The 288,358-nt window shown below is 40.7% G+C and overlaps 5 protein-coding genes, 1 non-coding gene and 3 pseudogenes across 23 annotated transcripts; 5 read left to right on the forward strand and 4 right to left on the reverse strand.

The window, feature by feature from the left end:
* The first annotated feature begins 9,041 nt into the window (after positions 1-9,041).
* Positions 9,042-9,113, forward strand: TRNAH-GUG (transfer RNA histidin (anticodon GUG)). The gene has a single exon. It is a non-coding gene; the product is annotated as a tRNA-His (tRNA).
* Positions 9,114-17,887: 8,774 nt separating this feature from the next.
* On the reverse strand, positions 17,888-20,511 carry LOC100609987 (lupus La protein-like; annotated as a pseudogene).
* Positions 20,512-35,155: 14,644 nt separating this feature from the next.
* On the reverse strand, positions 35,156-60,543 carry NBPF11 (NBPF member 11). The gene is given in 20 exon segments (XM_016941243.4): positions 35,156-36,122; positions 37,682-37,872; positions 37,875-37,895; positions 40,748-40,984; positions 46,092-46,264; positions 47,026-47,077; positions 48,121-48,206; positions 48,208-48,288; positions 48,912-48,963; positions 49,670-49,720; positions 49,723-49,840; positions 50,444-50,499; positions 51,541-51,704; positions 52,495-52,546; positions 53,814-54,025; positions 55,184-55,254; positions 56,314-56,356; positions 56,358-56,516; positions 57,305-57,407; positions 60,306-60,543. Coding segments are annotated over 19 exon segments (2,151 nt in total). The 3' UTR covers positions 35,156-36,122; positions 37,682-37,690.
* A 30,854-nt stretch (positions 60,544-91,397) lies between these two features.
* On the reverse strand, positions 91,398-109,128 carry PRKAB2 (protein kinase AMP-activated non-catalytic subunit beta 2). Of its 2 annotated transcripts, none has more exons than XM_513749.9 (8): positions 108,991-109,128; positions 108,551-108,729; positions 104,331-104,497; positions 103,414-103,507; positions 103,066-103,186; positions 98,700-98,833; positions 97,984-98,052; positions 91,398-95,914 (listed from the first exon to the last, which is right to left on the reverse strand). In XM_513749.9, exons 2-8 carry the CDS (start codon positions 108,704-108,706, stop codon positions 95,837-95,839), a joined length of 819 nt encoding a protein of 272 aa, XP_513749.2. In that variant the 5' UTR covers positions 108,707-108,729; positions 108,991-109,128; the 3' UTR covers positions 91,398-95,836. The 2 variants fall into 2 exon arrangements, 1 of the variants encoding a protein (XP_513749.2); XR_010158905.1 differs by lacking the exon at positions 91,398-95,914 and adding an exon at positions 95,925-96,711 and having other exon boundaries at positions 96,816-98,052.
* A 174-nt stretch (positions 109,129-109,302) lies between these two features.
* CHD1L (chromodomain helicase DNA binding protein 1 like) lies at positions 109,303-234,880 on the forward strand. Of its 6 annotated transcripts, XM_009427628.5 has the most exons (24): positions 109,303-110,116; positions 110,982-111,146; positions 191,705-191,817; positions 193,946-194,052; positions 194,890-195,004; positions 195,611-195,642; positions 198,913-198,994; positions 203,514-203,676; positions 205,025-205,180; positions 206,514-206,606; positions 207,870-207,966; positions 210,026-210,099; positions 211,265-211,375; positions 214,454-214,568; positions 215,206-215,359; positions 219,137-219,302; positions 223,466-223,614; positions 224,444-224,607; positions 225,424-225,626; positions 226,751-226,849; positions 230,604-230,674; positions 232,732-232,846; positions 233,528-233,636; positions 234,552-234,880. In XM_009427628.5, the coding sequence occupies exons 3-24, from the start codon at positions 191,794-191,796 to the stop codon at positions 234,625-234,627; spliced, it is 2,475 nt and encodes an 824-aa protein (XP_009425903.4). In that variant the 5' UTR covers positions 109,303-110,116; positions 110,982-111,146; positions 191,705-191,793; the 3' UTR covers positions 234,628-234,880. The 6 variants fall into 6 exon arrangements, 5 of the variants coding, with proteins under 5 accessions (XP_009425903.4, XP_001158033.4, XP_009425912.4 ...); XR_010158630.1 differs by lacking the exons at positions 109,303-110,116; positions 110,982-111,146 and adding an exon at positions 181,682-181,874 and having other exon boundaries at positions 225,424-225,558; XM_001158033.6 differs by lacking the exons at positions 109,303-110,116; positions 110,982-111,146 and adding an exon at positions 181,682-181,874.
* LOC129138867 (protein disulfide-isomerase A3-like) lies at positions 114,729-151,544 on the forward strand. The gene is given in 3 exon segments (XM_054677052.2): positions 114,729-116,027; positions 116,030-134,466; positions 151,291-151,544. Coding segments are annotated over 2 exon segments (1,371 nt in total). The 5' UTR covers positions 114,729-114,826; the 3' UTR covers positions 116,200-134,466; positions 151,291-151,544.
* Positions 122,863-162,627, reverse strand: FMO5 (flavin containing dimethylaniline monoxygenase 5). 12 transcript variants are annotated; one of them, XM_063815168.1, is made up of 9 exons: positions 162,484-162,627; positions 161,650-161,821; positions 152,492-152,680; positions 150,047-150,209; positions 149,130-149,272; positions 145,588-145,787; positions 137,908-138,260; positions 126,773-126,845; positions 122,863-123,848 (listed from the first exon to the last, which is right to left on the reverse strand). In XM_063815168.1, exons 2-9 carry the CDS (start codon positions 161,782-161,784, stop codon positions 123,503-123,505), a joined length of 1,602 nt encoding a protein of 533 aa, XP_063671238.1. In that variant the 5' UTR covers positions 161,785-161,821; positions 162,484-162,627; the 3' UTR covers positions 122,863-123,502. The 12 variants fall into 12 exon arrangements, with proteins under 12 accessions (XP_063671238.1, XP_063671228.1, XP_001158726.2 ...); XM_063815158.1 differs by lacking the exon at positions 162,484-162,627 and adding an exon at positions 162,329-162,393; XM_001158726.7 differs by lacking the exon at positions 162,484-162,627 and adding an exon at positions 162,042-162,393.
* LOC134807867 (large ribosomal subunit protein eL8-like) lies at positions 155,844-161,295 on the forward strand (annotated as a pseudogene).
* A 23,266-nt stretch (positions 234,881-258,146) lies between the features above and the next one.
* LOC744799 (prostaglandin reductase 1-like) lies at positions 258,147-259,428 on the forward strand (annotated as a pseudogene).
* Positions 259,429-288,358: the final 28,930 nt, after the last annotated feature.

The raw sequence follows: 288,358 nt of genomic DNA on the forward strand, positions 1-288,358 counted from the left end.
AAAAACTTCCAGAGGAACGATCAGGCAGCAGCATTTGTGGTTCACCAAGATCCACTGTTCTACAGCCACCGCTGTTCTGCAGCCACCGCTGCTGATACCCAGGCAAACAGGGTCTGGAGTGGACCTCTAGCAAACTCCAACAGACCTGCAGCTGAGGGTCATGTCTGTTAGAAGGAAAACTAACAAACGGAAAGGACATCCACACCAAAAACCCTTCTGTATGTCACAATAATCAAAGATCAAAAGTAGATAAAACCACAAAGATGGGGAAAAAACAGAACAGAAAAACTGGAAACTCTAAAAAGCAGAGTGCCTCTCCTCCTCCAAAGGAACGCACCTCCTCACCAGCAACGGAACAAAGCTGGATGGAGAATGACTTTGACGAGTTGAGAGAAGAAGGCTCCAAATGATCAAACTACTCTGAACTACAGGAGGAAATTCAAACCAATGGCAAACAAGTTTAAAACTGTGAAAAAAAATTAGACGAATGGATAACTAGAATAACCAATGCAGATAAGTCCTTAAAGGAGCTGATGGAGCTGAAAGCCAAGGCTCCAGAACTACATGAAGAATGCAGAAGCCCCAGGAGCTGATGTGATCAACTGGAAGAAAGGGTATCAGTGATGGAAGATAAAATGAATGAAATGAAGTGAGAAGGGAAGTTTAGAGAAAAAAGAATAAAAAGAAACGAACAAAGCCTCCAAGAAATATGGGACTATGTGAAAAGACCAAATCTATGTCTGATTGGTGTACCTAAAAGTGACGGGGAGAATGGAAACATTTTGGAAAACACTCTGCAGGATATTATCCAGGAGAACTTCCCCAATCTAGCAAGGCAGGCCAACATTCAGATTCAGGAAATACAGAGAATGCCACAAAGATATTCCTCGAGAAGGGCAACTCCAAGACACATAATTGTCAGATTCACCAAAGTTGAAATGAAGGAAAAAATGTTAAGGGCAGCCAGAGAGAAAGGTCAGGTTACCCACAAAGGGAAGCCCGTCAGACTAACAGCGGATCTCTCGGCAGAAACTCTACAAGCCAAAGAGAGTGGGGGCCAATATTCAACATTCTTCAAGAAAAGAATTTTCAACCCAGAATTTCATATCCAGCCAAACTAAGCTTCATAAGTGAAGGAGACATAAAATACTTTACAGACAAGCAAATGGTGAGAGATTTTGTCACCACCAGGCCTGCCCTAAAAGAGCTCCTGAAGGAAGCACTAAACATGGAAAGGAACAACCAGTACCAGACACTGCAAAAACATGGCAAAATGTAAAGACCATCAAGGCTAGGAAGAAACTGCATCAACTAATGAGCAAAATAATGAGCTAACATCATAATCACCAGACAAAATTCACATGTAACAATATTAACTTTAAATGTAAATGGGCTAAATGCTACAATTAAAAGACACAGGCTGGCAAATTGGATAAAGAGTGAAGACCCATCAGTGTGCTGTATTCAGGAACCCCTTCTCACATGCAGAGACACACATAGGCTCAAAATAAAGGGATGGAGGAAGATCTACCAAGCAAATGGAAAACAAAAAAAGGCAGGGGTTGCAATCCTAGTCTCTGATAAAACAGACTTTAAACCAACAAAGATCCAAAGAGACAAAGAAGACTATTAAATAATGGTAAAGGGATTAATTCAACAAGAAGAGCTAACTATCCTAAATATATATGCACCCAATACAGGAGCACCCAGATTCATAAAGAAAGTCCATAGTGACCTACAAAGAGACTTCGACTCCCACACAATAAAATGGGAGACTTTAACACCCCACTGTCAACATTAGACAGATCAATGAGACAGAAAGTTAACAAGGATACCCGGGAATTGAACTCAGCTCTGCATCAAGCGGACCTAATAGACATCTACAGAACTCTCCACCCCAAATCAACAGAGTATACATTTTTTTCAGCACCACACCACACCTATTCCAAAATTGACCACATAGTAGGAAGTAAAGCACTCCTCAGCAAATGTAAAAGAAAAGAAATTATAACAAACTGTTTCTCAGACCACAGTGCAATCAAACTAGAACTCAGGATTAAGAAACCCACTCAAAACCGCTCAACTACATGGAAACTGAACAACCTGCTCCTGAATGACTACTGGGTACTTAACAAAATGAAGGCAGAAATAAAGATGTTCTTTGAAACCAACGAGAACAAAGACACAACATACCAGAATCTCTGGGACACATTCAAAGCAGTGTGTAGAGGGAAATTTATAGCACTAAATGCCCACAAGAGAAAGCAGGAAAGATCCAAAATTGACACCCTAACATCACAATTAAAAGAACTAGAAAAGCAAGAGCAAACACATTCAAAAGCTAGCAGAAGGCAAGAAATAACTAAAATCAGAGAGAACTGAAGGAAATTGAGACACAAAAAACCCTTCAAAAAATTAATGAATCCAGGAGCTGGTTTTTTGAAAAGATCAACAAAATCGATAGACTGCTAGCAAGACTAGTAAAGAAGAAAAGAGAGAGGAATCAAATAGATGCAATAAAAAATGATAAAGGGGATATCACCACCGATCCCACAGAAATACAAACTACCATCAGAGAATACTACAAACACCTCTATGCAAATAAACTAGAAAATCTAGAAGAAATGGATAAATTCCTCAACACATACACCCTCCCAAGACTAAACCAGGAAGAAGTTGAATCTCTGAATAGACCAATAACAGGATCTGAAATTGTGGCAATAATCAATAGCTTACCAACCAAAAAAAGTCCAGGACCAGATGGATTCACAGCCTAATTCTACCAGAGGTACAAGGAGGAACTGGTACCATTCCTTCTGAAACTATTCCAATCAATAGAAAAAGAGGGAATCCTCCCTAACTCATTTTATGAGGCCAGCATCATCCTGATACGAAGGCCTGGCAGAGACACAACAAAAAAAGAGAATTTTAGACCAATATCCTTGATGAACATTGATGCAAAAATCCTCAATAAAATACTGGCAAACTGAATCCAGCAGCACATCAAAAAGCTTATCCGCCATGATCAAGCGGGCTTCATCCCTGGGATACAATGCTGGTTCAACATACGCAAATCAATAAATGTAATCCAGCATATAAACAGAACCAAAGACAAAAACCACATGATTATCTCAATAGATGAAAAAAAGGCCTTTGACAAAATTCAACAACCCTTCATGCTAAAAACTCTCAATAAATTAGGTATTGCTGGGATGTATCTGAAAATAATAAGACCTATCTATGACAAACCCACAGCCAATATCATACTGAGTGGGCAAAAACTGGAAGCATTCCCTTTGAAAACTGACACAAGACAGGGATGCCCTCTCTCACCACCCCTATTCAACATAGTATTGGAAGTTCTGGCTAGGGCAATTAGGCAGGAGAAGGAAATAAAGGATATTCAATTAGGAAAAGAAGAAGTCAAATTATCCCTGTTTGCAGACGACATGATTGTATATCTAGAAAACCTCATCATCTCAGCCCAAAATCTCCTTAAGCTGATAAGCAACTCCAGCAAAGTCTTAGGATACAAAATCAATGTACAAAAATCACAAGCATTCTTATACACCAATAACAGACAAACAGAGACCCAAATCATGAGTGAACTCCCATTCACAATTGCTTCAAAGAGAATAAAATACCTAGGAATCCAACTTATAAGGGATGTGAAGGACCTCTTCAAGGAGAACTACAAACCATTGCTCAAGGAAATAAAAGAGGATACAAACAAATGGAAGAACATTCCATGCTCATGGGTAGGAAGAATCAATATCGTGAAAATGGCCATACTGCCCAAGGTAATTTATAGATTCAATGTCATCCCCATCAAGCCACCAATGGCTTTCTTCACAGAATTGGGAAAAACTACTTTAAAGTTCACATGGAACCAAAAAAGAGTCCGCATTGCCAAGTCAATCCTAAGCAAAAAGAACAAAGCCAGAGGCATCACGCTACCTGACTTCAAACTATACTACAAGGCTACAGTAACCAAAACAGCATGGTACTGGTACCAAAACAGACATATAGATCAATGGAACAGAACAGAGCCCTCAGAAATAAGGCCGCATATCTACAACCATCTGATCTTTGACAAACCTGAGAAAAATAAGCAATGGGGAAAGGATTCCCTATTTAATAAATGGTGCTGGGAAAACTGGCTAGCCATATATAGAAAGCTGAAACTGGGTCCCTTCCTTACACCTTATACAAAAATTAATTCAAGATGGATTAAAGACTTACATGTTAGACCTAAAACCATAAAAACCCTAGAAGAAAACCTAGGCAATACCATTCAGGACATAGGCATGGGCAAGGACTTCATGTCTAAAACACCAAAAGCAATGGCAACAAAAGCCAAAATTGACAAATGGGATCTAATTAAACTAAAGAGCTTCTGCACAGCAAAAGAAACTACCATCAGAGTGAACAGGAAACCTACAGAATGGGAGAAAATTTTTGCAACCTACTTATCTGACAAAGGGCTAATATCCAGAATCTACAATGAACTCGAACAAATTTACAAGAAAAAAACAAACAACCCCATCAAAAAGTGGGCAAAGGACATGAACAGACACTTCTCAAAAGAAGACATTTATGCAGCCGAAAAACACATGAAAAAATGCTCATCATCACTGGCCATCAAAGAAATGCAAATCAAAATCACAGTGAGATACCATCTCACGCCAGTTAGGATGGCGATCATTAAAAAGTCAGGAAACAACAGGTGCTGGAGAGGAAGTGGAGAAATAGAATCACTTTTACACTGTTGATGGGACTGTAAACTAGTTCAACCATTGTGGAAGTCAGTGTGGCGATTCCTCAGGGATCTAGAACTAGAAATACCATTTGACCCAGCCATCCCATTACTGGGTATATACCCAAAGGATTATAAATCATGCTGCTATAAAGACACATGCACACGTATGTTTATTGCGGCACTATTCACAATAGCAAAGACTTGGAACCAACCCAAATGTCCAACAATGATAGACTGGATTAAGAAAATGTGGCATATATACACCATGAAATACTATGCAGCCATAAAAATTGAAGAGTTCATGTCCTTTGTAGGGACATGTATGAAACTGGAAACCATCATTCTCAGCAAACTATCGCAAGGACAAAAAACCAAACACCACATGTTCTCACTCATAGGTGGGAATTGAACAATGGGAACACATGGACACAGGAAGGGGAACATCATGCTTTGGGGACTGTTGTGAGGTGGGGGGAGGGGGGAGGGATAGCATTAGGAGATATATGTAATGCTAAATGACGAGTTAATGGGTACAGCACACCAACATGGCACACGTATACATATGTAACAAACCTGCACATTGTGCACATGTACCCTAAAATTTAAAGTATAATAATAATAAAATTTTAAAAAAATAGGCTTCCCAAGAGGCTAAGATTTGCTGCAACTCCAGTTTGTGGTCAAATGCAGACCAGCAGAGTACAGACGGCATTGTTGGCCCAGGAGAAGGCAACAATACAGGGAGATGCCACATTTTTTATCAACCTCCTAACAATTATCTCAATGAATATTCAAATTGGTGACTGAAGTACTTGTTTCTCCAAGCAGGTGATAGGCAAAATTGGAAAAGTTGCCTTGCTTGTATAAATAATTGTGTGCTCAGATTGAATTTGAGGGTATACAGGTGCAGCCTCCAGTGGAAAATATTCTAAGAACAGGATGTGGGTAGAGGATGCAATTATGGAACTTCATATCTTCACCACCTTTCTCTTCTTTCTTCCTATTTTGACTAGTCTTGTAATCCTAGCCTCGTGCATCAATATACATACAACTAAGAGAGGCAATATCAATGCAAAAGACACAATATCTATACAACGAAATTAGATGGTGCCTATTGCTAAAGGTACTTTAACTTCACATCATATAGCCCAATTAGGTGAGTGCCGCCCACCTACCAAAGGTATTAGTCAGCTCAGGCTGCCACAGAAAGATAACAAAGTTTGCGTGGCTTAACAATAGACATTTTCTCAAAGTTCTGGAGGCCAGAAGTTCTTCTTGAGTCTTTTGTGAGGTTGGATATGCTAGCAGGGTTGGTTTCTGGGGAGGCCTCTCTTCCTGGCTTGCAGAAAGCCACTTTCTTGCTGTGTCCTCCCATAGTTTTTCCTCTGTGCCTGCGTGGAGAAAGAGATTCTTTGATGCCCTTCCTCCTCCTATATGGACACCATTCCCACCAGATTAGGGGCCCACTTGTATGACCTCATTAACATTAATTACCACATTAAAAACCCTATCTCAAAATACAGTCAACTTGAGGGTTAAGCTTTCAACATATGAACTCACAGGGAAACACTTCAGTCTATAACATCAAGCAATACAGATGATCCTAAGATCCTCTACCTATTAAGTCCTGTGACATTTGCCTGGTGGTGCAGCCAGAAATAAGTTGTTACCAAGGCTGCTATTATTGCTAATTCTATGATTAGGAAAGCACACCTGAACTGGTTTGCCTGCCATATAGGAAAGAGTGCAGATCAAACAGGTATGAAATAAAAATAGGGGAAAATGGTAGCAAACAAAACAGTGCTCTTAAGTGAGTCATGAATCTAGGAAGGACTGAAATCATGCAATTTCAAGGAAATCCTATTGTCTTTATTGGGAGAAATGACTTGCCAAATTTCCTAAACTAGGGAGAAAAGGGTGGTGTGGATTAACGTCCACACCTGACAGTTCAAGATAACTTGAGTTCTTGGCTAATCAGCTATATGGGGTGAGAGACAGAGCAGCAGTCAAAGAAAACTCTAAGATTTCTGGATTGAGTGTATGTAAGGATGGAGTTTCCATCAACTGAGGTGAGAAAACTGCAGGTGCTGTAGGTTGCAGGAGGAAAAAGAGAGATCAGTACCAGGCCTCAAAGCCTAGCTTGAAAGAGGTTTCCATTCCCCCATCTCCGTTTCTGCATCTCTTTGAGTCTTTTGTGAGGTTGGATGCAGAGGTGTTGGTGCTTGGCCACTTCTCCCCCTGGACATCTCTCTTCTCACCTCCTTTGACAGCCACATCTATGGTCTTGTCCTGATGACATCTCCCAGCACGATGTCGTTTTGCAAAGGTGATCTCAAAATCAGCTCTGAGCTGAAGCCAGGGTGAGGTCACCCACTCCTTGATTTGTGTGGCCTTGGTGGGCCCCAGGAGCACTTCACTACTTCTCAGGGGAGTAGGTCTTTTGTATGGAACTCTTCATCTGAGGGAAGCAGGGAGAAAATGTCCTGTGGGGAGGGAAGGGAGGGCTGTACCAGAGAGCCTAGGTGGGCAGATCTAGGCTCTCAATGCAAAGAACATTTACAACCTGAGAGGTTCTACTCAGTTACTATTGTTAATTTCGGATCTCATCAACGAAAATGGTATAGAAATTTGTTTTCTCATTGGTTACATGTGCACCTACATAATACCCTCGGTTTTGCCTCTTGGCTTAAAAGCCTACAATATTTAATAGATCTCTCTAGCCCTTTACAGAAAAATGTTTACTGAACTCTGTAGAGAACAATGCCGCATGCTTTACAGAAAGGGACACTCAGGAATCTCCTTTGCTAATTTTTTTGTGTTAGATGTTTTTCCTGGCAAACAATAAATTCCCTTTCTTGGCTTGTAATGATTAATCTCTGGTTGGTTGTCACCTGCAATGAAACAATACATATGGGAACCTCAAAGTAGAAAAATCCTAGAAGAAAACCTAAGAAATACCATTCTTACTTTTTTTTTTTTTTTGGAGATGGAGTCTTGCTCTGTCGCCCAGGCTGGAGTGCAGTAGCACAATCTCGGCTCACTGCAAGCTCCGCCTCTCCAGTTCACGCCATTCTCCTGCCTCAGCCTCCTGAGTAGCTGGGACTATAGGTGTCCGCCACCGCGGCCGGCTAATTTTTTCTATTTTTAGTAGAGACAGGGTTTCACCGTGTTAGCCAGGATGGTCTCCATCTCTAGACCTCGTGATCCACCCGCCTCGGCCTCCCAAAGTTCTGGGATTACAGGCGTGAGCCACAGCGCCCGGCTCTCTCTCTCTCGAGACCATCCTGGCCAACATGATGAAACCCGGTCTCTACTAAAAATACAAAAATTAGCTGGGGGTGGTGGCCTCTGCCTGTAATTCCAGCTACTCGGGAGGCTGAGGTAGGAGAATCGCTTGAACCAGAGAGTCCGGAGGTCGCAGTGAGCCGAAATCGCGCCGCTGCACTCCAGCCTGGCGACAGAGCGAGATTCCGTCGAGAGAGGAGAGAGAGAGAGAGAGAGAACGGGTTCGAACCACTGACCTCCAAACTTGGAAGCAAGCACACCACCCGACTGCGACACACGAATGGACAGTCAACTGTCGCTCCCGCCTCACCATGCAGAGCACGCGCCCATCCAACACTAGGCAGAGCCACCGCCTTTTGTAGAACAATTGTGCAGGCTCCAAAGCCTCAGAAAACCGGAGAGGCGCATCTTGCTGGCTACGGTTGAAACCCGTGCATTGGGTGATTCCAAAGCTGGAAGGGCAGCGGAATGGCCTTGGCCCCGTCCTGCCCTTCGCAGGCGTCAGAGCCAGCGTCCCGGGAAACGCCCGGGTCCGCGACTTCCCAAAGGAAGCAGAACGCCCCGTGGACTCTAGTGATGGCTCTTTCCGTTCTTGGCTCCGCCTTCACCCGACTTTCTACGCCGCTTGGGCTCCCCTAGCTCAACTCGGCTTCGGTCGGTGGGGCGGCAGAGAGAAAGGGTGAAAAGCAGAAATACAGAGAGGCGGGAGAGAAGCAGAGGAGGTGCGGACCAGGACAGAGAGACCTCCCGAGAAAGGCTGGTGCAGGGAGACCGAGGCTGGTGCAGGGAGGCCCAGGCTGCAGTGGAGGAGATGAGAATTATTCTCGACCTGTATTAGGATTGGGAGGGAGGGAGGGAGGGGAAAGCAGAGCGGGCATGAAAGGGAGAAATACGTGAACCCCCTGTGGCTGTCTGGGAACAAAGCCGCCTAATAATGGAAACCTATTACTCAAAACTGCTAGAGCAAGGTCAAGCATCACCGCTTGCCCTGTGGCCCGCCGTGATCGTATAGTGGTTAGTACTCTGCGTTGTGGCCGCAGCAACCTCGGTTCGAATCCGAGTCACGGCAAAGTTGCTCGTCTGGGTAGTCAGCTGATCCGTTTTGCTCCCCGCAACCAGGCGCGTCAGGGTAAGGCAGAAATGTATTCAGCTACAGTCTTTCCAATAACTTTAGGGTTCCGTTTCAATTTCTAAATCTATGGCATATCAAATTCATCTCCTGACCAGAGCAAGCTTAGCATCTGCTAATGTCTTGATCCCCAGAAAACTTGTCTATAGTGTAAACACACTGGCAAGAGTTACTTCTCTGCTCTTCGACAGCTACAGGCCCTGCGCCTCCCTCCATTTCTTCCCTACTCCTCTCTCCCTTGGTCTCTTTCTCTGTCCTTCTCTCTCTCCTCTGGTGCAGCTGAGAATCCCAGAGACACCTGAAACAGAGAAGTGGGCAGGTCCAGTCTAATCTATGTCCAAGAACCCAGGTTCTGTTTTGGAAATCTACGTCAGCCCTTGCCTGACCTTGGTTAAGTATCTTAAATTTTATGTGCCTCAACAATTTTCTATGGAAGGTTGGGCCACTTTGAGAACTCTGCCTTACACTGCTGTTGTCAGACATGCCTGGATTTAGTGACTATTCAATCAATAACATAATCACTAGAATTATAAAAATCATTGTCATTGTCTTCTGCCTTATTTGTGAACAATCACTCTCCTGATTGTTTTCACTTTACCTTTGCTTGTAGAACTTCACGCAGATGGAATCATGGTGCATCTACTCTGTTCTACATGCTTCTTTCTCTCTGCATAATGTCTCTGGCTCTATCCATTGCTGAGTGTAGCAGAAGTTCATTCCTCTTTCATTGCTGAGTAGTATTCCATTCCATTACAGGGAAATAGCACAGTTTGTTTGCCATTCCCACCCCATCCCTACCCTGATAATGAGTGTTTGGGTATTGGCTATTCTGAATAAACCGGTATTGGCTATTCTGAATAAGCCTGCTTTGAACATTCTTCCCACAACAGATTTTGAGGGCATCTGTTTTCGTGTCCCTTGGGGAAAACCTAGGTGCCGAATTGCGGGTACCAAAGAGTGGGATATGTTCAAGTTCATAAAAACTGCAAAAACTTGTCCCAAAGTAGTTGTGCCATTTTACATTTCCACCAATGACGTGTGAGAGTTGTGGTTGTTCTTCATCTTCTCCAAGATTGGGTGTTTCCTTTCCTTATAAATTTAGCCATGCTACTGGGAGTTATAGTGGTGTCTCAATGTGGTTTTAATTTCCATTTTCCTGATAGCTAATCATATTGAGCGCTCTTTTATGTGCTTTGTTGACCATGTGTGTACCTTTTATTTTAAAGTATCTGTTCAAGTCTTTTACCCATCTAGCACATTTGGTTTTTTTTTTTTTTTTAATTACCAGTTAGGAAGATCTCACCACAGAGTTTGGAGGTCAGATAGGTTTTGTGACTATTTTCTCCTCATCTGAGGCTGGCTTGTTTCTTCATTTTCTTTATGGCGTCTTTTGATGAGAAGATATGGCTAATGTTCATGAAATCGAATTTATCAAGTCTTTCCCTTTTACATGTGTTCTTCGGTGCCCTGTTTAATAAATCTCATCTACCAACAAGTCACAAGTATCCTCGAAATGCTTTATACCTTTAGCTTTTAAGTTTTGGTCTATAATGTTCCTTAAGTTACTTTCGAGTGTAGTGTGAGGAAGAAATAACCTTGTTGGTCTCCCTCTTCCCCCATATGAAAGTCCATTAGTTGAAACTATTTCCTTTGCCCCATTGAACTGCTTTTATTGAAAACCTATGGTCGGGCATGGTGCTTATGCCTATAATCCCAGCACAGTGAGAGGCTGAGGCTGGTGAGTCACTTGAGCCCAGGAGTTGGAGATCAGTCGGGACAACATGGCGAAACCTCATGTCTACTAAAATGCGCCTGTAGTATGAGCTACCTAGGAGGCCGAGGCAGGAGGATCACTTCAGCCTGGGAAGCAGAGTGAGACCCTTTCTCAGAAAACAAAACAAAATTAACAAACAAACAAAAAACCTATGGACCATATAGCTGTGGGTGAGTTTTGGGTCTCCCAAGGCAGTCTGTTGATGTATTTGTGTCTCCCAATGCCGCATGCATACGGCCTTGTCTGTAACAGCTTAGAGTGAGTCTGAAAGTCAGGTTGTGCAAGTCCTCTGGTTTTGTTCTTTTTCACACAGCATAATAACCTTTGAAATAGGTCATAACTCATGTAACCATCACATAGATCAAGGTATGCTGTCACTTCATCTCTCTCATTTCAGTTTGGGACACATGTCCTCGCTCACCTATGCTGATTGCCCTCTTGGGGCCAAGGATCCTCTCCTCTACCCTCTGAAGAGAATAAATCTCCAGTTGTCTGCAGGGAGGATGAACATGCAAAAAGTCCACAACACTCAGCACAGAGTCCAGATTTTGGTGGTGGGGTTGATGGGGAGGAAGCTCACATTTCAGGCCTTTCAAAATTGTAGGAAAAGTTTTCTTTATTTCTAACTGTGAAATGTACAAAGCTTTGGGTCATTCATAATTTCTTCTTCTTCTAGAAAGATCACAGGACACCTAATGTTTGTGTCCCCCCAAAATGCCTTGGTTGAAACTCTAACCTTCCTCCACCCACACCTGGAAAGTGTTAAAATTAGGAGGAGGGGCCTTTGGGAGGTAATTAGATCCAGAGAGTGGAGTCCTCCTGAGTGGGATTAGTGCCCCTATAAAAGGGACACTAGAGAGCTCTCTCCCCCTCTTTCAGCCAACCGCAGATACAATGGGAAGATGGCAGTCTATGACCAGGAAGAGGTTCCTCACCATAACCCTACCATGCTGGCACCTTGATCTTAGACTTCCAAACTCCAGAACTGTGAGAAATGTCTGCTGTGGATGAGCCACCCAGTTTATGGTACATTGTTATAGAAGCTCCAACTAAAACATAGATGGAGTCCCATGGAGGGTGTCTAATTTTTCATGCTGGTTGTTGAGTTCTTCGAGTGGGGTGTTGCAAATTAGAAACTGAGGGAGAGCTGACCTTTCCTGCATATGAAAGAAGAGAGTGGAAAGGAAGGGATACAGAATGGGGAAGAATAAGCTGGTACCAAAAAACTGATTTCAGGGTCTGGCACTTGAATGTCTGATTTTGGAGAAAGAGAAGACACTGGTAGGTGTAGCCAGAGAAGAAGACCTTCAGTAGAAACAGCAGATATTTAAAAGCCATTCGATTACGTCTTTCGCTTGTTTGTGTGTAGACCCTCTTTTCATATCTTTGTAAGTGTGGCACAGGTGAACTGGATGCATTTGTCCAATGTGTTTTTGGAATACATGTGTAAATAAAAATGACTGTGTCATACTTCAAATATTCATCCTGGAACCTCCTAGACTCCCCTTAGGTTCTGCCAACAGGGCATTGAAATAACAGGCCCGTCGTGGGGATTAATTTTCATTGTACATTATAGGAAGAGGGAGCAGGAGGAAGAATGGGACAGTCTCAGCAACAGTTGCTATAGTCTTCCCGAATATATGCTTCTCAACACATCAGCCCTTAATTCAAATAAGAGCAGCTGGAACGACAAAAGGTGTTCAGTTGTACCCTTGGAATCCACAGAAATCCTGGGTAGGGAAGCTCGAGTACCACCAACTGGAAAGACAGGGATGCCTAGTAGCTGATTCGGGGCCCATTGTCGTAGGCTTTGTCCACTTTGGCAAACTGGAGACAGGGACGCGACTCACCTTCTCCAGCCACTGGAGGACCGGGAGGACCTTCAGAGGAGGTGAGGTCGACTTCATGGTAACTTTAGATCCTGAAACCTCACAGGATTTTTCTTCTCTTCCCTTTGAGCTCTCTTCCGCTAACCCAACGGGACAGGACTCGCCGCCTTTCTTTCCGGTCAGAAAGGGGTCCCTTCCGGACAGGACCGAAATGAGCAGCTTGTTTTCCCTACCTGTCCTTTTGGGCCTGGGCTTCTTGGGAGCTTAGGCTGACCGGAGACCTACCTCGGGGCGAGTGGGACCAGCAGGAGCCGGGAAGGGCGCGCGCACCGGGGTGGAGATTGGGCGCCGGGGGTCGGGAACCACAGTCACACCCTCCTCTTCCCCGCGCGCCGCTCACCTGCCCCCTACGATGCCGAACGAAGTGGCCCCTAAGGCTTCTCTACAGGCCAAACCGAAAGAGGCCTGATGCTCCAGGAGGGGCGAGAGGATCCTCGGTGAGCGAACCCAGCCTTCTACCTGGCTGGCCCTGGTCAACAGGCTCAGAAGAGGCCGATTTGGAGGACAGAACAGAAGGAAAGACCTAAAGGTAGAAACTCATGATGTCGAGATGTTAAAAGCCTCAAATCCTAAGGTCCGACTGTGCCGGGAAGGGAGGGGGTCTTGAGCTGGATCGACCCCTGAGTCTTCATCTGGAGAGTCCTCTGCACAAGCTCAGAGAGCAGGACTAGGCGCACGAATTCTAGACAAGGGGCAACTTCGTCCTCACACGCCTCCCCCATCCCCGCTGGGACATTAGGCCACGACTGGGGGAAGCGGGGAGGGAGAATGTTAACCCCCTGTCATCTATCTAGTCAGCGGAGGCGAGGGATGCGGCTAAACACCTTACAATCCACCGAAGGGCCCCTCCCCCACCCCGTAATAGCCATTCCGCGGAGGTGGAGAAACTCGCGTGTAGATCAATGCCCACACACTTGGCCGATGGGAAATCACGAATTGGTGACCAGTTCGATCTTGGCTCTGAGGAAAAAACTCAAACGTCAGCGGGAACCCTTGGAGCTTTGCCCAGAGCATACGGAAGGGTGGCGTTGCAGTATAGCCTAAGATGGGAAAATGGCAGGTATTGCAGGTTGCAGGGAGACCAGCAGGGAGATCGGAGACCAGTTCAGGGCCCCGGAGCCTTCCCGGAAAGAGTTTCCCATCCAGCCCGTCTTGGTTTCCGCACACGTCTGAGTCCTTTATGATGTCGGGGATGCCAAGGTCTGAGTCTTTTATGATATTCGGGGTGCCCCGATCTCACCCTGGGAGCCTCCTCGCTCCTGCCTGCTCCTGGTTACCCAGTGCGCGGCTCTGGCCCCGGTGACCCGCTACTGTCTCTCCATGCGCTGCCGCTTCACAAAGGCGCATCTCTAGGTCAGTGGTCAGGTTCTGCCCGGACGCTGCAACTGGCTCCGGGACTCGTGTCCTTGGTGAGCCTAGCGGAGTGCTGGGTGCGTCGCCTGCGTGCTCCTCTTTTGGAGAAAGGAGGGAGGGAACGGCCTTGTGAGACGACTCCAGGAGCGACCAGCGACCCCCACAAGTCCCAAGTCTTCCCAGCGCACAGGGAAACTGTCACTTCAGTGGCAAGAAGGTTGAAAAAGCCCCTCCTGTGCCTCCCTGGTGGTCTGGTGGCTAGAATTTAGCGCTTTCACCGCCGCAGCTCGGGTTCGATTACCAGTCAGGGAATTGTTTTGCACTGACCGCCTTCCCGCAGGAATCTTCCTTTACGCAGCTGTAAGCGGGCCTTCTCCAAGGGCCAGAGGCAGAACAGTCTCCGCAGCGAGGTGCAAACCCTGGCGAAGGAGGGCAACTCCTGGTGGGCCACCTCTCATGACACAGTGCTCTTATTTATCTCCGTGTCTGTCATTCGCACAAGCTGCTTTAGAGAGCGACTGAGCGTCTCGCTCAGGTGTACACCGCTGTGCAGAGATGCCAGCCCTCCTGGAACTGCACCCAAGAAGCCCACCGTCTTTGCCGCCTCTGCCGTCCCGGAGGCGCCGATCGGGCTGAGCTGCGAATAACTAAGAGAGAGGCCAAGGCAAGTAGTGGCGTTTGTGCGTGCCACAAATTATCAGCTGACACGGGACGGTCAGTGGAGCCTCCTCACCTCCGTTCGCGGGTAACGTGCTTCTTAGGCCTTCAGAAGAAGCGACTGCAGGCGATGCCCGCGAGGTTGGAAGTGGGGTGAGCGGCGGGTGAGGCCCTCCAGGACCGCCCGTTTGTAGACTGAGCGGTAAAGGGAGGCGATATTTGCTGACCCAACAAAGACAGCACGTGGAGCAGGCACAAATGGAAAACTGTGGCCGGTGAACAGAAGGCAGGTGTGAAAATCACTAGGACGTCAAAGCGATGGTACCGCAGTCAAATCCCGCAATGTCTGTCTACACTCTACCAAGCAATTGCGCACGCTTCCCCTTTTCCATTCAGTATTCCCAAGAGGGGTTCGGAGGAACCCCGCGTCCACTGTAAGCTCAGGGGGGAGCCGGAGCGAGGGAAGTGAAGTGCACAGACTCGGCAGAGGCGGCGGGCAGAACCGCGGGGGTGAGAGGGCGCGGTGGCTGCGGAGCGGGAGCCGCTGTTGAAAGGAGGCCTGGGTTGTCCTGTGGGTGACTGTTGGTGGAATCTTTCGCGGAAAGCGTTTTGGAAGAATGGCGCGACGAGCGAGCAGAGGGGAAGGTGGTGACCCTGAGCGCTCGGCTAGGGGAGAGGAGGCTGTGCTGTTTCTCCTCTTCCCTTACCTGGCGGGGGACAGACCGTGGTCAGGAAGGGGGTTCTCCCTGGTTGAGGCTAGTCCACCGCACTCCGGCTGCGCTCACCCCTGCGATTTCCCCACACGCGGGGCCCTAGTCTGCGGTGGTGGTCGTGCTACCCCGGGGCTGGGTTTGCGCACGCTCCTGACCTGCCTTGGCTCACGGCCGACGCGGATATCGCCGCCAGAGACCCTTCGCCGCCCTCCTAGGGCTCCTGAGGGCGCTTCCTTGCTGTTCTCACTGAAGCTCTCGAACAGACAGATCTGAGCTCTCTGTCTTTTACACGCTGAATTTGGCTATTGGCAAAAAAAGCCCTGACCCAGAGCTTGGGTCTCCTTCCGACCTGCACACGACTCCCCGACTCCCGCCTCCAAGCGCGGCTCTTGGCTCGCTGGCGGGCAGCGTCCACCGAGTGTGGAACCGCCGCAGCCGCAGCTCCCGCCCGCTGGCGGGCAGACACTAGCAGGAGAAAGGACACAAGGCCTGCGTGGTGGGAAAGCATGGGAGACCTCGCTTTCCCACCGGACGAGAAGGTCTCCCTGCAGTCTTTGGACACCAGATGGATGGAGGCACCCCTTCTAGGAACAAGGCGGCTGCTCCTGGGGCCTGGCTCCCCAAAGTGGCTCCTGGGCCCGCGCGCCCTCTCCCTTCCCGCGGTAGCAAGAGCTGCTTTACACATCTCAGCCGGCTTCCTCTTTCTCCCCAGCCGTCCTTGGGACAGCAAGGCCCCCAGCCCGTGGGAAAGACCTAGCCTCCTCTCCAGCACTTGTAGAGGGAGTCGGATGCACGTCTCTTAACCACAGGAAGACAGAGACCCTGAGGCGGGAGCTTCCCTTGCTGCTTCTCTTGGCACAGCGGGTCCAGGGGGCTGGTTCAGGGACCAGGACTCCTCGCTCCTCCTGGAGGGCCTGGGTCGCGTGGCCTAGGAGCTGGCCACATGGGCATCTCCCGCACTGCTCCTCAGGGAACGGGAGGCATTATCCTGCAGGACCCACTCTTACCCATGAGAGACACCGGGAAATGCTCCTGCGGAAGCTGGAGCTCTGCGCGCTTGACCACTTCGGGGTGAAGCTTCCGTCCGCCCATCCTTCCTTCGAGGGGCCTTGGGGAGAGGAGAAATGCTCCAGGACGATGCCCTTTGCAGTGTCTCAACCGAGACCAGAGGAAAGGAGGGTGCGTCTTCCTGGAAGAAGGTGGCCGAAGGCCTGCGGTCGCCGGGAGGCTTGCGGAGCAGGAGCGCCCTCTCTCCGCCCGAGCTATCCGGTGGCTTCCTGCATCCCACCTGGCGGACTCCTCTTCCTCTCTCTCCTTCTACTCTGGCTCTTCTATCCTGGTGTTCCCTGAATGCCCATCTTCCGTCTGTGCCACGGAACTTCTCACACCCGCTACAAGTTACTCATTTCCTTGGTTGTTCTGAACTTTGAATAAGGTAATGTACGTTACCTTATGCACTTTTCATTGTTAAGAATAGACAATACTGATGATTCAGATGATGCTACTGATGAAAATAATAACAGAAGACAATTATTGAGCATTTATGGCACTCTTACATACATGGGATATTGAATATTTTATGCTAAAGAATTTGAGGAAATATTTATGCTAAAGGAATTTGAGAAAACAACAGAAGCAGGAAGGTCACTGTCACCCTCCCCCTGCGCTTCTTCCCTGAAGTCTATCATAAGACTCTCACGTGAGAGGTGCCCTCTCTGTACCCAGAGGAAAGGTGCATCCTTGAGTCTGAAGACACAGGGACACAGAGAAGAGCCTGAACACAGAGACCTGGCTACGTTATCTCCAGTTTGTTACTGTTAGATCATACATTTTTTTGTCTTACCATACTTCTCCATGAGTATGCACTCTTCATAAAACATACTGTTTAAAAAAAAACCAACAACAACTGAGACTTAGCTCTTTCCACAGGTCTTCGTTTCCTTTGAAGGCACTCCTGTCATGTAAAACTTACATTAAATAAATACATATGCTCTTCTCTTGTTAGTCTGTCATCTATATTGTACACTTATAAAAGTATATATATACTTATATATAGTTTATATATATTATATATAAGTATATATATACTTTTGTAAAATTGAGCTTAGACTCTATTTTACGAATATTCCATTTAATAGTGCATGAATTTAACTGAAGACAAAGAGACAGAAACAGAAATCAAGGAATTCCTGAACTCTCAATCACAGAGAGACACCTTTCTAAGGCTAAACATACACTAAATTAAGTAGAAGACATTAAGATTTGGAGGGTTTTTTTCTCTTTTCATGTAGTATATATTTTATTAGTTTGTACTAATATATTCTCATATTACAAAGGCAATTTAGTGGAAGAATCTTCCTTCTGATATTTGAATCATCTGAAAGAACACAAAAAGAACTATGCATTCAAAAAAATTCTCATTTGGATAACAAAAAAAGACAAGTTAAACAACAAAAAAACTTTTCCTTTCTCACAGGTGGACATTGAAGTGAACCTAATTCGGTTTTCCTTTTAAAAGCCCCCCATAAACAAAAGTAGTTTAAAACCTATTTAAAATGAATAAAAGATTGGTTTACTAAACTACTCGTCTCCAGCACCATTTTCTCTTTTCTGTTGTTTGGACACAGGTCCTTCTTTGTCTGTTTCTTCTCCTGATCTTTTCATAGGTCCAGTTGCACCATTTTCATCATGTTCATCATCATTAGCAAATTTCATTTTCTTGCCCTGAAACTGTACTTTTTCTTTAGCAGACCTAGGATGGGCAGCTTTATTACCCTTTCCTTTTCCTTTAAATCTGTGTCCTTTTGACTTCCATATGTTTAGGGATTCTTGTTGGTCTTCTGTTATTTTTTTCAGTGCTTCTTTTTCCACCTCTCCTTCTAGTACTTCCCAAGTCACTTCTTTGCTCTGTAATTGTAGATTACCATTATTTACATCTTTGGCTTTACCCAATGCTTCCTTGTCTTTTTCTTTAAATAGAATTATCCCCTCTTTTGCTCCTCTGATGAAGTCTATCCATTTTATTTCACCATGACTTGAGAAAAGGATGTGTAAATCTTCTCTACAGGTCTGATCATCTAAATCACCTGAAAACTTCAGCAAGCATCCAATCTTCTAGAGATTTCATTTCAGCAACTTCTTCTAACTTTTGATTTGCTTCTTGCTCTTGTTTAGCTCTCAATTTAGCTTCCACTTTATTTTGTTTTCTTTCTTCTTCTTTCTTTTTTATTTTATTAATATTATTTTTTTGGCAAAGTAATCGTCCTTGAAAAGTATTAGCAGGCCTGTGTGTGTACTTCTGGCTAGGGGTCTCTACAAACTTCTTAGCACATTCAATGCTATCAAACACAACAAAAACTGATCCCTTAAATATTTTATGCAATGTTCTTCTCATCTGAATATTTAGTACTTGATCTTTATCTTCTAATCATTCTTTTATGTCATCAAGAGTTGCATCAGTTCGGAAGCCTTTAATATAAACAGATCTGTTTCTTTACATCATTTTTATACTCATCAGTCACTTCAGGTAGGGGTTTGCTTGAAGACCTTCTGACTTTAGTTTTATCTTCACTGATTTTCATGAGTTCTGCCTTGGATTTGCTCAATGCTTCCACAATTACATTAAAGTCTGTTGTTAGATGGTTCAACCTGTTGAATTTTATCATTATCTCCAAAGATACCCAGCCTTCGTCCAGTTTTATCTGTTCCCTTAAAAACTTGTCTCCTGGCAAATTGAAGTCTCCAAAATAATACTCAATTTGAGAACAGATTTTGGCCTCCAGGGCAGCCATCTTTTCATTATCATCATTTTCAGCCATTGTGGCTATCTTTAAAGTTCCAGTCCCATAGAGCCGTGCGACAGGCTCACAAACAGCAACAGCAACGACTCCTGGAGTGGTTTTCTTATTACTTTTTACAATTAAGTTGATTGAAGTGTGAGTTGACTAGGTACAATGCATCCATTTCAAGTTTGATGACATGTCTATTATTATAAAAGGTCCTCTTTTGCGCTTTGAAGTCAGTCCCCGCTTTCCCTGTCCCCAGCAATCAATGATGTAGTTTCTGTCAGTCACTATACAGGTTAGTTTTACCTGTTCTAGAAATTCACCTTGATGGCGCCGCATAGGATGCACTCTTTTCATCACTCAGCATAATGTTTTTGAGATTATCCATGCTATCTCATGTTTTGTAATGTGTCCCATTTTATTGCTGGGTAGTTCGGGTAGTTGGAGTCGATCGCAGCGCATTCTGCTGACAGGTGAGACTGCGGTTCCGACCTGCAGGCCTCGGTGAATATGCGCAAGGGCACCTGGGCGCGGGCAGAGCTGTTCCCATCCACAAAATAAGCATGTTATGTCTACAACCGAAGGGGGTCACAGAGCCCCAAAGGCCCTGCTTTCATCCCAAAGAACTGAGCCCGTCTGCGTACAGTTTCTACCTGGCTCTATGAGGTGAGAACACATTCCCCGCCACCACAGAAATCCTATAAACTCCTGTGGGGCAGCGGTTAGAAGCAGAGGCTGTTAAAGGTAACTCTAGAGGCTGAGGAAAAACACGAAGATTTTCACAGAGGGTGAGAACCCAGGAAACTGGAGACCACGGGCCGATCTCTGCTAAAAGCAGCCCCACGTAGAAAGGAAAGCGCTCTGGGGCCATCGCGCTAGTTAGCTTATGTTAAACAATCTCACCTCGGCTAACCTTATAATTTCTCCGGCGGCAAGGACAACAACGCGTTATTTTCTATTTCATAGCCTCCTAACTACGTCCAGAATATAACATGATAGACTGCGTGCAGCCTCTCCTTCCACACCGCAAAAAAAAAAAAAAAAACGAGAGAAAAGCGCGAACGCGGTCCCCACTACCACAAACTATGCAGTCGAGCTTCCCACTATCTGGGGAAGTTGGACGAATTAAATTCGTCCTGAAAAAAAACCACCTTCGTAAACACAATCTTTTCGCTGCTAAGTAAATATGAATCTGCACGGTTCCGCCCCGCCACAGCTTCATACGCCTCACCCTTTACACGCACGGTCACTTGCCCCGCGCACCCTCGAGCCCTCTTAGCCCTGATACACAGCTGGGACTTTCAGGTCCAACCAGCGGTCCTGGACTCCCTCCCACAGCACGGGAACTCCTTCGTGGCGAAGCCGCCGGTGGCGAAGCAGCAGCCCCTGCGCTGCCTCATCTACATAGAAGTCGCCTCATCTACATAGAAGTCGCCCTATCCGAGATGTCACTGACAGCGCCTTCCCCGTGCCAGTCAGCTTTTCCGTCCCACTCTTCGCCACTCAGCCGAACAATATGCTGCCGCAGCATGCGGGAGAAGTGATGTTTGCCTCGCCTTCTTTTTTTTCTCCCGTCTGCGCTGGTGGTCTTCCCCAAGGAAGAGGGTTTTGAGTTTTGTTTTGTTTTGTTTTGTTTTTTGTTTTGAACCGCAGTCTCGCCCTGTCGCCCAGGCTGGAGTGCAGCAGCACGATCTCCGCTCACTACAACCTCCCTTCCCGGGTTGAGACGATTTTTCTGCCTCAGGCTTCTGAGTAGCTGAGGTTACAGCCCGGCTAATTTTTGTATTTTTAGTAGAGACGGGGTTTCCCCACTTTGGCCAAGCTGATCTCGAACTCCTGACCTCAGGTGATCCGCCCGCCCCGGCCTCCGCAAGTGCTGGGATTACAGGCGTGAGCCACCACGCCCGGCCAGAAACGGGTTCTTAGCCTGTGTTGCTGAGGTCCTCTTTGGCGGGCAGCTGGAGCCTGTGCACTCTTCTTCAAATAATGGCTTTTAATACACTGACTAGAACGTTTGGGATTACAAAAGAAACCAGTTCTTTTCACATCGTTATTCTTGTGATGTAGCATCCTACTTGAAATTGGAAGCCGTTCAATATCAGAGAGAAACCATATCTATGAAACTAGAGAGGTTGCTCAGATGACTGCAAACCAGCCATCCTTAGTTGTTTTACCACTAGTAGTGTTATAAAGATGGTTGTCCAATTTCGTGAATCTTGTAGGGTTTTTGCAAATACAGCAATGTACAAAAATATGCTGCCTCAGCAGAGCACACTGGACACTCAGGCATCATGCTGGAGTTTGTCATCTCTTCCACAGCCTTCTCTAGACCTTAGCACTTACCTCATGTTAGCACTTTATATTGTGCAAAGACAGAAACAAAGTCATCCAAATTTGGCAAAAAATATTTGGGGGAAATTTTATTGGAGGTGCTTAACTGATTAATTTTAATCTGTAGAATACAACCCCAAACTCTGACAATACTCCACAGATTCCAAAACTATCAGGCGAGTTTTTTCCTGCCCATTACTTTCATATAAACTGAATCATAAAGTGTGTAGTGGGTTTTGAGGGAGTGTAACCACCTGATGGGTTCACCTTGTCTGCTGCCTAGACACAGCCAATTTATCAAGACAGGGGAATTGCAATAAAGAAAGTTATTTATGCAGAGCCAGCTGTGTGGGAGACCAGAGATTTATTATTACTCAGTCTTCCCGAGCATTCTGGGACAGGAGTTTTCAAGGATAATTTGGTGGGTGGGGGCCAGTGAGTTGGGAGTTCTGATTGGTCAGGTGGGAGATGAACTCATAGGGAGCTAAAGCATCCTCTTGAGCTGGGTCAGTTCCTGGGTGGGAGCCACAAGACCAGATGAGCTGGAGTAAGCTGGTATTGCATTGTGGTTTTGATTTGCATTACCCTGATTGATAGTTAGTGATGTTGAGCATGTTTTTTCACATGTTTGTTGGCCACTTGTACATATCTTCTTTTGAGAATTGTCTATTCATGTTCTTAGCCCACTTTTTGATGGAATTATTTGTGTTCTTCTTGCAGATTTGTTTGAGTTGCTTGTAGATTTCTAAAATTCAAATGCAACCAAAAAAGAGGCCACATAGCCAAAGCAAGATTAAGCAAAAAGAACAAATCTGGAGGCATCACATTATCTGACTTCAAACTATATTATAAGGTCACAGTCACCAAAACAGCATGGTACTGGTATAAATATAGGCACATAGACCAATGAAACAGAATAGAGAACCCAGAAATGAAGCCAAATACTTACAGCAACTGATTATCCGCAAAGCAAACAAAAACATAAAATGGGGAAAATATACTCTATTCAACAAATAGTACTGGGAAAATTGGCAAGCCATATGTAGAAGAATGAAACTGGATTCTCATCTCTCACCTTATACAAAAATCAACTCAAGATAGTCAAAGACTTAAATCTAAGACCTGAAATTATAAAAATTATAAAATTATAAAAATTCTAGACGATAACATTGGAAAAACCCTTCTAGACATTGGCTTAGGCAAAGACTTCATGACCAAGAACCCAAAAGCAAATGCAACAAAAACGTAGATAAGTAGATGGGACTTAACTAAATTTAAAAGCTTCTACCCAGTAAAAGAAATCATCAGCAGAGTAAACAGAAAACCCACAGAGTTTGAGAAAATCTTCACAAACTGTGCATCCAACAAAGGATTGTGGAATTCGTGACATAAAAATAAAATTCTTGGCTGGGCATGGTGGCTCAGGCCTGTAGTCCCAGCAATTTGGGAGGCCAAGGTGGGCAGATCTCTTGAGACAAGAAGTTCCAGACCAGCTTGGCCAACATGGTGAAACCCTGTCTCTACCAGAAATACAAAAATTAACTGGGCATGGTGGTGCATGCCTGTAATCCCAGCTACTCAGGAGGCTGAGGCAAAAGAATCGATCAAACCCAGGAGGCAGAGGTTGCAGTGAGCTAAGAATGCGCCACTGCACTCCAGCCTGGGCGACAGAGCAAGACTCTGTCTCAAAAAAATTAAAAAATATTTAAAATAAAATTCTTGTAACCATAGCACACAGTCCAGGAAGGGAGATAGAGAGATATAATACTCTAAGGCTCTTACTCCATCTTTCTTTCTTTGTTTTTTTTGAAACAGGGTCTTGCTCTGTCTCCTAGGCTGGAGCATAGTGACATGAATGTAGCTCACTGCAGCCTTGACCTCCTGGGCTCCAGTGATCCTCCCATCTCAGCCTCCCAAGTATCTGGTGGTAACACCTGGCTAATTTTCAAATTTTTTGTAGTGATAGGGTCTCACCATGTTGTCCAGGCTGCTGTTGAACTCCTAGGCTCAAGCAACCCTCCTGCCTCACCTCCCAAAGTGCTGGGATTACAGGTCTGAGCCACTGTGCCCAGCCTAATTTTATATTTGAAGTGGCATAATGTAACTACAAGGTAGACAGTGTTAACTAGAAAATATATAATATAATCCCTAAAGCAACCACTAAAATAACAAAACAGCAATGGGTAATAAACAAATAAGTTGAAATGGAATAATAGAAATACTAGTTTAATACAAAAGATGGCAGAAAAATAAAAAACAAAATGGACAAATTGAAAATTAAGAGGAAGGTAAAACTCAAACCTAGCCCTTTCAATAATTATATTAGATGTAAAGGGTCTAAAAACACCAATTAAAATGCAGAGATTGTCACATTGGATAAAAACAAGATTAACCATGTGCTGCTTAGAAGAAATGCACTGTATAAATGAAAATACAAATGTGTAAAAGTAAAAAGATGGAAAAAGATATATTATGCTAAACATAGTCAAAAGGAAAAAGAAGCTGCTATATGAATATCAGATGAAGTAGATTTCAGAGCAAACCATATTTCCAGGGATAAATAGGGTGATTTCATAATAATAAAGGAATTAATTTGTCTAGAAGACATAATAATCATCCCCTCACCATGACAGAACTTGAAAGTACATAATGCAAAAACTAATAGAACTGAAGGAAAAATAGATAATTCACCATATTGTCAGAGTTTCCAATGCCCCTCTCTTATTAATTGATACAACAGACAGAAAATTAACAAGGTTATGGCAGACATCAACAACACTATTAACCAACTTGACCTGAATAATGTTTGCAGAACACGGCACCCAAAAAGAACATAAGATATATTTTACTCAAATGCACATGCACCATTGACCAAGACAGACTATATTTTGGGCCACAAAACAAGGCTCAAAAGATTTAAAAGAATTCAAGTCATAAAGATGTGTTCTTTGATAACAATGGAATTTAGTTGGAAATCAACAGAAGAAAGACTTTTGCAAAATTCCAACAAATATTTGGAAAATGAGGAAAATACTTATAAATTACCCATGGATCAAAGACTAAATCAACAGCAAAATTAGAAACTTTTCTGAAAAGAACGAAAGTGAAAACACAATATATCAAAATGAGGAAGGGGGATTATAGCATTGAAGGTCTATATTAAAAATGAAAAATAAAAAATCAGCGTATAGGGCTCCAGTGATGGAAGCCCCAAAATCTCACAAGTCACCACAAAAGAACTTACTCATGTAACCAAATACCACCTGTTCCCCCAAAACCTCTGGAAATAAAATAAAAAATAAAATAAAATAAAATTGCCAAAAAATTTAAAAAATGCTTTCAAATCAGTGACCTCAGCTTTACTTTAAGAAACTACAAAAGAACAAATTAATTTCCAACTAGGAAGAAAGTAAATAACAAAGGTAAAAATTAAAATCAATGACATAGTTTTGGGGGTAGGGAGTATGTTGTCATTCCATAATATTAGCATATAAATTCACAGTAGTTCTTCTCTGTGGCGCCTTCTGTTAACCGAAAGGTTGCTGGTTTGAGCTCACTTAGGAACAGAACCTACTCATAACCTATAAAGACTTTTGATCAGCTTTTATGTTTCAAGCAGCCACTTCATCCTGCAGCCCTCACTTCCTCCTCATGATTTCCTCCTTTCATCACCCAGGGTGTTCATGAAACTTCTCCCAGCAAACTCGTTTTCCCAGATCTTTACATGGTGCCACTGCTCACCTTGCACTCCCTGGAATGCAAAGGGTACCTTCACTCACCGCATCGACGCTCTAGATTCCAGGGGAACTGCCAGGGTCAGAGGCTGAAGGCACAGGCACTGAATCCCTTCCTCAAGCATGTGACATCAGAAGTCACCTTCTAAGTAACCATTTGCTCTCATTCCAGATTGTTGCATCTCAATATGCAATGTTCATCACAGGATCAGAGGACACCACAACCCTTTGATTTAGGGCTGTCTTGTCCTTACCTTTTTCTTTTCAATTAAATTTACGTACAAAAATTTTACCCATTGTAAATATGTGATTCAACTGTATGGAGTTTCTCAACCTGTACCATAATCCACTTTTAGAACATGTCCTTTACCTTCCCAAATGTTTCCACTGCCACTGTAGCAAATCCTACTCCCTCCTCTAACCTCATCCAACAATTTATGTTTTCTGTCTACAAATTTATCTTTTTCATATAAATGGCATGAAACAATATGTAGTCTTTTGTGACTAACTTGTTTCACTTAGCATAATGCTTTAAGATTCATCCATACTGTAGCAGGTGTCAGATTTTTTTCCTTCTTATTGCTAAATAGAATTACATTGTACAGATAATGCCACATTTTATTTATCCATCTACCACTGGTGGACATTTGAGTAGGAGCTAGTTTTTGCTATTATGAATAATACTGCCAAGAACATTTCCAAAGAAGTTTTCTGTGCACCTGTATTTTCATTTATCTTGGATAGATTTCTAGGTGTGGAATAGCTGAGTAGTATGGCAAGCTTCTGTTTAACTTTTTAAAACACTGTCAAACTGGATTCCAAAGTGGTTGTATCCTTTTACATCCTTCCCAGCAATATATGAGGGTTCCATTTTCTCCACCTTCTCAGTAACAGTTGATGTTCTCTGTATTTTTTTTTAACATAGCCACATTAGTGGGTGTAAAGTGGTATCTTATTGTTGTTTTAATTTGCGTTTCCATGCAAATCAACACTACAATGCAATACCACCTTACTTCTGCAAGAGTGGCCATAATCAAAAAATCAAAAAACAATAGATGTTGGCGTGGATGCAGTGAAAAGGGAACACTTCCACACTGCTGGTGGGAATGTAAACTAGTGCAACCACTATGGAAAACAGTGTGGAGATTCCCTGAAGAGCTAATAGTAGAACTATCTTTTTTTTTTTTTTTTTGGAGACGGAGTTTCGCTCTGTTGTTCAAGATGGAGTGCAGTGGCGCGATCTCCGCTCACTGCAAGCTCCGCCTCCCGGGTTCACGTCATTCTCCTGCCTCAGCTTCCCGAGTAGCTGGGACTACAGGCGCCCACCACCAAGCCCGGCAAATTTTTTGTATTTTTAGTAGAGATGGGGTTTCACCATATTGGCCGGGATAGTCTCCATCTCCTGACCTCATGATCCGCCGTCTCAGCCTCCCAAAGTGCTAGGATTACAGGCGTGAGCCACCGCACCCAGCCAGAACTACCATTTGATCCAGCAATCCTACTACAGGGTGTCTACCCAGAGGAAAAGAAGTCATTCTATGAAAAAGATATTTGCTCACACGTGTTTATAGCAGCACAATTCACAATTGCAAAAATGGGGAACCAACCCAAATGCCATAAATCAACGAGTGGATAAAGAAACTGTGGATTAAGAAAAAAATATAGATAGATAGATAGATAGATAGATATATGATGGAATACTGCTCAGCCATAAGAAGGAATGAATTAATGGCATTCACAGCAACCTGGAGGGGATTGGAGACTATTATTCTAAGTGAAGTAACTCAGGAATGAAAAACAAAACATCGTATGTTCTGACTCATAAGTGGGAGCTAACCTATGAGGAGGCAAAAGCATAAGAATGACACAATGGACTTTGGGGACTCAGGGGGAAAGGGTGGAAAGGGGGGAGGGATAAAAGACTAAAATTTGGATTTAGAATATACTGCTCAGGAGATAGGTGCATCAAAATCTCACCAATCAGCTGGGCACGGTGGCTCACTCCTGTAATCCCAGCACTTTGGGAGGCCAAGGCCGGCAGATCACCTGAGGTCAGGAGTTTGAGACCAGCCTGGCCAACATGGCAAAACCTTGTCTCTACTAAAAATATAAAAATTAGCCAGGCATGGTGGCACGTGCCTGTAGTCCCAGCTACTTGGGAGGCTGAGGCAGCAGAATCGCTTGAACCCAGTAGGTAGAGGTTGCAGTGAGCCAAAATTGCACCACTGTAATCAAGTCAGGTCTTGAACTCCTGACCTCAGGTGATCTGCCCACCTCAGCCTCCCAAAGTGCTGGGAATACAGGTGTGAGCCACTGCACCTGGCTGCTGCGGCGGCGGCGGCGGCTGCTGCTGCTGCTGCTTCTTCTTCTTCTCCTTTCTTCTTCTTCTTCTTCTTCTCCTCCTTTCTTCTTCTTCTTCTTCTTCTTCTTCTTCTTCTTCTTCTTCTTCTTCTTCTTCTTCTTCTTCTTCTTCTTCTCCTTCTCCTTCTCCTTCTCCTTCTTCTCCTTCTCCTTCTCCTTCTCCTTCTCCTTCTCCTTCGTCTTCTTCTTCTTCTTCTTCTTCCTATTATTTGAGACAGAGTCTTACTCTGTCACCCAGGCTGGAGTGCAGTGGCACGATCTCAGTTCACTGAAACCTCCGCCTCCCAGGTTCAAGTGATCCTCCCACCTCAGCTTCCCTAGTTGCTGAGACTACAGATGCCTGCCACAATATCCGGCTAATTTTTTGTATTTTTGGTAGAGACGGGGTTTCGCTAGGTTGCCCAGACTGGTCTTCAACTCCTGAGCTCAGATGATCCACCCACCTCTGCCTTCCAAAGTGCTGGCATTGCAAGCATGAGTCACCGCACCTGGTCAATTGTGTTGCTTTATGTTAAGTTGAAAAACTTCTTTAGGTATTGTGAATAGAATTGTTTTTTATTACATATTTAATTACAAATATTTGCTCCTAGTCTGTGGCTTATATATTTTTCTCTAAATAGTGTCTTTTGAAGCACAGAATTTTTAAATTGTAATAAAATCCAACTAATATTTTTCTCTTATGGCTTATGTTTTTTCTGTAGTGTCTTAGGACTCTTTGCTTAACTCAAAGTCACAAAGATTTTCTCCTATGGGTTTCTCTTGAAATTATATATTTTAGGTCTATCATTTAGGTCTGTGATCCATTTTGAGTTGATTGCTGTGTATGTGTGGTCTTAGGCAAAGTCCCCTGGGGGAGTTTTGTCCAGATATTGGCAAGGAACTTGGTGGTAAGTGAAGTTTAAGAGTTATCCTCCCCTAGCCCAGGAAACAGATTTCATACTCCTGCACCTGTTAGTGATTGGCTAAGTGCCTTGGGAGAGATGAATGGGATGTGTGGGTCCCTTACTCCCAGATATGTCCCATTCTTTGGGACCTGGGTATAAAGTGGCTCCAGTTCCCCAAGGATAGTTCTTCTCAGAAGAATCTTTGGAAGAAAAACACAGCAGCAAAAGCAGGGAAGGATTATACAGATGGGCTAATAGGGATCTCAGGTGATCTAGGTTGAGCTCCTACAGGGTCTCCTCCTAGGGTGGATAGAAAGGAGGACGGGCATCTCAATAACTCAGTAAACACACATCTTGGGAGTCCAGAGCAGATTGGAGGCGTTGCACAGGTTTGTAAACATTTTTACAAACATGAAAACAGTGGAGTTGTGTTTATATGTGTGTTTGTTTTGCTGTGGCTGAGATAAGGTGTCTGGATCTGAAATTTAGACATACTCCCCACAAGGGAAGGACAGGGAATCTACCTAGCCTCCTGCAACACCAAGAGAGATTCTGAGCTCGGGCAGAATCCAAAGGGTGGGCTGGCATTATCTAGGCTCAAGCCAGGGACCCTACACTTTTATGATTTGTTGGATCTCCTATTTTTTGGTTACAGCTAGACCAGCAGCCAACTGCTAACACCCTGAGTATAGAAATAGACTAAGAAACATATATTATTTGGACATACCACATTATCACCCTCACTATTAGTGGTGGTCCCACTGTAAATGGGAATGTGCATCTGAAATACTTAATTAACTTGAAATGGATTAAAACTTTGTAAATAAAAAAAAATCAATGTAAATTTAAAAAATTAAAAAGTCTCCATTATTTTAGGAGGGTTATTTACCAAGATTAAGGATGTGCCCAGAAAAGAACAGAGATCCACAGGAAAAACCGTGGCCCACTTTTTACCCAAAGAGGGTCTGGGGACCTCAATATTTAGTGGGAAAATGGCAGGTAGTGGGGAAAGAGGAAGACATTTTTTAAAGGGTGTGGGTAGATACGAGGCAAGTTGTTGCATCTGGTTGCAATTCTTTTGAGTCTTTGATCAGCTGTTTACATGTGGGGGGTGGGTGTAAATACACAATCACTTAGTATTTGTCTCGCTCAGTGAATCTGCATTTTTACATAGGATAATGTAAACATAGGACAGAGAAAGCAATTACATATGTGTTTGTCCAGGTGAGCAAGGGGATGACTGAGTGTTTTCCTTTGTCCTGTACCTATGAAGAGAAGCTATCAATTTACATTGTCAGGTTGAAATTTAACAGGACTGTTTTAGGGTAAAGATCTTGGGGCCCACAAGGAATGTCGTTGTGATCAAATTGTGAGAAAGTTATGTAGCTTTATATTTGTATTCTATTCTATTCCACTTATTATTTTTATTATTTTTATTTTACCTATTCTATTTAGGAATAAAATGGGAGGCAGGTTTGCATGACCCAGTTCCCAGCTTCACTTTTTCTTTTAGCATAGTGAGTTTGGAGTGTTGACATTTCTTTTCCTCTCACAACTTTTTTTTTTTAAGATGGAGCCTCACTCTGTCACCAGACTGGGTTGCAGTGGTGTGATCTCGGCTCACTGCAACCTCTGCCTCCCAGGTTCAAGTGATTCTCCTGCCTCAGGCTCCTGAGTAGTTGGGAATACAGGCTTGGGCCATCAGGCCCAGCAAATTCTTGTATTTTTAGTAGAGACAGGTTTAACCATGTTGGCCAGGCTAGTCTCAAACTCCTTACCTCAGGTGATCCAACCCCTTCGGCCTCCCTAAATTCTGGGATTACAGGCATGAGCCACCACGCCCAGCCTCCTTTCAAAACTTCAGTGTAAGATGTGAAACATTAACATTCCTAGAAGAAACCATAGAGAAAAAGGTCTTTGACATTGGTCTTGGAAATGATTTTTTTGCATACGGCACCAAAAGTACAGGAAATAAAAGCAGAACTAGGCAAGTGGGATTGCATTAAACTAAGCTTCTAAACAGCAAAGGAAACAATAAAAAAAAAAAGAAAAGAAAAGGCAACCTATGGAATGGGAGAAAATATTTGCACCCATCAATAGGGTAAGGAGTTAATATCCGAAATATATACAGAAATCACAAAATTCAATAGCCAAAACAATAAATAACCTGATTAAAATATGGGCAAAGGATCTGAATAGACATTTGTCCAAGGAACACATACAAAATAGCCAACAGGTGTATGAAAAGGTGCTCAACATCAGTAATCCTCAGGGAAACACAGATCAAAACCACAATGAGATAGCACTTCACAGCCATCAGGGTGGTTATTATCAGAAAAACAAGTAAGTGTTAGCAAGGATGTGGAGAAATGGGAACTCTTGTATATTGTTGGTGGGAATGTAAATTGGTGCAGCCATTATAGAAAACACTGTGGAGACTCCTCAAAACATTACAAACAGAACTACCAAACAACCCAGCAATCCAACTTCTGGGTATATAATCGAAGGAAATGAAGTCAGTATCTCAAAGAGCTATTTGCACCCCCGTGTTTATCACAGCATTCTTCACAGTAGTCAAGACATGAAAACAGCCTAAGTGTCTGCCGATAGTGAATGAAGGGTCACCTCAGAACTTACACCCACTAGGAGGGCATGTCGAAAGCAGGCTCACTTGGCCACTTTTACAACTTACTTCTGACCAGAAAGGCACCACCTTGGCTGCCCAGTGGATAACTGCCTGGGAGCAGGGAGACCCCCTGTCCTTGCTCACTTCCCCATTTACCTAATAAAAATATCCACTTTTTGCTCCAAAGGTGAAGTGACACATTTAAACAGAGAGGTTTTGTGCTTCTCCCCCAAGCTACCTTTGGAAATAAATTCACTTTTTTTGTAGCGGGCCTCACACTTAATTGGACTCTACATGTGGTGAGCAACTGACCTGCTTTTGGTTACAGAATGAGTTTTAGAGATCTAATGTACAGCGTGAGAACTATTGTTAATGCTGTATTGTATACTTGAAGTTTGCTGAAAGAGTAGATCAAAAGTGTTCTCACTACACTAAAAAAGGAACTATGTGAGAAGGTGGATATGCTAATTAGCCTGACTGTAGCCATTAGTTCATTATGTATATGTATATCAAACCATCATGTTGTAGACTTTAATAGTATAGCATTTTAATAAAAATTTTTAAAAGATTCCTTTAAACAAACATTAACAATACCATCGAAAAATATGAACTACATAGCAAAAGAGGTGAACACCTGTACACTGAAGACTATGAAATATTGCTGAGAGCAATACAAGATCTTTGGAGGCCAGGTGTGGTGGCTCAGGCCTGTAATCCCAGCACTTTAGGAGGCCAAGGTGAGTGGATCAATTGAAGTCAGGAGTTTGAGACCAGACTGGCAAATGTGGTGAAACCCATTAGTCTCCACTAAAAATGCAAAGAATTAGCCGGGAGTGCTGGTGGATGCCTGTGGTCCCAGCAACTCAGGAGTCTGAGGCAAGGGAGTCATTTTAACCTGGGAGACGGAGGTTACAATGAACAGAGATCATACCACTGCACTCCAGTGTGGATGACAGAGTAAGACTCCATTTCAAAAACAAATTTAAAAAATTAAAACAAAAAAGATCTTTGGAATATAAGTTATTTATCGTATTTTTCAAGATTCCTTTTGCTATTTGCAGATACTTGCAATTTCTTCCAAATAAAAAGTTCTGTTTTTTTAATTTCTGAAAAAACAGGCCACTGGAATTTGAATAAGATTACACTGAATCTGTAGATTGTTTTGAGTTGCATTTCCATCTTAACCATGTTAAATCTTCCAACAATGGACACAGGATGTCTTTCCATTTTTTTAGTTCTTCTTTAATCTCTTTAAGCAATGTTAGGTAGTTTTCAGTGTACAAGTATTTCACCTTCTTAAATTTATTCCTAGATGTGTTATTCTTATGGGTGCTATTATAAATGAAGTATATTAATTTTCCTTCAAAATTTTTTTCATTGCTAAAGCAACTGGTTTTTGTCCATTTATCTTGTGTGCTACAAGTTTGCCGAATTAGTTTATTAACTCCCGTAATGTGTGTGTGTGTCTGTGTGTGTGTGTGTGTGTATTATTTGGTATTTTCTCTATATAGGATCATGTCATCTACAAATTGAGATAATTTGTTTTCTTTCCAAACCATTTTTGCTCATCTTCTTTTTTTTTGAGATGCAGTCTCACTCTGTTGTCCAGGCTGGAGGGCAGTGGCCTGATCTCAGCTCACTGCAACCTCCAACTCCCAGTTTCAAGCAATTCTTCTGCCTCAGCCTCCAGAGTTGCTGAGACTACAGGTGCCCACCACCACACCCAATTAATTTTTATATTTTTAGTAGAGACAGTGTTTCACCATATTGGCCAGGCTGGTCTCGAACTCCTGACCTCGTGATCCGCCTGCCTCGGCCTCCCAAAGTGCTGTGATTACAGGTGTGAGCCACTGTACCCAGCCTCATCTTCATTTTTGAAAGAGATTTTCAGTGGGTATAGAATTCTAGGTTGACTTTTTTTTCAGTACTTAAAAGTATTGCAAACTTCTTGTTTGTAATGCTTCTGATGAGAAATCAGATGCCATCCTTACATTTAGTCCTCAGTATATAACATATTTGTTCCCCTTTTAGCCCTCTTAGGATTTTCTCTTCATCACTGGTTTTGATCAATTTGAGTATGGTGTTCCTTAGTGTAGTTTTCTTCATGTTTCTTGTCCTTAGGATACATTATGTTTCTGGGATATTTGCAGTTTATGGTGTTCATGAAGCTTAGAAAGCTTCCATCCAGTGTGTTTTAAATATTTTTCTATCCCTGTTACCCACTCCATTCCCCTCAGGGATTCCATTTACCCCTACAGTAGGGTGTTTAAGCTTCCCATTGATGGGCTTTTTATGTTTTCAATTCATTTTTCCCTGCGTGTTTCATTTGTGTTAGTTTCTTCTACTACTCCTTCTAGTTCATTAATCTTTTCTTCTGCAATGTTTAATCAAGTGTATTTTTTTAAACTTCAGACTGTAAATTGCAGTTTTCACTTATGGAATTTGATATTAAAAAATATCTCCCAATTCTTCACTTAATTAAAATTATAATAACTGCTGTAATGTCCTTGTCTGCTATTTCTAACATGTGTGTCATTTTCAACTGAATTATTTCATTCTTCATTGTGTCTCATGTTTTCCTGTCACTTGCCTGCTTGAGATTCTGGGATTTGATGCCACATATTTGATGTCAATGCCCAAATGTGCCCAGTGGCACAACACGGCCTCAGTGTCCATGCACACCCAAACTTGTGCAGCAGGAGAGGCAGGAGAGCAGAGGCGAGTGTGCCACACATGGGGGTAGGGAGTACCCCACTTGTGCTTGGGGCTTTCCTCTGCCTCATTGAAAAAATAAGTGTTCCTTTTCTTTTCCATAAGACCTGCCCTGTTTCAAGCCCTGTCCCTGGACAATGATAGGACAGTCCTCTCTCCAGTCTCATGCCTGCCAATGGGCGGACAATGGTTCAAAACAATTCAGGGGAGAAAGCATTGTCCTGTTAACAAATTCTGCTGAAAAAATGGACATCCATAGGCAAAAATAGAAAAAAATCCACAACAGATGTTGGCAAGGTTGCATAGAAAAAGGAATGCTTTTACACTGTTGGTGGGAGTGTAAGTCAGTCTAACCATTGGGAAAGACACTGTGGCTATTCCTCAAAGACCTACAGGCAGAAATACCATTTGACCAGTAATTCCACTACTGGGCATATACCCAAAGGAATATAAGTCATTCTGTTATAAAGATACATGCTGGCATATGTCCACTGCAGCACTATGTGTACAGGATGGAACATGAAGGCAGACTAGGAGCATGACCACTGAAGCACAGCATCACAGGGAGATGGTTAGGCCTCCGGATAACTGCGGGTGAGCCTGACTGATGTCAGGCCCTCCACAAGAGGTGGAGGAGTAGAATCTTTGCTAAACTCCCCAGGGGAAAGGGAGACTCCCTTACCCAGTCCACTAAGTAGTGGGTGTTTTTCCTTGACACTGAGGCTACCGCTAGACCACGGTCCACATGGCAATGGGCGTCTTCCCAGATGCTGGCGTTACCACTAGACCAAGGAGCCCTCTGGTGGCCCTGTCCGGGCATAACAGAAGGCTGGCCCTCTTGTCTTCTGGTCACTTCTCACTGTGTCCCCTCAGCTCCTATCTCTGTATGGCCTAGTTTTTCCTAGGTTATGATTATAGAGCGAGGATTATTATAATATTGGAATAAAGAGTAATTGCTACAAACTAATGATTAATGATATTCATATATAATCATGTCTATGATCTAGATCTAGTATAATTCTTGTTGTTTTATATATTTTATTATACTGGAACAGCTCATGCCCTCAGTCTCTTGCCTCGGCACCTGGATGGCTTGCCGCCCACGAAATATAATAACTGACACAGGCAGGGGTGATTAATTGATGATAAAATGTTCAGAGGAAGATCGTTAGAATACAAGATATTTATACTTTTTCAAACCACTTTCCAAATGAATTATAAATAAGGAGTCTTTACAAGTGAAAGATCTCCTAGGCCCCTCCTTAACCAACTGACCAGTCCTGGTATCATGATACTGGTGATGGACAAACTAGACCTTCTCTGCCTGCAGATGGGCTGAGGTAGGAAACTCACCACATTGACTCTGCAGTGTTCCCAGCAAAATGTTTAGGCTGAATTTAATCATAAGGACATTTTCAGACAACTTCAGAATGTAGACCATGATCTAGACAGCTGACCTGTCCTCTACAAACAAATCCATGTCACCACCATCAGTGACAACAATAAAAAGATGAGATGCTTTGGGTTCAAAATGACTAAAGAAGTGTAGCTACATTATCTTTTCAATCTTTTTCAACCCAAAATGTCTCTTCTCTTTTTTGTTGTGTGATTCATGGTGACGTGGACTGTGTGAAGGAGATAGGTCAGTTGTCCTGCTCAGTGTTCTACATTCTGCAGTTGTCTGGTGATTACCTCCTATGAAACTCAGGCTAAGTGCTTTCAGCAAGAACGTGGCATTGTTCTTATTCTGCACTGGCAAAGTCCCGGGTGACATGCTGTCTCCTGCCAGCGGCTCCTGACTCCTGTTCTCTACGGGATAGGAATTGAGAGGAGCAGGGCTAAGGCCTCTCAATGCTGTTTGTTCATCTGGGCATCAGTCTCTTTAGGTACTGATCACAGTTGATCACAATTGGAGGGGGAAGGGCTGTGGCTTCTCAAATCAAAGGAGCCTGGTGGGTTAAAATCATCAACAGCATTTCATGGTCTTAAGTTCACTTCTCATCAAAGGATCCCTGTGGTGTTGTGTTTGATCTTGAACTTGCTTTGCTGTTTTAGTCTTTTCCATCAAGTGAAAAAACTACTTTGATGACATCCTTTCATCCTTTTCATTCTTCCAGCAGTATTTGGTATCTTGAGGGGAGAGAGAGACAAAAATCAAATGAGAATCTTTGTCTGGTCCTGTCTGGCTGAGTCTGGAGGGACTGCTAAGTGGTGATAACCCAGGGGCAAACTGAGCTCCTGCTGGGAGGACCAGCTGCAGGGTGAGCCTCAGGCTGGCTGAAGTGGCAGGTGCCATCCACAAGTGAGAAGAAAATACCCCAGAACTTCCAGTCAGCCTGGGGTGCAGAATGTAGGGACCTCATCTATGCCCTACTAGCAACTGGTAACATCAGTACCTTTCTTCCTGATTAGCTCTGTTTGGAGCAAAGTGATTGCTTTTCACATCTCCCAGTGAGGATGTGCTTAGCATCAACCATGCATGCCCAGAAACAGAGGGCTGCAGAAGGAGAGGACCCTTTGCAGAGAAACCCACCCCCTTACAACTCCATGTCCCAGTCTTTTAAGGGAGCAGTGGGAGGGCCATGGGAAGAACCCTGGATGTGAGAAGCAGCAGGGGCCTCAGACCACATCCACATCCAGTTCTGCCTTTCACAACAGAGGAGCAGTGATGCCACAGGGCTAAGATTGAACTAAGGCCACATGAGTTGCTATTGACCACCTGGGAACTACAGCCCAGCCTCAGACCCTTTCAATAGTGTTTGGAAGAAGGGAGAGAAAAGGCTCCAATCTGGACTCTCAACAGTCATGAGAGGCTGTTGGGTCACCTTGGCTAGGACAGGAATAAAGTTTTACAATGAAATATGACTTCACTGCTGCTTGTTTGGTTGGTTACAAATAAAAAATGAAAAAAAGAGAAATATAGAAGGCTGGGCAAGGTGGCTCATGTCTGTAATCCCAGAATTTTGGGAGGCTGAGACAGGTGGATCACAAGGTCAGGAGATCAAGACTATCCTGGCTAACACAGTGAAACCCCGTCTCTACAAAAAATGCAAAAATTAGCCAGGCATGGTGGCAGGCACTTGTAGTCCCAGCTACTCAGGAGGCTGAGGCAGGAGAATGGCATGAACCTGGGAGGCGGAGCTTGCAGTGAGCCGAGATGGCGCCACTGCACTCCAGCCTGGGTGACAGAGCAAGACTCCCTCTCAAAAAAAAAACAAAAACAAACAAAAAAAACAAAATATATATATATATATAAAATCATAAGTATTCTTTCCAAGGGGCTCAGGAAAGAAAGAAAAACAAGAGAGTCTACTTGCAGTTAGCAAAGAGAGAGCAGGGATTGTAACCATGGCCCAACTTATTTTCTCTAATTCCCTGAAGTTGATTCCACACCTGGTTACATCTTAAGACATTTAGAAATATTCTCAATATCTAGACAAACAAAACTCTGAAGTGAGAGGGACGCCCAAGATGGTAGCAATGGGAACAGAGCAGAGTTCAGAGAGCAAAGAGCAGATGGGAATGGAAGGTCCTGGCAGGGTGGCAGCTCATGGGACACAGAGGTAAAACCAGACAGACATGATGGCAGCTGCTGGAGAGAATGAATAGGGAAGAGAAAAGCAATGGGAAAATGAGCTGTCATCATAGACACAGGAGTGAGTGCAGCTAAGAGCCATAGATGTGATTACCTTTTTACACTAAGCTTGCAGGCCAGGGAATCTGCATGCCAGTCTCCACTTGCTGAACAGCAGTTTTCTTTTGATCATATTCGGTTTTAGGACACTTGAGGCATGAATGTGGCCAATGACTTGATGCCCATGTGTGTTGTCAGCTGAGCCTTCAAGAGCATCCCCTTCCAGCTGGGGAGGGTTCTTCATTCAAGGGAAGGCTCTAAACCCAGCTCTGAAAATGAATCCACACCCAACAGTGTTCACTATCGTCCATGATCCTACTGTGACTTTCTCTTCCTCCCAAGAGGATCATCAGAGAAGGAAAGTGGCCTTGGACAAGAAAGTCCAAGGGGTAAAGGGAAGCCAAGAAAGACATTTTGGTATTTTCTGCATTGTTGATTTTTCATGCATCACCCAATAATGACAAGATTGCCAGGAGGCAAAGGTGATCTCAATTGACAAACATATTCAAGAAACTTAGGATTAATAAACACAAATAGCTTCTAGGTAGATAAGGCAAAGGCAAGGAAGTCACACTGGATACAGGCTGTGCTTTGGGAGGGAGGAGATTCTAAAAATCAAGCAAAATCAACATTAAATGCACATATGAGAGAAAAGAATTGGGAAGACTAAACATGGGATATTGATGAAATGATCATACAGAGATATATATAGCATATATACACATTTAATTAAAAATACATGCCAAATATGCATAATGTACATGACAAATGACATAAATGCATGTATTTATATATAAAAGTCTATTGGAAGAAAGTATTACATAGGGATGTGGAGGATGCTGAATTAGCATTATAATCACTAACATTATAATCTGGTCCATTGAAATTGGAAAAAAATTCAGAAAAATAAGATGAATGACAAAGGGAAGACATGGTGAGAAACAAATGCCCTATTAGACAGCAGGGAGAAGTCACCAGTAAAGGAGAATGAAACAAAAGGCATTCACTCTGTCCTCTTGCCTGGAGCCTGGTTAGTGCTCTGGACTCCTGGGAAACCCAGCAGGTGAGAGTGTTGGAGCCAGGTGGGTGAGTCCTGACTGGGGGTGTGGGAATCCATAGAGAAGCAAAAGAGACATCAGTGGAAGAAATCAGTTTAAATACTTAAAGTTATCAGGGCACATGTCAGGGACCACACATCCCCCGACACTCACTGAGCATCTTCCATGTGTCCTCTCCACGACCCAGATGGTGCTCTTTATCTCACATGTCCCTCCCTCCTCCTGAGGACGCAGGTCTCCTTATTCCTCAGCTGGGGGCATCACTTGACAGATGAGCAACAGGCAGCCCCAGGGGCTCCAGGAGGAGATATTGAGTGGGACAGAGAGTAAGGATGAACACGACCCAGGGTTTTAAGGAAATCTGAGCAGAAGTGGAACCCTGGGAGAAGGAAACTGAGGACATGGCCATGGACGTGAGTGGAGATGATGAACTAAATGGAGTTTCATAAAACAGACAGATTTGTACACTTTCCATGAGAAGGTTGCCATTTTATTCTTTTATTTCAAAACAAGGGGAAAAAAAAACAGAGCAAGAAGCTGGGTATGTCAGGAGACTGACTTGTGGGCCCAGGATTTGCACTTTTACTGAATGTGCCTAATAGGTTGTTACTGAAAGTGCTTGATAGGGGAAAATTGACTTAAAAAGGGATGCTGACAAAGAGGAAGAAAACTGGCAAAAGAGACTTTCGAAGAAAACACAGGAAGAGGGGTTCCTAGAGAGTAGAGACCCTAACAGTTACTCTCCCTAAGATGAAACAGTGCATGTGAAGTCACTTCCTGTAGGGAGACCCCCTGAAACTATTGCTATGGAATAAAAGATGAAATGCTCCTGATTATTGTAAATACAAAATTGCATGCAGGATTGTGTAAAGACAATGCCAGGTTGGGCGCCAGAATGAGCCAACAGCGCATGATGTGCTTCCCCCTGCAGAGACCCTATGAACGGACGTGCAGTCAGGGAGGTTTCACATCACCAAGATTCCTATCCCAGAAAAGCAGATGTTCATAGCTCTGGGAATGGAATGCAACCCTTGTGGAGAGCCTATAAACGGACACATGGGGGGTGCCTGTTCATATGGATAAGTTAGGGCTATAAACACTCTCATCTTGCCATGGCTCTTCTAGGCCTCTTTAGGGTTAAGGCATACACCCTTCTGAGGATTTCTGGTCTAACTGGTTATCTAGCTTCACGTCCTGTTTCTATGGATTGTTTGTAACCAGCTTTTGCTGCAACTGTTACTGCTGCTTAATATCTTGCTAATCATAGGTTATGGAAAGACTGTGTTTCTGTTTTAAGGCTCTGTTAGAAATTACTGATGCACACACTATACTGTAAATTCTTATCTCTGTATACTGTACTTCTGCATACAGATGTTATGTTAAAAAATTACTTCATCCACATGTGACCGTCTCACTCATAATCAAATGATCCTAAATCCCTCACTAACCTACTCCCGCCCTCACTAAAGTTAATAATAAATGCTGGTATATCCAGTGCATTGGCAGCATCATGGGACCAGAAGGTGGTGACACCCCTGGATCCAGCTTTCACTACCTTGCGTGTGTCTATTATTTCTCGACCTGCCGATCTGCCTGGGAACAAAGAAAGAACCCTGTTGCATTGTGGGCTGCTGGCCAGATCCCACAATACTTCCTAAGTGCTAATTTACCAGAAAGATAACAGAATTAGATAACATCTATTCATAGATTTATTGAGCAATTTTTATTGAATTAGCCCTTTGGAAATTCTCATAATTAATGTTATCAACAATAATTGAATGTCAATATTATTTTTCAGGTCTCACAGATGACAGAACTGAGATGTAAATACCAACACCACAAATGACTTTGCCAAGGTCAATAATGAGTAAAGGTTAAACCCAGGACCTGAGAGCAGATTTGATCCTAAACCCCAGGCTCTTGCTCACCTCACTGGGTTGGAACATTGTGGATTTCTGCTTGACTCAGAGGGAGCATGAAGAGACCCCATTGCCTCCTCCCCTCACAGCACCATGACTACCAACACCTGGATTAGAGCTTCCTAGTGCCCTTTACTTCCCTACCTTGGAAGGGCCATTGCTTCCCAGGATCAGCGTTGGCTGTGAAGCTGCAGGTAGTGGAGGAAACGCCCCACCTGGCTAAGCCATAGCCACAGTCAAACCCTTGATCCAGTTGCAGTCACAGACAACTGGGCACCAGGGTTCTTGGCTCTGGCTGTGGCTGTGAAGCCTGCACCTCTGACAGGTGGTGGCTCAAGTCTCCACTCCAAGGTCCATAAGGACAGGCCGCCTGGGTGGGAGCTGAAAGGAGAAGGGGCTTCAGTAGGAATGCTCTCACTTTTCCCTTTCTTAATCATGCCCAGAACACCCATCTCTGCCATCTCCGCCTCTGAGGTAAGCCACCCAGTGGCCCAGGCCACAAAGACAGACGTCATGTAAATGGGGTGATGTCACCTTCCTGTCTGTGCCTGGGGATGGTGAGATGGAAGATACCCAGGCTGGATGTCCCTGAAGTGAAAAACCCCCACTTCAGCCCAGAGGGCTTTGGATAGGCTAACAAGGCCATGCCAAATATTCTGTTATTATTAATCTCCATCCTGCAGCCTAGAAAGAATGTTCTGGAGAATCTTCAGAGCATAGGAAATGCTATTTTTCTCAACACACAGGAGTATAAGAACAGGGGAGGACTTAGAGCCTCCAGGCTTTGGGAAGGAATCATAGAAAAGGGTTTTGGGACACTGTAGACCAGCAGTCTCCAAACTTTTTGCCCCAGGGATTTGTTTTGTGGAAGACAATTTTTCCTTGGACCAGGGTTGGGGGATGTGAAAAGAGGGAAGGATCATTTCGGAATGAAACTGTTCCACCTTATATCATCAGGCATTAATTAGATTCTCATAAGGAGCGCGCAACCTAGATCCCGTTCATGCACAGTTCACAATAGGGTTTGTGCTTCTATGAGAATCTAATGCCACCGCTGATCTGACAGGAGGCAGAGCTCAGGCTGGAATATGCTTGCTTGCTGGCCACTCATATCCTGCTGCACAGCCTGGTGCCTAACAGACCAGGGACAGGTAGCTGACAACAGCCCCAGGGGCTTGGGGCCCCCTGCAATAGACCAAATACTACATAAGGTGAACTTTTTAGAGTTCTGAAACATTTTGAATTTCCTTTGCCTATAATTGTTTTACCACCTGCCCACACATATACATCTTGTTGCCATATAGTGGGTGTCCGCAGTCATAAGCAATGTTGTAGAGGGACCAGTCCCTTCACAGACACTTAGGGGCCACAGGTATTACCGATCAGCATGTGTGGTTCTGTAGGGAGGCAACACCGAGCACAATCCTCATCTTACCCACTCCTCCAGTGGGGTCCGGGCAGCACCCCCTCATAAAAATTATTGCTATTTCCACAGGAAGAGGAAATCACACTCTCAGAAAGTGGACTAAGGAAAGACTTCCAGTGGCCTCACGCCAGTCCAGATCAGTCTCAGAAGAGGGACGGGGCCCGCAGGGCCTGATCCACATTGCTGCAGGGCTCCTCTCTCTCTCTCCTCCCCTCTGCACATCCTCATTCTCACCAAGGTTTCTCTAAGTTTTCTTTAAAATGCCTTCCGTGTATCTATTCTTCATCTTCCTGAGAGCACAGTGTATCAGACTTGAAGGGGTGGCCTGCCCCTCCACACCTGTGGGCGTTTCTCATCAGGTGGGACAAGAGACTGAGAAAAGAAAAAGACACAGAGACAAAGTATAGAAAAGTGGGCCCAGGGAACCAGCGCTCAGCATACAGAGGACCCACGCCAGCACTGTTCTCTGAGTTCCCTCAGTATTTATTGATCATTATCTCTACCATCTCGGAGAGGGGGATGTGGCAAGACAATAGGGTAATAGTGGGGAGAGAGTCAGAAGGAAAATATGTAAACAAAGATCTCTGTGTCATAAACAAAGTTAAGAAAATGTGTTGTGCCTTGATGTGCACGTATACAAACATCTCGGTGCATTAATGAGCAGTATTGCCACTAGCATGTCTCACCTCCAGCCCTAAGGCGGTTTTCTCCTATCTCTGTAAATAGATCATACAATTGGGTTTTACACCGACACATTCCATTGCCCAGGGACGAGCAGGAGACAGATGCCTTCCTCTTATCTCAACTGCAAAGAGGCCTTCCTCTTTTACTAATCCTCCTTAGCACAGACCCTTTATGGGTGTCGGGCTGGGGGAAGATCAGGTCTTTCCCTTCCCATGAGGCCATATCTCAGGCTATCACATGGGGAGAAACCTTGGACAATACCTGGTTTTCCTAGGCAGAGATCCCTGCGGCCTTCCGCGGTGTATTGTGTCCCTGGATACTTGAGATTAGGGAGTGGTGATAGTTTTAACAAGCATGCTGCCTTCAAGCACTTTTTTAACAAAGCACATCCTGCATAGCCCTAAATCCATTAAACCTGGAGTCAACACAGCACATGTCTCTGTGAGCACAGAGTTGGGGCTAGGGTTACAGATTAACAGCATCTCAAGGCAGAAGAATTTTTCTTAGTACAGAACAAAATGGAGACTCTTACGTCTAATTCTTTCTACGTAGACACAGTAACAGTCTGAGCTCTCTTTCTTTTCCCCACAGACTCATCATTGATGCCTGGCTTCATACACCCCCACAACTGCTTTCTCTAATTCTGCCATCTTCACACTAGCAATTGTCTCAGCAATTTTATTGCCCAGAAGTCCTGTTCTTTCCACATTCTTACTCTGTTTCTGAAAACTCTCTCAGTACTGCCCACTGGGTGACTCTCCCCGCTCACCCTGCCTTTGTGCTCCTTCTAACTTCTGCCCCATGATCCTATCCAGCATCACCTCCCACCACTCCCTCATACAGTGTCTTCCCTGGAGTCAGGTTGGCCCCTCTCTGGTGCAGCCCTGCATGGGGTGCCTTCCAGCTTCTGGGTCTTTGTCCCCGAGCCCTTCACGCCACCTCATGTGGCCTCCTTAGTCGCTCAGGGCACAGTTTACTGTTCATTAAACATCACTTAGGACACTCAATGCAACTCCATGGTAGTTTATGTTGGGCAGATGGGGAAACAACTCAAAACAACAAATCTGGTTGGGGAAGCCTGGTCAAACCCAGGCTTCCCATTCTTGTCCTCTGCAAGTGCTATTTAGAATCAATGTTTGGGAATGTTTTTAACTCTAAATACTTAATTTTGTTAAGTCCTTTTATCCCTCTTTCTCAGAATACTAAGTCTTCTTAAGCTTATACTTTTAATATTCTTTGCATTTTCAGAAGAAAACAAAAAACATCTCAAACTTCTGAAATACTGTACGTATTATTAGTCGAGCAGGTGGGGAAAAGTCCTCAATAAGTGATCAAGTTATGATTTAGTTTGATTCTACTGTAACTTTCCCTGAAGCGAGAGGATAGGTGGAGCACATCGATTCTGGCACCACGGCTAGGATCACAGCTGTGCATGGTACAGACTCTTCATAGGTTATCATCAGAACCCACACACAGGATGTCTTCTGGTGTAATTGAGACAGTGCATTCATGCATCTCAGCCTGTCTGCATGGATGAACGTGGCCTCTCCTGGCCCATGTTTCATGATGCCCTGGCAGAGCTGGCCCATATCACAGACATCTCACTTCTGAGACATGTGTCTGAGCATTTCCCTTCCTCCTCATGGGAGCCTGGACCTGGTGGGGGTGTTCCTGAGACAGAGCCCAGTAACTTTATAAGGGCTCCAAGACTGCCATGTTGAGAGCACAAACCCAAGTGATACAAGGTAGGAAGAGACTGGCATCTTTCATTCCCTGAGACATTTTCCAGCAAGCACCTTCTGGAGCTGTAGGTCCCCCTGGAGGGACTGGAGGAGCCACTGGTTCTGCTCAAAGACAAAGTGCACTAAGGTATTTATCACTGGGTTATGTGCGTGAGGGGCTACAGGAGTTCTTTGTACCAGACTAGCAAATTTTCTGTTTCAGTTTGAAATAATTTCCAACAAATTTGCTACAAAGGGAAAAACCTTGAGCACTCATCCTAGCTCAGTCTCTGAGAGATCCAACCAAGAGAAATGACAGCAACTGCACCGTGGAGTGGTGCCCGTGTTCTAACTGTGACTACTCGGGGCATCCTGGGCAAGTGAAGGGACCTTGCTGAGCCTCAGCATCCTCAGCTCTAACATGGAGATGCCACTGCCCACTTGGGAGTGCCCCTTGGGCATTGCATAGGTTATAGCAAGGACAGAGCTTGCTTGGCCAAGGGCAAGGTGTACAACAGGTGGAAGCGTAATGTGTATTTTACTTCATTTTATGAATTGCTGTGATCCTACAAAAGCCTTTGCTTGTTTGAAACTGAAGGAGAAATGAAACACAGGAAAGAGGATGGTTCCAGCAGGAAGGTGCTTACTGACCAAAATAGAATGGAAGACAAAAGTTTCAGTCACTACTCTCATTACAACATATTCAGATAGGGGACATCACAGAGTTACTTGCTCTTCCTACAAGAGTCAACGGGTAAAACTCGTAACAATTCACGTGAAATTCTCAGAATAATGGTACAAAAAAACAGAATGAGTGAGAACAAAATAAATTTTTTTTTCCCTTACACACCCTATGAAACAGCGACCTCAAGGGTCACTTGCTCACAGGAGGGGTTTGCTGGAGATCATGGGGATGAGAACCACTGTGCTTTCCTCATCAGTTAGGCCAGCACCTGATCAGGGAAACTAGTTGTTGATGGTTTACATGAGAATATAGCACTGAGATGACACATGATTGAAACTACAAACCCACACATGAAAGAAACCACCGGGGCTCTACAGAGGATGCAAGCCATGGCCATACATGGAGGAAGGGACACTAACTGCCTCAGTGGAGGGAAGCCACCTCAGAGGAGGTAGTAGAGAATCTGGCTTGAAACACAGGAATCATGAAACAGCCCTCCAAAATAATGGGGGAAAAATGCCAGCATAGGTGGATGGCCAGAGAAGAGAGAAGGGCGCTGCTCAGGATATGTGATGAGAAGGGTGCTGCTCAACATAATGTCTGAAAAGAGAGATGCCCTATCTTAAGGAATGAAGTCTGTTATATAAAATTCTCCAGGTGAGCTGTTGTGGCCAAGAGTTTGCAATGATCCCTCACCATTCCCCTCTCTGGCCTGTTTTGATACCTACAGCCTGCTCTTGTGAGAAGGGGTTGGGTGACAGAGGAATCACCTGGCACAAGAGAAAGGGGTTCCACCCATCGAATGTCTGAGCATAAAACTGGATCCAAGAACCAGATTCAAAACACTCTGAATTTACAGGGCCTGGCTGCAGAAATGATCCATCTCACCTGCACAAGTTACAGGAAACAGAACATATAGAGGCCACCTAGGAGAATAGTAGAGCTTTGTGACCTTCAGGCTGGAGTACTCACAGGCTACATCGAGAGCAAAGCAGGTGAGCTGATCCTCCAATGAGTACAACGTGCTGTTGTAAGGTTGCTGGCAGTCAGACAGGTCATGGGGGAGTGAAGGAGTCAAGTAAACTTCATCCAGGGAGTCCTGTGGGACGTCCTGTTCCTCCACCTCTGGCAGTTCCGGGCTCAGCCTGGTGGGTGAAGAACACAGAAGATAAACATTAGAGGGAACAGAAACTACAGTGCCCAACTGATTCTACAGAGAGTCTGACAGGAGAAGCCAGAGGAAGCAAAAAACAGTCCCCTCAGGCAGAGAATGATTCTTCTCTGTCTCCAGCAGGAGACAGAGCAGCAGGTGCTCAGTGCTCTGGGTAGACAGTGAGCTGGAAAGGAAGGAGATGGAATGATCCCTCTACCAAAGAGCTATGACACGGCACATGCAGCAGACCCTTGTGTCTTCATAGACTGATAGAGTTACTGTGACCTCAACATCTCTTGTTCTCAAAATTTTGGCATGATATGGATTATGTGTATTCACATTCCTGCTCTCAGATATTTGCCAATATAATGGCAAAGACCCAGACATTGGATGAGCATCTCAAGTTCACTTTAAGCCAAAAAGGCAGAAAAGGAAACTGCAGAAAATGTGATTGATCAGTTCAACAAAGTCAATTGAATAAAGATTAGTAAAATTTTGAAGGAATCAATAAGAGAAACAAATACAAATATAGGTGTAAAATGAAAAGAGGCAACTTTATTAATATTGTACCAATAATATTAATATTAACTAATAATCCTGCTTAATAATTATTCCACACTGATAATCTTAACATTACTAATATGGCGATTTCATAGTTGGCTGAATGAATGGACAGGTATGTTCTGCTATCCCTGTATCTGGCATCTCCAGATATCAAAAATAAATTAAATGTCTGCAATTGCTCAAAGTTACCTGGGGCATGGTGGGTCTTGGTCTTCTTCTTCTTCTTGATTTTTTTCAATGTCTGCAACAAAGTCAGACAGGGACAGACACATTAAGTCTATTCCCCTATTCATGCAACAATCCACTGTCCAATCCTAAAACAGGAACATCTGTCTCCTGAGCATGAGAAGAGGACACTGTGAGAGATATATTCCAGGAGGCCTGAGGGTCAGACATGATACAGATTCCTTGGTTTTTGTCTCTGAACCTAAGGGTGAAATGTCCACTGTTCTGGTAGATCATTATCCCAGTATCATCTGTCCTGAGTTTGTGCAACAGTTATGCAATATTTTCCCTATCAATTCAAAGCAAACACCCAAAATAATTTCTGGAAAAAAAGACTGCAGTATTCAGTCCTGTCTCATCAAATACCCAGCTTGTTCACAAAGGCGAGGATTTTAGACACTGAAATTACAATGAGGGAGAAAATTAACAAACCCTTGAGTCAAAAATAACTCTTTGGTTCTTTAAAAAAAAATTGGTTATTCATGGCATCAAAAATGTGACAGGGCTCAGTCTTGCTTCCAAAACCAAAACAAAAGGTAACAGACAGATCAGCTAAAACAAGCAGACATTGAAGATACAAAGAATGAGGTTAGGTTAATTAAAACCAGGGTAACACCTTTGCATGAGCTGTACACAAAGATGACACTGACCTTGAGCAGGTATTGAAGCTCAGAGACATGCCTGCAAAATGAAATCCCTGAGGAACTTTGTAGCTACCCAGAGATATGTGGCTCAAATTAAAATGTCTGATAGATTACTCCCGGCATGTGCTGCATAGTTATGTGAACGTGTCACAACTAACTTGGGTCTAATGTCTTCAGACTGAGCACAGGTTGCCACTGGCATGGTCTGAGAATAGGAATAGAGCCATGCCCACTGACCCATCCTATGTCTGGGCTTCCAACTGGAACTAGGGTTTCATTCAAACCTACAGGCGCCTATAGGTCCTGCCTGTGGCAACGACATCTCTCAGCTCAGTAAGGGCTGCTCAGTGCAGGAATATGACCCCTATCCGGAAGACCAGGTGGAGCCTTATCACCTTCATAGTAAGGAACCTACTGTCCACGTAAAGAGCCAAGCCAACATGCTATTCCTCCAATGAGTAAAAGGCACTTCTGTAGGACTGGCATGAGTCACGCAGTTCAACTGGAAGGAGTTAAATAACGTCTATCCAGTGAGTCCTGCAAGACTTCAGGCCCTTCCCCTTCCAGCAGCTCACTGCTGAGCCTGGAAAAGTGGGAAAAATTAAAGAGTAAGCCAAAGAAAATCAGACACCACAGAGCCCCAGCTAGATTTCATGAGTAGCATAAGGTAGTAGTTATAAAAAGAAAAGGATACATCCATTAATGAGGTAACAAATTATTGGCTATATCTTGGGACAGAACAGGGCCAAATGGAAAAGGATGAAAGAGAAAGACAGACAGAGAGACAGAGAGAGAGACAGAAAGAGAGAGAGAGAGAGAGAAAGAGCTTAGTGAATTGCCCAGGTGACACACTGATGAGGGAGTAACAGGACACTCCGAGTTAGTGCCCTCAGCACACACAGTGTACAGTGATCATGAAAAGAATGGGCTCAATAATTTTCCATAAAATGTGCTTAAGTTTCCATGCAGTTGAGAATACAGCTTTTGAAGTATGGTCCACCTACGGTAGGTTAGTAAATGATAAGGGGAGGAAGAAATGGAAACCTAAATATCTACTGCAATGAAAACCAACAGCAATGTTAGTAGGAATAATTCAGGCTTGGTTGAAAAGATGTAATCGATATTGTCAGCCTGCTCTGTTTTCTCTGAACCAGGAGTCTCAAAGTGTCAACAGAGAAGTAGCTGTTCACAATTGCTTAAAGTTACCAGGGGCCTGGTGGGCCTTGGTCTTCTTCCTCTTCTTGGTCCTTTTTAATTCCTGCAATACATTCAGAGAGGGACAGACAAAATAAGCCAATTCACCTACACCCATAACAGCCCACTGTCTAATCCCCACACAGGGATCTCAGGCTCCTCAGCATGAGAACAGGACAATGTGAGAGATATACTTCAGGAGGCCTGAAAGCTGGTCATGATATTCTTTGATTTGCATCTCAGAACCAAGGGTGAAATATCCCCATTCTGGTAGATCATTATCCCAAAATCATTTATCCCAAGTTGTGGAAACAGTTATGCCTTATTGTTCCCATCAGTTCAAAGAAAATGCCCCAGATGATTTCTAGGAGGAAAACTGCAGTATTCAGCCCTGTATCATCAAATACCCAGCTCATTCATGAATGCAAGAATTTTAGACACTGAAATTAGAATGAAGGAGGAAACCTACAAACCCTTGAGTCCAAATCATAGTTCTGTGAATTTTTTACATCTGCCTGGGTCCAATGTGCTGAGAGTGGGCTCAGGTTCCCACAGGCATGGCTGGAGACTAGGAATAGAACCATGTTCACTGGCCCATCCTATGTCTGGGCTTCCAAGTGGAACTAGAGTTTCATTACAACCTACATGCACCTATAGGTCCTCCCTGTGGCAATGACATCTCGGGTCAGTAAGGGCCACTTGGAGCAGGAATATGACCCCTATCTAGAAGACCAGGTGGAGCCCTATCACCTTCATAGTAAGGTACTCACTGTCCCCGTCAAGAGCCAAGCCAACATGCTGTTCGTTCAATGAGTAAAAGTACTTCTGTAGGGCTGGCATGAGTCAGGCAGTTCAAGATAACTGGTAGGAGTCGAATAATATCTATCCAGTGAGTCCTGCAAGACTTCAGGCTCTTCCACTTCCAACAGCTCCCTGCTGAGCTTGAAGAAGTAGGAAAAACTAAGGGTAAGTGAGGGAAAATGAGAAACCACAGAGCCCCAGCTAGATTTCATGGGGCATAAGGAAGTGGTTAAAAAAGAAAAGGGATAGATCCATTAATGAGGTAACAAATTATTGCCTTTATGTTGGAATAGGCCATGGCTGGGTAGTAAATGATGAAAGAGAAATACAGACAGAAAGAAAGAGAGACAGACAAAGAGAACTTAGTGAATTGTCCAGGTGACACACTGATGAGGGAGTTAAAGGACACTCTGAGTTGGTGCCCTGAGGACACACAGCAAACAGTGAGCATGAATAGAGTGGGCTCAATAATTTTCCATAAAATGTGCTCAAGTTTCTGTGCAGTCGCCATGAGAATACAGCTTTTGAGGTATGGTCAACCTTCACTAGGTTAGTAAATGATAAGGGTAGGAAGAAATGGAAACCTAAACCTTTACTGCAATGAAAAGCAACAGCAATATTAGTAGGAGTAATTCAGGCTTGGCTGACAAGAATGAAATCATTATTTTCAGCATGTTCTGTTTTCCCTGGACTTGGCATCTCCAGGTGTCAACACCAAATTAACTGCCCACAATTTCTCAGACTCACCTGGGACATGTTGCCTCTCGATAGTCCTTTTTCACTTGATCACACTGAGGTCCTGCAAATAAATTCAGATGGGGCCTCTTACATTAAGCAGTTCTTCCTTGCACACAGAAACATTCCTCTGTCCAATCCTAACACAGGGACTTCAGTCTTGTCAGTGTGAGAACAGGAGACTTTGAGAGAAATATTCCAGTAGGCCTGAGGTCAAGTCTTGAAAGAACTGGCTTGGGTTCTTTCATGAGCCTTGGGCAAAATTCCCCTGTTTTGGAATGTTATCTTCCCTATGTGCTCTGTCCTAGGTCTGTGTACACAAATGAGCAATATTTTCCCCAATAAATTGTAGGCAAATAGTTCTAACACCTCGTAGGAGAGATACTTCAATATTAAGCCTTCTCTCATCAAATACCCAGAATTTGATAGTTTATGAGATTGTGGACACTGAGATTTGATGGATGGGTGCAATGTACCAGCTCTTGAGTCAGAATGAGTCTTGGTGCTACACAGAAGCATCAGCTATTATGGCTTTTGTGAGTGAAAAGTCAACTGTTTATCTAGAAAACATACCAGCAAGATGATGGACAGATGAGCTAAAACAAGCCAACTTAGAAGACACAGAAAATGGAGATAAATTCAGTGAAACCTGGGTCACATCTTCCACTGAGAGGTAGACAAGGGTGACACTGGACTTGGGCAGGTAAAGAACCACACAGACCTGCTTGGGCAACAAAACTCATAAGGAACTTTGCAGCTGGCAAGGACATTTAATTCAGATGAGCTGATCTGACAGACAACTCCTGGGCATGTGCTGCAGAGCTTGGTGTGAGTTTGCCACACCTGCCTTGAGTTCAATGTCCTGACAGTCAGTCCAGGGTGGCACAGGCATGGCCTAAGACTAGGAAGAGAGCCAAGCTCACTGACCCACCCCATGCCTGTGCTTCAGACTCGACTCCAGAATGACTGAAATCTACATTGATATATAGGTTCAGCCCGCAGTGATGGCAACTCTCAGCCCAACCAGGGGCACAAGGCCCAAAGATTACGGGGTCTACCTGGGATGCTAACTGGAGCTTTATCACCTTCACAATGGAGTACTCACTACCTATGTCAAGAGCCAAGCCAACTTGCTGTTCCTCTAATGAGTGAAAGGTGCTCCTGTAAGACTGGTACAAGGCAGATATGTCAGGAGGAATTAATAGAGTCGAATAACCTTCATCCCAGGACTCCTGAGGGGCTTCCTCCTCTTCAGACTCCTGCAGATTCCTGATGAGCCAGGCAGGACAGGGATGACAGAAGATTTAACCAACAGAGATTAGACAACAAGGCCTTTCAGCTGATCCAATGGGAAACAGAATCGAGTGGTCACAAAAAGCAAAGGCATTTTTCCTTCAAGAGAAAAAAAGCTATCCTTCTAAATGCAGGGTAGAGGGTGACTGCTCTGGGGACAGAGCAAAAATGTGCAGGTCATGCTCAGTGCATTTGCCACAGATGAGCCACTGCAGGGCACCCAGACTCTCCGTGTAAACTACCATCATGACTTGCAACACAGAGAACTAACACAGGGCTTCAACCACTTTGCATAAATTGGGTTGAATTTTACATGCAGCATTCAAGTGAACAGAGCTCTTGAGGCAGTGCAGACACACAGATCTTGTGTATTAAGGGCCCCCTTTTCCCAATATTTTGATATGTATGTTTATTTTTGAATTTCTTTCCTTGTGCAAATACTAGCAAAGATACTAACAACAAATGGGCAGAAAGCATATATACATCTCTCCCTGGATTTAAACACATGGGAGAGAACAGGCAATACCAAGAAATCCCTGTTTGGTTAGTTCACCTGGCTCATCTGATTGCAGGTTCCTATCTTGAGAGGACTACAAAATTAAAACCAACACAAGTGCCATGAATAACCCACAACAGTGTTAATAAGGACAATTTGTGGTGGGGTTAATGGAAGAAATTGTTCTATTCATCATTTCCTCATTTTCCCTGGATCTGCAGTCTCCAAGCATCACTATTGAACTAATAGCTCACAATTACACAGCGTTACCTGGGAGACGCTGGCCCTTTTTCTTCCTCTTCCTCGTGATTACTTTGATTTTCTGTAAATAAATTCAGAGAAGCAGGTCACATTCAGCAAATCACACTTCACATATGACCAAATAAGTGTCCAGTCATAGCACGAGGACATAAATATTCTCAGTGCAAGAATATGGATTCTGACAGGAATGTTCTAGATTAAGTCTTGTGTGAAGTAGATGAGCCTGCTTTCCAGACCCACAGGCCAAAATCTCCCTCTATGTGTAGACCGTAATGTCACATTCCCTGCCTGAGTCTACGCAAGTTAAACAAAATTTTTTCCCAAAAAATCTTCAAAACTTGGTCAAGCTACTTTCTGAGAGTGTTGCTGCAATACTGACTTATCTCACCAGATAATATGGTCATTGAATGTTTAAAGGCATCTATATATGAGACTAGACTGTTGGATGAATTCTAACAACTCTGTCTTAAAAAATAATCTGCAATTTGGGAGGCCGAGGTGGGTGGATCACTTGAGCCAGAAGTTCGAGACCAGCCTGGCCAACATGGTGAAACCTTGTCAGTACTAAAAATATAAAAAATAGCCAGGCATGGTGGTGTGCACCAGTGGTCCCAGCTACTCAGGAGGCTGAGGCAGGAAAATCGCTTGAACCCAGGAGGCAGAGATTGCAGTAAGCCGAGACTGTGCCACTGCACTCCAGCCTGGGTGACAGAGTGAGACTCTGTCTCAAAAAAAAAAAAATATGTGTGATGCTACGAAGAAACATTGGACATTGATGGAGTGGAGAACTCAGGGCCCAACCTTGCTCTGTGGAAACATATCAGCAAGGTAAAGAATAAATGTTTCCATCCTGGTTTCAAGGTGACTGTGCAGCTAAGCAAGCTGACTTAAAGGAGATCAAGACTGAAGCTGAGAGCAGTGAAACTCGGGGAACAATATCTCCAAATACAAAGGCAAGGCTGCCAGTTTCCTTAAAAAGGCATAAAAACTCCATGGACTTTGTTCAGGGACAGATGACATAATGACAGGTGATGAGAGATATTGGATCTAAGCTAGGAGGCTTGATAGATACCTCCTGCACACCTCCTGGACAAAGGTGACTATGAGTTTGTCCCAATTGCCTGGGGTCCATGACACTGGGAACAGGCAGACAGAGGCATGATATGGGCTGAGGAGGAGAGGAAAACTCCCTAAACCACCTGATATCTGTGTTTAGTACCCCATCCTAATTTCTAATTCAAACCAATTTGTTTGTATAGAGCTCTTTTTCAGAGTTGATCTTCCTCAGCCTAGACAGAGGTATGAGGGACAGAGAATATAGAGTCTACCTGGGAGAATGTGTAGAGCATCCTCCCATTCATCATGAGAGGATTCACTGTCTACAACCAGCCCAGAGTCAAATTTGTCTGCCTCAAATGTGATTTTGGTGTTCCTGTGTGGCTGGTTGGAGTCATAAGTGCCGTGGCTATTTGAACAAGTGACGGCACATTCCTCCAGTGAGTCCTCAGGGACTTCCTTTTCTTCAGCCTTCTGCACCTCCCTGATGAGTCAGGTGGGATAGAGATGGCAAAATATTAAACAGAGAGGGATTGGACCCCAGGGAGTCCTAGCCAGTTTTGACAGAGGCATAAGAGAATTGTCCCCAAAAGCAAAGGGGTGGCTCCCTCTAAGAGGGAACAGGCACTCCTCCTCTCTCTGCAAGAGATTGTGGATGCCATGGGAGCCAAAGAGGAAGAGAGCAGCTGGTGTTCATTGCACTGGGAAGATAGGAGCTGAAGAAGATGGAGGCTCAACTATCTCTGTGTGTGCAGATGTGACACTCAGCATGCATGGAGAACCATAACAGCTGCTACATCGTGTGCCAAAGTTGGGTTGAATTTAAATACTGTGGCCAAAGGAATACAGGCTCTTGAGCCACTGTAGGCTCCAGAAATGGTGTGCCTTCTAGGTCTTTTTTTTTTTTTTTTTAATATTGTGAAATGTACAATTTTTTTCTAGGTACTTCTCTTGATGTTTATATTTTCTAGAAACTTCCTAAATAATTCCTCTGTTTGTCACCTCTTTACTATTTTTTTGAGACACATTCTCGCTCTGTTGCCCAGGCTGGTGTGCAGTGGCACAATCTTGGCTCACTGCAACCTCCACCTCCCGGATTCAAGCGATTCTCCTGCCTCAGCCTCCCAAGTAGCTGGGATTACAAGTACCCACCACCACACCTGGTTAATTTTTGTATTTTTAGTAGAGACGAGATTTTGCCATGTTGGCCAGGCTGGTCTCGAACTGCTGACCTCAGGTGATCCACCCACATTGGCCTCCCAAAGTGCTGGGATTACAGGTGTGAGCCACCATGCCTGGCCCACCTCTTTGCTATTTATCTTTCTTAACAAGAACCTGAAGACAATCATGTAGAAAGCAGCTTTGCATCTCCTCTTGGTTTTCATTACAGGAGAGAACAGTTCTCTGTGAATGCAGGAAATCCCTAGGGCTGGTGGGTTTATCGAGGGTCATGCTTACAAGGACCATGAAGACAATGGACTAGGGCTATTTCCTTGTTGGATGAGCGCATGAAATCAGCGCACTCTGCAGCTTTCTTTACCCTCCATCTGGAATCTGTGATTACCTTCAACTCACTTGTATTCTTTCTAAGACATTTTCCATGGTTTATCCACCCACTACCTGCCTGATTATTCAGTGTTACCTGGGGGCAGGTGATTCTCATCCTTTATGAATCTCTTCATCTTTATCATTTTCACTATCACCTTCATCATTCTCTGCAAACAAATATAGAAGTGTCCATTTAGATATTCCTCACTTCACACACTGCAAGTACAGCAAGCCCTATGTGCACAGAGACATTAACATCTATGTATGGGTCAGCATTGTGCTGAAAGCTCTCATGTTTTATCTTTAACAAAATGCCCTGGTATGGTTTCCTGATCCATCAGGCAATGAATTTCTGATCTGGAGGGCCACCATCAAGCAGTGGCCAAATATTGAAAAGACCTTTTGCTCCCCGTATCACTGGAGGCTTGTCCAGCATCTTTCTGGACTTTGGCAGCTGTCTTCCCCATCCTGCCACAGATCTGATTCCCAGGCACAGGATCGGTGTCCTGTCACAACTCTCACATTTAGAATATATTTCTTTCTCTTACGGGAGGACAAACAGCCTTGTCCCACCTTTCTCCATGCATTGGGAGACTTCACAAGCCCTCCAAGTTGGCTTCTGCTGTGTTATTCAGGGACATTCTTTCCATGGGGAGTGCTCCAGTCTGAAGCACTTCCTACCACCAAATGCCCCCACATCAAGTGCCTTCTCCAACACCACACGGTGAGGGGCTTCATCTTATTTTGAAATGTAATCATAAGTGTTCCCATATTTGAATGCTGTATCTACCATTGAAGAGACATTTTGACCCCTGTAGAGATTTAGACAAAGAAATCCAGAAAGGATAAATCAATCACTCACCCAAGGTTACTAAGGACATTGCTGAAGATACAGCCTGGGAAACTTCATTCTTAATCCAGGACTCTTTTTACTCTAACAAGTTGCCTCCTGTCACAGCCTCCTTCCTATCCTTTAAAACTGAATGGATATGGCCTCTTGCTCCAAAGAACGTGACTATCAAGGAGGAGGAGACATTTGCAATACTGTGACCTCTAACCCCATGGACTTCTTGTCTCTGTTCCTACCCAGGAAGTCCTGGTCATGTCATGGCCACATATGTTTAATGGAAAGAAACACCACCTATGTAACTGTCATTGTGGAGGTATGGAGGTGTAGAGTCTCTCACAAGCCTGGGGCTTTGTGTCATCAGGGCCTGTGGTCACCTTATCTGGGCTGAGCTTGTGGACAAGGTGCTCAGCCAGCCTGCTCTCAGAGGTCCTGCCCCTGGGAGTTGTCAGAATCATCGGGAGTGAGGAGGGCCTTGAGATGCTGATTCAGTAAGAGGAAGGCATCTCTCCCTTCCCGTAACTTGTCCTGTAACTGGGCCAGCTCTCGGGCCTGGGAGTGAACAGAGACTTTATATTGCCTAAGGTGGGATAGTAGAGAAAATTTAGTAGTGGAAAGAGATGAGTGATCAGTTCTAATATTGAAACAAAGGAGCCCTCCACGCAGAAAGTCAGCACATATTAAAGGAAATGCCTGTTGCAAAGAGAAAGAAAAATGTATTTTTTTAAAAAAACAAGTCTTCCCCACTGCGATAGAGAGAGAGAGCTCCAGGAAGATTTTTCAACATTCCATTCATCTTTTTCTTCTGTAACCAAATCAGTTCCAAAAGGATTTTCCTTCAATTTCTCATTTTGCCTGTGGACATTTTCATGTTAAAATACACATCGTGCATTATTCAGTGACTGGACACAAAGCCGTGCACAGAAATGTGGCCAGGTACAACTGGAAACATGAAAGAATAAAAGAATGACAGTGTCAAGAAGGCAATATTGGTTGAAGAAATGAGAAGCCCAAGTCAGTTAGGAGTTGATTCTGACTAAGAGTAAATGCAGTGGTGATCGCACAGCATCTTGAGTATACTGAATGCTGCTGGGTAGTTCACTTTCCTTTGGTTAATTTTGTGTTATGCAAATTTCACCTCAACAATTACTTGTTAGAAAAAGAGAAAACGAGGCTCTGAGAAATAACTGCAACCCATAAATTACTATTATTGTTCTCTGTTTTATAAATATTTGTGTGACATGTGTCTGCCATGGCAATTCCTGCCCTTCCCCTGGCTCGGCTTAGCTCTTACTTCTCCCCCGCTGAGCTGCTGCACAGAGATTCACACTCCTTCCCACCTGCCTGCCCCCAATGGGGCCCCCTTACCTGAGCTTTCCAGCTTGCCTGAGCTTCTCTGCCAGCTTCTCCTCCTTGAACTGCAGCTCATCCCTCAGCCTAGATTTTATGAGGTCTTTGCACTCTTCACACTCTGAGAAAAGACAGACACACCTGCCTCAGTGGAAGGCTGGACATGCTGTTGCAGTCACTGCCTACAGGGCAGGAGCCAGGTCCATCCCAAGGACAAAACTGTCCCCAGTACCAGGCTCTAGGCAGGGATTGCACATCTTTACTCTTCAGTCTCCTCACTTCCTGGCATCTGATACTCCCCAACTTAGAGATAGGAAAAAAGCTCAGGGGCCCACCAAGCAACTTGACAAGATGATTCACCTGGAATGAGGTAGGGTCAGAATTCACAGCCCCTGAGGTCTGACTCTGAATCATGGGACACTTTCCCAAGCCTTGCAGCCTCTCCTGCACTGGGGCATAAAGTAGTGATTTTCTGTACAGCTAGGAAGGCTTCTAGGACTATGGGACTGTGAAAGGAAAATATCTTGGGCCTCCAAAATCACTAAGGAAAACTCAAGCTGGGAACTGCTTAAGGCAAACCTGCCTCCCATTCTATTCAATCACTCCTCTGCTCACTGAGATAGATGTATATCTGATTTGACTCCTTTGGAAAGGCTAATCAGATACTCAAAATAATATAACCATTTGTGTGTCACCCATCTGTGACCTGGAAGCTCCCTCCCATGGAAGCTCCCTCTCCACTTTGAGTTTTCCTGCCTTTCCTTCAAGATTTCCTGTCTTTCCAGACTGAACCAATTTACTTCTTACATATATTGGTTGATGTCTCATGTCTCCCTAAATGTATAAAACTAAGCTGTGCCCCAACCACCTTGGGTACATGTCGTCAGGACCTCCTGAGGCTGTGTCCTCGTGCATCCTCAACCTTGGCAAAATAAACCTTCTAAATCAACTGAGACCTGTCTCAGATTTGTTAGGTTCACATTTTGGTAACCACCACGGGGGGATTCTGAGTGGAGATGCCCCTGACCTTTGACAAATCTCCTGTCAGTGCTTGGTACCAGCATGAGCTAACTTTATGGCTCAAGCCAATAGGATAATTTGCTGAGATCTGACAGTACCCCCTCCAGAGAATCCCTGATCTCCCCAAATTTGGTTGAGATCTTAAGTTTATCTTACTGTACAACTCTTCTTTTTTTGGAGTTTTACTTGCTTTCAACAGGAAGGCAAATTTTCCTGCTTCCATGACAATGGAATGCAGGTAACTCCTTTATGAAGTTTGAGCTCGCTTCTTCCAACAGGGAAGATGAGTTGTTTTCTCTTCTTCTAGGATGGTAGAGAGCAGTCTACAGACTGAGACCAATCACTAGTTAAGAAACTAGTTTGGGATTGTATCTTGCAAATTCCTTTTAAACGACTAAAATAAGCATTTAACAACCAGCTGGTGTTAATTTCTGCTTACACTTAGAGTACTCAGAAATCATATAATTTGGATCTTCCTGCCTTTGCTTCAAGTTGTCCCGCCTTTCCAGACTGAACAAATGTACTTCTTACATATATTAATTGATGTCTCATGACCACCTTGGGCACATGTCGTCAGGACTTCCTGAGGCTGTGTCCCACGTGCGTCCTCAACCTTGGCAAAATAAACTTTCTAAATTAACTGAGACCTGTCGCAGATTTTGTGTGTTCCCAGGACTGATTTCTTTTCTAACTGGGAATTTTAAGCACCAATATGTGCAAGATTTTAAAAATCATATCTGGATATAATTGCATAAAATATGAGGCATAAGACCATAAGGTCATGAAGGAAATATGCCCAAATACTAATCAAGTTCCTGTTAAGTTAGAAACCGTAGAATGAAGAACTAATAGTGTTTACTCTGTGCCAACAACTGTTCCAGGAGGTTTACAAGCAATAGGTTGTATAATTCATTGTAGCAATTTACCAAGGTAGGTATTATTATAATACCCATGAACAGATGAGGAAACTAAGGCACAGAGAAGATGAGCAACTTGGATGGAGCCCAGGAAACTAGCCCAGGGTCCCTGCTTTACACACTGCTACCTCCACACAGTCTTGGGGGCTCTCTTTTTTCCTCTTTAGAAATAAGAGCCTCAGCCAGGTGTGGTGGCTTATGCCTGTAATCCCAGCACTTTGAGAGGCCGAGGCGGGCGGATCACCTGAGGTCGGAAGTCCGAGACCAGCCTGACCAACATGGAGAAACCCCATTTCTATTAAAAATACAAAAATTAGCTGGGTGTGGTGGTGCATGCCTGTAATCTCAGCTACTTGGGAGGCTGAGGCAGGAGAATCACTTGAACCCAGGAGGCGGAGGTTGTGGTGAGTCGAGATCGGGCCATTGCACTCCAGCCTGGGCAACAAGAAAGAGCGAAACTCTTTCTCAAAAAAAAAAAAAAGAGAGAAATAACAACCTGTGCCCCAGGAAGCAAGACTTCCCTGTCACCAGGGTACTCCCTGCTCTTGATGCTGTCACTTATGGATACCACAATTTCTATTAGGTGCAGACTCCTCTTTAAGCTCCTTGGAGTTGGTACTGTGTGCTATCACCACGTTTCCACCAGGGTCCTCAGCATGGAACTTTGCCTATCAGGCCTCAACAGCCTGAACTGAATGGAAATTCATTAGTCCCAGATATGTAGAGCCACAGATTACATGCTACTTGTCTGCAGGATCTTATATGGTACAGAGAGAATTCTTGTAAACATGATTTAGCCTCTTGCTGAGAAAAACAGGTGGTTCTGTTCCTATGTCAGAAATCAATAACTGGTATTTTAACTCTAGTCCCACCCCACACCAAATTGCAAACATGGAAAAGTTGCTGAATACTTTGTGCCTCTGTTTTCCATCTTTTAAAAAATGAGGTTAAAATACCCTCTTCTGTTTTCCTAGAAGCATGGAAAGGATAAAATTAATTTTGATTAAGAGAGCATTTCATCTCTCAGGGAGAAGATGGGCAATCATTCATCATTTTTGGTATAGTGAACCTATAGAATTTACTGTACTTCTTCAGCTGGTTGGCCAGGGAGTAGGCAATAGTTTGAGTTATAAGAAATTTCTCTTTGAGGTCTCAGAACTGCTGGTTGCTCTATGCCAGCTGCGAGCGCAATTCTTGGTTGATTTCTAGGATGTTCATCTCTGCCCTCTCACTCAACAAAAGGCTGGCAGATACAGCCATGCTGACATTTATGCCAGAAGAGGTTGAGCCAGGGACTAAGGAGAAGAAACCCAAACACATAATGGGTTGAAGACTAGTGAAATCAAATAGGTTTAATCAGGACTGAGGGATGACAGTAACTGGAATTGTTACCGCTGAGAAAAACTTGATCACTCCCCACAGCACTTTAGAGTCCTTAACCACAAAAACAGAGTTTGAGATGCCAGATATCTGAGCCAAAGTCACTGCCTGTAGCTCAGGCTCTGAAAAGAGTGAGGCAGCTAGTGGCCAGCGTGCCAGGTAATGGCCTGCAGTTGCAATAACAAAATTAGAAGGTGGGAGTGTCGTGGAATCTAAGGAACCCTGCATTACAATTGCCCAGGGTTTGCTGAAATACAGCACCTCCTGGTCTTACCTGAGGGTCACCATTGAGGGGGACCATTTGTTCAGCAGTCATTCTCAGTATTTGTGTACTTTTGTGACAATGCCACAGACCCATCTCTTTCCCAATACAACTAAGCATATTCCTCATTGTTCGCTTCTTGTGTGTACAAGGCAGAAACAGTTTCCCAACAGGTTATATTTTCCTTTTTTTCTTTTTTTATTATTATTATACTTTAAGTTTTAGGGTACATGTGCACAATGTGTAGGTTAGTTACGTATGTATACATGTGCCATGCTGGTGTGCTGCACCCGTTAACTCATCATTTAGCATTAGGTATATCTCATAATGCGATCCCTCCCCCCTCCCCTCACCCCACAACAGTCCCCAGAGTGTGATGTTCCCCCTCCTGTGTCCATGTGTTCTCATTGTTCAATTCCCACCTATGAGTGAGAATATGCAGTTTGGTTTTTTGTCCTTGCAATACTTTACTGAGAATGATGATTTCCAATTTCATCCATGTCCCTACAAAGGACATGAACTCATCATTTATTATGGCTGCATAGTATTCCATGGTGTATATGTGCCACATTTTCTTAATCCAGTCTATCATTGTTGGACATTTGGGTTGGTTCCAAGTCTTTGCTATTGTGAATAGTGCCGCAATAAACATATGTGTGCATGTGTCTTTATAGCAGCATGATTTATAATCCTTTGGGTATATACCCAGTAATGGGATGGCTGGGTCAAATGGTATTTCTAGCTCTAGATCCCTGAGGAATCGCCACACTGACTTCCACAATGGTTGAACTAGTTTACAGTCCCACCAACAGTGTAAAAGTGTTCCTATTTTTCCACATCCTCTCCAGCACCTGTTGTTTCCTTTTTAATGATTGCCATTCTAAATGGTGTGAGATGATACCTCATTGCAGTTTTGATTTGCATTTCTCTGATGGCCAGTGATGGTGAGCATTTTTTCATGTGCCTTTTGGCTGCATAAATGTCTTCTTTTGAGAAGTGTCTGTTCATGCCCTTTGCCCACTTTTTGATGGGGTTGTTTGTTTGTTTCTTGTAAATTTGTTTGATTTTATTGTAGATTCTGGATATTAGCCCTTTGTCAGATGAGTAGGTTGCAAAAATTTTCTCCCATTTTGTAGGTTTTCTGTTCACTCTGATGGTAGTTTCTTTTGCTGTGCAGAAGCTCTTTAGTTTAATTAGATCCCGTTTGTCAATTTTGGCTTTTGTTGCCATGGCTTTTGGTGTTTTAGACATGAAATCCTTGCCCATGCCTATGTCCTGAATGGTAATTCCTAGGTTTTCTTCTAGGGTTTTTATGGTTTTAGGTCTAACATGTAAGTCTTTAATCCATCTTGAATTAATTTTTGTATAAGGTGTAAGGAAGGGATCCAGTTTCAGCTTTCTACATATGGCTAGCCAGTTTTCCCAGCACCATTTATTAAATAGGGAATCCTTTCCCCATTTCTTGTTTTTCTCAGGTTTGTCAAAGATCAGATAGTTGTAGATATGTGGCATTATTTCTGAGGGCTCTGTTCTGTTCCATTGATCTATATCTCTGTTTTGGTACCAGTACCATGCTGTTTTGGTTACTGTAGCCTTGTAGTATAGTTTGAAGTCAGGTGGTGTGATGCCTCCAGCTTTGTTCTTTTGCCTGAGGATTGACTTGGCGATGTGGGCTCTTTTTCAGTTCCATATGAACTTTAAAGTAGTTTTTTCCAATTCTGTGAAGAAAGTCATTGGTAGCTTGATGGGGATGGCATTGAATCCATAAATTACCTTGGGCAGTAAGGCCATTTTCATGATACCGATTCTTCCTATCCATGAGCATGGAATGTTCTTCCATTTCTTTGTATCCTCCTTTATTTCATTGAGCAGTGGTTTGTAGTTGTCCTTGAAGAGGTCCTTCACGTCCCTTGTAAGTTGGATTCCTAGGTATTTTATTATCTTTTAGTAATTGTGAATGGGAGTTCACTCATGATTTGGCTCTCTGTTTGTCTGTTATTGGTGTATAAGAATGCTTGTGATTTTTGTACATTGATTTTGTATCCTGAGACTTTGCTGAAGTTGCTTATCAGCTTAAGGAGATTTTGGGCTGAGACAATGGGGTTTTCTAGATATACAGTCATGTCATCTGCAAACAGGGACAATTTGACTTCCTCTTTTCCTAATCGAATACCCTTTATTTCCTTCTCCTGCCTAATTGCCCTGGCCAGAACTTCCAACAGTGTGTTGAAAAGGAGTGGTGAGAGAGGGCATCCCTATCTTGTGCCAGTTTTCAAAGGGAATGCTTCCAGCTTTTGCCCATTCAGTATGATATTGGCTGTGGGTTTGTCATAGATAGCTCTTATTATTTTGAGATACGTCCCATCAATACCTAATTTATTGAGAGTTTTTAGCATGAAGGGTTGTTGAATTTTGTCAAAGGCCTTTTCTGCATCTATTGAGATAATCATGTGGTTTTTGTCTTTGGTTCTGTTTATATGCTGGATTACATTTATTGATTTGCGTATGTTGAACTAGCCTTGCATCCCAGGGATGAAGCCCACTTGATCATGGTGGATAAGCTTTTTGATGTGCTGCTGGATTCGTTTTGCCAGTATTTTATTGAGGATTTTTGCATCAATGTTCATCAAGGATATTGGTCTAAAATTCTCTTTTTTGGTTGTGTCTCTGCCTGGCTTTCGTATCAGGATGATGCTGGCCTCATAAAATGAGTTAGGGAGGATTCCCTCTTTTTCTATTGATTGGAATAGTTTCAGAAGGAATGGTACCAGCTCCTCCTTGTACCTCTGGTAGAATTTGGCTGTGAATCCATCTGGTCCTGGACTCTTTTCGGTTGGTAAGCTATTGATTATTGCCACAGTTTCAGAGCCTGTTATTGGTCTATTCAGAGATTCAACTTCTTCCTGGTTTAGTCTTGGGAGGTTGTATGTGTCGAGGAATTTATCCATTTCTTCTAGATTTTCTAGTTTATTTGCGTAGAGTTGTTTGTAGTATTCTCTGATGGTAGTTTGTATTTCTGTGGGATGGGTGGTGATATCCCCTTTATCATTTTTTATTGCATCTATTTGATTTTTCTCTCTTTTCTTCTTTATTAGTCTTGCTAGCGGTCTATCAATTTTGTTGATCCTTTCAAAAAACCAGCTCTTGGATTCATTAATTTTTTGAAGGGTTTTTTGTGTCTCTATTTCCTTCAGTTCTGGTCTGATTTTAGTTATTCAGCAGGTTATATTTTCTTAATGGTAGTCATGAAGTCACCACACCTTCTCTTTCAGTTAAAACAGAGCTGAAGGCTTTTCCACAAGTGAAAGATATCAAACTGTTAGACCGCCATGATATTCTCAGCGTCGTCTGCAGTTTTCTCTGTATCCACTAAAAAGTGAATGAATAATTCATTTTTTAAAAATGTTTTCTTTCCCATCTCAGTATTCTTCTTGCTGCATCTCATTGTTAGGTTGATTTCTTTTCTCTTACTGGATGAGAATTTTGACTTTTCATTGCACCTAAGACAAGTTTGACACCACTATCTTCAAAGCTTTTCTTCTATGTGTGGGTTGATTTGTTTTCTAATGTCAGTGAGCACTACCTTTTATACTTGTCACTTATCGATGTCATTCTAGTCCCACAAGAGCTCTTTTCAACGTATCAAGTAATCCAAATAATTTATACGTATATCACGTGTGACCATCTATCTTGGGAAGTTTTGTAAACCTGATACTATTTTGTTGCTTTCATTCAGTTTTCCCATATAATAAAAAGAACAGGGCCGTGAGCAGTTCTTATGGGACACTGTTTGACATATATATATTTTCTGAGTTTGTCTAACACCATTGAAGTGTGGTTGCATTCCACTAACAGAACATGGCAAGATCAAGGGGGCAAGACACGGTCAGGGGTGGTTTGTGATCCTCAGTGTTTCTGTGCAGTAGAAGGTGAGTTTTAGATGAGAGGGATGAGTAGGGGAGAGTGATCCCAAGCCACCTCCTCACTTTCTCAGCTTTTATCCCCACCTAGGTTTTGTGAACCTGGGACTGGGGAGATAGTCCCACAGCCCAGGTATCCTAGGTTTGGCTGCTGGACTTGTGTGATTTGAGGGTGCAATGAGCATGACCCTGGGCTACTCAGCATTCATGTGGAAGTGAAGGATGGAGGACTGGGTCAATCTCATTTGAAAGCATGCCTCTCAGCAGCCCCCACCATCCTCCAACTACACTGTGTAAGGACATTGCTTTGAAATGTATCAATGTAAATAAATTGATTTTCTGGTGTCTGTGAGACCTGACATTATATGGAAAGAAAAAAATTGTAAAATTTCTTTATTTTAAAAATGGTGAAGGTCGGGTGCAATGCCTTACGCCTGTAATCCCAGCACTTTGGGAGGCTGAGGTGGTGGATCACCTGAGGTCAGGAGTTCGAGACCAGCCTGACCAACATGGAGAAACCTCGTCTCTACTAAAAAAAAAAATACAAAATAAGCCGGGCATGGTGGCACATGACTGTAATCCCAGCTACTTGGGAGGATGAGGCAGGAGAATTGCTTGAACCCGGGAGGCGGAGGTTGCAGTGAGCTGAGATCACACCACTGCACTTCAGCCTAGGCAACAAGAGTGAAACTCCATCTCAAAAAAAAAAAAAAAAATGGTGAAACTGGAGGTCACAAAGTTACATGACTTACTTGAGGTCACACAGGGATGAGTTGTGAGCACTGCCAATAAAAGCAATCACAATAATTATTCAGTAATTATTCATAGAATCATATAATTCAGTAAATATTTATATAATTATTCAGTAATTATTCATTGACCAATTTGTACCAGGCATTTTGCTCAAAACTGTGCACATATATAGACATTGTATTTTCACCATAATCCTTAAAGTAATGTTGTTATTTATAAAAAACAGATAAGAGACCTGAAGAAGAGGGATAACAAATTATTTATTTGACCAGATTTCCTTTTTTTTTTTTTGGTTTCTGTGATTCTGAAAGAATAAACAGAATGAGTCAAGGGAAGAATATTTATTATGTATCATTTTCCAAACAGAGGTGTGCCCTCCTAGAGTATTGGGACCAAAATTCAGAAGTGTCTGAAGTGTGAGACTTGGGTCTTCCCTTGACTGTGTTTAATTTACTCTTCTATTGAATACCTATGAGTCTCACTAAGATTTTTGCCTTTTTATAACCATAATATATGTTTTATGAAGGGGATTTTACTATTAGATCTATTTAGAAAGAATAAATATAAGTTATTGTTTAGGTTTTATGCACTGGACTTAATATTTTTCAGATTTCCGTTTTGAGATTAAATTCTCATGTAAAAAGAAAAATAACTGTTATTACTTATAAAGAAAAAATTAGTTATTGGTTTGAGTTTTTGAAAATGAAACACAAACTTCTGATTTTATCTTTGTTTATCCCCATCAGGCGCCACCCATTGTCTCTCAGAATTACCTGGCCTTGCTCCTGCACTTACCCGTGCAGTGCTGAACCATCTCCATGCACTGTCCAATTCACTCAGTGATTTGGGCTCCTCCCAAGGCTCCCTGAAATGGGTACAGGTCTCAGGATGTCGGACACATTTTAGTTGCAAAAGCAACCCATACTGTAGAGTGGACAGCTGTGTTCTTACTTCCCCAAAGTTGGCAGAGATGTCCTAGGACATGAAGGAATGCTTTCCCTTTTTAGAAGATCTTTCCTTCATGTCTCAATGCCTCTGGACAACTGTCCTGAATGTGAAAGAAATTGCTAAATTTCTGATCTTTTGTTAGATAGCTAGAATAGATTTATAAGACTTCCTTACTTTCCCATGTCTGCTGAAATTTGAATTCTTAGCCGTATGATTCCTTTTCTTGTAAGCTGAGCAGCTTAGGAAAGATTGGCCATGTTGCTGTGCAAAAAGAGGTAAACTTAATTTCTACTCAAAGCATGCTTGAATTTGAAACTAGGGCTTCCACTTTTCCAAAGCTGGACTGTCACTGCCTCGGGCATGTGTCCCAAAGGGCTCCTGTCTCTGCTGTACTCAGGATAAAGTTTAAATGGAGCTCAGCAAGCCAGATCTCCTTTACTTCTAGGTTCCCCTAACAGTTTCTCCTCTGCTTTAGAGACTGCATTGAAAATATTCTTGTTCTGCTGTTGTGTTTTGGCTTTGGAATGATGTGATGCAGCTCAGTGGGTCCTACCCCCAAGTTGATCAGAGTAAGAAACAGCTGGGAAAGTTAGTGCAAATACAAGTTCATTCTCCTCCTGGCACAAATTTTGATTCTATGGTCTCAGATGGGCCTGGAATGTGTTTGTTAACATTATTCGGATGTGCAGTCAGTTTGAGGACCCACTGATACCATTAACCTTACAGTTTACAGGATGATTATTTCTGTTTTGCTGATGAAAAAACCAAGGCACAGAGAGTCTGTAACTTGCCCAAGTTCCCTTTGCTGTAAGCCCTGGAGCCAGATCTCAAGTGGAGCAGCCTCTTCCCCATCCCCTTCCCACATTTTCCAATTCAGTCGTGTCAGTTCTTTCCAAGTATGTGTTTCTCTTCCCTATACCTTATTTCTACAAACAACAGTAAGAACAACAACACCTTTTTGAATTTAATTTGTTTCATTCCATCACAGCATGCTGTCAGCATCGTATTCTGGTCACTTACTTTTAATGCAAGATGCTTGAGATAGGCTCTCGTTCTGTCACCCAGGCTGGAGTGCAGTGCTGATTATAGCCAACTGCAACCTCAGACTCCTAGGATCAAGTGATCATCTTGCATCAGCTTTCCAAGGAGCTGGAACTGTAGGCACACATCACCATTCCTGGCTAATTTTTTTTTTATTTTTTATAGAGAGGAAATCTTGCTATGTTGCTCAGAGTGGTCTAGAACTCCTGGCCTCAAGTGATCCTTTCACCTAGGCCTCCAAAAGTGCTGGGACTACAAGAGTAAGCCACTGAGCCTGGCCCTGAGATGATTTTTTTTTTTCATGAAAATACAGAGCATGGAGGTGTGGAAAGACACCTTGCTTTATTATTGTTGTTATTATTATTTATAAAGTATAATTCACAAATCACAAAATTCACCATTTTTAAGCATACCATTCAGTGTCTTTTACTATATTCCAAAGGTTTTGCAACCATCACCACCATCTAATTTTAGAATATTTTCATAATGCCAAAAAGCATGCCTGTACTTACTGCCAGTCACTCTCAAATTCTCCCTGTTGTGCAGTCCCTGACAACCACTAATCTACTTTATCTCCCTATGGATATACTTGTTATGGACATTTCCTATATATGGAATAATACAACGTGGCCTTTTGCACATGCATCTTTTACTTAGCACAATATTCTCAAGGTTCATTTTTGTTATAGCTTACATCAGTACTTCAATCCTTTCTATGGCCAAATAATATTCCATTATACAGTTATACCACATTTTGTTTATCTGTCCATCAACTGATGATCAGTTGGGATGTCTCCACTTTTTAACTATTATGAATAATGCTGCTGTAAATTTTTTTGTACATGTTTTTGAGTGAACATCTGTTTGTAATTTGTTTGGTTATATAACTATGAGTGCAATTGCTGCATCATAAGTCACTTGTTTAAGTATTCGAGGAACTGACAGACTCTTTTCCAACCTCAGTGGCTATACCATTTTACATTTCCACTAGTAATACATGAGAATTCCATTTTCTCCATAACTTTTCAAACACATGTTGTCTTTTTTTTTTAAGTAACACTAGTGGGTGTGAAGTGGTATCTCACTTTGGTTTAAATTTACATTTTCCTAATGATGAAAAAATTGAACATATTTGCAGGAGCTTGTGGGCCCTTCATATGTACCCTTTAGAGAAATGTCTATTGAATCCTTTTTTCTCATTGTTAAATTTGGTTGTCTTTTATTGCTGTTTTATGAATTATTTATATACTCTAGATACTAGACCCTTGTCAGATATATGACTAGCAAATAGTTCCCCATTATGTGAATCATCTTTTCACTTAAATGACAGAGTCCTTTGAAGCATGAAAGTTTTTTATTTTAATAAAATCCATTTATTTATCTATTTTCAGGTTGCTTGTCCCTATTTAAGAAATGTCTAATCCAGGGTCACAAAGATTTATACCTATGTTTTCTTCAAGACATCACTTTTGGAATGAGAACTTTCCCGGGTTTTAGTGGAGGATGGACATTGTTTATTTACGCCTCCCGTTCATTACAATATTTTTCCTGATCGGTATTCATATGCCCACTGCCCCTCCATGGAGCATCCCATGGCCTGTAACAGAGCTCTGAGGACTGGTATCCTTCCACTAATTTTGATGCTGGTGAGAGCTCTGGTCATATATTTCAGCTTGAATTTAACCCAACCCAGTTGCATCTATAGCTCAGGGCCATTAGAGTTGAAGTCAAGAGACACTCTGAGAATGCTTGGCAGCCCGTGCTACTCTAAGACTGCAGTGGACTTTCTCAGTTCATTCCAGACAGAAGAGACCACAGGGGTTGGACCCAGTCAAGACTTTCACCTCTGGTGTTAGAAAGTAGACCTGCTTCAGGGTTTGGGGAAGGTTATTTAATACGAACTAGATCCTCTCTAATTATTTATACTGCATGTGTGACTTCTTTCTAGAAACAACGGAAGAATATGTTAGAACATTTTGTCTATTCTTTGTTAATTGTTGTTTGACTACAATTTTAAAGCAGATAAAGGAAAGCTCAGTGTAACTATATTCTTAACACTTAATTAGGGTTCATGTCCACTGCAATGTGATCATATTTAATTCTATAAACTATCTAGTTACTTAGATATTATCTGGTTCCTGATGAGAAAATAAACTCAGACAGATTAGAAAATTTCTCTAGGTCACAAATCTAGTAAGAAGAGGAATAAGAATTAGAAGCCAGTTCCTTTTGGCCTTCAAAGCTAACCTCGTACCATTAGATCAAACTGAATGACAGTACTTTTACAGGAATTGGTCTCAGAATTTGTGTTTCTACATTGATTTTCCCAAGGAAACAGTGTGTCATTTTAATATTATTTTAAACTTTTAAATTTCAAACCTTCTTTAAAATTATACATTTTTTGTTTGTTCTGTTCCATTGATTTTGGTTTCTTCTCAATGGATCCCTATTATTTATATGCTGAATATTTGTTACCTATCTTCTGTCACTTTTCACTTTTTTTGAGTGTTTGTCATCTCTCCCTTTGCTTTATATTAACAGTTCTTCACTGAGGTGTAATTTGCATAGAGTAAAATTCAAAAAACATAAGGGCACACTTAATAAATTTTAATGTAATTATGCATTGTATAATAACACCCAGATCAAGATAGAGAACATTTTCCCCCATGTCAAAAAGTTCTGATGTGCTTTTGTCAGTCAATACTCATCCCCCAAATGAAGAATACAATCTGAATTTTGTCACTGTCTTTGTCCCTTTGTGTTGCTGGAGAGGAATACCAGAGGCTGCATAATTTATAAAGAAAAGAGGTGCATTTCACCCATAGTTCTGCAGGCTGCACAAAAAGCATGACACCAACATCTTCTCTTAATGAGGGCGTAAGACTGCTTCCACTCATGGCAGAAGGTGAAAGGGAACCAGTGTGTGCAGAGATTATATGGTGAGAGAGGAAGAAAAAGAGAGAGAGGAAAGGTACAAGGCTCTTTTTTAATAACCAGCTCTTGCAAGAACTAAGAGAATGAGAGTTCACTCACTACTTTCTCCCAGGAAGGGGAGTAATCAATTCATGAGGGATCCACTCCCATGACCCAAACACCTCCCATTAAGCCCCACCTCCAACACTGGGGATCAAATTTTAACATGAGATTTGGAGGGGACCAATATCTAAACTATAATAGCCACCATAGATGAATTTTTTTTATTCTTGTGCTTTATAAAAATGGAATCATTTAATATGTTCTCTTGTTTTGACTTCTCTTACTCAGGTGGTTATATATGCTACTAATTTGTTTGATTGTGCCTTTTTCTCATTTTATATTGTTTTGGCCAAGTAATATCCTATTTATTGTAGGATTATCACACAATTTGATATCATTTTTCTTTTTTCTTTTCTTTTCTTTTTTTTTTTTTTTTTTTTTTTTGAGACAGAGTCTTGCCCTGTCGCCCAGGCTGGAGAACAATGGCGCGATCTCGGCTCACTGCAACCTCCGCCTCCCAGATGCAAGGGATTCTCCTGCCTCAGCCTCCCAAGTAGCTGGGATTACAGGCACGTGCCTCCACGCCCAGCTAATTTTTATATTTTTACTAGAGACGGGGTTTCACCATGTTGGCCAGGCTGGTCTCGAATTCCTAACCTCATGATCCACCCGCCTCGGCCTCCCAAAGTGCTGGGATTACAGGGGTGAGCCACCGTGCCCGGCTTGATATCATTTTTCTAATGGTAGACAGGTTTACTTGTTGACTATTATGCTTAAGTAACTATGAATATTCTCGTACAATTCTTTCTGTGAAGACACATACACATTTCTCCTGAGTATGTATAGCTAGGGATGGAATTGTTTGGTGAAAGGTTAAAAACTGACACAAAGTTTTGGGAAGTAGTTGTATTATTTTACATTTCTATGAAAAATATAAGCCATTTCCTGTTGCTGTACATTCTAACCCACTTAATATTTTCAGTCTTTTTAATTTTGGCCAATCTACCAGATGTGTAGTGATATCCTATTTTGGTTTTCACATGCCTATTGGTCATTTAGATATATTTTTATGTAAAGGGTCTTTTCAAATTTTTCTGCTCATTGATATACTGGGTTGTTTGTCATTTTCTTTGTGATCTATAGTTCTTTATATATTTTGAATGAGTCCATTTCAAATGAGTGAGTCCATATATGTGTATATACACATACATATACATATACATATGTTGCAAATAATTAGTCCTGGTTTACAGATAGCTTTTAACTTGTTAAACAATAACCTGTAATAAGCAGAAGCTTTTTAAAAATAAAGTACAATTTAATTTATTTCTCACTGTGATGAGTGCTACAGTATCTGGTATAAGAAATATTTTCCTATGTCAAGTTCATGAAAATATTTTCTATTTTTCTTTTACAAGACTTCTAATTTTAACTTTCACATCTTAAGTTAAATTTAATGTATTGTGGAAAGTGGTTGTTAATATTAAATTTTTAAAACAACAAATATTATTTTACTCAAGAACTTTTTTATTGAAAAGTCTTTCATTTCCTCAATTAAGGGCATTAGCGTACTTGTTTTTAAAAAATTTAAATAACTGTACATATGTGGGCATATTGTTTGCAACTGCATTCTTTTACTTTGATATATTTATGTATACTTACACCAGTAGTATAATTTTTAAGTCATTGTAGCTTTAAAATGAGTTTTAAAATATAGCAGAGTAAGTCCTCCAATTTATTGCCTCTTTAAGACTGGCTTGCCTGTTCTAGATTCTTTGATTTTTAAATACATTTTGAAATTAGCTTTTAAATTTCTCTAAAAACTACTATTAAAGTTATTAATCAGAATTATGTTGATGTAATATCCTAACAAAATGGAGTCTTCCAATCCATGAACATAATATATATATATATATTTTAGCCTTCTTTAATTTCTCTCACCAATACCCTTTAGAGGCTTTGTATCTGCTTCAATGTATGTATTCTTAAGAATGTAATGATTTTGGATACTAATTTCTATTGTGTTTTATTGAATTTCATTTTCTAGCTGCTAATAGCTAGTAAGGAAAAAATAAGATTATGAAGTCCACTTTATAAAGGTATAATTTAGGTACAACAGTCTGCACCACTTTAAAATGTGTAATTCAATGCATGTTTACAAATGTATACACCAATGGAAATACTGCCACAATCAATATTTAGGAATTTCCCTATGCCCCAAAGTTTCTTGTACCCCTTTGAAGTTCATCAGTCTTTCAACTCTCAGCCCCAAGGAGCCACTGTCACTTTAGGTAAGTTTGCGTTTTTAACCATTTTCTATAAATGAAATTATACCTGTGTTCTTTTGTGTCTGCCTTCTTTCATGCATCATCTTAATTTTAAAATTTATCCAAATGAGTATCTGCATCAATAAATAATTCCTTGTAATTGCTGAGTAGTATTCTTTTGTGTGGCTACACCATGTTTGTTTATACATTCACTTGTTATTGGACATTTGTGTCATTCCATGTTTGAGCTATTATTAATAAAGTATAATGAGCATCCACATACAGAATATAGTGCAGACATAGTGTGTAAATTCCTAGGAATGGAATGACTGTCCAACTGATTTGTATATGTTTAACCTTATAAGAAACTGTTAGCCAGATTTTGAAAGGAGTTGTACCACTTTTTTTCCCACAAGTATAAGACTTTTAAGTGGTTTTTATCCTGACCGACATGTAGTATTTTAAATGTTTTGAATTTTAGCCATTCTCATGGATACATAATGGTATCTCATCATTGTATTGATTGATCTTTCTGATGACTAAAGAGTTGAGTATCTTTTCATGTGCTAATTGACCATTCATGTATCTTCTTTTCTGAAGTATTTATTCAAGTCTTTTGAGAAACTGTTTTATAGTGCTGTTTATCTTATCAAACTGCATTATATATATATATATATACCCAAAAAAATTCTTTGTTGGTGGTAAATATGATATCTCCTATATTGTGGCTTCTTTTTATGTTCTATTAATGTTCCATATTTTGGACATAAAGATAAATAATCTTCAAAAAGGTGATTTTACATGTACACATATAAATTCATGTCTAAGAATAATTTATTAGACATATGTAAGGATCTATTTCTGGATTCTCTCTTCTCTTCCATTGATGTATGTTCTATTTTTTTTAACAATACACATGATCTTGATTTCCATAGCTGTATAGTAACTCTGGAAATATGTAGTGAATTCATTCGCCATTGTGTTTTTATAATATTGCTCTTTTATTATTCTTGATCATTGACATTTCCATACAAATGGTAGTCAGCTTGTAAATTTCTACCAAAATGCCTGTTGGAATTTTTATTAGAATTACATTGATCTGGAGATCAGTTTGGGAAAAACTGACTTTTAAACTATAACAAGTCTTTCGATTCCTGACAAGGTTTATCTCCCCACTAATTTAGTTCTTTTATAATTTCTCAAAGCAATGTTTGGTAGTTTTTAGAGTACCAGCCTTACATAAATTTTGTTGACTTTATTTCTAAGCACATCATGTATTTAGAAGTTACTTTAAATGAAATTGTATTTTTATTTCATTTTCCAAATGCCCATTGCTGATATACAGAAATACAACATACTATATTTATATTGAACTTACGTTCGGCAATACCTTGCCAAAATAGCTTAGTTTTTGTAGATTTTTGTAGATTTCTAGGATTGTTTACATACACAATCATTATCTGCGAATAAAGACAGCTTCAATTCTTTCATTTCAGTCTTTTCAATGCCTTTATTTTATTAATTTTTTTTTACTTTATTGATTTGGTTAAGATCTCTAGTATAATGCTGGATTGAAAGAGTAACAGAAGATATTCTACCTTTTTTCTCTGATTTAATAGAAAAGCATTTGACCATATGCCATTCAATATAATGTCACCTGTAGCTTTTTCGAATTTGCCCTTAGTGGGGTTGGAAGTGTTGCCTTCTGTTCTTATTATGCTGAGAGTTTTAAGGGGTTTGTATTTTTTAATCATGAAAAAGTTCTCAATTTTACCAAATACTTTTTCTGTGTATGTCAAGGTAATCATATGATTTTTCTCTTTTGTCCTGATAATATAGAGAATTATATTGGGTATTGAGATATAACTTACATGAAAGAAACTATGCATAATTAAAGTGTATCATTTTAAATGGTTGAATAGAATATACATCTGCAATCATGATAGTGGATATAGGTCGGGCACAGTGGCTTACACCTGTAATCCTGGCACTTTGGGAGGCCAAGGCAGGCAGATTGCTTCAGGTCTGGATTTTGAGACCAGCCTGGGAAACATGGTGAAACCGCATTTCTAAAAAAAAAAAAAAAAAAAAAAATACAAAAACTAGCCAGCCCTGTAGTCTCAGCTACTTGGGAGGCTGAGTTGGGAGGATGGCTTGAGCCCAGGAGATAGAAATTGCAGTGAGCCAAGATTGTGCCACTGCACTCCAGTCTGGATGACAGAACCAGACCCTGTCTCAAAACAAACAAACAAACAACACAAAACAAAAAAAAACATAGAGGATAGACCTACCACTTCCAAAGTTTTCTTGTGTCCCTAGTAATTCCTTCTTCACCTTTCTCTCCCCACCTCAGGCAACCACTGGTTGTCTTTCTGTCATAGTAGATCAATTTAAATTTTCTAAAGTTTTTTATAAATAGAATCATATAGAATGTACATTTTTCTGGTTTGATTTTTTCATTCAGAGTAATTATTTTGAGATGTAGACATGTTGTCAGGTGTATCAATAGATCGCTCTGCTATACTGCTGAGTAATATCCCACGTGACAGATACATCACAATTTATTTTATTCATTCACCTGTTCGTGGATTTGGATGGCTTCTGGTGTTAAGACTAAAGCTTCTATCAACAAATTTGTATGGACATATCCTTTCCTTTCATTTGGATGTAATAGCAGTATCATATTGTTGGTACAGGTTTACTATTTTAAGAAGCTGCCAAACTGTTTTATAATGTGCTTGTAAAATTTCACATTCTCATCAGCAATGCATGAAGTTTTAATTCCCATACATCTTTGTCAGTATATGGAATGGTGAATTTTTTAGCTTTAGTCATTTTACTTGGTATTCAGTGGTTTAAATTTGCATTTACCTAGTTACTAATGATGTTGAATACCTTGTCATGTTGTTATGTGCCTTTCATATTTTTTTTTGCCAAAGTATCTTTACATATCTTTTATTCATTTGAAAATTTGCTTTTTTTGTCTCCTTTTTAATAACCTTTGAGAGTTCCCTTACTGTTGTAGACAGGAGTTCTTTATCAGATATGTAATGTCCAAATATATTTTCCTAAGTGTGTCTTGCCTTTTCATTCTCTTACCAACGCTGTTTTTTTTCTTTTTTTTCTTTTTTTGGAGACAGAGTCTCACTCTGTTGCCCAGGCTGGAGTGCAGGGGCATGATCTTGGCTCACTGAAACCTCTGCCTCCCGGGTTCAAGCGATTCTCCTGTCTCAGCCTCCCAAGTAGCTGGGATTACAGGCGCCTGCCACCATGCCTGGCTAATTTTTGTATTTTTAGTAGAGACAGTTGTTTCACCATGTTTGCCAGGCTGGCCTCAAATGCCTGACCTCATGTGATCCACCCGCCTTGGCCTCCCAAAGTGCTGGGATTACAGGTGTGGGCCACCATGTCCAGCCACAAATGTCTTTTGAAGAGCATTTTTCTAAAAGTGTTGTTGAAGTTAAATTTATTAATTTGTTCTTTTACCAGTTCTTAGGGGGAATTCTTCTAGCTTTTGCCCATTCAGTATGATGTTGGCTGTGGGTTTGTCATAGATGGCTCTTATTATGTTGAGGTATATTTCTTTGCTGTCTAGTTTGCTGAGAGTTTTAACATGAAGGAATGTTGAATTTTATCAAAAGCCTTTTCTTTTCTATTGAGATAATCACGTTGTTTTTTATTTTAGTTCCATTTATGTGATAAATCAAATTACATGTTGAACCAAGCTTGCATCCCAGGAATGAAGGCTACATGATCATGGTGGATTTGCTTTTGGATGTGCTGCTGGATTGGATTTGCTAGTATTGTGTTGAGGATTTTTGTGTTCATGTTCATCAGGCATATTGGCCTGAAGTTTTTTTTGTGTGTGTTGTGTGTCTTGGTCAATTTGGTATCAGAATGATGCTGGCCTCATAAAATGAGTTAGGTTGGGGTCCTTCCTCCTTGACTTTTTGAATAATTTCAGTAGGATTGTTATCAGCTCTTCTCTATATGTCTGGTAGAATTCAGCTATGAATCTATCTGGTCCTGACCTTTTTCTGGTGGTAGGTTTTTTATTACTAATTCAATTTCAGAACTCTTTATGGTCTATTCCTGGGTTTTATTTTATTTTTTCTGATTTAATCTTGGGATTATATGTTTCCATGAATTTACTCATTTATTCTAGTTTTTCTTACTGCTTTCATTGAGTTTTGTATGTATTTTCACATTTCAATTTTATTCAGTTAAGCTCTGATTTTGGTTTTCTTTTCTTCTACTAGCTTTGGGGTTGGTTTGCTTTTTTTTTTTTTCCTAATTCCCCTTGGTGTAATGTCGCTTTGTTAATTTTCTTTCTTTTTTCTCTATTCTTTACAGCACAGAGTTGTTGATCCATAGTTTGTTAGTTTGAGATCTTTCTAACTTCTCCAAAAATGCCCGCTCTCACCACTGCTATTCAACATGGTATTGGAAGTCCCAGCCAGAGCAATCAGGAAAAGAAAGAAATAAGAGGCATTGAAATACAAACAGAGGAAGCCAAACTATCTCTCTTTTCTGATGATATAATTCTATATCTAAAAAATCCCATAGTCTCTGTCCAAAGGCTCCTAGAACTGATAAACAACTTCAGTAAAGTTTCAGGATATAAAATCAATGTACAAAATTGAGTAGTATTTTTATACACCAATAACATCCAAGCTGAGGGCCAAAACAAGAATGCAGTCCCATTCACAATAGCCATGAAAAGAATAATATTTCTAAGAATATAGCTAACCAGGGAAGTGAAAGATCTCTACAACAAGAATTACAAAACATTTCTGAAAGAAATCAGAGACAAGACAAATAGAAAAACATTCCATGCTCCTAAGCAAATTAATGCAGGAACAGAAAACCAAATACCACATATTCTCACTTATAAGTGGACATGGGAGTGCAGATATCTCCACTAGGTGTTCATCTCATTTCCTTTGGATATATACTCAGAAGAGGGATTGCTGGGTTATATTTTTAACTTCTTGGGAAACCGCCATACTGTTTTCCATAAGGACTGTACCAGTTTACATTTCCACCACCAGTATACAAGTGTTTCCTTTTCTACCCACCCTTGCCAACACTTCTCCCTTGTCTTTCATACAATCACCAACCTAATAAGTGTGAGGTAAAATCTCATCGTGGATTTTATTTGCATTTCCCTGATGATTAGTGATATTGAACAACTTTTCATATACATGTTGGCCATTTGTATGCCCTCTTTGGAGAAATATCTATTCAGGTCCTTTGTACATTTTTTAGTCAAGTTATTTATTTGTGATTGAATTCTATATGTTCTTTTTATTTTGGATATAAACCCTTTGACAGATATATGGCTTGCAAATATTTTCTCCAAATGAGTAGGCTGCCTTTTCATGTTGTTGATTTTTTTTTTTTTTTTTTTTGCTGGCAGAAGCTATTTGGTTTGATGTAGTCCCATTTGTTTATTTGTTTATTTTTGCTTTTGATGTCCTATCAAAAGAATTATTGCCAAGACCAATGTCAAGGAGCTTTTCCCCTGTGTTTTCTTCTAGAAATTTTATGATTTCACATTTTACACATAAGTCTTTAATCCATTTTGAGTTGATTTTTGTGTATTTGTATATGTGTCCAATTTCATTGTTTTGCATGTGGATATCCAGTTTTCCAAGCACCATTTGTTTAAGAGACTATCCTTTCCCCATTTTGTGTTCTTGGGGACATGGTCAAAAAGTAGTAGACTGTATGTACCTGGGTTTATTTCTGGGCTATCTATTCTGTTTCTGGTCTATGTGTCTGTTTTAATGCCAGTCCCATACAGTTTTGATTACTATAGCTTTGTAATATAATTTGAAACTACATAGTATGAAAGCTTCAACTCTGCTTTTCTTTCTCAGGACTGCTGTGTCTATTCTGGGCTTTTGATGATTACATACAAATTTAGAGGTTTTCTCTATTCTGTGAAAAATGCTATTGGAATTTTGATAGGGATTGCTTTGAATTTGTAGACCACATTAGGGCAGTACAGGCATTTTAACAATATTTATTCTTCCATACCATATCTTTCCATTTATTCATATCTTCAATTTCTTTCAACAATGTTTTATAGTTTTCAGTGTGTAGGTCTTTTGCCACCTTGGTTAAACTTATTGCTGATTTTATTCTTTTTGATATTATCATAAATAGTATTTTTATATGTTTTATTGAATAGGTCATTATTGGTATACGGAAATCCAACTGCTTTTTATTAGTTAATTTTATATCCTATGACTTTACTGAATTCATTTATTAGTTGTAACAGGGTTTTTTGTGGAGTCTTTAGAAGTTTCTACATATAGGATCATATTATCTGCAAATAGGAATAATTTCATTTCTTTTTTTCTGATTTGAATGCCTTTTAATTGCTTTTTCTTTCCTGGTTGCTCTTGTTAGTACTTCCAGTATCATGTTGAATAGAAATGGTGAGAGTGGGCGTCCTTGACTTGGACTGGATCTTAGAAGAAAAGCTTTCAGTTTTTCTTGATTGATTATCATGTTAGCTGTGGGCTTCTCATAAGTGGCCTTCATAATGTTGAAGAAATTTTTATCTATGCCTTATTTGTTGAGAGTTTTTATCATTAAACAATGTTGAGCTTTGTCAACTGCTTTCTCTGTATCTACTGAGGTGATCACGTGGTTTCCATCTTTCATTCTGTATCACATTGACTTGCATATATTAAACCAAACTTCAACCACAGGAATAAATCCCACTTTGTTAAGACATATACTCTTTTTGATGTGTTGTTGAATTTGGGTTCCTAGTATTTTATTAAGGATTTTTTTATCTGTGTTCATCAGCGATATTGGCCTGTAGTTTTCTTTTCTTTTGGTGTCTTTAGCTTTGGTATCAGGATGATGCTGGCCTCATAAAGTGATTTTGAAAGTATTCTCTCTATTTAGATCTTTGAGAAGAGTTTAAGAACTACCAATAATTATTTTTTGAATGTTGAGTAGATTTCAGCTGTGAAGCCCTTTTGTCCTGAGTCCTGGTCCTGGCATTTCTTTTTTTTTTTTGGGAGGTTTATAGCTATTGCTTCTATCCTTTTATTTGTTATTGGTCTGTTCAGGCTTTCTATTATTTATTGATGGAATATGGGTAGGTTGTATGTTTCTATGATTTTATCCGTTTTCTCTAGATTATCCAATTTGTTGGTATATAGTTCTTCATAATAGTTCTTTATGATTCTTTTTATTTCTGAGGCATTTGTTGAAATGCCCCCATTTTCATTTTTGATGCTATTTATTTAACTCTTCCCTCTTTTTTTTAGTCTAGTTAAAAGTTTGTCAATTTTGTTTATTTTTTCAAAAAATTAACTCAATTTTGTCAACTTTTCTATAGTTTTTCTATTCTTTAATTGATTTGCTTCTGCTCTGATTTTTACTATTTTCTTCCTTTTGCTAATTTCATTTTGTTCTTTTCTTAGTTCCTTGAAGTGTAATGTTAGGTTATTTATTTGAGACCTTTTTTAATGTAGGCATTTATTTTTTTTTATTATTTTATTTTATTTTATTTTTTGAGTCAGGGTCTCACTCTGTTGTGCAGGCTGGAGTGCAGTGGCATAATCTTGGCTCACTGCAATCTCCCCCTCTTGGGTTAAAGCAATTCTCGTGCCTCACCCTCCCTGAGTAGCTGAAATTATAGGCACATGCTACCATGTCTGGCTAATTTTTGTATATTTTGGTAGAAACGGGCTTTCACTATGTTGTTCAGGCTGGTCTTGAACTCCTGACCTCAAGTGACGCACCCATCTCAGCCTCCCAAAGTGCTGGGATTACAGGCATGAGCCATCGCACCCTGCCATTGCAGGCATTTATCATTATAAACTTGTCTCTTGAGCTGCTTTTGCTGTTTTCAAAGGTTCTATTATGTTTGTTTTCTTTTTTGTTTGTCTCATGATATTTTTAAATTTCCCTTTTGATTTGTTCTTTGACCCATGAGCTGTTCAAAAGTACATGATTTAATTTCCCTGTGTATGTGAATTTTCCAATAATCCTTCTGTAGGTTTTTAGTTTTATAAAATTGTGATCAGAAGAAATATTTGATGTAATTTCAATCATCATAAGTGTGTCTATGATCTACATTTTATTATTTTTTATTAATATACAGAAGTTGTACATATTTTGGGGATATATGTGATAATTTGATAAAGATACAATGTACAATGATCGAATCAGTGTAATTAAGATATCACCTCAAACCTTTATCTTTTCTTTGTGTTAGAAATATTCCAATTCTTCTCTTCCAGCTATTTTGAAATATACAATAAATTATCTTTAACTGTGGTCTCCCTACTACACTATTGAATACTAGAATTTATTTCTTCTATCTAACTGTATTTTTGTACTCATTAACCAACTCCCATCATCTCTCCATTCTCCTTCCCAGCCTCTGGTACACACTAATTTTTATGGAATGACACATGGATCTGATTTTTTACTTATTTTTATATGCATGTGGATTATCATATTCATTTGTTTAAAAAAATCCTTGACCATTTGTTGAAAGATTATACATTTTTTAATATATATTTTTCTTTTTCAGGTTTGTCAAAAATCTGTTCTCTATATATGTATTATTTTCAGACTGTATATTTTGTTCCTATTTTATCAATCTATTTTATTGATTATATCCAAATACCAATCTGTTTTGATTACTATAATAGTTTTTCAAATCAGGTAGAGCTAGCCCTCCAAGTTTGTTCATTGTACAGGCATTTTGGTTAGGCTAGTTCATATTAATTTTAAAATCAGCTGATCAATTTCCACCAGAGATGCTTGCTGAGATTTTGAGTGGAATTGCATTGAATTTATAGTTCAAATTGGGGAAAACTAACATCTCAACAATATTTAGTCTCCTGACCCATGAACAAATAATGTCTCTCTAGTTTTTAGGTATTCATTATGTTCTCTGTGCAACGTTTTGTAATTTTCAATCAGATTTATCCCTATGTGTTTTATATGTTTGATACTATTGTAACTGGTATTGCTTTTTACATTTCAATTGTGCATTGGAATTACACAAAATAGAATTGATTTTTGTCTATTGATCTTGTATCCTGCTAGAAACAAATGTTTTTCAGATTCAAGTTACATTTGGCAGTGACAATATTTTTAGGGTCTTGTGTATTTACCAGGTGAAAAGAATCTTTTTTATTTCTCTTGGAGCTTTATCATCAGCCCAAGGAAGAGGAACCCATATCAAGTTCTGAGGCTGGGCAGAGTTTGTACCTTGTGGACCAATGCACGTGAAATGTTCTGCATGTTTACCAATAAGTTTTCCTTAAGAGTACCTATGCAGTTGATGGGGCTTCCCATGTGCATGTCTGTCTGCAATGTTACATTTGTAAAATTTAGAAGCCAATGTTATCCCTTATTTTCAAATTTAGTATTCAATAATCTATCCCAGAGTTACGTAGTGTCAGAGACTTTGGGATGGTCTTCAGTGATATATCCATCAAGTTATCATGAGTAGGTACCTGATCCTGACTAGTCTTATTTCTGATGTGATCTATTATAAAATGAGACCAGATCTTTAAAATAACTAATAATAATGGGCTTGAGAGGGTTTCTTTGTGAAATACTCAGCCTTAGGAGACAGTAGATCCTACTCCACATGTGAAGTAGGATCTACTCCCTTCAGTATGTGAGCATCAAGACCCTGATTCTGCAGTGGAGTCTGCAGTCCCCTGCTGTATCAGCCTCATTCCCTCAAGGGAGAATGAATGGCCTTCAGTTTGTTATGTCACAATTGACACGTGTAGCACATTTGAGTACCTCTTTAGTTATTGACCTAGATTTATGTCCAATCATGTCAAGCTTGCTCACCTGGGTGAATCACAAGGTCACATTCCCAGTGGGTCATTTGACTGTGTCACACACAAAAAAAAACAAAAACCATTCATTTGTCATTACGTATCTCTCCTAAAGTTCAACTTTGATAGGCTAAAACATGGCCCACAAACAGCTTTAAGGGTGGTTTCTTAAATGTTTGTCTGTGGTTTACTAAAGTCCTATTACTCAAATGAATTTATCTTTTACTCCAGTTTTTTATTTCTCCATGTTCTGCCTCTATGACAGAACCCAAAAGTCAGTATAAACATAAATTTATTCCCACTGATTTATAACCAATCAACAGTATGTATGTGACATACTGTACATTGGGTTGCCAGCCTTCTTCCTTCTTTTACCTGTTTCCTATTGGATGGTAAGATAATATGGGTGGGGTTTGATGGCTCAAGTTTGTAATTCCAGAACTTTGGGAGGCTGAGGTGGGAGGGTCACTGGAGTCCAGGAGTTCAAGACCAGCCTGGGCAACATAGTAAGACTTCATCTTCTTTTTTAAAAAATAAATGTTGTAATGTTATTTGCCACTTTTATTAACATCCCTGGACTACAGTTCTACCACTTGTTTAAAGCATACATTATTATTATAAGATGTGCTTAAATCTGCATATTTGTGAGCATCATTATTATTAATAGTTAAAATCTATAGTAGTGAATTATTTGGTTAGGTCAGAGACTAAAGTCTGAAAATTAGAAATTCACTATTTCTTTCAGGTGTATGTGTGCTGTTGTGCTAATCCCTCACCTCTGTCGGAAAAGTCATTGTGGGCCCAAGCCAGTAAGTAAACTGTCTGTGAAAGAATGAATGAAGATCCTAAAATAAATATGTGGTGCCCACTGAGTGGAAAATTTTGCAAAAGTTGTTTTTCTACAATGGTGTAATGTTTCTCTGAGCCAGCTCATCTGTTCCTTCAAAGGCCCAAAATTATTATTTTTTTATCATCTTATGTCATTGTCATTAACTCCATTCTGCCCTTGCCTATGTCATCTACCATGCTATCTGTTTCACTGCATGGCACTAGAGACAGAGCCATTTTTCCAACTTTAAGTTTACTAAAAGACTCGCATCTCTGAAAGAAAATGGAAGTCAGTGGTTCTGTTTGATTTTGGTATTTAAAGCCATCATTGGGGTCAAGTGGGAAATATGTTTTCTCCAGAAGTTATTAGGGGCTGTTCAATGCAGTAACTTTTCACGTCTTATGCTACAGTTGATCCCATCTGTGATAGTTAATACTGAGTGTCAACTTGATTGGACTGAAGGACTAAAAATATTGATCCTGGGTGTGTCTGTGTGGGTGTTGCCAAAAGAGATTAACGTTTGAGTCAGTGGGCTGGGAACGGCAGACCCACCACCCTTAATCTGGTGGGCACAATCTAATCAGCTTCCAGCGAACTAAAGCAGGCAGAAAAACGTGAAAAGGACAGAGACGGGCCTAGCCTCCATCTTTCTCCCATGCTGGATGCTTCCTGCCCTCAAACATTGAACCCCAAGTTCTTCAGTTTTGGGACTCGGACTGGCTCTCCTTGCTCCTCAGCTTGCAGACAACTTATTGTGGGACCTTGTGATTGTGTAAGTTAATACTTAATAAACTCCTATATATATACATATATATATATAAAATAAACTATATATACACACATATACATATATGTGTATGCATGTGTGTATATATATATATATATATATATACACACACACACACATATCCTATTTGTTCTGTCCCTCTAAGAGAACCCTGACTAATACAGATTTTGCTACCAGGGGTGGTTCTAGAGGAACAGAATATTAAGGATGGAGTTTTTCATTGGTTTTGGGGTTTCTGGAGTTGGCTGCTTAATATTATTGGACCCAAAATGCTAAGGACTCTACTTCTAATAGTATGGAAAACATTGGTAGTCTTCTGTGCAAACAGTTTAGAGAGTTATGCAAAATAGATGCATTTGACACTCATGATTCACTGCTCATGAGAGGCAAGGAGTTTAGTGACTCTATACATAATACCTTTGACCATATGTGAAGAACTAAGGAACATAATGAAGCTGGTTAGTTGCTCATAAGTTCAGTGGACAAAGTGATGAAAGAAAAGGATGAACTCAGGGATTCTGTCTCCCAGCCTCAGAAGCAGACACTGCACCTCAAATCTGCTAACACTGCCCTGAGTGAGAGTCTTATATCCTGTAGATAAAAAGCTGAAATTGTGGAAAAACAGACACAAGCTTGCATCATGCGATTGGCTGACCTGCAATGAAAGATGAGTGCACAGCCTAGCCAGGTGTCTACCGTTAAAGTGAGGGCATTGATTGGAAAAGAATGGAACCCTGCAACTTGAAATGGGGACGCGTTACTGCTAGGGAGCACAATGCCAAGAGGAGAAAAATGTGGCCATAAGCCTCTGCCCCACACCCCAGAGCCCAAGAAACAACTGTTGGATTAGCAGGAATAAAAAGTGCTTGAAGAAGTGTTAGAGACTTACCTTTAACAGTTCTTTTTAGGACCAGGAGAGGTTAAGGAAAAAGGACCATTTCATCTACCGAAATAGTAATAATTATATTCTTCTGCACATTCAGTTTACAAAGGGTTTTACATATATTATCTCATGAATATTTATTGAGTAATTAATTTTTTGGACACCATGCTAAGCACTGGAGGTACCAGTGAATAAGATTTCCTTTAAGACCTCAAACTTGTAGAAAATAAGTGCTCAAAAATATACTTTTATCAGAATGTGGGAATTGTTCTAACCTCTGGATATTATAGCAAGGTAGGGACAGGGCACATAGGATGAGACATTTTTTCCTAATCAGAGGCTGGAACATTGAGAATTCTCAAAGGCAATCCCATTCTCATCACATTCTCATCCCATTCTCATCCACAGGAGGATGTCTCAGAGAAGAAAGGATGGCATAAGGCAGGGTCTTCTCTAAGGAAGAGTCTTTGCTACAACCTTAGGGAGTGTAGAGAATCTCCCAGAGGATTACTGGGATAAGAATATAGGGAGCTAAAAGGAATTCAAATTGGAAAGAAAGAAGTAAAATTACTTCTGTTCATAGGTGACATAATCTGAAATGTAGAAAAACACTAAAAAGATTTCACAAAAAACTATTAGAACTAATAAATGACTTTAGCAAAGTAGCAGGACACAAAATAGCACACAAAAATAATTTATGTTTCTATACCCTAACAATTATCAATCAAAGGAGAAAATTAAGAAAATAATTTTATTTACAACAGCATCAAAAAATATACATAGGAATTAGCCAAGAAAGGGAAAGACTTGTACAATGAAAACTATAAAACATTGCAGAAAAATATTAAAGAATGCATGAAAAAGTGGAAAGATGTCCCATATTCATGGATTGGAAGACTTAATATTGCTAAGATGTCAATACTACCCAAAGTGATATACAGATTCAGTGCAACCTCTATGAAAATTCCAACAACTTTTTTTTTTGCAAAAATAGAAAAATCCACCTTACATTCATATGGAATCTTAAGGGGCCCTGAATAGACAAAACGATATTGAAAAAGAACAAGCTGGGTGTGGTGGCTCATGTCTGTAATCCCAGCACTTTGGAAGGCTGAGGCAGGAGGACGGCTTGAGATCAAGAGTTCAAGACCAGTCTGAGCAACATAGCAAAAACTTGTGTCTACAAAAATTTTTTAAAAAGAACAAAGTTGGAAGACTCATATTTCCTGACTTCAAAATTTAATACAAAGCTCAAGTAATCAAAACAGTGTGGTACTAACACAAAGACATATAGATCAATGGAATAGAATAAAAAGCCCAGAAATAAATCCTGTATATATGATCAAATGATTTCTGACAAGGGTGCCAAGACCATTCAATGGGGAAAAGACAGTTTTTTCAACAAATGGTTCTGGGGAAGCTGGATATCTACATGCAAAAGAATGAAAGTGGACCCTTGTTAGGCTGCCCCTTTCCTGGTCCACATGGGCTAAAGAGAGCAGACAACTAACTCACTGTGTCATTTTTTGAAGCCTGAAGTTTCTGCCCTTTTCTCTTCATCTTTCAGAGTCTCCTTATGTTTATTGTATAGAAAATGTCCAGGGTTTTAGTTCTACTTACTGGTAGGAATAGGGAAAAGCATGCCTATTCCATCTTCCCAGAAATGAAAGTCACTCTGCCAGCCTTTTCGTTTTTGTTAGAAACAAGGGCTCACTCTGTCACCCAGGCTGCAGTGCACTGCATCATTGCTCACTGCACCCTCCAACTCCTGAGCTCAAGCAACAGCAATGCCCTTGCCCCAGCCTCCCGAGTAGGTAAGAATACAGGTGCGTACCACCACAGCTGGCTAATTTTTTTTTGGAGATGGGGTCTTGCTATATTGCCCAGGCTGGTCTCAAAGTCCTGGCCTCAAACAATCTCCCTCCCTCAACTTCCCAAAGTGCTGGGATTACAGGCATGAGCCATCATGCCTGGCCTCAGCTTTTTAATGTAAGTTCTTACTTCACCTTCACTTTTTGAAACATATTTTCACTGGGTAAATAATTCCAGGTTGCAGGGGGTTTTTTTCTTTCAGTACTTAAAAGATGTTGCTCCACTGTGTTCTAGCTTATAATTGTTTTGATGATAAATCTGCTATCACCCTTATCTTTCTTCCTTTGTACATAACTAGTTGTTTCTCCTCTGGCTGCTTTTACAATTTTTCTAACAGGTTTTGAGAGATTTTATTATGATTTGCCTTCATTTAGTTGTTTTATTTTCTTATTTCTTGTGCTTGGGGTTAATTGAGCTACTTAGATCTGTGGCTTTATAGGTTCCATCAAATTTCGGGAAATTTGGGTCACTATTTCTACTAATATTTGTTCTATTCCTCTCCTACCTCTTTTGGGTATTCCAGTTGTCTTGGTCCATTTCTGCTTCTATAACAAAATATCACAGCCTATGCAATTTTGAAATAATAGAAATTTATTTTGTGCAGTTCTGGAGGCTGGGAAGCCCTAGATCAAGGCACTGGCACTGGTGTCTAGTGAGAGTGGCTCTTCACTTTCAAGATGGTGGCTTGTTGCTGTGTTCTTACATGGTAGAAGGCAGAGGGCAAAAAAGGCCAAAACTCTGTGTGAAGCCTCTTTTATAAATGCCTTAATCCCATTCACATGGGAGGACCCCTCAAGACCTAATCTCTTCCTAAAAGGCCCCAATTAATACCATCACAATGGAGATTAAGTTTCACCATGAATTTTGGAGGGGACACACATAGTACCAATTATTATGCCACTTGAAGTTTTTCCACAATTCACTGATGTGTTGTTCATTTTTAAGCCCTTTTTCAGTTTTATTTTGTGTAGTTTCTATTCTTACGTCTTTCAAGTATAATCTTTCTTTGCAATGTCTAATCTAATGTTCAGCCTATCCAGTTTACTTTTCTTCTCATGATTTGTAGTTTTAATCTATAAAGTTCAATTTGGGTCTTTCAGACATGTGATAAAACACACTTACATATTTATATATATATAAACATGTTTGCTTTTTTCTCCAGCTTTTGAACTTATAAACTTATTATTGTTTCAACTGTCTGCTATTTCTACCCTCATGTAACAGTTCTGAGTCAATTTCAATTGATGGATTTTTTTTTCTCATAATGGTTTGATTTTTCTATTTTTTTGAGTGCCTCAGTTTTTTTCCAATGTCGGATATGATAAACTTTTTCTTGTTTGGTGCTGAACATTTTTGTTTTCCTATAAATATTCTTGAGCTTTGTTCTAGGATGCAGGTAAGTTACTTGGAAACAACTTGATCCTATGGCTCTTGATTTAAGATATTAGATCAGACCATAAACATGTATTCATTTCCTATCACTGCTGTTGACAAATTTCAACAAACTTAGTGACTTAAAACAACACAAATTTATTGTCTTACACTTCTGTATTTCCACATCCAAATGGGTCAGTAACGCAATGACAAAAAACCAAATACCACATGTTCTCACTCATAGGTGGGAAGTGAACAATGAGAACACATGGACACAGGAAGGGGAACATCACACTCTGGGGACTGTTGTGGGGTGGGGGGAGGGGGGAGGGATAGCATTAGGAGATATACCTAATGCTAAATGACGAGTTAATGGGTGCAGCACACCAACATGGCACATGTATACATATGTAACAAACCTGCACGTTGTGCACATGTACCCTAAGACTTAAAGTATGATGATAATAAAATTAAAAAAAAAAAGACTACTGAACTAAAATAAAGCCATTGTGTTTCTTCCTGGAGGCTCTGAGAGAGAATCCATTTCCTTGCTCCTAAGGCTACCACATTCCTGGGTTTATAGTTCTCTTTTCTCATCTTCAAAAGCCAGCAACAGCAAGTCAAGTTCTTTTCATGTCCTATCACTCTGACTTCCCTCTTGCACTTATTAGATTGGGCCTAACTAAATAATCCAGGGTAATATTTGCATCTCAAGGTCAGCTGATTAGCAAACTTGATTCCATCTGCAATCTTAGTTTCCCTTCAGCATGTAACCTGGGCAACTAAAGGGCTCACCTCATTTGTTTCCCATATTTTAGGGATCCAGTGCTTGGTATTTAATGTCATTTGACCCCATCAAACACCCTGTGTCTGGGCAAAGGTCAGTCCTAACTCCACGTGCAGAGTAAGCAAATGGGCCCAGGGGATAAAATGGCTAGTAATCTCAGTTCACCTTGGATAGTTCCGCTTTTCCTCCTGAACTTTAGTTCATCTAGTGCTGGTTACTATCACAATGTTCAGCTCCATCTAAAAATAAAATGCCATGCCTTGGCTCAAAATCCCCTCTGAGCTCAGACTGGCTCTTCATCTGGTAGATTTCCGGACTGTCATATTCCTTTATGTCATCCCTAGGTATTCTAACTCTAGATTCATCACTCTACCAGATGACCAACAGAACACAGCTGTGCTAATTGGGAGAGACAAAGAAACACCATCTTCAGGTTGGCACAAATATTTCCAAACATCTATAATATTCTCAGCCTATCCTCTAACCCCCAGAAATATTTTCCAAGATCCTGTTGAATCCAACACCCATTCCACTACCCAATCGCTATATCTAACTTGTAAGTGATCCACAACTATTGTAATCAATAACAGAGATTTCCCCCCCACCCCTCAAAAAAAATAAGTTAGAGTTGTAGGTTATAGTTTAGAGTATCAGCTGGTCTGAAGTCAGAGTCCACCCCTCAACACCATCCAGGTATACAGGTCTGTAGTAATCTCCATAACTCTTTCAGGTGTTCGATATCCTTACCTGATGTTCTCATCATAAGTTGTCACTAGCAAGAGGGCTTTGGAAGATGTAGTAAGTGGAAATTAGCTCAGGAGTCGTTGAGAAGTCTGTGAAACCCTACTTTGTGTTTAAAATATCGCCCGGCATACAGACCTTAAACCTTCTAACTTCTGACACAGAACTCTGCCTTTCTACTTAGGAAGTTCTTGAGAGACAGGAGCCTCCTTCAGAACACAGCTAAGTGCTGAGAGAATGCTAACTGCCAGGAGAGAACAGAGTGGTTCATCTTCAGTCAATGTACGTGCCCTGGAGCCAAGAAATGGGTTACAGAAAGGGACGTGGTACTCCAGACCTGCATATGTGATTCTGGATGAACAATGACCACAGAGGACAGAGGAGTAGGGAGAGGAAGACTCATGATGTACCCAAATCACCTGTGTCGTGGTTAATTGTCAAGACAGGGGAGAAGGGGGTCTTTGGAAGAGATACTACAAAAGACTCCAAGCCAAACGAGCCAGAAATAAATGCTTTAGAAAGCACATCAGTGCAAGTTTGGGCCCCGATGAAATTCTGGTGCCATTTTGTTTTCAGTGACTGGGGTACATGATGTTTAGGAGACCATTCTTCCAGAGGCTGAGTTCATACCATATCCCACTTTTTACCTCTAGCCTGGAGGCAATCTCTGGACTTGCTATTGAGGTTTGAGGTGAACTGTTCTAGTTGATTTCTGTCACAGGTCTTCCTTTCATGTCCTGCTGTCTTGCATTTCCACTCCCTCAGTAACTCCCCTATTCTTCTCACACTCCACGTTGTCAGTCCCTTTTCTTTCTTAGTTCAACTCAGTTGACTCTTTAGAGCACCAAAAATACAACAGCTTGGTTGTTTTAGGAAAAAAAGTCCAGAGGCCAGCTATGTAGAAACCTTGTGAAATGATGGAATGGAAAACAGAAATTATATTTTAATCATGTCCCTGAACAAGGCCATCTCAGGTGAATGATCTGCTGTCAGAATAAAGTATATAATGTTTTCATATATACTGAAGCATATAATCTGACAGAGAAAGAGAAGTAGGAAGGGTCCAGGATAGCAGTCCTCAATCCTAGATGTCTATTAGCATTATCTGGGGGAACTTAAAAAATACAGATGCCTGGACCCCATACCAGAGATTTCCATTTAACTAGGGTGGAAATGGATTGACCACCAATGTTTATAGAGTCTCCACAGGTGTCATGAATGTGCAGCCAGGGATGAGAATCATTGGTCTAAGAGCTCAGCTAATCCAGTACAGGATGATAGCTAAATGTGCAGCCAGCAGAGAAAATGCTGAAAATCAAATCATGAAGTCTGCATTCCTATAATGTTGGCATAGCCTGAAACAAAAAGAAGAGAAAAAGTAGAAGGACATCATTTGTGTCCCCTACCCCATGACTTCTTTCAAATGTGTTGTCTTGCAGTTTACATTCTTTAGGCCCTGAGACACCAAGGCAAACAGACCTTGATAATATAATCAGTCATCAATCAATAACTCAGATATTATTGCTGTATAATACTTTTATTAAAGTTTTATGGAAAAAACCCACATTTCTGTATGTATCATATCATATAATTTCCAGGTGTGTCAGAGTCCAGTGACAAATTACGTTTGAAGAACAGCTTTAAAATCCACTCTTGTCTGCCACTCCTTTATGAAATATTGAAAAGCAGCTCTGTACCTCAGCATTAAAGGTTACAAAAAGCACCATTAAAAAGAGGACTCACATATTTAATTCCCTTCAAAGTAGTCTTATCTCTCCTTTCTGACAGACACAGAGCTGCACTCATTCGAAATGCTGCCGTGTAATACCAACCAACATGCTCCAATGTACCAAAATTCAAACAAGTCTCATTTATGAGACCCGTGTAGTGATTAGGACTAACCAACAACAGTGAGCTTTGGCTGTCCTAAAACCACAAGCTGGGTTAGGTAAGTGTTTTGTAGAGGGGAACAGAAAAGAAGTAAGCATCAATACCTAATATATGACTTAATGTAGGTATCCCTTGACCATTTAACCTGACACCTACAAAATCCATAGTGTTTAGTATTTCACACCAATCTTACTGCAAAAGTGCTGTGCTACATACAATCAATTCAAGTTAACTCCAACTAATATTGGAACTAATAAAAAATTAATTTGTAACAAAGCTTATTCACTTCAAAGCACAACTGAGAAAAGCAAATCCAGACAAAGCCCAAACTAGAATCCTAGAGGGATTCCATTGCTAAGAATTGGACTCTACAAGTAATAGACTTGAGTTTTTCTCTTTTTTCCCTTCTTTCTTATAATTTAAATTTGGCTTTTTACTCTAAAAGTTTGGGTTCATTGCAGAAATCACAGTCCTTCCATATCCAATTGTGATTGGCACTTAAGGAGAGACAAATGCTTAGATCCAAAGAGTTTTGAAAGACCCTAATGGCTACCCCTCCCAGGTCCTGCATTCCATGGGTAACTGGAGTCAGCAGCCCCTGGTAGAAGACAGCAAGAACTGGGCTTTAAGGGTGAATCACAATAATGCAGGAATACACTGTACATCTGCTATTAAGCCCATGCCCCAAATCACTAGAACGTGAGAATGTAGAAATCTCTGAGAACACAATGTATTTCAAACACACACAAACATAGACTATTGCATATCATTTTTAGTTGAGGTCAAAATTATTAAAGCCCTATTTCCCCAATTAAAAGCAAGGAGTTCTATTAGTATGTCTTCTTCATTTATATCCCAGATTAATATAAACCCAGTCTAGAGGTATCACTTCTTTCCAAACTTAACTTCATTTCAGCAGCATACATGGAATATTGACACTTTTCAAAGTTTTTATCCCAGACCCATTAGATCTACAAGATACTAGAAAGAATTGGAGCAAAGTGAGTGGGCCTGGGTTTGTAGGATCCTCACAAACTTCTCTTGGATTCTTCTTTTACAAAGTTTCTCTACCATATAAACATACATTTTAAAAGCCAACACTATTGAGGTTAGGTATGCCCTTCAGGGGTGTTGCCTAGAATGGTTAAATCCCATTCAGCTTAAAGGAGGCTAATAATCATGGTGTGGAATTTCTCCATACCAGCAGCATGGCTAACGTATGTGTTTTAGGTAATGTCTGACACTCTGGTAAAGTCTGCCTGACACATGAGCTTAAAGCAGAATGGAAAGGAAAGAGGAGAGAATTGGAACAAGATGCAAAGAGAAGATGGTTATACACTGCTAATTCTGCACAGTGAGATCCAAGGACACCACCATGTGGTGTCTGATCTAATTTCTTTTTAAAAGAGATCATTTTCAGTTCTAAGTTACTCAACCCTTTATTCTATTATTACTTCTCAGCTCAGTCACTCTTCTCTTCCCCACAATTCCAAAACTATGTTGAAGTTCTTTAAAGGTCGGCCCTCCTGAAGAACTATTTTCTTATTCTGCCTACTTTGACTCTGTAAAATTCCCAAAGGCAAAATAAAGGCTAAAAAAATTTTTTTTGCCATTACTCATTTTCAAAATCTGTCAAACTCTCCTCAGCATTAAATTAATTATCCCTTTAACTAATCAATATACAAGGATAAATGAGTAGTACTTTGGGTTACTTCCTTCTCTTCCTCCCTCTCTTCCAAATAGACTGAGATAAGGCTTCTCAGAACCATGGGATGTATCAGCAGTATAGAAAAGGGACAGTGCTGAATGAGTCAGCACCCAGTGCCTCCTACCCATTCCCTTCTATACCAGCTGGTAGGCTCCCATTTCACATCTGGGCTGAGAGTTACCTCAGAACTTGGGAAACTGACACTCTCTGCACATTTCCAGAGAGAAAGATCTGAAGATCACTAGCATCAAAACCTACTGTCACAGGGGGCTGACGCATTTCACAAAAGCCTCAGGCCTGACAGAAATCGAAGAGATCTCTTTTCCTGCCCCACTCTACTGAAACACCTGTGTGGAGTAAAAATTTTCATACATGAACACATACATATTACATTTCAATACTGTTGACAAGAAATATGAATATAACAAACTTCATGTAATAACCAAGATTTTGAATCTTCCTAAGTGGCCCACTTATTTAATGAGTATTGGATAAAAACAAAATTCTAGTACAACTGAAGGCTGTAAATCCTGAGAGTTGGTTATAATAGGATCTGGCCTGGATTTTTAAATGGCACACCATTCAAAAAGTGGTTGGGAACATAAAAGGTTCTCCACAAAAGCCTTTTGCTGCAGAAGGTGGCCTTGGATGGCTAAAGTAGTATTTACTCTTAGCAATTAACCACCAAAGCATTTAGTTATTTGCATCCCAGCAAAACAACAATCCCACACTTTACTCCATCACACCTGGAATCCAAGAGGTCTACAAGTCCAAAGACAACTGTGTTATCAGCTTTGCATGGGAAAGACAGGAGGTAGCTAAACTGACCTGTAGGTGCCCTTTCAGTGTGGCTAGGCTCATCTGAGCAGTCAGGGAGTCTCTCATTCATCAACAGTTTAGCCTCCTTTAGTGTTGATTATTTGACTTATCTGTAAAATGGAAGAGCCCCAGCTACTTGGGAAAAAATGTTTTATCTCTGAACCCCAAAAGTGGATTGAATACTTTTCAGTCCACAAATGGAATTCAGTGACCCCACTTAATCATCAAACACCTTTAAAAAGAAGAGGCAGGAGAACAAAATGATTTTGTTAACATTTGGTGCAAAGAATGATACTTTTCATGGTTGGGAATACTAGGAATACTTTCTTGCTTCTTGGCCTAACAAATCTTTAAAATGAGGAACCCCTTTAGGTGCATCAAATGAGTTAAATGAACTTGAGCAGTTTATCTAGAGCAGTGTTTAGTGTAGTGATGTGTACAGGGTTGGCCATATTAATCTAAGAATGTGGAAGGCTAGACTAGAGAAGAAAATCTCTTTGAAGAAGCATTTATCAAAAGCCTGAAATTCTCCAGTGCGGTCTCTTAAGACCAATGAAAAGGCATTTTTTAATTAAAAAAAAAATGCAGGCACATGAAAATACTCCCGGGTTCCACTCCTGCCTTCAGAACTGTTTGCTGAGAAAGAAAAGACAGAAGCAGGGCCAGGCAAAGTGGGAAAACTTTCGGGAATTTGCCAATACAGCCTGAGCCTTGGCACCAAACTAAAACAAAAATGTAGGTGTTCTGCATTCTGCCTTTCTTATAATGCTGAAACATATTTTCTTTAGAAGTTAAAACAAACACGACAAAGTGGCCTGGGCCTGTGCTGGGCTAAAAAGGAGACCTTCTGATAGCCCTAGTGTCTGGGGTGGGTCAGGTGCCACAAAACTTTTCAAAGTCACTTACCCAATAAGTTTTGTGTTAGAGAGGGGTCAGGTATGGGATCTGAAGGAGGCTATTAAAGGAAGAATGTGAAATGAGAGGAATAAGGGTTCTTGTGGGGCATCTGGTATCATATAAACAACACAGATTGTGCCACATACTCTGGGAATATAGAGAACCCATGCAAGAAAAACTGCCCTTGCAATGAGGCAGTTCTTAAGTAGGGCAGCGGCCTAGCACAAGCCCATTTCTTGGAGAGCCAAGGTAGCAGTGATAGAATCTCCACCCAACAAGGATCCTAAGAGTTTGCTGTTCTTTCATTTTAGGAAAAATCTTCCTATATAGTTATTCCTGCAGCGCCCCCAAACAGGTCTTGGTGAAAACCCACAGGCAGAAACAATACTTCTAGCTGGGGCTAGGAGGCTTCCATTTACCTTCTTCTCATAAGTATATTTTTTTTTCTTAAAATAAATTCCGTGAACTCATAAAGCTCTCATCTGCAATCAAATGCAAAAGCAGAGCATCCTACTCAGAGGCTCTGAAACACACATATCAGCCTCAAAGCAAATCAGCCTTCCAGTCTCAGGTAAGACTGGTTCAGTCCAGAAATGCAAGGGAGATGCTTCTCCTGAATCCTTAGAGGCAAGAAGGGATCCCTTCAAATGGGCTTGTATAGCAGAGTAGTAACATACTTCTTCTTGTAGCGATGGGTTGCGCTAAGGACCATCACACTGTCCTGCAAGGAAAAGAAACATACGCAGCTAATTCATTACTTCAGACAGTAGGTAGCTCTTCCCAGTCATCAGTCCTTCACAGTCACTCACTTTTAACAGAGATAGTTTGATATAAGAGAAGGAGGTCAAATAAGTTTTAGTTCCAATTCTGACTCCTATCATCATTCTACTTGTGGCCTTGGGTAATCTACTTAGTGTGTCCAAGTCTTTTTATCTCATCATTACAAAAGATAACACCTACCATTAAGGTTGCTCTGATGATTACATGAGAATATCTGACACAGTTTCTGACACATAAAAGGGCTGAAGAAATAATAGTCTCCTACCTTGCTCCCTTCCCTACTTTAAATTCTAATGTTGGGCCTAAAACTAGCAAGAAAAAAAAAAAAGAACAAAATATTCTGGCATCCATTTCTAGAAGAAAGTCTTAAAGACAATGAGGAAAAAAAGAAACAATTCTTCTGAAAAACTATTTCCAAGTCCCAAAGCAGGTCTAATTTCCATTTAAAACCAGGGATGACTTCCAAAAGATCTCTCTGATTTAGAGGGAACCTAGGAATCCCTCTCTATCCTTGAACAAAGTAGATGTCAAAATCCTCTTCAGAAAGACACCCAATCCAATGGATCAATTCCAAACCGCCTAAACAATATGAGAGAATCAGGAATGGGTCAGAACCAAGCTAAGCCACAATAATCAAACACCTTCACCTGAGTCAGAACCAGTAAGAAGAGAGCAAGAGGTACCATTTCCCAGGCTGTGTTGCAGACTACAGATGTACCACAGGAGGAGATGGCAAGCCTAGGCAAATTAAATGACATCCAAGGAGCAGTTACAGGAGGCAAAATCCATCAGATCCCAAAGAACCCAAGCAAATCCGATTAAGAACAAGTGTATCCTTCTACCTTCCCCGGTACTGTATTATCCACCGTGAATGCTTCTCGGGTTAACACTCCAGAGTCATGCTGACACAAAGCCTAAATACGACAGAAGCAAGGCAGGTAAACAATTCACTTTTACACTTCCACAGGTTTTGTGGAAATGAGGAATACCTGAGAAAAACCTACTTGGAAAGACCTGGCATAATGATAATATAGGAAAGAATATGAAGTCAGCATAGGAGGACTGGACCTCAGCAGTCCTGTCTCTGGTACTTACTGGCAATTTGACCTTCTCTGAGCCTTAGTTTCTTTATCTATAAAACAGGGGTTAAAAATACTTACAACGTTATTATAAAAATTAAATTCAATAATATATTTTTAAGTGTTATATTGTACCACATAGTTTGTTAGCTATATCAGTGATTTCCCGAATCCAGCTATATATCCAAGTAAAAGCAGCTTAAAAAAATTATAGGGCCCATCCTAGATGCACTTATTCAGAATCTCTAGGAATGGAGCTGCTGAATCTGTATTTTTACAATCTTCTCCAGGAGACTCTAATGATAATCAGCCTGGTTTGATAACTGCAGAGCTATATAACTTTATTCCAATAGCCAAACCACAAAGACATAACAAGACAGAACAGAATGGCTATTTCCAACCCAGACTCTAAAGCAGCAGAAAAACCAAGGAGGACTCTAGAGTTGACGGGACAGGGCAAATCTGGTCACATCTCTCCTTTAACTAGTGTATAGGAGAGATGCAAGCACCTGAGTATATATGAATGAGGCACCTGAAAGTAGCTCAATTCCACCTTCAAAAAATGAAAGCCTTAATATCACATTCAAGCATTCTTTGAACTGGAAGCTAAACCTGCTTTTTCTGCAGAAGAAATCCTATGCTATGAACACAAACTTAAGTAAACAGCTAGTGTAAAGATTCTAGTCACCCAAAAAATAATTGGGCAGCAAAAAAGTCCTATCAGAGGGCAATTCAGCCAGCCAGAACACAGAGACTGAGATTTTAAAACAAACAACCTAGTAGTTAAAAAAAAGAGAGTTCTTCTATAATTTGATCATTACTGCCAGCTTCAGCTTCAATGAAATAGCAGAGAAAGTAACCACTGAGAACGTATGTTACCCTTGACCTCTCATTCCAGGGAGCTCTGTGAAGAGCCAGGGCCACCACTTACCTTAATGGACAATGCATAGAGATGGTTCAGCATAACATGGTTGGGCTCAGGGAGTAAGGCTGGGTCACACTAAGAGAAAGAGAAAAAAATTACTAAATGAAATTAATGCACAGACAAACCAAACAGCTTACTCTTCCTCAGAGCTCTTTGAGAAATTTAAACTAGAATGCACTATCTCTTTTCAATAATGCACCCACTCTAGTATGTATCAATAATACAATCCTATTACAGAAAATTAGAAAAATTATCAGTCCAGGGCAGAAATCTCATGCCTCAGCATCTACTAATCTTCCTTAAGAGAGCTAAAACAAAAATCTTGCCCACAACACACAAGGAAGAGTTGTGTTACAAGGCAAAAACAATCATAGTAGGAATCAAGTAGATTGAATAGAGACATGAATTACATACAAAAAAGCTTTCATAGTTCTTTTGTACACCCCCAAATGATAACTACTCCTTTATGTTGTGCTCAAAAGAAGTCCATAGCTCTGATCCTGATTTTATTAGGATGAGGAGACAACTATGAATTTTTATATCAGTACCTGAAAAAGCTGTGACTCACCACTGGAAAAAGGAAATCTGTAATGTTATTGGTATGTGTATGACTTATAATCTCAACACACCTCTGTAATAATCCTAACCTCTAGGATTACTGAACTTTGGTCCAAATGGTCCTAGACACCCCCAGATGCCCCAGTAATACTCAGGATACTCACAGAAATATTAGTGTCTTTGTTAAGAATAACTTGAAGCAGATGAGGAGGAAGGATGGGTGGGGATTTGAATCTTTCCTCAGATCGAAACGTATACATTTCTTGACCATAAGGCCCTGGGGGTGAGCTGGAAAGGTCTGAAAGATATTTGTACAAATATGAGAAAGAGTTGGAGAATTAGCAAGAATGCACGGAAAAAGCTATCAATACATGGCAGCTAACATTAAATATGGTAGAAGTCCTGGATCACAAACTTGTGACCTGTGGGATCTACAGCTGTAAGGTAACCAGAGGAAAAATCTGAGTCCCCTGGACATAAACCATGAAGCTCCTCAACATAGCAACATGATTTGGGAGACAGACAAAGATATAAAGACTCAAAGACCCAGGCTCAGGGAAGAGCTACTACATGTATCAGCTGTAGGACCTTGGAAGAATCCCTCCACAATGGTCAGTTTCTTTATAAAATAAAAATAATCTTTGCCCTATTTCATGATGTTTTTAAGGAAATCAAATTAGATAATGGATGTAAAGATGCCTTGTAACTTTCAAACAATGGGAAAAGATTAGATTTTTTCTTTTTTCCAGCCAAACAACAAGGTTATAAACTCCTAAGACTACCAATACAACAATGATTGCAACAGTAAGGACAAAATGTATGTAACTGTCATTAGGGAAATGCAAATCAAAACCACAATAAGCTACCATTTCATACTCACTAGGACAGCTAAAATCAAACAGACAGACAATAAGAAGTGTCAACAAAGGAATGGAGAAATTGGAACACTCACACTATTCCCACTGCTAGAGGGAATGTAAAGTAGTCCAGCCACTTTGGAAAACAGTTTGGCAGTTCCTCAAATAGTTAAACATAAAGTTACCACATGACCCAGCATTATACACTGGGTATATACCCAAAAGAAATGAAAACATATGTCTACACAAAAACTTGTACACCAGTGTTCATAATAGCATTATTTATAATAGCCAAAAAGTGGAAACAATCAAGATGTCTATCAACTACTGAATGGATAAACAAACAGTATGTCCACACAATGGGCTCTTATTCAGCCATAAAAAAGAGCGAAGTACTGATACATGGTTACAACATGGATGAACCCTGACAACATTATGCTAAGTGAAAGAAGCCAGTCACAAAATACCACATATTGTAGGATTCCACTGATATGAAATGTCCAGAACAGGCAAATCCTTAAGACAGCAAGACTTGTGGTTGCCAGGGACGGAGGGGAGGAGGGAATGGGATGTGACTGCTAATGGGTACAGGGTTTATTCTGCGGGTGATAAAAATGCTCTGGAATTAGATAGTTGTGATAATCACATAACTCTGAATATACTAAAAATTACTGAGTTGTACAATTTAAGAGTTAATTTTATGATGTATAAATTACATCTCAAAAAAATGAAAAAAGTATGCAGACAAGAATAGAATATACAAAAATGAAGAGAAATATATTATAATATATTTTATTTAAATGTTATTGTTTCTTTTTTGAGAGAGGGTCTTGCTCTGTGTCACCGAGTCTGGAGTGCAGTGGCTTGATCACGGCTCACTACAGCCTTGACCTCCTGGGCTCAAGTGATCCTCCCACCTCAGCCTTCAGAGTAGTTGGTACTAAAGGCACATGCTACCATGCCCAGCTAATTTTTTGATTTTTTTTGTAGAGACAGGGTCTCACTATGTTGCCCAGGCTGGTCTCAAACTCCTGGACTCAAGTGATCCTCCCACTTCGGCCTCCCAAAGTGCTAGGATTACAGGTGTGAGCCACCAAATTCATTGTAAGAACTAAGTTCCAGTGTTCTGTCGCACAGTAGAGTGAATATAGGTAACAATAATGTAACAAAATAAAATAGCTAGAAGAAAGGATTTTGAATGTTATCACCACGAAGAAACGACAAATGTTTGAGATGAATATGCTAATTGCCCTGACTCGATCATTACACATATAAAATGTATTGAAACATCACATTGTATCTCATAAATATGTACAATTGTTATGCGTCAATTAAAAATAAAAAATACATATAAGGCAAAAGAAAAAAGCAGAAGTAATACTCTGATATTAAATAATATCTTTAAAACATATGGAACTTGAAACTTTACAAAGTATTATGCTTTGTTATTTCGTCACATGATCCACAAAATACCCTTGGGAAGTGCACAGAATAGTTTTTATTGCCTTTTCACCAGAAAAAAATAAATACAAATTGGTTATTTGCCTAAAGTTACATACATGGATAGACAGTAAATGAGTGCAGACTAAAATCCATTATCTGTAGATTCCTAGTAAAAAATGGATTATAAGCGTTACCTCAATAGATTGGGAAATTAGGAGAAAGGGAAATATCAAAAGTATGCAAGTCTTCTCTCTATATAATTATGATACATGTCTATTTATTGGTTACTTTGCCAGAATTATATAATGCAAAAATTAGTCACAAGTATCCTCATAATCTAATTCAGCATTTTAAAACCCTTTTAAATTACTGTCCCACCAGTCAAAAATAATGCCCAATTTAACCTTCTGAGCTTATATGATGAAAACAACATTTTCAAAAGTTTCCTCAACAGATGATTACACTGTTAATAATAGTCTCGCTCTGTCGCCCAGGCTGGAGTGCAGTGGCGAGATCTCAGCTCACTGCAAGCTCCGCCTCCCGGGTTCACGTCATTCTCCTGCCTCAGCCTCCCGAGTAGCTGGGACTACAGGCGCCCGCCACCACACCCAGCTAATTTTTTGTATTTTTTAGTAGAGATGAGGTTTCACCGTGTTAGCCAGGATGGTCTTGATCTCCTGACCTCGTCATCCACCCGCCTCGGCCTCCCAAAGTGCTGGGATTACAGGCGTGAGCCACCACGCCCGGTGGTTTTTTCTTTTCTTTTCTTTTTTTTGAGACGAAATCTCACTTTGTCGCCCAGGCTGGAGTACAGTGGCGTGATCTCAGCTCACTGCAACCTCCGTCTCCCAGGTTCAAGTGATTCTCCTGCCTCAACCTCCTGAGTAGCTGGGACTAGAGGCCTGTATCACCACACCTGGCTAATTTTTGTATTTTTAGTAGGGACAGGGCTTCACCATAGTAGCCATATTGGTCTTGAGCTCCCGACCTCGGGTGATCCACCCGCCTCGGCCTCCCAAAGTGCTGGGATTACAGGCCTGAGCCACTGTGCCCAGCCAATAATTTCTTTTAAAAACAGCAAAGCCACCTTTCTCCCCTGAAATTCAAATATGTTCCACTTAAGGTATTGTGCCTCCTCAGCTGAGAATCACTGAAAGTTTAAGTCCCTGGTTTTACTGTGAAGAAACTCAGAACAAAAAAGGTTGAGAGATTTGTTCATGATGGCAAAACTAGTTAGTAGCAGAGGCAGGCTTTGAACTCACAGGAGAGAAGTGTGCTCACTGGGAATACTGTGCACAATTCTTTAGATAGTTCTTATTGTAAAGTAACAAAATGGTAACTACAAGTGTGGTTAGCAAAATATTCTCTGATACTATAGCAATTGTAAGCAGAGATGAAGGCCTTGGATCAAATAATATTAGAGGAAATAAAAGTGTAAAGATATTTTCCGCTACCAAAGACTTTTTTTTTTTTTAACCAAAAACTTACAAAATTTCAATTACCTACAACAGAATTGTCAGGGGGCAGGGGGGTGGTTGTCTTGTTTTTGAGGCAGTATCTCACTCTGTTGCCCAGGCTGGAGTGAGGAGGCTCAAACATGCTTCACAGCAGCCTCGACCTCCTGGGCTCAAGCAATCCTCACGCCTCAGCCTCTCAAATTGTTGGGACCACAGGCATGTGCCATTACGCTCGGCTAATTTTTAAAAATTTTTTGTAGAGATGGGTCTTGCCATATTGCCCAGGCTGTTGGTTTTTTTAACCATTTTTTTCCCCACATTTTTTGGACCTCATAAAATCATGAAACTGCTAACTGAGGTCTCAAATTGGCAGGATTAAGATGGGGCATACCAAACAAACTACACACATGTATCGCCTCTGCTGGGTAATATCATCAAAGGTCAGTGGAAAACTTGAAATATTACTAGAAACAGCTTTTCAAACTATAGGCTGTAGCCCATTAGTGGTTATAAAAGATAACATGGAAAATAGAGTGTATCCCATGTAATAAGGTAAACGTTGTATCATGAGACTTGTGTTACAATGTGTGTGTTTGTGTTTGCTGCAAATAAGAGACCTAAATGTTTACAGGAGAAATATCTCTGTCTCTCTCTCTCCTCCCCCCAACCCCCTGCTCTCTCTCTCCCTCTATATGTATATACACACATAAACAACTTTTAGGAAGGAACTACAAGAAAGACACAGCAAGAGAGAGTAAATAATACAAAATTACCTCTACAAGATGTCTCAGAACTTTCCATAGAATCTAACTTTAAAGCATCGAACACCTCAAAATCAGATTTCTTGACATGGATCAAATTGTTAATTGTGCCAAGCTGACTGGTAACCACAGGCTGAAACAGTGAATAGAAAAAATTATTGAATCTCTCTTTCAAATCCATCTCTTCCATCCAACCTTCCTCTTTTACTAAAATTTACACGATTGTTCTCAGCACCTCCACGTTTTATCAAGAGAGAAATCCTCCAGTGTAGGGGAGCAGCTGCCCATCAGTCTTGACAGAAATGACAGCTAAAATGAGACTGCTAAGTCAATGGTTACCCTTGGAGATCAAGGCCTTACCTCTGATGGATCATGAACCCACTGTCCATCCACAAAGAACTTGTATTGGTGCTCTCCCTCAGGGAGGTCCAGGATGGCAACAAAGTCATTATGGCTACAGAAGAAAAAAGAAAGGCAAACAGGCCAAGTTCCTTTTAGAAGACTGAATCTAAAAAACAAGTGGCAATCATAGTATCATATGAATAATTTCCCAGATTCCTAAGCCATTGTATCCCCTGGTGTAAAAAACAACGTATAAACCCATTCTCCTTTTCTGTATCATCTTGGACATGTATTTACCAGCTCCTCCCTACAACGTTAGTTCTTAACCAATATCTGGAAAAGAATAATAAAAACATTAATCCCCTCAAATGGTTCACCTTAGTATAACTTACTTTGCTTCAGTAGAACAAGTTCCTCACCAGTGCAAATAAGATAGGTAGGTTTAGGATACAGAAGTGCCTCAAGGTACTCTTTCCCTGTTTTGGTGAACCTTTTCTGGAAAATGAACTACCATACAAAGGGCCATTCTGACAACCAGTTAAATCACTCATTATTGCTTTGGAAGCAACAAATAACATGACTACCTAGAACTTCAAAATGTGTTTTGCTTTAGTGCAGAAGTCAGAGCAACAAGACTCAGACAGTTACAAAAGACTTCCCACAAGCATAGACAGGACTTGTATGATATAGTCCTAAAGAATGTAGCCATAAAGCTATTATGAATCCCTCTGAGGCAATGAAATTCTAAAGGGTAAAACATCTCTGACTATGAGGTTAAAAAAAAATCCCACAGATATACTAAGTGGCCGCAGAAAAGGGCATGTTCTACAGACAGTCCTTAGTAGGTGGAGAAAAGTCCAGCTGGGTCTCTCTTCTGAGAAAAGAAATCAGGTCTCTATTCCTGGACCCTTAGATTCAACCAAGACACTTGTCACCTCTTAATCAGTGGAATCTTGGTGCTCCAATTGTTGAAGGACCCAGAGATGAAGACCTCCTTGCCTCCTTCAGACCAGCGGATAACAGTGGGCCGGGCCTGCTGTGTGGGCTTTACGGAGTCCTCCAAATCCTGCTGCCATGATACAAACTCTTTGTCCCCAGGGAGCTGTAAGAAGGAGTAGGTCATCCCTAGAATAAACTGTGACCCAAGAATTCTAAAAAGGTCACTCTCCTCCCTAGGGTAGAGAAGGGTGCTAGGCTTTGGCTAAGGATATAAACCCCAAAATTAGCAACTAAATCAGAGTTTGAACAAATTATAGAAAAAGAACTCATCTAGGACCAAAAATGGTCAAATGGCCTACGCTCAAGCACTGCCTAAATCATAGCCTGACTTTTGAGTCTACCTGTGTCACTTACCCTTCCAGAGCCTTAGACTCTCACTTCAATAAAAAAGAAAAAAATAACTCCCTACCACTAGTTTAACTCATAGGCAGGCAATTATGATATGCTTCTGAGTCTTTCTTCAGAGGAAAAAAAAATGAAAACAAAGTATGGTTCTGTAAAAGATAATTAAGTCAGCCATATATTTTTATAGGCAAATATGAATAGCTCTCAATTACCAGTTGTAATGGAAGTCAGAGATATCAAAATTCATAAGTAATTCATAAACTGTATTTCAGCTAACAAGTTACAAAAAGAAGAAACATTAAAAATTCAAAAACCAGATCACTGATTTCTTAAAACTTGAGAAATGGCTATGAAATCTTACTTATTCCCCTATCCCAGGCTTATACTAATTATTTCAGGAGTAGGAATAAAAATTCTAGAACCTCAAGAAGCAAGAGACCAAAAATACAATTTCCTTTATCAAAAGTAGCTCTCTTATCAAATGAGGTTTATGGGATTGTAAAAACAGTAACTCCTGTTTCTTTTCATTACTATCCTTTGGACCAAGAGTTGGCAGACAGCCAGTAAGCCAGATGCTTTTATCAAGTGTTATTTGAAAACAGCTCTGCCCATTTGTTTACCTATTATTTTACTGATTGATTGATTGAGAAAGGACCTTGCTCTGTCACCCAGGCTGGAATGCAGTGAGTGGTGTAATCATAGCTCACTGCAGCCTCGAACTCCTGGGCTCAAGCCATCTTCCCACCTCAGCTTCCAGAGAAGCTGAGACTAGAGGTGTGAACCAACATACCTGCCTTGCTTACCTATATTGTCTATAGCTGCTTACAGGCTACAGTGGCAGAATTGCGTAGCTATAACAGAGGCTGTATGGTCTACAAAGTCTAAACTATTTACTATCTGGCCCTTTACAGAAAGATTGCTGACCCCTATTTTAGACTGGTTTAAGTGACTTTGGTAAATAAGACTGTATAGTATTAAGCCTAAATATTACTAAATTGAATAATGTGGGTTTTTTTTTAAAAAAAGGACTAGCTTATTCATTTGGGCTTTCTTTTCAAAATGGTTGACATAGTTTCCCTCCATACATTCTCTTGATATTCCTCAAAACTACAGTATAGCATATCAGTAGCAGGATAATCCAAAGTAAATAGAGAAAGAGAATTGAAAGGACTTTCACATAAGGAATTGACTTAAGAGAAAACTACATATTCTCAGAACAATGCACTCTTGACTAACTGGCTGCGTTAGAATTACAAGAATTTGACATATGCCTAAGAATAACCCTCAGATTCGGAGGTAAGATCTGGGAACCTATTTTTAAAAAGCTTTCTAGATAACACTGTGATTATGTTAAAATAAAGGAAAAAAAGCTTCCCAGATATACCGTGATTATGTTAAAATAACAAAGAAAAAACCCTCATCTTTAGAGGTACATCCTAAAATGTTACAGATAAAATAATACTTGATATAATATCTGGGAATTTGCTTCAAAATAACTAGTGGGAGAATAGTGGACTGGGGTATAGATGTTATATGTTCATTCAAGATCTGATCATTGTTCAAACTGGGTGGCATATATATAGATGTCATTATACTGTTTCCCCCTACTTTGAAAATGTTTCAAATTTTCCAAAAAGTATTTAAAGAAATCTGAGGTGATTCTAATGTGCAAACAGGATTGAGAACCACTGAACTAGTCCACTGAAAAAGGTAGGCATTCAAAGCAAAGTAGGCCCCCCTGCCACTGTTTCTGTCAGTTACTTTTATGACAGGATTTTCAGTTTAGAATATGAAAGCTACAAACTATTAATATGCCTAGCTTTGGAGGAAAGCCCTTCCACTTATGACATGACATTTCTTAGTAGGAATGAATGCGACTGACTAGCAGAAAGATTGTTTACTCCAAGTTACTCAGCAAAACTACCAGGAAAAGAGGCAAAACGACAATCAGAACTACAGTTTGATGTTTAAGTAAAATGTTGAGTTTAGAGGTAAAGAGGGTACATTGAGAACTATAAAATTTTAGACTTAAATGAGACCTTAGGAATTATCTGATTTTCAGACAATCTGAAAATTATATGAATAATTTTCTTAATTCACAAATGCCAAGACTGAGGTGAGAGATAAGAATAATACAAAATAGGCCCCAATTCAGACAGAGCAACCTGGCTTTTAATCAGGACACCAATTACTGCAGTCACAGTTCGACAAATACACTGTATTTAAATCCTGAGTCATCAACATAGGAAAAGGGTAAAAATATAATGAGGCGGATCACCTTTCGAAAGCTTTGAAGAAGTAAATTCAGATGGCTTGTAGATAGCCCAAATAAGAATGGAGAATTGGAGAATAAACCCCAATAAGTGCTCCTTTTAATCACTCTCACTTCTCTGTGATTATGGTTTTTTTTTTTTTTTTTTTTTTTTTTTTTTTTGAGAGTCTTTCACCCAGGCTGGAGTGCAGTGGTTTGATCTAAACTCACTGCAACCACCGCCTCCCGGGTTCAAGCGATTCTCCTGCCTCAGCCTCCCGAGTAGCTGGGACTACAGGCATGCACCAGCATGCCCGGCTACTTTTTCTGTATTTTTAGTAGAGACGGGGTTTCACCATGTTGGTCAGGCTGGTCTTGAACACCTGACCTCAAATGATCCAACCGCCTCGGCCTCCCAAAGTGCTGGGATTACAGGCGTGAGCCTCTGCGCCAGGCTGTGATGATGTTATCAATTGAGATCCAAAGAAATAAATCATGGAATCCAAATTCCATGTGCTACCAATATGGCAAACAATACTCTATTCACTCTCTAAAGCCCCAGTTCCCTGGGAAGTGATGAAATGATAGGAAACATCAAACACACCCGAATCTCCTCAAGCCCTCCATTTTTCTATCTCATCCAGTCAGTCTACCTGGAGGAATTACTTGTATTTCATGCTGACAGCTCTGAAAGCCATTAGAAACATTAGAATGGTAATCGCTGCTATCAGCTCCATCTGTCCTTTCTTACAGAGTGAAAACAAGTTGATCTCTTCCTGAAAGTCCTTGGAATTGAGAGCAAGGACTTCAGGGCAGCTGTGGGTTGTTTTTATAGCCACGCAACATTTTGAAGTACTACTGAGGAGTAAACAAGTCGTGGAATCATTGGCTCTTCCACCTACGGAGCAGCAGCGGGGCGTGAAAGAGGCACAGCCTCAGCCACCACAACTATAAAGTATGGGACAAAAATTAAGCAGTCAACTAAATGATGTCCTTAATTGATTCCCAAGACTAGGAGAAAGTATTCAATAAGCAAGTAGTTGCTGCTTACAGCCGTGCCAAAAGGGAAGAGGATCACAACTGTAGAGCTGCTAGAAGAGCAAAAATGATACTGATACATAGAAATTTTCAGAAAAAGAATTTCATTTAGCCACCTCAGGGCAAAGGTGAGAAACTACCACCTATGGTCAGCAACTCGTGCAACCTACCCTCTGAAGTTGTCCACCAGGGATTACAAACTACAAATTCAGCAACGCTATGGAAGAGAGCCATTCGTGCTCGGAGGATCGGGGATGGGGGATGTCTATTGTCCCCATCCTAAAAATGTGGCCAACAGATTAGTCAGAACACCAGGAAAGCAAGAACTCCGCCTCTTTATCCTATTTTGAGGCGGCACTGCAAGAGGTATTATCATCCAACACCTCTGTCCCCGAAAAATCCCTTTAATTCAAAAAACCATAGCCCGGTTCGGCGCGGTAGAAAAGAACTAAGAAAGGGAAGAGGAGCCCAGAAATCAACCCGCTGCAGTACTGACACCAACTGCGGGCGTGGGACGCTTACCTTGGAGTCAGGGAGGCTGAACACGTTGGGGTCGTCCGTACTCCCCACCATGATCTTGTGCTCCTTCCCCGGGGCATGGCCGCCTGCGCCCTCGGAGCGTGCAGCCTTGGCGCCGTGGCGCTCCCCGGACACCCGGTCGCTGGTGGTGTTTCCCATGGCTGCAGCTCGTCGGGGACCACCTACCGCGGGGAACGACACCGGGCTGGGAACACCTCAGCCGCCGCGTCAGGGGCGCCCCCCGGCCCCGCCCCTGCGCCTCGGGACAGGGCAAGGGATTCCCCGCCCCAGGGAAGCCGAGCCCTGGAGCCCTCTCCCTCCTGGCCTGCGGGAACGCCTGCAAATACCCCGGTGCCCTCACTGGCCCTAGCTCAGGAAACCCGCTATCGGGACCTCCCCCGCATCCCCGCGCTCACTGCCAGGGGCGCCCCCACTCCAGTCACCTCGGGCGATGCGCTCCCTCCTCCAAGGGCCACTGATGTGATGGCTGTTCTGCAGATCAGGCCACCAATAAAGTTATTGAAATTGAAGCCGCACCCCTCGCTGGCGACCAGCGATTCCTCCTAAAATGGCTACAAGGCCGGCGGCGCGGAGTCCGCCCAGTGCGCGTTCCCTGCGGCCTGCAGCCTCGGCGCCCGGGACCCGCCGGCCTCTCTAGCCGCCGCCGCCGCCGCCTCGATGGTGGCGCACGCAGCCTCCAGCGCCAGGAGGGGGCGCCAGGCAGGGCCTGTCCCGCCTGGGGAGACTGCGCCCGGGATAATAGGAGCGCTTGGCCTCTGAGACTACCCGGCAGAAGGGACGTCCCCAAATGACACTCGGAGGCCGCCTCCCTGGGCTCCGGTGCTCGGTGCCGGGAGGAGCGGCACGGCTTTCTACCCCGCCTCAGGTGCGCCAGCACGTTTTCTGGGCAGCATCTGTGTGTTAGGCGACCGGAGAGGTGGGTTCCTTATAGGGAATAAGAAAACTGAAACTGACTTCCAACTGCAGGCAGAAGGAAGCAGTGGTCATTGCTGGAGGTTAAAACTGTTCTGACCGGGCGCAGTGGCTCACGCCTGTAATCCCAGCACTTTGGGAGGCTGAGGCGAGCAGATCACGAAGTCAGGAGATCAAGACCATCCTGGCCAACAAGGTGAAACCCCGGCTCTACTAAAAATACAAAAATTAGCTGGGCGTGGTGGCGCGCGCCGGAAGTCCCAGCTACTTGGGAGGATGAGGCAGAAGAATCGCTTGAACCCGGGAGGCGGAGGTTGCGGTGAGCCGAGATCGCGCCATTGCACTCCAGCCTGGCGACTCAGCGATACTCCGTCCCCCTCCCCCCGCCCCAAGAAAAATCTGTTCTGTGGGGAGCGACAAGGAAGGAGCTTTCAGCCCGACGGGGGTCGCAGGGAAGAATTCAAGATGGCGTGTTTAGGAGCTCTAGCTCCTTGACAAATTAGTAAAATGTTCGTCTTAGGAGAAGAACGAAAAGGCTCTCCTAGGCTAAGAAACAGCATACACAGTGAGAAACCTCAGAAGAAATAAAATTCAAGGAAGATAGCAACAACGAAAACATCAGAAGGAACACTAAAGGTATAAAAAGGGCAAAGACAGCCCTAGGGTTGGGAGGGATCCAGGTTTTTTATGAAAATTAGTGGAATCCCTAAGGTACTTACCTTTGTATTATAAGTATTTGCATGTCTCCTTCTAGAAACGTTTATCACTCTGTGTTACACAGACCAGCAGTGTTGGCGTCACCTGGGAGCCTGTTAGAAATGCAGAATCAGGCCCCATCCCCAGGGTTCTGAATCTGCATTTTAACAAGATCACATTAACGTGTGTGAGAAGCAATGCTTTGACAGCTGGCAGAGAGTAGATCCAGATTTGATACCTTTTCATATTCTGCATGTACCTTATACAGAGTAGGCTTTTGCATTTGCGGAATGAAGGATACAGGAATACTGTTTACTGTAATCCATTTCTAACCAGATATGCCACTTAGGCTTAAACACGGCCAATGATGGGGAACCCCAAGTTACATAGGCCACCCTTTCTGAGTGAGCAGCTCTATTTGCTGAAACGTTCATTTTTATATTATGAAGTTGACATCCCACTTAGGTACAACAAATTCACTACTCCCCCATTCTTTGCTCTGCCCCTTATAAACTCATTCTTTGGCTCATAAACCAAAGACAGTTTACAGGAAGAAAAAAAAAAGGTACGATTTTACTGCAACTTCTTGCTCACCCCTCCAAAATCTTTACTGTCTGAGTACATGCTTTTTGGTTATCCCTACTTTTCTCCCTCCACCCCTCAATTCCTTACCATAGGACACTGAAGCAAGGCCCTTGAAGATACATAATACATTAAACCTTGACTTGTGTAGTATTCAGTTTTCTGACCCCAAGGTGGTTTCACCATGCCAAATAATATGTCCTTGGTATGTATTTCCTTGCAGTAGTCAAATCAGCTTAGCAGAAACAAACTAAGTACGTTAACCAATGGAAAACTGACGGAGAGAAATAAACTGTTTTTGCACGCTAAATGGAAATGACTTTTGAATTATCTGCTTTGGAAGATTATCCATGACACTGTTCTGCCCTGCTCTGCTCTAACAACATTTGTAAGTCACTCAACAGTTAATAATAAAAGTCAGTTTTGAATATTGCATGTTTTAGACACAGAACAAATGTAATGTGACACTGTAGGAAGAATGAATTCTCCTTAGTCCCAAATTCCTTCTTTTTTTCTTAGATTCGGGAATAAGTAGGTAAAGATACAAGATTCTCTTAACCAGTATCAGTATAATTGTTCCCTTTAGATTTATTGCTGTCACCCCAATGCTCTTCTTTCTTTCTAGAGGAAAGGAAAAGAAGGAGGTAATAGGAAAAGTAATGGGTTGTCCTGATGTTACTGTGTCTAGGATGTCATTGCCACTGGTCTCCTCAGATCAATCATTCTGCCTAATAAACAGAAAAATAACATGGGCAGCCTCACATGCAAGCCTTTACACACACTGCTAAAGAGACCTCGCTTCCTCTGAGAAGTGAGGATGTGAGAATGAGGGATTGATTTTACAGAACTGGATGACAGGTTAAATTGGGCATCTGGAGGTTTATATTCCCATCTCCACTCACCAAGTTTCATCCTCCATTTATGACCAAGGATAGGTATAACATCTGATCTTGATGGTTACTGTTTCAAAAAACAATCTGATCTTTTTTATAAAGTTAAACATTTACTTAATCATGCAGCATACTAATTCCCACTCCTGGGTATTTATCCAAGTGACATAAAAACAAGTTCACACAAAACCTGTAAACACATATATGTCTTTATTCATATAATAGAAAAAACACAAACCCTAAAATGGAAAAAACATAATGTCCTTCACCTGGTGATATGGTTTGGTTCTGTGTCCCCACCCAAATCTCATCTCAAATTGTAATACCCACGTGTTGAAGGAAGGACCTATATTATACTTCACGTGTCAAGGGAGGGAAGTGATTGGATGATGGGGGCGGTTTCCCCCATGCTGTTCTTGTGATAGTGCATGAATTCTCACCAGAGATGATGGTTTTAAAAGTGTTTGGCAGTTCTTCCTTCATTCACACACACTCACTGTCTCTCCCCTGTGCCACATAAGATGAACTTGCTTCCCCTTCTACCATAACTGTAAGTTTCTGAAGTCCTCCCCAGCCATGCAGAACTATAAGTAAATTAAACCTCTTTTCTTTATAAATTACCTAGTCTCAGGTATGTCTTTATAGCAGTGTGAAAATAGGCTAATACATCTGGTGAATCAATAATTAAAATGTAGCATAGCTATAAATGGAATACTACTCAGTAATAAAAGAATAACTCAATACATACAATAATATTGATGAATCTCAAATGCATTATGGGAAGTAAAAGAAGCCAGGCTCCTCTTATGTGACATTCTGGAAAAAGGAAGACTATACGGTCAGAAAACAGATCAGTGTTTGCCAGGACTTGGGGATGGGGGGTGGGGAGTGATTGACTACAAAAGGGCATGAAGAAATTTTGAAGGGGAGGTATGGAACAGGTCTGTAACTTGACTGTAGTGGAGTTATTGATACTTACCAAACTGTACAATAAAAAGTAAATTTTTATTGTATGAAAATTATGCCTAAATTAAAAACTATTAATAAAATCAGCATTAGCAAAATATATGAGTTTATACACAAGAGACTACTCAACCATTGGGTAAACTAATTATTTTTAAACAAATACCATTGATTTTAATCTTTTTATAGTTTTTATACAGGCAGAGAAATAATCGTGATTCTGCTCACCTAAAGGAAGATAGACCCAATTCAAAGGTACAGAATTTTCCCCAAATAGTATCATAATTTTTCCTTTCAGATTCCAAAGAATTTGCATGTAAATTCTATCATGTGATCCTCAGAACCACCCTATGAGGGTAAGCAGAACAGATGATCCAGGATATTCCATTTTATAAATGAGGTGCAGGTTAAATATTTAGCCAGTATTTCTTGATAAGTATAGTCCATTTATTTCAACAAACCTTGATTGAGGGCCCCAATACTTGTTGAGCTTTTGCTGAGCCACCCCTGCTCTAGAGGAGCACACGCTCTGGAAATCTCTAAGGAAACTACTACAACTCTAAATAGATATGGTGTATAGTGATACTGTGACTAAATATTCACTGCAAATTTCCTCTAAAATTATAGATATACATTACTGGAATAATTAGTATCTCAATTAACATCTTCATTAACTATGAATCTACTATGTATATATCATCACCATGTGAGTATTAATTTGGTACAAATAGGCTGCCAACTCTAAAATTATTTGATGTAGGGCAAGTACTTTTATCTTTTTAGCCATAAATTTTCTCATCTGTAAAATGAGAGGAGTAGGCATGTGATCATTAAATCCTGGGTTACGGTAGGAGGCATCAATATGAAATGTTTAGCTTAATATAGATACAGATGGGTAAATATAGAAATACTTAAAAACACATGTGGATTCATGTTTAATACATTAGTATACACACATATATTTCCAAGTTCTGTCCTCCGAAGGCCTAGAAGCAATGACAAGCAGAAGCAAGGAGCACACCCAGCATCCAGTTTTTTGTTTCTGATACTGTTCTCCAACAAAGGGAACCAGAGCCCTTGAGAAAAATGCCTAATTCTAGGACTGGGGCAGGGGCTATACAAGATGAGTCTGAAACATCTTATAGTGCCAGAAAATAAACAAGTGCTTTAAAAAGACACAAAAAACTGATGGTATATCAAAGTGACATAGGAGCCAACTAAAAGAGCTCCCAATGGCTAAAGCTAGAATAATTCAAAAAATAAGTAATTCAGCATTGGATTTAACCCAAATTATAAAATAAGATCCATGAGTTCATACTGATACAAGTAAATGATTGAAGAAACAAATAATTGGGAGATAATTCTCATATTGAAAAATTCCAAAAAATTTATGTACTCTACCCTCGAGAAGATGGAACATAATTCTCCACCCCATAAGCATGAGTCGAGCCTAGTAAATGTTTTTCAAAGAGCGCAGTGTGGAAAGGAGGAAGAACACTACCTCAACCAGCTGATCAAGGCTAACATCTCTAGTATGTCATTAGTGGCATGTAACCTTGATATGATATGATGAGAATAGCATTTGATCTTTGATCTGTTTCCTCCCCGAAACTCATTGCCCCAGCCTAATCATGAAGAAATATCAGACAATCTCAAATTAAGTACAAAATAACCAGTACTCTTCAGAACTATCAAGGCCACCAAAAACAAGGAAAGTATAAGAAACTGTCACAGTCTAGAAGAGCCTGGTGATGACTAAATGTAATGTGATATCCTGGATGGGATCCCAGGACAGAAAAAGAACATTAGGTTAAACTAAATCAAACTTGAGTATGAAACTTCTTTTTTTTAAGTGCCTAAGTCCTGAATGACAACAAAAGACTGAAGAACTGACAACGATTAGAGGACACTAAGGAGACTTAACAACTAAATGCAAAATGGGACCCTGAATCTGATCCTGGAACACAAAAACTAAATTAGTAGAAAAGTGGTAAAATAGGTGGTCGCGCGCCCGACCGCCGCAGTCCCAGGCGAGCCGCGACCCTTCTGGCTGCCCCCACGCCACCTCGCCGCCGTGTGCCTCCGCCGCCTAGCGCTGTTCCCGGGCGTGGCGCTGCTTCTCGCCGCGGCCCGCCTCGCGGCTGCCTCCGACGTGCTAGGACTCAGGGACGACAACTTGGAGAGTCGCATCTCCGACACGGGCTCTGCGGGCCTCATGCTCGTCGAGTTCTTCGCCCCCTGGTGTGGACACTGCAAGAGACTTGCTCCTGAGTATGAAGCTGCAGCTACCAGATTAAAAGGAATAGTCCCATTAGCAAAGGCTGATTGCACTGCCAACACTAACACCTGTAATAAATATGGAGTCAGTGGATATCCAACCCTGAAGATATTTAGAGATGGTGAAGAAGCAGGTGCTTATGATGGACCTAGGACTGCTGATGGAATTGTCAGCCACCTGAAGAAGCAGGCAGGACCAGCTTCAGTGCCTCTCAGGACTGAGGAAGAATTTAAGAAATTCATTAGTGATAAAGATGCCTCTATAGTAGGTTTTTTAGATGATTCATTCAGTGAAGCTCACTCCGAGTTCCTAAAAGCAGCCAGCAACTTGAGGGATAACTACCGATTTGCACATACGAATGTTGAGTCTCTGGTGAACGAGTATGATGATAATGGAGATGGTATCATCTTATTTCGTCCTTCACATCTCACTAACAAGTTGGAGGACAAGACTGTGGCATATACAGAGCAAAAAATGACCAGTGGCAAAATTAAAAAGTTTATCCAGGAAAACATTTTTGGTATCTGCCCTCACATGACAGAAGACAATAAAGATTTGATACAGGGCAAGGACTTAGTTATTGCTTACTATGATGTGGACTATGAAAAGAATGCTAAAGGTTCCAACTACTGGAGAAACAGGGTAATGATGGTGGCAAAGAAATTCCTGGATGCTGGGCACAAACTCAACTTTGCTGTAGCTAGCCGCAAAACCTTTAGCCATGAACTTTCTGATTTTGGCTTGGAGAGCACTGCTGGAGAGATTCCTGTTGTTGCTATCAGAACTGCTAAAGGAGAGAAGTTTGTCATGCAGGAGGATTTCTCGCATGATGGGAATGCTCTGGAGAGGTTCCTGCAGGATTACTTTGATGGCAATCTGAAGAGATACCTGAAGTCTGAACCTATCCCAGAGAGCAATGATGGGCCTGTGAAGGTAGTGGTAGCAGAGAATTTTGATGAAATAGTGAATAATGAAAATAAAGATGTGCTGATTGAATTTTATGCCCCTTGGTGTGGTCACTGTAAGAACCTGGAGCCCAAGTATAAAGAACTTGGCGAGAAGCTCAGCAAAGACCTGAATATTGTCATAGCCAAGATGGATGCCACAGCCAATGATGTGCCTTCTCCATATGAAGTCAGAGTTTTCCTACCATATACTTCTCTCCAGCCAACAAGAAGCTAAATCCAAAGAAATATGAAGGTGGCCATGAATTAAGTGATTTTATTAGCTATCTACAACGAGAAGCTACAAACCCCCCTGTAATTCAAGAAGAAAAACCCAAGAAGAAGAAGGCACAGGAGGATCTCTAAAGCAGTAGGCAAACACCACTTTGTAAAAGGACTCTTCCACCAGAGATGGGAAAACCACTGGGGAGGACTAGGACCCATATGGGAATTATTACGTTTCAGGGCCGAGAAGACAGAATGGATATAATCTGAATCCTGTTAAATTTTCTCTAAGCCATTTCTTAGCTGCACTGTTATGGAAATACCAGGACCAGTTTATGTTTGTGGTTTTGGGAAAAATTATTTGTGTTGGGGGAAATGTTGTGGGGGTCGGGTTGAGTTGGGGGTATTTTCTAATTTTTTTGTGCATTTGGAACAGTGACAATAAATAAGACCCCTTTAAACTGTAAAAAAGAAAAAGAAGAAGAAGAAAAGTGGTAAAATAGGAATGCCGTCCATGGTTTACTTAATCGTATAATATCAGTGTTCATTTTCTTATTTTGATAATTGTCATAATGTTGTGTGAAATATTCTCTTTAGGGAGCCTGGGAAAGAATATATAAGAACTCTACTATTTTTGTAACTTTTGTGGAGGACTGAAATCATTTCTAAATAAATAGTCTTAAAAATAACTAAAGTAATAAAAATAATAAAGTACATGAGGAAGTCCAGTGTCATGTTGTATAGTCAGAAGATTCTTCAAATGAGAGAATTTGCACCCAGGGAAATAGAGAAAAAAGACTCTGAAAAGAACTTTTTTTGTTTGGTTGGTTTTTGTGTTTTTTTTTGAGACGGAGTCTTGCTCTGTTGCCAGGCTGGAGTGCATCGGCACGATCTCAGCTCACTGCAACTTCCACCTCCCAGGTTCAAGCAATTCTCCTGCCTCAGCCTCCTGAGTAGCTGGGACCACAGGTGCGTGCCACCACGCCTAGTCAATCTTTGTACTTTTTAGTAGAGACGGGGTTTTGCCATTCCGGCCAGGATGGTTTCGATCTCTTGACCTCGTGATCCACCCGCCTTGGCCTCCCAAAGTGCTGGGACTACAGGCATGAGCCACTGCGTCCGGCCTGAAAAGAGCCTTAAAATAAGTTTATTTAAAATTCTCAGAGAAAGGAAGATGCCAGTTTGAACACACCCCAGCTCCATGCCATTTCTCACCCCTACCCACCCAATTTTCACAAGTCAGAAGCTATTGGTACTAGCAGATTAAATAGAGTACAATAAAGGCCTAAGGATCAGTGAGCGGCCTGACAGAACAGATACAGGTCCACCTCTCCTTTTGACTAAATCAAACTTTACCATACATCAAAATTATCTAGAGGGTCAAATATGCAGATTGCTGGTCTGTGTACCCAGAGTTTCTGATTCTATAAGTCTGGAGTGGGGCCTGAGGACTTGTGTCAAGTACAAGGCTGATGTTTCTGCCTCAAGGACCACATTTTGAGAAACGCGGCCTAGACAAGGGTCTAGAGACGAGTATTCAAGATCCCCAGTAAATGGCATTGTGCAGAAAGGAGTTTGCTGACTCTTAGAACCATAATAATGCTTCGCCATACCTAAAAAATAAACAATTAAAATCAACTAGGATGTGTGGGAACAAGTCTCTCATACAGAATTCCAAATAATTTATGTAGCTATTGCCCCCTCAAGGAATTAGAGCACAACTCCATGCTTGTGACTGCTTTAGCTTGCAAGTTTGGCCCATGGGTGGGATTTGGGAACTTGGATTTTGGGAGGTTTCTTACCACCTTAACTGATAAGAGTGGCTCACTTTTTTAAAACTGTTTGTACAAACAATGTGATTTATGCTGAACACTTGCTTTTCTTCTGGGAGTCTGGAATTCTGATATGTGCTAAGCAGAGGGTGCCTATGTGACTAGCCCCAACTAAAAACCTCATCACAGAGTGAAGATATATGAAAGTCTTTTGATTGTTTCCATTTTCTTAGAGGAAAAAAAGAGAAGATGATTAGCTGACTGTGAGGAAAGGAGACAACATATTTGAGGTTTGAGGAGATAGGTTATATGCAGTAATCAACTAGAAAGGTGGGACAGAGAATTGTCTAGAAAAATGAAGTATGATTGGCAGTAGCACTGAAGGTCTACCTATGTTCAGTGGTTATGAATTTCAGAAAAGGCAAGTCACCATACTAGTATTTTTCTCTTGTCATGTTTAGCTGTTTTGATGCAGGCAGATAACCAAAATGAAGTTTAGCTAAGCAAGTATGGAGGAGAGCAACAAAGGAATTGAGAGTGCGTGGTAGGGTGTGATTATAATGTTGGGCCATGCATTTTAAATGAGGTGGGCTGGGAAATGAAGACAGCAGGTTGATGGGCAGCCCAGTGGAGTCAAAGAACTGCTGGAGTTGGAGTACCAGAGTGAATGAACTGAAAAGGTAGGAGAGAGTTTTAGAGAGTGGGATGCTTGAAATTGAGACTTTAGTGGTGTTGTGGTTATTCGTGACAATGTCTTAGATATGTCCATGTGGGTATAGGTAGTTGAGATGAGGCAGATTATAAAATCACTGGAGTAAGAAGATCACATAACTAAAAGGCCAGATAGCAGAGTGTTAGAGATCTACCTCAACATTCATTCTCTCTTCCTTCTTAATAACAGAACCTTGATTTTTTTTCCTGAGGTATTGCCTCTCTGTATAAAGACACATTTTGTAGTCTCCCTAGTAGCTAGATAAGTAACTAAGTTCCTCCAATAAGACTAAGTGAAAATGTTATGTGGAACTTTTGTAAAGTCTCCTTAAAAGAAAAGGGGTGTGCCATTGTTACATTTCTCCTTCCTTCTGTGTAGGATGTCCATATAATGGCTATAGCTACAGTGGGCCATCTTGGACCATGAAGTATAAGGTCCACATGCTGAAGATAGTGGAGCAAAAAGAGAAGCTGAAGAACTGTTATATCATCTCAGGACTATCTACTTCCAGACTTTTTTAATATAAGAGGAAAATAAACTTAAATCTTATTTAAGTCATTGTTATTTGAGGTTTTTCTGTTAAATGTAGCTGAAGCTAATCCTGACTAAGACATTGGATTGGTGAAAGTATTACCTACATCAATGTTAAAACCAACTACAGGAGTAGTTTTATATTATAGCGAGGCAGAGAGCTTGGTGCTAAAATCTTTACTGAATGAAGGGGAGTCAACAATTCTGCAAATAATTTCAATCAGAAGTTATGGGTGCATCAAAGGAGCTGGGGCATTTGGGAAAGCAAGGCAGAACAGCAGTGAAATGAGGGTCAAGGATGACATATATATACCCTACCTTCTTTCTTGTACCAAGATCTTGGCTTGTTATGTCTTATGTTTGATTGAGGAAATGAATTATAGACGAGGACATATCACTTGTGTTTTAAACCACAACTAAACATTAAAGATAACATACCAGGCCGGGCGCGGTGGCTCACACCTGTAATCCCAGCACTTTGGGAGGCCGAGGTGGGTGGATCATGAGGTCAGGAGATCGAGACCATCCTGGCTAACACGATAAAACCCCGTCTCTACTAAAAATACAAAGATTAGCCAGGCATGGTGGCGGACACCTGTAGTCCCAGCTACATGGGATGCTGAGGCAGGAGAATGGCGTGAAGCCGGGAAGCAGAGCTTGCAGTGAGCCGAGATGGCGTCACTGCACTCCAGCCTGGGCGACACAGCGAGACTCTGTCTCAAAAAAAAAGATAACATACTGATTCAGATCAATGACTCAGAACAGTTTTTGGAAGAACATGCTTGTCCTGCAGACATTTCAAAATGTTAATCACCCTTTAATCTCCTTCGTCACTTTTTCTAAAAGAATTATTCACTGTTTGATTTAATCCTTTAAAAGTCATGTATTTACCTCCCATATTGAATGTATTCATTTAATTAATTAATTCTTAACTTACTGAGGTCTTACTATGTTTCAGCCACTACATTAGGCACTAGGAACACACAGATTAAGTACAAAATGTATTCCTTCGAGGAGTTTACTAGTTCAAGGAGGAAACAGGTGAGAGAACCAAATATTGTTATATATTATGATAAGGCTATTCATAAAATGTAATTGAGAAGAACACTAGTTGTAATGAGAGCACAGAGGAAGGTGACCTATTTCATACTGAGGGTCAGGAAGATATTCCCTGAAGAGAAAACAGATGACCTGAATCTGGACGATGGTATAGGTGTTAGCCAGCTGGGCCAGTGGAGAATTTATCAAGAGGAAAGTACAGCACAAGAATGTGTATAAAAGCATGGGAAAACTTGGCAGTCTTAGAAATTCCATTAGGCAATCTGGAGGTTGTTTAAATGCTGTATTACTCCTAACAAAAGTAACAGGCCCAGTATTAAGTAAAATAATCTTATTTATGAATGTACATGACATCAACATATCATAAATTTGCTAGTGGGGTCTGCTGGGTTAATGTGCACAGCTTCAAGAAAGAACATATCTAAGTGATTTTAAGAAGTTGTGTATTTTGACTTTATATCACCATTTTACATTCTCTATAATTATAGTCTATACTTACTCAGCAAAGGAAGCAAAACTGCTGAATTAAGTTACATTATGCATTATTAAAGCAACTTAATTTGTGGAGAAATCATAGAAAAACACAGTAATTTGAATGACTTGTACTAGCCAGTATTCCTCCTCTGAGAAAATTCTGCCAGACCATAGCTCTGGGTCAAATCCTGAGCCAAAAAATAATAATAATAACTCCACATTTCTTTTTATTTTTAAATTTTATAAGAGTTTTAGATTTAAGAAAAGTTGCAAAAATAGTACAGCATTCTCATGTACCCCACATCCAATTTCCTTTATTGTTGACATTTTACATTCCTCTGGTACATTTGTCACAACTAATAAACCAATATTGATACATTATTAACCAAAATGCATACTTTATTAATATTCCCTTAATTTTTACTTAAAGTTCTTTTTCTGTTGCAGGAGCCATCCAGGATACTACATTACATTTAGATGTTATGTCTCCTTAGGCCCCTTTATTCCGGGACAATTTCTCAGACTTTCTTTGTTGATGATCTTGACAGTTTTGAGGTAGTCAGGTATTTGTAGAATATTCTTCAACTTGGGTTTGTCTGATGTTTTTCTCATGGTTAGACTGCATTATGGTTTTTGAGAGGAATACAACGGAGAGGTAAAGTGGCCTTCTCATCACTTCATCTCAAAGGTACATACTATCAATGTGACTTATTACTGTTAGTGTTAATCTTGATAACCTAGCCGAGATAGTGTTTATCAGATTTCTCCACTACAAAGTTATTTTCCCCCTTTCCATATGTAATTTTTGGAAGGAAGTCACTATTCAGCTCACACTGGAGAAGTAGGAAGTTCTGCTCCATATCCTTGAGGGCAGAGTTCATAAATTATTTGGAATTCTTCTTCATGGGAGATTCATCTATTCTACCCCATTTATTAATGTATTCAATTTTCTGGCACTACAAGAATATATATATATATTTGTAATCGACTTTAAAATAATTAGGAAAATGATAGAACATTTTAATATAAGAGCAAGATATGGTAAATGGATGAATATTATTAGACATTATCAGTAACAAGAGCTTTGTATCTTAAGTTGTTTTGAGTTCAATTTCTTGTTCACATCTTACTTTTAGCTTGGTTGAGCTAAAAAATCATTAACCATTGATTTTTTTTGTAACCTTACATATAATATGTACAATGAGAGAATCAATTAATTTAGAATTACATACTCCTAATTTAAAAAAGAAACTGGTGTACTTATTGCTGATAACTAGGAATTATATTATCAAAGGGCTGTTAATTCAACAAATTTACATGCTAAAAGAGAAACAAATTTATATGCTAAAAGAAATTAAAAGGAAGCAAGAGACATTCAATTTGCTTTTGATATGCAGATTTAAAAATACTAGGTCCATTTTAATAGATGATAAATCTCCAGTATCACAAGGATTAGGGAAAGCAAAAGACCTGAAAAGTAATACCAGTTCTCAGTTCTCTAACTCTCAAAAGGCATTCCACAGGTAAATTCGGTGAAAGGGCCGGCAATTGTTCAAATGTTTAAATAAGAAGAAGTTGTAGTTCTCACATTTCCAGTTCTCTTACAGGTGTGTGTATTTGGAAAGATAATACTCTCTAATGTTGGTCTTTTCCATTGTTCAGGTTTATCCTGTTGTTAAGTAATAAGCAGCAATCCAAATACAAACATATTGTACAACAGCTATTAATGAACATCACCTGAGTTCAGTGTGCCTGACAGCTGACACTTAGTTAATTTCTCCATGAAACAAGAACAGTGAAACTTCCACAGATGAGAAAACAGAATCATCAGTGGCACTGGGATGTAAACCCAAGTACCTGCTTTGCATTTCATTTGCTCTGTTTTTCAGAACTACACTTTATGACATGAGAAAAACTGGTATAAGCAGAATGTTCCTACATTTAGTTAATATCAGTTCTAATTTAATACATAAATGACTTGTTCAAATACTTACTTAGACTCCATGTAAGGGAGGAGAAAAGGGGAGAAAATTAGAGTGGGGGAAGATGAATCAAATCACATTTGTAGACCACACTACAACAATTGGAAGCTACTTATCATATTTCCTAAGATAAAGTTTTGTTGGATCCTAATATGGGAAGGATTTAAAAGAGATTTAAAAAGGTAGGACAGCTAATTTAAAATCCCAAAATTCTCAACCAAGTTGATCTCATTGGCAGATGGTAGATGATCTGAATGACTGTGAGCCTAGAAAGTTGAAAGTAATTTCTTTATTGAGAAAATAAAGACATGGTTCCTAAGGAAAAGGGCTAAAAATGACCATGTTTCAAGTACACTAGTGAATAGCAAGTGAAACAAAATGTCTTAAGCATCTATATGTCTTATCTTAGATACATACAACTATTGTAGGAACATTATTTCTCTTATCTCTCAGGAAACATATTTAGTTATAATATGAAAAAAAAACTAAAATTGAGCTTCTAATAGAAAATCAAACCCTATCAGAAGAAGAGTTACGTGGAGTAAGCGATTTTATACCGATGCTGACTTACTCTCCCTACCATAAAATTTGATAAACAACAAACATTTATTAAGCACCTACCACATGTCAAGAACTCTGCTAAAGACATACAAAGATGACTAAAAGAGTACCTGAGCTCCCAGTCTAGGGATTACCACAAGGAAGAGTGACGGATCATGAGTGGAAGGGAGATGAGTTAATACAAATGGAAAACAGGTTTCATTGTAGGAAAAAGGAAAGTGAATTAATGCTTTCGAAAGAGACATTAAAGTAGATTTCTGGGCAATATGAAACTGAGAGTCAATCTCGTCAGATTCTGAAGGCATCTGTAGATAAGCTTCCCAATGAAAAACAGGGCAGTGACAATAGGACAACTAGAAGTAAGCTATAATTATAGCAAAGAAGGCAAGAGCTAGCATAAACTTGCCTATTGTCATTGTTGAAGTCATAGAACTACTCCTTTCAACTACTCTTGTCATCAGAGGCTTCCTGATGCGATCATCTGTGGTGAGGATAGCTTTTCGAGCCCCATCCCACTTTCCAGGGCCCTGTACACGATAGTGGATTGGAGTGCAGGGTCCCAGTAATAAGTGTAATGCCAGCTTGGGGTCAGTGAAGGCCAGAGACAGCAGATTGGGCCTGACCCCCACCAAATCAGCAAGCTCTTCCATGGTATCTACGTAGTCTCCCTGAATGGTATGGCGTTGGCTCTCCACATACCTAAAGTAGAAAAGACAGAAACCATGGCCTGTCAATAATTCAATCAGTCAGTCAATCAATTACTGCCTTCTGAGTGCCTGCTATTGGCTCAATATCAGACTAGGAGCTGTGGAATATAGAGAAGAAAGATAAAACATTGGTCACTGTCCTTAAGGATCTTAGGACTTACAAAAGGAGGTAAGACAGATAAACATGAAGCGAGACTTCTGAGTGGTTTCAGACTGCCAAATAGAAATGTGGAGAGGGGATAGTTAAAAGAGAGCTGTAATCGTTAGGTTCTTGAAGGATGTGAAAGATACAGATAAGATGAGGGGCAGGTATAGCACATCTAGATACAAAGGACTCTGATGTTATGAGAAAGAGAAAACCCATCACAAAAATTCTCAAGTATGGCATCCTCTATTATTTGATGAGGGCAGTGGTGACAGGGTCCACAAGGCAGGACTTCCCAGGGCCAATGTTAATTTGGAATCCTGAAAGGATGAGGGAGAATGATTTATTCCACAAGAGGAAGTAGCCCTCCAAATGGAGACAAATGAAATTATTACACCAAGTGCAGATTTAAAGATTTAAAAGGGCTTTTTAAAGGGGAAAATGTGGTTGATTAACAGTGATATCTGTGTGGTGGAGTGGGATTTGGTGAGCTAATGAGTGACTTTCACTTTTTACTTTCTGTAATGAAAAGAAAGAACTGTAGGACAGAGAGGAAGAGAAAAGCCAAGTCAAGCCAATTGAGATTGAAGAATCCAAGAACAGGGACAGGAAAAAAATGATAGAAAATAAATTTGAGGTAGAACTGGTGAGATGGAATTTCAGAGGACCTGATAGAGGGTCAAGTAGGAATTTATTGAAATGGGACTAGATTTAGGAGAGAAAAAGGTAAAACAGTAAAGAATTTGAGAGCTTTCCCTTATGAACAATATGTTGGCTCAAGAGTTTGTAGACATGCATTTATTTATCCTATAATAGTAGGTCAAGATCTATACTATTCATGAGGTTGGGCGTGGTGTTTCATGCCTGTAATCCTAGCACTTTGGGAGGCCGAGGCAGGCGGATCACTTTGAGCTCAGGAGTTCGAGATCAGCCTGGGCAACATGGCGAAACCCCATCTCTACAGAAAACACAAAAATTAGCTGGGCATTGTTAGTATGCCTGTAGTCCCAGCTACTCAGGAGGCTGAGGCGGGAGAATTGCTTGACTCCAGGAAGTGGAGGTTGCAGTGAGCCAAGATCACACCACTTCACTCCAGCCTGGGTAACAGAGTGAGACCCCATATCAAAAAAAAAAAAAAAAAAGAGCTATAGTATTCATGAAGGTTTCACAAAAGAGGTTCACTAGCTCCTGCCTTGATTATGCAGATTAAATAAACTCATATAAAACAATGTATACACATAGTCGGCCTTTAATAAAGGTTACATGTATACATATGTAACAAACCTGCACGTTGTACACATGTACCCTAGAACTTAAATATAAAATAAATAAATAAATAAATATTTACTATTTCAGAAGTTAAAAAAAAAAAGGTTACATTATATCCTTGGGTTACTGACTACTCAGGGTCAGGAGGTGGTTAGACAAAAATAAGTCAAAGAAAAGAGAGGAGGAAAGTTAAAATAAGATACTTTAGAGCCAGAAAAGAAAGCACTGCAAGAAGGAAGAAATGTTTAAAAGCACCAAACTCAGTAGTGAGAAGAAGGAAAATGAAGTTGGTCACAGGTGACCTTTAAGAGAGCAGTTTCCGGCCATGCACGGTGGCTCATGCCTGTAATCCCAGCACTTTGGGAGGCTGAGGCGGGCAGATCACAAGGTCAGGAGTTTGAGACCAGCCTGGCCAACATGGAGAAATCCCATCTCTACTAAAAATACAAAAATTAGCTGGGTTTGGTGGTGGGCACCTGTAGTCCTAGCTACTCAGGAGGCTGAGGCAGGAGAATCGCTTGAACCCAGGAGGCAGAGGTTGCAGTGAGCGAAGATCGTGCCACTGACTCCAGCCTGAGTGACAGAGTGAGACTCCGTCTAAAAAAAAAAAAAAGGCAGTTTAAGGAGTAAGGATGGAAGTTAACAATGCAGAAGGCTTAGGGAGGCAGCAAAAGGTGAGAATTTAGAAAATTTAGTGCAGAGGTTTGGCAGTGAAAGGAAGGAGGAAAATAGGAGAGCACCTGGAAGTTGTAACGGAATTAAATAAAAACTTACTTTCTCCTCCTCCCACACAAAGGAAAGTTATGCAAGTATCATCAGTTGAAGATAACCACCTCTTTAGGCCTGGAATGATTGTGTCTCAGTTTTCCACAGAAATTTAGAGACTTACCATCAATTTCCACTTTGTCCAAATAAAAAACACCCAGCGATTGAGCTTAAGTTCTGAAATTCAGACTGCTAAATGATTGTGTTCATCAAAACACTAAGCAGCTGGCTGTTACCATGTTCCCAGCTCACAGTGACTATTCATACCATGAGCCACTGTGACTTGAGTGTGCTGTCACATGAGCATTGCCAGCAAAGCGGCCACTGCAGACTTGTAAATCTACCTACAGATTTGTAATTCACCCATAGCTACCTCTCATTCATTTACTGTCACTCTTCCTTCCTCTGGCAAGTCTACTAGCACTTCAAGTAATCCTCACAAAAATAATATACCTTCTGCCTTCTGATTTTATTTCCATATGCATTTTCCTATGTGACTTTTTTAGGCATTAAACATATGATTTTAGACACCTAAAACTTTTCTCTCTTTTCTTACCCATATTTAGACTACTAGTGCTATTTCTCCATTCTATTGTCACAAATTATTTTTCCTTTTTTCTTCATAATAGAATCTAAATCCTTAAGCTAACATGAGGCAGTTAAATACAGTACAATATTTCTTTTATTAAGAAATAAGTAGAAATGTAACCATATATCTTCCTGAGAGAGTTTCTTACCTTCTGTCAATTTCCTCTTGAGCTTTAGATATTTCTGCCATCATTTCACTCTGTGAGGGCAATGTCTTTAGACCTAAAAACAAAAATTAACATTTTAACTGTAAAATTACCTCAGAAGGAACAATAATCCTATAAACAATTACTATGCTATGGAGAATTCAAAGAAATACAGGGTAAGTTTCCTGTACTCAAGGAGGTTACAATTCACTTGATCACCTTACCACCACCACAATATAATATTAACATCTGTAGCTTACTCTACTTATTCTTCTTTGTCTTTGGAAGGGATTTCCCCTACTCTGACTTCCAAGCAATACCTGCCTCCTCCCTAATGTAGTCTTTCAGTTGGGAAATAAAATATGGACATGAGAAAATGGCCTTAAAGGTATATGGAAAATTAGTTACAAAGTTAAAGGGCAGGGGAGTGGGAAAACACAGCTGCACCTGTATTCTTGATAACAAAGGGGCCTTATATCAACAGAAAGAGAATGAAGTAAAAATAAATTCTTTTTGTTTTTATTATTATACTTTAAGTTTTAGGGTACATGTGCACAATGTGCAGGTTTGTTACATACGTATACATGTGCCATGCTGGTGTGCTGCACCCCTTAACTCATCATTTAGCATTAGGTATATCTCCTAATGCTATCCCTCCCCACTACCCCCACCCCACAACAGTTCCCGGAGTGTGATGTTCCCCTTCCTGTGTCCATCTGTTCTGATTGTTCAATTCCCACCTATGAGTGAGAACATGCGGTGTTTGGTTTTTTCTCCTTGTGATAGTTTGCTGAGAATGATGGTTTCCAGTTTAATCCATGTCCCTACAAAGGACATGAACTCTTCATTTTTTATGGCTGCATAATATTCCATGGTGTATATGTGCCACATTTTCTTAATCCAGTCTATCGTTGTTGGACATTTGGCTTGGTTCCAAGACTTTGCTATTGTGAATAGTGCCGCAATAAACATACGTGTGCATGTGTCTTTATAGCAGCATGATTTATAATCCTTTGGGTATATACCCAGTAATGGGATGGTTGGGTCAAATGGTACTTCTAGATCTAGATTCCTGAGGAATCGCCACACTGACTTCCACAATGGTTGAACTAGTTTACAGTCCCACCAACAGTGTAAAAGTGTTCCTATTTCTCCACATCCTCTCCAGCACCTGTTGTTTCCTGACTTTTTAATGATCGCCATTCTAACTGGTGTGAGATGGTATCCCATTGTGGTTTTGATTTGCATTTCTCTGATGGCCAGCAATGATGAGAATTTTTTCATGTATTTTTTGGCTGCATAAATGTCTTCTTTTGAGAAGTGTCTGTTCATATCCTTTGCCCACTTTTTGATGGGGTTGTTTGTTTTTTTCTTATAAACTTGTTTGAGTTCATTGTAGATTCTGGATATTAGCCCTTTGTCAGATGAGTAGGTTGTGAAAATTTTTTCCCATTTTGTTGGTTGCCTGTTCACTCTGATGGTAGTTTCTTTTGCTGTGCAGAAGCTCTTTAGTTTAATTAGATCCCATTTGTCAATTTTGGCTTTTGTTGCCATGGCTTTTGGTGTTTTAGACATGAAGTCCTTGCCCATGCCTATGTCCTGAATGGTATTGCCTAGGTTTTCTTCTAGGGTTTTTATGGTTTTAGGCCTAACATATAAGTCTTTAGTCCATCTTGAATTGATTTTTGTATAAGGTGTAAGGAAGGGATCCAGTTTCAGCTTTCTACATATGGCTAGCCAGTTTTCCCAGCACCATTTATTAAATAGGGAATCCTTTCCCCATTGCTTGTTTTGGTCAGGTTTGTCAAAGATCAGATGGTTGTAGACATGCAGCATTATTTCTGAGGGCTCTGTCCTGTTCCATTGATCTATATCTCCGTTTTGGTACCAGTACCATGCTGTTTTGGTTACTGTAGCCTTGTAGTATAGTTTGAAGTCAGGTAGCATGATGCCTCCAGCTTTGTTCTTTTGGCTTAGGATTGACTTGGCGATGCAGGCTCTTTTTTGGTTCCATATGAACTTTAAAGTAGTTTTTTCCAATTCTGTGAAGAAAGTCATTGGTCACTTGATGCGGATGGCATTGAATCTATAAATTACCTTGGGCAGTATGGCCATTTTCACGATATTGATTCTTCCTACCCATGAGCATGGAATGTTCTTCCATTTCTTTGTATCCTCTTTTATTTCATTGAGCAGTGGTTTGTAGTTCTCCTTGAAGAGGTCCTTCACATCCCTTGTAAGTTGGATTCCTAGGTATTTGATTCTCTTTGAAGCAATTGTGAATGGGAGTTCACTCATGATTTGGGTCTCTGTTTGTCTGTTGTTGGTGTATAAGAATGCTTGTGATTTTTGTACATTGATTTTGTATCCTGAGACTTTGCTGAAGTTGCTTATCAGCTTAAGGAGATTTTGGGCTGAGACGATGGGGTTTTCTAGATATACAATCATGTCGTCTGCAAACAGGGACAATTTGACTTCCTCTTTTCCTAATTGAATACCCTTATTTCCTTCTCCTGCCTAATTGCCCTGGCCAGAATATCCAACACTCTGTTGAATAGGAGTGGTGAGAGAGGGCATCCCTATCTTGTGCCAGTTTTCAAAGGGAATGCTTCCAGTTTTTGACCATTCAGTATGATATTGGCTGTGGGTTTGTCATAGATAGCTCTTATTATTTTCAGATACATCCCATCGATACCTAATTTATTGAGAGTTTTTAGCATGAAGGGTTGTTGAATTCTGTCAAAGGCCTTTTTTTCATCTATTGAGATAATCATGTGGTTTTTGTCATTGGTTCTGTTTATATGCTGGATTACATTTATTGATTTGTGTATGTTGAACCAGCCTTGCATCCCAGGGATGAAGCCCACTTGATCATGGCAGATAAGCTTTTTGATGAGCTGCTGGATTCAGTTTGCCAGTATTTTATTGAGGATTTTTGCATCAATGTTCATCAAGGATATTGGTCTAAAATTCTTTTTTGTTTTGTCTCTGCCAGGCTTTGGTATCAGGATGATGCCGACCTCATAAAATGAGTTAGGGAGGATTCCCTCTTTTTCTATTGATTGGAATAGTTTCAGAAGGAATGGTACCAGCTCCTCTTTGTACCTCTGGTAGAATTCGGCTGTGAATCCATCTGGTCCTGGACCCTTTTTGGTTGTTAAGCTATTGATTATTGCCACAATTTCAGATCCTGTTATTGGTCTATTCAGAGATTCAGCTTCTTCCTGGTTTAGTCTTGGGAGGGTGTATGTGTTGAGGAATTTATCCATTTCTTCTAGATTTTCTAGTTTATTTGTGTAGAAGTGTTTATAGTATTCTCTGATGGTAGTTTGTATTTCTGTGGGATCGGTGGTGATATCCCCTTTATCATTTTTATTGCATCTATTTGATTCTTCTCTTTTCTTCTTTATTAGTCTTGCTAGCAGTTTATCAATTTTGTTGATCCTTTCAAAAAACCAGCTCCTGGATTCATTAATTTTTTGAAGGGTTTTTTGTGACTCAATTTCCTTCAGTTCTGCTCTGATTTTAGTTATTTCTTGCCTTCTGCTCGCTTTTGAATGTGTTTGCTCTTGCTTTTCTAGTTCTTTTAATTGTGATGTTAGGGTGTCAATTTTGGATCTTTCCTGCTTTCTCTTGTGGGCATTTAGTGCTATAAATTTCCCTCTACACACTGCTTTAAATGTGTTCCAGAGATTCTGGTATGTTGTGTCTTTGTTCCCATTGGTTTCAAAGAACATCTTTATTTCTGCCTTCGTTTCGTTATGTACCCAGTAGTCATTCAGGAGCAGGTTGTTCAGTTTCCATGTAGTTGAGTGGTTTTGAGTGAGTTTCTTAGTCCTGAGTTCTAGTTTCATTGCACTGTGGTCTGAGAGACAGTTTGTTATAATTTCTGTTCTTTTACATTTGCTGAGGAGTGCTTTACTTCCAACTATGTGATCAATTTTGCAATAGGTGTGGTGTGGTGCTGAAAAAAATGTATATTCCGTTGATTTGGGGTGGAGAGTTCTGTAGATGTCTATTAGGTCTGCTTGGTGCAGAGCTGAGTTCAATTCCTGGGTATCCTTCTTAACCTTCTGTCTCGTTGATCTGTCTAATGTTGACAGTGGGGTGTTAAAGTCTCCCATTATTATTGCGTGGGAGTCTAAGTCTCTTTGTAGGTCACTAAGGACTTGCTTTATGAATCTGGGTGCTCCTGTATTGGGTGCATATATATTTAGGATAATTAGGTCTTCTTGTTGAATTGATCCCTTTACCATTATTTAATGGCCTTCTTTGTCTCTTTAGATCTTTGCTGGTTTAAAGTCTGTTTTATCAGAGACTAGGATTCCAACCCCTGCCTTTTTTTGTTTTCCATTTGCTTGGTAGATCTTCCTCCATCCCTGTATTTTGAGCCTATGTGTGTCTCTGCACATGAGATGGGTTTCCTGAATACAGCACACTGTTGGGTCTTGACTCTTTATCCAATTTGCCAGTCTGTGTCTTTTAATTGGAGCATTTAGCCCATTTACATTTAAAGTTAATATTGTTATGTGTGAATTTGGTTCTGTGATTATGATGTTAGCTGGTTATTTTGCTTGTTAGTTGATGCAGTTTCTTCCTAGCCTTGACAGTCTTTACATTTTGGCATGTTTTTGCAGTGGCTGGTACCGGTTGTTCCTTTCCATGTTTAGTGCTTCCTTCAGGAGCTCTTTTAGGGCAGGCCTGGTGGTCACAAAATCTCTCAGCATTTGTTTGTCTGTAAAGTATTTTATTTCTCCTTCACTTATGAAGCTTAGTTTGGCTGGATATGAAATTCTGGGTTGAAAATTCTTTTCTTTAAGAATGTTGAATATTGGCCCCCACTCTCTTCTGGCTTGTAGAGTTACTGCTGAGAGATCTGCTGTTAGTCTGATGGGCTTCCCTTTGTGGGTAACCCGACCTTTCTCTCTGGCTGCCCTTAACATTTTTTCCTTCATTTCAACTTTGGTGAATCTGACAATTATGTGTCTTGGAGTTGCTCTTCTCGAGGAGTATCTTTGTGGCGTTCTCTGTATTTCCTGAATCTGAATGTTGGCCTGCCTTGCTAGATTAGGGAAGTTCTCCTGGATAATATCCTGCAGAGTGTTTTCCAACTTGGTTCCATTCTCCCCGTCACTTTCAGGTTCACCAATCCGACGTAGATTTGGTCTTTTCACATAGTCCCATATTCCTTGGATGCTTTGTTCGTTTCTTTTTATTCTTTTTTCTCTAAACTTCCCTTCTCACTTCATTTCATTCCTTTCGTCTTCCATCACTGATATCCTACCAAACCCAGCTAATTTTTTTTTGTAGTTTTAGTAGAGACGAGGTTTCACCATATTGGTCAGGCTGGTCTCGAACTCCTGACCTCAGATGATCCACCCGTCTCTGCATCCCAAGGTGCTGGGATTACAGGCATGAGCCACCACGCCCAGCCAAAATAAATCTTAATCACATTTTATGCCTAAAGTCCTGTGGAAGATAAGCCTCATTTTCTAAACATGTTTCTTTGATAAGAGTAGGGGTTAAGGCCAAGGGGAACTCATAATACCTAATATTAACTGATAAATTTAAGTAAGATGCACAAACAGTTCCAGTTGTAGGAATTATACACCAAGGACAGGGCTAGACTAAGGCTTAATAGTATTTAAGTCAGTATGAACAATGCTAAGCTTAAACAATTAGTTGTATGCCCCTATAACTAGGGACTATGCCATGTAGAAGATTTTGGCCACATCCAGTCCTAAGGTGTCACTCCATAAAATTGTGGAATATGGAATTTCAGAATGGCAATATATTTTACCTGATACAAGCATTCTTTCTACAAGTACTCTAACCTAGTGGTTATCTCATTCCTCTTTAAACATCACTGGTGATGGGTATCTACAATAATTATATCTGAGGTGATTATATAATTATTTGACTGCTCTGGCTGCCGGAACATTATTGTTTTTATTGACCCCAAGATCTGACTCTTTGCATTTGCACCACTGGACCAAGCTCTGCTTTCTGGAGCCACAGAGTTTAATGTTAATACATGACAGCTCTTGAAACATTTGGAAATGATTGTCATAACTCCTTTAAGTCTTCTCATTATCAGGCTAAACAGTACATGTTTCCCACATAATGGTTTTCACATTCTCTGCCATCTTGGTTGCCCTTCACTAAGCATACTCTAATAACTATCCTGGTGTATCCCTCTTAAAATATGGAACTCAGAACTTCATCACTCTCAAATAGCCTTCTGTTGTTTTCCATGTGTTTTTACATTTTAGCCATGGGAATTATTATTTATCGTCATAAATCAATTAGGAAACACTGAAATGCTTCATTTAAGCTTAATCATAGGTCTCTTCGGATACTCAAAATAAGCATTTTGAGAGTCAATTTCCAAATTACTTCTACACAACCACAAGTTTTACTTCTATTAGCTAGAAACATGAAGGAGGAGGTATATTTCTTGATTGTGGGAGACACCTAATTCATAAAAGAAAGAAAAAAACAACAAAAAACCCTATCTATTTCCCTATCTGTCTATATATAGATAGATAAAGAGGTATATACATCTTAGTCTAGAGCTCATGGGGTGAAAAAATTTTTAAAAATTTTAAAATTTTAAAAAGATGTATATATCTTTTTACGTGTATACTCTGTGGTACAGTTATGTCTTAATTCATAAATTTTGTTTTTGCAGTGTTTCCTTATTTAGACACATTAGCTTTACCATATTTCTTATCTCCCTCCATGTCTTTGCTCCCTGTCTTAGTTTCCCAATTCCAATGAATGGCCTCAACACCTGAACAGATTCTTTTCTGTCTCTCTTCTCCAACATGCTTTCTGTCACCAAATTCTTAGATTTGCCTGTGAAATTTCATTTAAGTCTGGCTCCTCCAATTCCTTTAGAGTGTCATTACCTTGGTTTAAAGCTCTCATGCTGTCTTACTGAGACTTTTACCACAGGCTCGTACTGACCTATTTCCCATTTCACTCCTCTCTAACATATCTTCTAAACTGGAGATCTGATTTGACTCCTCTTCCAGTTAAAATCCTTCAGTGGTTCTCCACCTTGTACCTTAAATGCAAACTCTTGATATTGCCTGTGAATATTTCTAGTTTCATTTTCCTTCATTCCTATAACACTACCAGCATTCTGAACTACTTGCAGTTCCCAGAACTCTATTTGTTCTGTCACTTTCATCTAACTTTGCATAAACAGTAGTGATTATTTCCCCTCTATGGTCAATATTTCCTTGTCCTTTTAGTAAATTCCTATGTAGTTGTAGGGAGAATTGGGTACTTATTGCTCACTGCTCTCATGGCAGCTCTTCTGCATTGCTACTGGAGCACTTGTTTAGGATATAAATATCTGCTGAATGAACAAATCATTAAGCGTCTGTTTACTTGTCTGTCTTTGATACGGTTTGGCTGTGTCCCCACCCAAATCTTATCTTGAATTTTGGGTCCCACAATCCCCATGTGTCATGGGAGGGGCCTGGTGGGAGGTGATTTAATCATGGGGTGGTTACTCTCATACTGCTCATGCTGTTCTCATGATACTGAGTGAGTTCTCACGAGATCTGATGGTTTTATACGGGGCTTTCCCTTTCACTCAGCACTCATTCTCTCTCCTGCCACCCTGTGAAGAAGTTCCTTCTGCCAAGATTGTAAGTTTCCTGAGGCCTCCCCAGCCATGCAGAACTGTGAGTGAATTAAACCTCTTTCCTTTAGAAACTACTCAGCCTCAGGCAGTTCTTTATAGCAGCATGAGAATGGACTAACACAGTCTTCCTTGCTTGGCTCTGCATTCCAGAAAGATAGGGATTTTCTGTATGGTCATATTTGCTTCTCCAGCCCCTAGCAGAGGGCCTGGTACATACTAAAAGGTCAGTATATGTTATCTGAAGAATGTTGAAGAACAGTGAGGAACTGAAGTTCAGAGATCTTCCAAGGGTTCCAAGACAAGGTGGGAAGGAAGAGAGTCTGAATTAGAGTTCTGTGGTGGTAGGCCTTCAGTCTGCTGTCAGCCTAAAGCAGGTTGTATCTGTGTAATCCTGACTTGCTCCTGCATATTTCAGTGTATAGCTAATGTTATGAGAGAAAAGAGATCTGGCTCCCATTCTGCAATTTCAGTCCAGTTCAGGCTTTTAACATAACTGGAAATTGGCTAAGGTAGCCCATAAGCTGAGATCCTCAAATAAGAAGTTTCTACATCAGAATTTAGAATTTAATTTACCTCAAGGCTAAACTGGCATTTCTTAGAATAGATGTTTATTAGATACCTCTTATGTGCTAGGCAGTGGTCTAGGCTTGCAATACAAAGGCAAATAAACATGAGTCCTTTACTTAAGGAGCTATCACTATATTACGAAGGGAGGGAAGAAATATGCATAGACTTTTCCTATAGAAATAAAAAGTAAAAGGAGGGCATATCAAGAAGAAAGGACAGTGGAAGCAAAAGCACAGGGTACAAGGGTACCTGCTGTGTTTGCTGCTTAGTGGGTACGTCATCCAGTGCATCTAGAGTATTGTAGGAAGTATGGTAAAGACTAGTGAAAGATGGGCCTGAGGCTGGGTACAGTGACTCATGCCTGTAATCCCAGCACTTTGGGAGGCTGAGGCAGGCGGATCACGAGGTCAAGAGATGGAGACCATCCTGGCTAACATGGTGAAACCCCGTCTGTATTAAAAACACAAAAAAACTAGCCGGGCATGGTGGCGGGCGCCTGTAGTCCCAGCTACTGGGGAGGCTGAGGCAGTAGAATGGCCTGAACCCAGAAGGTGGAACTTGCAGTGGGCCGAGATAGCGCCACTGCACTCCAGCCTGGGCGACAGAGCGAGACTGCATCTCAAAAAAAAAAAAGAAAGAAAGAAAGATGGGCCTGAAATTGGAGGTTGTATCCAATTTGTGGAGGAACTTTAATGCCAGCCTATGACATAATGACTTCTTGTGATCCAGAGATTTGGTGTAACTTGATATAGTTTTGAAGGAAAGAAAGTTGCTGAGTGAAAATAAAACACTTGCAAGGGCTGCAAAAGAGGCAATCAAAACAGAAACTATGTTTCATTTCAGTCAAGGCAAGGAAGTAAATTCAGTGTTCTAGAAAAGAGTAGAATATTTTCTTGACAAGAGAACAATAATTCCAGAGAACAGAAGAAGAAGGAAAATGGGGCTTGGTAGGGAACAGACAAGGAAGGAGGCAGGCTTTGTTGGGCAGACATGAAAAAAATGGGAAAAACAAGCTAATCCAAAGGGTTTAAAATTGGCATAGTGAAGGGATAATTCAGGGAAGAGAAAGGCAAGAATGTGGGAGGCAGACAGATTGGCCATGGACAGAATAAAAAACCCAGAGTTCCAGTTGGAAGTCTGGTAAAGTTAGAGAATTCTGAAGATTTCTTCCTTCCAGGTGTTAGAAAAAAGCTGGAGGAATTAGCACTAGGCTTCTGCTAGCATAGGAAGCTGGGCTTTTTGTACATTTTCCCTAAGATCCCATAATCTCATAACCATAATGCAGACTCTTGCAAATACTCATTTTCTCTATTTCCTCTCAAGAATTCACTTGGTCTCGGAAAAGAGTCCCAGTTGCTTAAAGTATACTAAGATGCTGTGGCCTGTTTTAATGAACTGTTCTCTGCTTATGTAATTGACCCAATTAAAAGATCACTTTAATATGACTAGAATTAGGCCAACTTAATGGGCTATTTGCGTTTGACTACTTGTATAGTTCTCTCAGGTAGTACATAATCTGCTGGATAGGACTGGAAGTAATAGAAATTTGGGGAAATTTAGAAAGGTTGTTGAACTATCAACTGTAATACCATTGGTTCTTTTTTTCTCCGCAACTGTGAAGATTTTCACTAGTGAAAACAAAAAAGGTGTAATTCCAACAGGAACTCTGAGTAGTTTTAATTAAATGCTAGTAACAATAGCAAATTTTGTTATAACAACCATAGAATCAGTGAATTTCTTCTTTAGAAGGACCCTTAAACATCATCTTGTTTCTCTCTATCCTGAGGCTTGAATCTACTCCATACCTTCCCCCTCTCCTGCCCCGGCCCAGTGAGCATTCAGTCATTTGGCATCCTTTTCCTTTTCTGCTTAGAATTTCAGAGGCAGCTGGTTCCATCATGAAATGGCATTGGCTGATAGGAAAAAGGTTTTGGATTTTTTTCTTAATGCTAAGCTGATGTGTAACCCTCAAGATTTCACTCCTTGATTCTGGTTTGACCCTTTGAAGCTATACTGAGTAAATCTAATCCTTCTTCCATGTGCCTTCCCTTCAGATATTTGAAGGAAATTCTCATATCTCTCCTGAAGTTTATCTTCTCCAGGCTAAATCTCTCTCCGGCTTTTTCAGTTGTACTTCAGATGGCATGTTTTCAAGTCCCTTAAAAAATTTTTCTCTCTCTCCTTATTAAACGCACTCCAGCTTCACTTTTAAAATGTATCATTAGGTGTGGTCTGGCCAGTTTAGAGAACAACAGTTGTAATGTTCTAGAACATTATAGTTTTTTAATGATGATAGATTTAATTATTTCTTTGGAAGCTATATCATTCTACTGACTCATATGAAACCTATTCCCCTTTTTTTTTTCATATACTCCTAGCCAAAACTGAAAGAGGGGACATAAAAGGAGAAAAGTGAGAATTTGGGGGATTGAATATCCTACAATATTGACTAGTCTCCAACCAGGTCTTAATTTTCGGCCGAAATCAAGTCATACTATTTCTATATTTTATTTTTATCTATAATGAAAGAAGATAAAACTATTTTACTTCACAAATATATGCCAGTTGCCTAAAATCTAGATGAGTAAATTCTAATTTGGAGTACACATTGGAATTACTGGGGAATATTTTTCTCAAAGATGTTATGACTGCCCCACCCCAGACTAACTAAATAAGCATCAGCAAGGATGGTGTCAAAGCATGCATAGCTTGGAAAAATTTCCCAGGTATGATGTATGTCCACGGTTATAAATTGCTACTTTAGATTCACTCAAAAATATATTTTTCTGTACTAACTTTGTGCTAGGCACTGTTGTAATCATACATGCTATCTCTAGCTATTTAAAAACAAGTACCTAAACAGAGGTAAACATATCACCAAGTAATTAAGTAGTCTATTTGCATGGTCACTTACCTTTAAATACCTGAGTGGCCCAGCGTCCTTGGAGCTCTGAAATGGGCATAATGGCTCCTAAGGGCTGAATCAAGCCTATGATTGCAAGAGTTGGCCTTTCCAGGTTAGGAGGGAAGACCTTTTTATACAGGGATATCTTGTTTTTGACCACTTTGACGGAATCTTCCAGAAACGGAAAGTCAAAGCTATAGCCTGTGGCAAAGATAACAGCATCAATGTCATCCTCCCTGGAGCCATCCTCAAATATGGCAGCTGTCTCCGTGAATTCCTTCACATTTCCTTTCACTTTCACCAAGCCAGAAATGATACGATTTGGCAGGTCATCATTTACGGTTGGATGCTGACTCAGAGCTCTGTGAGTCGTGACAAAGATCAAGTGGAGAAATGAGAGAAAGAGAAATCAGTACCACATAAGTAAAATTTTGCTTTGGTGGAGGTAAACAGGATGCCAATAATCTTCCCCTTGGTCTATGCATGAAGTTTGGAAAAGGTCTAATTTATACTAGGTTGGCACAGATCAAGATCAGATCTGAAGTTGGACCCTGGATGCACTGAAAGGGAGAGTGTTGGAGGAGTGAAGGACGAGTGTTGTTTGAGGAGTGCATATATGATTTCTCAAGTAACAATAATATTCTGTGTGTGATATGATAAGGCCACAGGTCAATAGTTTGTATTCTCATATCAAGAAGTCTGACAGAACTAAGCTGTCAACATTCTGTTCAGTCTCATTTCCAGTTTCAAAGGCTCAAGAGCTAGGTTTAGGCCACTGTTTTCCAAACTGTATAATAAATTACACGTATGTAGCAATTTACAGTTTATAAGTTGCTTTTACATGCATTAACTTGACTCTCACAAAACTCTATGAAGGAAGCAGAATAGGTGTCATTATCCAGGTTTTATAAATGAGGAAATTGAGGCCTAGAAAATTTATGTGACTTGTCCAATGATACACAGCCTAGGATTTTAGAATTTATCTCAAAGTTGTTTTCAGTGAATTATCTTGGTATACTTTGGGCTTGTTATTGTTTCCTAGGGACAGCGTAGGATATGGATACTGGAAACATTGGGTTGGTGCAAAAGTAATTGCTTATTTTTTTGCCATTACTTTTAATAATAAGAAGGCTGGTTTCTAGTATCGTGGATCTTTCTAAAAAGCAGTCTTTTTTTTTTTTTTTTTTTTTTGAGACAGAGTCTCACTCTTTTGCCGAAGCTGGAGTGCAGTGGCACGATCTTGGCTCACTGCAACCTCCACCTCCCAGGTTCAAGTGATTCTGCTGTCTCAGCCTCCCGAGTAGCTTGGACTACAGGCACCTGCCACCATGCCTGGCTAATTTTTGTATTTTTAGTAGAGACAGGGTTTCACCATGTTGGCCAAGCTGGTCTCGAACTCCTGACCTCGTGATCCTCCCACTTCAGCCTCCCAAAGTGCTGGGATTACAGGCGTGAGCCACGGCACCTGGCCTAAAAAGTAGTCTTAATGCCTGAATACTATATTAACTCATCTTCAGACAGAGCTGTCCTGGCCTCAGGAATTTTGTATGTTTAAATTACCACTACTGGTTTGCTGCATTTAGTTATGCTTTGACACTAGGTCGATTGTGTTCTGCATTCCAACCTCATGATTTCATCTTTTTCTCCAAACCTACTCCTTTTCACCAGCAGTACCACCATCCATCCATATAGTTGCCCAACCCACAAAACCATGAGTTATATATCTGGTCACCAAGCCTTTTCCCTTTCTCCTCTTAACATCCCCAAAATAGTTTTATCTACTCCTTGTTATCTCAACCAGATGATACAATTGTCTTTAGGACCTCCTGTCTCATCCCACTCCCACACCATTTTCAAAATGGTCTTTCTAAAATGTAGGTATGATTATGTTACTCACTTGCCTAAATCTTTGAATGGCTTTGGACTGTCTTCATTCCATACTTTTTATTTAGTAGACCAAAGGTTTTCTTTTTTTTTTTTTTGACAGTAACAATATGTTTATTATAACATCCAGCCAAGAATACAAACACAAAATACCTCTTAATGTAAGGAGAATAAGAAAACATCACGCGATTCTTAGAATACTACTACAAATACAGCCTTCACCTACAGTAAAAATTAAGCCAATTTCAATCATTTTGGTCATCATCCCAGTCTTTCTTCCCACTTGGAGGCTTGGGCCCACCATCTGGTTTTGCCATGATTACCTGATCCACTCTAAGTACAGTGACTGCAGCATTAGCAGCGAGTTTGATAGACCAGTGTTTTCCCAGGTAAGTATCTAGAACACCAGCTTCCAACATGTCCGTTACAGCAGGGACTACAGCCTCAGTATCTAATCCAACATTTTTATTTCCTTCTTGATGTACTGCATAAAGTTTAGAGATTACTTCATTGGCCTTAACTCCAGAGTTTTCTCCAGAGTATTTCTGCCAGTGCACGGGGAATAGCTTCAAACACCTCAGCAAACTTCTTAATAGCATACTGTTCAAGTCCAGGACATGTCTCTCCATATGATGTGATCTGTTTGGCTAATTCAATTTCTGTTGCTCCACCTCCGGGTACAAGACGTTTATCCCTTGTAAGAACTTTGAAAGTATTAACACCATCATCTACTGCCCTTTCTATGTCATCCATCAGATTGTCTATAGAGCCCCGAAGTACTATGGTAGAAATGATGCCATCTTCCTTTTCATGCTTAAAAACCACCACCTGAGTATCTCCAACTTCTGAGAGGTAAACACTATCTCAGTGTCCCATTTCTTCAAGGACAGGAGGTGTCAATCTAGGAAGAGCTGTAGCACCAACTGTTTTACAGAGTCTTCGGAGATCCCATTTTGAGTTTAGCTTCACTAACATCATATTATATTTGTTTGCATAATGAAGAGCCATGTCTGCCACTTTGCCACCTGTTACTACAACATTTGCACCAGTATCAGCAATAGCTTTGACTTATGCATCCATGAGATTTTCTTCTCCCTTACTTAAATTCATCAATTCTTCATCAGTCTTTATCAACACTGTTCCCTTAGTTTCTGTTATCATGCCATCAAAAGGACAAGAGTACACTGCTATGTTTGCATCTTTGACAGATGTACATCACCTTCTGTTTCCTTCTTAAAAACCATGCCATGCAATACTGAAGAGGAAGTGATACCACAGCCCAGAATTTTACAAACTCTGATGTTATCAACTTTGAAATGGCCAGAATCAGGAAAAATAGATACGCATGCCTGAACAATAAGCTTGGCCAGAAATACTTCATTACCATATTGTTTACTCATTACAGAGGTACGAAGTAGAGATGAGACTTCATCAACATCTCGAAGGTTTTTTGTAGAACAACGTACCAAATTAGGAAGAATCTCATGAGCTTTTCTGCAAGCTATTTCATAACCTTCTATGACCTCTGAAACTGACAGGCCAATCCTCAGAAGTTCTTCAGCTAATTCCAGGAGAGCTCCAGCAAATACCAGAACAAAATTTGTGCCATCTCCAACTTCTTGCTCTTGCATATGAGAAGCCATTACAGTCATTTTTGCAGCAGGATGCTGTACTTCTAGTTCTCTTAAAATAGTCGCTGCATCATTTGTCACAAACAACTTCTCCAAGTGGTTGATAACCATTTTTTTCATTCCATTTCGTCCATATGCTGTACGAGTGGTTTGGGCAAGCTCCTTGCAAGCTTGTATGTTTCTATACACAGCCTCTTCTAATTCTGAAAAGTGTTTCGCTCCCTCTTTGAGCATCTGGGCGAAGCCCGGAGCCTTGGGAACTTGAAGCGCCATGGCCAGCCTGCAGGAAGCCGTTCACGTGACCGCTCAGAAGACCGCGGAGGAAGCAAAGGTTTTCATGCCTGATGAACCTGGAGATACATTCAGTCACTCTTCCATCTTTGCTATATAGTCCAGCCATACCAGACTACATGCAAGTCCTGGAGCATAATGTATTTTTTGCTGTTCCAAGACTTTGTCTTTATAATTAGAATGCTATACCCTTGCTCTATTTGTTTGGCTATCTCCTATTATTCAACAAAGCCTCAATTTATTTTGCAACCACCAAAAACATGCATGCTAAAATAATTAGGTGAAAGGTTTTTAGGAAACACAGTCTCCAAATGTCACCCCACTGATTAACTTCAACGGGAAAAAATATCTTTATAGTGGAGAAACTTGGTGGTATCTATACCACCTTATCTAAGTGGTCAAATTTAGCATTATTACTGTGAGATAAACTGACATAATGTGGTTCTTGATGTGACCCACTAAGATCAACATGTCCTATGTAGTATATGTGTCAAAAACATTTAACCTGAATATAATAAAGGAAAAAATTTATGCAAGTCTAAATTTAGAGACTCTCTACAAAACAATGCCTTGGGTTCTTAAAAAGAAAGCCCGTGTCAAAGAGAGAATTATTTCTTATATAGACCAATGGAACAGAACAGAGCCCTCAGAAATAATACCACATATCTACAACTATTTGATCTTTGACAAACCTGACAAAAACAAGAAATGGGGAAAGGATTCCCTATTTAACAAATGGTGCTGGGAAAACTGGCTAGCCATATGTACAAAGCTGAAACTGGATCCCTTCCTTACACCTTATACAAAAATTAATTCAAAATGGATTAAAGACTTAAATGTTAGACCTAAAACCATAAAAACCCTAGAAGAAAACCTAGGCAATACCATTCAGGACATAGGCATGGGCAAGGACTTCATGTCTAAAACACCAAAAGCAATGGCAACAAAAGCCAAAATTGACAAATGGGATCTAATTAAACTAAAGAGCTTCTGCATAGCAAAAGAAACTACCATCAGAGTGAACAGGCAACCTACAGAATGGGAGAAAATTTTTGCAATCTACTCATCTGACAAAGAGCTAATATCCAGAATCTACAAATAACTCATACAAATTTACAAAAAAAAAAACAAACAACCCCATCAAAAAGTAGGTGAAGGATATGAACAGACACTTCTCAAAAGAAGACATTTATGCAGCCAACAGACACATGAAAAAATGCTCATCATCACTGGCCATCAGAGAAATGCAAATCAAAACCACAATGAGTTACCATCTCACACCAGTTAGAATGGCGATCATTAAAAAGTCAGGAAACAACAGGTGCTGGAGAGGATGTGGAGAAATAGGAACACTTTTACACTGTTGGTGGGACTGTAAACTAGTTCAACCATTGTGGAAGACAGTGTGGCGATTCCTCAAAAAGAACTAGAAATACCATTTGACCCAGCCATCCCATTACTGGGTATATACCCAAAGGATTATAAATCATGCTGCTATAAAGACACATGCACACGTATGTTTATTGCGGCACTATTCACAATAGCAAGGACTTGGAACCAACCCAAATGTCCAACAATGATAGACTGGATTAAGAAAATGTGGCACATATACACCATGGAATACTATGCAGCCATAAAAAACGATGAGTTCATGTCCTTTGTAGAGACATGGATGAAGCTAGAAACCATCATTCTCAGCAAACTATCGCAAGGACAAAAAACCAAACACTGCATGTTCTCACTCATAGGTGGGAACTGAACAATGAGAACACTTGGACACAGGAAGGGGAACATCACACACCAGGGCCTGTTGTGGGGTGGGAAGAGTGGGGAAGCATAGCATTAGGAGATATATCTGATGTAAATGACGAGTTAATGGGTGCAGCACACCAACATGGCACATATATACATATATAACAAACCTGCACGTTGTGCACATGTACCCTAGAACTTAAAGTATAATAAAAATATATATATATAAAAAGAGAGATTAAAGAGACATGACAACTAAATGTAATGGTGTGATTGATTACCTGACAGGATACTAGATTTAAAAAGATTTTTTTAAAGCTATAAAAAATACTATTGGGGCAACTGGGGATATTGCCAATGTATTAATGTATTTTATCAATGTTAAATTTCCCACGTGTGATAATTATATGATGGTTATGTAGGAGAATGCCCTTTTTCTTATACAATATACACTGAAGTATTTAAAGTGTCTTAATGACTGCAAAGTACTCAAATGGTTTCAGAAAAAAATGTACTTGTGTATGTATGCTCTATATGTATGGACCTATCTACAGAGATGGGGAAAGGAAGCAAATATAGCAAACTTAACAGGTGAATCCAGGTGAAGGATATATGGGTGCTCATTGTACTTATTATTTTGCAACTTTTCTGTAGATCTGAACATTTTCAAAAATAAAAAGTTGGAGGGAAAATAAATTTAAAATCAGCCTCTAGAAATGTTTTCCCTCCCTGGTTCTCTGAGGACCCCATCCTTTGTACTTTCATAACACTCTATGTATTTCTTCATTATAATCTGTCCTCTTTCTTCTCATTAGAGTATTTAAGGTAAGATCTATTTTTTGAGTCTGCCATTTATTATTTCTGTTGCCCTCGGGAAAATTACTTAGTTTCTCTACATCTCAGTTTTTATATTTGTAAAATGTAGATCAAAAATTGTGGAGGCCAAAGCAACTCCATCTTAGAAGTTAATCTACCATACTGACTTCTGATCAACCCTGGTTCCGGGAATACCTCTGAGATTTCCAGTTAATCTGTTGTTTAATAGTATGTACTTACTGTAAATCCCACCCTTAGGGCAAACTCCTACCCATTCGCTCTGAAGTATGTGTGCCCCTCCCCTGTGGTATATCATCCCTGGGTCAGGAGGTAATGGTATGGGGATCTACCATCTTGTCTCACCACTGCCTGAGACAGACATGGCTTCTGTTCATAAGTCCCTATGAAATGTTTCTAAGAAACTGAATCTGTCAGCTTCTTTCTTCAGCCTCTCAGCTTCCTCAGCCTTTGGGGTAGGTTTGCATAGACCTCCTCACTGTGAAACAAAAATAGTACCAACTTATAGGGCTATTGTCAGGATTAAGTGAGATACTGCATGTAACTCATTTAGCACTGTGCTTATCTTATAGAAAGTCCTCAGAAAGGTGAGTGTTATTTCTATTACTATTATGTCTTCTCTCTGTATTTCATGCCCATGTATGATGCCTGGCTCAGAACAGGTACTCAATGAGTAAATGATGCACTGTCCTCAGCTATCATTTTGTTGTTGGGTATCATGCAAAAAGAACTGATACCTGGGGGAATGAGAAAAGGGTTACTGCCAAAGAGAATTCTAGATTAAAAACCCACAGACCAATAGATCTTGGACATCTGTGGGTACAAGTTAGAAATCTGATTTCAGATTCTATGAGTCTATAGGCTTTCTTTTCTTTTTCTTTTCTTTCTTTTTTTTTTCTTTTTGAGACAGAGTCTCGGTCTGTTGCCCAGGCTGGAGTGCAGTGGTGCAATCTCAGCTCACTGCAACCTCTGCCTCCAGGGCTCAGGTGATTCTCCTGCCTCAGCCTCCTGAATAGCTGGGACTACAGACAGGTGCCACCACACCTGGCTAATTTTGTATTTTTAGTAGAGATGGGGTTTCACCGTGTTGGCCAGGATGGTCTCAAACTCCTGAGCTCAGGTGATCCACCCGCCTCCGCCTCCCAAAGTGCTGGGATTACAGGCATGAGCCACCATGCCCAGCCACTGTGGGTTTTCTTAATGTATGGGTAGAGGTGGCTTTACTATTAGCCAGTGTGAAGAGTCCTTATTCTTGTGCTTTGGCCACTATCCCTGCACTCCCATCCTGGGAACATACCTGTGTTTAGGCTTCAGGCCAAACATTTCATGGTCAAACCTTTGGTTTATCTTTTTTTCCAAATATTTGTTTGCTAATGATTGGCCACAGATCTTCCATATAAAATGTGTAAGTCGAGAAGAGAACAACACATCAGCAGGATATCCGTAGTCCCCTACACGATTCAGGATCCAAGCCCCTCTCCTGGTGCTGAGGAAAACCTGGGGCATGGAAGAAATTGTTTGCTTTTGTCACTCAGATTCGTAAACCTTCAAAAGCACCCCCATTTTCTTCAAGAATCATTTCAGGCCCGGCACGGTGGCTCACGCCTGTAATCCCAGCACTTTGGGAGGCCAAGGCGGGCGGATCACGAGGTCAGGAGATCGAGACCATCCTGGCTAACACAGTGAAACCCCGTCTCTACTGAAAAACCCCGTCTCTACTAAAAATACAAAAAATTAGCCAGGCGTGGTTGCAGGTGCCTGTAGTCCCAGCTACTCGGGAGGCTGAGGCAGGAGAATGGCGTCAACCTGGGAGGCGGAGCTTGCAGTGAGCCAAGATCGCGCCACTGCACTCCAGCCTGGGCAACAGAGTGAGACTCCGTCTCAAAAAAAAAAAAAAAAAAAAAGAGTTCAAACTCATTAGTCTGGCTTTTTAGCCCCTGCACAATCTTTGTGGGTTTTTATGTTTGTTTCCTGCCATTTTCCTTCCCAAACACTAAACTTAGAATTAAATTGGTGTATCTACTGTCCAAGAATATGTTTTGCTCTAATACACCGTTGTATTTCTGTTTAGTGCTATTATGCCTGCCTGAAATGCCTTCTTTCCTCTTAACTCTGCGAAGCCTGTTCATTTTTAAGACCCAGATCAAGACTGCCTCCTCCATAAAGAAACCGCTGACTATTCAGGCTGACAATTTTCTCTCCATCCTCTGAATTTCTCTAGCACTTATCACCTGTAGAACTCATTAAAAATCATGTACTGGTAAAGTTGAAAGCAGCTGGAGACCATTTAATCTAAAACCCTCATTCTCTTGCCATTGACATTGTTGGCATTATTACAAAAACCCCTGCTATTTATCATTTTTATTGATATTAAACTTTCTACACTCCTAATTTCTGTCTCTTCAAATGTGTTTTCTCAAGGATAGGAGATAAAGCCTACACATCCACAGCAGATTATCATCACTTCCATTTATTGGGATTTGTGACCTTTAAGTCATTGTGCTAGGTCCTTCATCTATATTACAACAACCTCTTGAGGAAAGTATTATTACACCCATGTTATAGATGAGGGGCATGGAAAGGATGAATAACTTGCCTGAGATCACAGAGCTAGTAAGTGGCAGAGGTGAATTTCCAACCCAGGTCTGACTAACTCCAAAGCCTGTGCTTAAGAAATGTTTGATTGATTATTTAATGGAGAAAAATAAGATTGCTAGTAGAACAACAGGAAGCTAGTCAGTCTTTCTGTGTCCTCCTCTGGCTAAAGTTCATGTTCAGAACTGATAAAGATTTGATATGCAGTTACCTGGCAAAAGAATCACTTTTCCTACATTATGAAACTCTCTGGAGATGGCTTCCAGATTGTAAGTTATATAAGCACATTGCTTCATAGTCTTTTTGTCTAAGATGACCTGTCTACAGAGGGATAATTGTTTACTTCACAAATCTTATCTCACCTAAAGTGACTGTAAGCACTCTGATAATTATGTACTTCCACAGTCACAGTTGAAAGAGCATATATGGTCTTAGAAACTGAACAATTTTGTGTGCTGGCTATATAACTTCTGCTGAGTAATGAAAACGCTCAGAGCCCTAATGAAAAGGTTTCCTATTTATGAAATAGTAATAATAATAATACATATATCACAAGGCTGTTGTGATAATTAAGCAGTGTTTTTGTAAAAGGTGTGGTATATAGTAAACACTTGATAAGTGCTTAATGGCTGTCATATTTCTTATTTCAGTTTTCCATCTATACCTTGTTTTAAGCAAATAACATTTACAAATCAGATTTATAAGGAAAATTGTTTAATCAGTGTAATCTTATATGAAATTAATATTGCAAAAAAGGAATGTTTTCTCTTTACAAAAGCATCTACAAGAATTATACGAAAAACTTCCATGATATACTGAAACATATAGGTCCATTTAAAGTTTTTGATTTATAAACAAATCATCATGAATACAATTTACAAGTAAAGTAAAAAGTTAGAACTCAGCAATTGAGTTTCTTCAGCTTGGATTAGTGGTGTGACAGTATTGCCTCTGCTATGCAGACATAGTTTTCCTTTGCATTTTCCCAGGCTTTCTCACAGACACAGCCACCTTATCTGTACCCACACAGAAATGCTTTGTTATGTGGCAACCTGCAATTCCCCAGAGCAGGTAAGGCCAAGCTCCCTTAGAACTGCCCATTTGACAAGCCAATGATATTAAAGATGGCTCTCGCCATGGGTCCCCACTCCACATTTTGCACATTCCTCTACCATAACACCCACATACGTTTTAACCCTTGTTTATATAATTATTTTAATTATTTTTAATCCTTGTTTATATGATTATTTCCTGATAAATGTCTGTTGAATTAATTTATGAAGTATCATATGAAATAATTTTTGTGGTTATAGATGAGGATAGCAATGAGAAGTGTTTTTCAAACAAAGTTGCTGAGTAAGAGTCATTTAACAGAATTGTAGCACTAAGCTTCTAATTAAAATAAAACAATTTAAAACATCTTTATAGAGAAGCATGGCTTAATGAAAGTTACTAAAGAACAACCAAGACATTTACCTATTGCCAATAGAGTTTGATTCAACACAGACATTAATAACAAAATACAATATTGGCATGTCTTTTTCCAGGAATTTATAGTGAAGACACTTGCTTCTCAGTTCAAAGTCTGCTATACAAAAACCAAAACAAACAAAACAAAAAGCCAAGGAGATATAATTGCTTTAGAATGAATGTTATCTGAGTTACCTAACTGTATGCAAAGGCCAGGGCAAGCTGCTTGCATGTGCTACAGTTTGGACGCTATACGGATACCCACATTGTCTTTGGGAAGATAAAATTGCTACTTTTTTCCATTTGGGGAGTGTAAAGGAAAATTCAAGCACCATCCTATGAGTGAAAAGTTTCCAATGATCACGCGTGCTTTCCTTTATGTAAGAACATAGCACTTCTGCTGGCCAATTGAAGATCCTCACTCTCAATACTGCTTTCTAACAACCTCTCCCAGCAATTACTTTGTCTTTATCAAAGCCAGAGGCACACTCTGAGAAGATGCCTGATTAGGATAATGAGCCCAGACTTTAGCTGATCCAGTTCCTTGGTGTGAGGCTAGTTGCACAATGGAACTCTAACTGGTAGCCTTAACTCCTCTATTAGCACCAATCACCATGTTGCCAACTGAGGTAATGAAACGAAGCCCTATATTTGCCACTGGCACTGAAGGGCTATGTGCAGGTATCCCTATTCTCTGTTGGGTCCACCTGCAGCTTCCTTGGAGAAACTGAAGCTAGAGTTAAGCAAAGTAAATAATAATTGAGTGATTCAAACCTGCTTGGCTGTTTGGCTAATTTCTACAGCCAGATCCCCTCCAGAATTCCCAATGCCAATTATAATGACTCTCTTTCCAGTGAATCCCTCTGGGTTCTTATAGTCTCGACTGTGGAAGTACTGCCCTTTGAACTTCTCAATTCCTGCAAGAGAAGGGAAAATAATTATTGGGTAATAGTTTACATGATAGATATCATTTGTCAAGTCATTTGGTTTTTTTGCAGACTTAAGTTTAAGCATATATTCTCCAAGTGTTCTCTTTACTCAGCTACTTTCTTGCCTTTCTCAGTATTTTTGCCTATTTTCTTTTCCCATAGCCTCAGAGTAGTACCTTGTGATTTCCTTGCCATATGTACTTTGCTTAACTCAGGATGTGTTTGTATTTTGGATTTAGAGATATAAATATAAACTGCCTCAGAAAACCTCCATTCTCTTTTATCTTTTCATCCCCTTAAATACCTACTCCCATTTCATTTACAGCACATATATTCTTATATACTTTAGAGTATACAGAGTGCTTTTTTTTTTTAAATGAAAATCCAGGCCAAAGACTGAAATTCTTCAAGCTTTCATTCCTTCCTTAGAAACTCAATATTTGTGTTTACTGCTGAAAAATTCCTTATTCAACCTAATGCTCCTCAAGAACTCCACATTCTTCCCTTTGATACTCCAGTCATTTGATACAATGACTAAAGTCATTGTAAAACTAAATAGACTGCAAATTTTGCTCTAATCTCCAAAATTACAAAAATGGCAGTAATACAAGTTACCCCAACATCTTTCTGGGGAACAAGAATAATTAGGATAAGTCTTACTTCATTCCAAAGTAGGAATTACTCAGACCACAATCCTCCCATTCCTCAGGGGTCAGGTCACAGGCATGGGTCAAGGGTCTTCCTTCCTGGTAAGCTGCTCACCAGGGAAGCTTTCCAGAGGTAGATGAGCATTGGTGTGATGGCCAGTGCAAACCATGACTCCATCAAAGACATTCATCTCCTTTTTTCCTTCAGATTCAGTGACCACTTCCCATTGGCCTGAAGTGGCAAAATCAGGCTGCTTCTTCACACTGCACACAGTGGTCTGAAAAGAAAAGTGATAACCACAGGGGACATCCCTGACATGACTCTCCTTGCATAGTGTTACACAAAGGGCTGATATCACAGGCACTATCACATAATAGGACCCATGCAGGGATATTTGATTTTCATACTCCACAAATAAGAACTGTTTTGGGCTGTAGTCAGAATGAGAAAACTTCCACAAGACAGAAAAAAATAACATAGTGTTGGCAGGCTAATGTACCCTCCTCTTCTAGAAAAGTGCAAGTCACTAGGTCTCTTGGTCCAGGTCCTAAGGCACTGTAACACCTGAGTAAAGCCTGGGCTTCTCCTGTGCTTTTATGACACTCCATGCACTAAATGCCTATTCTTCTCCTGACCCCTATATGTCCTGAGACCTTCTGATGTCTTCTTACCCTAGGTTCTCTTCTCCTGGCTACCTTTAAATAAGTGACTGAGCTATAGGGCTCCTTTTCCTGGTAGGGTAGAAAAACACCTCAGTGGCTCTCATTTTATATAAATGAATCTCCCTTTGGCTCCCATAAATACCCATTTTACAAAGAACTATAAAGAAAGAGGCTGTTAAACAGGATAGTGTTATGATTTTTAGCTTTATAAAAAATAATAAATATGGGTTACCCTACTTAGGTTAAGGAAACACTATGTGCTTCTATGGGCCCATGACCATAATGTCTTCATGGACTAATAGAGACACCATCCCGGCCGGGTGCGGTGGCTCACGCATGTAATCCCAGCACTTTGGGAGGCTGAGCCAGGCGAATCACCCGAGGTCAGGAGTTCAAAACTCACCTGGCCAACATGGCGAAACCCCGTCTCTACTACAAATACAAAAATTAGTGGGTGTGGTGGCACATGCTTGTAATCCCAGCTACTCGGGAGGCTGAGGCGGGAGAATTGCTTGAACTTGGGAGGTGGAGGTTGCAGTGAGCCGAGATCGTGTCACTGTACTCCAGCCCGGGCAACAGAGCAAGACTCTGTCTGAAAAAAAACAAAAAAACAAAAAAAAAGAGAGACAAACCACCCCTGCATGCACTAGCAATCCAGCACTATTTATAGTTCCTCTATCATGTTCTTTTACACAGGCTGGTGCCTCTGCCGAGATCACCCTTTTATTCCTTATTTGGTAGACTCCTACTCATCCTTCAAGACTCAGCTTTAAGAAAACTTTATCTTCATTAAGAAAACTTCCCTGGAACCTGATATTTCATGTCCTGATGGGTTCAACATCTTTCCTCTGAGCTGCAACGTATAGATCTCTAGCATTTGTCCCCATGTAACTCTCTATTTTTATTAATTATATTTATAATAAAATTTTTCTTCATTTTTATCCCCTTAACTAGACTATAAAGTTACTGATTTTTCTTTTTTGTCTTTGCATATTCAATGCTTAGTATGGTAGCAAACTTGTTCAATAAGTATTGTTTAAATAAATGAAGAGAAGCACCACTGGAATGTAAATGACTTACTTTAGAAGTTCACTAGATGTTTTCATTTTCTTATTGTCGTTAAGCAGAAAAAGGCATGACTTAGCAGGATGATCAGAAGGCAGAAGGTTTGGGCTTTTTGCCAGCTGTCAGAAATATCTGACCATAAAATTCTTTTATGGTCATGATCAGAAATTATAGAAAAGTCCTAGAATACCTTAGAGCAGGAAGGAACCACAGAAGTGATCTGGTACAATCATCTTGTTTTACAAACAAGAAAATTTTTAAAAATTGAAATTGAGGAAATTGCTTGTCTAACATCTAAGTTAGTTAGTGGTAGGGCAAGCACCAGAATTCAGGTTTTTATTCTGCAATTCCATGTTCTCCCCTCTACACCAGAGTTAACTACCCAACAGCTATACTTTACTGGGTTTTTATGATGTTCATGTAAACAAATATATTGGAAAGTACTTCAGAAAGTACAAAAGGGCTAAGCAGTAATGGACAAGTTGTGGAACCAGAGAGTTTTAAAGTTCCCATACCTATCAGTTCCCTTCTGTAATGGGGAAAACATTTCCCTTCATCTGTTTATTGCAATCAAATAATGTGGAATGAAGGTAATGAAAACACTCTGCCAGGTGGCTTCCTGTATCCGCAGCCAAAATATATGAAAGAGAGACCGTCCCTTGAATATTTTTGAGGAGCAAAGGAGGACAAAGAATGGAGTTTTTGCCTGGGTAGGATAAATACATGTGCAAATCAAGCCAATCTTTAGAAGTAAACATTGGTAACTGAAACCACGTTATTCATTTACTTGGCAAACAACTTCAAACACAAAGATACCCACACAATTTTCTACCTTAAATCGAATATACTTTAGAAGGTCAAATTCTTTGGCATACATCCTGAAATACTCCAGGACCTGGGCATTATGCATGAAGTTGGGATAATGATCTGGGATTGGATAGTCACTGAAGCACATCATCTCTTTAGAAGTATTGATGATCACTGATTTGTAAATACTGGCCCTTCCTTCTTCAGGATTTTCCTGCAATAAATAGAAAGTACTCATAGCAACTTGAGGATCATCTTCATGTTTTATAAATAGCCAATAGACATCTGAAAAAGTTTTCTGAAAGAAGTGTCAATTAAATCACACACACACCTTCCAGTATTTGTGCCCTTATGTAGTCCCTTCCCCTTGAATCTCAGTTATCTTTATGACTTGCTTTTGACCAACAGCATACAGTTGGTCAAATGACACTGAATGGCTTCCAAGACCAAGTCATAAGTAGCCTTGCGGATTCTGCCTGGGTCTCAGAAAGCTCGCTCTGGTAGAAGCTAGCAGCCATATGAGAAATCCAACTACCATGAGACCACCATAGCTTGAGGAAGTCCAGCCTCACCACATGAAGAGAATGTCTGGGACAGAAAATATATGGCCAGTCCCCAGAAATTCTACCTATTCTAGTCTATTCCAGCTGAAGTTCTAAACATGTGAACAGAAAGTTACTAACACTGAGTAATAAATAGTCTTTTAAATGAGTAACAATGAGGCAAAATGGGAAGATACACAGGAAAGAGTGTAACAGTTTCCATATACTGGAAAGAGTATAACATCTCCAGCGTTTTCTGGAGAGCAGTGTTAAAATGTATATGAAACTCCTTGCAATTTACCTAGCCTTTTAAAAAAATATTCAGCATCGCTTAGGAAGATTTATGTTAAAGGATGTTAATACCAGCATTATTCATAATACAAAAATGAGACAAGCTAAATGCCCAAAAAAACAACTGAAATTTGAGAACCACTGCTCTAGATCCTTACTACCAAAGTATGGTCTGTAGACTAGCAGCTGGGGCTTCCCTTGAGAGATTGTGTTAGAAATGCAGACTCTCAGGCCCCACCTCAGACCTACTGAATCAGAACCTGCATCTTAGCAAAATCTTCATGTGATTCAGAATTCAGATGCTCATGCAAACTGAGATGCACTGCATTAGATGACATTAATCCTCAATTCAGTGTTCTTTCCCCTACAACAAACTTCTTTGCATCCTCAAAAACTTCCTATTGAGGCCGGGCATGGTGGCTCATGCCTGTAATCCCAGCACTTTGGGAGGCTGAGGTGGGTAGATCATCTGAGATCAGGAGTTCGAGACCAGCCTGACCAACATGGAGAAACCCTGTCTCTACTAAAAATACAAAATTAGCCGGGCGTGGTGGCGCATGCCTGTAATCCCAGCTAGTCGGGGGGCTGAGGCAGGAGAATTGCTTGAACCCAGGAGGCGGAGGTTGCGGTGACAGAGATAGCGCCATTGCACTCCAGCCTGGGCAACAAGAGCAAAACTCCGTCTCAAAAAAAAAAAAGAAAAAGAAAAAGAAAAAAAAAACTTCCTATTAACTATCTTATAGCATTGTTGTGGTGATCACATAAAGTAATGCAATGATGCAATCTACCCAGCCTGTCACAGAGATTTCACAAATGAGGAGTTTTCAAATTTTTAGATTTTCAAAAATTGTTTTGACTATGGAAAATCACCTTAATCAATTTGGATCTCCTCCTCCCTTTTTATTCTAGAAATGAACAGATATTGAGATATTGAGTATTATGAAACATTAAATAGCCGTTGTTTGTTGGCTTTGTCCACCTTTAGGATTGTTTTTCTCCCATTTTTATTGCTTAATTATTCAATCTAGGAATCCTAAATTGATCATTCCCATTTCTCTGACCTATAATCCAACATCTCATTTCTTTAACTGCTAATAACATTTTCATAAGTCTCCTTTGAAGTCTCTTCTTCTAATCTAGCCTACCTGTTTCAACCAAAGTGTTCTCTCTAAGGTGTGGCTGGACTAAATCTCTGCCCTAATTAAAATTTTAGATGTTTTCCCATTTCCTGCAGAATAAAGTTCCTATTTCTCAGCTTAGGATTCAAAGACCTCCATAATGTTTTGTAGTGTATTCCTTATCTCCCCAACTAGATTGTAAGCCCCTTGAATTGTACTCATGGTTTTCCCCACAGCATCCACAATGATAAATAGCACTCAATAAATGTTTAATGGATGCATATCAAATTGTATTGAGAAAGGGATATACAGAATAAGATGTAAGTTTCACAAAATGCATAAGAAAACTAATAAAATACATCAACATTTATCTCAAAAAGACTTCAATAAGATATATGTATCTCCCAAAATTTTGTCCCAAGAAAAATTTCAAAATAATATAAAGTCAAATGCATAGATATATTTTTGTATAACTTAAATAGCAATTAATTAGTAACAATGTTAAATGTTCCCAAAATAGATGAATGGTTTAGTAAATTATAGTATCTCAACATGCAGAATTTTTTTTTTTTTGAGATGGAGTCTCGCTCTGTCGCCAGGCTGGAGTGCAGTAGCACGATCTCAGCTCCCTGCAACCTCTGCCTCCTGGGTTCAAGCAATTTTCCTGCCTCAGCCTCGCGAGTAGCTGGGCCTACAGGCACGCGCCACTATGCCTGGCTAATTTTTTGTCTGTTTTTAGTAGAGACGGGGTTTCACCATGTTAGCCAGGCTGGACTCGATCTCCTGACCTCGTGATCCGCCCGCCTCAGCCTCCCAAAGTGCTGGGATTACAGGCGTGAGCCACCGTGCCCAGCCTCAACATGCAGAATTTACCTTCCACACCACTCCATGGGTATCCTGATAAATACAAAGTAGATCCTGCCACTCCACTGCTTAATAGTTTCTCTTGATTCCATACGGAAAACAAAATTCCTTATTTTGAAATTTAGCACATTTCACAATCTAGCCCGGTTCATCTTTTAATCTTCATCCAGTGTTGTCCTTATTTAATCTCAAATTTCTAAGTCATTAAATTGTTCCTGAAACACTCTAGGCTCTTGCACAACTTTAAACCTTCGTAAATATTACTATTTCTTCATCTGGAAAATTTCCTGTCCTTCAAGAGTTACATCAAATGTCACTTCCTTCAACAAGACTTTTCTAATTTCTCCAGAGAATTAGATTCCCCTATTCATCCTCCAAGCTCCCAAAACTCTCTGTTCATATTTCTATAAAGATAACTTAAACACACTATATTATCAGGCATTTGTTTCCATGACTGTGAGAAACCCGAGAGTAGCCATATCCTTCTTTAAATCTCTATTATCAGGACCTGGTGTGTATTGGATGTGCAATAAATGCTTTGAAATGAATTAGTTAATGAATTATGGAAATTGAATTTGGAGACACCAAAAACTATGATTTTGAAGTCTGTGCAGGAACATTAAAAATGGCATATGATATAACGAAGTACAAAGGGAACTGTAAAATTAAATTTACATTCTAACCACCAAATATGTAATATTATGTCTATCTATGGGTATATAATTATACTTGTATAATCGCTCCCTGTTAGACATGTCTCTTTTGAGTATACTTTATTTATTTGAAATAGAAAAAAATGTGAAAATACAGAAAACCAGTCGACTTATTAAGGCAGTAGGATTGCTTTCTTTTTCTTTTATTTTTGTTAAAATGTTGTTTGTACAACACCCATTCATGATGAAAACTCTCAGCAAACTAGGAATGGAGAGAAACTTCCTCAATTTGATAAAGAACATCTACAAAATACCTATAACCAACATCATACTTAACAGTGAGAAATTAGACACTTTTCCCCTAAGACTGGGAACAAGGTAAGGATGTCCTCTCTCACCACTCCTATGCAACATTGCACTAGAAGTCTTAGCTAGTACAATAATAGAAGAAAGAAAAGTAAAGGATATTCGGATTGGGAAGGAATAAAGAGAACTTTTTATTTGCAGATGACCTGACCGTCTATGTAGAAAATCCCAAAGGATTAAAAAAAAAAAAGAAAGAAAAAAAGAAAAAAACTCCTAGAGTCAACAAGTGAGTACAGCAGGGTTGCAGGATACATGGTTAACATACAAAAGTTAATTGCTTTTTTTTTTTTTTTTTTTTGAGACAGAGTCTCGCTCTATTGCCCAGGCTAGAGTGCAGTGGCACAATCTCGGCTCACCACAACCCCTGCCTCCCGGGTGCAAGCAATTCTCCTGCCTCAGCCTCTGGAGTAACTGGGACTACAGGCGCATGCCACCATGCCCAGCTAATTTTTTGTATTTTTAGTAGAGATGGGGTTTCACTATGTTGGCCAGGCTGGTCTCGATCTCCTGACCTCGTGATCCACCCACCTCGGCCTCCCAAAGTGCTGGGATTACAGGCATGAGCCATCGCACCCAGTCATTTGCTTTTTTATATACTAGAATGAACAACTGGAATTTGAAATTTTAAAAACTCCATCTATAGTAATACCCCTGAAATTACATACGTAGGTATAAACATAACAAAATATGTATAGGATTTATAAGCATGAATTAGAAAACACAGATGAAGAAAGTCTAAGATTTAAATAAATGGAGAGATATTCTGATTCATAGACTAGAAGATTAAATATTGTTAAGATGTCAGTTCTTTCCAACTTGACCTATAGATACAATGCAATCTCAATCAACATCCCAGCAAGCTATTTTAGAATCCAAGCTAACACATGGATTCTAAAGTTCATATGGAAAGACAGAAGGCCTAGAATAGAAGACTTTGTCCTTAATAGTGGGCTGTGCATAGTGACTTTGTTCCAAAGAGTATAGTATGGCAATGGAGAAAAAAGGAGCAACTTTACAGTGTGGCAAAAAATGACAAATGCTATTTCAAGCCAGGACATCAAGGTTAACATCAATAGTGATATTATCTAGGGTTTTTATAGTTTTAGATTTTACATTTAACTTTTTAACGCATGTTGAGTTGATTTTCATATATGGCAAAAGGAAGGGATCCAGTGTCAATCTTCTGCATATGGCTAGCAGTTATCCCAGCCCCATACAATTTATCCTTGTAACAAACTTTCATATGTACCCCCGAACCTAAAATAAAAGTTGGAAAATGAAAAATAGAAAAGTGGAACAAACTTACACTTCAACAAAGATATATTGTGGCATATATTGAATGCTAATTTCTTACTTATAATAACATAAAATGAGTTTTAAGTTTCCAAAAAAAAAAAAAAAACAGTGGGTATAATGTGGATAGTATGTACCCTTGATGGGAGGTGAGGAGAATGGCACCTTATAATATTCCTCCCCAAAAGTCATAACCCCAATTTAACCATGAGAAAAAAACAAGATAAATCCCAACTGAGGGATATTCTACAGCATACCTGGCCAGTAAGTAATCCTCAAAACTATCAAGGGCATCAAAAACAAGGAAAGTCTAAGAAATTTCATAGTCAAAAAGAGCCTAAGGAGATATGACTATTAAATGTAATGCAGTATCCTGGATGGGATCCTGGAACAGCAAAAGGCCATTAGGAAAAACTGAGTAAATCTGAATAAAGTATGGACTTCAGTTAATAATAATGTATCAATATTGTTTCATTCATTATTTAAAAACGTATCATACTAATGTAAAATGGGGTAACTGGACATGAGGTGTACTGTAATTCTCTGTATTATCTTCCTAATAAATTTTTTAAGTCTAAAACTGTTCTAAAATTAAAAGCTTATTTAAACATGTTTGTACATAAGTGTATATATTTTTTAATTAAGGTAAATTAATGAATGGCAAGGTCATTTTGGAATTAAGATGTTTGCTGTATGGAGAGCAGGTGAGGCATGTTCCTAACTTCTGAATTTCATTTCATTTATTCATTCAAGAGATATTTAGAAAGTCCCTCTGTAATAAAATACTTTATGAGGTACTGATAAATGCAAGTCTGTATGTGTATTCCAAAAGTTCAACGTTTACAAAGAGTAGAGCCATCCTATCCACAGCAGGTCTGTTGGGATCACTGAGTGAAATGAATGACAGATCTCACCTCTTTGAGGTACTCCTATATTTCAACTCTTTTTCAAATCACTAACCACAACAAGTGTTATCCTGTGTCAACAGCATCCTTCAAGTCCTTCGAAACACCTGATTGGAACTTAGGTAAGGTTTACCACTGTGCCAATCCACTGCTTTCCAAAAGAGTGAGCACAGAGCAGTATTGGGTTAGTGAGTAGAAGAAAAAGAAGCTTCTGCTCCTGCATTTTACAATTTTCTACCATTGATGAATAAATCTTCTCTCTACAAATTCTATACACTGATTATATTTCCTACCTAGGCACAAGGCTCACACATTTGAGCAGGAAGTCTGTGTAAGAAAAGAGAGGCTAGGCACGGTGGCTCATGCCTGTAATCCCCACACCTTGGGAGGCCGAGGTGAGCAGATCACTTGAGGTGAGGAGTTCGAGAATAGCCTGGCCAACATGGTGAAACCCCATCTTTACTAAAAATACAAGAATTAGCAAGGCGTAGTAGTGCGTGTATAATTTCAGCTACTTGAGAGGCTAAGGCATGAGAATCACTCGAACCCAGGAGGCAGAGGTTGCAGTGAGCTGAGATCACGCCACTATACTCCAGCCTGGGTAACAGAGTGAGACTCTGCCTAAAAAGAAAAGAGAGAGAGAGCAGGGGATGGAAGTTGGGGAAATTGGAACTGACGGGATTGGAAGAAGTAATAAGGACAGAAGAAAGGAGAAAAATTTAAATGGGAGGAATGAGGACAGTTTGGGGCTTCTGTTCCTGTCAGATTTTGAAAATCCCATGGAATAGAAACTCTCTTTGAACTGTTGTCTGCACACTGGAATCATCTGGGGAGCTTTAAAAAATGGAGATAGTAGAATACATGCTTGGCTCTAGAAATATAACGGTGAACCACACAGGTGTGGTCTGTCGTAACAGAAGTCAGAGCGTTATGATGAAACACAGCTTATTTATTTTCAAGGAAGCAGTTTACAAAGTGTTAAAATTTTGCCAAGTGGATAATCAGAAGAAAAACCTCCACGTTAAGTCTTTAGCAGAGAATAAGTTTAAACCACATTGGAGATAAAAACCAGAAACTTGATAATCAGACAAGATGATGGATGCCCTCCCAACCTCCTCCCATCCTCAATTGATTTCATGCCTTTTCAGTAACTGCCAAAACTGGCTAAGATGCTTAGTAAAGACACCACATGTGTGAGTCCCATCCTAGGCCTACTGAATAATAACCAACATGTAGCACTATGTTCCTGGCACTGTTGTAAGTGATTGGCATAATTATCCATTCACTTACTCCTGACAATAACTCTATAAAGTGGATACTATTATTATCCACTTCTTAAAGATGAAGAAACACAGGTACAGAGAAGCTTAATGATGTGCCCAAAGTCACACTGCTAGTAGGTGACAGAAATAAGGTTTGAGCCTAAGACTGCATTCTTAACCTCCATACCATATTGTGGCTGGATTTTAAGAGCAGAATTTTCTGCTGTTTACTAAAAACAACAGGCTTTTAGCCCATGTCCAAGACTGATGATGATACAGGTATGCAGGTCAGCTAAGGGGATCCACTCCAGATCTGAATAAGGACGATTGTCACATAAAATTAGTCCCCAAAACAGAGTCAGGGTGCAAAAGGATTGTATTTCGGTTCAACTAAGAAATGCTATAAAGCCACTTTTATGTAGCTGGCCAACAATGTGTTAGTTTTTATGAAATATGAAACGTAAAACTTATCTAGGGCACCTCAATACTATTAAATGTTCAGAAAACTAGCTTAAAAGCAAACCCGTTCTCCTCTAGCCACCCAAGATGCCAATAGGAAAGAAGGCTAAGGGAAAGAAGGCGGCCCCCGCCCCTGCTATCAGTGAAGAAGCAGGAAGCCAAAAAAGTTGTGAATCCTCTGTTTGAGAAAAAGCCTAAGAATTTTGGCATTGGACAGGACATACAGCCCCAAAGAGACCTCACCCTGTTTGTCAGATGGCCCCCCTATAGCAGGTTGCAGCAGCAAAGAGCTATCCTTTTATAAGCTGCTGAAAGCACTTCCTGCCATTAACCAGTTCACCCAGGCTTCGCACTGCCAAACAGCTACTGACTGCTTACGCGGGCCCACAAGCACAGACCAGAGACAAAACAAGAGAAGAAGCAGAGACTGTTGTCCTGGACTGAGAAGAAAGCTGCTAGCAAAGGGGATACCCCCATCGAGACACCACCCGTCTTTCCAGCAGGGGTTAACACAATCACCACCTTGGTGGAGAACAAGAAGACTCAGCTGGTGATGATTGCACACGATGCGGATCCCATCGAGCTGGTTGTCTTCCTGCCTGCCCTGTGTCCCAAAATGGGGGTCCCTTACTGCATTATCAAGGGTGAGGTAAGATTGGGATGTCTAGTCCACAGGAAGACCTGCACGACGTTGCCTTCACACAGGTTCACTAGGAAGACAAAGGAGGTGTGGCTAAGTTGGTGGCAGTTTTCAGAACCAATTACATGGACAGATATGATGAGATTCGCTGCCAATGGGGAGGCAATGTCCTGGGTCCTAAATCTGTGGGTTTGAATCACCAAACTGGAAAAGGGAAAGGTGAAAGAAGTTGCCACTAAACTGGGTTAAATGTACACTGCTGAATTTTCTGTAAATAAAAAGAATAAAAATTCTCCTTCAAAAAATGTAAAAATAAAAGCAAACCTAGCAAACCCAATGCATGTCAGTTTGGAGATCAATAAAGGTGGCTGGTATTCTTTGGAATATAATAAGTTTAACTATCTTTTAAAATTTTTTTTCCTTGAGACGGAGTCTCGCTCTGTCACCCAGGCTGGAGTGCAGTGGGGCGATCTCGGCTCACTGCAAGCTCTGCCTCCCAAGTTCACCCCATCCTCCTGCCTTAGCCTCCCGAGTAGCTGGGACTACATGCACCCGCCACCACGCCCGGCTAATTTTTTTGCATTTTTAGTAGAGACGAGGTTTCACCGTGTTAGCCAGGATGGTCTCGATCGCCTGACCTCGTGATCCGCCCGCCTCGGCCTCCCAAAGTGCTAGGATTACAGGCGTGAGCCAACCGCGCCCGGCCACCTGACACTGTTAAGATAAACTGTCGTATGCACCTAGTTGCAGGGAGGGTTTCAACTATTAAGGGACTAGGAGATGTATGTACCTGGAACCTCCAGAGCCCTCCGATGTCATCAGTCCTTTCAAAGCAGACAGGTTCCAAGCCTTCTTCTACGCAGCACTTGATGGAAGAGAGCCCGCTCACTCCTCCCCCAATCACAGCAATTCTTTTCTTAGTCATGGTCTCCCGAGATCTTCACCTGTTAGTGTCGCCTGTCCTAAAGAAAGGATGACAAAAGACAAAAAGCACACATCGGTTAACATTTTTCAAGGAAGACCTTGGCCGTGGCATTCGAATAAATTCTGTACAAGAGGTGTCTTGAGGAGGACAGATTCGACGGTCCTCTTCACCAGAGGAAATCTTCCTGCTGGCATGGGGGAGCCCTGCGCCTGCAAGACCCAGAGCTGAGAGTGCTCTGCTGCGGTACCGGATCTCACCGCCTTTCCTGAAGCGCTCAACAGATCCTTCAGCTGCGATCTGGAGGCGACTCAACAGGCGGCTGTTGTCAAATTAGTATAAACCAACAACGTACAAACAGCGAGAGCCAACGGGGAGGGGCTGTAGCACTCCACCTCCTTTCAGGGACCACTCCCCCGCCCACTCAGCGGCACCCATTCTCCCTCCCTCGATGGGAATAAAACGTGGGCTGAAGCAGCTTTGGGCGAAAAAGTTAATCCTACAACTTCTCTATATTTCAGCTGCTGTTGCCAGCACTCTCAATTACTTTCTCTGAAACCCCTAGCCCCGTCTGTGCTCGCTTCTGCATCCACTTTTAACTTCCTGGTTTTTGCCTTAAAGTGACAAACACTTCCTAGTGAAGGGAAAACTGTCAACAACCCCAAAGCCAGTTCTACTCCAAATGCTTAAATGAACACCTACCCTTCAGGTGATCTGTTCAAACAGATTGTAGCAGGATGAGCCACAGACAAAACTCCTCAGACACCGAATTAAAGAAGGAAGAGGTTTTTATTCGGCCGGGAGCGTCGGCAGACTCGCGTCTTAAGAGCCGAGCTCCCCGAAAAAGAAATTCTTGGCCTTTTTAAAGGCTTACAACTTTAAGGGGTCCACGTGAAAGGGTCGTGATACATCAAACAAGAGTGGGAAACGTGACTGGGGGCTACAATGCTTTTTTCATACAGTGTCAGGAATTCACAGATAACACAAGTAGTTTAGGTCAGGGGTTGATGTTATTATTATTACTTTTTTTAACTCCTAGGGCCGGGTGGTGGTGCCAAGGTTGTCTGGCTATTTATCTTACTTTTTTTTTTTTTTTTCCAACTTTTTGCTTTTTCTCTCCTCCTGTCTTGTGAACGAGGCAAGGTGGGGGGAGGAGGGCAGCAGTAGTAGTAGTGGTCTCCTTCCTTAAGATGATCCTGCCCCCACTTCCGCCCCCGCCTCACCTATACCTCTCTCCTCCCCTCCTCACAATCTGGATCTAAGAATCTACATTTCTGGAAGAAATTTACTTTTAAATCCCCATGCACTGAGCTGAGTGCTGGAGTATAGTGAGGAATGTATTGTTTCCTACTCAGAGGGGCTTACAGATTAGTGGAGGAGACCAAAACATAAACAGGTAATTTTAACCAAATAAAAGTATTTTTAATAGTGCTTTCACACAGTTACATTAGTAACCAAAAATACAAAATATCCACTTCTAAAATGTAACTTTTCAAATATAAAGTCATGTAGAACCACCAATATAACAGATACAAGATTTCAGGCACTGGGTTAGAACAAGGGCCCATCCAGACAAGGGTTCTATTTGACAGATGTGAGGGGTTGTAAGAGGCATGGATTGTGGCTCATGCCTTGGATCCTTGCTCTCCTTCTACCACTCCCTGAGTCAATTTTGCTCTTCCAATCTGCACCTGCTAATCTTGGACTTTTTCATGAGAGGCAACTGATATTTTGTTTGTGCCATTGAATTTTTTGTTGTATTTATAGCAACTTAGCAGACTCTAATTAACATTAATGTGTTTTGGAACTGTCGAACTTTTTTTTTTTTTGAAACAGGGTCTCACTCTGGCACTTGGGCTGGAGTGCAGTGGTGCAATCATGGCTCACTGTAGCCTCTATCTCCTGGGCTCAATCTACCCTCCCACCTCAGCCTCCTGAGTAGGGACTACAGCTGTGTGCCACCACACCTGGTAATTTTTGTATTTTTTGTAGAAATGAGGTTTCACTATGTTGCTCAAGCTGGTCTTGAACTCCTGGGCTCAAGTGATCCACCTGCCTTGGCCTCCCAAAGTGCTGGGATTTCAGGCATGAGCCAACAAGGCCAGCCTGTAAAATATTTTAAAGACTAATATCTTTCACAAAAGCATTCAACTATAAATGTGAATTTATACTAAAATAGTATCTTTTAAAAATAAAATTCTGAAGACAGTGTTTCAACACAACCATTTTATATGCTAGAAGTTAACTTAAAATGAATTACTCGTAAATTGGATAATTTTGAATGCACTAGAAGAAATGCCTAAAGGAAAACATGAATACTTTTATAAACTGAGTATTACTTTCCTCCTACTGAATCAGTTTTACAAATAATGCAAGAATTACTTTTAAAATGTAGTTAACAATGTAATTTTATTTTAATGTCCCCCTACTTCAATTGTGTCTTATAATTAATTGCTTTTGAATATAGCAAATATGTTTTGTGTTGTATTAAAATTACTTATACAATGTTTTAAACCTTGACTCAAATGTTCTCTCTCTTGCCTAGCTGACAATTTGCAAGTAAGTCAATTTCTTCATTGAAAAATAACTTGATATATCCAAATTAATATACAGACTCAACTCAGTTACTCATGCTATTACAAGACAGCAATATTATGAGTGAGAAATAAGAACAACTAATTCCAAGATAACATATGAGGCTTTTGAAGGAGTGTATGTGTATGGATGCACATGCATGTGGAACTGGGTTTGCAGAGTTTCTGCAAAGGTCCAACCCAGAAAGAGCTTTCAAACAATACAGTCTCACCTCTACTCAGATGCTACCCTGTTTTCTAATTCTTTCTATTACGTTTGCATTTTGCCCATATTCATTCAGCAAACAGTCTCTTTTGGAGGCCCCCTTTTTTTGAGATGGAGCCTCACTCTGTCACCCAGGCTGGAGTGCAAGTGGTGCGATCTTGGCTCACTGCAAGCTCCATGGAGGCCACTTTTTTTTTTTTTTTAATCATACTTTAAGTTTTAGGGTACATGTGCACAACGTGCAGGTTAGTTACATATGCATACATGTGCCATGTTGGTGTGCTGCACCCATTACCTCATCATTTAATATTAGGTATATCTCCTAATGCTATCCCTTCCCCAGCCCCCCACCCCACAACAGGCCCCAGTGTGTGTTGCTCCCCTTCCTGTCTCCATGTGTTTTCATTGTTCAATTCCCACCTATGACTGAGAACATGCGGTGTTTGGTTTTTTGTCCTTGCAATAGTTTGCTGAGAATGATGGTTTCCAGCTTTATCCATGTCCCTACAAAGGACATGAACTCATCATTTTTTATGGCTGCATAGTATTCCATGGTGTATATGTGCCACATTTTCTTAATCCAGTCTATCGTTGTTGGACATTTGGCTTGGTTTCAAGTCTTTGCTACTGTGAATACTACCACAATAAACTTACGTGTGTATATGTCTTCATAGCAGCATGATTTATAATCCTTTGGGTATACACCCAGTAATGGGATGGTTGGGTCAAATGGTATTTCTAATTCTAGATCCCTGAGGAATCGCCACACTGACTTCCACAATGGTTGAACGAGTTTACAGTCCCACCAACAGTGTAAAAGTGTTCCTATTTCTCCACATCCTCTCCAGCACCTGTTGTTTCCTGACTTTTTAATGATCCCCATTCTAACTGGTGTGAGATGGTATCTCATTGTGGTTTTGATTTGTATTTCTCTGGTGACCAGTGATGATGAGCATTTTTTCATGTGTTTTTGGCTGCATAAACGTCTTCTTTTGAGAAGTGTCTCTTCATTTCCTTTGCCCACTTTTTGATGGGGTTGTTTGTTTTTTTCTTGTAAATTTGTTTGAGTTCATTGTAGATTCTGGATATTAGCCCTTTGTCAGATGAGTAGATTGCAAAAAATTTCTCCCATTCGGTAGGTTGCCTGTTCACTCTGATGGTAGTTTCTTTTGCTGTGCAGAAGAAGCTCCTTAGTGTAATTAGATCCCATTTGCCAATTTTGGCTTTTGTTGCCATTGATTTTGGTGTTTTAGACATGAAGTCCTTGCCCATGACTATGTCCTGAATGGTATTGCCTAGGTTTTCTTCTAGGGTTTTTATGGTTTTAGGTCTAACATGTAAGTCTTTAATCCATCTAGAATTAATTTTTGTATAAGGTGTAAGGAAGGGATCCAGTTTCAGCTTTCTACATATGGCTAGCCAGTTTTCCCAGCACCATTTATTAAATAGGGAATCCTGTCCCTATTTCTTGTTTTTGTGAGGTTTGTCAAAGATCAGATGGTTGTAGATATGCAGCATTATTTCTGACAGCTCTGTTCTGTTCCATTGATCTATATCTCTGTTTTGGTACCAGTACCATGCTGTTTTGGTTACTGTAGCCTTGTAGTATAGTTTGAAGTCAGGTAGTGTGATGCCTCCGGCTTTGTTCTTTTGGCTTAGGATTGACTTGGCGATGCGGGCTCTTTTTTGGTTCCATATGAACTTTAAAGTAGTTTTTTCCAGTTCTGTGAAGAAAGTCATTGGTAGCTTGATGGGGATGGCATTGAATCTATAAATTACCTTGGGCAGTATGGCCATTTTCACGATATTGATTCTTCCTACCCATGAGCATGGAATGTTCTTCCATTTCTTTGTATCCTCTTTTATTTCATTGAGCAGTGGTTTGTAGTTCTCCTTGAGGAGGTCCTTCACATCCCTTGTAAGTTGGATTCCTAGGTATTTGATTCTCTTTGAAGCAATTGTGAATGGGAGTTCACTCATGATTTGGCTCTCTGTTTGTCTGTTATTGGTGTATAAGAATGCTTGTGATTTTTGTACATTGATTTTGTATCCTGAGACTTTGCTGAAGTTGCTCATCAGCTTAAGGAGATTTTGGGCTGAGACAATGGGGTTTTCTAGATATACAATCATGTCTTCTGCCAACAGGGACAATTTGACTTCCTCTTTTCCTAATTGAATACCCTTTATTTCCTTCTCCTGCCTAATTGCCCTGGCCAGAACTTCCAACACTCTGTTGAATAGCAGTGGTGAGAGAGGGCATCCCTGTCTTGTGCCAATTTTCAAAGGGAATGCTTCCAGTTTTTGCCCATTCAGTGTGATATTGGCTGTCGGTTTGTCATAGATAGCTCTTATTATTTTGAGATATGTCCCATCAATACCTAATTTATTGAGAGTTTTTAGCATGAAGAGTTGTTGAATTTTGTCAAAGGCCTTTTCTGCACCTATTGAGATAATCATATGGTTTTTGTCTTTGGTTCTGTTTATATGCTGGATTACGTTGATTGATTTGTGTATGTTGAACCAGCCTTGCATCCCAGGGATGAAGCCCACTTGATCATGGTGGATAAGCTTTTTGATGTGCTGCTGGATTTGGTTTGCCAGTATTATACTGATGATTTTTGCATCAATGTTCATCAGGGATATTGGTCTAAAATTCTCTTTTTTTGTTGTATCTCTGCCAGGCTTTGGTATCAGGATGATGCTGGCCTCATAAAATGAGTTAGGGAGGAGTCCCTCTTTTTCTATTGATTGGAATCATTTCAGAAGGAAGGGTACCAGCTCCTCCTTGTACCTCTGATAGAATTCGGCTGTGAATCCATCTGCTCCTGGACTTTTTTTGGTTGGTAAGCTATTAATTATTGCCTCAATTTCAGAGCCTGTTATTGGTCTACTCAGAGATTCAACTTCTTCCCGGTTTAGTCTTGGGAGGGTGTATGTGTTGAGGAATTTATCCATTTCTTCTAGATTTTCTAGTTTATTTGTGTAGAGGTGTTTATAGTATTCTCTGATGGTAGTTTGTATTTCTGTGGGATCGGTGGTGATATCCCCTTTATCATTTTTATTGCATCTATTTGATTCTTCTCTTTTCTTCTTTATTAGTCTTGCTAGCGATCTATCAATTTTGTTTATCTTTTCAAAAAATAAGCTCCTGGATTCATTGATTTTTTGAAGGGTTTTTTGTGTCTCTATTTCCTTCAGTTCTGCTCTGATTTTAGTTATTTCTTGCCTTCTGCTAGCTTTTGAATGTGTTCGCTCTTGCTTCTCTAGTTCTTTTAATTGTGATGTTAGGGTGTCAATTTTAGATCTTTCCTGCTGTCTCTTGTGGGCATTTAGTGCTATAAATTTCCCTCTATACACTGCTTTCAGTGTGTCCCAGAGATTCTGGTACACTGTGTCTTTGTTCTCGTTGGTTTCAAAGAACCTCTTTATCTCTACCTTCATTTCGTTATGTACCCAGTAGTCACTCAGGAACAGGTTGTTCAGTTTCCATGTAGTGGAGCGGTTTTGAGTGAGTTCCTTAATCCTGAGTTCTAGTTTGATTGCACTATGGTCTGAGAGACAGTTTGTTATAATTTCTGTTCTTTTACATTTGCTGAGGAGTGCTTTGCTTCCAACTATGTGGTCACTTTTGGAATAGGTGTGGTGTGGTGCTGAAAAGAATGTATATTCTGTTGATTTGGGGTGGAGAGTTCTGTAGATGTGTATTAAGTCCACCTGGTGCAGAGCTGAGTTCAATTCCTGGATATCCTTGTTAATTTTGTGTCACGTTGATCTGTCTAATGTTGACAGTGGGGTGTTAAAGTCTCCCATTATTATTGTGTGGGAGCTAAGTCTCTTTGTAGGTCTCTAAGGACTTGCTTTATGAATCTGGGTGCTCCTGTATTGGGTGCATATATATTTAGGATAGTTACCTCTTCTTGTTGAATTGTTCCTTCTACCAATATGTAATGGCCTTCTTTGTCTCTTTCGATCTTTGTTGGTTTAAAGTCTGTTTTATCAGAGATTAGGATTGCAATCCCTGCCTTTTTTGTTTTCCATTTGCTTGGTAGATCTTCCTCCATCCCTTTATTTTGAGCCTATATGTGTCTCTGCACATGAGATGGGTTTCCTGAATAAAGCACACTGATGGGTCTTGACTCTTTATCCAATTTGCCAGTCTGTGTCTTTTAATTGGAGCATTTAGCCCATTTACATTTAAAGTTAATATTGTTATGTGTGAATTTGATCCTGTCATTATGATGTTAGCTGGTTATTTTGTTCGTGAGTTGATGCAGTTTCTACGTAGCCTCGATGGTCTTTACAATTTGGCATGTTTTTGCAGTGGCTGGTACCGGTTGTTCCTTTCCATGTTTAGTGTTTCCTTCAGGAGATCTTTTAGGGCAGGCCTGGTGGTCACAAAATCTCTCAGCATTTGCTTGTATTTTATTTCTCCTTCACTTATGAAGCTTAGTTTGGCTGGATATGAAATTCTGGGTTGAAAATTCTTTTCTTGAAGAATGTTGAATATTGGCCCCCACTCTCTTCTGAGGTGTAGAGTTTCTGCCGAGACATCTGCTGTTAGTCTGATGGGCTTCTCTTTGTGGGTAACCCAACCTTTCTCTCTGGCTGTCCTTAACATTTTTTCCTTCATTTCAACTTTGGTGAATCTGACAATTATGTGTCTTGGAGTTGCTCTTCTCGAGGAGTATCTTTGTGGCATCCTCTATGTTTCCTGAATTTGAATGTTGGCCTGCCCTGCTAGATTGGGGAAGTTCTCCTGGATAATATCTTGCAGAGTGTTTTCCAACTTGGTTCCATTCTCCCCGTCACTTTCAGGTACACCAATCAGACGTAGATTTGGTCTTTTCACATAGTCCCATATTTCTTGGAGACTTTGTTTCCTTTTATTCTTTTTTCTCTAAACTTCTCTTCTCCCTTCATTTCATTCATTTGATCTTCCATCACTGATACCCTTTCTTCCAGTTCATTGAATTGGCTACTGAGGCTTGTGCATTAGTCATGTAGTCTTGTCACTTGGTTTTCAGCTCCATCAGCTCCTTTAAGCACTTCTCTGCATTGGTTATTCTAGTTAGCCATTCTTCTAATTTTTTTTCAAGGTTTTTAACTTCTTTGCCATGGGTTTGAACTTCCTCCTTTAGCTCGGAGTAGTTTGATCATCTGAAGCCTTCTTCTCTCAAGTCGTCAAAGTCATTCTCTGTCCAGCTTTGTTCCATTGCTGGTGAGGAGCTGCGTTCCTTTGGAGGAGGAGAGGTGCTCTGATTGCTACAGTTTCCAGTTTTTCCTGCTCTGATTTCCCCCATCTTTGTGGTTTTATCTACCTTTGGTCTTTGATGATGGTGATGTATAGATGGGGTTTTGGTGTAGATGTCCTTTCTGTTTGTTAGTTTTCCTTCTAACAGTCAAGACCCTCAGCTGCAGGTCTGTTGGTGTTTGCTGGAGGTCCACTCCAGACCCTGTTTGCCTGGTTATCAGCAGCGGAGGCTGCAGAAAAGCGGATACTGGTGAACAGCAAATGTTACTGCCTGATCATTCCTCTGGAAGTTTTGTCTCAGAGGAGTACCTGGCCATGTGAGGTGTCAGTCTGCCCCTACTGGGGGGTGCCTCCCAGTTAGGCTACTCAGGGTTCAGGGACCTACTTGAGGAGGCAGTCTGGCCGTTCTGAGATCTCAAGCTGCGCGCTGGGAGAACCACTACTCTCTTCAAAGCTGTCAGACAGGGACGTTTAAGTCTGCAGAGGATTCTGCTGCCTTTTGTTTGGCTATGCCCTGCCCTGAGAGGTGGAGTCTACAGAGGCAGGCAGGCCTCCTTGAGTTGTGGTGGGTTCCTCCCAGTTTGAGCTTCCCGGCCGCTTTGTTTACCTACTCAAGCCTCAGCAATGGTGGGCACCCCTCCCCCAGCCTCGCTGCCGCCTTGCAGTTTGATCTCAGACTGCTATGCTAGCAATGAGCGAGGCTCCGTGGGTGTAGGACCCTTGGAGCCAGGCATGGGATATAATCTCTTGGTGTGCCATTTGCTAAGACCATTGGAAAAGCGCAGTATTAGGGTGGGAGTGACCCAATTTTCCAGGTGCTCTCTGTCGCCCCTTTCTTTGACTAGCAAAGGGAATTCTCTGACCTCCTGTGCTTCCCGGGTGAGGCGATGCCTCGCCCTGCTTCAGTTCATGGTCAGTGCACTGCACCCACTGTCCTGCACCCACTTTCTGACACTCCCCAGTGAGATGAACCCAGTACCTCAGTTGGAAATGCAAAAATCACCTGTCTTCTGCTTCGCTCATGCTGGGAGCTGTAAACTAGAGCTGTTCCTATTCAGCCATCTTGGCTCCACTCCCCAGAGGCCACTTTTAAATGGCATCTTTGTAAGATAGAATAGGCTTGAATCTTGAGGGAGAGCTGCAAAGGAAAGGTGGCTGACAAGCATTGGACTGTGACATGAGTGAGAAATATACTTTTTGCTGAATTAAAATGTGGAGAGCTATTTGTTCAGTAGTAAACCTTAATAAGTCAATCCTGACTAGTGCAAGAGTCATTTCTAGCACAGTGTCTGTTGGGAAAAAGCTGAGTGTTGGGAAGAAAGCTGAGGCAGGGCTTGCATGTCTGACATAATGTCCTCTGGAATGTGTGTAGACTTGCTGGATCCTTGCTTCTAGCCCTCCAAGCTCCTAGAGCGGTTGTATTCCCATTATCTCAAGTAGCAGAACATGTTCCATATAAATGCTAAACCTCAACCTCTCCCTCTCCCTCTCCCCACGGTCTCCCTCTCCCTCTCTTTCCATGGTCTCCCTCTGATGCCGAGCCGAAGCTGGACTGTACTGCTGCCATCTCGGCTCACTGCAACCTCCCTGCCTGATTCTTCTGCCTCAGCCTGCCGAGTGCCTGTGATTGCAGGCGTGCGCCGCCACGCCTGACTGGTTTTCGTATTTTTTTGGTGGAGACGGGGTTTCGCTGTGTTGGCCGGGCTGGTCTCCAGCTTCTAACCGCAAGTGATCCGCCAGCCTCGGCCTCCGGAGGTGCCGGGATTGCAGACGGTGTCTGGTTCACTCAGTGCTCAATGGTGCCCAGGCTGGAGTGCAGTGGCGTGATCTCGGCTCGCTACAACCTCCACCTCCCAGCCGCCTGCCTTGGCCTCCCAAAGTGCCGAGAGTGCAGCCTCTGCCCGGCCGCCACCCCGTCTGGGAAGTGAGGAGAGTCTCTGCCTGGCCACCATCGTCTGGGACGTGAGGAGCCCCTCTGCCTGGCTGCCCAGTCTGGAAAGTGAGGAGCGTCTCTGCCCGGCCGCCATCCCATCTAGGAAGTGAGGAGCGCCTCTTCCCGGCCGCCATCCCATCTAGGAAGTGAGGAGTGTCTCTGCCCGGCCGCCCATCGTCTGAGATGTGGGGAGCGCCTCTGCCCTGCCACCCTGTCTGGGATGTGAGGAGTGCCTCTGCCCGGCTGCGACCCTGTCTGGGAGGTGAGGAACGTCTCTGCCCAGCCGCCCCGTCTGAGAAGTGAGGAGACCCTCCGCCTGGCAACCGCCCCATCTGAGAAGTGAGGAGCCCCTCCGCCCGGCAGCCGCCCTGTCTGGGAAGTGAGGAGCGTCTCTGCCCGGCAGCCACCCCGTCCAGGAGGGAGGTGGGGGTCAGCCCCCACCTGGCCAGCCGCCCCGTCCGGGAGGGAGGTGGGGGGGTCAGCCCCCCGCCCGGCCAGCCGCCCCGTCCGGGAGGGAGGTGGGGGGGGTCAGCCCCCCGCCCGGCCAGCCGCCCCGTCCGGGAGGGAGGTGGGGGGGTCAGCCCCCTGCCCGGCCAGCCGCCCCGTCCGGGAGGGAGGTGGGGGGGGGTCAGCCCCCTGCCCGGCCAGCCGCCCCATCTGGGAGTTGAGGGGCGCCTCTGCCCGGCCGCCCCTACTGGGAAGTGAGGAGCCCCTCTGCCCGGCCAGCCGCCCTGTCTGGGAGGGAGGTGGGGGGGTCAGCCCCCCGCCCAGCCAGCCGCCCCGTCCGGGAGGTGAGGGGCGCCTCTGCCCGGCCGCCCCTACTGGGAAGTGAGGAGCCCCTCTGCCCGGCCACCACCCCGTCTGGGAGGTGTACCCAACACGCTCATTGAGAACGGGCCATGATGACAATGGCGGTTTTGTGGAATAGAAAGTGGGGAAAGGTGGGGAAAAGATTGAGAAATCGGATGGTTGCTGTGTCTGTGTAGAAAGAAGTAGACATGGGAGACTTTTCATTTTGTTCTGTACTAAGAAAAATTCTTCTGCCTTGGGATCCTGTTGATCTGTGACCTTACCGCCAACCCTGTGCTCTCTGAAACATGTGCTGTGTCCACTCAGGGTTAAATGGATTAAGGGCGGTGCAAGATGTGCTTTGTTAAACAGATGCTTGAAGGCAGCATGCTCGTTAAGAGTCATCACCGCTCCCTAATCTCAAGTACCCAGGGACACGAACACTGCGGAAGGCCGCAGGGTCCTCTGCCTAGGAAAACCAGAGACCTTTGTTCACTTGTTTATCTGCTGACCTTCCCTCCACTATTGTCCTATGACCCTGCCAAATCCCCCTCTGCGAGAAACACCCAAGAATGATCAATAAAAAAAATAAATAAATAAATGCTAAACCATCACAGCTGTAGATCATGAGCCTGCCCTTTTGACCCCCACATTCTCACCACCTGATTCTCTGTTGGATTACCAATAAACAGCGTGGGCTCCCAGAGCTCGGAGCCTTCGCAGCCTCCACAATTGCGATGGCCCCCTGCTCCCACTTTACTTCTCAAACTGTGTTTTTCTCAATCCTTTGACTCTACCAGACTTTGTCACCCCCAGGATCTGGTGTTGGGTCTGATCACCCCAATAGCATCCATTCTATGCCTGCTATGTTCTAGGTACTTTGTTACCCAGAGAGGAGGAAGGGAAAGTGCATATCTAAAAAAGATGAGGAGATAAATCACAGCCATCATGGTAGGCTGAAAACACGGTCCCCAAAGACATCCATGTCCTAAGCCGCAGAACCTGTGGATGTTATAAGATAACACATGTAAAGTGCCCACACGTGGCCTGACATGTAGTTGGAGTTCAAGTATTAGTCAGCATTAATTGTAAAAAATTATTTTATTTTCTAACTTAAAAATGTTTTTACTAATTTATTTTGAATGGACAAATAACAATTGTCTATATTTATGGAGTAATAGTGAAAAATTTGAAATGACTTCATAAACGTTCATCAAGATGGGGAAGGACTATATTACATATTATATTTAATGAGATGAATTTATACTGACATGAAAAAATTATGAAAGATTTTAACCAGCATGGCCCTTATTTCATTCGTATAGTTTCCATGGCAGAGGGTAGGAACAATTTGGGCAAGCACATTTAAAGCTTCAACTTATATACTAGGGTAAATCACATCCACTCATATTCCACTGTCCAAGGCAAATCACAGGGGTTCTTCCTATTAGGAAGCACTGCAAGTCACATGACTAAGGGCATAAATGTATAACCATCTTATGGGGAGAAAGTGGATAGTTAGGAACAGTAATACAATCTATCAAAGCTGGTTAGAGCCCACCATGGAGTAGATATCCCACACTGTGTGTGTGTGTGTGTGTGTGTATTTCTGTTTTATGACCCATATCTGTGGGCCACACATATGGGGAAAACACTATGCCTGTAGACACCCCAAGCAAATGAGATTACCATGGAACCTCAATAATGAGGGATAACTTCCAATTTCTTAATTCTCCACTGATGAGATGTGGATACTTGAGTGATCCCCAGGCTCATTCCCAAGTGAAGATTTTTGGTCCTTCGTAATACCTTGGACATTCAAATTTGTATTTAGTTTCTTGTGAAAAAATTTTCATTTAATTTTTACAACAGCATTATAGGATAGCTACTATTATCCTCATAATTCACTATGCATTATGGGCCTTTCAGAAGCACTCTGATTGTTAAAACCCTCTAATTACGAAGACTAATTAGACATGCCATTTTTGAGCAATTTGAGGGGATAGAGGTGGGGAACCCCCTTGCATCAAAGTTATAACTGTGCCTCAGGGATAGATACATGTGCAACAGAACCCAGAATAGGTATGCTCATTTTTCAAAACTAAAACCCAGGCTTTGTAGGGTTAGGGTAAAAAAATGGCTTTGGATTCTTGTCAATCAGAGGAAGAAGAAGGTCATAGAGAGTTCTTAGGGTCATAATTTTACATTGCCTAAAAATATTTTAGAGTAGGGTGAATCATGAGAAACATTTTGGCTTCCTATGGTATATTATTGAGACAACCTGTCCCCTACATGGAAATATTGTCATGGGATTCTTGGGGTGTTGCTTTGTGAGACAGAAACCTCTGTGGCCATTGGTGCTTTTGCACAAGTTTTGCTCGAGCCTGTTGGGCTTGTTTGGTCCATTCAGCCTGGCAGGCTGCACATGGCTCATGCTACCAGCCTGGATCCCATGCCAGCCAAGGGCCAGCCAGATGCAGAGCAGAGAGGGGTGTGTGAGCAAATATGAGGTCCAGCCACTATGCACAGCCAGGCATGCCAGCTGCGGCAAGGCAGGCAGCTCCAGGTGCCAGTATGGGCACTGACTCCCTGTGAGGCTCCAGCTGGACCAGGGGTGCCACAAGCAGATTTCATGGCTGGCACTGGAGAATGCAGTGGTGCCTGGAAGCTTGGAGATGCCAAGAGCTAAAGAGCCCCAAAGAGGGTGTCACAGCCCTGGCTCAGTGAGCTCCTAGGTCTGGGCTTCCCAAAGGGCTGCAGCTCCTCTCTCCTTCTCTCTTCTCTCCTTCTTGTTGCCCACAATGTGGCAAGCAATGGGCATGTTTCAGCCCTGTTTGTGTTACAACTCTTTTAGCTCCACCATTTGGCGGGTCCTGAGTTCTTGTACTGCGTCCAAGTAGAATGATGTAAGTTGACAAATGGAGGGTAAGCAAGGTGAAGAGGAACTTTATTGAGTGACAGAACAGCTCAGAGGAGACCCACATTGGGTAGTTCCTCTCCACAGGCAGGTTGTCCCATTGAGTGTTCAGTTCTCAGCAGAGAGGAGACCCTGGAGTGGGTAGCTCCTCTCTGCAGTTGATTGTCCCAATGTCTGCTTAGCTCTCACAGAGAGGAGACCCTGGAGTAAGCAGCTCCTCTCCACAGCTGTCAGGTCATCATTGTCAACTCAGCTCTTAGCAGCGAGTAGACCCTGGGGTGGGTAGCTCCTCTCTGCGGCTGGTTATCCCACTGTCTCAAGTCTGGCTATCCCACTGTCTCAAGTCTGGCTGAGTCTGGGGCTTTTACAGGCTTCAGAGGAGAGGAAGTGTGCACCAACTGGTCCATAGGCACCCAGATAAAACACAAGTTCTCACTCTGGTTTTTGGGACCAGCAGCCCAGCCTCCAGGCTTCAGGCCCTCCCCAGCTTGAGGGTAGGTCTTCACCGGTGACCTGCTCCCTTCCACCCAGGAGTCTGCCTCCTGCTGCCATTCACAGCACCCAAACTGTTTGTGCAAAGGGGCACCTGCAGGCAAGCACAGAGGCTGAGCTGCCCCCAGCACCCCCTTGGCCTCCCTCCCATGCTGGCACCCAAAGTCCTGAGGGGGCCAAAGCCATGTGTCAGTGCTGCCTGGAGTGGGCGCACACCCGGCCAAGCTGCAATAGCACCCAGCCTCAGCTCCAACCTTGCTCTGGGAATGGAGTGGGTGCTGGGAGCAGAAAGAGGCCAGGCAATGGGAGGAGACACTTCTTAGCCTGCAGGAACGGGGTGGGGGGCCTTACAGGGCCCCCAAGAGTGCAGAGATGCCCAGGTCTGCAGCTGTGGTTTGAGCAGCTACAGCTGCACCCAGGAGGGTGGGGCTCCTGCCTGCTCCAGGAACCCAAGAGCACAGGGAGGCCCAGTTGGTGGACATGACTCAGGCAGTTGCAGCTGTGCCTGAGAGGGTAGGGCTCCTGCCTGCTTTTAGCCCCAAAGAGCACAGGGATGCCCAGGTCTGCAGCTGCAGCTGGGCAGCCACAGCTGCACCTGGGGAGCAGGAAGCTCCTGCCCTGCCAACTCAGAAGGAGGCAGGGCCTCCACCTGTTCCTGGTTCCCCCAGCTCCATGGAGCTGGCAGCCCTGGTGTGCCACCCCCATTGCAAGTGGCATCATGACAGCAGCTGCTCTAGATAGGCCGTCACTGCCATCAACATGTCACAAAAGTTAAATTTCCAGTTTGGCAAACTCAAAAGCCTTCAGGGACTAGCTGGGCAGATTGCATAAACGTTACACTGCTGGTTGGAGAACATAAAGAATGAAATTCTGGGTGACCAATGTGATGGCATGGCATGACAGTCAAAAGGCATCCAGTTAAAAAGGAAAACACTGTCCTTTCAAGCAAAAAGACCGTGGGCAAATTTTGATGCCTACAATTTCTAAACTATGTTCTCAAAGATTTACTTGATAATATTCCTATTTTACAACCTTACCTTTGATAGTAAAAGGGAGTGGCAATTCTCTGAGGTGACTGGGCAAGAGTCCTGTGAAACCAACTTACTTTTTTTCTATACTTCTATACTGTGGTATATTTTCCCTGGCTTTCTGGGTTCTAAATTTATTACATGTTATTTCATGACAAAGAGGTATACTGGCATCAAAAGTCAAAATACAGTTTTTCATTTCTTGCAAGAAAGAAAACCCAAGTTAAGTGTTTTTCATCCCAGCATAAAAACCTTCCACCCATGGGCACGGACCTAATTCTAACCTAAGCTCAAAGTTCCAAGTTCATTTACTCAAGAGGTCTGAATAAATGTTTACTTTGGTCACAGCTTTTATCCAATTTCCGTATCTGACTCACTAGGTGCTTCTAACTGGTGCCCTGATGTTACCTAACAGAGCAAGGATACAACAAACAGGAAACATAATTTGTTTCTTAATATGTGCTTAATCCATGCTTGTTTTGATAATGTCTGCACATGCTAAGTCCCACTGACAGTGTTAGTTGGTTAGCATTAATCTTATGGAGTTGCTGTTGCCAAAGGACATATCCTTTCTGTGGAGGAATAAAACAATTAACAAAAACAGCATGATTGTATAACCTGAACAATGAATGAAAAATGAGTTGAGGCTAAATTTTATTCTGGGAGTTAATTACGACTCACAGAAAACACTGGACCAGCTTCCTAAACTTTCTGTGCCTTGGTTTGCCCATCTGTGAAATGCACTCTCTGTACTTCAAAGTTATAACAATCATATGCCCTAGATTTTAAAATTGTTCCACAGGCACCTCATTCAAACATTCAACAATATTTATTGAGGGCATACTATTGTAATGCCTAACCTTGTTTTTACTAACCCTGTTTTTAGATTCTCCCTTTCCTTTAATCACCTAGCCTTGTTTCCACCTGAATTGACTCTCCCTTAGCTAAGAGAGCCAGACAGACTTCATCTTGGCTCTTTCACTGGCAGCCCCTTCCTCAAAGACATAACTTGTGCAAGCTGACTCCCAGAACATCCAAGAATTCAATTAACTGATAAAATACTGTGGCGAGCTATATCCGCAGTTCCCAGGAATTCGTCCAATTGATAACGCCCAAAGCCCCGCGTCTATCAGTTTGTAATAGTCTTAAAGCCCCTGCACCTAGAACTGTTTACTTTCCTGTAATCATTTATCCTTTTAACTTTCTGCCTACTTTACTTCTGGAAAATTGTTTTAACTAGACCCCCCCTCCCCTTTCTAAACCAAAGTATAAAAGAAAATCTAGCCCCTTCTTCAGGGCCAAGAGAACTTTGAGCGTTAGCCATCTCTCAGCCGCTGGCTAAATAAACAGACTCTTAATTCGTCTCAAAGTGTGGCGTTCTCTCTAACTCGCTCAAGTACAACACTATGTGCCCAGCACTGTTTGTACAAATCCAACACATCCCACCAGTTGCTCGGGCCACATCCCTGAACCCAACCTTTGCTTTTTCATTTCTCCCAGATGCTCAATCAGTGAATCCTATAGGCTCTATCTTTTCAATAGATCTAGTAGCAGACCACTACTCACCACTCCACTATCACCATGCTGGCCCCAAAACTATCAACTCTTGCCCAGACTACTGCAATAGTTTCCAAACTGCCTCCTTCCTTCCATCCTGATCATCTACAGATCTCTTCATACAGTATTCAGAGCAAAACTTTTCTATGTGTCACCTCACTGGCAGACCTGGAGTCTCTCAGCTACCTTTCTTAGCTGTATTTTAGGTACCAGACTTAGTATACCAACAGTCTACCTGGCTTATAGCTAGGACTCTATCATCTGGTATTCTGTTACAACAAATGTACTTTAAGTTAAAAATAATAAACAGGCTTATATTTAAGTGGCAAGTGCTTGATATGGCTGCTTTAGCAGATAAGTCTACTGGTAGAATCTAGAGGAGAGGAAATAAGTCAAACATGGAGACCAAGATGCAAAAACCACTCATGAGCAGCCACATAGGACAGAGGTCCCTCTGGAGAAGCCACCAAAGGATATAAATCTCTCTTCAGGTTTGTTTTGAGAAAACACCCAAGCAGGAAAGCTGCTGTACAAAATTACTATTGCCCCATTATGCGACTCTGTTTTACTTTTGTCTTAGCATTAATCCTACCTTGTGGGGAAAAGAAAGAGAGCTCAGACTGCTACTGTGTCTGTGTAGAAAGAAGTAGAAATAAGAGACTCCATTTTGGTTTGTACTAAGAAAAATTCTTCCGCCTTGAGATGCTGTTAATCTGTAACCCTACCCCCAACCCTGTGCTCCCTGAAACATGTGCTGTGTGCACTCAAGGTTAAATGGATTCAGGGCTGTGCAGGATGTGCTTTGTTAAACAAATGCTTGAAGGCAGCATGCTTGTTAAGAGTCATCACCACTCCCTAATCTCAAGTACCCAGAGACACAATACACTGCGGAAGGCCGCAGGGACCTCTGCCTAGGAAAGCCAGGTATTGTCCAAGGTTTCTCCCCATGTGATAGCTTGAAATATGGCCTTGTGGGAAGGGAAAGACCTGACCGTCCCCCAGCCTGACACCCATAAAGGGTCTGTGCTGAGGAGGATTAGTAAAAGAGAAAGGAAGGCCTCTTTGCAGTTGAGATAAGAGGAAGGCATCTGTCTCCTGCTCATCCCTGGGCAATGGAATGTCTCGGTGTAAAACCCGATTGTATATTCCATTTACTGAGATAGGAGAAAACCACCTTAGGCCTGGAGGTGGGACATGTGGGCAGCAATACTGCTCTTTAAGGCATTGAGATGTTTATGTATATGCACATCAAAAGCACAGGACTTTTTTCTTTACCTTGTTTATGATGCAGAGACATTTGTTCACATGTTTTCCTGCTGACCGTCTCTCCACTATTACCCTATTGTCCTGCCACATCCCACTCTCTGAGAAATGCCCGATAATGATCAATAAATACTAAGGGAACTGAGGCTGGTGCCAGCGCAGGTCCTCTGTATGCTGAGCGCCGGTTCCCTGGGCCCACTTTTCTTTCTCTATACTTTGTCTCTGTGTCTCTTTTTTTTTCTTAAGTCTCTCATTCCACCCGACGAGAAATACCCACAAGTGTGGAGGGGCAGGCCACCCCTTCACTACCTGATTTTTATTTATTGCTTGTCTCCTCCTTTTAAAATATAAGATCCAGGAGATAAGTGGCCTCTATCTTCAGTACCATAGAGTGCTTGGCACACAGTATGTGATTCAGTCAGTGTCAGGCCTCTGAGCCCAAGCTAAGCCATCATATCCCCTGTGACCTGCACGTACACATCCAGATGGCTGGTTCCTGCCTTAACTGATGACATTCCACCACAAAAGAAGTTTAAATGGCCCGTCTTTGCCTTAAGTGATGACATTACCTTGTGAAAGTCCTTTTCCTGGTTCATCCTGGCTCAAAAAGCTCCCCCACTGAGCACCTTGTGACCCCCCACTCCTGCCCGCCACAGAACAAACCCCCTTTGACTGTAATTTTCCTTTACCTACCCAAATCTTATAAAATGACCCCACCCCTATCTCCCTTCGCTGACTCTTTTCCGACTCAGTCCACCTGCACCCAGGTGAAATAAACAGCTTTATTGCTCACACAAAGCCTGTTTGGTGGTCTCTTCACACGGACGCGCATGAAAGTCAGTATTTATGAATGACTCAAGACACAAAAATAGCTTCATAAAACAGTGCTTTGCTTGAGTTTTTATGAATAAACCAATCTGAAGTCATCCCTTTTCTGGCTCAGAACAAATTTCCCCCTTTTATTTTAGAGGAAGATGAGAATGGAGGGTGCAAATTTAACATGAGTTTACTGAAGAAGCACCAAGATTAACCTAAATGAGAATACTATTCTAATGACATTAGCCAGAGAATAATATCGTTCCTGTTCCAGTACTGCCAATTACCATTACAAGTCCCAATATCTTCATTTACAATGTGGGGACAATTATAACACCTAATTATTGGTTATTGTGAAGGTTAAATAAGAAAATATACTTAAAGCCCTTAGGACACCACCCAGAACTTCATCAATAAATGCAGCTATTTTGTTATTATCATATTTATATTAGTGGTATACTACATCATAAATCCACTCAAAGCTGATGCTGAGTCACGGTGACCCCTAACTGAACACATTGCCTCAATCTGCTCCCCATAATGCACTTGAGATACCCACTGCCACAATGACGTCTTTGGTGATTTTAATTTACTACTATTCAGAGGTTCCCAATTTTGGCCTACAGGTCACAGGCAGTAAGAAAGGGATTTCAGGGACTAAATCAATTTATCACTAGGTAAACCGAACAAGGACAGTTTGATCTTATCGTGAATCACTGGAGGGCACGGAACAAGTCTTACTTCTAGAACCCCTAGGGCCCAGCGGAGTGTCTGACACATGATAGTCGATGTTGATTAAATAATAAATGAATGATGAACACATGCCACCTCCTTGACGGGCAGTTCAGGCAATCAGACGTCCTGTGCGTGATCAGACGCCTAGCGCTTCAGAAGCACGACTGGTGAGAACTGGGCAGCCCTTCCACGCTCCGCACTGCAAGAACTGCCTGTCCGGAAGGGTGACTGCACCAGCTCCGCTCCGGATATCTCGGCAGGACGCGCCCTCTGGCGGCGCCTCGCTCGTAGGTGGGCCCCAGCGCGCCGTCGCCCGCCCCCGCGCGTTGGGAACTTGGGAGGGAGGCGCGCGCTTGGCCGCGCGGGGCGGGGCCTCTACCGGCCAGATGGAGCGCGCGGGCGCTGCTAGCCGCGGGGGCCAAGCGCCTGGCTTCTTACTGCGGCTTCATACTGAGGGCCGAGCCGAGGCGGCGCGGGTGCAGGAGCAGGACTTACGGCAGTGGGGGCTGACAGGTGAGCGGGCTCCGGGCGGACTTCGGCCAGGCGGGCCAACCTATTGGGACTGCCTCTTGCGGGCCGGGGGCGCAGCGGGTGGGCCGCCCGGTGGGCAGTTTACCCGCCCGCGCCAGGGCCTTCCTTCGCTCCTGCCGTGGGCGGAGAGAAACTGCGCCCGGGCTTGGTGGCCACGGCCCCCGCCTGCGCGGCGCGCGGGGCCGGCGGACGCCAGATGAATGAGGTCGCGGGCCCGGTAGCCAGGCCTGGCCCCCGGCCTGTGGAGGGGAAACGTGGTGAGATCAGCGCCACCTGCAGGCCTCCGCTGAAGAGTTGGACGGCCTGGTGCACCAAGGATGTAGGTTTCCAGTTGCTGTTCCGGTGGGTTTGGGTCCCGGCCTGGGGAGTTTATTGGTTGCTTCTGTAAAACGATCAACTCATCTCCCAGCTTCAGCTTATCCGTTTACTGTGCGCGCGCAGTTATTGGAGAATTCGCCACTGATTAATTCTCCGGATCGAGTTACGTGCGGTAGTGAGCGGACAAACTCAAGCAAAGCACTGTTTGTGAAGCTATTTTTGTGTCTTGAGTCATTCATAAATACTGACTGAACCACGTACTATATGCCAACTTAGCTTGTCCGCTCACCACCGCACGTAACTCGATTTATTGACCCTAGCCCTTACGGAGAGTCTGCAAAGCGCGAACCTTGCATGCCCCCCAGCCCTGCCGCTGCATGGCTGACCGTACTTCCTGCAGCTCCGAGACCCCGCTCTCCTCCTGGGTCTGCGCTGACTCGCCGCTGAACCGCCCCAGCCTCGTTTTCCTTACTTACAAGTTGGGAACGTAGTGTGTGCTTTGACTGTGTTGAGAGAATCATGCATCAGTAATAATACAGTCGTTTATTCATTACTTATTGAATGCTACTGGGAGCGTATTCTTAGGCATTGGCTACAAAGATGAGCAAAACAAATAGGGACCCTTCCTACCTAGAGTTTTAGACTAGTGAGAGTGCATTTAAAACTATAAACTAATTTATTGAAGTGCTCAATACCACGAAAGAGTAAGGTTTGTCATTCTAGGAATGAAACAAAAGGTGCAATTCTGTGTTCAGCTTAGAAGACTGAAAGATGAAGTTGAATGGAGAGGACGCTGACGTGAAAGAGAAAGACCTCTCTCCTTGATTCCCTGAGTCTGTAAGAATGTGTGGCTGTAAGGAGTATGTATCCAGTTTTAAATATGAGCTTGTAGACTGGTCTTTTTATGTTTGACTTTATCTTAACGAAAGTTTATGTTTGTGGGTTTGCCTATTTCCTTGCAAGTGTTGGGAATGGTTCTTTAAGAACTTGTGTGAGAGAGGGCTCAGAAAAGTGTGCCAGTTGATACTTAGCTGTGGATAATATGCCAGGAGAAACATACATATGGGCAAGTGTTTTAGTGAAAATGAGGAGACAAGAGGTTGCAAGTTTGAGTGGATGGAATGGAGTGAGTAAATTCAGAATTAAGTAGGCAAATGTGGCAACTTGGATAAATTGGTAGTGGAGAAGGAAAATAGAAAAGCAGAGTCAAAGGAATGGCTACTGAATATTATAACTTGTAATTTCTATTTCTGTTTACCAGAATAAACTAGTGTTATGAGAAACTATTCTTCATGAGTTGGTTCAAAAAATTCTTACTACTTTTTTTTTCGTTTGGTTACAGAAGTAGTACGTATTTTCAGTAAAACATTCAGGGAAATCGCCTATGCATAAAGAAAATAAATGTTAATCTCCATAATCTCCTTACTGTTAACATGTTCTCTATCCTGTATAATTTCCTTTACTTTCTGGTGGAGCGGGAAGGTGAAAAATGGAGTTTCATGTACATTTTTTTGGGAAATCATAACTTTTTTTCCTTATCATTCAGTCTTCTTCAACATCATTCTTAATGGTTACAGTTTTTCAGTATATGGATGTACCATAGTTTAGACAGTCCCTCTTCTTGGTATTTAGGTTCTTTTTTTTTGCTATTGTAAGTAACATAAATATCCTTGTAACCAAATATTTATTATAGCTATGGACGTTTAATTCCTGAAAGGTACCATTTCTAGAATAAAGAGTATGCAAAATTTTTGCTTATTTCTCTGTACTCTCAGCAACACTGGTATTTTCTAATTTGAGAAGTTAATATGCTATCGTATTGTTTAATTTAATGTTTATTTGGTTACCAATATTGATGGACATTTGGATATTCATCTTTGGATCATGAAGTTACCTTAGGACCTTTTTGTTTCTGGAATATGCAGACCTATTACTTCTTGATGTTTTGCTTGCTTTTTCACTACTTGTCATCTCCCTGACAGAAGGGCAAAAGAATCTACATCTGGAGGTTAAAAAGCTAAAGACTACCTTTCCCAGACCCCACTCTAGTTTGGTTGTAAACGTGACTTGGCTTTAGCCAGGCACGTGACTGGGAGATTTGGAAGGGGAAAGTGAGGGGAAGGACACAGAGGGGTTTGGATTTTCCGCTTCCCACTTAGCTACTACCTCATGGGTCTCTGGGAGGGTACAGAGCATTCATTTTGTTATCATGGATTGTGGCTGCGTTGATAGGTCCCTGGGGCTGACAGTACCGTGGCCTCCTGGTTGGTTCCTGGCTTCCAGGTCGTGGAGGTAGATACTTCCTTGGTGTGTCCATACTGTGGTGCTTGATTTAGCAGTTGTACCCAGAAGATCAGCCTAGATGTTACTCCTCCAGGCCTTTCGACAATTTTGTGGTGATCTAATTCCCTGTATTACATTCCTTTCTGCCTAACCTACCAAGGGTAATTTCTGGTTTTTGCTGTTGACTCCTAAGTGTTAAGTATTGTTATCTTTGTGGATATAATTACATATTATTTTTGAAAATTCAACTTTTTTTTTTTTTTTGAGATAGGGTCTCACTCTGTTGCCCAGGCTGGAGTGCAGTGGCCCATTGCAGCCTCGACCTGGGCTTCAGTGATCCTCCCACCTCAGCCTTCTGAGTAGCTGGGACTACAGGCATGAGTCACCAGTTTTAAGAAATAATACAGAAAGATCCCATGTAACCTTTACCCAGTTTCCCCTCGTGGTCATATCTTGCAATGTGGTACATTATCACATTGTGTACACGTGCAATGATGGTACACTATCACAACAGGATATTGACATTGGTACAGTCAAGATCCAGAACATTTTCCATCTCCACAAGGATCCCTCAACTTGCACTTTGATAGCTACACTCACCTCCCTTCTACCTCACCAATTCCTTAACCCCTGGCAACCACTAATCTGTTCTCCATTTCTATAATTTTGTCACTTTGAAAATGATACGTGAGTAAAATCATACAATATGTAGCCTTTGGGGACTGGCTTTTTTTCACTCAGAGTAATTCTCTGGAGATTCATCCAGGTCGTTGCATGTATCAGTAGTTTCTTTTTATTGCTGAGTAGTAGTACTCCACAGCACAGTATACCACAGTTTGTTTCACCACTCACCCACTGAAGGATATCTGAGTTGTTTATAGTTTGTGGCTATTGCCAAAAAAGAAAAGAAAGATATTGTAAACATTTGTATACAGATTTTGTATGAAAATAAATCTTCATTTCTCTGTAATAAATGCCTAGGAGTGCTGTGAGTGGGTCATATGGTAGTTGCATGTTTAGTTTTTAAAGAAACTGCCAAACTGTTTCCAGAGTAGCTGTACTATTTTACATTCCCACCAGCAATGTATGACTGAGTTTGGATTCTTTGCATCCTTGCCAGCATTTGATATTGCTACTTTTTTATATTGACTATTCTAATGTATGTGAAATGCTATCTCATTGTGGCTTAGATATGAATTTCCCTATTGGCTAATGAAATATGTAACCTCTTTGATAAAATGTCTTTTTCTGTCTTTTGCCCATTTTAAAATAGGATCCTTTGTTGTTGTTTTTTCACTGTTGAGTTTTGACATACTCTAGTCTTTATATACTCTAGATACTAATATTTTCTCAGATATATGTCTTACAAAAGTTTTAAATTTTGGCTAAAATTTATCAGTTTATCAATTTTTTCTCTTATGGATAGTTTTCTTGTTGTTTGGTGTCAAATATAAGAACTCATTGGCTATTCCCAGATCCTAAAGAGTTTTTTCCTAAAAGTTTTACAGCTTCTTATTTAAGTCCATGATCTACTTTGAGTTAATTTTTGTTGCACAAATTTTGATATGTTGTATTTTCATTTTTATTTAGTTCAGTGTATTTATTTCCCTGGAGACTTCCTCTTTTGATGGACTGTTTAGAAAGAAGTGTGTTGTCTAGTTTCCAAGTGTTGAGAGATTTGCCTCTAATGTTTCTGTCCATGAATTCTAATTTTATTACATTGTGGTCAGAGAACATACTCTGTACAATTTCAGTTCTTTTAAATGTGTTGGGGTTTTCTGGCCCTGCTTTAGTTTGGATATGGATTATCTGTCCCCACCAAATATCATGTTGAAATTTGATCCCCAGTGTTGGAGGTGGGGCCTAATGAGAGGTGTTTAGGTCATGGGGGCAAATCCTTCCTGAATAGATTAATGCTCTCCCTGAGCAGGGAGCAGAGAGAGTGACTGACTTCTTACTTACTAGCTTCCAGAAAGCTGGTTGTTAAAAAGAGCCTGGCATCCCCCACGCCTTTCTTCCTCTCTCACCATGTGATCTCTGTACATGCCACCCCCACTTCCCCTTCCGCCATTAGTGGAAACAGTCTGAAGCCCTCACCTGAAGCAGATGTTGGTGCCATGCTTCTTGTACAATCTGTAGAACCATGAGCCAAATAAACCTCTTTTTATTTTTAAATTATCCAACCTCGAGTATTCCATAGCAACACTAAATGGACTAAGACAGGCCCTGAATATCTTGTATGGTCCATGGCACTTGAAAACAATGTGTATTCTCCTGTCTTTGGGTATCAGCAGAGCTGCATTCCTTTCTGGAGGCTCTAGGGGAGAATATATTTCCCAGCATCCAGAGGCTGCCCACATCACTTGACTCCTGGCCCCTTTCCTCCAACTTCAAAGCCAGAAACATTGCATCTCTTTGATCCTTCTCTAGCCAGCTTCCTCTCTAACCACAGCTGTTAAAGTTTCTCCGAATGATGCATGTGATTAGATTGTATGTCCATTGCGTTATCCAGGCCCACCTGGATAATTCAGGGTACTCTTCCATCTCAAGCCCCTTAACCTTGATTCAGTTCAGAATGCCTTTTGCCATATAAGGTCACATACTCACTGATGCCAGGATCAGGGCTTGGACATCTTTGTGAGGGCCACTATTTTGTCTACCACTTCTTCCTTTTACTTTTCACTTATTTAATTATTTTTGGGTTGAATTTCTTGTAGACAATTTATAATTGGGTTATGTTTAAAATCCACTCTGGAAGTCTTATTTATTTATTTTTTTTCTTTGAGACGGAGTTTCGCTCTTGTTGCCCAGGCTGGAGTGCAATGGCACGATCTCAGCTCACCGCAACCGCCTGCCTCCCAGGTTCAAGTGATTCTCCCACCTCAGCTTCCTGAGTAGCTGGGATTACAGGCATGAGCCACCATACCTGGCTAATTTTGTATTTTTAATAGAGACGGGGTTTCTCCATGTTGGTCAGGCTGGTCTTGAACTCCCTACCTCAGGAGATCCTCCCGCCTCAGCCTCCCAAAGTGCTGGGATTACAGGTGTGAGCCACTGTGCCCAGCCAAGTCTTTGTCTTTTAATTGGTATACTTACACCATTTATATTTCAAGTAATTATTACTATGTTTGAGCTTAACTCTGCCATCTTATTTTTATTGTTTTTAGTTTATCTCTGTTTCTTTTTCTTGCCTTCCTGTGAATTATTTGAACATTTTTTAGAATTTTATTTTTGTTTATTTACAGTGTTTTTTAGTTTATCTCTTTGTGTAGCTTTTTAGTGGTCGTTACGGGTATTGTATGTAAATGTACGTGTGTGTGTGTATAAAATCACAGACTACTGATATGTCATTTTACTTATTTGAGTAAAGTATGGAAACATTACTTCCCTTTATATAAACATTACTTCCCTATATATCTATCTTCCCTTTATATTTATAGCTTTACTTTTTGTTTATAATTGTCTTAAATATTTCCTTTAGAACCACATCAGACACTGTTATAATCTTTGCTTCAGCGGTCAAACATAATTTTAAAAACTCAAGAAAAGGAAAACGTATTGTATTTACACATGTTTTTGAATGCTGCATTCTCACCTTGATGTTCCAAGGTTCCATCTTTTATCATTTCCTTTTTTTCCAAGGGCTTCCTTTAGCCATTCTTTGAGGGTAGGTTTGTTGATGATAAATTCTCTTTGTTTTCCTTCATCTGAGAATTTCCTCTTCATTCCTGAATACCATTTTTCTTGATTACAGGAGTCTGGATTGACAGTTCTTTTCTTTCGATATTTGAAACATGTTGTGGCATTTCTTTCTGGCCTTTAAGATTTCTGACAAGAAATCTGCTTGCATTTGAATAGTTTTTCCTCTTTAAGTAAGGTGTGGTTTGTTTTTTTTCTGGCTGCATTTAAGATATTTTCTTTGTCTTTTGTTTTCAGCATTTTAATAATTACATATCTTGGTGTGTATTTTTTTTTTTTTTTTTTTTTTTTTTTTTTTTTTTTTTGAGATAGAGTCTCTCTCTGTCGCCAGGCTGGAGTGCAGTGGCGCTATCTCAGCTCACTGCAACCTCCGCCTCCTGGGTTCAAGCAATTTTCGTGCCTCAGCCTCCCGAGTAGCTGGGACCACAGGCACCCGCCACCACGCCCAGCTAATTTTTGTATTTTTAGTAGAGATGGGGTTTCACCATGTTGGCCAGGATGGTCTCAATCTCTTGACCTCGTGATCCGCCTGCCTCGGCCTCCCAAAGTGCTGGGATTACAGGCATGAGTCACCGCGCCCGGCAATGTTTTGTTATGTTTGCGGTTTACTCAGTTTCTTGAAACTGTAGCTCTTTAGCCAGATTTGGGAAGTTTTCAGCTATTATTTATTTAAGTACTTTTTCAGCCCTATCCTCCTTCACCTGTTTTTATTGGACAACATTGAACAAATGTTAGATCTTTTGTGGTAGTCCTGAAGGTCCCGGAGGGTCATTTGTTTTCAGTCTGCTTTCTCTCTCTTCTGATTGTAATCTCTCTATAACTTCTATTCTGTAGAGTTCACTGATTCTTTCCTCACTTCCTTCCATTCTGCTGTTGATCCCATCAACAGCATCAGTAGCCTTTTATTTTGGTTATATTATTTTTCAGTTTTTAAAATTTCCCTTTGGTCTTTATATCTTTTATTTCTTTGCTGAAATTTCTGTTTCTTACCTGAGGTTTCCTGTTTTTTTCAGTTGTTCAAGTGCATTCATAACTACTTGTTGAAGCATTTTATCATTACTGCTTTAAGGTCTTTGTCAGATAATTCTACCGTCTGTGTCATCTGGGTGTTGGCACCTATTGATTGTCTTTTTTCGTTCAGTTTGAAATCTTCCCAGTTCTTGATATAATGAATGATTTTTATAAGAATTGGAGCCAGGCATTTTTTTAAAATCATGTTTAAACCTCCTGTTTGACTGTCTTTGTCTGATGCTGCTCTGGCAGGGGAAGAGGGTCTGCTGCCTTGTTAGTGCCAGGTGGGGATAGAAGTCCAGGCTCCCCCTTCAGCCTCTGTCCACATCTGGGGATTGGGAAGGGGCTCCTCCATCCTGCTGGGTGAGGGTGGGAGTTGTGGCTCCCTCCTGAGTCTCTACTGATCCTGCAGGGGAAAGCTAAGGGGTAGGGCCTCGTTATTGGTTGGTGGGGATAAAAATCCCAGCTCCCTACTTGGCCTTCTCTTATACCATCCTGGCTGGGGTGCTGGGGCACTCGTTGTAGCTGTAGGTAGAAGTCTATGCTTTCCACTTAGCCTTTGCTGGTGGGACCACAGGTTTATTCCTGTGGTGTTTACTAGAATAGAGCAGTTATTATATAAAAGTTTCCTGTCTTGCTAGGCTGCCATTTTCTAGCAGGAGCAGGCTTGTGAGGGTTGGGGGTGGTATGGTTTGGCTGTGTCCCCAACCACATCTCACCCTGAATTGTAATAATCTCCACGTGTCAAGGGTGGTGCCAGGTGGAGATAATTGAATCATGGGGTCAGTTCCCCCGTATTATTCTCGTGGTAGTGAATAAATCTCACAAGATCTGATGGTTTTATAAATGGGAGTTCCCTGCACAAGCTCTCTTGCCTGCTGCCATGTAAGATGTGACTTTGCCCCTCATTTGCCTTCCACCATGATTGTGAGGCTTCTCCATCCATGTGGAATTGTGAGTCAATTAAACCTCTTTCCTTTATAAATTACCCAATCTCAGGTATTATTAGCAGCATGAGAAGAGACTAATATTGGGAGGTGTTCTTATTTGTTTTGGTTTTGGTCTACATCAGTTGGTGTTTCCAGTTGGCTGATTTCTTGAGCTGTCAGACTGGGATATATAAAGCAGAAATAAATTCCAGGGAACTTACTACCCTGCCTTCCGCAGGCCCAAGGTCCCTAGCCAGTCTGCTTCTTCACTACACCTTTCAGAGTTTTATGCTTGTTTTCTGTAGCATGTCTAGGGTTTTTATTTGTACTTAGCAAGAGGAATAAGGGAAAGTAAGTATACTCCCATCAGAAACAGAAATCTCTGAATTTTCTGGTTATAAAATGGGGATAATACCTACTCCATAGAATCATTATAAGCATTAAATGAGATACTGTAATTTATTTATTTATTTATTTATTTTTATTATTATTTTTTTGAGACAGTCTCGCTCTGTTGCCAAGGCTGTAGTGCAGTGGCGCGATCTCGGCTTACTACAACCTCCGCCTCCCGGGTTCAAGCAATTCCCCCTGCCTCAGCCTCCCAAGTAGCTAGGATTACAGGTGCCCGCCACTACACCCAGCTAATTTTTGTATTATTTATTAGAGACAGGTTTTCACCATGTTGGCCAGGCTGGTCTTGATCTCCTGACCTCAGGTGATCTGCCTGCCTCAGCCTCCCAAAGTGCTGGGATTACAGGCGTGAGATACTGTAATTTATGTAAAGTGTTTACTACTACTCTGGTATTTGTAAGTGCCTAAGAAAGATAACTTATTTTTTAAATTTTGTACAATTATGTATTTTGAAGGTTTTTTTTAAAGGTATAAGTTAAACCAGATAGTTATGTTTTTGCTAATAGTTCTTATATAAAGTATGTTTAAGGTCTTTCACCTTCCCAAGATATGGCTATTCTTTGAAATTGGATTTTTTTCACCAAGGGAAAGAGAAGAGAGAGTAAGTTCCGCATTAATTTCACACGTTTTCTGCCATCCCTGTACACAGTTAAATACCCTTTGTGAAACATCATTTCCATTCTTAAAAACAGCGCTTCTGTGTTGAAGCATTATTCAGTGTAGTCCTAAGTTTTTTCCTTTAGCATTGATGGCATATTTAAATGGGTGCAATTAAACAAGCAGACACATGTACAATCCATGTGTTGTTGCTCTTTGTTAAGTTGCATCAGTAATGCCTCATTTCCCAGAATGGACACTGGTGTGAGTCTCAGGCAGTATAGAGGCCAGATCCCAAGTTGACTTTCTCATTTATCAAGTGAATCAGGTAACAATGACAGGCTACTTTGGGGCTTTGAATATAAAGGTGAATAAGTCTGCTCAAAAAGTAGTTTGGAAGTCAGCAGATGTTTAGATATCCATAACTCCTCAGCAAAAGATACGTCCAGTGAGGTTTAGGATTATGTGAATTTAGGCTGTGTTCCTCATTCAAACTCTTAGAACATTGCCTCTGCATGTACTGAAATGTCTGCTCTTCGGATTTGCTGTATTTTTTGTTTCTAGGGATTCACCTACGCTCTTACCAGCTGGAGGGAGTAAACTGGCTCGCCCAGCGCTTCCATTGTCAGAATGGCTGTATCCTGGGAGATGAGATGGGCCTGGGGAAGACCTGCCAGGTGTGTTACTATGCGACGAGTACTGCTCACCGCCACTGCGATACTTCCTTATAACTCATTCTGGAGCTGAGAGCTCTGGAGCTAAAACAAAGCTCAGTTTCACAAATGTCCCTGGGATCCAGGCTAACTGGCTCTTGCACCGGGAAAGGGCCTTCCCTGTAGTCTTCTCTGCCTCAGTCATTGCAGTTGCCCTACTGACTTTATTCAGGGCCAGCAAATGCTACTTGTCCTTTCTTTGGATGTTCACATAGCTCTGCTTTAAGCTCTCTAAAAAGATATCACCTCCAAATTTGTTTTGCTAAAATTTTGTTTAGACTTTTTGCATCTATGTTCATGAAAGACATTGGTCTGTAATTTTCTTGTAGTGTCATTATCTAATTTTAGTATTGGGGTAAAGCTGGCCTTGTAGAATGAGTTGAGACGTATGCCCTTCTCTTCCATTTTCTGGAAGAGTTTATGTAGAATTGCTGTTAATTTCTTCCTTAAATTCTTGCTAGAATTTACTAGTAACTCCACACTTGTTTTGTAGACACATCTGGTTTATAGTAATAAAAGATAAACTTTCTCTAAATTGCATCCTCAGGGAAAGCTAGACTGAATGGTTTTAATTCAATAAGCCACTTATTAAAGAATGGTTCCTGGCACAGCTTGGGCTGAGAAGCCATAGATAATTTAAAAAGAAAATTATTTCTGTTATAAAAACTAACTACCACCCTGTAATCAAGCACTCTAACCATAACCATGAGTTGCAATGCGTGTTTTGCATGATTGAACTTTTGTTTTTGAGACAGGGTCTTGCTCTGTCACCCAGGCTGGAATGCAGTGGCATGATCTTGGCTCACTGCAACCTCTGCCTCCCAGGCTCAAGGAATCCTCAGTCTCCTGAGTAGCTGGGACTACAGGCGCATGCCACCATGCACAGCTTATTTTTAAATTTTTTTGTAGAGATGAGGTCTATGTTGCCCAGGCTGGCCTTGAACTTATGGGCTCAAGTGATCCTCCTGCCTTGGCCTCCCAAAGTGCTGGGATTACAGGCGTGAGCCACTGCACCCAGCCCATGGTTGAAATTATAGTGCATATATAGTTTGTATTTTGTTAATCTAACAGTGTCACTGTAATTTTTTACTTCGTTATATTCTTCACAGTCATTATCAACATTGCATAATATTCCATCAAGAGAATTTATAATTTACTTAAATGTTCTACAGACGAGAAATGGTGATTCCTCCCCGTTTTGTGCTGTTTAATCTTGATAGGAACATCTTTGTGCTTGTAGCTTTCTCAGGATTTTGAATTATATCCTTAGGACAGATTTTTCTCAGAAATAGCTCAGCATTTGAAGATGGAGTCTCTTGACACATTTTTGTTTTAAAACAGGTTATTTTCTCTGTATATTACAGCAACATTCAAGTCATAAGTGTGTACTAGAATCTTCTGAAGTATGCCCATTTGCCTTTACCAATATTTCCATTTTATACCCTTCCTTAAGCTTAGGATCGTGTATTGTCTGTTTTCCCCGTTAGAATGTGTCCTCCAGGAGGGCTGGGCGTTTTGTCGGTTCTGTTCACTGTTGTATAACTGGAGCATAAGACAGTGCCTGGCAAATAGAAGACACCCTGTAAATACATATGGAAGAAAGGAAGACAGTAGGGGAAGGTGGGAGGAAGTGAGGGAGGAAGGAAAGCATCCTCCCTCGCTCGGGAAAGCCTGGCAGGCAGCAGAGGGCCACCATGCGATTGGCTGTTTTTACAGTCATATCTTGGCACTTCTTGCTTAATGTTTTCAGAGTATCGCAGATCTTGGCCATCAGTTGGATTTTCATTGATTTCTATTGTCTTTCCTGACTTTTTCTTTACAGTAGAGGTTCAATTACCTAAACATTGAGCCTCATTGCTTGTTAACTACTGAAGTAATTGAGTTCCATAAATTTCCATGCAAGTATATTGAGGCTTACATGATTTCGCTCTACGAATGGATTACTCCCCTAATATGCGGAAGTTCGTACAATATTTCTTTGTAAAACAAGTCTTATACAAGAGTGTGTGTTCCCTACAGGGTTGTGGGAACTTCATGGTTGTTTCTCATGGGGAAATGTGATTAAAACTGCCTTTCTTTTTCTGTGTTCCAGACTATTGCTCTCTTCATTTATTTGGCAGGAAGATTAAATGATGAAGGGCCATTTCTGATTCTTTGTCCCTTGTCTGTTTTGAGCAACTGGAAAGAAGAAATGCAGAGGTACAGAGTAGATGTAGCTGAAATTTTATTGTTTATCTTGATTAAGATTTTTTTTTCTGGATGATGTATAAAATATGATAAAACAACCTATTGTCGTAATTAGTAAGTTTATTCCAGAAAACTTTGAGCTGATAGAGTGTAGGTAGACACTGAGGATATAATAGGGGAACAGTAATATTATTACTATTTGGCAATTTAAAGGTCAGCAATCGTTTATAGTAAGTATTGATGAACTTAGTAGAAGCCATTGTTTTTTGTTTGTTTGTTTTGAGACAGAGTTTTGCTCTTGTTGCCCAGGCTGAAGTGCAATGGCACGATCTTGGCTCACCACAACTTCCGCCTCCCAGGTTCAAGTGATTCTCCTGCCTCAGCCTCCCAAGTAGCTGAGATTACAGGCGTGCGTCACCACACCTGGCTAATTTTGTATTTTTAGTAGAGACCGGGTTTCTCCATGTTGGTCAGGCTGGTCTCAAACTCCCGACCTCATGTGATCTGCCCGCCTTAGCTTCCCAAAGTGCTGGGATTACAGGTGTGAGCCACTGCGCCCGGCCTATTTTTCATAGTGATGTAGGAAGTAACTCATGTGGAAGAGATCGTTTTATTTTTAGAGTCAGCACAAGACCTTTTTAGATCTGATCCCTCTACCTGTTCACATAGGAACTCGCTCTGAGGTTCAACCATTTTTTTAGATAAGATTCAGAGCCCCAAGACTCTGGTTGTAGGACCTCATGAGTTCTGTACATTGCAATCCTCCCATGAAATGTAATTTTCCAGATATGCACATCCTGTCACATGGATCTAGTATTTATGTTTATCTACTTCTTTTCTTGGATTCAGATTTGCTCCAGGTCTTTCCTGTGTAACATATGCAGGCGACAAGGAGGAAAGAGCCTGCCTTCAGCAAGACCTGAAACAGGAGTCACGTTTTCATGTGCTACTGACTACCTATGAGGTATTCATTCGTTTCTCTATAGCGAGAACTCCTAACCTGTGACCTTAGAAGTTGTAGAGTCTGCTGAAATTATATTTAAGTTTTGTTGAGAGCACACACTTTTCTGGGCAGGGAGTCTACCTTCATCAGATTCTCAAAAGAGGGCTGTAACCAAAAGAAGTGAAGGATCATTGTGCTTCAAATTAGTTCGATCTTTTCCTTTCTTGGTGGATCAAGGGGGAAGGCTTCTCAAGGAAGTGGCACTTGAGCTGCCTCTTGGTTGATGAACAGAAGTCAGGCAGGCAGGCAGGCAGGGGAAAGGGTTTTGTGGACTGAGGAATCACGTCTGTTACTGGAGGATAGGAATGGAAGACAGCTCCGGCCTTATTTTAAATCCTTGTTTTTCAGTCTAAGACAGTGTGTGCCACTGACCTTCCACTTAATCAGGCTTTTCTCTTTGTTTTTAAGATGGCGCTACTTAGAAATTATTCTCAGAACTTTTTTTACTTAGTGAACAAATGAGACTTAGATAAATCCTATAGTTTAAGAGAGTTCACAGAAAACTAGCTTATCAATATCAGAGTTTATCAATGCCAGCCTTTATAACGTGTCTTCCTAATTTTTCAGATTTGCTTGAAAGATGCATCATTTCTAAAATCGTGAGTAGGTTGTACTATTTAAGAACTTGGGTTGAATATATTGTGAATGTCATGTCTTTCCTTCACGTTTTAGTACTTTGCCTCTCCTGGCATGTCTGGTATGTCTTCCATGAGTTCTGTTTATGGGTAGGCGGCATGGTGGGAGTCCTGTGTTTACAGTCCTCTACTCATTAGCTGTGTGTCCTTGGGTTAGTTATTTAATCTCCATGAACTTCAGCTTCTTCATCTGTAAAATGAGGATAATTGTTTCTTACCTCAAATAGCTGTTACGAAAATTAAATGAGATTAAATATACTTTGTATGGTTAATAGATATTAGGCTCTTTACATGCAACTTGCATAGACCCCTTTCAGTACTACCATTTGGAGAGTTTGCTGTAATACAGAAGGAGAACCATTTGAGCTGTTTGCTGGAAATAACCTAAAATAGCAATCAGTGCCGTGGAATTAACTTTTTAGAAAGGGAGTTTTAAGTGTACCTCTAATTAGTTAACCTCATATTGGCCCATGAAATCAGAAACTCAGCAATACCACCTAATAATGGGAATGATAGGATCATGTCAAGATAACAGTTACAATGCAGATTAAATAAGGGCTAGAGTTTAGGTAAGAAAGATATGTTGACAGGGTTTCCTTCTCTATAACCTCTGTAGTTATTACATGGTTAGGTGGATATTCTGTATTTTAATATTCAAAAATCTTTGTTTTCAAAGTATTTTATCAATATTTTAAATGTTATTTCTTATCCAGGTTCCTGTGAGTTGGATTTCTATTTTCATGTTATTTTGAAATACTAGAGGCCAGGTCATAGATTTCATGACTTCTATCTAGTATTTCATTTAAGTGAGCATATTATCTTATTTTTCTTAAGATATACATTCCCTCTCTTTTTATTATTAATATTCAACTTAATATTTGTTGAAAGTCAGTCACTGGAAAGACATTGTTCTGAGAGTTATTGGCAATATCAGGAAAGTAAATCATAGAGCTTCCCTAAGAAGACAAACTCCAGTGGAGGGATGAGAAGTGTATAGATATCCATAATACATAGCAATATATGGGAAGTCTCAAAAGATAATAAAATTGGGACATAAATGTTGCTGGGTACTTTACATAAATTATCCCATTTAATCTTCATGAAAACCCCACGAGGCAGCTATTATCATCCATTTTACGGGTGAGGAAAGTAAGAGATTTGGTAACCCATCCAAGGTTACATTGCTGATGATAAATAGCAAAGCAGACATTTAAACCCAGCATTTGGTGCTGTGGAGCCTCTTTTTAAGAGAACTTCTCAAAATAGCTAGTTGTACTGGAGTTTTACATTATTCAGCAGAAATAGAATCTTTCTATTTCAGATCATCGGTTTTCAGTGCATTTTCAGGTAGATTTAAAAACCTAAGTAACAGAGGGACATTTATAATGCTGTCCTGTAGTATGAATCCCAACAACATAGATACATTCTTTCAATATATTTGGAAGGTTATATTGCTTATTGCTGTATTGTACATTCTGAGAATAGCAGGGAAGTGTAATATCATCTCTGCCCTAAAGAGATTTATTATGGAGAGTTAAGGCTGTGCATGTTACAAATATGAAAAATTTGAAATGTTTTGGACAATAGACTTGTAAAACTCTTTGGATCAAGAGGATTAGAAGTTACCTCATCCAACTTTCCATTCAGTGCTGGATTTCCCCCATCTTTTCCTCTTCAGGGGACATCATTTAGAGTATCCTTTGATAAGTGATTTGACCCACTTCCTTTCATGAGCCAAAATCCACCTCTCTGTAGCCTGTTTCACTGAACAAGCATTTTTTGGACACCTAAATGTCTAGTTCTTCACAAGGGAATAGGACCTAATCTGTTTTGAAAGCTAATTCAAACAGAGCCAGGCACCATCCTAGAGAAACTTCCATACCTTATCTCATGACCACTGTGCAACTTCAACTGGACCTTTGTTTCTTGTCATCCTTAAATGCATCCTCTGCTCATGCCACCCAACCTTCTCCTTCGACTTCTGCACTCTCTTTGGACCCTCAGTCCTCCCTCTACTCGCTTCTCTCAGTAGGTGAATGGTAATGTCATAGGGACCTCTGTTCCTCTGCCTGTCCTCTGGAGTTTCTCTGTAGCCTCAGGAAGAGGGCCTCCTCCTTGGAAGGTGAACCTCTGCTCAAGATCTTTCTCTAATTTTGGAGGAATTTTCCTTTCCATACCTACTATTTTTCCAGTGTTCTGTTTTACCTGTATATACATTTAGTTTTTTAAATATGAAAATAATGTAATGGGATTCCAGAATGTTTATAATCAAAATAAAAAGTTAAACATCTTATAATTTTCACTTTATTATCTTTTGCATGGCTTTCACATTTGTAAAAGAGGATACATGATATTTATATCTTTTTTATTATTCTATAGGCCTTTTAAATTGCAACATAATCATATTTATTATTTAAAATGCCATGTAATACTTTACTACCTATTATTGGACATTTAGGTTATTTTCCATTTTTTGCTGTTTTAAATAATACAACTTGAAACATTCCCACATATATCTTTTTCTGTATTTTGAATTTTTCTTAAATAGCTTCTCAGTAGTATTTGTCAAAGTATTTGCTTTTATGACTGAAACTTCTTGAGAAATTGCTGATGTGACACAGTATGCTACAAAATGTGCTCTGGCAACAGCCACTAATGACTTCCATGTCAACAAATTCAGTGGATATATCTTCCTGGACATCTCTGTGAGATTTGACTCTGCTCACCACTTACCCATTTTAAAGTCACACTTCTTAAGTTCCTACAACACCACTGTCTCCTGATTTTTTTCTTCTGTTTGAACATCAGCTCTGTCTTTATGACCTTCACCAAGTCACCTAACCTTTCTGAGCTTTATTAGTAAAATGAGCACAATTGTCTGCTTGCTATACTCTTTTAGACTAAATAACACATAAAGCCCTGAGGTTAGTGTCTGGCACAAAGTAGGAGATCATAAATGTTTCCTTTTCCTTTCTGTCTCTGGCTTCTTCCTTTCTGCATAGGTCTTTCCCATTTTGTTAAAAAAAAAAAATCCCTTGGTTTTACTACCTTATCCAGATATTGTATTATGCACATGTAGCCTCTCAGATAGGAAGGTAATTTGGTGGCATTTGTAATAGAAGGGGCTTACTGTTAAGTCTTTTTAATAACAGTCACAGTTTTGTAGTAAGACTTTTGATTGTGAAATATGTGTTTAAATTACACAAAACTGAAAGCTTGGGTTTTCTCTCACAGATTCCCTTGGAGTGTTCTTGTTGTGGATGAAGCTCACAGGTTGAAAAACCAAAGCTCCCTGCTGCATAAGACCTTGTCAGAGGTAAACTTACAGTGTAGCCTTAGTTTTTACATAACCCCTTCTTTTTAAATAGACATTATATTTTAGAGTAATTTTAGATTCACAACAAAATTGAACAGAAACTACAGATGTTTCCCATGCATATGTCCCCACACATGTACAGCTGTCCCCTGTCCCCACACTTGTACAGCTTCACCCATTATCAACATACTCCACCAGAGTGGCACAGTTGTTGCAACTGATGAACCTACATTGATACATCGCTATCACCCAAAGTCCATAGTTTACATTCGGGTTCACTCTTGGTGGTGTGCATTCTGTAGGTTTGGACAAATGTACAATACCATGATATCTACTGTTATAGTATCATACAGAGTAGTTTCACTGCCCTAAAAATCCTCTGTGCTCCACATATTCATCTTTTCTTCGTAACTCCCTTTAAAAAATACTAGTTTAGGCCTATATAGAGTCAATTAAATTGAAACCTTTTTTCGAGTTCGATTTCTGCAGGGCTAAATGAACATTTTATGGAAGACAGAAGAAGTACTAAATATGGCCTAACTTCTTTCTTTTATATTGGAGATAGGTTTACTAATATCTGGTGAATAAGAACCCTACCCCAATAGAATGCATTTTATTTCAGATGTTTCAACTCTCTTTTGATTATCTTCAAAGGGACAATTTCTCTTTAAAAATCTTATTATAATTCTTCTTTGTGCAGTAGTAGATATATCAGACATGTTGTACCCTTCCCCCCAATTTACCTGTTGAAAAAATTTGATAGTTCACCTGGGTTCCTGAAGAGACGAATTACATGCTATTGAATATTACCTCCAGTTTGTCTTGTCTTTGTCCTACTTTTGAGCATAATACACTTGCTTTCATTCCTTTCTCTGGATCTCTTGCATCATTCTGGCAAAGTAGATGAGAAATACCATTGTACCCTAGATTGGCCCTTTTTTCCGAGGAGTCAGTGCGATGTGAAATACCCTTTTTATTGACCTGGTAAAGATTTGTTCATTGATGAGACCACATATGTTAATTTCTGTGATGATAATTGAAGTTTGGTCCTTGTCCTATAATAAACCAATTAATAAATTTAGAGGTCACTTGGAGGAAAGTCTTAGATATGAATTCTATTTTTACTGGTCTAAAAGTTGCAGTTTTTAGAGTCTTAATGTAGATACGATCACTGTGTATTATTAGCCCAGTCTCAAAGGTCGCTGTCCCCTGGTGGGGCCCCCTCTATCCCTGGTGTCCTTTGCTTTCTTTGTAGGGACTTTTAACAGTATCTCCTTCTGAGAGCTTGTCTTGGTCTGTTTTTCACAGACTGGGTAATTCATATGAGCAGAAATTTATTTATCACCGTTCTAGAGGCTGGGAAGTCCAAGATCAAGGTGCCAGCATTTGGCAAGAGCCTTCTTAACTGCATCCTCACATGACAGAAGGTGGACGGGCAAGAGGGAGCAGAAGAGCAAGCTATCCAAATGCTGCATGACACTTTTTTTTAAATATATAAAGGCCTTAATCTTATTCACGAGGGAAAAGTTCTTATGAACTAACCACCTCTTAAAGGCGCTACCTCTTAATAATATTACATTGACAACACCTGAATTTTGAAGGAAACACATTCAATCCATAGCAGTTGTCATATCCTGGCATCTAACCTTATGAAAGATGGCTTCATAAACTACTGTGCCAGTTTACTAATTTAAAACGGGAGGAGAGAAGCAGGCATAGTAAAAGAACCTGGATTTGGAGTGGGAAAGCTAAGTTCTGTTGCTGGCCCCAGAGCCTTTTCTTGCTATTCATAAGGAAACTAAGGCTCAGAGGGATTAAGTGAAGAAATGGTTCTGGGTCATCTAAGCATTCCTTTTTAGATGAAGCTTGGGTTGCAGATAACTAGTTGGAAAGAAAATACATGTATTTATTGGGCTGAGATGGGGAGGGGGATACTGCCGTTTTTTATTTCCCCCTAATATTGTTTTCAGTTTGTAAAAGTTGGAAGCAACCAGCCGGGCGCAGTGGCTCATGCCTGTAATCCCAGCACTTTGGGAGGCCGAGATGGGTGGATCACGAGGTCAGGAGATCGAGACCATCCTGGCTAATACGGTGAAACCCCATCTCTACTAAAAAATTCAAAAAATTAGCTGGGCGTGGTGGTGGGCGCCTGTAGTCCCAGCTACTTGGGAGGCTGAGGCAGGAGAATGGCATAAACCTGAGAGGTGGAGCTGGCAGTGAGCCGAGATTGCGCCACTGCACTCCAGCCTGGGCGACAGAGCGAGACTCTGTCTCAAAAAAAAAAAAAAAAAAAGTTGGAAGCAACCTAAATGTAAAATATAGGGAATTGGTTGTACAATTTATGCGACATTCATACAGTGCATTTGCAAAAGGTAAGGCTACCAAGAACAATTATGTAGAAGAATATTTAATAACATGGAAAATGTTTGCAAAGTATTTTATACACACACAAAAAAGCTTACAAAATACTATTTACAAACAGAGATGGTCTCTGAATCTTTACCCAGTTATAAATTTTGATCCCAAAATGGACCTAACTGAATCAAAATGTTAATTTGTGTCATAGGGTAAGTTACCTGTAGCGACTAGCAGCCTTGGTTTCCTTTGTGACCTCACAGCCTTCATTCACCTCAGCTCTTTACTTGGTGAACACATATTGTAAGAATGTGAATTGATGATTGGAAACATTACTTTTGACAAGTTCCCATACTTGAAATACTACAAAAACATCACCTAACAAGCAGAACAACCATGAATGGGTAGACATTGATTAGACATTTAAAAAGAAACAAATAAAAAAGGGAGATGGCAAAAAAAAAAAATTGTTTACATCTGTTTTCATTGATTGTGTTATTCATTTATCATTTTTTGTATTATAAAAGCAGTGTCTTCCTATGGCCCCCCCCTCCAAATCAAAATATAGAAAGACAAGAAGAAAAGGAAAATATCCCAGTAATCTTACTCCTACATTGACACTTTAATGGTTTAATGGTGTATGTGCTGCCATAATCTTTGCTGTGTGTATACACCCAAAAAGTAATGTATATATGCATATATATTATTTAAAAAGTCAAAATGTATATTATTTTAAATATCAAAATATTGTGTATATACGTGTATACATACACGTATGTAAATGTGTATATACATATGTATGTATGTGCATAGATACACTTACATACATACATATGTATATATACGTTTACATACTATGTTTTGACATTTAAAACAGGCTGTAATTACAGGCTCACACCTGTAATCCTAGCACTTTGGGAGGCCGAGGCAGGAAGATCACTTGAACCCAGGAGTTCAAAAGCAGCCTGGGCAACATAGTGAGACCTTGTCTCTGTAAGAAAATTTAAGAAATTAGCTGAATGTGGTGGTGAGTGTGTGTAGCTCCAGCTACTGGGGAGGCTGAAGTGGGAAGATCACTTGAACCGGGAGGAGGAGGTTACAGTGAGCCGAGATCATGCCACTATACTCCAGCGTGGGTGACAGAGCAAGACCCTGTCTCAAAAAAAAAAAAAAAAAAAAAGATATACATACACAAGATGTCAAGATATGGCTTCCTCATTTTGATGTATTGTTTAATTCTACTGGTGTAAGTTCTTGTGAATGTCAGTTTAGAGAATATCTTTTGCTTGACCTAATATCTTTTCTTCTTTTTCCTGACCTTCTACTTCATGTCTCTCTTACTCTTGGTGTTCTTCTCTGTTGTTCAAAATTTAAGGGCATTTTTTTTCCATTTGAGATTCTCTGTGATCTCCAGAGACACCAGAACCTTCCTAAACTTCTACTTCATGTCTCTCTTACTCTTGGTGGTGTTCTCTGTTGTTCGAAATTTAAGGACATTTTTTTTTCCATTTGAGATTCTCTGTGATCACCAGAAACATCCAGAAATCTTGACATCTTGCATCTTGGTGTTCTTCTTTGTTGTTGAAAATTTAAGGAAATTTTTTTTCCATTTAAGATTCTCTGTGATGCTGTGTCCAGAAACATCCAGAAATCTTGACATCTTGCATCTGATGCACCATTAAATTTTATAAAAGGAAAGTCTCCTATTATAAATCTTGCTTATTGCTTGCAGTGGTGGGGCCTGATGCTGTAGCGTTGGATTCTCAAACTGCATGAGCATGTGCATTGTGTCTCAGATACCTCAGTAGACTCCCCGACACAGGCAGTAACACATGGTTTGAATCCCCATCTAAATTCAGTAATAACAGCCATATTAAATTCTCATGCAATACTTCAGAGTTCACAAAGTGTTACTACATCCTTATATAACAGTGTTTTCTTCACAGGATTATTATCCCCTTCTTATAGTTGAAACTGAAGAGGTATTATTTCATCTGCATCAAACAGCTAGTTTGCAGCTTCAACCTGAGCCATCTGATTTCATGTCCCCTCAGTCATTCCATTAAATCATGCCTCTCTCTGTGTGGGTAAAGGTTGTGATGGGTAACTCAGCCTTGCATTCCAGTGCTATGGAATTTTTATTTTATTTATTTATGTATTTGAGTTCTCAGTAGTCTTCAGTCTCCTGTTGACCGGAACTCCCATCCAGAACAGCCTCCAAGAGCTCTACTCCCTCCTCAGTTTTGTGGAGCCTGATCTCTTTTCCAAGGAAGAGGTGGGAGATTTTATTCAACGCTACCAGGATATTGAGAAAGAACCTGAGTCAGGCAAGTTCCTTTCCTGCAAATCATCCCCAAGAAGCCTTGGCACAGAAACCATCCTCATGCATAATGGTTATAGGTAGAAAAGAAGGAGAATTGATGACCAGAGGACACCTTCCAGGGAGACAGAGCCGCTGATATTAGGGAGATGTTAGGTCACACATGTTGTTCCCAGTTGTCTGCTGTTCATGCCTCTCTTAATTGTTTGCTATGTGATTCTGCAGTAGGGCTTCTTTAGTTCATTTTTGGAAGAAATAGAAGGTGCCTGCTGATTTGCAGACTTTTTTTTTCCAACTTGTAATTTCTATAAAGGCTTTGTTAACTTTATAAGTCACTTCCCGAGGGAGAAAAGAATGTGGGTGCTGTAGTCCCAAACTACTGTTCAGCATACTACAGCACTGGTATTTCTTTTAATGCTGCACCAAAACCAGAATTCCGGGATGGGAACCCTTCCTCATTCATACAGCCAAGAGTTGTAGTCTTCTGTTCTTGTATCTTTGCCCCTCTGTGTTGTAGGATTATCCATCTATCCCTGTGATATTATCCTGGGATGATTTTTCAAAACAGGTAGGAGGTATGCCAACTAGTGAGTTTGTATGTGTTGGGTAAGTATGAGTTTGAGGGGGCTTCTCATAGCAAAAATCTCCAGACCATAGACTGAAGATTACCTGGTGAACCTGCTCTGATTACTCCCATGTTTTGGGTGACCTGACAAAATATAAGACTTCTAGTCAAATGCATGAGATACTTGTATTACATGGGACACACTTGTGTTAAAAAGTTGTTCATTATTTATTTGAAATTCAAGTTTAACTGGGCATCTGTATTTCCATTTGCGTATCTGGCAATCCTACAGGTAGTATAATTCTAATTTAGAATAATTTTTGAAATTCAAGACATCTGGGGAAAGAAGGGATTTTAAGTCAAAGAGCCAAATTTGAATGCTGGCCACATTCACATCCAGCTGTGTGACTTTGGATAAGTTGCCTAATTTCTGAGCCTCACTTAACTTAGCTATAAAAATGGGGACAGTATTCCTCACTTGAAATTTCTAAGCTGTTATGCTGATCAATGAGATTAAACGCAAAAATATTCTGGGAACAAAACAGCTTTGTGCAAATGAGATAAGAAGTTATTTGAGTGTTCCTCGTTCTTGGGCTAAGAACAAGTCATGATTCCAGAAAAAAGATGATCCCAATGAAGGAAGAAATACTGTAAAAAAATGACCATACTGGCCTAGAATGCAAAATAAGCGTGAAATAAGAAACAAAAATAAATTTCTTTAAGTTCTCTAGGGTTCATTGCCTTGGTTCTACTTTTGTCCCACACTTCTTGTATTTTTTTTCTTATGTAGCAAGTGAACTGCACAAACTCTTGCAGCCATTTCTGCTGAGGCGAGTGAAAGCTGAGGTAGCTACAGAGCTTCCCAAGAAGACAGAAGTAGTGATATACCATGGCATGTCAGCATTGCAAAAGAGATACTACAAGGCCATTTTGATGAAAGACCTAGGTAATCAGAGGGCACTTGTCCATTTAGAAACTAAATAAGGATGTGATTTCAGGTAGTAAAATATTTTATAATCACACTCATTTGTGTGATCCCAAGAATATGGGATGGAATTTTGTATTCTGAATAATTCTGGTCGGCTACAGTGGGACTGTGGCAGAGCATCTTAAAGGTAACAGCCTTGGTTGTTGCAGTTGTGAAATTTCCTTTTCTCCCCTCACTCAGTTTTTCTTAGTGCCTGTAATTAAGCAAACACTTCCAGGTGTCCCAGTCATGTCTTTCATCCTCCCACCCTGTCAGATACGGTAGTCCACCCTCATTCACAGTTTTGCTTTCCAGGGTTTCAGTTCTGCACTGAACTGCAGTCTGAAAATATTAAATGAAGATTCCAAAAATAATTCATAAATTTTAAATCAAACTCTGTTGTTAGTAGCATGATGAAATCTCACTCTGTTCCACCCAGGACATGAATGCTCCTTTTGTTCTGCGTATCCACGCCGTCAGCGTTAGTAGCCTGCTCTGTCATCAGTCCAATAGTCATGGTATCACAGTGCTTTTGTTCAACTGAACTTTATTTTACTTAAAAATGGCCCCAAAGCACAAGAGTAGTGATGCCTGCATTTTGGATATTCTAAAGAAGCCTTAAAGTGCTTCCTTTAAGCAAAAAAGGTTAAAGTTCTCAATAAAAAAATGAGAAACAATTATATGCTGAGATTGCTAAGAACAAATCTTCTGTCTGTGACATTGTGAATAGAATATTGTTATAATTGTTGTATTTTATTATGAGATGTTAATATTTTACTGTGCCAAATTAAACTTTATCATAGGTATGTATGTATGGGAAAAAACACAGAATACATATAGGGTTTGGTACTATCCATGGTTTCCAATATCCACTGGGGGTTTTGGAACATATTCCCCATGGGTAAGGGGGAACTGCTGTATTTAAGAGAGTGCAAAACTTTTTTGTTGAATCAAATTCACTGGGAGGAATTGGAAGTGACAAGGGAAAGATAGTGAAATAATTTCTCAAATTGCACTTTTTTGTCCCTTGACTCCACAACAACAGTTAAAGAAAATTTAGAATTTGCAAAAGAGTAACAGAGTACTTCTGAGTTCAATTTATAGTTGAGGGTCTTTCTTAAAACAAAATGGTTGAGAAAATTTTATGTGAACATGCTGTTAATTCTCAATACAATTCAGTGAAATTTGGGAGGTTAGTATAGGTTCAAAGGATATAATTGAAATGATTAAGGTTACTTGTAAAAACTCAGGGTTTTGGTTTCTGTTTTGTTCAGTAGGCCATCTCTTTCTGTCTCTTTTTTTAAAATTTCAGATGCATTTGAAAATGAGACGGCAAAGAAAGTTAAACTACAGAACATTTTGTCCCAGCTTCGAAAGTGTGTGGATCACCCATATTTGTTCGATGGTGAGACAGTGCCTTTTCCCCCCACATTATTCCTTGGTAATGTTTCTGTGGCCAAATCATACCAAAATTCTTCAAAATAATTGCATATACTTACTTCGTCTCCTTTGTTTATTCTCAATTTCTCTGTATTGGTATTAACTCATATATTCATGTTCAGATATCTTCAGTTGTCCCGGTAATATCCCTTCTGGCTATGTTTTTCTTTTTTTGTTAAATCCACGATCCAGTCCTAGATCCTGCAGACCCTGCATTGCATTTGCCATGTTTCTTTATTCTTCTATAATCTAGAAACATTCTTCAGCGTTTTTTTTCTTTCATTACATGAAGAGTCAAGACCAGTGGTTTTGTGGAATGCATGATAATCTGGGTTCTTAAAAATCATTTCTTCGTGATTAGATTTCCCATTGTCTTGAATTGACTCAGTCAGCCTTTCCTCACCGCTATTCCAGGTTCACTAATGATCTCCTTGTTGCCCAACCAATGGTTATTTGTTAGTTCACATTTCAGTTACCCTCTCAGAAGCCTTTGGCACAGCTAATCACTTCTTTCTTGAAGCACTTTCGTCCCTCAGCTTCTGGGATATACTTTCTCTTCTCCATCTGCTCCTTCTCAGTCTCCTTTGTTGCTTCCCCTTCATCATACAGACCTCAGTAAATTTTCCCCTGGGCACCGCTTTAGCTGCATCCTAGGAATTTTGATGTGTGGTGTTTTTGTTTTTCTTCAGACTGGGGCTTTTTTGATTCCCTGATTGGTAGCCCTTGGAGCAAGCACTCCTGTGGCCATGGAGACTCTAGATAGGATCAGTACAGAGGGCTTGCTGCAGTCACTTTAAGGGAATCTCTGCCAAATAGTGCTACAAACTGTTTAAAGATTGCACAAAATCTCAAGTAGGTGCATATGAGAACTTTTTTTAAGAGGAGGGGGTGTTGGGAACACATAGGTTTTGAAAGAAGTCCTCCAGGTTATTCTGACTGCCATTTTGACTTATTTTATAGAGTGAGTCTCGATTTCAGTTTTGGGTCTCCTTGACCTTTAGCATCTTCTTCTGTCTCAGTTTCCTGAAGAGTGGTTTTATTCCTTACACAGATGTTTATTAGGCTTGTTGGATGTGCTAGGCTGTGTAATTGGTGTTAAGCAGGACTGAGATCATCATGCAAACAACTACTTATATGAGGAGCTTTTGGCTTCTCTTCCTGTAGCCTAGCTACTGGCTTCTGCCCTTACTGAGGGCACATTACTGGGAGTGGGTTCTTTCTTTTCTAGGTGTGGAGCCGGAGCCTTTTGAAGTTGGAGACCACCTGATTGAGGCTAGTGGGAAGCTTCACCTGCTGGATAAGCTACTAGCATTCCTGTATTCTGGGTAGGTGGTAGGTTCACATTTGCTGCTCTGAGTTAATGACTGTTAAAACCTGACTATTGAGGAACTCACTGAGTTGTTCAGGCCAATTCCAGTTTTCTTTTTTTTTCTTAACACTGATTCAGGTTCTGCCTTCTCTGTGACTACACTCCTACCCCATTCTATCCCACCCCACCCCTTCCACAATCATTCTTTCGTTTCCTGAATTTGTACAGCACTTATAATCCTAATCCAGCACTTGGCAATGTGCTGCCGTAATCTGCTGTCTGATTAACTGGTGTTTATGTTTACCGTTATCACTCCAACTATATATTGTTTGGCTCTACAAGGACAGAGACAACACTGAGCATTTCTTTTATAGTTGCCTGCTAGTAACTTGGCATTGAATTGACACATAATGAAGGCTCAGTAAACATTCATTTTTGTTAACCTGTGGGGTTTGATTTAAACTCAAGGGGAACTTGAAGGACTCTTTCTCAGGGACATGAGTTGCGCATTAGAAGACGAGGTTCAGAGCCAGGCACTGTGGCTCGCGCCTGTAATCCCAATACTTTGGGAGGCTGAGGTGGGCGGATCATGAGGTCAAGAGCTCGAGACCATCTTGGCCAACATGGTGAAACCCTGTCTCTACTAAAAATGCAAAAATTAGCCGGGTGTGGTGGCAGGCGCCTGTAGTCCCAGCTACTCAGGAGGCTGAGGCAGGCGAATCACTGGAACCCTAGAGGCAGAGGTTGCAGGTAGCCGAGATCATGCCACTGCACTCCAGCCTGGTGACAGAGCGAGGCTCCATCTCAAAAAAAAAAAAAACAAAACAAAAAAGACCAGGTTCAGTTAGTGTTCAACAGCCATGTGTTCAGCTTATACCTAATCCTCCTAATCACCAGAGTTCTCTCTTTCTAGAGGAGTCTAGGAAAAGCCCAGATTCCCATGGGTTTCAAAATTATCCCTTTGGAATGACTGTCTTAGGTATGGCCTGAACTAATCTAAAACTTCAGATTTGGCAAAATTGCTCAACTTTAGGAATGTGCAAGTTAAATAATTTCATGTCTTACTGTATTTCATTGGTTCTCATATATCTGCCATAAGTATGTTAGAGTTGGAGAAGGACCTATAAATGCCTTCTGGCCAGTTTTTTATTTCACAGACCCAGAAAGGTTATATGACTTGCCCAAGGTCACACAGCCAACAAATGGCAGAAATGAGATTAGAATTGAGGTTTTCAGGTTCATTGCTTTCTCTACCCATTTGGGGCTTGAATCTTGAAAGAGTTCCCCATAATTTTTCCTCTTACACTTGTTGCAAGCTCAGATTAAATAAGTTTTTATAATGAGAATATTGTTTTGACAGTGCTGTGCTTCTTTGTTTATGCAAATTTAAAATAACAGCCAGTAACAAGGGACTCTAGGCTTGACTTTGTTCTTGACTTACTCCATCATTTTGCCGCCTTTCTTCCCTCCTCTCACTATACAAAAATTTTCTCGTGTTATGGAAGATGAGACATCACTTACCCCTTGCTTCTCTAAAGTAATGCTTCTCAGACTTTTCAACCCATATAGCTGTAGATGAGAGGATAGTGACTTTACACCCCCAAACAGGGAATAGTTGTAGATGACTGACCACAGGCTTTCTTCAGAGTCTCCAGTTTTTCTTTTCTTTTTTTTGTGTGTGTATTTGAATTTTGCATTTTACTCTTCACATATCTGTATTTATTTTGCCACTAAAATGAAAGCTTATATTTCTTTCCATTGAGCAAATTGACATTCCAGAAAGAGGCACCTTGTTTATTCTAGGGCTTATATCCCCTGTTGCATTGACACGTCCCCTGGGAATAATCTCCACTCTAGTTTGAGGATGACTGCTCTGAGGGATACAGCTACCTGTGGAGGTGTATTCTCATAGAAAGCATTTGGAGTTTCTGAGGCAGTCTATAAATCATACGACATTTATATTTCTATTTTGGTATTTATTTATAAACTTTTATTGTTTGGTAAATTTTGCCTGAGGGAAATTGACCTTAAATACCACTAGACTTGGCAGTGTTTCCTTTTCTTTTTCTTGCCAGGGGCCATCGGGTTTTACTTTTCTCCCAAATGACCCAGATGTTGGATATTCTCCAAGACTATATGGATTACAGAGGTGACACCTTTTGGCCACTACATTACCTAAGGCTCTGTTAGACTTAACAGTCCAGATAGGTCCATGAAGAATAATATGGGATATGAGAATATTACAAAGGAAAGCAGGGTGAGAACGTTATTCAGAACCAAAAAATCAAAAGGCGAGAGGAGAGTGATGTGTGAAGGCAAGGATGGACAGCAGAGAACAGGCACGTGGGCAGAAATAAACACCCACGTTCCCATCAGTTACATGATTTAAAATTATGGGCCGTGGAGCAAATGTTGTGGAAATGTTTTTGAAAATGTGTGATAAAGTTTCAGTGACTAGAGCTTTTAGCGTCTTGTAACATTCACCTCAACAGTTGAGCACTTACTCATGATCAGTGAAAAGGTGAATATTGAAATTATAGAGATAACAAATAAGCCAGGGGAAAAGTAAGAGCAACTTTTTCTGCATAGACAATAAAGAATGTAGTTTATTACCTGGGAAGTCTGTTTAATATGTAATAAGATTTGTGTGAGATGATGAGAAAAGGCTCTAACATGAGTTGATCTTGAGCCCAATGTTGAACAGCTCCAGACCTTACAATTTAAAAAAGTAGTTCAGACCGGGTCTCTGAGTTCCGCAGTATACCTGGTCCAGTGGACACTTGCAGAATGCCGTTGGCACATGCCACTGGCCATTGAGGGGTCCCCAGATGCATAAACAGCCTGATCTTGTAGCTCCCCTTCCCCACACGGATGCATGGAGGCAGGTGGCGAACTCTAAAGCCTCACTGAAAGGCAGATTGCTGGACTGTTAGAAGGGGCTCACTCACCTGCCTCCAAGCGCTTGTCTTCTGTTTACATAAGAATTACATCTCAGCAAAGTTGAAACTATCACACAGGATAGATGCTCAGGGTTGCTTGAGAATAGTCAAAACTGAGTATTAACTTCATAAGTGCCAAAGACTTCAACTGCATATATTTTAAAAATCCAGAGGAGTATGTTATGGTGAGTTATTTTGTAAAATGATAATTGTCCCTGTTAATTTACATTTTTCCCTTTGGGATTTGCTTAAAGTAGGGCTGTGCCTGTATATGGAAAGGGACAAAATTGGCCTTTGGTTTTGGGCTTAATTTTTTATTCCCCAAAGACCACTTGAAAAGGGTTAAGATTTCTGTTTTTCTTCCTCTCTGTAAAGGCTACAGCTATGAGCGTGTGGATGGTTCTGTGAGAGGAGAAGAGAGACACTTGGCCATTAAGAACTTTGGACAGCAGCCCATTTTCGTTTTTCTCCTGAGTACTAGGGCAGGTAGGCTGCAAAGGCATTAATGGAAACAGACAAATGAGGGATAATACAGTACTATTACATCCCAACGGTTAGTACACTTTTTTCCTTAATTCTCTGAAAGGTGAGGTTACTATTGAATGTAAAACAAGGTACTGGACATCAAGCATGGTGCTCTTTTCTATCCAGCCTGTCCAAACTGTCATCTCAGCAAAGAAGTAAGGCTGAAACCTGGGGTTATTGGAAAGTAATTCTAATCTGCTTTGACCATTGACCTGGGAATGTCCTGAAAGATTTATGTGATTTTGTGGAATGTTTCATTTACATTCAGTGGAAGTAGCTCTTCTTCCCAACCGTGAATTTGGGAAATAAGGTAACAGCTTGTCTACTAGTTGTCCTTCCTCTATAAGTATTTCTGGAATAATGCTGAAAAGCTTAACAAAAATCTAGTTGTTAAAAAATGTGATTATGTTGAAAATACCAACTTTTTAGAATTATTTATGACATCGTCCATATATGATTTAAATCGTGAATATTATGACATTTGTAATGCTTTACCAGTTACAGAGTGCTTTCATTTACTGTTACATAATTTGAAATCAGCTCTTGGAGATGAAATGATTCTCTAAGTCATTGTGGTGTCTGAAAAAAAAAAAAAAAAAAAAAAGGCCGGCACGGTGGCCCATGCCTGTAATCCCAGCACTTTGGGAGGCTGAGGTGGGTGGATCACTGGAGGTGAGGAGTTTGAGACCAGCCTGGCCAACATGGTGAAACCCCGTCTCTACTTGAAAAAATACAAAACTTAGCTGGATGTGGTGGTGCGTGCCTGTAATCCCAACTACTATGGAGGCTGAGGCAGGAGAACCGCTGGAATCCAGGAGGCAGAGGTTGCAGTGAGCCAAGATTGCACCACTACATTCCAGCCTAAGAAATTTTTCTCAGGTCCTGGAGCAAGCTGACCTTAGTTTTCAACTCATAGGATCCTAGTTTCATTATCTTATTTTTGTAGACATAAATCTTGATGGAGTACATGCAGGAACATGAAAGAGATGTGTGTCCTCTATTAAAGACAGATTGACATTTTTCTAAAAAGAGAGTTCAGTCTTATTTAGAAAGCTTTCTAAATGCCTACTGCTATAAGGGTATATGAAAGAAGTGTTAGATATAATTTTTGATTATAAGGAGATTATTTCACCTGTGTTTGTTTTATCTCCCTAATAAAATTAGTAACATAAGATTCATCTGGCCTCACTCTTCCAAGATCATAGACTGCACATGGAATCTCAGCCATTTTCTCATGTGATCAGTTGCCTCAGGGTTAGTCTCAGGAGAAACTGAAAGAATCAGGCAGTGCATCATCACTGCCGGGAAAACAGTTTTATTTATGCTTTAATGATTTCATCATCCTCATATTCAGAGAGCAGCATTATGTTTGAAATGTCTAAAATTAGGAAAAAAGAGATCTCTGCTTCTCAGTTAATCTTCTTGGAGGACTCAGAGTAGATCTGGGAGCTGAAGCAGTCCTGGACATTAGTCTTTTCCAAACACTATTGTGTTTGCTGTCACAGTTTTGTTGTAGTTTTGCAGTATTTTCATTTATTTAACAGGTTTCCTTCCAAATTTCAAATATTTCTGTGATGAGTCATGTTGCCACCAGATGGCAGTGATAGCTCATGAATATGTTCCTATTCATGGATGTGGGTGTGGCTTATTTATAAAAATCTTACCCCTCAGTGAAAAGCTGCACTTAGACAACATGAATTCAAGAAGATAATTTTATGGAACACATTTTAAAATGAAATAAGCACCTGAAAAGTATTATAGTATAGTGGATAAAAGCACGGGCTCTGGACCAAGACTGCAAGGGAATGAATCCTGGCTCTTTCACCTTCTAGGCTTGCAACTTCAGAGAAGTCCCTTACCCTCCCTTTCAACATCTATAAAGTGGGGAAAATCGTAGCAACTACTCAACTTCCCGACAGGGTTGTTGTGAGGGTTAAAGGAGTTAATATAGAGAGAGTGCTTAGAATAATGCCTGGCAAGTAGTAAGCACAGCGTAAGTGTCATTATCATTATTATTAGGTATAATTTAGCATCTCTCAGTAATCGGTCATGATTACCTCCTTGTTCCAACTTCAACTTGATATGAAGACTTTAATTAGAATATTCCTGCCTGATTTGTCTGGAGATCCAGCTTATGGCCAGTAGTCCTTCTTGAAAGTTAGTCCTTAATTCAGGTTCATGGAACAAGCCCTTTCAGCCTTGCTTGTTTCAGCAACCAGCTCTAACGACCCTGGCAAGAGGGAGTCTGTTTTGTACTTGTTTTCACATTAATCAAAGAGAAGGCTGCAATGTACCTTCACGGTTCTCTTAATTAATTCCTGTAACTCAAGGTACTTCCTCAGCTCTCTTCCTGCAGCACTGAAGAAAGACCAGCAAGAGTGTTCTGAGCAAGCCTCAGAACACTCAGAGTAAATGACAAGAGTGTTCTTGTCTTGCCGTTGGTTTTGTTACTTACTTTTTGATTAATGTGGAAACCAGTACATAAAAGACTCACTGGAGTTTTCTCTAATCAGAGGGAGGAGGTTTCCCACTCTGCTCAGGAGTATAATATCATCCACTCTTCTCATTAACTTTTTATCAGAGATCTTGCTACCTAGTTGTAACTTGCAAGCGACATTCGGCGCTCTTCTCTTGACAGTGCGCACTGCAGACCTCTCATATTTAGATCTGTTTTCTGAAAGAGCATGTGTCCTTTTCCTCAGACTACTCTAATCAAAATCTAATCAAGGTTTTTAAGCAGAAGAGATAAAGTGGCTCCATGGCACTGACTTAAGTATCCACCTTGGCCACTTGCCCCTGCTCCGCTCATTCTGTTCCATTCAGTAATAAAAATTTTCCCATCAGGCAATAAGAGGTCAGGTAGCACTTCTCACCGCTGGAACAAGGCTTTGGAATTAGGGGTGTGGGTCCATTTGAAGGATGAAGCCAATTGTTTTGACTGATTTCAGTTTATCAGTCTGACCCACTCTAGCCTTGTGCTTATTTTCTAGCTCCTCGTCTTTGTGCTGCTGATTACGTTCCTTTTTGCATTGTTTTCAGGTGGAGTTGGCATGAACTTAACAGCAGCAGATACTGTGATTTTTGTTGACAGTGACTTTAATCCTCAGAATGACTTGCAAGCAGCTGCCAGGGCTCATCGAATTGGCCAAAACAAGTAAGTGATTTTTTTCTGCTTCCTTGGCTTGCCCAGCAGCAGTTCTGGGTTGTGAAAAAGGTGAAGAATATAGTCCTGGTGACAGTCCCACACTGGGAGCCGAGAGACCACCAGGTTTTAGCTCATCTGTGCTATTGACTCCTAGGGTAGTATTGGGTGGGTCACATTATCAGTCCAGACTGACTTTATTAGAAGGAGTCAAATCAAACTGTGAAAGGATTAGAAGGAAACTTTAGAAGTCATTTAACTCATCCTTCTTGAGTTAGGGTCTGACTCAGTTAAAAAATGGGGTTATGGGGCTATGGAGCTAAGCTAAAAAAAAAAAAGAAAGAAAGAAAGATGTTGCCCTTTGATCTGAGGATAATTTGATCTTCCAGATATTTTCCTTGGCTACAGATAAGGAATCCCAGTCATGGTTACCCCATCATTCTTTCTTTGACTGTCTGGAATGGTTCAGAGAGAATTTCAGGCGAGTTCTCTCTAACAAGTGCTCAGGACCAAATGAACCAATCTCCCTTTCATTGTACCCTGAATATGGTATTTGGTTTTGTTTGCTTTTAGATGTATTTACCTTGCATACTTTTGCCCAGCTTTGCACACCCTTATAGCACACTACCCTTGTTTGACTTATGTCCAGGTCTGTTAAAGTTATTCGGCTGATTGGTCGAGACACTGTGGAAGAAATAGTCTATAGGAAAGCAGCCTCCAAACTGCAGCTCACCAACATGATCATAGAAGGAGGCCATTTTACTCTGGGAGCCCAGAAACCTGCTGCCGATGCTGACCTTCAGGTATATGATATGATATGATATGATGTTCTTCACTTTGGAATATACCAATACCCTTTGTGGAGGAGAATATAAATGAAAAGAACCAGCACTCACCAGCCACTCTCCCCAGCTACACATTTGTTCCTTGGCCTCCCTCACACCTGCCACAGTGCTGGCTGTGTGCAGGGTCTGTAGGAAGTAAGGATTAGATCCAAGCCTCATCACTTCTTGGCTGTTTGGGTTTGAGCAGCTTTCTTAACTTCTTAGATCTACTCTTTTTGCATTTCTAAAAATAAAGACACCACAGGTTAGCTCAGAGGGCTGTTAAGAGAATTAGTTAAAATAAAGAACTCAATAACAATTAATTCTGTACTTCCACCTTAATCCCAGACCCTTTGATCAGTGACTTACATTACTTCATACTCAGAAGAGGGCGAATGAGATCAGGAATTCATAATTGTGCCTTAGAAAAAATGGGTGAACGAACTAGAGGTAATTTATTTAAAGAAGGGAGTACTGGATGGGAGACAGACACTGGATTGGAAGATTTTAGAGCTCTCTTTTGGAAGAGGACTTAGAGTTACTCTGTAGCAGCCCTTGGGTTAAAATTAGAACTCATAATATTTCCTGGATGCTTTGTTTTTGCCCTAAGGATGAGGGGCTGGATGCAAAGAGACCAACTCCTAGGATACTAGAAAGATGCAGGTATGAAGGGAGTAATAAATGTCTGTCAAGGGCAGCATCAGTGGGAGAGTCTGCTGTGAGAAACATTGCAAAAGAAGGAAGGACAGGAGTTGGCTACTGTTTAGAGTTGGGTCTCAACAGTAGGGAGATAGAAAATTCAAAGATGGCTGTGAGGTTTTAGGCCCCTATGATGAGGAGAGAAGAAAGGAAAATAAGAAGTAGGGCAGAGTTTTAGGAAGATAAAGAGAATTTAGGCTTTAGTCAGAGTGTGCAGTAAAAATACAATATAAACAAACTATTGTTAGAGGCAGACTCAGACAAAAGGAATGAATTTTATTTGTAAAAGTTTGCAAGATGGACTAGGATTGGAAAGGACTAGTCCATCAAAAAACATAAGTGTTTAAGAGAGAAAAAGTGACACAATATTAGAAGCAGAGTTACTAAGTTTGTAATTAGTCTGAAAAAACAGCAGTTTTCTCACATGGTTACCGTATCTGCAAAGGCCAGTGCATATCTTTACATATGAGTGTTGCAAAAGACAGGGATCCTGTTGTTTTTGTTAGGGAGTTAGTAATTATAGGAAAGGCTCAAGGTTTTATTAATTTTGGGACTAGAACTAGAAAGAGTAACACTGGGTTTGTTCTTTGTTTATCTTAGGGGGTAAGTGTGGCTTTTTTCTTTTTCTGACTTTCCTTGTGTTGCTGACTGTGTCACATGCATGCTTAATTAACCATAATGGTGCTAGGGCAGGCTGTACGTTTTGTTTTCACACTAAGAGACAATTATAAATGTGAGATGAAAGCTTGAGAGAGAGGTAGAGGTACGCTGTAGATACCCTTAAATGCAGTTTTCCACAGAAAAATTATCCATAGAACCTTAAGAGAGAGAGGGTCACTGCTGGGCATAGTGAAGGGGTAAATGACAGAGCCTCACAAGGCCCGCATTCTCTTGTTAGAGGAGGAAGGATGTCATAGGTTGTTTGCACTCTCCCAGTGGAGGGAGCTCCAGGGGTCCAGTGAGGGGTATCTTGTGATGTGGGCTGCTGGACACATCACTGTGAAAGATGTAGACATACCTCCACCCCATGGGGCCACAAACGAGTGGGAACATGGACTGCTGGCTGAGAGCGACTCTGTTGGACTTCTTGCCCAGCTCATGGTTATCGGAAAGTTACTTTCTGACTCTAATGTCTGATTTATCTCTTCCCCATCCAGATGCTATGAGTTATTTGTGGTTGCCAAAAGCAAAGGTGATAACCCAAAGCCCTTGTCTAAAAAGAAAGCAGGGGGTTTTTGTTTTTTTTTTTTGGGTTTTTTTTTTTTTTTTTTTTTTTTGAGACAGAGTATCGCTCTGTTGCCAGGCTGGAGTGCAGTGGCGCGATCTCAGCTCACTGCAACCTCTGCCTCCCGGGTTCAGGCAATTCTCCTGCCTCAGCCTCCTGAGTAGCTGGGACTACAGGCACGCACCACCACGCCTAGCTAATTTTTGCATTTTTAGTAGAGACGGGGTTTCACCAGGTTGGCCAGAATGGTCTTGATCTCCTGACCTTGTGATCCGTCCACCTCGGCCTCCTAAAGTGCTGGGATTACAGGCATGAGCCACTGTGCCTGGGGGATTTTTTTTTTTTTTTTTTAAATACCAAGAAACCAAAAGTAAAAGATGTGGTTCTGATTTGGTAAATCTAAGCAGTAGGTATGGAGTTCTGAAGTCCTGAAAGAAGGAAACAGGTTTTTTATCCTGTAGGGAGGACACAGTAGAAACAGGCAGGCAGATGCAGGTGTAGTGAACACTTATTGGATACTGTGTGCTGAGTGTTGTCTGAGGTGCTCTTTTCCAGTTGTTTCAGTAAATAAGAATAACAGCAGGATGAGATAGACACTATATCCCCATCTTAAGTAATTTGCCCAAGGTTATTCAGATTTAGGATTCCAATTCAAGCACTCTCTAACCTCCGAGCACATGCCCTTAATTACTGTAATATACAGCTTCTCATAAAAACACATGTAATTTTCTTAATGACTAAGACACATTGCAAGTGAGCAATAACAAGGGAGAGCCAGGAGGTGAGCATAAGTACAAGGGGGCGAAAGGGAGGGTCCCAGTATGGACTAATTCTTATCATAAATAGTTGGCTTCCTACTATTCTTGGTACCAGCTGCCAAAGCCAGTCATCCTGGTTATGTGTATGGAGGGTAAATATAATATATCTAGGTACATTCATGCTTAAGTGAGCTGTCTATTGTTTCTTCAAGCTGTTACAGAATACCTTAACATTTCCAAGTTACTCACAAAATAGACGATCTGGAGATAACCCAGTCTAAAAGGGCAAGATGAGAACAAGGGCCCAAGGTTTGAATCCACCTTGGGTCAGGATCTCAGAATTAGTGCTTACGGAGGTGCAAAGTTGGAAGTAGCAAGTGAAAGCCAGGAAAAATTATCTATGCTTTCTGCATGGTTCCTACAGCCCTAGGGAATAGGCTGAGAGTACTCCAGAGAGGGACGAGAGAAGAGAAGCAGGATAGTGCAATGCCAGAGGAACATCCAGAAAAATTCAAACTGAGAAAAGGCCTTCGGGTCTGGTGGTCAGAAGTTGTTACTGATCTTTGCAAGGTGGTTTCGATAGACCACTGTGTTAGGAAAACAAATTGCCAAAGAAAAGGAGTCAGTTCATGATAGGGGTAAAGTTCCTAGTGTAGCCTTCCCTTTCTAAGGAGTCTGGCAGTGGAGAGGTTGGAAAGTAGCTAACAGGGTCTCTGATCTCAAGTGGCTGCTGGGAATGCTTATGAAAAAGTCAGTGAGAGGTGCTGTAGAAAATGCAGGAAATTACTATTATTCTTCAAAAAAATTGGAGGTTTATACTTTTTTTTGTTTTGTTTTTATGCAGAATTGTCAAAGGCAATACCTCTGATAATCATTTATCACCTCTCTGCTTACCCATCATCCAACTATTAAATGGCCCTGGCTGTTACTATCTATGATGGGGAGAGCAGAAAGGCTGCCTGTTCATTAGAGAAGGACTGTGCCTGGTGTCGTTAATCCACTTAGCCAATCACTGATATCCTAATGTTTCTTTTCATGAGAACTTGCTGGACTTTTTTGTTTCCTCTATTCAAGTTGAGTGAGATACTCAAATTTGGTCTGGATAAACTGCTGGCCTCTGAGGGGAGCACCATGGATGAAATAGACCTGGAGTCCATCCTGGGAGAAACAAAAGATGGCCAGTGGGTCTCTGATGCCTTGCCTGCAGCAGAAGGAGGGAGCAGAGATCAAGAGGAAGGAAGTAAGTTGGAGGTTAGAGCAGAGCAAATGGCACAACCACCCCAAGCTAGAGCTCACGTCCCCATGGAAAGTTTTGGATGCTGCTCTCTGGGGCATCTTTTTTCTCCCTTACCCTACTGTCATTTGGGCACACTGTTTAAGACTTGCTTGATAAAAGAACTATACCCAAACTAACTGGAAATTTGTGTGGCTCTTCCCTTGTAGCTGAACTGTGAACCAAAATCATAGTATTAATGTTTATGACAGTATCAATCTTAAGGCTTTGAATTTGTACCTTTTCTCCCTTGGTTGCAAACATCTTCTTCTTTGTTTATTAGTAAAGCCTACCATCCTTGGTATGATGCTTTGCACATAGTGATTCCTCTTCTAAACAGTAGAATTACTTGTTTTTAAAATTGCAGCTAACATTAAGCATTTATTTTGCGTTCATCAACAGTGCGGACTTTGTCATGTACTTTTTCCATTTAATTTCCGTAATCCATGAGATGTAGGAGATGGTTTTGTCTTTCTCTTAATTTTCTTTCCTGAATTTGGTCAGCATTTGTCATTTTGTTCTTTTCTATTCTGAGCATTTAAATTTCCGATTTGAAGTAATTTTTCACATGGTAGCTTTGTAAAGGTATTCCCTGGCATCTTGTAGTTATTTTGAAATGACTTATTTTTCTGTACCAGCTGCAGCAGAGATTCAATATGGACTGGGGTGAGAGGTTTGGGAATCTTGCTAGGCTTCTTAATTCACCAGTACTTTCTTTTAATTATACACAATAGTGCTGTTTCTTCACTAGATAGTAGCTCCTTTTTATTTTGGGTAGTGGTAGTGGCATGATTTCTGGTTTTGCAGTTCTCTTTTGTTTCTATAGGACCGTGAATTTCCATCGCTCGCTTTCTCTCTGTGCCACAAACTTGTCAAAGGATGTCTTCCCACTTCTAAGTTGTCTCTCTCCCTGCCAAAAGCAATGCCTTCCCTAATTCCTGGCTGCATGTATTTTCATACCTTCCCTTCTGTTCAGTTCCTTAGTAGCCACTGCTCTGATCCACTCAGACCTATCCTCATTATTTTCCCACTTGGAATGGGACTGTCTTTTGTGGGTAACTTTTATCTGTCTGACCTTTCTGGAACCCTCCTGCCCTCTCCACTGCATAGTCTCTGCCTGACTGTCTACTCTAGTGTGGGCTTTGGAGCTGGCTCAGCTGGTTTTGGGGGTTCATTTCTCTTAACTTCCATAAGTTGAAGTGTGTGGTATTTTCTGACTCCTAATGTAGTAGGCATGGATTGGGGTGGTTTTGTTGTCCTTGTTGATCTGTATAGTTTTTGTGGGATAGGTGGAAAAGTTGGAATTTGGGCAGCTGGCATTGTTTTACAGGAAACTGCTTTTTGACTTTTCTTATGTTTTATCTTTGAAATTCTTTATAAAAATATCTTGTTTGTATTCTTCAAGAACTCTTTCTTGTTCTCTGCTTATTGTTTTAATTGTAACTCTGTTCTCATTTCAAGGACATACTGTCTTCTCTGGGGACATTTATTATGGCTTTTTAATATGTATTCCAGGGAGAATATTACATCTTTTTAAAAAGTATTTCTCTTCCCATTGCATTGACTTTTACTTCTCCTTCTTTAAAAAAAAAAATATATATTTATTTATTGAAATTGGCAGATAAAATTGTATTTATCATGTACAACATGATTTCTTGAAGCACATATACATTGTGGAATCATTAAATCTAGCTAATGAACATACATCACTTCATATGGTTATATATTTGTGGTGAGAACACCTAACATCCACTCTCCTAGTATTTCTCAGGAATACAATATGTCATCATTAGCTATAGTCACCATGGTACTTCTTTTTCTACAAAGGAAAATTTGTTTGGGGATCTCTTGTTCTCATCGATAGTTTCCCCAACCGTCTGGTATTCCCTGGCTGTCTGATCACATGTGCTGATGAAGTGCCACAAAGCTGAGGGCAGCTCTGGCATGGGCCCTGGGGCCTTATTCCTGGTTGGTGAGTCAGCTTTTACATGGAGGGCACCTTCTCTGATCCATATTTGATGTCTTTTCACTGGGCAACCCATTTTCTCCAGAGACCAATCTTCTAGTATTTTCCCTGGGAGAGGTGAGAATGGAGTTCACCTGGTTGCTGAAACTGAAAAGGCGGGGTGAGTCAAGGGCTCATGGCACTCCTGCTCTTTGGGGTGCAGATCTTCTCTCAATTCCCCCCTTTGTGGTACTCTGTACTTGTAAGTCCTAAGCTCTTGGGGGATTGAGAGGTTCTCTAGACTCCTAATGAGCCCTTGGCTAGGCACCTGTGTTTTGTTTCCATGTCTCTTCTTAATCTGTCATTATCCCTCCAGCAACTTTGCATTTTCCAAAAGGTTCTTGAACTTTTTCATCCACCATTGCCTCATAGATCTTTTTAAAAATTCCTTTAACTGTCACTTTGTGGTTTCAAGTGAGAGAAGAAATAGATGCATGTGATCATATTTTTAAGTTATAATTGATTATATTAAGTAGCAACACACTCAGTTCTGTACTGATCTAGATAATTTCAGCTTATTTTCCTAGTGTTTACTAGGACAAAATAAAGTCACACTCTTTTCCAGAAAGATAATTATATTTCTCAGTCAATCCAACTGCCTAAAATAATTTTACTTTTTTTAGACAGTCCAACTGCCAGAAAAAATCCCCAGTTGTATTACACTTTGGGATTTTCTCTTCGATGAATGGATATAGGTCCGCTCTGTGGTAAATGATTCTCCTGGTAGGATAGAGACGTGGGTCTAGGCTTGTGATGGCAGAGTGAAGATAGGAAGTATGATTACAAAGAATATAGGTGGATAGGAAAGACTGGTAATTAACGTGGCCCCAATCAGAATTAAATAAAAAACAGGGTTGCTTTATCTTAAATGCCAGCATTTTTTTAAAAAGCATGTTTGGAAGTTGAGAATTGCATGCAGTATGAAGCTACATATGTTGATCATATTTGACACTTCTCAGCTCTATTTTTTTCTACTTGTTGATAGAGTGCCTCATTGAAAGCCCCCTGCTGATTTAATTAGCAAATGCCAATTAGAATTACAGCTGGTTAGATTTGGGTACAAGTGTGAAGCAATTGATCTCTTGAGAATGAAAATGTTTTGCTTTCATACTCTCTAGGGAAAACATACTTATAGCGGATTTCACAAATATTGTGAAAATACATTATTTGGTAACATGTGCTACTAAATATGCTTCCCTATTCAATCATTATCTTACCTATCTGTGGTTGCTAGTCTTGGCTGGTCCTGATTTTTCTTAATCACTTGATTCATGATCTTGGCAGATCACTCAACCTCATTGAGCATTTTTGTTCTCATCTGTAAAATGGTCCTATTAATGCCTACTTTACTCTTTTACACAGTTGGAAAAATCAGACACGATTATAGTTGTGAAAGTGATCTGATAGCATGAAGTGCTATTCAAGATGACATTATTGTCTTCATTGTTATTATTACCACAATTATTATTTGCTAGCCTGTTAATCTCTCCACCCTTCTAGAGACACAATTATATACTGAAAAGAGCACACTGGCCTTAGAATCAGAAAGTCCTGCCTCTTCCAGTGAGAATTACAGAGTCCCTTAATTTCTGCCTAAGCCTCAGTTTTCCCTTCAAAAGTAGGATTAGTTATACCAGGATTGTGGTGAGGATCATGATGAAGACGCTTGATGAGATCTGTAAAGAATATTGTAAATCCAAGGGATTATTTTTGTGATTCTTCATTTTCTCATAGATTTGCCAAGCTGAATATTAAAAGTGTGTTTGGAATAAAAAAATACGGATTTTATTAGATGATCTTAATGTCAGTGAGATTTGTGCTGAGGGATAGTTGGGAATAAATGAATGAAGAATGAATGGAAGAATCCAGCAGAGATTCACAAACCATCTAGGGATGAACCAAAGGGTTTTAAGCCATGCTCTCCCCTTGGAAAAGTAAACACATGGGATCCCCATGTAGAACCCACATTCTTCAGTGTCAGTGGGATGGGAAATGAAATACCTTCATACGGACTTAGCCCATTTAGAATATAGGCTGTTCTCTTGTCCACTTTTGTTATTGATTTGAATAGCATTAATCTATTTTTCCTTGGTATCTAACATTTCTCTGTGTTTTATGTTGTTAGAAAATCATATGTACTTATTTGAAGGTAAAGATTATTCTAAAGAGCCCAGTAAGGAAGACAGAAAATCATTCGAACAACTGGTAAACCTTCAGAAAACCCTTTTGGAGAAAACTAGTCAAGAGGGCCGATCACTCCGAAATAAAGGCAGTGTAAGAACTGTTAATTTATTTAAAAGTTGTTCTTCCAAACTCTCATTCTAAAACAAACAAACAAAAAAATGATGCTGGCATCGTTTTGTTCTCTTAGGATGATTTGTCAAGAAATAAGTATGTGTTTGCTGAAATGTTAATATAATTAACTATACCCTAGTATAAAAACTATGAAAAAAGTCAGCATGAAAAACATAAAGGAGAGAATATATTGTATGATGTCATGCAGGTGAAAGCAGCCTTGTCCATCCAAGTCACCCCTAAAGGCATTCTTATATTATACCAAAATACCATATCCTGCTGTTGGTAATGATGACCCTATGACAAGAAGAGAGGATGGCAATCATAAATGATATATGTAGTGTTCACAGTGTTTGGCAGTTAACATGTGGTCATTAAATGCTAGCTATCACTAAGATAATCATGATGTTGAAATACAATCTTAAAAAAACTATATAATACATTGCAGAAAGAGTTCCATTAAAAATGGCTGAAGTGACATCCTGCAGGGTATGCTTTTAGTCAAGGAAAAAAGTTACTTTTCTGAAGTAACTTATTCCTAATGAAATGAATCAAAATGACTGTTTCAACCATGCCAATGCCATGGCTGAGTTTACAGCATGGTATTCTGGTCACTGTGCCTGTGAAGTGTGTAGTATGAACAGTGCCTCCAAGTGCTTTGCCTCCAGTTCCCACCATGCAGGGTGTGTGGAGATGCAGTGTTCTGTGGAATATTAAGCATGTTGCTTCCGTACAGTGTGTGTTAGGGATAATGAAATTCGGGGAGGAATCTTCTTGTCCCTGGTGATGGATCTTGTTCTTCCTCTAGGTTCTCATCCCAGGCCTTGTGGAGGGATCTACCAAAAGGAAGCGGGTTCTGAGTCCAGAAGAGCTGGAGGACAGACAGAAGAAAAGACAAGAAGCAGCTGCCAAGAGAAGGAGACTCATAGAGGAGAAGAAGAGGCAAAAGGAAGAGGCTGAACATAAGAAAAAGTATGTCTGCGTTAACCAAGCTGGCGGCCACAGTTGAAGGAGTCACTATTGTATAGTGAGACCACAGTTGAATATCACTTTAAAAATACAGAAAATTCATTTTAAGTTGGTTCCTATTGGTAACAGAATACTTTCTGAAAACATTTCCTCTAGGTAAGTGAAAAGTCTCAGTGTATAAGGCAGGGAAGATGCATTCCATTAAAACCAGAATTGTTTTCTTTTTTCTTTTGAGATGGGTTCTTGCTCTGTTACCCAGGCTGGAGTACAGTGGTATGGGCACAGCTCATGCAGCCTCAACTTCCCATGCTCAGTGATCTACCCACTATAACCTCCCTAGTAGCTGGGAACACAGGTGTGTGCCACCATGCCTGGCTAATTTTTTTTTTATTATTTGTAGAGACAGAGTTTCACGGTGTTGCCCAGGCTGGTCTCAAGATCCTAGGCCCAAGCTGTCTTTCTGCCTTGACCTCCAAAGTGCTGGGATTACAGGCGTGAGCTACCATGCCCGGCCAAACCCAGAAGATTTTAAGATTTTATTGTAGCTATCTGACAAAGAGTAATTTACTTCAACAATCTCTTTTAGTCTTAAAAACAGGAACATTCAGTGAGTGCTCATTATTGAATTGTAGTCAGGAAGCAGTTAGCCTAATCAGTAAGACTTGTTTATTTACAAATAAGTAGAAAACTTCAATCAGGGTGAGTTTCTAATTGCATTTCTACTTGGCAGATATTATTTGTGAACAGCAGTATAAAATGTGCTCCAAGGGAAATTGTGATTGTCTGGGTTAATTTCCTTTTGTCTCTGGCCTGCTAAAGGATGGCCTGGTGGGAATCCAACAATTACCAGTCCTTCTGCCTGCCCTCTGAGGAGAGCGAGCCAGAGGACCTTGAGAATGGGGAAGAGAGCGCTGCTGAGCTGGATTACCAAGACCCAGATGCTACTTCCCTCAAGTACGTTAGTGGTGATGTCACCCACCCTCAGGCTGGGGCCGAGGATGCTCTCATTGTGCACTGCGTAGGTACGAGAAGTGGTATGGGCTGGGGATGGGGGCCTCAGTCCTTATGGTGCCAAGAACTGGGGAGGATGGGGCACTGGGACTGGGGTGGTGGTCCCAGTGTAGTATTGTACAGTCAAAAAAGTGTGAATTTTAGAGTCAGGAGATATTCCAGAATCAATTCACTCTTGGCTTTCTCATTTACCTGGTTTAGTTACCCAACCTTTCAACTTCAACTTCCTTATCCATATGATGGGACAATATCTGTCTTATCCTTTGCACAAGGTTTTTAAGAGGGTGAAATGAAGCAACATTGATAAGACAAACAAATCCTTTGAGAAAAAGCAAAACTTCAAGCTTGTTCCCTTGCTTGACCTTTGTACTTTTTACTTCATCTGCCTAAAACCCTTTCTTCCCAAATAACCACATCAAGTGTTGTTCAAATGTCTGTTTCTCAGAGAGGTCTTCTGTGATTACCTCATATAAAACAGGCCCCATCCCCCCTCTGTTATTCTCTGTCCCTTCTCCCATATTTTCCTTTATCCCACCTGTCCCACCTGACACATTACCTATGTATTTGTTTATTTGACTGTTGCATTGCATTAAAAAATACACTTATGGCAGCAGGGGTTTTTTCTTGTTCGCTGCTGTGACTGTGGTGCCTAGAACGATGCCTTACGTGTAATACATGCTACCAAACGTTTGTAGTGTGAATGAATGACTATAAATGCCAAGATACTAAGCAGCTTTGTTAGCACCAGCTTGAATAAGTCACTTAACCTTTCCTGTGTACTGTTTCATAACCTTGCCTATGTGCCATTGCTTCTACTCACTCTGTAATGTTCCATCTACTCTCCGTCCTTCCGCAGTCATTTCCCAGGAATCACAGATGCACCACAGAGATTTTGCTCATTGAGAACCCTAATTTTTGAGATGCTTTCCTGTTATCATGGCCCCAGCTATATCTTCCAGAAAACATAAACATGTTTGGGAAGTCCAACCTGGGATATTCCTAGGAGATAAGATATTTTGTTTCTTCCCTTTGAAAAATCATTCTTCCACAAGTCCCTTTTGTGTGCCTTTGTTTTTCTAAATTGTGCACTGGACTTCACCTCCTATAGATGAAAATTTTCTCTTTCTTCAAACAGATGACTCTGGCCACTGGGGCAGAGGTGGTTTATTTACAGCTCTGGAAAAGCGATCCGCTGAGCCAAGAAAAATATATGAGCTGGCTGGGAAAATGAAAGGTAAGAAGCAAAGCAGAGGGAAAGGTTAAGGGTGGAATAAGAGAGAAGAGGACACCTAAGACTGTATCGTGAGGGTTACACAGCACTAGATAAGGAATTAGAATAACCGGTTGGGAACTGAATTCTGTCATAAATTAGCTACTTGTTCTGTGACTTCAAGGCATTCCTTTACCTTTTCTGTACCTGTTTCCTCATCTGTGATTTGTGAATAATACTTGTTCTACCTACTTCATAGAACTGTAGTAAGCATAATAAATGTGTGTATTCTGAAAAATGTTGATCCCTGCATACATGTTAAAGTATTGGAATGGGCTGGACACAGTGGCCCATGCCTGTAATCCCAGACTTTGGGAGGCTGAGGCAGGAGGATTGCTTGAGGCCAGGAGTTTGAGACCAGCTTGGGCAACATAGTGAGATTCTGTCTCTACCAAAAATTTAAAAATTGGCTGGATGTGGTGGTGCATGCCTGTAGTTCCAGCTACTCAGGAGGCTGAGGTGGGAGGATCACTTGAGCCTAAGAGGTTGAGGTTGCAGTGAGCTGTGATTACACCACTGTACTACAGCCTGAGTGAGAGTGAGACCCTGTTTCATTAAAAAAAAAAAAAAAGAAAGAAAGAAAGAAAAAAGAGAACTATTGGAATAAACATGAAGGAATATGTCATGAAAATATCAAAGATCTATGGGAAGCCGGGCGTGGTGGCTCACAGCTGTGATCCCAGCACTTTGGAAGGCCGAGACGAGGCAAGGAATTCAAAACCAGCCTCACCAATATGGCAAAGCCCTGTCTCTACAAAAAAATACAAAATTAGCCAGGCATGGTGGCACATGCCTGTAATCCTAGCTACGCAGGAGGCTGAGGCAGAAGAATCACTTGAACCTGGGAGGTGGAGGTTGCAATGAGCTGAGATCATGCCATTGCACTTCAGCCTGGGTGACTGAGCAAGACTGTCTCAAGAAAAAGACCTATGGGAGAGAAATTGGACATACCATTAAAATGCTGACAAGAACTCGGGTTTGGTGCTGAGTGGAATGAAGATGTGTTAAGAGGTCAGCACAACCTTGGGTATAACAATCCCTGGAGACAGAAATAAAGCTGTTTGGTGCCAGGGGAACTTAGAAGCCTGAACAATATTGTCCTTTGGCACAGAGAAGGGAAAAAGGCACCTCTTTTTACATCCAGAAATAACAAAGTGGCAAGAAGAATAAAATTATTATTGTGGTAATTTTCTGGAGATTGAAGGACCTTGTCTGATAGAGAAGGGCCCTCCAGATTCCTTAGATATTGTTTTTTCCTAATTCTGCCCAGTTCTCTATGGTGGAAAGGGATATAAGAACTTAGAATGACTACTTTTTCTAGTAAAACAAGTTACTGAAAGAAGGGTTTAATGTGTGTTGAAATAGTCAATCCAGATCTAGATGCTGATTGGGCAGTTGGCAAAGCCAAACCCAGGGAAGGTCAGAGCTGGAGGTGCAGATTGAGGAGTCCCTGTTTGGAGTCTGTGTTTAAAATCATGTGGGAGAGAGGATGGAGAAATGAGAGGCAGAGAACAGACCTGGAAAACACCTCTACTTAGGACTTGAGGCAAGAAGATGGAATTTCTGACAGAAGGAATTGTCAGAAAATTAGGGAACCTTGTGCGGTATTTTGAGGTACAAGGGAGGAAAGTATGTCAAGAAGGCAAAGAAGTTCATGGTATTAGACACTGAAGTAAGGATGAATTGGGAAAAGGCCATGGATTTGACCCAAGGTTGCTCACCTTGGAGCACTTTGAGGAGAGTGGGAAGCTCAGACTTAAGGCCTGAGTGCTCAGTAAGGAAATGGAGATGAGAGTGTGCAGTTTTCTCTGAAGGAGGATTGAAGCAGGTTGCAGCAAAGTAGGTGAAACTGGGATTAGAATTCCCAGGGAAGGCTTCATGGAGGTCCTGGGCCTGGAAAGGTGGGTTGAATTTGAATAGGTGGAGAGAAATGGCAAGAGGATCCCCAACTGCTCATTACAACACCTACTATTCCTTGTCTGTGGGTATTGAAGGACCCAGGCAGTTAGCCTGTTCCTTTGTGTGGAGGATGGCGTACAGGCCATGCAGGCCAGAGTGGAGGGTTTAGGCAGAAGAATAGAGGAGAGTTTCGTTTTCATCAGCGGCTTGGGCCACATCATAGAAGACCTCACATGATTTGTCCAGGGAGATGCCATTCTGAGCAGAACCTTATCTAATGGAATGGGTAATAGCTGGTCGTTTTGGGGGATTTGATCAAAAGGATGGCATAGCACAACCAGTATTTTAGAATGACTGAACAAAAAGTTCAAACTGGTATCAACCTAACCAATAGACAGGGTCTGTAAAATAAAAGGAACAAAGGTTTTTTGTTGTTTTGTTTTTGTTTTTGAGATGGAGTCTCATTGTCTGGAGTGCAGTGGCCCGATCTTGGCTCACTGCAATATCCACCTCCCAGGCTCAGGAGATCCTCCTGCCTCAGCCTCCCAAGTAGCTTTGTACCACAGGTGCACACCACCATGCCCGGCCACTCTTTTGAATTTTTGGTAGAGACAGGGTTTTGCCATGTTGCCCAGGCTGGCCTCAAACTCCTGAGCTCAAGTGATCCACCTCCCTCAGCTTCTCCAAGTGCAAGGATTACACACATAAGCCACTGCACCCAGCCTGAGGTTTTTAAGGAGAAATGAGGAAGATTACATACTTTTTTTGAATCAGTTATCCTTGGCTACAAGGATTAGTAAGGGTGGCACCAGGCCGAGGTTGGGCAGGCAGTTGATGAGCAGATGTCTTTGCAGAAGTATATTTTTATGTAAGCTTGCCAGGGCCCTTGTGCAAGGTCATGGGTTTTGTAAAATCTGTTGTGATAGTTCTTGTTATCAGACATTTATGCATTAGAACCTTCCCTTCATGGCCTTCCCTGGCTCTATTTGTCAGAGTTTTGTTTTATTTTTTGAGATAGCGTCTCACCCTGTCACCCAGGCTGGAGTGCACTGGCGTGATCATAGCTCACCACAGCCTCGAACTCCTTTGCTCAAGAGATCCTCCCACCTCAGCCTCCCAAGTAGCTAAGACTACAGGTTCACAACACCAAACCTAACTTTTTCTTATTTTTTGTAGAGACTGGGTCTTGCCTTGTTGCCCAGGTTAGTCTGGAACCCTGGCTTCCAGCAATCCTCCCACCTCAGCCTCCCAAAGCACTGGGATTATAGTCATGAGTCACTGTGCTCGGCCATATTTGTCAGTTTTTAACACAAGCATCTCTATTTTGATTCTAACCGCTTTCACATCAGCTTATGTAAAGCCATAGAATTAAATTAGCACATTTTCCTTCACTATCAGTTTTACTTGATTTGGATGGGGTAGGAAAATATATTATACAAACAGGTAGAGATAAAGTAGAATGTAATAATTTGAATGATTTAGGACAAGCACAAAACTACCAAAGGAATTTCAAGCTCATAATGCTCCCTCCCCAAAGCCCCCCAGCTACCTCTGGGTTTTGTGTTCACTTTCTGATGTCTACAGGGGTACTTTGTTGTTAATGTTTGAGGAGCATTAAATTAGGAGATCATAAAAATTCAGGAGTGAAGCAGGTGAGTACCCAGCTAAGAGGTTGACTGAGGCCAGGAAAGTGAGAAAGGGCTGTGTAGGAAGGTGGGTCCTGAAACCCAACTGAATTTGAAGAAGGCGAGATACGAGGAGGATTCATTCATTAGTGAACTTGGTGTTCTTTATGTTGCTCCTTTCTGTTTTACCTCAGACCTGAGTTTGGGAGGTGTCCTTTTATTTCCTGTTGATGATAAAGAATCAAGAAACAAAGGGCAAGATTTGGTAAGTAAAACCCATCTCTTCTCAGAACTACAAGTGGACTCACATCAACTTCTCTTGAAGTGTCCCCTGCCCCAATTGGCCTCTCTGCTAGTGTATTAGTTTGTTAGGGCTGCCATAACAAAAAGACACAGACTAGGTAGCTTAAACAACAGAAATGTATTTCCTTATAGTTCTGGAGGCTGAAAGTCCAAGATCAAGGTATCGGCGGGTTTGGTTTCTCCCGAGGATTCTCTCCTTGGCTTGCAGATGGCGGTCATCTTGCTGTGCATGCACAACCCTGGTGTCTGTGTGTCCAGATTTCCTTTCTTATAAGGATAGCACTCAGAATGGATCAGGCCCCACCCTAAACCCTTGTTTTAACTTCATTGCCCCTTTAAAGACCCTGTCTCTAAATACAGTAAACATGAGGTACGGGGGGTTGGGGCTTCAATATATGAATTTGGGGGGACACAGTTCAGCCTATAACAAGCAGATCGGGCCATAGTCTCCACTGTACTTCCCCTGTCCCCAGGCTTCCATCCATCTGTCCCCGGAGCACCGTCCAGATAGCAGATCCCATCTAAGTATGAGGATTTCTATTTGTCTTTTTATCCTCAGTACCCTACATAGTACTAGCTCATAAGAAATGCTCCATAAACATTTGCTGCATGAGTAAGAAGGCATGACTCAGAACTCTGAGGGTTTCATTTCTTACTATGTGAAAATTTCTATGAAAGATTGTGTTTTCTAGTCAGCCATAATAAAACAGGAGAGAGGAACTAACACATATGTCCTCTGCCCACATCAGAATCCTTTTGCATCTTAGGCATCTTGGGATGCCTGTAGTGAGTTTGATTTACCCCACCTACCTGGCTTTCTCCAAGGCCTGGGTTCATGTTCAGATTTTAAGCCAGAATTAAGAAATTTCAAAATCAGGCCCAAAGAGAGGCTCATCCTTTTGAGGTTGCTGTCTATGTGACTGTGTTAGGCTGTTTTTGCATTGTGATAAAAGAATTCCCTGAGACTGGGTAATTTACAAAGAAAAGAGATTTATTTGCTCATGGTTCTGCATGCTGTACAGGAAGCCTGATACTGACATCTGCTCCTGCTGGGGGCTTCAGGAAGCTCACAGTCATGGTGGAAGGCAAAGGGGAAGCTAGTGTATCACACATGGCAAGAGCAGGAACAAGAGAGAGTGGGGGAAGGTGCCACACTGCTTTAAATAACTAGATGTCATGTGAACTACCAGAGCAAGAACTCATCACCAAGGGTATGGCATTAAGCCATCCATGAGGGATCCACCCCATGATCCAATACCTCCGACTAGGCCCCACCTCCAACACTGGGGATTACATCCTAACATGAGATTTGGAGGGGGACACACATCCAAACTACACAGTGACTAACAGCAAAGTGGTTTCTGTTGAGTCATTCCTTCAGTAATTTCTAAAATGCTAAAAAAGGAGAAAAGTAAAGTGTCTGTGCATGAGAAACTCAGAATCCAGTGATTCAGGAAAACTGTTTACAGGGAGTAGAGCACCATGTCTATGATATGACTGTGGTGATGTCATCCCGGAAGCTCCCTTGACACTCTCCAGCTCTGCCCACTTAGGTTAGGATGGTTGAGAGATACTTGACATTTTGTCCTCATGGGAATTGTTCGAACAGAGATGGAATGACTGCTTGTCCTGGGGGTTGTGGAGCTGACTCAGGCATCAAAGGGCTGGGATACAGGAGCCTCTAAGATCTTTTCCATGCCTACAATTCAGAAAAATTCTTTTTTTTTTTTTTTAACCCTTGAGAGCTTTTGGAAAGTATATGTTTTGGACTCATTCTCTGGTTTTAAAGTATTTTAAAAAGAAGAAGAAAACCCTGTATAAAGTGACCACAAAGTAAGAATTATGATGGGATGTGAAGTCATACATATAGTAGGACATTGCTGTTCAGGCATAGCATCCGAAAGAGACAGAGCCAAGCCCAAGTGACCCATCAAGGGCTGTGCCGCCTCCATGGGCAGTCACTTGGTTGAGTGTGGCTGTTTCATGTTGGGTTGGTCATCTAATGGTGGTTCTTTCCAGTTGGCCTTGATTGTGGCTCAGCATCGTGATCGTTCCAATGTCCTGTCTGGCATTAAGATGGCAGCCCTAGAAGAGGGCCTGAAGAAGATATTTTTAGCAGCAAAAAAGAAGAAAGGTAAGCTCTTCCACCTGTGCTCAAGAGTAGATGAATTTGTTTCTAGGCATGTGATACGACTTTTGAAGGGAGGTAAGAAATGTCAAGATCCCACTTAATATGCACGGTAAAGGCAAACCACAGAAGTGATCACCCCACCGTCTTGTAGTCATATAGCCCCTTGTCCTTTCCAAAACACTTTTAATATCGGTTATCTCTGTAGGCCGTCTCCATCCCCCGGGTATTTTTATCGTGATTTTACAGATGAGGTGGCAGAGGACTAGACATGAAGCAACTTGGTCATATGTAGTTGGTAAATGCTGTTTATTTAATCTCCTCTTGGAGAGTCACAGTTCCCAATAACAGTTCTTCGACAAAAATTGAGTTTAGTTTTGTTTCCAAACCTAGTGTGTCTCAGAGCTTATTGAATTGATTGGCTTGTTAGAGAATCTTTGCTTATTTTAATTTTGCCTCCACCGATCATAATCTATTTCCATTGTATGTATTTCCAGAACTTGTAGGTCCTTGTGTTCAACAGAATAATTTAATTTTTCTTACTACAATTCTTCCCCCGGAATATTTTTGACATTAAAATTATGGGCTTTGAGGGAGATAGTCAATAATAATTTTCTCCCATGTGTATTTTATACCCATCAATCAATTTTTGATGAGTGAAGACATCTGTTCTTCTCTTCATAATAGCAAGTGTTCATCTTCCACGTATTGGACATGCCACGAAAGGTTTTAACTGGTATGGTACTGAGCGACTTATTCGGAAACATCTGGCTGCAAGAGGCATCCCAACTTACATGTATCCTTTTGTGATCTTCATTGTGTGTTCTCCCAACCCAAGAGGGAAAATGTGTTCATTTTCTGGTGTCGGTTCTTAATCCAAGACCAAGTTTCTTCCTGCCACAGTCTTCACTTTCCCCCTCTTCAGTGAGACAAAGAAAGAAGCACTTTCTAACTTGTGTGTATCAAATATGTACACCCAACAGGATCAACACATCCAAGCATTTCTGGATGCCAGCAGATAAATTAAAAGATACATGAAGGGGAGAATTAATTGAGCAATTGTTAATTTGGTAACATATTGAGTCTGTCACATCACTTCTCTAGAGATCCTTCAGGTCTGTGGAACAAGGCTTAATTCTAAGAACTTCACACTGTTCATTTTAATGAACAGTTAAGCAAACAAATAAGTGAACTATTTTATTCCTGAACCTTTTTGATGTATTGTTAAAAGGCAGTATGAAATTTATTTTAACCATGAAGTCATGATCTACTTTAGCTAGACTAGTGTTTTCTTCTAATGACCTCCTTGCTCTATAAGTTAGCATATTTTGAACTATTATATTGAGTCCCAAAATTACTAGAGAAAGCAGAATTGACCCCAAGTGCTATAATCACACAGAAACTCCATCTTTTTACATATTTGACTGAAATTCACTCAGTGATGGTCTTCAAGATATTTAAATCACTGTAAAAACTTAGAGAAGCCAGCTTTTATGTGCTTGCACAATTCGAGCAGTATCTAAAGAGTTTTAGTACTCTGAAAACAACAGCAGCAATAAGTACTAATATTGAAAGTGTTTATGATATCATGAGAGAGAATTAAAGCATACTACTTCTAGAACAGTTATTTCAATAATTACTAGAGAACTAGTCGTTTTGGTAAAGTTGGTTTAAAGTGATGACATGTATCTTCCTTGACCATCCTTATCAGATATTATTTTCCTAGAAGCAAGTCTGCTGTCCTTCATTCACAGTCTTCATCTTCCTCAAGACAGCTGGTGCCTTAAGAATTGGCCCAGCCTCAGATCCTGTCTTTAGCAACCAGCTAATATTTACCCAGAGGTACTGCAATAGAGTATTTCAAAATGGAATCAGGATCTGGTGGGCCTCAGAAATTGTCTCTTTTCTGAGTTTCAATTTGGTTCTCCTGGATGTTTTGCTCTGTTTTGGTACCTGTAATATAGGGAAACACAACTTTTTTTGGGAAAGCCCTTTGACCCCAGCTTGCTAGTTGCATAATAATAAATTTTCTGTTCCTAATGGTTTTATTGCTTTCTTTCCCTTACATCTAGTTTTCTTCTCCTCTACCAGACTGATTACTTTATAGAGGGAAAGCCTGTATGGATTAAGGAGACATGAAAGGTCATAAAACAGGGTGGCTCTGGGAGAAGGAAGCACCTTCAGCCAGTTCATGCCTTCAAAAAGAAAGGACCCAGGAAGAGACACTGAGAAGTGAGATTCTTTATCCAGACAAATAGTGTACCTCCTCTCCTTTTTGCACTGCACAACATCAAGATCTGGAAAAAAATACATTGATCTAGAGTTTGTCAAATGTGACTTCAGAAAAACCACAGGATCTTTTTTCTTCTAGCCACCAAATCCAATTCAGCTTCAAGGAATAAGGGAATTGTGAAAAGGGCGCAATCCCATCACAGCATGACTGATGATATTGGGGAGGGTAGGAGACCGAGAACCAACAGAGAAGGAGTCATGGAGGGAAGACTATAAGTCGTGGCTTTCCACACCTGTGTGTGTCTCAGTCTTGGCTGAGTATTCTCACCCAGCATAATTTCTGCTGACTTGAGGCCATCAACACCTAGAGTGCTATGGAGGCCTCATGAGAAGTCTCAGTCCTGGGCTTTGATGTGGGGAACTCTGGCTATTGGACTCAGAGCCAGGACCATGGTCTTCTAAGGAAGGTGGTACCTGTGTTTTACTGTTCTGACTCTCTTCTCACATATTCACCCTTCATTAATATAGCATCATGCTGAAGACCTATTTCATCAAAAATTCAGCATTCCTTAAATTTTTTTTCCCAAAACTTGCATCGATTTTAACTGCCTCCTATCCACTACTCTTCCCACCACCCTTAACATGTAGGTTATTATACCAGCTTTAACTTACTGATTTGTATCTTAAGTCTTGCCTACAACTGGAAGCAAAATTAGAACTCCACAAAGGGAGAATGTAGTGAAACCTAACCTAATGCACGAGTAAGCTGCTGTGCCTTTCAGAAGCAGTCAGGGTGCAAACAGGTGGAGTATTAGGAAATACAAAGAAAACTTGACTGGGCACCATGCAAAAGCTGTAGATCCTCTTGGAAAGCTGTGCTCATTTCTGAGGGCAGAACACATAGGGCTAGCTGGGGATGTTTTTGAACATCCAAGAGAAGCATCACAGCAGGCAACTTGCTTCTAAAGGGAACGTCGCTGACCTTTCAGGGACAGTTGTCTTTTGTGGGGAGAAAGCCTTCTTTTTTCCCCCTATTCTGTCAACCATGGTCCAGTCGTGGGATTTTTCTCTGGATGTAGTCCCTGAACCATGAACCTTGGTCTTGTAAGCTGGACATAAACAGTACAGATGAAGATCAGAAAACACATGTAGCACATTCTCCCTTAAATGTGGGGTCACTTCTCAGTGGCAATGCCCTGATTTGCTTGTGCACCTCTCTTAACTCGAGTCAAAAACACTGCCCTACTACGTATTCAGAAATCTGCCCTATCTTTTATAGTCCCTTCGTTCTTTCTATCAAAGAGGTATCATTCTCTGGGAAAGTAGAATGAGACAGGCTATTCTATTTACCCCAAGGGATTGTTCTCTTTCTTCCACACCATATCTTTGATGCTATCTCGCTGTCCCCTCTGAGGATGGAGCCAGGAGGATGATACCAGATTTTATTCACTGATGAGCTCTTGTAGACTAAACATCAGCTTTTGTGCATCCTAACCATCAGCATAAAAATCCCACTTATTGAGACCATGAGGACCTTACCTTAAGTCTATGGAAATTTTTCTAAGTATAGGCTCATATTTTCTTGACTTTTAATACATTTTTCTTATAACAAGCCTACAACTTCTTTTATTTTTTTGCCCCATAAAACTATACTAAGTTAATTAACCCTTTAAAAATATAGCTTGAGTCAGCCATTTTTGAGCCCTAAACTATTTCTACATCTGTATTTTCTGTTTTCCCGTCTACTGACTGAAGTACAGTTGTCCCTCAGTATCCATGGCAGATTGGCTCCAGGACCTCCCATGGATACCAAGATCTGGGGATGCTCAAATCCCAAAGACAAAATGGCATAGTATGTGCATATAACCTCACATCCTCCTGTATACTTTAAATCACCTCTGGATTACTTATAATACCTAGTAAGATGTAAATGCTATGTAAATAGTTGTCATACTGTATTTAGAAAATAATGACATGGAAAACAGTCTGTACATGTTCAGCACAGATGTAATTTTTAAAAAATATTTTTCATCCACAGTTGGCTTAATCCATAGATGTAGATGCCACAGATACAGAGGGCTGACTGTGTAAACTCATCTAGCATTACTTAACTTTTCACCACAATCTGCCTTCTTGTTTCCAAAAGACATCTGCAGTTTCTCACTTGGGCTCATGCTGGTGTGTCTCCTTATGCTGGTGCCTCTTCCTCGACTGCTTTACTCCTCTATTTTCCCAGCATCCATCATCCCCTATCAAATCTAGTCTTTAAGAACCCAGAAAAAGGCATTTTCTGCATTCCCACTAAAATGTAATCTCTCAGGGCTACCAATGACAGCTGGGTTTATAGCACTTACTTTGTTGTGCTCCCTATTGTTCTCGTCAGTGTATTCACTTAACCCTTGCCTAGACAGCGAGGTCTTTGAGAAAAAAGGGCGGATTCAAGCTATATTTTTAAAGGGTTAATTAACTTAATAGAATGTAGTTTTTATGGGGCAAAAAAAAAGTTGTAGGCTTGTTATAAGGTAAAGAAAAATGTATTAAAAGTCAAGAAAATATGAGCCTATACTTATAGAGAAATTTCAAATCCATTAGCTGACACTCAAATCTTTGTTGAGTTGAAATCGTATGGAAATAACTGGCTATCAATTTGGGGACTATAATAAACTAATCTTAATTATAGTTTAAATCTTAATATAAAACGAGAATATGGAAAGAAACGTCATTTTTGTGGTGTCAGACTAACAGTTTCCCCCTTTTATTTATTTATTTTTTTTGAGACAGAGTCTCTGTCACCAGGCTGGAGCGCAGTGGCACAATCTCGGCTCACTGCAACCTCTGCCTCCCAGGTTCAAGCAATTGTCCTGCCTCAGCCTCCCAAGTAGCTGGGACTACAGGCACGTGCCATCACCCCCAGCTAATTTTTGTATTTTTAGTAGAGACGGGGTTTCACGATGTTAGTCAGGATGGTCTCAATCTCCTGACCTGGTGATCCGCCCGCCTTGGCCTCCCAAAGTGCTGGGATTACAGACATGAGCCACCGTGCCTGCTCCCACTTTTTTTTTTTTTTTTTTTTTTTTTTTGAGATAGAGTCTCACTCAGGCTGGAATGAAATAAAGAGGAATGAATTTCTTGAGACAAATGAAAATGAACACACACTAAAACCCATGCAATACAGCAAAAGCAGTTCTTAGTGGGACGTTTATAGCAGTAAGTGCCTACATCACAAAAGAAGGAAGATCTTCAGCAATGTAATATTGTATTATACCTCAAGGAACTAGAAAAAAGAACAAACTAAACACAAAATTAGTAGAAGGAAGGAAATAATAAAGATCAGAGCAGAAATAAATGGAATAGAGACTTAAAAAATTACAAAAGATTGGCCAAGTGCGGTGGCTCATGCCTGCAATCCCAGCACTTTGGGAGGCCGAGGCGGGCGGATCACCAGGTCAGGAGATTGAGACCATCCTGACTAACATGGTGAAACCCCGTCTCTACTAAAAATACAAAAAATTAGCCAGGCGTGGTGGCAGGCGCCTGTAGTCCCAGCTACTCAGGAGGCTGAGGCAGGAGAATGGCGTGAACCCAGGAGGCGGAGCTTGCAGTGGGCCGAGATTGCACCACTGCACTCCAGCCTGGGCAACAGAGTGAGACTCCATCTCGAAAAATAAAATAAAATTATGAAAGATCAACAAGATAAAGAGTTGGTTTTTGAAAAGATAAATCTTTAGCTGGACTAAGAAAAAAATAGACTCCAAATCAGAGACGAAGGAGACATTGCAACTGATTCTACAGAAATATAAGGGATCAGGCTGGGTGTGGTGGCTCATGCCTATAGTCCCAGCACTTTGGGAGGCTGAATCAGGCAGATCGCTTGAGGTCAGGAGTTCAAGAGCAGCTTGGCCAACATGCTGAAACCCCATCTCTACGAAAAATAGAGGTGGGCACCTGTAATCCCAGCTACTTGGGAGGCTGAGACAGAAGAATCGCTTGAACCTGGGAGGCAGAGGTTGCAGTGAGCCAAGATTGCACCACTGTACTCCAGCCTGGGCAACAGAGCGAAACTCCATCTCAAAAAAAAAAAAAAAAAAAAAAAAGATCATAAGAAACTGTTATGCCAACAAATCAGATCACCTAGAAGAAATAGGTAAACTCTTGGACACATCCAATCTACCAATATTGAATTATAAAGAAACAAAAAATCTGAACAGAGGCCAGTTGTAGTGGTTCACACCTGTAATCTGAGCATTTTGGGAGGCTGAGGTGGGTGGACCACTTGAGCCTGGAAGTGGGAGACCAGCCTGGACAACATAGTAAGACCCTGTTTCTACTAAAAATAAAATGAAAAATTAGTTGGGTGTGGTGGTCCACACCTGTGGTGCCAGCTACTCAGAAGGCTGAGGGAGGACTGCTTGAGCCTAGGAGTTTGAGGCTGCGGTGAGCTATGATCACACCAGAACACTCCAGCCTGGGCAACATAGCAAGACACTGTCTCAAAAAAAAATCTGAACAGACCAATAAAGAACAAGGAGATTAAACCAGTAATAAAAAGCCTCCCAGGGAAGAAAAGCCCAGGAACAGATGGCTTCACTCCTGAATTCTACCAAACATTTAAAGAACTAGTACTAAAAATTTAAGAAAATGGAATACTTCCAAACTTATCCCACAAGGTCAGCATTATCCTGATACCAAAAGCCAAACATATCAAAACCAAACAAGGACATAACAAAAAAAGAAAGAGAACTACAGGCCAATATCCCTGATGAACATAGATGTAAAAATCTTCAACAACAACAAAATTCAGCAAACCAAATTCAACAACCCATGAAAACGGTCATCCATCATGATCAAGTGCAATTCATCCCAGGAATTTGTGGGTGGTTCAATTTACACAAGTCAATAAATGATACACAGTGTTAACAGAATGACAGACAAAAACCTTATAATCATTTCAATAGATGCAGAAAAGGCATTTGACAAAATTCAAAATTCCTTTATGATAAAAACTCTAAACAAATTATGTGTAGAAGGATTGTACCTCAATAAAGACCATATATGACAAACCCATAGCTAACATCATACTGAATAGGGAAAAGTTGAAACCCTTTATGCTAAGATCTGGAACAAGACAAGCATGCTCACATTGGCCACTACTATTCAACATAGTACTGAAAGTGCTAGCAAGAGAAAGAAAAGTAACTGAAATTGGAAAGGAAGAAGTTAAATTGTCCCTGTTTGCAGAGACATGATCTTATATAAGAAACCCTAAACTCTCCATCAAAAAAACTGTTAGAACTAATAAATTCAGTAAAGCTGCAGGATACAAAAATCAACAGAATTTATATGCAGTAACAGCAAACTCTAAAAAATCAAGAAAACAATCCATTTGCAATAACTACCAAAAAATAAAATACTTAGGAAGAAATTTAACCAAGGAGGTGAAAGATTTCTACACTAAAGACTGTAAAACATTCATAAATTAAAGAAAATACAATAAAGTCTTTGTTGATAGATTGGAAAAAATATTGTTATAAAATGTCTATACTACCCAAAGCAATCTATATATAAAGTACAATCCCTATCAAAGTGAAATAGAAAAAAAATGCTAAATTTGTATTGAACCACGGAAGATCCTGAATAACCAAAGCAGTCTTGAGCATGAAGAACAAAGCTGGAAATACCACATTATCTGACTTCAAAATGTACTACAAAGCTGTAGTAACTCAAACAGCATGGTACTGGCATAAGAACAGACATAGATCAATGGAACAGAATAGAGAGATGAAAAATAAATTCATGCATTTACAGTAAATGGATTATTTACAAAGGCACCAAGAATACACAATGAGGAAAGGACAATGTCTTCAATAAATGATGCTGGGAAAACTGGATACCACATGTAGAAGAATGAAATTAAATTCTCTCATCTTTTATAAGAAATCAATTCAAAATGGATTAAAGACCTCAAACTGTGAAACTTCTAGAAGAAAACATAGGGGGAGAGCTTCATGACATTGGTCCAGGCAATGATATGACCTAAATAGCATAAGTAGCAAAAGCAAAAATAGACAAATGGAATTACATCACACTGAAAACTTTCTGCACAGCAAGCGATCAACAGGGTGAAGACATACCCTACAAAATGGGAGAAAATGTTTGCGAAGTATGTATTTGATAAGCATTAATATCCAAAATATATAAGGAACTGAAATAATGCAATAGAAACAAACAAATAACTGGATTTTTTAAATGGGCCAAAGACCTCAATAGCCATTTCTCAAAGAAGACATATAAATGGCCAACAGGTATATGAAAAAAATGCTCAACATCACTAATCATAAGGGAAATACATATCAAAACTACAAGGAAATATCACCTCCTGTTAGAATTGCTATTATCAAAAAAACAAAGATAAGTGTTGGCAAGGATATGAAGTAAAGGGAACCCTTACACACCGTAAGTAGGAATATAAATTAGTACAGCCATTATGGAAAACAGTATGGAAGTGCCTCAAAAAATTACAAACTGAACTACTGTATGACAACATATGATTGAGCAATCCCACTACTGGGTCTATATCCAAAGAAAATAAAATCAGTATGCTGAAGATATCTGTTCTCCCTTGTTCATTGCAGCATTATTCACAATAGCTAAGATATGGAAGCTAAGTGTTCATCAGTGGCTAAATAAAGAAAATATATGTATACACAATGGAATACTTACTATTCAGCCTGTAATTTGTGATAACAGATGAACATGGAGGATGTATGTTTAGCAAAATGAACCAGACACAGAAAACTACCATGTGATTTCCCTCACATGTGGAATCTAAGAAGTTGATCTCAGAAGTAGAGACTAGAATGGTGGTTACCAGAGGGTTGGGTGGTTAGTGGGCTTGGGGAGTTGGGGAGATGTTGGCAATGAGTACATATTTACAATTAGGAGAAATAAGTTCAAGACATCTAATGTACAGCATTATCTTGCTAATGTACAGTAAGATGACATTAACGATGTATTGAAAAATATTTAGAATGGATGTTGTGTTCTCATCACAAATATATCAGATAATGCATATGTTAATTAGCTAGATTTAACCATTCTGCAATGTATATATAAAGAACATCATGTTGTACATGACAAATACGATTTTATATGTCAAGTTAAAGAAAAAAATTTGAAAAGGAAAATGGAAAAAATGCATATATAGGAGGATAGCAGACATGACAACATCTGGATAATAGCATTATACAGGACAGAAAGATTAAAATGGAGATGAAAAATTATTAGAATAAATATTGGAGACAAATTTCTCATTAAAGAGAGATAAACTACTTCAAATTCAGTGTTCAGAGAGTACTAAGTAGAAGAGGTGAGAACCCATACCTAGACATATAATGACATCTCCAAACATCTCAGCGGTTTTGCCACAAAGGATTCATTTTAAAAACATTTTTGGAGGAACTGTTTAAATAAGAGAAATAGAACCAGCAGATGTTGGCCTGGACCACTTTACTACCTTGCTAACATGTCTCACTCCTTCACCCCACTTTAGGAACTTAGTGTAGCTCAGAATCTTTTTACTATTCACACACATTTGAATAAATTCTCGGCTAAATATAAAATTTGTTTCAAAGTAATTTTCCAGCAATCCTGAGCAAAAAGAACAAAACTGGAGACATCACATAACCTGACTTCAAAATATGTTACAAAGCTATAGTAACCAAAACATCATGGTATTAGTATAAAAATAAACACATAGACCAATGGAACAGAATAGAGGATCCAGAAATAAAGCCATGTATTTGCAGCCAGCTGATCTTCAACAAAGCCAACAAGATCTTACACTGGGGAAAAAAGACTATCTTCAACAAATAGTGCTGGGAAAATTGGATGGCCACATGCAGAAGAATGAAACTGGACCCCTTACCTCTCACCATACACCAAGTAAATTCAAAGTGCATCAAAGACTTTAAATATAAGACCCAAAACTATAAAAATACTAGAAGCAAATCTAGGGAAAACTCTTGGATATTGTTCTAGGCAAAGAATGTATGACTTAAGACCTCAAAAGCACAGGGAACAAAACCAAAAACAGAAAAATGGGACTTAATTAAACTAAAAAGCTTCTCTACAGCAGAATAAATGAGTGAAGAGACAACCTATTAAATGGGAGAAAATATTTGCAAGCCATTCATTTGACAGGTGACTAATATCCAGAATACACAAGGAACTCAAACAACTCAACAGTTAACAACAAAAGAATAAAAAAGTGGACAAAGGACATAATAGACAACTCTCAAAAGAAGACATACAAATGGCCAAGAGGTAAAAGAAAAATGCTTAACACCACTAATCATCAGGTAAATGCAAATCAAAACCACAATGAGATAATATCTTACCCTAGTCAGAATGGCTACCATTAAAAAGACAAAAAAAAAAAAAAGTGCTGGCAAGAATGCAGAGAAAAGGGAACTCTTATTCACTGTGGGTGGGAATGTAAACTAGTACAACCACTATGGAAAACAGCATGGAGATTTCTCAAAAAACTCAAATAGAATTACCATTTAATCTAGCAGTCCCACCACTAGGTATCTACTCAAAGGAAAATGAAGCAATATATCAAAGGAAAACCTGCATTCACATGTTTATTACAGCAGTATTCATAGTAAGGCTTGTGCCTCTCTGGGATGAAGCTTTGAGAGGAAGAAACAGGTAGCAATATTTGCTGTTCTGCAGGCTCTGCAGGCTCTGCAGACCCAGGCAAACAGGGTCTGGAGTGGACCTCCAGCAAACTCCAGCAAACTCCAGCAGACCTGCAGAAGAGGGGCCTGACTGTTAGAAGGAAAACTAATAGAAAGCAATAATATCAACATCAACAAAAAGGATGCCCATGCAAAAACCCCATCCAAAGGTCCTCAGCATCAAATATCAAAGGTACATAAATCCATGAAGATAAGGAAAAACCAGTGCAGAAATGCTGAAAATTCCAAAAACCACAATGCCTCTTCTCTTTGAAAGGATCACAACTCCTCACCAGCAAGGGAACAAAACTGGATGGAGAATGAGTTTGATGAATTGACAGAAGTAGGCTTCAGAAGGTGGGTAATAACACTTCTCTGAGCTAAAGGAGCATGTTCTAACCCAATGCAAGGAAGCTAAGAAACCTTGATAAAAGGTTATAGGAAATGCTAACGAGAATAACCGGTTTAGAAAAGAACATGAATGACCCAATGAAACTGAAAAACACAGCATGAGAATTTCATGAAGCATACACAAGTATCAGTAGCCAAATTGGTCAAGCGGAAGAAAGGATATCAGAGATTGAAGATCAACTTAGTGAAATAAAGCGTGAAAACAAGATTAGAGAAAAAATGAAAAGGAATGAACAAAGCCTCCCAAGACATATGAGACTATGTGAAAAGACCAAACCTACGATTGATTGGTGTACCTGAAAGTGACGGAGAATGGAACCAAGTTGGAAAACACACTTCAGGATATTATCCAGGAGAACTTCCCCAAATTAGTGAGACAGGGCAACATTCAAATTCAGGAAATACAGACAACACCACTAAGATACTCCTTGAGAAGAGCAACCCCAAGACACATAATTGTGAGATTCACCAAGACTGAAATGAAGGAAATAATGTTAAGGGCAGCCAGAGAGAAAGGTCAGGTTACCCATAAAGGGAAGCCCATCACACTTAACAGTGGATCTCTCTGCGGAAACCCCACAAGCCAGAAGAGAGTGGGGGCCAATATTCAACATTCTTAAAGAAAATAACTTTCAACCCAGAATTTTATATCGAGACAAACTAAGCTTGATCAGTGAAGGAGAAATAAAATCCTTTCCAGACAAGCAAATGCTGAGGGATTTTGTCACCACCAGTCCTGCCTTACAGGAATTCCTGAAGGAAGCACTAAATATGGAAAGGAAAAAATCAGTACCAGCTACTGCAAAAACATGCCAAAATATAAAGACCAATAACACTATGAAGAAACTGCATCAACTAATGTGCAAAATAACCAGCTAACATCATGACAACAGGATCAGATTCACACATAACAATATTAACAATAAACGTAAATGGGCTAAATGCCCCAATTGAAAGACGCAGACTGGCAAATTGGATAGAGTCAAGACCCATCGGTGTGCTGTATTCAGGAGACCCATCTCATATGCAAAGACACACATGGGCTCAAAATAAAGGGATGAAGGAATATTTACCAAGCAAATGGAAAGCAAAAGAAGCAGGGTTTGCAATCCTAGTCTCTGATAAAACAGACTTTAAGTCCAGGACCAGATGGATTCACAGCCGAATTCTACCAGAGGTACAAGGAGGAGCTGGTACCATTCCTTCTGAAACTATTCCAATCAATAGAAAAAGAGGGAATCCTCCCTAACTCATTTTATGAGGCCAGCATCATCCTGATACCAAAGCCAGGCAGAGACACAACCAAAAAAGAGAATTTTAGACCAATATCCTTGATGAACATTGATGCAAAAATCCTCAATAAAATACTGGCAAAACGAATCCAGCAGCACATCAAAAAGCTTATCCACCATGATCAAGTGGGCTTCGTCCCTGGGATGCAAGGCTAGTTCAACATACGCAAATCAATAAATGTAATCCAGCATATAAACAGAACCAAAGACAAAAACCACATGATTATCTCAATAGATGCAGAAAAGGCCTTTGACAAAATTCAACAACCCTTCATGCTAAAAACTCTCAATAAATTAGGTATTGATGGGACGTATCTGAAAATAATAAGAGCTATCTATGACAAACCCACAGCCAATATCATACTGAATGGGCAAAAACTGGAAGCATTCCCTTTGAAAACTGGCACAAGACAGGGATGCCCTCTCTCACCACTCCCATTCAACATAGTGTTGGAAGTTCTGGCCAGGGCAATTAGGCCAGAGAAGGAAATAAAGGGTATTCGATTAGGAAAAGAGGAAGTCAAATTGTCCCTGTTTGCACATGACATGATTGTATATCTAGAAAACCCCATTGTCTCAGCCCAAAATCTCCTTAAGCTGATAAGCAACTTCAGCAAAGTCTCAGGATACAAAATCAATGTACAAAAATCACAAGCATTCATATACACCAATAACAGACAGCCAAATCATGAGTGAACTCCCATTCACAATTGCTTCAAACAGAATAAAATACCTAGGAATCCAACTTACAAGGGATGTGAAGGACCTCTTCAAGGAGAAATACAAACCACTGCTCAATGAAATAAAAGAGGATACAAACAAATGGAAGAACATTCCATGCTCATAGGTAGGAAGAATCAATATCGTGAAAATGGCCATACTGCCCAAGGTAATTTATAGATTCAATGACATCCCCATCAAGCTACCAATGACTTTCTTCACAGAATTGGAAAAAACTACTTTAAAGTTCACATGGAACCAAAAAAGAGCCCGCATCGCCAAGTCAATCTTAAGCCAAAAGAACAAAGCTGGAGGCATCACGCTACCTGACTTCAAACTGTACTACAGGGCTACAGTAACCAAAACAGCATGGTACTGGTACCAAAACAGAGATATAGATCAATGGAACAGAACAGAGCCGTCAGAAATAACGCTGTATATCTACAACTGTCTGATCTTTGACAAACCTGAGAAAAACAAGCAATGGGGAAAGGATTCCCTATTTAATAAATGGTGCTGGGAAAACTGGCTAGCCATATGTAGAAAGCTGAAACTGGGTCCCTTCCTTACACCTTATACAAAAATCAATTCAAGATGGATTAAAGACTTACATGTTAGACCTAAAACCATGAAAACTCTAGAATAAAACCTAGGCAATACCATTCAGGACATAGGCATGGGCAAGGACTTCATGTCTAAAACACCAAAAGCCATGGCAACAAAAGCCAAAATTGACAAATGGGATCTAATTAAACTAAAGAGCTTCTGCACAGCAAAAGAAACTACCATCAGAGTGAACAGGCAACCTACAAAATGGGAGAAAATTTTTGCAACCTACTCTTCTGACAAAGGGCTAATATCCAGAATCTACAATGAACTCAAGCAAATTTACAAGAAAAAAACAAACAACCCCATCAAAAAGTGGGTGAAGGATATGAAGAGACACTTCTCAAAAGAAGACATTTATGCGGCCAAAAAACACATGAAAAAATGCCCATCATCACTGGCCATCAGAGAAATGCAAATAAAAACCACAATGAGATACCATCTCACACCAGTTAGAATGGCGATCATTAAAAAGTCAGGAAACAACAGGTGCTGGAGAGGAAGTGGAGAAATAGGAACACTTTTACACTGTTTGTGGGACTGTAAACTAGTTCAACCATTGTGGAAGTCAGTGTGGCGATTCCGCAGGAATCTACAACTAGAAATACCATTTGACCCAGCCATCTCATTACTAGGTATATACCCAAAGGATTATAAATCATGCTGCTATAAAGACACATGCACATGTATGTTTATTGCGGCACTATTCACAACAGCAAAGACTTGGAACCAACCCAAATGTCCAACAATGATAGACTGGATTAAGAAAATGTGGCACATATACATCATGGAAGACTATGCAGCCATAAAAAATGATGAGTTCATGTCTTTTGTAGGGACATGGATGAAACTGGAAGCCATCATTCTCAGCAAACTATCGCAAGGACAAAACAACAAACACAGCATATTCTCACTCATAGGTGGGAAATGAACAATGAGAACACATGGTCACAGGAAGGGGAACATCACACTCCGGGGACTGTTGTGGGATGGTGGGAGTGGGGAGGGATAGCATTAGGAGATATACCTAATGCTAAATGACGAGTTAATGGGTGCAGCACACCAACATGGCACATGTATACATATGTAAGAAACTTGCACGTTGTGCACATGTACCCTAAGACTTAAAGTATAATAATAATAAAAAAAAATAAAATGAAAAGACTTTAAACCAACAAGGATAAAAATAGACAAAGAAGGGCATTACATAATGGTAAAGAGATCAATGCAACAAGAAGAGCTAACTATCCTAAATATATACAATACAGGAGCACCTAGATTCATAAAGCAAGTTCTTAGAGATCTACAAAGAGATGTAGACTCCCAAACAATAATAATGGGAGACTTTAACACCCCACTGTCAACATTAGATCAACAAGACAAAAATTAACAAGGATATCCAAGACTTGAACTCATCTCTGGACCAAGTGGACCTAATAGATATCTACAGAACTCTCCACCCTAAATCAAGAGAGTATACATTCTTCTCAGCACCATATCACACTTATTCTAAAATTGACCACATAATTGGAAGTAAAACATGCCTCAGCAAATGCAGAAGAATGGAAATCATAACAAACAGTCTCTGAGACCACAGTGCAATCAAATTAGAACTCAGGATTAAGAAACTCACTCAAAACTGCACAACTACATGGAAACTGAACAACCTGTTCCTAAGTGACTACTGGGTAAATAACGAAATTAAGGCAGAAATAAATAAGTTCTTTGAAACCAGTGAGAACAAAGACACAACATAACAGAATCTCTGGGACACAGCAGTGTTTAGAGGGAAATTTACAGCACTAAATGCCCACAGGAGAACGTGGGAAAGTTCTAAAATTGACACCGTAACATCATAATTAAAAGAACTAGAAAAGCAAGAGCAAACACATTCAAAAGCTAGCAGAAGACAAATAACTAAGATCAGAGCAGAACTGAAGGAGACAGAGACACAAAAAACCCTTCAAAAAATCAATGAATCCAGGAGCTGGTTTTTTGTAAAGATTAACAAAATAAGACCACTGGCCAGGATAATAAAAAAGAGAAGAATCAAATAGACACAATAAAAAATGATAAAGGGGAGATCACCACTGATACCACGGAAATACAAACTACCATCAGAGAATACTATAAACACCTCTATGCAAATAAACTAGAAAATCTAGAAGAAATGGATAAATGCCTGGATTTATATACCCTCCCAAGACTAAACCAAGAAGAAGTCGAATCCCTGAACAGACCAATAACAAGTTCTGAAATTGAGGCAGTAATTAACAGCCTACCAACCTAAAAAGGCCCAGGTCCAGATGGATTCACAGCTGAATTCTACCAGAGGTACAAAGAGGAGCTGATACCGTTCCTTCTGTAACTATTCCAAACAATAGAAAAAGAGGGACTCCTCCTTCTCATTTTATGAGGCCAGCATCATGCTGATACCAAAACCTGGTAGAGACACAACAAAAAAAAGAAATACCCTGATGAACATCAATGCGAAAATCCTCAATAAAATACTGGCAAACTGAATCCAGCAGCCCATTAAAAAGCTTATCCACTATGATCAAGTCACCTTCATCCCTAGGATGCAAGGCTGGTTCAACATATGCAAATCAATAATCATAAACCATCACATAAACAGAAGCAATGACAAAAACCACATGATTATCTCAATAGATGCAGAAAAAAGCCTTTGATAAAATTCAACACCTCTTCATGCTAAAAACACTCAACTAGGTATTGACGGAACATATCTCAAAATAATAAGATCTATTTATGACACACCCACAGCCAATAAATGTGATACTGAATGGGCAAAAGCTGGAAGCAGCTTTTGAAAACCAGCACAACACAAGGATGTCCTCTCTCACCACTCCTATTCAACATAGTATTGGAAGTTCTGGCCAGGGCAATTAGGCAAGAGAAAAAAAATAAAGGGTATTCAAATCGGAAGGGAGGAAGTCAAATTGTCTCTGTTTGCAGTTGACATGATTGTGTATTTAGAAAACCCCATTGTTGGCCAGGCACAGTGGCTCATGCCTGTAATCCCAGCACTTTGGGAGGCTGAGATGGGTGGATCATGAGGTCAAGAGATCAAGACTATACTGGCCAATATGGTGAAACCCTATCTCTACTAAAAAAACAAACATTAGCTGGGTGTGGTGGTGCGCACCTGTAGTCCCAGCTACTCGGGAGGCTGAGGCAGGAGAATCGCTTGAACCCAGGAAGCAGAGGTTGCAGTGAGCTGAGATTGTGCCACTGCACTGCAGCCTGGTGACAGAGTGAGACTCCGTCTCAAAGGAAAAAAAAAAAAAAAAAGAAAAAACCCCATCGTCTCAGCCCCAGAACTCCTTAAGCTGATAAGCCACTTCAGCAAAGTCTGAGGATACAAAATCAATGTGCAAAAATCACAAGCATTCCTATACATCAATAATAGACAAACACAGAGCCAAATCATGAGTGAACTTCCATTCACATTTGCTAGAAAGAGAATTAAATACCCAGCAATACAACTTACAAGATATGTGAAGGACCTCTTCAAGGAGAACTACAAACCACTGCTCAAGGAAATAAGAGAGAACGCAAACAAATGGAAAAACATTCCATGCTCATGGATAGGAAGAATCAATATCATGAAAATGGCCATACTGCTCAAAGTAATTTATAGATTCAATGCTATCCTGTATCCTGTATAGCCAAGACAACCCTAAGCAAAAAGAACAAAGCTGGAGGCATCATGCTACCTGACTTCAAACTATACTACAAGACTACAGTAACCAAAACAGCATGGTACTGGTATCAAAACAGATATATACCAATATATAGTATCAAAACAAATATATACCAATAGAACAGAAGAGAGGCCTCAGAAATAACACCACACATCTACAACCGTCTGATCTTTGACACACCTGACAAAAACAGGCAATGGGGAAATGCTTCCCTATTTAATAAATGGTGTTGGGAAAACTGGCTAGCCATATGCAGAAAACTGAAACTGGACCCCTTCCTTACACCTCATACGAAAATTAACTCAAAATGGATTAAAGACTTAAACGTAAGACCTAAAACCATAAAAACCATAAAAGAAAACCTAGGCAATACCATTCAGGACATAGGCATGGGCAAAGACTTCATGACTAAAACATCAAAAGTAATGGCAACAAAAGCCAAAATTCACAAATGGGATCTATTTAAACTAACGAGCTTCTGAACAGCAAAAGAAACTATCATCAGAATGAACAGGCAACCTACAGAGTGGGAGAAAATTTTTGCAATCTATCCATCTGACAGAGGGCTAATATCTAGAATCTACAAAGAACTTAAACAAATTTACAAGAAAAAAACAGCCCCATGAAAAAGTGGGTAAAGAATATGAACAGACACTTTTCAACAGAAGACATTTATGCAGCCAACAGACACAGGAAAAAATGCTCATCATCACTGGCCATCAGAGAAATGCAAATCAAAGCCACAATGAGATACTGTCTCACGCCAGTTAGAATGATTAAAAAGTCAGGAAACAACAGATGCTGGAGAGGATGTGGAGAAATAGGAATGCTTTTACACTGTTGGTGAGAGTGTAAATTAGTTCGACCATTGTGGAAGACAGTGTGGCGATTCCTCAAGGATCTAGAACCAGAAATACCATGTGATCCAGCAACCCCATTACTGGGTATATACCCCAATTATTATAAATTATTCTGCTATAAAGACTCATGCACACGTATGTTTATTGCAGCACTGTTCACAATAGCAAAGACTTGGAACCAACCCAAATGCCCATCAATGATAGACTGGATTAAAAAAATGTGGCACATATACACCATGGAATACTATGCATCCAAAATAAAACGGATGAGTTCATTTCCTTTGCAGGGACATGGATGAAGCTGGAAACCATCATTCTCAGCAAACTAACACAGGAACAGAAACTGCAACACCGCATGTTCTCACTCATAAGTGGGAGTTGAACAGTAAGAACACATGGACACAGTGAGGGGAACATCATACACCAGGGCCTGTCAGGGGGTGGGGGGCTAGGGGAGGGATAGCATTAGGAGAAATACCTAATGTAGATGACGGGTTGATGGGTGCAGCAAACCACCATGGCACGTGTATACCTATGTATACATTCTGCCCATGTATCTCAGAACTTAAAGTGTATTTAAAAAAAAAAGAAGTCTTTTAGAATTAGCTACAGCTAATGGATAAAGAAAAACTTGGAGAAGTTGAGCAATACAATAAAATTTGGTTTAAGAGATAATATGTACAACTTAATGTGCCTTAAAAAAGAATATACATCTTTTTTATATACCATGAGACATTTATAAAAATTGATTATGTAATTGACTCCAGAGGAAGCCATAAACTTTAAAAAACAGAGAGCAAAAAGGAGCAGAAAGGGAGGGGGGAGGAGAAAGGGCTAATAAATATGTAAACAGTCACTATGCTTCATTTGCAGTCCAGGATGCATATTAAAGTAAGAATGTACACTTCTTACCATTAAACTGACAAAATTTAGAGTGACAAAATCTACTGTTGACAGTGATAGGCTACTTTCATACCTTTTTGGTAGAAATATGAGGTATTACAGCCTTTTTAAAAAGCCACCTGACAATATTTGTTAAAATTTAAACTACACATACCCTTCTACCACGTGTTCCCAATTCTGGAACTCTATCACATAGATATAAAAGCAGAAGTATGTAAATGATATGCTTACACAGATGTATTAACAGCTGATTTTCATTACTAAATACCAGAATGACCATACCATTTGTTTACAGATGGTAAACAATTGTCCTATTTGAACTAGCAAAACCTCTGGTTGGTTGAGTTCCGTGTCATACTGCTTACTGTTATTTTTAGTATCACTCCAGTATGTAATGGATATATATGTCTATGTAGGTATGAGTGTATGGTTTGTAGTGGCAAAAAAATAAAACCTCAGACAAGTTAAATGTTCACTAACAGAGGAAAAATTGTTAAATAGATGGTACATCCATATTACATAAAACATTTTGTAGCCGTTTAGGAGTTTGATTGTGATGGATAAAAATAAGATAAAGAAAGTTGTAGCAGAAAGTGCTAGTTGCCAGCATGATATCTATTCTTCCTCAGTATGAAACAAGACGCTGTTTGTTAGTGTGTGTGTGTAATGTATCCAGGTAAACAATGACACATTCCAGCTATGTTTGCTGCTAGCAGTGGCCATGTCACTAGGTTATAGCTAATGATAGGTAGGTGAAAATTGTTGGGTGGGCTTTATGTGAAATAGCTTGCAGATTGTAAAGCGTCTTCTGCTTCTGGCCATGAGGAAGTAATTGAGTCCAGAATTATGCTTCCACTATAGACTATTAGAAAACTGGACCAATAAAACAAACAAACAACAAGGAAAAAAATGGTTTTAAGCATTGGAAAATGGAAAGCTCAGAACTATAACACCTGAAAGAAGTGAAAGAAACAAAGTGAGCCTTAGGCACCAAAGCTTTACTCTCACAGACAATTTTTGGACTGTGGCACCAGGAGGGAACCCAGACAAATCATGACAAACTGTTAAGTAAAAGAGAGACCACAGTTCAAGGGAGCTTGGATTTTGGCATAGAGTAACCAAGAGGAGGGAGAAAGAGAGGAAGACTTCCAGATATATGTATAGTTGTCTCTATATTGTCCTATTTGAACTAGCACAACTTCTGGTTGGTTGAGTTCCGTGTCATACTGCTTACTGTTATTTTTAATATCACTCCAGTATGTAATGGAAATCTGTGAATGGTAGGGTAAACCTCCAAGAGGCTGGGCAAGAACAGCTTCTTGGAGAAAAAAAAAAAACAGCTGCTAGGAAGAAGACAAAAATATTCCTAGAGATCACACTGAGCTAGAGATTATTATAGTTCCCAGAGCAGCCAGACTGGAAAGATAGAGAGACCACATTGAGTACACAGAGCATTTAGTAAAGAACCCAGAAAGGCCATGCCTTGGAAGTGGGGCCAAGTTAGCCCTAGAATAAAGAAGACTATAGACTTACCCTGAAAGAACTTAAAAACAAGTTTCAAAAGAATAAAACAACACAAGTAATTTAACTGCTAGAGAGAACAAACTCCAACAATCTTTTTCTTTTTAATGCAAAAAAAAAAAAAAAAAAAAATCCAGCAACCAGCCATGTATAATTTACAATGTTCAGCTTCTAACAAAAAGTGTTAAACATTGGGCAGAAAAATAAGGCCCATAACCTGGTGTATTAGTCCGTTTTCACACTGCTGATAAAGACATACCCGAGACTGGGCAATTTACAAAAGAAAGAGGTTTACTGGACTTACAGTCTCCCTTGGCTTGGGAGGCCTCATAATCATGGTGGAAGGTGAGAAAGACACATCTCACATGGTAACAGTCAAGAGAAGAGCGCTTGTGCAGGGAAACTCCCATTTTTAAAACCATCAGATCTCGTTAGACTTATTCACTATCACAAGAACAGCACAGGAAAGACCCACCCCCATGATTCAATTACTTCCCACCAGGATCCTCCTATGACACGTGGGAATTGTAAGAGTTACAATTCAAGATGAGATGTGGATAGGGACACAGCCAAACCATATCACCTGGAGAACATTCAGACAATAGAAACAGACTCAGAAATGAAAAAGATGATAGAACTAGTAGATAAGGATGTTAAAACAGATTCTATAAATACGTGCATATGTTCAAAAATGCAAAATAAACATGAACATAATGAGATAAATGGAAGATATAAATATGGACACAGTAGAACTCCTAGAGGTGACATATAAAACACCAGGATAAAACATTTACTGGATAGGACTAATGGCAGGTCAGAGACTGTAGAAGAAAATATTAAACTTAGAGACTTGGCAACAGAATATATACAAAATGCATCAAAGAGAAAAAGAACACTGATAAAGTCTCGGTGACTTGTGGGGCTATTAAAGCACATGGTATATACATATTTGGTGTCTCAGAAAGAGATGAGACAGACTGGGGCAGAAAAATAACGGCTCAACAGTTTCTAATTTTTTTGAAAGCTATAAATACAGAGAATAAAAAATCTCAATGATCTTCAAGAAAGAGACACATAATACACACACACCCCAAACCACTCCAAAGCATACAACAATCAAGTTATTGAAAACTAGAAAACTGGTTGACTAAAAAAAGATACTTTACATATATCGGAACAACTAGAAAAAGACATTGCACACACATAGGAAAAAGATTAGTATGGATTTCTTATAAGAAATTACTTACAACTAAAAACAATGGGACAGTGACTTTTAAGTACCGATAACAGAACAACCCCCTGAAAACAAAAACAAAAACAAAAACAAAACTCAAAACCTTGTCTATCCACAATTTTCTATCCAGTGAAATTATCCCTCAGAAATGAATACTAAGGTGGGGGCCAAGATGGCCAACTAGAAGCAGCAGTGATCAGAGGCTCCCATCGAAAGAACCATAATAGCATGTGAATCCTGCACCACCAACCAAGGTATCCAGGATCTCTCACCAGAACTGACTAGGCAGCTGGTGTGATCCATGGAGAGGAAGGAAGAGCAGTGTGGTATGACTGCACACCCGAGAGCCACATGGAGCAGGGGAAACCCCACTCCCCAAGCCAGGGGAGGCAGTGAGAGTGCTACCCAGCTGAGGAAACTGTGCTTTTTCCATGGAACTGTGCGATCCATGGATTAGAAGATCCCACTCGCGATCCCATGCCACTGGGGCCTAGGGTCCCAACCTCAGAGCTGTGCAGATTCTCTACAGCCTCTCAGCTAGAATCTGCTTAAGCCTGCCAAGTTACAGGGGAGAGGGGTGACCAGCACCACAGCTGCAGCTGCCTGCTGTCTACACCATTTGAGCTCCTTGGGGAAGGGGCAGCAGCCAGCACTGGGACTCATAACTGCTTATCACACTAAGCTCCCTGGGCAGGAGAAGGGCGGCATCCATCTCTATAGCTCCAGGCTGCACTTTTCCACTGCTGGAGCCAATGAGGTGGGACAGCTTGGTCACAAGAGGTGTCTCCCACAGCCCAACACACTGGCTGTGGCAGACTAGCCAGACTGCCTCTTCAGGCCTGGGTGGGGCCCCCATGCAGGAACTCTTAACAACTCCAGCCAGAGGCTCCGGGACAGGACCCTGATCTCCCTGGGCCTGACGCTTTTGGGGTAGGGGTGGCCGTAGTATCTGTCGACCAGCAGACTTAGCCTTTCCTCCTGGTAGTTGTGAGTAATTGCAGCAGCCCAGATGAGTGGGTTTCCCCCAGCGAAGCACACCCTCTCCACCAAGGGACAAAGTGCTTCATTAAACAGGTCCTGTTCCCTGTGCCACGCAACGAGGTGAGACCCTCAAAAAGGGGTTGTCAGACATCCTATACAGGAGTGATACTACTGGCATCAGGTTGGTGCCCCTTGAGGTCAGAGATCCCAGAATAAGGAGCAGGCACTTACCTTTGCTGTTCTCCAGCCTTCTTGAGTGACATCTGCAGGCATAGGAGCGAACCAGAGGAATATGGCCTGAAGTGAAACCCCAGCAAACTGCAGCAGCCCTACAGAAGAGGGACCTGACTATTGAAAGAAAAACAAACGAAAAGCAACAACAGCATCAACAACAACAAAAGTCCCCACAAAAACCCCATCCAAGAGTCAGCAGCCTCAAAGATCGAAACTAGACAAACTCATGGTGATAAGAAAAAAATCAACGAAAAAATGTTGAAAACCCAAAAGGCCAAAGTGCCCCTTCTTCAAATGATCACAACGCCTCTCTAGCAAGGGCACAGAATTGGACAGAGGATGAGATGGAAGAATTGACAGAAGTAGGCTTCAGAAGATGAGTAATAAAAAAACTTCTGCTGAGCTAAAGGATGATGATCTAAGCCAATGCAAAGAAGCTAAGAACCTTTATAAAAGGTTAGAGGAGCTAACTAGATTAACCAGTTTAAAGAGGAACATAAATGATGTGATGCAGCTGAAAAACACAGCATGAGAACTTCGTGAAGCATACACAAGAATCAATAGCCAAATCGACCAAGTGGAAGAAAGGATATCAGAGTTTGAAGACCACCTTGCTGAAGTAAGGCATGCAGACAAGATTAGAGAAAAAAGAATGAAAAGGAGCACACAAAGCCTCCAAGAAATATGGGACTATGTAAAAAGACCAAACCTATGATTGATTGGAGTACCTGAAGGAGACGGGGAGAATGGAAACAAGCTGGAAAACACCTCAGGATATTATCCAGGAGAACTTCCCCAACCTAGCAAGACAGGCCAACATGCAAATTCAGGAAATACAGAGAACACCACTAAGATACTCCATGAGAAGATCAACCCCAAGACACATAATTGTCAGATTTACCAAGGTGAAATGAAGGAAAAAATGTTAAGGCCAGCCAGAGAAAAAGGTCACGTCACCTACAAAGGGAAGCCCATCAGACTAACAGCAGACCTTTCAGCAGAAACCCTACAAGCCAGAAGAGATTGGGAGCCAATATCAAACATTCTTAAAGAAAAGAATTTCCAACCCAGAGTTTCATAGCTGGCCAAACTAAGCCTCATAAGTGAAGGAGAAATAAAATCCTTTCCAGAAAAGCAAATGCTGAGGGATTTTGTCACCACCAGGCCTGCCTTGCAGGAGCTCCTGAAGGAGACACTAAATATGGAAAGGAAAAACTGGTACCAACCACTGCAAAAAACACACCAAAATATAAATACCAATGACACTATGAAGAAACTGCATCAACTAGTGTGCAAAATAAGCAGCTAGCATCATGATGACAGTATCAAATTCACACATAACAAAACTAACCTTGGCCGGGAGCAGTGGCTCATGCCTGTAATCCCAGCACTTTGGGAGGCCAAGGCAGGTGGATCACCTGAGGTCAGGAGTGCGAGACCAGCTGGGCCAACATGGTGAAAGCCCCGTCTCTACTAAAAATACAAAAATTAGCTGGGTATGGTGGCCGGTGCCTGTAATCCCAGCTACTCAGGAGGCTTAGGCAGGAGAATCGCTTGAATCCAGGGGGCGGAGGTTACAGTCAGCCGAGATCATGCCATTGCACTCCAGCCTGGACAACAAGAGTGAAACCTTGTCCAAAAAAAAAAAAACAAAAACAAACAAAAAAAACCTTAAATGCAAATGGGCTAAATGCTCCAATTAAAAGATAAAGACTGGCAAATTCGATAAGGAGTCAAGACCCATTGATCGGTGTGCTGTATTTAGGAGACCCATCTCACATGCAAAGACACACATTGGCACAAAATAAAAGGATGGGGGGAAATTTACTAACCAAATGGAAAGCAGAAAATAAAAATAAAAAATAAAAAAAGGAGGGGTTGCAATACTAGTCTCTGACAAAACAGACTTTAAACCAACAAAGATCAGAAAAGACAAAGAAGGCAGTCCCAGCCACCAACCGCAGACAGTGGAATCCTTGGGCTCCTGAGCTTCAGGATGATTCATGCTGAGATGGACCCAGAAGAAGCACTTTGTTGGCAATCCTACTAATAGTGACTTTGAGTTGAAGACAGCTGAGCTCCCACCCTTAAAAAATAGAGAGGTCCTGCTTGAAGCTTTGTTCCTCACTAGGGACCCTTACATGAGAGTGGCAGCCAAAAGACTGAAGGAAGGTGATACAATGATGGGGCAGCAAGTGGCCAGATTTGTGGAAAGTAAAAACGCAGCCTTACCAACAGAACTATTGTACTGGCTCCTTCAGGCTGGACAGCACACTCCATTGCTGATGGAAAAGATCTGGAAAAGCTGCGAACAGAATGGCCTGACACAGTACCACTGTCTCTGGCTCTGGGGACAGTTAGCATGACAGGCCTCACTGCCTACTTTGGCCTACTTGACATCTGTGGTGTGAAGGGTGGAGAAACAGTGATGGTTAATGCAGCAGCTGGAGCTGTGGGCTCTGTTTTGGGGCAGATTACAAAGCTCAAGGGCTGCAAAGTGGTTGGAGCAGTAGGGTCTGACGAAAAGACTGCCTGCCTTAAAAAGCTTGGATCTGATGTCTTTAACTACAAGACAGTAGAGTCTTTGAAGAAACTTTGAAGAAAGCCTCTCCTGATGGTTACAATTGTTATTTTGATAATGTAAGTGGATGGTTTTCAAACACTGTTATCTCCCAGATGAAGAAATTTGGAAGAATTGCCACATGTGGAGCTATCTCTATATATAACATATACATATCTACATATAACACCTGTAATCCCAGTACTTTGGGAGAATGAGGCAGGTGGATCGCCTGAGGTCAGGAGTTTGAGACCAGCCTGGCCAATATGGTGAAACCCCCGTCTCTACCAAAAATACAAAAATTAGCCGGGTGTGGTGGTACCAGCCCACTTCCCCCAGGCCCAATCCCAGAGATTGTTAGATCTATCAGGAGCTTCACATGGAAGGGTTCATTGTGACCTGCTGGCCAGGAGATGCCCACCAAAAAGCTCTAAAGGACTTGCTGAAATGGGTCTCAGAGGGTCAAATCCAGTACCAGGAATATATCATTGAAGGATATGAAAACATGCCAGCTGCATTTATGGGAATGCTGAAAGGAGATAATTTGGGGAAAACAATAGTGAAAGCGTGAAAAAAAATGACACATGGAATCTGAATGCCATTTAGGTGATTAATTTGTTTTTCACCATTTAGCAAAAATGTGTACTACATTAAATGTCTAAGAAATAGTACTAGTAACGGGTTTGACCTACCTAATAAAATACATTTAACTGGTATGTAATTAGTGATGGAGGATGAAAATTTCAGAGCCAACAACAACCAGCCACCTCACTGTTCACTACAGCTTCTTCTGAGTTGTGGTAGAAAATAATGGCTTTGGAGTTTGAAAGTTTATCAAACACTGCATGTTCTCACTCATAAGTGAAAGCTGTACAATGAGAAAACATGGACACGGGGAAGGGAACAACATATACTGGGGCCTATAGGGGGTGGGAGGAAGGAGAGCATCAGAATAAATAGCTAATGCTGTGGGGCTTAATACCTAGGTAATGGGTTGATAGGTGCAGCAAACCACCATGGTGTACGTTTACCTATGAAACAAACCTACACATTCTGCACGTGCATCCCAGAACGTGAAATAAAATAAAAATTAAAAAAAAAAAAAGAAAGACAAAGAAGGGCACTACATAATGGTAAAGGGATCAATTCAACAAGAAAAGCTAACTGTCCTAAATATACATGAACCCAATACAGGAGCACCCAGATTCATAAAACAAGTTCTTAGAGACCTACAAAGAGACTTAGACTCTCACACAATAATAGTGGGAGGAGACTTTAACACTCCACTGCCGATATTAGACAGATCAATGTGACAGAAAATTAACAAGGATATTCAGGACTTGAACTCAGCTCTGGATCAAGTGAACCTAATAGACGTCTACAGAACTCTCCACCTCAAATCAACAGAATATACATTCTTCTCAGCACCACATAGCACTTACTCTAAAACAGACCACATAATTAGAAGTAAAACACTCCCTCAGCAAATGGAAAAGAACTGAAATCATAACAAAATTATCTTAGAATATAGTACAATCTAATTAGAACTCAGGATTAAGAAATTCACTCAAAACCACAAAATTACATGCAACTTGAACAACCTTCTCCTGAATGACTCCTGGGTATATAACGAAATTAAGGTAGAGATCTAGAAGTTCTTTGAAACCGATGAGAACAAAGAGACAATGTACCGGAATCTCTAGAACACAGCTACAGCACTGTTAAGAGGGAGATTTATAGCACTAAATGCCCATATCAGAAAGCTAGAAATCTCAAATTGACAACCTAACTTCATCATAAAAAGAGCTAGAGAAACAAGAGCAAATTAGTTTTAAAACTAGGAGAATACAATAAATAAATAACATCAGAGCACAAATGAAGGAGATAGAAACACGAAAAACCCTCCAAAAAAATCAATGAATCCAGGAGCTGGGTTTTTTTTTTTTTTTTTTTTTTTTTGAGGTGATGGATACTTTATTTATCCTAATGTGATTATTACACCTTGCATGCCTGTATCAAAGTATCTCACGTACCCCATCAATATACATAGCTGCTATGCACCCACAAAATTAAAAACTTAAAAAGAAAATAAGCACTTTTGTGTAGCAGACACTATCAGAAAGTGAAAAGACAACCTATTAAATGAAAGAAATTTTTTTTTTATTATTATTATACTTTAAGTTTTAGGGTACATGTGCACAATGTGCAGGTTAGATACATATGTATACATGTGCCATGCTGGTGCGCTGCACCCACTAACTCGTCATCTAGCATTAGGTATATCTCCTAAAGCTATCCCTCCCCCCTCCCCCCACCCCACAACAGTCCCCAGAGTGTGATGTTCCCCTTCCTGTGTCCATGTGTTCTCATTGTTCAATTCCCACCTATGAGTGAGAATATGCAGTGTTTGGTTTTTTATTCTTGCGGTAGTTTACTGAGAATGATGATTTCCAATTTCATTCATGTCCCTACAAAGGACATGAACTCATCATTTTTTATGGCTGCATAGTATTCCATGGTGTATATGTGCCACATTTTCTTAATCCAGTCTATCATTGTTGGACATTTGGGTTGGTTCCAAGTCTTTGCTATTGTGAATAGTGCCGCAATAAACATACGTGTGCATGTGTCTCTATAGCAGCATGATTTATAGTCCTTTGGGTATATACCCAGTAATGGGATGGCTGGGTCAAATGGTATTTCTAGTTCTAGATCCCTGAGGAATCGCCACACTGACTTCCACAATGGTTGAACTAGTTTACAGTCCCACCAACAGTGTAAAAGTGTTCCTATTTCTCCACATCCTCTCCAGCACCTGTTGTTTCCTGACTTTTTAATGACTGCCATTCTAACTCGTGTGAGATGGTATCTCATTGTGGTTTTGATTTGCATTTCTCTGATGGCCAGTGATGGTGAGCATTTTTTCATGTGTTTTTTGGCTGCATAAACGTCTTCTTTTGAGAAGTGTCTGTTCATGTCCTTCGCCCACTTTTCAATGGGGTTGTTTGTTTTTTTCTAGTACATTTGTTTGAGTTCATTGTAGATTCTGGATATTAGCCCTTTGTCAGCTGAGTAGGTTGTGAAAATTTTCTCCCATTTTGTAGGTTGCCTGTTCACTCTGATGGTAGTTTCTTTAGCTGTGCAGAAGCTCTTTAGTTTAATTAGATCCCATTTGTCAATTTTGTCTTTTGTTGCCATTGCTTTTGGTGTTTTAGACATGAAGTCCTTGCCCATGCCTACGTCCTGAATGGTAAAGCCTAGGTTTTCTTCTAGGGTTTTTATGGTGTTAGGTCTAACGTTTAAGTCTTTAATCCATCTTGAATTGATTTTTGCATAAGGTGTAAGGAAGGGATCCAGTTTCAGCTTTGTACATATGGCTAGCCAGTTTTCCCAGCACCATTTATTAAATAGGGAATCCTTTCCCCATTGCTTGTTTTTCTCAGGTTTGTCAAAGATCAGATAGTTGTAGATATGCGGCGTTATTTCTGAGGGCTCTGTTCTGTTCCATTGGTCTATATCTCTGTTTTGGTACCAGTACCATGCTGTTTTGGTTACTGTAGCCTTGTAGTATAGTTTGAAGTCAGGTAGTGTGATGCGTCCAGCTTTGTTCTTTTGGCTTAGGATTGACTTGGCGATGCGGGCTCTTTTTTGGTTCCATATGAACTTTAAAGTAGTTTTTTCCAATTCTGTGAAGAAAGTCATTGGTAGCTTGATGGGGATGGCATTGAATCTGTAAATTCCCTTGGGCAGTATGGCCATTTTCACGATATTGATTCTTCCTACCCATGAGCATGGAATGTTCTTCCATTTGTTTGTATCCTCTTTTATTTCCTTGAGCAGTGGTTTGTAGTTCTCCTTGAGGAGGTCGTTCACGTCACTTGTAAGTTGGATTCCCAGGTATTTTATTCTCTTTGAAGCAATTGTGAATGGGAGTTCACTCATGATTTGGCTGTCTGTTTGTCTGTTGTTGGTGTATAAGAATGCTTGTGATTTTTGCACATTGATTTTGTATCCTGAGACTTTGCTGAAGTTGCTTATCAGCTTAAGGAGATTTTGGGCTGAGACAATGGGGTTTTCTAGATATACAATCATGTCATCTGCAAACAGGGACAATTTGACTTCCTCTTTTCCTAATTGAATACCCTTTATTCCTTCTCCTGCCTAATTGCCCTGGCCAGAACTTCCAACACTATGTTGAATAGGAGTGGTGAGAGAGGGCATCCCTGTCTTGTGCCAGTTTTCAAAAGGAATGCTTCCAATTTTTGCCCATTCAGTATGATATTGGCTGTGGGTTTGTCATAGATAGCTCTTATTATTTTGAAATATGTCCCATCAATACCTATTTTATTGAGAGTTTTTAGCATGAAGGGTTGTTGAATTTTGTCAAAGGCCTTTTCTGCATCTATTGAGATAATCATGTGGTTTTTGTCTTTGGCTCTGTTTATATGCTGGATTACATTTATTGATTTGAGTATATTGAACCAGCCTTGAATCCCAGGGATGAAGCCCACTTGATCATGGTGGATAAGCTTTTTGATGTGCTGCTGGATTCAGTTTGCCAGTATTTTATTGAGGATTTTTGCATCAATGTTTATCAAGGATATTGGTCTAAAATTCTCTTTTTTGGTTGTGTCTCTGCCCGGCTTTGGTATCAGGATGATGCTGGCCTCATAAAATGAGTTAGGGAGGATTCCCTCTTTTTCTATTGATTGGAATAGTTTCAGAAGGAATGGTACCAGTTCCTCCTTGTACCTCTGGTAGAATTCGGCTGTGAATCCATCTGGTCCTGGACTCTTTTTGGTTGGTAAGCTATTGATTATTGCCACAATTTCAGAGTGTGTTATTGGTCCATTCAGAGATTCAACTTCTTCCTGGTTTAGTCTTGGGACAGTGTATGTGTCGAGGAATTTATCCATTTCTTCTAGATTTTCTAGTTTATTTGCGTAGAGGTGTTTGTAGTATTCTCTAATAATAGTTTGTATTTCTGTGGGATTGGTGTTGATATCCCCTTTATCATTTTTTATTGCATCTATTTGATTCTTCTCTCTTTTTTTCTTTATTAGTCTTGCTAGCAGTTTATCAATTTTGTTGATCCTTTCAAAAAACCAGCTCCTGGATTCACTAATTTTTTGAAGGGTTTTTTTTGTGTCTCTACTTCCTTCAGTTCTGCTCTGATTTTAGTTATTTCTTGACTTCTGCTAGCTTTTGAATGTGTTTGCTCTTGCTTTTCTAGTTCTTTTAATTGTGATGTTAGGTGTCAATTTTGGGTCTTTCCTGCTTTCTCTTGTGGGCATTTAGTGCTATAAGTTTCCCTCTACACACTGCTTTGAATGCATCCCAGAGATTCTGGTATGTTGTGTCTTAGTTCTCGTCAGTTTCAAAGAACATCTTTATTTCTGCCTTCATTTCGTTATGTACCCAGTAGTCCTTCAGGAGCAGGTTGTTCAGTTTCCATGCAGTTGAGCGGTTTTGAGTGAGATTCTTAATGCTGAGTTCTAGTTTGATTGCACTGTGGTCTGAGAGATAGTTTGTTATAATTTCTGTTCTTTTACATTTGCTGAGGAGTGCTTTACTTCCAAGTATGTGGTCAATTTTGGAATAGGTGTGGTGTGGTGCTAAAAAAATGTATATTCTGTTGATTTGGGGTGGAGAGTTCTGTAGATGTCTATTAGGTCCGCTTGGTGCAGAGTTGACTTCAATTCCTGGGTATCCTTGCTGACTTTCTGTCTCGTTGATCTGTCTCATGTTGACAGTGGGGTGTTAAAGTCTCCCATTATTAATGTGTGGGAGTCTAAGTGTCTTTGTAGGTCACTCAGGACTTGCTTTATGAATCTGGATGCTCCTGTATTGGGTGCATATATATTTAGGATAGTTAGCTCTTCTTGTTGAATTGATCCCTTTACCATTGATTAATGGCCTTTGTCTCTTTTGATCTTTGTTGGTTTAAAGTCTGTTTTATCAGAGACTAGGATTGCAACCCCTGCCTTTTTTTGTTTTCCATTTGCTTCGTAGATCTTCCTCCATCCTTTTATTTTGAGCCTATGTGTGTCTCTGCACGTGAGATGGGTTTCCTGAATACAGCACACTGAAGGGTCTTGACTCTTTATCCAATTTGCCAGTCTGTGTCTTTTAATTGGAGCATTTAGTCCATTTACATTTAAAGTTAATATTGTTATGTGTGAATTTGATCCTGTCATTATGATGTTAGCTGGTTATTTTGCTCGTTAGTTGATGCAGTTTCTTCCTAGTCTCGATGGTCTTTACATTTTGGCATGATTTTGCAGTGGCTGGTACCGGTTGTTCCTTTCCATGTTTAGCACTTCCTTCAGGAGCTCTTTTTGGGCAGGCCTGGTGGTGACAAAATCTCTCAGCATTTGTTTGTCTGTAAAGTATTTTATTTCTCCTTCACTTATGAAGCTTAGTTTGGCTGGATATGAAATTCTGGGTTGAAAATTCTTTTTTTTAAGAATGTTGAATATTGGCCCCCACTCTCTTCTGGCTTGTAGAGTTTCTGCCGAGAGATCCGCTGTTAGTCTGATGGGCTTCCCTTTGAGGGTAACCCGACCTTTCTCTCTGGCTACCCTTAACATTTTTTCCTTCATTTCAACTTTGGTGAATCTGACAATTATGTGTCTTGGAGTTGCTCTTCTTGAGGAGTATCTTTGTGGCGTTCTCTATATTTCCTGAATCTGAATGTTGGCCTGCCTTGCTAGATTGGGGAAGTTCTCCTGGATAATATCCTGCAGAGTGTTTTCCAACTTGGTTCCATTCTCCCTGTCACTTTCAGGTACACCAATCAGATGTAGATTTGGTCTTTTCACGTAGTCCCATATTTCTTGGAGCCTTTGCTCGTTTCTTTTCATTCTGTTTTCTCTAAACTTCCCTTCTTGCTTCATTTCATTCATTTCATCTTCCATCGCTGATACCCTTTCTTCCAGTTGATCACATCGGCTCCTGAGGCTTCTGCATTCTTCACGTAGTTCTCGAGCCTTGGTTTTCAGCCCCATCAGCTCCTTTAAGCACTTCTCTGTATTGGTTATTCTAGTTATACATTCTTCTAAATTTTTTTCAAAGTTTTCAACTTCTTTGCCTTTGGTTTGAATGTCCTCCCATAGCTCGGAGTAATTTGATCGTCTGAAGCCTTCTTCTCTTAAGTTGTCAAAGTCATTCTCCGTCCAGCTTTGTTCCGTTGCTGGTGAGGAACTGCGTTCCTTTGGAGGAGGAGAGGCGTTCTGCTTTTTAGAGTTTCCAGTTTTTCTGCTCTGTTTTTCCCCATCTTTGTGGTTTTATCTACTTTTGGTCTTTGATGATAGTGATGTACAGATGGTTTTTTGGTGTGGATGTCCTTTCTGTTTGTTAGTTTTCCTTCTAACAGACAGGACCCTCAGCTGCAGGTCTGTTGGAGTACCTGGCCGTGTGAGGTGTCAGTGTGCCCCTGCTGGGGGGTGCCTCCCAGTTAGGCTGCTCGGGGGTCAGGGGTCAGGGACCCACTTGAGGAGGCAGTCTGCCTGTTCTCAGATCTCCAGCTGCGTGCTGGGAGAACCACTGCTGTCTTCAAAGCTGTCAGACAGGGACATTTAAGTGTGCAGAGGTTACTGCTGTCTTTTTGTTTGTCTGTGCCCTGCCCCCAGAGGTGAAGCCTATAGAGGCAGGCAGGCCTCCTTGAGCTGTGGTGGGCTCCACCCAGTTCGAGGTTCCTGGCTGCTTTGTTTACCTAAGCAAGCCTGGGCAATGGCGGGTGCCCCTCCCCCAGCCTCGCTGCCGCCTTGCAGTTTAATCTCAGACTGCTGTGCTAGCAATCAGCGAGACTCCGTGGGCGTAGGACCCTCCGAGCCACGTGCGAGATATAATCTCCTGGTGTGCTGTTTTTTAAGCCCGTCGGAAAAGCGCAGTATTCGGTTGGGAGTGACCCGATTTTCCAGGTGCCATCTGTCACCCCTTTCTTTGACTAGGAAAGGGAACTCCCTGACCCCTTGCGCTTCCCGAGTGAGGCAATGCCTCGCCCTGCTTTGGCTCGTGCACGGTGCACGCACCCACTGACCTGCGCCCACTGTCTGGCACTCCCTAGTGAGATGAACCCGGTACCTCAGATGGAAATGTAGAAATCACCGGTCTTCTGCCTCACTGACGCTGGGAGGTGTAGACCGGAGCTGTTCCTATTCGGCCATCTTGGCTCCTCCCCCCTTTTTTTTTTTTTTGAAAAAAAAAAAGGACCACTATCTAGACTGATAAATAAGAAAAAAGAGAAGAATCAAATAGACACAATAAAAAATGATAAAGTTGATATCACCACTGACCCCACAGAAATACAAACTACCATCAGAGAATACTATAAACACCTCTACGCAAACAAACTAGAAAATCTAGAAGAAATGGAGAAATTCCTCGACACATACACCCTCCCAAGAATAAGCCAGGAAGAGGTCAAACCCTTGAATAGACCAATAACAACTTATGAAATTGAGGCAGTAATAGCCTACCAACCAAAAAAAGCCCAGGACCAGATGAATTCACAGCCAAATTCTACCAGAGGTACAAGTAGGAGCTGGTACCTTTTCTTCTGAAACTATTCCAAACAATTGAAAAGGAAGGACTCCTCCCTAACTCATTTTATGAGGCCAGCATCATCCTGATACCAAAGCCTGGCAGAGATACAACAAAAAAAGAAAACTTCAGGCCAATATTCCTGATGAATATCGATGCAAAAATCTTCAATAAAATACTGAGAAACCAAATCGAGTAGCCCTTCAAAAAACTTATCCACCACGATCAAGTCCGCTTCATTGCTGAGATGCAATGCAAGGCTGGCTCAACATACACAAATCAATAAATGTGATCCATCACATAAACAGACCCAAAGACAAAAACCACATGATTATCTCAATGGATGCAGAAAAGGCATTTGATAAAATTCAACATTCCTTTATGTTTAAAACTCTCAATAACCTAGGTATTGATGGAACATATCTCAAAATACTAAGAGCTCTTTATGAAAAACCCACAGCCGATATTGTACTGAATGGGCAAAAGGTGGAAGCATTCCCTTTGAAAACTGATACAAGGCAAGGATGCCCTCTGTCACCACTCCTATTCGACACAGTATTAAAAGTTCTGGCCAGGGCAATCAGGCAAGAGAAAGAAATAAAGCATATTCAAATAGGAAGGGAGGAAGTCAAATTGTCTTTGTTTGCAGACAATATGATTCTATATTTAGAAAACCCCATAATCTCAGCCCCAAAACTCCTTAACCTAGTAAGCAGCTTCAGCAAAGTTTCAGGATACAAAATTGATATGCAAAAGTCACAAGCATTCCTATACACCAACAACAGACAAGCAGAGAGCCAAATCATGAATGAACTCCCATTCACAATTGCTACAAAGATAATTAAATACCTAGGAATATAACTTATAAAGGATGTGAAGGACCTCTTCAAGGAGAACTACAAACCACTGCTCAAGGAAATAAGAGAGGACACAAAAAAATGAAAAAAACATTCCATTTTCATGGAATATTCAATATTGTGAAAATGGCCATACTGCCCAAAGTAATTTATAGATTCAATGCTATTCCCATCAAACTATCCTTGAGATTCTTCACAGAATTAGAAAAAACTTAATAAATGAAGACCCCGTTTTGCCAAGACAGTCCAAAGCAAAAAGAACAAAGCTGGAGGCATCATGCTACCTGACTTCAAACTATACTACAAAGCGATAGTAACAAAAACAACATGGTACTGTACCAAAACAGTCATATATACCAATGGAACAGAATAGAGACCTCAGAAATAACGCTACACATCTACAACCATCTGATCTTCAACAAACCTAACAAAAACAAGCAATGGGGAAAGGCCTCCTATTCAATAAATGGTGCTGGGAAAACTGGCTAGCCATATACAGAAAACTGAAACTGGACCCCTTCCTTACACCTTGGACAAAAATTAACTCGAGATGGATTAAAGACTTAGATGTAAAACCCCACATTATAAAAACCCTAGAAGAAATCTAGGCAATACCAGTCAGGACATAGGCTTGAGCAAAGACTTCATGATGAAAACGCTAAAAGCTATTGCAACAGAAGCCAAGTTGACAAATGGGATCCAATTAAACTAAAGAGCTTCTGCACAGCAAAAGAAACTATCACCAGAGTGAACAGGCAACCTACAGAATGGGTGAAATTTTTTGCAACCTACCCATCTGATGAAGGGCTAATATCCAGAATTTACAAGGAACTTAAACAAATTTACAAGAAAGAAACAACTCCATCAAAAACTAGGTCAAGTACATGAACAGACACTTCTCAAAAGAAGACACTTACACAGCCAACACACATGTGAAAAAAAGTTCAACATACTGATCATTAGAGTAATGCAAGTCAAAACCACAATGAGAACCATCATGAGTCAGAATGACGATTATTAAAAAGTCAACAAACAATAGATGCTGGCGAGGCTGTGTAGAAATAAGAACACTTTTACACTCTTGGTGGGAATGTAAATTAGTTCAACCATTGTAAAAGACAGTAAGGCAATTCCTCAAGGATCTTGAACCAGAAATACCATTTGGCCAAGCAATTCCATTACTGGGTATATACCCAAAGGAATATAAATCATTCTGCTATAAGCATACATGCACACATATGTTTATTACAGCACTATTTATAATAGCAAAGTCATGGAACCCCCAAATGCCCATCAATGATAGACTGGATAAAGAAAATGTGGTACATATACACTGTGGAATACTGTGCAGTTATAAAACGGAATGCGATCATGTCCTTTACAGGGACATGGATGAACCTGGAAGCTATCATCCTCAGCAAACTAACACAGGAACAGAAAACCAAACACCACATGTTCTCACTCATAAGTGGGAGTTGAACAATGAGAACAGGTGGACACAGGGAGGGGAACAACACACACCAGGGCCTGTTGGGGGTTGGGAGGCGAGGGAAGGAACTTAGAGGACAGGTCAATAGGTGCAGCAAACCACCATGGCACAGGTCTACCTATGTAACAAATCTGCATGTTCTGCACATGTTTCCAGAACTTAAAGTAAAATAAAAATCAAAATAAAAAAATGAATACTAAATCAAAACTTTTCAGATAAACAAAAGCTGAGAAAATTAAGCAGAAGCAAGTCTACATTACAAGAAATGTTAAATGAAGTTCTCCAGACAAAAGGAAAATGATGTAACTTGCAAACTTATATCTACACAAACAAATGAAGAGTACTGCAAATAGTAGATATGTGGGTACATAAAAAAGACTATTCCCCTCATTTTTAAGATCTTTAATGGATAATTTAATTCTAAGATCAAAATAATTTAGCATGTGGTTCATAACACGCAGAAATAAAATGTATGACAACAATAGCACAAGGGACAGAATGGGGAATAAAATACTACTTTAAGAGTTTCAAATTATTTGTGAAATATCATTATAACATTTAAAAGTAGATTATAATAAATCAAAGATACATATTTTAAAACAAAGAGTAGTGTAGGCAAATGGAAAAATGTGAGCCAAATATGTAGTTTCAAATTTTCTAGTAGCCACATTAAAAATCTAAAAAGAAACCGGTAAAATTAATTTTAATGATTTTATTTAACCCAACAAGAAAAAACTGTCATGACAAGAAAAAAGCTGAACAAATTAAAAATCACCAACTGAGATCTCCCAGAGAATTGAGGTCACAGGGCAAACCACCACTCCGAAAACCAGAGAGATGGGCAGATACAGTGAATCACAACTTACCAGGAGCAGAAACTGTTGAAATCAGTAACTGATAGGAACACTTAAATAGTAATTGACAAATAGCTACAGACTGATTGCAAATTAGCTTGAGAATTAACTCCTAGTGACCCAGTGTAGGGTTCCCCACACTTACGATTTTACTTCTAAAAGCCCAACCAAGGGTCTCACAGTGAAGATGAAAGAAAACATCTCCTTGTGCTTTGGGAAGGGGAAAAGGGGAAAGCAACCCTTTTGAAATTGGCTCAGAGTGTTCTATTCTTCATAACAAAGACCTGCCCTCTACAGAAACTACTTTACCAGGGCCTTATCTGATCAAACATGGGGGCAATTAGACAACTCTAGTGCACTCTACCCATCTTGTCTCACATAAAGAAGGGGAAAAAAGGCTAAGAAATTATTCTGGAAGTTACATCCCAGGGACTTTGCTCATTTGAAAAAAAAAAAAGATTTAAGCAGATGATTATAGAATGTTTCCCTTCCTGTCCTCCCCAATACTTTATTATTACAATAGGGCTCCAGTATAATAAAAGTAGATTATAACTGAGAGCATTAGAGACAGAGTCTAATTAAGAAGCCATTTCTAGGGAAATCCAAGGACGACAAGGTAGACAAAAACAAGGACACTAGAGGAAATTTAAGGCTCTGACACCTATAGCTACAGCAAATACTAAATACTGCATAACTCCTAGCCAGATAAACATAAAACCTTACACGAAAGCCCTATTTACCTCAGTTCCTATTAGTATACCACATACAGCTTTCAAAACAAAAACAAACTACTCAAGTCATCTTAAAATGCAGGAAAAGGCCAGGTGCGGTGGCTCATGCCTCTAATCCCAGCACTTTGGGAGGCCGAGGCGGACAGATCACAAGGTCAGGAGTTGGAGACCAGCCTGAAAAACAAGGTGAAATCCTGTCTCTACTAAAAATACAAAAAATTAAAAAATTAGCCAGGCATGGTGGCACTTGCCTGTAATCCCAGCTACTCAGGAGGCTGAGGCAGGAGAATCGCTTGAACCCAGGAGGCAGAGGTTGCAGTGAGCCGAGATCTTGCCATTGCACTCCAGCCTGGGTGACAGAGCGAGACTCTGTCAAAAAAAAAAAAAGAAGCAGGAAAAAAGACAAGCAGTCTAAAAAGACAATATAAGCATTATAACCAGACCCAGCTATGACACAAATTGTTTTTTTCTAGGCTGGAAATTTTAAATAACTATGACCTGTTAAGGGCTCCAAAGAAAATGGTAGACAACATGTAAGACCAGATTGGTAATGTAAACGGAGAGATGAAAACTCTAAGAAATATTCAAAAACACTGTGACAAAAATAAAGAATGCCTTTGATGGTCTCAATAGACTGAATATGGCTGAAGAAAGAATCCATGAACTCGAAGATGAATTAAGAGAAACTCCCACAACATAAACGTAAAGACCAAATAGAGTGAAGCAATTACAATAGAACATCGAACTGTGAAACAATTTCAGTAAGTGTAACACGCACAACTGAAATACCAGGAGAAGAAAAAGAATGGAGCAGAAGATATATTTGAAATAAAAATGTCCAAGACTTTTCCAAAATAATGACAAACATGAAACTGCAGTTTCAGTTAGCTCAGAGAACACCAAGCAGGATAAATGTCAAAAAAAACCCACTATACGTAGGCATATCATATTCAAACTTCAGAAAAAGAGAAATCCTTCAAAAAAGCCAGAGGAAAGAACAACTTACTTACAGAGAAACAAGGAAGAGTATTACAGATGACTTCTCATCAGAAACCACACAAGCAGGAAGAGAATGGAGTGAAATATTTAAAGTGTTGAGAGAAATAAACCCACTAACCTGAATTCTATATCTAGTGAATTTATTCTTCAAAACTGAAGGAGAACTAAAGACTTTTTCACAGAAACAAAATTGAGAGGTCATTGTCAGCAGACCTTCCCCTGTAAGAAAAACTAAAGTTGTTCTTCATGGAGCAGGAAAATGATCTAGGTCAGAAACTTGGATGCACAACAAGAAAGGAAAAGTGTCAGGGAATGAAGTACAAGCAAAGTAAAATGTTTTGTTTTTCTTATTCTTAATTGATTGAAAAGATAATTATTTAAGGTAATAACAGTAACAATGTATTGGTGATTGTATTCATATGGACAAATAAAATGAATGACAGTAATGTCATAAGAGATGAGAGGGAAAATTGGAAATAGTCTGTTATAGGGTACTTTCACTGCACATGAAGAGGAAGAAATATTAACTGTACATGTATATGGCAATCCATAGGGCAACTACTTAAAAAATTGAAAAGCGTAATTGATATGCTAAAAGAAGAGATAAAATGGAATCATATAAAACCAGAAAATGCAGAAAAAGAGATTTTAAAAAAGAACTCGTACAATGAATAGAAAACGGTTACAAACAGTAAATATTGATTCGACAATATCAATAATCACTTTAAGTGAGAATGGTCTAAATGTACCAATTAAAAGATTGTCAGAGTGGCTAAAAAACAAGATTTGACTATTGTATTTGAATACAGATGTGATTCCCAGTCTATTTTCAGGCAAGTTCTCACCACTGTTTGTTATTTGGTTTCCTGTCATTAAAAAAAGTTGACTAACTTCCCTACTAACTGGCATATTCAGACAGTAAAGAGCTTAAAGGAGAGGGGCTTTGAGCAGAATGGTGGCATCCTGATATAAGAGAGTAAGAGCAGGGAGCTAGGAGATGCATGAAACTGCAGCAAAGTAACCTCAGCCTCTGAATTCAAGTGCCCTTCAAGGAACTGAACTCATTTAACCATACTATCATATTCGGGAAGCAGGGATTATTACTTCCATTTCACATTTTGTGAAAACTGTTAAGTATCTTCTGTGTACTCCAGACAAGACATCCAGGCTCCAGGCCTCTCTTACATGGTCCAGCACTTATTTCATGGAATCCTCTTTACTTTGCCCTTCTGTATTCGCTAGTGCCCACTCCCTTGTCCTCTGCCAATTCCATCGTGGTTCTATAGGAAAATGGGATGTCTGTCATTCTCTGCAGCTGTGAACTTTGCATATTTCTTTGGCTTTAAAATATCTGGCCTGTAGTGATAAGGATTCAGCAAGCCACTGAAAAGCAATGGCACTTAAGAAAATCTCCGGCAACTCTTGTCTTTTCCTCTTGCTTTCTCGGTCCTGCTCAAAGTTGTCTTGTTGGCAGGCAGCCACCTGTGAAATGTGCACATTTCAAAGCAAATGGCTCCAGGAGCTCACAATTGCTGCCAAACGTGTGTGGATTTTAATAGCCCATTTTCATTAGCCTTGTGTGAAATCACCTGTCTCTGTGTTGTTACCCAACTTAATTGTCAATTATGGTGATTAAGCTTGGCTTTCACTACCATCACTGGTAATCATTAGTATTATCGCTGAGGCTGAACGAAGGGAAAAAAATCATGCCAGAAAAAAATATCATTTTGTAGGTGAAGGTGAATATTTTGGTGTCAATGCATGAGGAGAATGGCATTTTTTTTTTTTATTTGGGCTGAACCAAACTTGAGTCTACCTGTTATTTCCAACCTGCCTTTTAGATGTTTTAGGACAAACGCTTCTCTTTTGTCACTTGGTTTTCTGTCACCAAAGAAGTGTTCCTGATACCTATCCCTTTGCAATTCTCCTGACATGAGCATAGGTAATTAAGACAGTAAGTTAGATAATTAATGCCTTTAAAATGCTTTCAGCAATGTCGGTGATTCCAAGTGTAATAGGTGGAGCCCTAGAAAAACTTGGGAGATAGCACAGAAAGTGCTGCCAATGTACAACTTGAGATTTTGATTGATGTTCTTTCTGCTTTCATCAGTCTCGTTAAATTTTAAGCACCTTACCTTGCCTTCTTGACTACAGGGTCATCTAATTTTGCATCTTGACTAATATTTTACTTTTTCGTGGAATTTGCAATGAACAATAATGAAAATCAACGACATTATCATTATCATCCTTTTCCTCCTTCTTTACAAATTTTAATTTAGTAAAATCCCAAACTCATTTCTGTTATGCTTTTATGGGATTTCAGGACATGGCAAAATAATGAAAGACATTTTTGAAAATGGTACCATTAGACATCATCTCTAGTATTTGAGTGCCATGTGTGTCCCCAAGGTTTATGACACTCTTAAGACTTGACAGTTTCCTTTATCTTTCCAAAACCCTTGGAGGAAACTAATAAGAGTTTTGTTTTTTTTTTTAATTCTAACTTAATGGGAAGAAAGAAATTAAGTCATGCAAGCTTAAGGGATATGAAGTGTGAATCAGTGACTGTTGCCTTCTGGGGTAGAGGAGGAATGAGGCTCTATTCCAGATAGTCCTTAATGAAAACACCTAAAATCCATAACCTAGCAAAGCTCCTCTGGCAAGTCTGGACTGAGGCTGGCAAGAGTTACAAATGAATTAGCTGGACAGTTTCCCTCTCTTCCCACTTTCCCATTCCCATTTAGTGTTCTTTACAGTGTTTCGTTTTTAAAGGCCTGATTATAACAAATGCTGTCTTCATCACTTGGTTTCCAAAACCCCTGTACTCAAGATTACAGAGTGTCCTCAGAAGCTTCATGGTTGCTCACCCATGAAGAGTGGAGGACTGGAATCCAAACTCTTATGGTGCTTTTGTAATTTCTGTAAATATATATTTTTCTTGTAATTAAAAAATGTATTTTTTTAATTTCCCAAAAAGGAGAATATAATTTATCACTTAGGAATAGAGGAGGAAGACAAATTACAGCTGAAACATTTTCTCTTTTATGAAGCTTTAACCAACTCTTCCTCTTCCAAGTCCCTAGGACAAAATAAATTGCCCTTTTTCCTGTGTTTCCCCTTTTTCCTGTGTTCTTTATTCTTGTGTGGATTACAGAGTGACCACATTTTATTATAGTTATTTGTTGTATAATCCCACATTTTTATCCTTAAATTTTGGTCAAGAGAGGTCTTCTTTTTCAGCTGCTGTGTATTTAAGTTTAAAGGTGACGAAGGAAAGAGAAAATTCAAACAGCCAAGAACTGTGAAGGATGAGCCTTTTAAAGGAGAGCTTACTGCCTTACGGTGAACTGATTCAAATGCTTTGGTAACGTGGACATGCTGTTAAGGGCTGAGTGGTTTCTTTATCAAACAGCATTCTGCAAATTCATGGAGTTCCCACATAGACTTGCAAATGCTTGTACTTTGTGATAGAAATGTCTCTGGAAGAGCTGACTTTGGTCTAATTGTAAACTTTTCCATTTCTCTTAGTGTGTATGTATCCCCCATTAGGACAGATTGTATATTGTATTCATTCTTTTCCATATCCTAGCACAATGTCTGACACAAAGAGAACAGCAACAAATGTTTGCTAAATAGACTTACAGTATCACACGCTACCCCCATAACTCCAAAGATCAATTTTGAAATTAAAGGAGAAATAATGTTAGATATTCATGTTCTTCCTTTAAAGTCTGCACCTCCAACATATATTGGAAACAATGAAACAAGACATAATGATGTCTTTTGATATCAGAATCTCAAACTCCAGCTGATCCCCACCTCTTTTTGTTTTCATAGAACCTATGACTTCTCTCAAGAAGCTAGCAGGACAAGAAATTGCTGTTTCTAGACCCACCCTTTGCTTCTCCTTTGAGCTTATGGATCTGTTATTTTCTGGTTATTTAAATTTAAAGCTGCCTTTGAGATTTCAGCCCTCAGTATCAAGAGCTCCCAAAATTTTCCTGCAGAAATTCCTCAATTCAGCTATCTCTGCCAGTTGGGGTTTCTGAGGAAATGAACCAAAGCCGGCAGTGGTTGCTATGGTGACTGAGTCTCCCTGGAGTGAAGTCAGGGGAGCATCCATTTGAAGGAATGGGGGAGCTACATTCTAGAAGAATGACCATCTGCTAAGAATGAAGTGATCCCGGAGAAGGGGTGGGGTTAGGGGAATCTTAAGGAATATGGAAAAAATTAGAATAGATACTATGAGAGATGCATCAGCAACTCAACAAGAGATGAGTAAAGTGATTGCCTGAACAGCAGTGAGAGTCCAGCCTAGGAAAGATTGCATGTATCAGAGTGGACCCTGGGAGCACGGCTTTCTGGTTATTCACAGAAATTCTCAGCAGCCTGGGAGTGGCAGCAGAGAAGAGGACAGAAGAAGTGACCATCGAATTGGCAAAGAAGAAACATGAAATATGTGTAGATCATGCACACTTGTGAGACATAAATACACTTCAGATTATGAAGAACTACATTCACAGAAGTTTTTGTTTAAAACAGTTTGCCACAGAATAAACAGAAGTTTGTTTGTGTGAAACTGAAGTGTGATGGAAAGCAAAACCTCTTATTATTTGAGCAATAATCCCCAAATCACAGTTACTATGAGGGTACATTTTATGATTTATTAGTAGAGACATAGTACTTGTTACATAGTCTAGCTCAGTAAATTCTTGTCTTGATATTTTAAAAATTATTTTCTGTCATGCAGGCTAGAGTGCAGGGACATAATCAGCTCACTGCAGGCTTGAACTCTTGGGCTCGAGAGATTCTCCCACCTCAGCCTCCCAGGTAACTGGGACTACAGGTGTGTGCCACCACACTGGATAATTTTTTTTATAGAGTCAGGGTCTTACTATGCTGCCCAGACTGATCTTGAACTCTTGGGCTCAAGAGATCCTCCAGCCTCAGACTCCCAAAATGCTGGAATTAGTTTTAAACCACCGTGCCTGGCCATTTATTTATTTATTTATTTAGACAGTCTCCCTCTGTCACCCAGGCTGGAGTGCAGTGGCACAATCTCGGCTCACTGCAACCTCTGCCTCCCGGGTTCAAGTGATTCTCCTGCCTCAGCCTCCCGAGTAGCTGTGATAACAGGTGTGTGTCACCACGCCAGGCTAATTTTTTGTATTTTTAGCAGAGATGGGGTTTCACCATGTTAGCCTGGATGGTCTCAATCTCCTGACCTCGTGATCTGCCTGCCTCAGCCTCCCAAAGGTATTTATTTTTTAACCTGTTGATCCACTAGTTGGTAAGTCATTTGAAGGCAAGAATTATGCCTTATTCATTTTTTTTGTCCTTCGAAGCATTGATATAGGATCTCTTGCATAGTAGTTTCCTAATACCTGTTTGTTGCCCCAGAATAACAAATTCTCAAAGTTGGAAAGGAACTCGAAAGATCATAAGACACCACCCCAAACCTCCAGGGTAAATGGTGTTCCACCTCTCCATGGTGCCTCCAGTGATAGGGAGCCTGCTGCCTCCCACAGCAGCCCACCCCACAGTTGGACAGCTGGTATTGCTGGAAAGTGTTCCTTTGTACCGTGTTGAGATTTCAGCCAGCCTAGTGTGATAGCTCAAGCCTCTAATCCCAACTACTCAGGAAGTTGAGGTGGGAGGTTGGCTTGAGGCCTGGAGTTTGAGATCAGCTGGAGCAACACAGCAACACTATGTCTCAAAAAAATAAAATAAAAAAAAAAGAAAAAGAAAAAAGAAAAAGAAGAAAGAAAAAGAGAAAGAAAGAAAATTGCTTTCCTGTGATGTCTACTCATAGTGCCTTTTGCTGCTCTCAGAGCCACACATAGTTCCTTCATGAGTCCATCTCACAGCCCTTCAAGTATTTGAAGCAGCTTTCATGTTATTTGGGATCTAATATTGTCTATTCCTTTAAGTGTTCTTCAAATAAATGTTTTTCAAGATCCTCCATCTCTTCTCTTGGGGTCTGGTTAGCCAAAATTTCTCATAACATGCAGAGCCTGGAAAGAACCCCACACAACAGTGAGGCAAAACCAACACAGAGTAGAGCTGGACAAGGCTTCTGTTCATATACTTACAAACACTTAACTTTTCTGGCAGTGGTTCCTCTGACACCAATGTAACTAATAGTCAACTGAAGCACCCATGTTGTCTCCTGTAAACCACTGTGCAGTCCAATCTTACTCATTCCAGACTTGTGCAGCTGGGTTTAGAAACCAGGTAAATGGCATTATATTTATCCTTCTTAATTGATTGTCCTCATTTATCAGGGCTATTGAGATGCTTTTAAAAGCCTGGTTCCATGAGGAATAATGTTCCTTCCCTCTGGTGTTATTGTGAGGATTACATGAAACAATGCATGCGAAGCACCTAAAATACCATGCACATAGTAGGTACTCAATAAATAGTAGTTCATGTGATTATGGCCAACCAAATTTGAATTAAATAATGAATTCTAAGTTCTCTGACACCTCTAGTATTCTGGGATCACAGAAACAAATATTATTTTTCACAGTAAACAAGTAATTTGGGACACCTGATTCTGTTTTATTACTCAACCTAACATTTTTATTTGTTGCATGTTTTAAAAACTCTGCCTGTAACTAAAAAGGAGTAGAAATAAGTTAGGTCACAAAGCAAAACACTCCTTATCTTTACTCGACAAGCATGTTATCCAAGCGATCTAAACAGTAAGATCATCAGATGAATGACTGTCAAAAGGAAAAGATTTGCTGAGAAAACATAGTCAGAAGCATCCATCAAAAATGGATGAAGTGGCAATTTCTACACTGGGAGTAAGACTGATAAATATAAACAAAACATGATGCCAAAAAGATATGTTTTTGTATTTAGTGCAAATTTGAGTTAACAAATGAAATAATTTGATATATGTAGGGATATCAAATGAGTTATACGTAGCTATAAGGAGTGACTTTTAGCTGGTTGCATTATTAGGGCCCTGAAGTTATCAAGCCTGTAATGTCAAATTTCCCAAAATGTAGTTCAAAGACTTTATGCATCAGAATCACCTGGGGTGCTTGTTTAAGATGATTACTAGGTATTGTCCCAAACCACTAAATTATAATTACTAAAGATTGGACCCAGGAATCTGAACATTAACAAGCTTTCCAATTGACTCTGATGTCCACAAAAGGTTAAGAACCTCTGCAGTATAGGGTAACCTGGAGAGCAAAGGGTAGTTACTGCTTGGAGGAAAGAGAGGGAATTTCACCACCCCTACTGCAGGGACACGAATCTACTACATGCCTTGTCACTCCCTTAGAAGCTATTAACTTGAAAGCTAAGTCTCTCCCTTGATCTGCCTTACCCATTCTGGATCATAGTACAGATCATATAGAAAAACTGAGGCCTCCACAGCCATGAAACCTCTGAAAAGACTCAGCAAGATAACCTACCCAGGAGTAAGCTAATTCCTGAGAGATCAGAGAAGGCCTCCACCATTGCCAGCTTCCTATATCCAAAAAGTACCTGAAGGATTAATGATCTTGAGTGCATTGGACTTAACTTCCTGAATCACAACTGGGGACAGCACTCCTGCTCCATAGCAGTTCACTGCTAGCTGTCATGTTTGTACCATGTGACTCCACCTTTGTGGCTGACTGGAAGGGGAATGGATTCCTACCCAAGCTGTGACAATCAGATTTTCTCTTCTGAGGTTTTAGAATTGGATCTGAGAGTTAGCAAGTTGATCGCTCAGTTGGTTAGAAATAGAACATGTAAATTTGGGATCTCTGTTTACTCTGTGGACAAAAAAGCAGAAAAAATGAGTTGCATGTAGAGATAAGAAGGAAGCAAATGGGCAGAGAAGCAAAGACATGGGAACCGTTCCTGCTTCTAGCTTCTTCTGCAGATCCAGCTGCACTCTTGCCCTTGGGTTCTATGAGAGACCCTTGTATCCTTCTACCAAATCCTTCTTTACCATATTATACTGATTGAAGGAGCACTCTGTTACTTTCAGCTAGAAGGATCCTAATTAGCTAACTCCTTTTTGCCACATGTCCATTTTTCCTTTCTCAGCACCCAGTGAAATCCTTTCCTGTTACCTACATTTCCACTCACATCTCTGTGTTCTGTGCCTTTGACTCAATTTCCCACTGTTGCCTTCCCACCCAAACTTTTCATGGAATCTGTCCTGTGACTGATAAACTCCTCTCCATCATTAACTCATTGTTCTTTCTCCTCTGGCTTTAATTGAAGTCCAGTTCTCCTCAGAGGATAGCAGTACCCTGTGGCCCTCTCAAGAGGAGACTGTTCTTTTCATATGCTTGCTAACAGAGCAATCATTGTTCAGGACAGCAATGAGATTTCTAACACTGGTTAGGCCAATCATGACTTATTCTGTAGGCTGGGTAGAGGCTCTCTTCCCTGAGGTTAAGAAATATCCACTGCATGTTTATCTGGGAAGAAGTAGGAGATTGGCTACTGGGTTGACCATGGTTTATGTCTGACATGTCTCCTGCTACCGCCTTCCCCCCATCACATACACCCATGAGAGTGTGCACACACGCACACACAGGCACACACGGGCACACATAATCCGTTCTCCAGCCACACTGGAGAGTCTTTCACCTTTGGACTTGTCCATATGCTGTTCCTATTGACTGATAACCTTTTCACCTTCTTCTTCACCAGACCAATACCTGTACACTTTTTAGGTCTCCCTAAAATGTCTCTTGCCCTGGGAAGTTTTCCCTGACAACCCCTCCTGAGTCAAGTATCCTTGCTGTGTTCTTTCATTACAGTGCATGTCCCTTATCTTCATGTTTATCTATCTTACAATAGTACTGTTTAAGTATCAGTCTTTTCTACAGCATCTTTCTCAGCACACATGGTAGAAAGAGGACATGCTGCCTTCCTTATCTTTGCATTCCCAGTAGCTGTAACAGTACCAGGTCAATAATGGCAGGAATTTTAAAAGCATTTGTTGGGTAAATGAACAGTCTCCTTCTGAGCTGGGCTTAGATTTTATTAACCACCAGGTTTTCATAATTTGAGGACACATTCAAAATCCTGAGAGGTAAAGAGACCTCAGACAGATAACAAAATAGATATGAGAAATTTTGCAGCTACAGAAGAATAATGCATCATTTGACAACAAGCTGATTGCAAAATTTAGGCAATTTCCTGGGTGAGAGTCTGCCTTCTGACCTGAGGCACTGACAGACCCAGCCAATGTCCAGGCAGTGTGACAGAAGCTGGCATGGTTGTGCTTCTCTGGGCCATCCAGACTGATGAACCTCCCTCCTTGCTTTTCTCTACTTTTCCTCCTGTGTGCATCTTCATGTCTGGGGCTGGGGAATGCAGACAGCATGTCTCTCTGGTCTTTTTAGTTTTGTTTTCTAGTCTTAATACCCTTCCTCTTTCCTTCCTCATTTCTCACTACTTACGCCAAGACAAATACTAGTGACTTTTCTTTCTTTTGTGTATGCTAGACAAGAAATGAAGTGTAGTTAAAACAGGAAGCTTTAGGTTAGATACTACCTTAGAATACTATGAAAAATGGAAGAAAAAGGGAGAAATAAGAGGTAATAAAGATAATAACAAGCAAATACCTAAAATTGTCTAGAGAGTGTTGGGAATCAAAGTTGGCCCTTTTCAGAGAGAAAACAGTCAATTGCTTTCTTAAATTTTCCTTTATACAAATATTTAATAATTATCTCTCTCATGATTCAAGCAGCCAGGTAACCTGAAAGAGAAAGATTGCCATGATATCTCTTACATTATTCTTCATTTTTAAAACAAAAGCAAAATCCTTATTTAAATAGCCAACATTAAACACAGCCATTTAAAATGATACAACAGGGGCATGGTTCCAAGATGGCTGAATAGGAACAGCTCCAGTCTACAGCTCCCAGCGTGAGCAATGCAGAAGACAGGTGATTTCTGCATTTCCAACTGAGGTACCGGGTTCATCTCACTGGGGCTTGTTGGACAGTGGGTGCAGGACAGTGGGTGCAGCCGACCGAGTGTGAGCTGAAGCATGGCGAGGCATCACCTCACCCAGGAAGCACAAGGGGTCAGGGAATTCCCTTTCCTAGCCAAGGGAAGCTGTGACAGATGGCATCTGAAAAATCGGGTCACTCCCACCCTAATACTGCGCTCTTCCAATGGTCTTAGCAAACGGCACACCAGGAAATTATAACCACGCCTCGCGTGGAGGATACCACGCCCACGGAGCCTCGCTCATTGCTAGCACAGCAGCCTGAGATCGAACTGTAAGGTGGCAGCGAGGCTGAGGGAGGGGCGCCTGCCATTGCTGAGGCTTGAGTAGGTAAACAAAGTGGCTGGGAAGCTCGAACAGCGTGGAGCCCACCACAGCTCAAGGAGGCCTGCCTGCCTCTGTAGACTCCACCACTGGGGGCAGGGCATAGCTGAACAAAAGGCAGCAGAAACCTCTGCAGACTTATATGTCCCTATCTGACAGCTTTGAAGAGAGTAGTGGTTCTCCCAGCATGGAGTCTGAGATCTGAGAATGGACAGACCGCCTCCTCAAGTGGGTCCCTGACCCCCAAAGTAGCCTAACTGGGAGGCAACCCCCCAGTAGGGGCAGACTGACACCTCACACAGCTGGGTACCCCTCTGAGACGAAGCTTCCAGAAGAATGATCAGGCAGCAACATTTGCTGTTCAGCAATATTCGCTGTTCTGCAGCCTCCACTGCTGATACCCAGGCAAACAGGGTCTGGAGTGGACCTCCAGCAAACTCCAACAGACCTGCAGCTGAGGGTCCTGACTGTTAGAAGGAAAACTAACAAACAGAAAGGACATCCACATGAAACTCCCATCTGTACATCACCATCATCAAAGACCAAAGGTAGATAAAACCACAAAGATGGGGAAAAAACAGAGCAGAAAAGCTGAAAATTCTAAAAATCAGAGCGCCTCTCCTCCAAAGGAACGCAGCTCCTTGCCATCAATGGAACAAAGCTGGATGGAGAATGACTTCGAGAAGTTGTGAGAAGAAGGCTTCCGATGATCAAACTTCTCTGAGCTAAAGAAGGAAGTTCGAACCCATTGCAAAGACGCTAAAAACACTGAAAAAAGATTAGACGAATGGCTAACTAGCATAATCAGTGTAGAGAAGTCCTTAAAGGACCTGATGGAGCTGAAAACCATGGCATGAGAACTACGTGACAAATGCACAAGCTTCAGTAGCCAAATTGATCAACTAGAAGAAAGGGTATCAGTGACTGAAGATCAAATGAATGAAATGAAGCAAGAAGAGAAGTTTAGAGAAAAAAGAGTAAAAAGAAATGAACAAAGCCTCCAAGAAATATGGGACTATGTGAAAAGACCAAATCCACCTCTGATCAGTGTACCTGAAAGTGACGGGGAGAATGGAACCAAGTTGGAAAACACTCTGCAAGGTATTATCCAGGAGAATTTCCCCAATCTAGCAAGCCAGGCCAACATTCAAATTCAGGAACACCACAGAGAACACCACAAAGACACTCCTCGAGAAGAGCAACTCCAAGACACATAATTGTCACATTCACCAAAGTGGAAATGAAGGAAAAAATGTTAAGGGCAGCCAGAGAGAAAGGTCGGGTTACCCACAAAGCGAAGCCCAAAAGACTAACAGCAGATCTCTCGGCAGAAACTATACAAGTCAGAAGGGAGTGGGGGCCAATATTCAACATTCTTCAAGAAAAGAATTTTCAACCCAGAATTTCATATCCAGCCAAACTAAGCTTCATAAGTGAAGGAGAAATAAAATCCTTTACAGACAAGCAAATGCAGAGAGATTTTGTCACCACCAGGCCTGCCCTAGAAGAGCTCCTGAAGGAAGCACTAAACATGGAAAGGAACAACCGGTACCAGCCACTACAAAAACATGCCAAATTGTAAAGACCATCTATGCTAGGAAGAAACTGCATAAACTAACGAGCAAAATAACCAGCTAACATCATAATGACAGGATCAAATTCACACATAACAATATTAACCTTAAATGTAAATGGGCTAAATGCAAATTGGAGAAAGAGTCAAGACCCATCAGTGTGTGCTGTATTCAGGAAACCCATCTCATGTGCAGAGGCACACATAGGCTCAAAATAAAGGGATGGAGGAAGATCTACCAAGCAAATGGAAAACAAAAAAAAGCAGGAGTTGCAATCCTAGTCTCTGATAAAACAGACTTCAAACCAACAAAGATCAAAAGAGACAAAGAAGGCCATTACATAATGGTAAAGGGATCAATTCAACAAGAAGAGCTAACTATCCTAAATATATATGCACCCAATACAGGAGCACCCAGATTCATAAAGCAAGTCTTTAGAGACCTACAAGGAGACTTAGCCTCCCACACAATAGTAATGGGAGACATTAACACCCCACTGTCAACATTAGACACATCAATGAGACAGGAAGTTAACAAGGATATCCAGGAATTCAACTCAGCTCTGCACCAAGTGGACCTAATAGACATCTACAGAACTCTCCACCCCAAATCAACAGAATATACATTCTTTTCAGCACCACATTGCACTTATTCCAAAACTGACCACATAGTTGGAAGCAAAGCACTACTCAGCAAATGTAAAAGAACAGAAATTATAAGAAACCATCTCTCAGACCACAGTGCAATCAAACTAGAACTCAGGATTAAGAAACTCACTCAAAACTGCTCAACTACATGGAAACTGAACAACCTGCTCCTGAATGACTACTGAGTACATAACAAAATGAAGGCAGAAATAAAGATGCTCTTTGAAACCAATGAGAACAAAGACAACATATCAGATTCTCTGGGACACATTTAAAGCAGTGTGTAGAGGGAAATTTATAGCACTAAATGCCCACAAGAGAAAGCAGGAAAGATCTAAAATTGACACCCTAACATCACAATTAAAAGAACTAGAGAAGCAAGAGCAAACACATTCAAAAGCTAACAGAAGACAATAAATAACTAAGACCAGAGTAGAACTGAAGGACATAGAGACACAAAAAAACCCTTCAAAAAAAATCAGTGAATCCAGGAGTTGGTTTTTTGAAAAGATCAACAAAACTGATAGACCGCTAGCAAGACTAATAAAGAAGAAAAGAGAGAAGAATCAAATAGATGCAATAAAAAATGATATGGGGGATATCACTACTGATCCCGCAGAAATACAAACTACCATCAGAGAATACTATAAACACCTCTACACAAATTAACTAGAAAATCTAGAAGAAATGGATAAATTCCTTGACACATACACCCTCCCAAGACTAAACCAGGAAGAAGTTGCATCCCTGAATAAACTAATAACAGGCTCTGAAATTGAGGCAATAATTAATAGCCTACCAACCAAGAAAAGTTCAGGATGAGAGGATTCACAGCCAAATTCTACCAGAGGTACAAGGAGGAGCTGGGACCATTCCTTCTGAAACTATTCCCATCAATAGGAACAGAAGGAATCCTCCCTAACTCATTTTATGAGGCCAGCATCATCCTGATACCCAAAGCCTGGCAGAGACACAAGAAAAAAAGAGAATTCTAGACCAATAGCCCTCATGAACATCGACACAAAAATCCTCAATAAAATACTGGCAAACTGAATCCAGCAGCACATCAAAAAGCTTATCCACCATGATCAAGTGGGCTTTATCCCTGGGATGCAACGCTGGTTCAACATATGCAAATCAATTAATGTAATCCAGCATACAAACAGAACCAAAGACAAAAACCACATGATTATCTCAATAGATGCAGAAAAGTCCTTTGACACATCAACAGCCCTTCATGCTAAAAACTCTCAATAAATTAAGTACTGATGGGACATATCTCAAAATAATAAGAGCTATTTATGACAAAACCACAGCCAATATCACACTGAATGGGCAAAAACTGGAAGCATTCCCTTTGAAAACTGGCACAAGACAGGGATGCCCTCTCTCACCACTCCTATTCAACATATTGTTGGAAGTTCTGGCCAGGGCAATTAGGCAGGAGAAGGAAATAAAGGGTATTCAATTAGGAAAAGAGGAAGTCAAATTGTCCCTGTTTGCAGATGACATGATTGTATATCTAGAAAACCCCATCATCTCAGCCCAAAATCTCCTTAAGCTGATAAGCAACTTCAGCAAATCTCAGTATACAAAATCAATGTGCAAAAATCACAAGCATTTTTATACACCAATAACAGACAAACAGCCAAATCATGAGTGAACTCCCATTCACAATTGCTTCAAAGAGAATAAAATACCTAGGAATCCAACTTACAAGGGATGTGAAGGACCTCTTCAAGGAGAACTACAAACCACTGCTCAATGAAATAAAAGAGGACACAAACAAATGGAAGAACATTTCATGCTCATGGGTAGGAAGAATCAATATTGTGAAAATGGCCATACTGCCCAAGGTAATTTATAGATTCAATGCCATCCCCATCAAGCTACCAATGACTTTCTTCACAGAATTGGAAAAAACTACTTTAAAGTTCATATGGAACCAAAAAAGAGCCCACGTCACCAAGTCAATCCTAAGCCAAAAGAACAAAGCTGGAGGCATCACGCTACCTGATTTCAAACTATACTACAAGGCTACAGTAACCAAAACAGCATGGTACTAGTACCAAAACAGACATATAGACCAATGGAACAGAACAGAGCCCTCAGAAACAATACCACACATCTACAACCATCTGATCTTTGACAAACCTGACAAAAACAAGAAATGGGGAAAATATTCCCTATTTAACAAATGGTGCTGGGAAAACTGGCTAGCCATATATAGAAAGCTGAAACTGGATCCCTTCCTTACACGTTATACAAAAATTAATCCAAGATGGATTAAAGACTTACATGTTAGACCTAAAACCATAAAAACCCTAGGAGAAAACCTAGGCAATACCATTCAGGACATAGGCATGGGCAAGGACTTCATGTCTAAAACACCAAAAGCCATGGCAACAAAAGCCAAAATTGACAAATGGGATCTAGATAAACTAAAGAGCTTCTGCACAGCAAAAGAAACTACCACCAGAGTGAACAGGCAACCTACAGAATGGGAGAAAATTTTTGCAATCTACTCATCTGACAAAGGGCTAATATCCAGAATCTACAATGAACTCAAGCAAATTTACAAGAAAAAAACAAACAACCCCATCAAAAAGTGGGCTAGGGATATGAACAGACACTTCTCAAAAGAAGACATTTATGTAGCCAAAAGACACATGAAAAAATGCTCATCATTGCTGGCCATTAGAGAAAATGCAAATCAAAACCACAGTGAGATACCATCTCACACCAGTTAGAATGGCGATCATTAAAAAGTCAGGAAACAGGTGCTGGAGAGGATGTGAAGAAATAGGAACACTTTTACACTGTTGGTGGGACTGTAAACTGGTTCACCCATTGTGGAAGACAGTGTGGCGATTCCTCAAGCATCTGGAACTAGAAATATCATTTGACCCAGCCATCCCATTACTGGGTATATACCCAAAGGATTATAAAACATGCTGCTATAAAGACACAGGCACACGTATGTTTATTGCGGCACTATTCACAATATCAAAGACTTGGAACCAACCCAAAGGTCCAACAATGATAGACTGGATTAAGAAAATGTGGCACATATACACCATGGAATACTATGCAGCCATAAAAAAGGATGAGTTCACGTCCTTTTTTTGGGACATGGATGAAGCTGGAAACCATCATTCTCAGCAAACTATCGCAAGGACAAAAAACCAAACACAGCATGTTCTCACTCATAGGTGGGAACTGAACAACGAGAACACATGGACACAGGAAGGGGAACATCACACACCAGGGCCCGTCGTGGGGTGAGGGGTGGGGGGAGGGATAGCATTAGGAGATATACCTAACGTAAATGACAAGTTAATGGGTGCAACACACCAACACAGCACATGTATACATATGTAACAAACCTGCACGTTGTGCACAGGTACCCTAGAACTTAAAGTATAATAAAAAAAATCACCAAAAACAATAAATAAAATGATATAACAAATGTATGAAAAATACAAGATTCAAAGAAGTCACTTAGG

The sequence above is a fragment of the Pan troglodytes genome, chromosome 1 (assembly GCF_028858775.2).
Source record: "Pan troglodytes isolate AG18354 chromosome 1, NHGRI_mPanTro3-v2.0_pri, whole genome shotgun sequence".
NCBI lineage: Eukaryota > Metazoa > Chordata > Mammalia > Primates > Hominidae > Pan > Pan troglodytes.

Excerpts from the sequence above, each read along its gene's own strand:
- PRKAB2 (XM_513749.9), bottom strand. The coding sequence starts at position 108,706 with ATGGGAAACACCACCAGCGACCGGGTGTCCGGGGAGCGCCACGGCGCC. Across the intron at positions 98,053-98,699 it reads ACAAAGACACTAATATTTCT|TGTGACCCAGCCTTACTCCC; the intron begins GTGAGTATCCTG and ends TCTTTCTCTTAG. Across the intron at positions 95,915-97,983 it reads TCTATGCATTGTCCATTAAG|GACAGTGTGATGGTCCTTAG; the intron begins GTAAGTGGTGGC and ends TTTTCCTTGCAG.
- FMO5 (XM_063815168.1), bottom strand. The coding sequence starts at position 161,784 with ATGACTAAGAAAAGAATTGCTGTGATTGGGGGAGGAGTGAGCGGGCTC. Across the intron at positions 152,681-161,649 it reads GAGGGCTCTGGAGGTTCCAG|GAAAATCCTGAAGAAGGAAG; the intron begins GTACATACATCT and ends TATTTATTGCAG. Across the intron at positions 145,788-149,129 it reads TTAGCCAAACAGCCAAGCAG|GTTTTCCTCAGCACCAGGAG; the intron begins GTTTGAATCACT and ends TCCATGCCCCAG.
- CHD1L (XM_001158033.6), top strand. The coding sequence starts at position 181,748 with ATGGAGCGCGCGGGCGCTGCTAGCCGCGGGGGCCAAGCGCCTGGCTTC. Across the intron at positions 207,967-210,025 it reads CTAGCATTCCTGTATTCTGG|GGGCCATCGGGTTTTACTTT; the intron begins GTAGGTGGTAGG and ends TTTTCTTGCCAG. Across the intron at positions 211,376-214,453 it reads TCTCCTGAGTACTAGGGCAG|GTGGAGTTGGCATGAACTTA; the intron begins GTAGGCTGCAAA and ends CATTGTTTTCAG.